This window comes from Puma concolor, chromosome D2 (assembly GCF_028749965.1).
Source record: "Puma concolor isolate L17-30 chromosome D2, mPumCon1.1.hap2, whole genome shotgun sequence".
In the NCBI taxonomy this organism is placed as follows: Eukaryota; Metazoa; Chordata; class Mammalia; order Carnivora; family Felidae; genus Puma; species Puma concolor.
Window position 1 is genome coordinate 87501048 of NC_141677.1, and position 219636 is coordinate 87720683.

At 55.7% G+C, this 219636-nt stretch overlaps 3 protein-coding genes and 3 long non-coding RNA genes across 38 annotated transcripts; 4 read left to right on the forward strand and 2 right to left on the reverse strand.

The window, feature by feature from the left end:
- The first annotated feature begins 283 nt into the window (after positions 1–283).
- On the forward strand, positions 284–51777 carry PPP2R2D (protein phosphatase 2 regulatory subunit Bdelta). The gene is made up of 10 exons (XM_086681205.1): positions 284–441; positions 547–639; positions 31105–31202; positions 35431–35596; positions 36012–36124; positions 39238–39415; positions 42536–42700; positions 44634–44803; positions 44876–44967; positions 50139–51777. Exons 1-10 carry the CDS (start codon positions 435–437, stop codon positions 50416–50418), a joined length of 1362 nt encoding a protein of 453 aa, XP_086537331.1. The 5' UTR covers positions 284–434; the 3' UTR covers positions 50419–51777.
- Positions 51778–56515: 4738 nt separating this feature from the next.
- Positions 56516–69894, reverse strand: BNIP3 (BCL2 interacting protein 3). Its single transcript, XM_086681206.1, has 6 exons — positions 69639–69894; positions 61818–61968; positions 61130–61214; positions 59029–59135; positions 58807–58956; positions 56516–57368 (listed from the first exon to the last, which is right to left on the reverse strand). Exons 1-6 carry the CDS (start codon positions 69682–69684, stop codon positions 57323–57325), a joined length of 585 nt encoding a protein of 194 aa, XP_086537332.1. The 5' UTR covers positions 69685–69894; the 3' UTR covers positions 56516–57322.
- An 18130-nt stretch (positions 69895–88024) lies between these two features.
- LOC147576245 (uncharacterized) lies at positions 88025–89738 on the forward strand. Its single transcript, XR_015241933.1, has 2 exons — positions 88025–89471; positions 89606–89738. It is a non-coding gene; the product is annotated as an uncharacterized LOC147576245 (long non-coding RNA).
- An 8120-nt stretch (positions 89739–97858) lies between these two features.
- LOC147576246 (uncharacterized) lies at positions 97859–102042 on the reverse strand. The gene is made up of 2 exons (XR_015241935.1): positions 101044–102042; positions 97859–99377 (listed from the first exon to the last, which is right to left on the reverse strand). It is a non-coding gene; the product is annotated as an uncharacterized LOC147576246 (long non-coding RNA).
- A 6-nt stretch (positions 102043–102048) lies between these two features.
- Positions 102049–217673, forward strand: JAKMIP3 (Janus kinase and microtubule interacting protein 3). Of its 33 annotated transcripts, none has more exons than XM_086681207.1 (24): positions 102049–102170; positions 149281–149529; positions 157576–158073; positions 167522–167737; positions 169149–169268; positions 169828–169974; positions 170811–170942; positions 173392–173427; positions 174218–174277; positions 176029–176160; positions 177029–177157; positions 178911–178994; positions 180535–180597; positions 183143–183241; positions 184284–184382; positions 184462–184521; positions 189879–189944; positions 190678–190746; positions 190833–190910; positions 197790–197993; positions 199458–199523; positions 201347–201388; positions 202077–203057; positions 215160–217673. In XM_086681207.1, exons 2-23 carry the CDS (start codon positions 149395–149397, stop codon positions 202233–202235), a joined length of 2694 nt encoding a protein of 897 aa, XP_086537333.1. In that variant the 5' UTR covers positions 102049–102170; positions 149281–149394; the 3' UTR covers positions 202236–203057; positions 215160–217673. The 33 variants fall into 33 exon arrangements, with proteins under 33 accessions (XP_086537333.1, XP_086537335.1, XP_086537337.1 ...); XM_086681209.1 differs by having other exon boundaries at positions 184462–184515; XM_086681211.1 differs by having other exon boundaries at positions 177029–177151.
- LOC147576247 (uncharacterized) lies at positions 158195–159990 on the forward strand. The gene is made up of 2 exons (XR_015241934.1): positions 158195–158781; positions 159766–159990. It is a non-coding gene; the product is annotated as an uncharacterized LOC147576247 (long non-coding RNA).
- Positions 217674–219636: the final 1963 nt, after the last annotated feature.

Consider the following 219636-nt stretch of genomic DNA (forward strand, 5'->3'; position numbering starts at 1 on the left):
GCCGGCCCCGGCCCCCGCCCCACCGCCCTGGAGCACCCCGCTCCGATTCAGGGCGGGGCCCAGCCCCGGCCGGGGGGCGTGGTGGGACCCGAGGCGGCTCGCGCAAGCGCAGTAGGCGCGCCCCACAGCCCCCGGCAGCCCTCGCGGCCGCACGCCCCGCCCCGCCCCTCCCCAGCGGGGGAGCCTCCCGGCGGCCCCGCCCCCACCCGGGCCCGCGGAGGAGGCGGTGAAGGATGACGTCATCCAGCGGGGCGACGGGCATTGGGCGCCATTTTGAAAAGGGAAAAAAAAAAAAAATCCCTCCCCGGCGGCCGCGGCGGCGGCGGCGGCGGCGGCGGCCGGGCTGAGGTGCTCGGGAGGCAGCGGCGCGGCGGCCGCCTCCTTCGTGCGCCGCCGCCTCGGCGCCCGCCCGCCCGCCCGCCGGCAGGCCGGCCATGGCAGGTGAGGGGCGCGCGTGGGGCGGGGCGGGCGCGGGGCTCCGGGCGGGGGTCCTGGGCGGGGGCGCGGGGCGGGAGCGGGCCCCTGACGCGCCCGGTGTGTCCGCAGGAGCCGGAGGCGGCGGCTGCCCCGCGGGCGGCAATGACTTGCAGTGGTGCTTCTCGCAGGTCAAGGGGGCCATCGACGAGGACGTGGCGGAAGGTAAGGCCGCGCACCTGGCGCGGGGGCGGGCGCGGCTCCTTGGGGGCAGCCGCGTCCCCCGCCCCGGGGACCCCGTTCTGGCGGGCGCGCCGGGCCGGGGGCGCCGAGGGCACCGCTCGGAGCGCGGAGGTCCGGCCCCCGGACGGGGAGGCGGCCCCGAGGGGTTATGTAAGGAAGCCAAGGTCACAGAGCCTCGCGAGGACTCGGGTCTCCGGGGTGGCGTGTGGGTGCCTCCCGGCGCCGGGGGCTGCGGAGGTGCCTGCGGGAGCCGGGCACACGGGGTCGCGGCAGCGGCTGGGACGCGGCGCTGGGAGGGTCGGGAGGCCGCCGCTCGGGAGCCACCTGCGCGGGCACCACCTGGGCGAGCCGTGGTGCCTCGTTTTCTTCGTCTTGGAAACCGGTCGGCTGGGCTGCCTGATCCTTACGGTCGTTCTGTAAGGTTCTAGCGTCGTGGGCTCGTCGCCGGTTCCTTTGCTCCGGCGGTGTCCTAAAGTCCCCTGCGTTCTGCGTGGTTGTTTCCTGCATCGAAGCCTGAGATGAGCCGGGGGGCACAGCGCTCGGGTGGCGGGCGGCGGGCCGCGAGCGCTGCACGGCTCCCGCCCCCGCCCCCCACCCGGGCTCTTCCAGTAGGGACGGCCGTTCTTTCCCGGACGTGATGTGTGGGGACTCGGAAACTGGACATCCCAGGTTTACAGGCTTCGTTTTAGGGGACGTCGTGAACCTTTCGTCTGGTGGCAAGGCCTTGTCTTTGCCTGAAATACACCCCCCCTTGCCCCAAGCCCCCGGTCGCGCGTGTGCTCACCTGTCCCGATCTTGGGCCCCTCCCACGACCCTCTGCTCCTTCTCCCCTCCCTGGTGGTGTGACACCGGGAGATGTATGGCCCTGAGACTGACAGAGTCCAGACTGTTAGGCAAAACTGCACTCAAAGAAATTGGTGAAGATGCGTACGATTTGAGGATGGAAAGTTGGTGGTTTTATGGAAGTTAAATAACTCACCGGTTGTGCCTTTTATATTCATTTAAGATATATTTTTATTTTATTTGGGCCAAGTGGGTGACAGTTAAACTTAACATTTTTAGCAGGAGCAAAGCAAAACTTGTTTGTTTTGGGGGGGGGGAGCCTAATGCCTGTTTTAATTTCTGATTTTCCTTTTCTGAAAAAGTTCTGACAAACGGAATGAGTTTGTCAAATTCCGACTGAAATGGTGTCTTTTAAGTGTGACGTTACACTTTGAGAATGGTGCCCTTAAAAAACTTCGCAGAGATAATTTTGCTGGTTGAACGGAATCGGGACTTTTTTGCAGTTTTAAATCCCTACATTAAAATTTGAACGTACCTGGAAGTTTTGCGTGGCACATTATCTTTTTCTGGTGAGATTTCTTTGTGGTAATCACTCGGGAATTTTTCAGTCCGCGTAGGTGTTGGGAGCTTTTTCCTGTGACCCACACAAGCTTTGGCCGGGTAATCGGTCAGCGCGAACACTCTTAGCAGTGTCCTTTCTGTCGCAGAGCGGGGACGGTGTCTGTCGAATTGTATTCCTTGCGCACAGTCCGTGGTGTAGGAAACGGCATCACTTCCAGCTAGTGGTTGTGCAGCGCGAAGAACCGAGCTTGTCGTGTCCGGACTCAACCAGCACGAAGAAGGTGCCAAGAGGTCACTGAGGACGGGTAATTTGCAGGAGGCCGTCGTGCGCGGAGACTTGGGTTCGAGAACTCCAGGGCGGTAACCTTTATGCGTTGAGATTTGTGGCTCGTGCTGTTTGTCCTGGTCCGGGCTCTACCTGGAAGCGCCTCCGTGACTCTGCACTTGTCTTTGTTTGAGGTGGTTGAGGTGGATGGAGGCCAGGGCCTCGCCTCAGTTGCGTGAGAAGGTTCGGGGCTAAACACTCGAGTGAGTACGGGGGAGAGAGGCTTTCGCCTTCCGTTTCACTTTTTTTTTTTTTTTTAACGTTTTATTTATTTTTGAGACAGAGAGAGACAGAGCATGAACGGGGCAGGGGCAGAGAGAGAGGGAGACACAGAATCAGACGCAGGCTCCAGGCCCCGAGCCATCAGCCCAGAGCCCAACGCGGGGCTCGAACTCGCAGACCGCGAGATCGTGACCTGAGCTGAAGTCGGACGCTTTAACCGACTGAGCCACCCAGGCTTTTTTTAAAGATTATCTTTAGGTAGTCTTCACACCCGCTGAGGGGCTTGAACTCCAAACCGCGAGATCAGGAGTAGCCTGCTGCGCCGAGTAAGCCAGCCGGGCGCCCGTCTTGGTTTTTCAAACTAGTCGTGTGCGGGACTCGAGTCACCACCCCTGAAGAAAGTATCGTACTGTGTAAAATGCAGCGGCTTTTTCTTTTCAAAGCGTGGGGTTCTGCTCACACGCTCAGCTCCCGGGAGCAGGAGTAGAGCTGGGCTCGAAAGGAAATTGGCAGTTCTCCTGCTGGTGACAGGATGCGGGAGTGACAGTCACTGCTCCTTCCCCTGCAGCAAGCTGACGTCTTGCAGGGAAGCCGTCACCCCCTGCGGTGGAATTCACGAACTTTAGGCCCAGATGAGCCGGAGTCAAAGAAGTAAAACCCAGGGTTTGCCAGAGGAAGGGAGAAGAGACGGATCGTTAGCTTGCGCCTGCAAAGCTTGATGCTCTAGGCAGTGGCTGCTGTGCGGAAGCTGTTGGGTATTTGTCACGTTTCCGCGTGTGGTGTTTGGTCACCATGGCCCAGTCCCTGGGCCCTACAGCCCCTCTTGCACGACCTCACTGGACGGATGCCTTTGGCAGATGTCACGCGACATCACGGTCGTTGGCCGGCCCGTCTCCTCAAGCTCGAAGGCCGGCTGGCCCCACACACGCCCCTCGTGGAGGACCCGGTCTGCGGTGGCGACAGCTACCAGACATCGAACGCCGGTCACGCACGTTCCTGAGACTGCACCGAGCTCCCTGGGGCCGCGAGTCCAGTCTCCACACCGCCCTTGTTCTTCCCGGTTTCGGATGCAGAAGCCAAGGCACGGGGAGGAGGGGGGCACCGACCTTGGTCAGCAGCCACTGTGACCGCAGCCAGGGTTTGAAGCCAGGCCGACTGGCTCCAGAGCCCGCGCACGCTGGGCTGCTTCGGTGACCATTAGTGGCGGTGCCGATGCAGTCCTCGCGTGGGGTGTGGCTGCCAGCCTCTGGATTGCTCCTCCTAGAGCTCGGGGGAGAGCTCTGTGGCAGGAATTGTAGGGAATTGCTTCTGAAAGCAAATGAAAACGAGATGCCTTTAAAGGAAGTGCCTGTCAAAATGTCGGAAGCTTAGTAACCTTGGTTAGAAAACGGCCATTAAAGAATAGATGTCACAGAGATGGTACGCTGGTCAGTGACTGAAGCACCTGCGCACCCAGCCCACGATGTGGTCATTTTGCCTGCCAGGTCACCTCGACGGGATTGGAGCTGCCTTCTTGCAGGGAAGGTTTGGGTCTTGCTGCCTTTGCCTGTTGCTTTTCTAGACAGACGGGGGGAGGGCTGGAGGGGGGCTTTGTGATGAACTGTTATCTGGTGTTATGTGTAGCTTTTTTCATCATGGGTGATTTTACAGGTTTTCTTCACATTTATTTTTTGAGAGACAGCATGAGCAGGGGAAGGGGAGACACAGAATCCGAAACAGGCTCCAGGCTCCGAGCCGTCAGCACAGAGCCCAACGCGGGGCTCGAACTCACGGACCGCGAGATCATGACCTGAGCCGAAGTCGGGCACTTAACTCACTGAGCCACCCAGTGCCCCTCACGTGTCTTGCCTTTTTACTTGATGATTTTGTTTTAATCCATGATCTGGTCTGTGGTCTTGAGTTGGATGTTAATCTTTTTCTGAAAAAATAATATTAAAAAATACTAAAAGGTTTATCTTTAACTCAAGTCTGGGTAGTTACATAAATCTTGTGGGTATTTGGGTGGTGTGGTAGGGCCTTTCTAAAGGTATTTATGTAGATATATTGTGAGAGAGAAAGAAACCTTTAAGTTGGGGAAGGGAAACAAAAATTAAGGGCACTAGGACATGAGTATAAGATGTTAGTGTGTTTTGTTGAATATAAGATACATCTGATTTCAAAGATGTTAACTTGTGGTAAACTGCTCCCTGGAATCAGTGAAATCCAGTATTTGTGAATGCACAACGTTTCAGTCATATTCATTATTTTTAGAGTATTGTGGGTTTTGTTTTTCCTATGTGCAGAAAGTGAGCATTAAGTATATCTATGTCATTGAGAAAGGCCTTCAGGAAACATCTTCTGGGGGAAAGCCATCAAATAAGAAAACGATCTAGTAGCATTCTTGCTGTTTAATTTAGTAGAGAGCTTCATGGGGAGATTCTGCTATTAGGAAATCAGATATGGGTGGTTTTCTTAAAATTAAGGCATTTAATGTGTTTATGAGTACAGCTACATTGTAATGCTTCTTAAATCAGGCTGCATGTTCAGGAAGCTGGACTGATCTTAGTTATAATCAGCTGTAAGTATATAAGATTTACAGTAATATGAAATCATACGCCTCGATTTTTTTTATTCCTTGATTTTAAAAGTCTTGTTTTGATGAGTTCTGGGTTTAGTTCACGTCTGCCATTTGTCAGGTGTGAAGGCACTTTCTGAACCTCAGCTCCCTTATCTAGAAATTACCGGAGAAGGTTTTTGTCAAAGTCAAACGGTGTGTAGTGCTTTTGTTACCTGTAAAGTGTTGCTTGAATGTTAAGTACGACTGTTAATTAACTCTCATTTATTTTAAGGTCTTTGGGTTGGTTGTAACTAAATTTAGACATAAAATAATAGCAGTTTCTTGTTTTTTCCTGATCTCTCCCCCATCTGTTCATCCACCCTGGATCCCTTCGGTTGGGTCTAACCTGGGTTTTTCCATTATTATTCAGTCCTCCTTTCTTGATCGTATTTTTTTTTTAAGTTTATTTATTTATTTTGAGAGAGAGAGCACAGGCAGGGGAGGGGCAGAGAGAGGGGGATATAGGATCTGAAGCAGGCTCTGTGCTGACAGCAGAGAGCCTGACGTGGGGCTCGAAGTCACGAACCGCAAGATCATGATCTGAGACGAAGTCAGATGCTTAACCGACTGAGCCACCCAGGCGTATTTCTTGTTTATATTCTGTGTCCCTTGCTGAGGTTTCTGGCCCAACTTAGGATATGCTTTCTGTTTCCTGTCTACCCTTCACACCCTACCAATCCTTATCACATTCCACTTTCTTTATGAATCACAGCTCAACCACTTTTTTTTTTGTAGAACTTATTTTTTATTTACTGAGAGAGAACGAGCATGAGCAGAGGAGGGGCAGAGAGAGAGGGAGAGAGAGAATCCCAAGTTGGCTCTGCACTGTCAGTGCAGACCCCAACATGGGGCTCGAACTCAAACTGCGAGAACATGACCTGAGCTGAAATCAAGAGTCAGACGCTTAAGTGACTGAGCCGTCCAGGTGCCCACCTGCTCAGCCACCCTAACACCTGGTATTCTGTCTTAGGATGTGACCTTTCTTTTTACTTAGCATATAGTGGTGTTTGGCATTTAGCAGTGTCCTCTTGTTCTCCGGTTTTATCATGTGTTGGGCTTGTCTCTCCAACCTGTGACTCGGTATGGAAAGGCATTGGTACAAATCCCTTTTCAGCCCTCCTACTAGCTTTATGTTAACTTGACTGGTTACTTACCTTCTTTCTGGCTTTTCATCTGTAAAGCAGAGGTAGTATACCCTGTGGTCATTACAATTTGTTAGGAAGATTCCACATAAATGCGGGGAAAGCTCTGGCAAACAAGCACACGGTAACTAATAACTGTGGAAACGTTCTCTTACGAGACACTCCTGCAAAGGAGAGTAAGTTGCTCCATATTGCCCCAGGGAGCCCATGTAAGAAGGGGAAGGGTGTTGGAGGGCTGGCTTTGGGCTGTCTTCATCTGACACTTGACCAGTGCCCCGGAGGGCTGCTTCTGCTGCTGGATATTGGAGTAGAGAAACCCACTTCCTACCTCAAGAAGCCCTGTGTTGAGACAGACTAGCCCTCACACCATCCCGAGAGCAGAGCCTGGACGGGGATGGGGACGTGCCGGAAGTGCCCAGTGGTCCTTGGGTGGGGAGTGACGGGGAAGAAGTTGGGGGGGGGGGGGGGGCGGGAAGGCGGTGGAGAGGAGATTGGAGAGAGCCTGGTGCATTCTGGGAAACCTGAGCGCTTGTCCAGGGGCAGAATGGGAGGGCCAAAGAGTGCTGGATAGCAGCCTCAAGCACCGTGTTGAGAACTTGGAATTGTATTTTGAAGTGATGGTGATCACAAGCCTTTAAGACTGTAAGCTGAAGAGTGACATCAGCTTTACCTTTTTTAGGAAGGTCACTCTGGCCTTGGGAGAATGGTTGGTGATGGGGTAAGAACAGAAGCCAGTAGGAAGTTGCTGCGATAATAAAGGCTGGAAACGCGGGCTTACTCTAAATCAGAGGTCTGCAAATTTGTTTTTTGTAAAGGGCCAAAAAGTAAATATTTTGGACTTTGCAGGCCCGTCTGCTCCTGCTGCAACCACTGAGCCCAGTCTGTCTGCCCGTGTAGCTGGAAAGTAACTGCAGACCCCACAGAACAAGGGGATAAGGCGGCGGGCCAACATCTCTGTTAAAGCAGCGGAGGCTGGACTTCATGTGAACCTCAGGTTGTAGTCTGTCAGCCTCTGTGCTAACATCAGTGGCCCTCAGTCTTTGGTCCCAGGGAGATCAGAGAGCTTTTCTTTGTGTGGGTTTATGTGTCAGTACTTACCAAATTTGAATTAAAACAGAAGAACTTAAAATACTTATTTCACTTTAAAATGATAATGATCTATTACACGTGAGCATAACATTTTTAATGAAAAACAACTTTCTTAAAAGAAACAAGATTTAGTGAGAAGAGTGGCATCTAAGTATAGGGGTTAAAACAGGCTGCTGGATTTTCAGATTCTCTGCTTCTGTGTTCAATCTGTTGAAATTGTTTTGTGGAAATACAGGAAGAAAATTTGGCCTCACACTTGTAATTAGAAAAGGAAAGAATGACTTAACAGCCTTTCCATGTAATTCTGGATATTCTCTAATACTGTGGCAGAACTGGACACGTGATGATTTCTTCAAGTTCAGTTGTGCTTTGGAACCTGAAACCGTATCATTGAACTTGTATTTCCTATTACATTAAAATCCCTTACTCCTACCTTGTACTTTGAATGGCTCTCTCACCCCGTGTGTGATTTGGTAACATCATGTCTTGGTCGTTTGGACCAGTTATACCAAATACTGGTACACTGGGTTATTCAGACCTTCAAAATGTCAATACATTTCATTATAAAAGATCAAAGAAAATCACATTTGTTAATGTCACAACTGATCTCCTTAGAAAAGTCTTGAAGTGGGAAGCTGTCACAGTAATAGTAATAGGTATGTCTTCCAAAATTCAAATTCCCTCTTGAAAATGTGAATATTAACATTGGCAGCAAATGCTGTCGGTTGTTCTCTGTGAAATGAGAGGCTCCCTTTGTTCATTTTCAGGAGACTTTTCTGAAAAACCATAGTTGGTGAGTTGTTCTTTTAGATAAAAATGGCGTTCCGTCAAATAAGTGCCTAGTTCGGCCTGCAACACAGTCAACCATGCATGTGCTTCTTGAGACGGTCACTGTGCTTGGAGATGCAGCAGACGTGATTTTTGCGTAGTGCCCACTTCACCACAGAGAATAGCGAAAGGACTCCTACCAGAGGGTTGGGTTTGGGCAAAATTAGTTTGATCAAGGTTGTTCCCAACCTAGTGGGACTAGCTTGCTGGCTCTCACATGTGTGTGTGAGCCGAGCGGCTCTCTCCGTACAGCGTGGCACCACAGCCGTGATGCACATGGAGGCACCGACAGTTTCAGTCACCGTGGCTTTGGTTCATCCACGCAGATGTCGGCATGCTGTTACGAAAACAGCTCTGTGCTCGGGGACCCCTGGGATTCGCAGACCACACCTTGAGAACTGCTGCTTTGAAGCAAGGTGTTGCAGCAGGAATGGCGGGGCACGTGTCGAGAACCGCCCTTGCTCATCTTCACTGGATTTTATTGTTTCTGTCCCAAAATGCAAAAGCAGAACGTTCATTTTTTAAAGAAAATCAAATGATACGGATGTGTAAAGAGTAAAAGTGAAGTTTCCTCCTACTCTGCACCGCTGTCCAGGAATCCTCCCCAGAGGTAACTACCCTTAACAGTGTGTGTGTTTTTAGACCATTTCCAATGCCTTTATCTATTATTTTCTACTTTAAAACTTAGTTTACGTATAGGCAGTTTTTCGTTTTGTACAAAATGCGGATCCTGTCATAAATACTGTTTTGCAGTTTTTTGGCTGTCACTAGTGTGCAGTACAAGGTCTCACGCTGACCCAGCTCGTGCTGAGCCGTGTATGTGCTTGAGCTCATTTGACCCTTGCAGCAGCCCCTTGAGATCTAAGTGCTACTGTTGCCTTTGTTTTATAAATGAGAAAATTGACTCTCAGGGAAGTCGGTTCCCTTTGCCCCAGGTCCCAGAGCTAGTGGGTGCTAGAGTCAGGATTCCAGTCCAGGTGTTCTGAGCGCAGAGCCCATACTCAGTATTTTTAACCATGCCGCCTCGCTGTATAGCTCTGTTTGGTCCCTTCTGATGACTGCACACCATTTCGTCACACAGATTCTCTTGTTTATTGAACTAGTCTCATTGGTGGTCTCCGTGTTCGCTGTTTAGTACTAAAGATGCGACAGCACATTGTCTGGGCCCCCACCTGCCTGGGCGAGCATTTCCGTGGCTGGATTCCTAGGAACGGGCACACCGGGGAAGGCTCCTTGTTTACGTTTTGAGGCCGCCAAAGCACTCTCCGAAAGATGCCATCTTATACCTCCCCCCAAACTTCTCCTTCCTCCTTTCATGCTGAGAACATCAGTCTTTTTAATGTCAGCTATTTTTTAAAAAATGGGTTTTAGAGAGTGTGCATATGCATATGTGAGCGGGAGAGAGGGAGACAGAGAAAGAGAAGCTCAGGCAGGCTCCGTGCCCGGTGCGAGCCCGAAGCTCGACCCAACCCCATAACCATGACATCGTGACCTGAGCCAAAATCAAGAGTCGGATACTGAACCAAATGAGCCACCCAGGCATCCCTGATGTTAGCTATTTTAATGGCAAATCTAATTTGCATCTCCTTACCAGTTATGCAATTAAGATTTTTCTTTAAATGTTTTATTTTTGAGAACATGAGTTGGTGGGGGGGGTGGGGAGCAGAAGATCCAGAGAGGGCTCTGAGTTGACAATAGCGAGACTAGAACTTACGAACTGTGAGATGACCTGAACCAAAGCCACCCAGGCAGTTGAGATTTAGGTTGGGTTTAGGGTTAGGGTTGCAGTTGAGATTTTTTTTACTGGTGATTTCTGTTTCTCCTGTGAGTCATTAGATCACATCATTCATCCATGTTTTACTGAGGTCTTTGAAAACCAATTTTTTTAAGTTTTTTTTTTTAAGGTTTATTTTTGAGAGAGAGAGAGCATGAGCCAGGCAGGGGCAGAGAGGGAGGGAGACACAGAATCAGAAGCAGGTTCCAGGCTCTGAGCTGTCAGCACACAGCCCGACCCGGGGCTCGAACTCATGGACTGTGAGATCATAACCCGAGCCGAAGTCAGACGCCCAACTGACTGAGCTCCATGGAAATCAATTTTTAAAAGCTCTTTATACACTATGAATATTAATCTCTAAATATTTATTGTAAACATTGATTTTTTTAATGTTTAAAATTTTGTTTATCCATTTTGAGAGAGAAAGTGCAAGCGGGAGGAGCAGAGAGAGGGGGAGAGAGAGTCTCAAGCAGGCTCCATGCTGTCAGTGCAGAGCCAGACGCAGGGCTCATACCCATGAACCGCGAGACGATCTGAGCCGAAACTAAGAGCTGAGTGCTTGACCAGTCAAGCCACCCAGATGCCCCAAACCTTGAATTCTAATTCTTCTGTCCCCCCAGTTCGTATACGTTCTACCTCGAGTTCATTTAAGGATGCTGAACGTGTGTCTTTTACAAGGGGGATTTTTTTTGCTGTTGGAAATTAAGGAAAGTCAGACCCGTGTGTGGGTCAGTCTCGGTTTAGGAGAGGAATGGTAAGTGGGACAGGAAGAGTGGCTCATAAATTGAACTTGAATAGAAGCTGGAGTCCAGAGCCCAGAGGCAGGGACAACCTTAAAAACAGAAATCCCGGTAAGGTTTTTGGACTTGCTCAGAGCGTGGGACAGAGTTTAGTCTATTGCATCTACACCTTCGTCGATCAGAAAACCACAACTAGGGGCTCCCGGGTGGCTCAGTCCGTTAAGCATCCAGCTCTTGATTCCTGCTTCAATCATAACCTCACAGTCCACGGGATCAGGCCCAGCGCCCGGCTCTTCCTGGGTGTGGAGGTGCCTGAGATTCTCTTTCTCTCTGCCCCTCCCCTGTGCTCTCTCAAAATAAACATTTAAGAAATAAAGGAGTAAGGAAAAGAAAGTAGTGATGAGGTTTTACTTTTGCTTTACATTTCTAGAAAGATTATCCCCACGCTCATACTTTGGAGGGCAGTGTGGCACGTACATCTGTTAAACTTAAAGCTGGGTTGCGACCCCCATGATTCTACTTGCGGGAGTCCCACAGGAGCGTGCCAGCACTGCGGGACCAGGTGTTTATAGAATTGTGCATCGCAGCGGTCAAACATCCGGAAAAACTGAAATGCCCCAAAGTAGTGAAGGGATTAAAAGCATTCTGGTACACCCATATTGTGGATTAAAGGGGTCTGTGCCCGTTGGAAAGCGGTCTGTGACCCAGGAGATTAAAAACAGCCACCGGCAGAACAGCGCTCCCCTATTAAAACGGAGCGTGGTTGTAAATAACCTGGGTGTGGACCTTGCCACCCCCACCGTTCAGAGTGGGTGCCTGCGGAGAGTGAGGGTTTGGATCGGCACTGAAGAAGGATGTCTGCTTTTATGCTGGACGCTTCTGTACGGTTGTGTTTCACACCAAGGAAGGATGCCTTGTGTTTTGTAACGATAGAACAGGAAAAGACTAGCTTTCTACGAACTGAACACAGGAGAGTTTCCCTTGCTGCTGCTTGTGATCGGGGCCGCCTCTGGCTGTTTCCAAACTCCCTACACATTGTTGCTAGCTTTTCATTTTCTCCCAGTATCTCCAACGACAAAACATAGCCATAAAAGTATACCCGTTAAAAAGCAGGAGTTTCCTTAATTAGATTTAAAACAAAGCAAAATGATAACTCAGCGAATAATCATTGAAAGGGGGGGCTTCAGTGCCTTATGTGCATCAGTGCATTTATAATCATACCTAACTTCATAAATTGTCAGGGGCTACATCCGGCTTTGTTTCTGTGGGATAACTATGTACCTGCACGTTCTAAAGAAGTGTCACGATGTCATGATTTTTTTGGCACACCTTTCGTACAGGAGAAATATTTTAATTCTTCAGACTAAACTGTTTGCCACCTCACATTTTGATAAACTCTACGTGGCTTTTAAACAAGATAATAATCTAGTTGTATGTTATTAACATGATACATTAATAATAGTCATGTTTTCAATACTTGATCTTATTTGTTCCAGATTTTTTTAAGAAGTAAAAGTTACAGTTCAAGTTGAAGTTCTTTTTTGTAACTCTCAGTTCCATTTCTTTTTTTTTTTTTTAATTTTTTTTTTTAATGTTTATTTTTGACAGAGAGAGAGGGAGACTGAGCATGAGTGGGGGAGGAGCCGTGAGAGAGGGGGAGGCACAGAATCCGATGCAGGCTCCAGGCTCTGAGCTGTCAGCGCAGAATCCGACACGGGGCTCGAACTCACGAACCGCGAGATCGTGATCTGAGCCGAAGTCGGATGCTCAGCCGACTGAGCCACCCAGGCGCCCCTCTCAGTTCCATTTCTAACCCCTCCTCTCTGCTGCCTGGTGAATCAGGGAGACCCCAGCCCAGCCTGTCCCAGGGGGGTTGCCAAAGGTTCTCGGTCTTGTCCCGGAAGGAAGGAATTCAAGGACAGACTGAGCAGACGACACCAGCGGGAAAGTCGATGATGAAAAGGGGTGCACTGTCCACGTGACAGGCAGCAGCTCCAGGGAGAGACGGGGGGCTCTGTGCCTTGGGGCTTGGGCTTCTAACTTTTATGCACAGTTGTTAACCAGGGGGAGAAATATTCATCACTGGGGGCTGTGGTTCCTTGGAAACAGGTCCATGCCTTTTCCTCCTTGTTTGGTCAGGGGTCCGGTCATGGCACCCACCGTCTTGGGCCTGTCTGATTTGGTCCAGCTTCTTGTGGAACCTTCCAGGACAGGCCTCCCACCTTCCCGTTGCTGGCCTCCAGGTACCCTGTTAGAACCTAACTAACTGCCTAGTCTCCTGCCCTCACCAGCGGCAGCTTCTGCCGCGACACGACGTATAGACTGTCCCTGCTCGCCTTCTTCAACTTCTCTTCAGGCAGATGAATGTGTCCGCTTTGCCCCAACTGCTGCTGCTGTCTCTCTGCCTCTCACACCTTAATGATCTCAGGAAGTGTTTAGAAGTCACATCTCTTGGTTTTGACTTCATGGTACCAATGGTACCAAAGGTCTGTCCCTTGCTGAAGTCATCGGAAAAGTCAGATAGTCTTGATAGTCGTAGTTACCAGAAACGTTCTTACTCTGCTTTGCCAGAGCCCCGGTTAAGTTCAGGGATGTAATCAATTTCAATAGGCAATTCAAGAGAACCAGAACATTCCCTTTCCCATCCTGTTCACTTCATGCTCACTGAGGAACCGTGGAGCTCGGTAGGATTGTGTGCTCTTTAAAGTGCCGTTGGGGGAAGGTGTGTGCATAGGTAAAATAGCAGTCCTATAAATTGTTGCTTTCGGAATCCACCCACAGTTACCTTTGGGTTGCTGGCCATGAGGGCCGGCTGGAGAGGGTTCACACCACCGCCTGGAGAACTGCCTCTGAGTCGGGGTGGGGGGGGGGGGGTCTTTTCATTTCATTTGATCCTACAGGAAAATACAGAACATTTGGGCTAATGTGGATTTGGGCTTTTTTGTTTTTGAGGTCTAGGCATTTTTTTTTTTTTTAATTGAAATCTGTATTAGATTCCTGTGTTCTGTCCTGTTGATGTTTCTTTAATCCCATCACCTGTTTGACCCGTCCCTCCTTGCACCACCTCCCCTCTGGTAATCGTGAGTTCTCTATAGTTAAGAATCTGTTTCTTGGTTTGCCTCTCTCTATTTCTGGTTCTTAAACTCTGTCTGAGTGAGGTTATATGATACTTGTCTTCCTGACTGACTTCACCTAGCATTATACTCTCTAGCTCTATGCAGGTTGTTGCACATGGCAAGATTTCATTTTTTTTTATGCTGAATAATATTCCCTTGTGTACATACACCACATTATCCATTCATCTGTTGGTGGGTGCTTGGGCTGCTGCAATAAACGTAGGGGTACATATATCCCTTTGAATTAGTGTGGGGTTTTTTGTTTTGTTTTGTTTTGTTTTTGCATTTTGGGTTTAAATATCCAGTGATGTGATTGCTGGATTGTAGGGTATTTCTATTTAAAAAAAAATTTTTTTTTTAAGTTTATTTATTTTGAGAGAGAGCAAGCAGGGGAGGGGCAAAGAGAGAGGGAGAAAGAGAATCCCAAGCAAGCTCCATGCTGTCAGCACAGAGCCCCACGCAGGGCTCAATCCCACAAATTGTGAGATCATGACCTGGGCTGAAACCAAGAGTACGATGCTCAATGGACTGAGCCACCCAGATGCCCCCCCCCCCTTTTATAATGTTCCCCATGTTTTAATTGGATTGTTTGTTTTTTGGGGTGTTGAGTTGTATAAGTTCTCTATTTTGGGTGCAAACCCCTTATCAGATACATCGTCTGTAATTTTTTAAGTCTATTTTGAGAGACAGAGATAGCATGCACACACGTATGATAAGGGCAGAGAGTGGGAATCCCAGGCAGGCTCTGCACAGGGCTCCTGGGTGGCTCAGACTCTTGCTTTTGGCTCAGGCCACGATCTCACAGTTCATGAGATTGAGCCCCAAAACGTTTGTTCTGATGTAATCCCAGTGGGTTTGTTTTTTTTCCTTCGTTTTCCCTTGCCTCAGGAGACACATCTAGACAAATACCACTGCTGATCATGTCACAGACATTACTGCCTGTGCTGTCTTCTAGGATTTTTATGGTTTCAGTTTTTCACATTCAGGCCTTTAATCCGTTTTGACTTTATTTTTGTATATGGTGTAAGAAAGTGGCCCACTTTCGTTCTTTGCCACGTAGCTGCCCGTTTTCCCAACACCATTTGTTGAAGAGACTGTCTTTTTCCCACCGCGTATTCATTCCTCCTCTGTCGAGGATTCACTGACCATATAATTGTGGGCTTGTGTCTGGGTTTTCTGTTCTGTTCCATCGATCTATGTGTCTGTTTTCATGCCAGTACCATACTGTTTCGATTACTGCCTCTTTGTAATTTAACTTGAAGTCTGGGATTGTGATCCCTCCAGTTTTGTCTTTCAAGGTCGCTTTGGCTATATTCAGGGTCTTCTGTGGTACACATTTCAGGGCTGTTTGTTCTAGCTCTGAAAAATGCTGTTGGTATTTTGGTAGGAATTGCATTGAACGTGTAGATTGCTTTGGGTAGCGTAGACATTTTATCAATGTTTGATTTTCCAACCCATGAGCATGGAATGTCTTTCCATTTCTTTGTGCTGTCTTTGATTTCTTTCATCAGTGTTTTACAGTTTTCAGAGTACAGTCTTTCACCTTATTAGATTTATTCCTAGGTATCTTACTGTTTTTGATGCAATTGTAAATGGGATTGTTTTCTTAATTTCTCTTTCTGCTGCTTCATTATTAGTGTGTACGGGGCTGCAACAGATTCTGTACCTTGACTTTTGTAGCCTGTGACTTTACTGAATCCATTTATCAGTTGTAGTTTTTTGGTGGATTCTTTAGGATTTTCTATATATAGTGTTATCCTGTCATCTGCAAATAGTGACAGTTTTACTTCATTCTTACTAGTTTGGATGCCTTTTGTATCTTTATGTTGTCCGATTGCTGTGCCTAGGACTTCAGGAAGTACCCTGTTGACTAAAAGTGGTGAGAGAGGACATTCTTGAGAGAGCTGGATTTTTTTCTTCATTGTGGTAAGCTATACACAGTTGAATATTGATCATTTTTACCGTTTGTAAGCATACAGTTCCGTGGCATCGATTACGTCCACAGTGTGGTGTGACCATCACTGCCATCTATACCCAAAACTTTTTAATTGTCCCAAAGAAAAACTGTGTCCATATTAAATAACAGTTCCCCCCTTTCTCCTTCCCCCAGCCCCCAATAATCTCTACTCTGCTTTCTGTTTCTGTGAAAATTCATATGCCTGTTGTAGGGACCCCATGTAAGTGGAATTATACAACACTTGTTCGTCTGTATCTGGTTTATTTCACTATGCATAATGTTTTTAATTTGTTAAGGTCTATCTGCCTTGTAGCACTTATCAGAATTTTTTTTTAAGTCTTTATTTTTTTTAGAGTAGTTTTAGGGTCACTGTAACATTAAGGGGAAGCCACAAAGATTTTCCATATAACCCCCTGCTCTCCCCGTCCCCCACACGCTCCCCCATTATCAACACCCCCTGCCAGATGGTGCATTTGTTACAATGAAAGAACGAGAACACTGACACGTTATTGCCCCAAGTCCCATTATCAACCTGCTCTGCGTTACAGTTCTGTCTTGGTGTCACACGTTCCGTGGGTTTGTGCAAATATATAATGGTACACGTCCATCATTATGGTATCACACAGTCATTTCTCAGCCCAACAAATCTGTGTTCTGCCTGCTCATCTCTGCTCACCCCTGGCAACCACTGATCTTTTGACTGTCTCCATGGTTTTACCTTTTCCAGGATCTCGTATACTTAGGATCCCATAGTGTGCAGCCTTTTCATGCTGGCTCCTTGCACTTCATTACATGTATTTAAGGTACTTTAATGCCTTTCGGGACTGGATGGTTCATTTCATTTTAGGACTGAACAATATTCCATGGTCTGCATGGACCAGTTTATCCATTCAACGACTAAAGAACTTCTTGGTTGTTTCCATGTGTTAAGAATGATGAATAAAGTTGCTGTAAACATTTATGTGCAGGTTTTTGTGTGGACGTAAGTTCTCACCTCCTTTGGGTAAGTACCACAGAGCACAACTGCTGAATCGTATGGGAAGAGAATGTTGGGTTTTCTAAGAAATGACCAGACTTTCACGCAAAGCGCCTGCACCATTGTGCGTCCCCACGGCTGCAAAGGAGACTTCCTGTGACTCGCCATCCTCGCCAGCATCTGGTGTCGTCCGCGATTTCCACTTTTGCCCCTCTAATAGGTGTGTATGTAGCGGGGTCCTGTTGTCATTTGCATTTCCCTGAGGAGGTGATGGGGAGCATCTTTTCCGGTGCTTCTTTGCCGTCTGAAGATCTTGTGTTAGGGTTTTTGCCCATTTTGTGATTGGGTTTTCTTATTGTCGGTTTGAAGAGTTCTTATATTTTGGGTAGCAGTCCTTTATCCGCTGTGTCTTTTGCCAATATTTTCTACTGGTACGTGGCTGGTCTTCTCATTCTCTTGAATATATCAGAATTTTATTCCATTAAAAAAAATTTTTTTAATGTTTATTTTTGACGGAGAGAGAGAGACAGAGCATGAGTGGGGGAGGGGCCAAAAGAGAGGGAGACCCAGAATCCAAAGCAGGCTCCAGGCTCTGAGCTGTCAGCACAGAGCCTGACGCGGGGCTCGAACTCACAGACCGCGAGACCATGACTGAGCCGAAGTCAGACAGTCAACCAAGCGGCTGAGCCACCCAGGTGCCCCAAATTTTATTCCATTTTATGGTAGAATTAAATGTGGATTTTTTGAAGTAGGAAATCATACATTTCTAATCTATCGTTTTAATGATTGAATGCACTCTTAAAATGTTTATTCTCAAAGAATAAATACATTCCTGAAAAGCTACTTAGAAATTGAATTTATATGCACTGAACGAACTTACTGGTCAAAAATAACTTACACGTTTTCTAAAATCACAAACTGGGGATGAGTAATTATTGTTTGCTTATTTAAAGTTTGATAAAACTTTGACTTGTGGGGCTCCTGGGTGGCTCAGTCAGTTAAGCATCCGACTCTTGATTTTGGCTCAGGTCACGACCTCAGGGTTCATGGGGTCACCCTGTGTCGGGCTCCGTGCTGACGGTGCAGAGCCTGCTTGGGATTCTCTCTGCCCTTCCCCCGCATGCACATGCTCTCTCGCTCGCTCTCTCTCTCTCTCTCAAAATAAATAAGCTTAAAAAAAAAAAAACAACTTTGACTTGTTTTATCAGTTACCTGGTAAACTCACTTATTTGATAATCTTGCCTATTTGGGGATTTCTCTGAGAAACACCTGTGAGTTTTTTCACATGTATTTAAGTCTAACTGAACTGTTTATTTGGTATAAGGAACAGTCTCAGGGCTGTGTGTGTTTCTAACAGATAGTAATAAAAAATCACATATGAGAGGGTGCCTGGCTGCCTCTGTTGGTGGAGCACGTGACTCTTGATCTCAGGGTTGTGAGTTCAAGCCCCACGTGGGGCATAGAGCTTACTTTACGGGGGGAGAAAAGATGGCATATAAGGAGAGAAATGATAGCAGCCTGTTTTTCTAATACGACAGACTAGATTAGGTCATTTCCCAAATTTAGAGAGAGAGTCTTCCCCTTTTGGGACCAATTTCTCAGATGAGTGGCCCCTTTTACATAGACGACAAAAATGCTCGTCACTGTCCTCTTGCCAGTGTGAGTGTGAAATACCAAGGACCGGTTGTGCGGTCGCCTGTCTGGGTGTGCAGCAGGAGGGCAGTTTGGCCGATGCATAGCGAGTGACCAGGGTTAGCAGGTGAACTCTCAGCTCCTCCTCTTGCTTCTTGGTGCATCCATTCTGCAGGTGTGCACCCATGCTTCAGATGCGCCGTGAGTAGAAGCACTGCTCTGCGACCCACGTGGTCCTGAGACATAGCAAGGAAGTTGTCAAAGTGCTTCCCTGGGCAATGGAACCTTGGGCTGTGGTGTGAAGGACAGATAGACGACAGGGTTGGGGGGGTGGGAGGAGCTGTCCTGGCAGAGTAGAGAGCCTGGAGGAGGGCTTGGAACAGCAAGAATTATAACCAGTTTGAGAAACTAAGGCCTCGGTCATCAGACCATAGAAGGCAAAGGGGAGAACAGAACGAGGATTGTGATCTTTATCGTGAGGGCAGTGAGAATCATCGTAAGGGCAAGATGTTCAGTTGGAGAGTGCGTACCTTTAATTTTCTTCTAAACAGTCTAGTACGTGCTTTGATGATTGTGCCGGGGTGCTGTTACTGGTCTTGGCTCAGACTTCTGCTGTGGCAGAATTTAATTACCAGCACTTAATTACTCAGAGTCACTAGGTAGGCGATACAGCATAGAGCGTCCCTGGAAATTGTTCAGGTGACTTAACATGTCTGCAGAAAAGGGTAATTTATGCTGTCAGATAGCCTTTGGGATAAAAACTTGTCATTTTTTAGGGTGGGGTGGAGGAGGTAGCATGGAATACTCCGTATGAGTCAGATTCTCCTTGAAGAGTTTGGTTAAATCTCTGCTGGGCTTTAACGACAGAAGTGAAACATGGTTTCCTAAGTCTTGAAGTCTACCGGAATTGATCTGACAAGACTTTTAATTGGGGAATGATGTGCACACACTGAATTTCCTGATCTCCTGCTGCCTTCACCTAACGTACATGCTTGTGAGAAGTAGCCAAAAAGAAACAGAGGCTCCTTCAGTTTAAATGAAATGGGATTAGGGGCGCCTGGGTGGCTCAGTCAGTTGAGTGTCCAGCTTCAGCTCAGGTCATGATCTCACGGTCTGTGAGTTCGAGCCCCGCGTCAGGCTCTGTGCTGACAGCTCAGAGCCTGGAGTCTGCTTTGGATTCTGTGTCTCCTCTCTCTCGGCCCCTTACCCCCCTCAAAAATAAGCATTAAAAAGTTAAGAAATAATAATAGACTTACTGAGATACGATTCACTTGACATAAAACTCATACTTTCAAAGACTATAGTTGGGTATTTTTTAGTATGTTCACTGACTTGTGCAGCCGTCACCACTGTCTAATTCTAGAACATTTTCATCACCCCCTGAAGAAACCCATCAGCAAGTACTGTTCATCCCTTCTTCCCCTACCTCCTGGCAACCACTAGCCTACTTTCTGTTTCGGTGGATTTCCCTATTCTGGACGTTGCGTATAACTGAAATCATATAATAGGTCTGGCTTTGTGTCTGGCTTTTTCCATGTAGCATAATGTTTTCAAGTTTCATCCATCCAGCAGGTGTCAGTATTTCATTCTTTGTTTGGCTGAATGATACTCCATTGGGTGAATATGGACCACATTTTGTTTTTGAGTTCATTTCATGAATAGTTTGGATTATTTCCAGTATTTGGCTGAATATAAATAATGTTGCTATGAATATTCTTGAAAAAGTTTTAACATAGACCTGTGTTTCCAGTTTTGTCAGCCATGATACCTAAGAGTTGGATCGACGGTCGTGTGCTAACTTTACGTTGACCTTTTTGAGGAGATGCCAAACTGTTTTGCGAAGTGGTTGCATCATGTTACAATCCCACTAGCAGTGTTATGAGGGTTTCGGTTTGTCTACATCCTCCCCAACAGTTCTTGTTTTTGTTTTTACTTGAGCCATCCTTCTGTATGGATGCAGTGCTGTCCCATTGTGCTTCTGTTTCCCTAGCGACAGGTGATATGGAGCATCTTTTCCTGTGCTTATTCCACATTTGTGTATTCTCTTTGGGAAAAAAATGTCTGTTCAAGCCCTTTGCCCATTTTTTAGTTGGTTTTGTTTTTTGGTTTTTGGTTTTTATCTATTGGGTTATTTATATATTCCAGAGACTAGAGTCTTACCTGATACATGATTTGCAAATATTTCCTCTCATTCTGTGCCTTGTCTTTTCACTGTCAGTGCCCTTAGATGCACAAGAATTCTTAATTTAGATGATGTCCAATTTATCTGGGTTTTTTTTTTCTTTTGTCTGCAGTGCTTTTGGTATCTTCTAAGAAACCATTGCCTAATCGAGATCATGAAAATGTGCTCCTGTGTTCTGAGAGTTTTATAGATTTAGTTCGTATATTTAGGTCTTTGGCCCATTTTGCATTAATTTGGTATATAGTGTTAGATATGGGTCCAGTGTCTTAATTTTGCATGTGGATATTGAGTTGTCTCCATACAGAAAATACTGGGTTTTTTCCCACCTTGAGTTGTCTTGGCACCTGTGTTGAAAATGAATTGGCCATAGATGTAAGGGTATCTTTCTAGACTCTGAATTCTATTCCCTTGGTCTGTATGTCCGCCTTTACGCCAGTACCGCACTGTCTTAATTATTGTACTTTTGCAGTGCGTTTTGAGATCAAGAAGTGTGAGCCCTTCAGCTTTGTTCTTTTTAAAAATTGTTTTGGCTCTTCTGGGAGCCTTGCAGTGCCATATGCATTTTAAGAGTTAGCTTGTCAGTTTCCGCTGGGGGCCGGGGGCGTGGGGGAGACTGCTGGGAGTTCATAGGGGTGTTGCCTGGGTTCTGTAGATCCATCTGAAGAATACTGCCGTCTTCACGCTCAGTCTTCTAATCCATGAATGAAATCTTAACAGTTTTTAGGTTTTCTTTAATTTCTTTGAACAATATTTTGCAGCTTGTAGCTTGTAAATCTTGGAATTCTTTAAGTTTATTCCTAAGTACCTTATTACTTTTGATGATACTATAAAGTGAATCATTTCCTTACTTCATTTTTTGACTGTTCATTGCTAGAGTAGAGAAGTACAGTCGATCTTTGTTTTTGTATCCCCTAACCTTGCTGCACTGATACTTATTTATCAGCTGATTTATTTACCCGTTTATCAGCTCTGATAGTTTTGTGTAGATTCCTTAGTACTTTCTATGATGGACAAGATAATGTCTCCTGGGAGCAGAGGAAGCTTGACTTTATTCCTCGTTAATCTGGATGCCTTTTGTTTTCCTTGCCTAATTACCCTGGCTGGAGACTTCAGGAGAAAGCTTACTGGAAAGGTCAGCGCGAACACCTTTGTCTTGTTCCTGCTCTTATGGGGGGAAGCATCCACATTTTTACCATTGAGTATGATGTTAGCTGTGGATTTTTTTTTTTTTTTTTGTAGGTGCTCTTTATCAAGTTGAAGAAGGTCCCTTCTATTCTTAGTGTATTGAGTGCTTTTATTATGATCAGGTCTTGGATTATCCTTGTCAAATGCTTTGCGCAGGAGATAAGCGTGCAGTTTTTGTTAGAATAGTTAATGCTATTAAAATGGTGTATCCATGTTGGTTCATTTTCATAAGGTAAATCATCCTCGTGTTCCTAAGATACGGTTTACTTTTCCTGTTATTAAAATAGTATTTATTGTAGGAGTAGAGAAACTGAATTTCAGTTGTCCCTTCTGACTTTTCCAGTTTAGATAACTTGCCACAAACTTTTTTAGCGATTGACTAGAAAATGATATTCAGATTTTTCTGTTTTGTCACATTTTATCCAGTCTACTCATAATTGGGAGAAACTTAATTTGGGGTGCTCTTAAGATTATAGTGTCTCTAGTTTAGAACCTTACTATATCTCTTACAGGGGGGTTTCCATTTTTTATATTCACTGCCAGTTCGTGTCTGCTTTCTGAAAGAAAACTTTTGCCTTTGGTGACCGCTTTAAAAAGACATAGCTAGAAATGTAACATATGTACACACATGCACATTCATTCGTGTCTGCCCGCAAGAGATTTTCCATTCTTTAGTATAAACACGGAAGGTTTCAGAGTGCTCTTTGTCTTTGGAGAGTAGATGGTACTCCTCAATCTGAATATACAGTAAAGTGTTCTTCAGGATTTTTGAGTGTGATTTTCAAAAGGCCTCTTTGTCATAGGGGTTAACATTCTTACTGTCGGAGTTCCTACAGTGTGAATGCACACCACCCACTTAGAGCAGTGCTCCAGAGGGCGGGAGCTAAACGATGTGGCCAGTGCCCCAGATACCCCTCTTCTGAGTTCATAGATGGGGCAGAGAATGGGTTTGGTAACGGTGACAAAGGACCTGGTGGGTTGAAACAGGTGAACTTGCTGAGTGGTGGAAGCACACACTCCTCAGAGTGAGCTCCAGAGAGAATCAGGAGAGGCAGTGAGGACAGAGCACTGTCCAGCTTTGCTTTAAGGGGACAGAAATCGCAGCAGTGGCCGGTGTGGAGTGTGGAGGTCAGCTTTTTTTTTTTTTTTTTTTTTTTTTAATATGATAGACTGCAGCATTTCTGTTTGAAATTAGGACTAATCTGTTAGAGGAGAGAAAACTGATGGGGCTCCAGAGAGCGGGAATATTGTCGTCGGAGCAGAGTCCTCGAGGAGACTAGGTGGGACGGACCCTCTCTTGGTGGCGGGACAATCTGCTCTGGGCACTTGTGGGTTTTATTTATTTATTTTTTTATGTTTATTTTTGAGAGAGAGAGAGAGAGAGAGAGACAAAGTGTGAGTGGGGGAGGGGCAGAGAGAGAGGGAGACACAGAATCTGAAGCAGGCTCCAGGGTCTGAGCTGTCAGCCCAGAGCCCAACATGGGGCTCGAACCCACGGACCGCGAGATCATGACCTGAGCCAAAGTTAGCCGTTCATCCCACTGGGCCACCCAGTTGTCCCTGGACACTTGGGTTTCTAAGAGGAATAAGCAGAATCAGCAGAATCCTCAGCAGAGAGGGAGGCGGGTGACTGGCAAGCCAGAAGCTGGGGCATGAGACCAGGTGTGGAGAGGTGGTCTCCAGGTGGTCGGGGGCCCGTGGAGGTCTGTCCATGTGAGTGGCACGCGGGGGCCTGCCAGCACTGGACCCACGGATGAGGATCCGTGAGAAGGTGGACACCTGTAACCGGGACGCAGGGGAGACACGGTGCAGTTGGCTGCATGCAGGGTCCCAGGCGCCAGGGAGCGCAGCCCGCTCAGGAGAGCACTTCGCGGGTACCTCGGGCGCTCCTACCCCTGCAGGGACTTAACGTTATGGATTAGATTCACCTGGCTTTGAACTTGATATAAATAGGATCCAACAGTAAGTACTCCTTAGTATTTTCTTCCTGAGACTAATCCACTTTGCTAGGTGTAGCTGTAATCCGTGCGCCCTCATTGCCACGGGAGGCACCGCGGGAGCGCTCCGCCGTGGAGGCATCTTCCTACGTTACTGGATGTCTGAATTGTCTGTTCTGTGAAGGTGCCGCTGGTAAGGCCGTGGTAACACCACAACTGTGTGGTGCTGGTGGCCGTGTGCCTGGAGCGGGGTCTCTGGGTCGCGGGACGGCGGCTGCCTGGCTTTGGTGGACAGCGCCCAGCAGTCTTCCAAGGGCTTGTGCGCTTTCTGTCCCGCACGCGGCCCGTGAGAGTTCCTGTCGTTCCCGTCTTTGTGACACTTGGCGCTGCGATTTGGGTGTGTGTGTAACGGTTTTCACCCGTGTTCCTGATGGGCGAAGGGGACGAACACCGCTAGAGATGCTTCCCGGCCCAGGACCAGCTTTGATGACATCTTAAGGAAAGCAGATGCTTGTCTTTAATGGTGACCACTTCCCGGGACTGTGTTTCACACGGTCCTGCTCACAAGGGGGTATCAGGACGGGGACAGTGGTCTCTGGAGGAGCGTGCTCTCCCTCTGGGTCTCCCCTGCATCCTGCTCGCTGGCCGGGAGGTGGTGGTGAAATAATCCTCTACGTCTTTAACCACAGGGAGAGAGGAGAGAAAAAACCGAACCGCTGCAAACCGTACCTCCCTTCTAATTGCTGTGGTTTCGTTTTCTGTGACAGTGACTCAGCAGTTTTAGGTGGTGAGTTCTGAGTAAGTGCTGCTTAATTTGGTGAGCACACAAGCCGTGATAGTTGGGTGTTGATAGGGTTTGAGGCACGGTGGTGATGTTATTCGTGCCTTTGGGAAGACTCTCCGTCCGCTCTGTGGACACAACTCTGGGCAGCGGAGGAAAGGAGTGGGCCACTGGGGGGGCCGTCTCAGTCGTTCAGCCTGAGACGATAGACTAGGGCAGCGGCAGGAAAGGTTGACAGAAGGAGAGGAGATGACATGTTCATCCTTGTTGGTGTTTTGAAAAACTTAAAAGTTCCGGAAAGCGCAAGAATCATCTAGCAAACCCCTGTATACTCGCGCGCACCCCCGAATCCACCGCTAGAGCCGTCTTTCCCGACCCGTCCGCTGGACCCCGGGGCCTGACACCGTGTCACCCCTTGCTCACTCTTAGCCTCCTCGTCTCTCTCAGCCCCCGTTCTCACTCCTGCCGGAACCCAGACCTGGTCTAACCCTCTGCCTGCGCCGCGTAGCTGCGGAAGCGCCACTGGATGGGCTTGTTCAGAGTCCTTTCTTTCCTCCACTCAGATGTCAGGGGCAGGGACATTGCCTGTGCTGTGTCCCCAGGGCAGTGCATGGCTTACGGTAGTCACTCACTAGGCTTGCTGGTTTTTAAAAACAAGCTGCTGACCTCAGATCTCACGTGGGCACTGGCACACAGACCATCCCGCGTTCTGTAGTGTGGCCTCAGGCCCGAGAACGCTTCCTTCACACGCCCCGCACCTCACCCGCACCCCCTCCCTTTCGCTCTCAGCAGATGAATCTTCTCTCATACCTCGTGGAAAAAAGCTGTGGTCTGACGAGACCGCCTCTAGAGCCCAGGTCCACACCTGCCTCCTGTGCCACGCGCTCCCTGACCCCACCCGTCTGCTCACCCTGCTTCCCTGTGCCCTGGCTCCCCCTGTGCTGCGCCAGGCGCCGGGGCACATGAACGTGGCTTCGCTTCCCCGTCTTCTAAAACTTCGTTGTATGTTCTCCCTCTGGGCCCCTCTCCCCGCTCCGCATTTCTTGTTCCTGCCTCTTCCTTGTGTCACCATAATGTTCAGTGCCTCTTTCCTCGTCACCTGCCGGGAAGTATCCTTAGCAGCCCCTGAATAACGTCTTCACTGCTGACTTTTGACTTCCTGGCTTTGAAGAGGGAGTCCTGACGTCCCGACGGTACCTGATGATGGTGCTTTTTCACTAGCATCACCTTCCACCCACGTGCACTCCCCCACCTTCCCTGGGGAAGAAAAAAAGGAGAGAGTCGAGGGAATTCTCTTACAAGTTTTGGTTCCCTCAGTATCAGGCAAATACTGTTCATTGCTGAATTAAAGTATATATGCGCTTTCTCTTTCGTAGCGATTTCATTTTTCCTAGAGCTAACGATTGCCTAATTTTTTCACATGCTTGCTTCTCTGTCTTCAGTGCAGTTTAAGCAGACATGGTCAGACACACAGTAGTGACGTTCCCAAACACGGCACGGGTGACCGCTAGCCCTTCTCTTCCCAGGACGTCTCCTGGCCAGCCTCCTCCAGCCGGGACTGCTGCTCTCCAGGGTCCTTGACGCCTCCCTCGGCACTGTCCTCACCATTGTGGGCCTGTCAGGTCCCCCCGTCTTCCTTGCCCTTGGTTTATTCCCATTTTGCCAAACATCTTCCAGTGGTTTTCTGAGAAAGGTGTTTTTGCTCTTTGCATGTTTGAAAACATCTTTACTCCTCCCTGAAACCCGATTGATCATTTGACTGGGTGTAGAATTATGGGTTGAAAGTTATGTTTTCTCAGAATTTTGAGGGTGGTTGGTATTCCATCCACCATTTTCCTGTCTGGTTGCTTTTGTCTGTGATCTGTTTTCTCTGGGGAATTTTAGAATTTCCCTTTTATCCTGGGTGTTTTAGTTTTCGGGGTGAGGCACCCTGGGCTAGGAGTTTTTTCAGGCTTGGCGCTCACCAGACCTTGTCAGGAGACTCTTGCCTTCGTCCTTTGATTTTTTTTTTTTTCTTTTTTTTTCTTTCACTCCCTTCTCTCTGTCGTCTTTCTGGAGCTTAACTGGCTAATGGGCCACCTAACCTGATCCTGTGATGGTGATTGTCCTTCTCTTTGTCTTCGTGCTCCAGGCTTTGGAAGAGGTGTTGAGCTTTAAAATTGTTATTAGCGTTTGAATTTCAAAACACACTGGCTGGTTTTCCTTTCTCGAGGTAGCACGCAGCTCATCCTCTAGGGACCCTGCCGGACGTAGGGGCGCCCTGCTGCCCCCCGATTAGTGGCTGGGGCTGCCAGTGTGGGTGAGCTGCATACAGCATCCAGCGCCCACTTCTCTCCATCACGGGGTGATGGGAGCCCTGCTTCATAGGTGTGGGAGGTTCACTGGCTAAATGCAGGGCTGTGCTCAGTTAGAATACCACCTGGCACCTCGCAGGCACTCAGCTGACACTGGTGATGTCACTCCTGTTAGCAGGCATTAACTGTTAACTCCCCGAGGGCGTAAAGTGTCCTTTCCTTGAGGTTTTGTTGGTTTGGTTGGTTTGGTTGAAGCGCTGTCCCCCTTTCCCCCAGCCCCCTTGTTTTGGCCGCTTTCTCCCCTGTCTGCAGGTCCCGAGCTGTCGGTTCATGTTTAGTCTGGAGCCGCTTGCAGAGCCAGCAGCTAGTCCTGTGCGAGGTGGGCTTTCCAGCCGGAGGGCTTCCTGGGGCTGATCTTTCTGTCGGGCCCTGTGGGCGTTTGAAGCTTCAGGACGTTTGTCCCTTGATTTGTCACTTTGGAGAGGAGGCCCAGGGAGGGTGGGGACTTCACTCCTGGCAGCTAGCGTTCGGAGATCAGGAAGGGGGCGGGAGTCGCCACCTGACGGGATGGGCACAAGCTTGGGGACCCAGCGGTTCAGTACAAGACCTTCTGCCATCTCTGTGCCCAGGGTCCGGTGTGGAGCCTGGCTGAGGCCCTCAGCACATTGGGACCTTGGCCTCCTGTGCACACTTAGACCATCCCCACCAAAGTGTAAGAGACTCTTCGATACAGAGAACAAACTGAGCGTTGCTAGAAAGGTGTTGGGTGGGTGGGGGATGGGCTAAATGGGTGATGGGCATTGAGGAGGGCACTTGTTGGGATGAGCACTGGGCGCCATATGTAAGTGATGAATCACTAAATTCTACTGAGACCATTATTACACTACATGTTCACTAACTTGGATCTAAAAAGAAAAAAAGACTGTCCGGTGCCTGGGTGGCTCAGTCGGTTAAGCGTCCCACATCGGCTCGGGTCGTGATCTCACGGCTCATGAGTTGGAGCCCCGCGGCGGGCTCTGTGCTGACAGCTCGGAGCCTGGAGCCTGCTTCCATCCTGTGTCTCCCTCTCTCTCTGCCTCTCCCCCTGCTTGCGCTCTGTCTCTCTCCCTCTCTGGAAAAAAAAGGAAAAGGAAAAAAAAAAAAGACGGTCACCACCACGCCTGCCACCCCTCGCCATCACCTGTCTGTCAGAGCCTGCTCACCACCATTGCCTTGTGGATGGACGCCTTTCCAGTTCCTCTCTGGCCCCTTAGTGGCAGCGGGAGAGATGTAAGCGTGTTGCAGACAGAGTCTGAGGTGGGCTCTTCGGGGCTGCGAAGCATGTGTCATAGTTTCCGAGTTTGATCTGAACATTTACTAAGTAAGTTCTGCATCGGCCAGATGACCCCCTCCTGGCAAAGTGCCTCTGTGCGGACTGTGCCAGTGCGCAGGGTCCTTGCTGCGGCCGTGTGGAGCCGTGGCGCCACAGAGGTGGCCAGCAGGTGCTAGCGTTGCCCGTATGACACTGAGCCATTGTGCAGGGCATGACAGGTTTAAAGGCGCTGCTCGGTGCCCTTAGTGCCGTGTTTATGCTTTTAGCATCACACCAGTTCTGTAAAGTAACAGCCATCACATTAAATTCATGTTGGTAGTTTAAATGTTATTGGTTGTGTAATCTTCTTGGTGTTTAGTTTGTATATTTATATACGTTTTGATTTTAGAGCTCTTCTAAACTCTGCAGACAGCATTTTCTAAATTTAGATTCATGCATATTTACGTAGCTTAATGAAAGTCATTTCTCACCAGTGGCAGTCATGGGAGTTTCTCTTTTAAAAGATTCAGTCCATTTTAATTAAGTTTAAAAATCACTGACAGAGCTAGAATACCATTAATTATATAATATTGTACACCCCCTGGGTATGAATGACAGAGATTTAGTGCCATTTAGTCCAATACAGAATATTTTAATTTCATTTAAGCAAATTGGGTTATTTTGAGTAATTTAATTTAAAAAGTGGCACTTCTAACCAGCCTAATTCTTTTCCAGATCTAACTGGTTTTGTTTTTGGTTTTGTTTTGTTTTTGTTTTTGTTTTTTTTAAAGGAAAGCAAGAAATCCCAGGCAGAAAATTCAGTGTGTGTTTAAAAGTCAGCGCACAGGGGTTCTGGGCGGTTCAATGGGTTGATCTTGATCTCAGCTCAGGTCTTGATCTTGGGGTCTTGAGTTTGAGCCCCACATTGGGCTCCTGGGGTGGAGCCTCTTTAGAAACAGTAGAGTGAGAGCTCGTTTCCCAGGAAGTCCTATAATAACTACCATCTAACTAAAATGTTTGCTCACACCTTTAAGATTTGTATTACATTATGACAACCTCAGGGGGAGGGTCTTTTTTTTTTTTTATTGTTTTATTTTGTACTTTTTAAAATTTACATCCAAATTAGTTAGCATGTAGTGCAACAATGATTTCAGGAGTAGATTCCTTAGCTCCCTGTACCCATTTAGCCCATTCCCCCTCCCACAGCCCCTCCAGTAACCCTCTGTTTGTTCTCCATATTTAAGAGTCTCTTATGTTTTGTCCCCCTCCCTGTTGTTATATTATTTTTGCTTCCCTTCCCTTATGTTCATCTGTTTTGTCTCTTAAAGTCCTCATATGAGTGAAGTTGTATGATTTTTGTCTTTCTCTAACTTCACTTAGCATAATACCCTCCAGTTCCATCCACGTAGTTGCAAATGGCAAGATTTCATTATTTTTGATTGTTGCGTAATACTCCATTGTATGTGTATACCACATCTTCTTTATCCATTTATCCATCGATGGACATTTGGGCTCTTTCCATATTTTGGCTATTGTTGATAGCGCTGCTATAAACATGGGGGTGCCTGTGTCCCTTCGAAACAGCACACCTGTATCCCGTGGATAAATGCCTAGTAGTGCAATTGCTGGGTCAAAGGGTAGTTCTATTTTTAGTTTTTTGAAGAATCCATAATGTTTTCCAGAGTGGCTGCACCAGCTTGCACCGCCACCAACAGTGCAAAAGAGGTCCTCTTTCTCCGCATCTTCACCAACATCTGTTGTTGCCTGAGTTGTTAATGTTAGCCATTCTGACAGGTGTGAGGTGGTATCTCATTGTGGTTTTGATTTGCATTTCCCTGATGATGAGTGATGTTGAGCTTTTTTTCACGTGTTGGTTGGCCATCTGGATGTCTTCCTTGGAGAAGTGTCTGTTCATGTCTTTTGCCCATGTCTTCACTGGATTATTTGTTTTTTGGGTGTGAGTTTAATAAGTTCTTTATAGACTTTGGTTGTGCAGCAGTATTTGGGTTTAAGCCCCTTGGCCTCGGCGGAGCTGTAGCCCCGCAGGTGGAGAGCACACACTCATCTGCCAGGCACACAGGCCTTTCGTGTTGGTGCCCCAGCAGCGGGGGGAGGTTCTGATCCAGCCCTTCCAGCCCTTCCTCGGAGCCTCTGGAGAGGAGATTGTCTGGGGCAGGTGAAGAGTCCCGGTGGTAGAGGAGCAGGCTGACAGTGGCCTGTGCAGGACCGAAGCCGTCTTTGTCCTGATTCAGTCTACACTCAGCACCCCTGGGCTGAAGACAACCAGGTTTTCTATTTTTTTTGCTCCAGGAGTCCATTTCATGAGTTCAGATCTATTGTTTCTAGGCCTTAGCCTTAGGTACCTAAGGACTTTTCCAGCACTTGGCTTTGTTCTTTGTACCCTTTGCCTGTAGTGAGCTGATGACCAAGATCCTTGTCAGAAATTCCGTACCCCACCAGCAGTGTCTGACTAGATAATGATGGCGTCATTATTGTCATTATCGATGCTAGTGACTGTATCCAGTCGGTGAAATAGAGTTTGTGCTGTTTGTAGGGATATTGTGTACAGAAGGCAGCAAAAGTTACTGCAAAGAATATTAAAAACATTCTGTCAATATCATGTAAGAATCAGATTTATTTTAAAAGTTCATATTAGGCATGCATTATAAAATTAGAGCCAGTCTTCTAGGACCAGTTCTTTTCTGTTTTTCTTTTCAAAATTAATTTTCTAAATTTTTACTCTGTATCCTTCTCTCAAGACATCACAGTCTAGATAAATCCTGGTGCCCTAGGGACCAGGTGTTCAATCCGTTGAGCAAAACCCATAAGCCCATATGTGTTCTTGGGCTCTGGGCACCAGAATCAGAATTGGCTGCTTGGTAATTACAGGTTTCCCATGAAAATTTTGCTTTATCCAACAGGGAGAAAGTTGTATATGTTTTTATTTTTCTTTTGAACCTTTACTGATTTTTGGTATTGATTATGCCTCCTTTCAAAATCATAATCTGATAAATTGCTTCTGTATTTTATTGACAGCTGACATCATCTCAACTGTTGAATTTAATTACTCTGGAGATCTGCTTGCAACGGGAGACAAGGGCGGCAGAGTCGTTATTTTTCAGCGGGAACAAGAGGTCGGTAATTCACTGTACACAAACCAAATGAATTGCAGCCTTTCGCATGTCACTGGGAAGGAAGGAAAGCAGCACAGCACGTTCTCAGTCTCTGAGTTCACTTGGGTCCGGTTACGTCGCATTAACCGTATAGAATCTTCTTATCTCAGGGCTGAGCAAGATCTGTGTTTCAGCTCACTGACGTCCACCCTCTGAGCTCCGATTAAGTCCCCTGTGCCCTTACGTTCGGGGAGGAGAGTCCTCGCCCTACCCACAGGCTGTCGTGAGGACCAGATGAAGGATTGGGTGGTGGGGTTCTGCATTCGTTTGCTTTCATCCTGTAATTAATTCAAGTGACTGTTGGTGAAAACCACTTCACGAGCCAGTGGAGGTGGCGGCTCCCGGCCGTGCTGTCCAGCGGTAAGTATGCTCTGAACGGCTCCTGCGCCACTAGCCGCGGGGAAGGTTCCGTGTGTGTTGGGGGGCCGTGAATTCTGTGTCCCTCCTCAGAGGTGAGCAGCAGTCTCGCACCCCCCCGAGGCCCCACCGTCAGTGCTGGGAGGAAGGAGTCCTCGCTGGGGCCTGAAGGACCCCGCAGGTGAATCTCAATCACGAGCACTGCTTTTTCGGTCACTGCCGCTTTGCGGGGGGAAAGGGCAGAGAAAGGGCAGAGAAACCCATGTTTTCCAGTTATGCGTAAGAGGAGAATGGGAGGCAGAGCCAGGCCTTGCAGCCCCCCCCCCCATTTGATTTCTGGGGAGCCTCGTCAGAGTTCACGATGAGTTCCGGTGAAGGAAGCAAGATGGCCTGGTGCCCTGCTCGTCTGTTGTGCACACGTTCCGGGGCAGAACCACCGGGAAGCCAGGCTTGGGTTTGTGGAAAGCCATCTGTCTTTTCTCTTGACAGAGTCACACACAGGCCCTCGTCTGTGTCCAGGCAGCTCAGCGTGGGGTTGCCTTCTCATCCGCAGATTCTGGTGTCTACGTTTTTGTGGCAGAACTGGCGTGGCAGCTAGTGGGCCCTGGGATCTAGCAGATCTGTGCGGCAGTGAATGCTGGCCCTGCCACCAGAGAGGAGGCACGTAGGGGCATCTGTAGGAGAGGGAGCCCTGGGTGCCCCAGTCAGTGGAGGATGGCTTCTGTAAGTGAGGCGAGGTGTGCCCGCATCTCCCTGGAATATACATGTTGCAGCTCTAATTTTGCTATATCTGTATAGATTACAAAATTTTTTTTCGTATTTTTTAAATGTTTATTTATTGTTGAGAGAGAGAGCGTGAGCAGGGGAAGAGCAGGGGTGGGGGTGGGGACACAGAATCCGAAGCAGGCTCCGGGCTCCGAGCCGTCAGCACAGAGCCCGACGTGGGGATTGAACTCACGGACTGTGAGATCATGACCTGAGCAGATGTCAGACGCTTACCCAACTGAGCCAGGTGCCCCTAAAAAAAATTTTTTTAATGTTTATTTTTGAGAGCGAGTGTGAGTGGGGGAGGGACAGAGAGAAAGGGAGACACAGAACCAGAATCAGGCTCCAGGCTCTAAACTGTCTGCACAGAGCCCGACGTGGGGCTCAAACTCATGAACCGTGAGATCATGACCTGAGCCAAAGTTGGACGCTTACCCGACTGAGCCACCCCATGTGCCCCAATTAAAAAAATTTTTTTAATCTTATTTTTTCTGATTTGGAATGGTGAGAATTCTTGTGAATAATATTTATTGTCATTAGTCTTCGAAAATCTTCACAGATGATTCGGCAAGTTCATAGTTTTGCATTCTTTCCCCAGAGGTAGATTAGGACATGGCACTCCTTAAGTAGAACTGTGTACCTGATCCTTTTCGGCAGAAGTAAAAGTGGTTGGTGGTGTTTATTACTTTTAGCAGAAGGATTATTTTTAGCAGATTGCTGAGCCATTGCTGTCCTAAATTTAAGAATTGACTTCAGCTCCTTAAGGTTTGCCATTTTAATGATATCCTTATAGAAAACTTTCCTCATTTTTGTGGGTCATCATTGAAATCTAAAAACTGTCTACTTCAGCTGTGAAATAGATTGTGGTAAAACTCAAGCATCTTGTTACAAAATATGTTAACGCTTTTGAGAACCTGTAGTATAAAGTGTTTAGTTAAGATGGATTAAATCATTATTAATAAAGTGCAGCAGCAGATTTATACAGCAAACAGGTGGTCAGAGTTGTTTAAGTTTGATAAACCCAACCACCTGCAACTCACTAATCCCTGGGCAATGTGTTTCCCCATCCTTTTCTCGATACTTTGGTTAACATAAAAAGAGCTTTCATATTCCATCTGCTTTTAAAATATTTTAGTGGTTGCTGTATGTAACCCTCACTGTAGACTTGGATTTTTCCAGCGCTGTCCATTAAACGGCCCAGCCGTTTCTGCAGAGCCGCGGAGCCCGGGGGCTGCAGGGACACAGCAGGGCCCTGCCCGATGGCGGGGGGGGGGGGGGGGGGGGGCGGCATGAGTGTCAGGCTGAGCGATCAGGGAGATAGGGAGCCCTCCAGACATCCGGGGGTAGGGAGCACGGTTCGAAGTATTGATCTTGGAGCTTTTTCCCCTCTCAGCAGCAGAGCCCTGTTTCGGGAAGCCCGGTGTGGCAGTCTCCAGGGAGCAGAGCTTGGGGACGTGGCTGTGCGGCCCTCGTCCTCAGAGCACAGCTTTGCACCTGACTGCGCGAACTGCTGTGTTAGTGTCGAGTCCTCTGACGCCAGCACTCGGCACGTCTGCCAACAAGATAGGCCTCCCGCCACCCACGGATCACAGCTCCCAGCGGCTCGGGCTGTCGGCTTGGGCTCTGGCTCTGCCCCCTCCCCTAGGCCCTCGCTCTCTCCTCTGTTCTGCCTCTCCTGGGACAGGACAGGGCGTGGAGACCGCTCACTGCCCCTCGGGGTCTCAGCCTGTTGCGGGGGCGGGCGGGGGGGGTGGGGTCTGGTCAGGCAGTTACAGCAGGAAGATGGCCCAGCAGTGTCAGGAGCATCCATTCTGGTTCTTGCACACGGTGGCCGGGGAAGGAGAGCAGCGCTTCGGTGCGGGCGCCTCATAGATTGGTTCAGATTCTGCTGTTTCTTGAAGTGGATTATGGTCCTGAGCCCTGGGACTGAGGACTCTACAGATTTTTCTTTCCTAAATAGTTCCATTTCATTTTTCTCATCAGCAAGTTAGAAGCATCTGCTGGCAAATGCTGCTTCTCTTGTGGACGTTAGCCCACCGAGCACAGCGCACGCGTGGAGGCCACGTGCTAGATCCCAGGGTCCGTGTGTGGCTTCTGGGAGTGTGCAGCAGTGGAGAGATCAAGGCAGCTTTGGGAGTGTTTCCTCATAATGCTTGATCTTAACTCAGATATAAAGAAATCTAGATGTAAAGCTCCCTCTGTTTCATTCAGTTTCTCTGACACACTTCCTAAAGTGTTAAAAAATGTAAGACTAAAGATGCTGATTAGATAGCAAGAATTAAACAAAATTTTAAAATTAAAAAAAATGAAAACAATTATATTAATTACATATTCTTACTGTTTTATAGAAAATGTCATTTGAGACATACAGAAGATTTTAGGTATTAATATAAGTATATTATGAACCCACCACCCAGCTTTTACTCTTTCGTAAAAGAAAACCAAGCCCTTGGCAGGTGGGTGAGGCTCCCGTGTGCCCTCCCCGTGTTGTCTTCCAGCTTCATCCCCAAGTCTTACCTTACTCTCCCTCGGCCTTCCCAGAGTTAGTTATGACTTTGAAGACGGCCTGTATCTTTCCGAGCGTGTGTTTATACTTTTACTGCAACATGTAGAATTGTTTTATGTGTGTTAAAAATCCACATAACAGGCATCCTCTACCGGTGGTGGTCACCGCATAAGTGCCATTCAATGGCCCTCTTCCCGGTGGGCACGAGTGCGGTCTGGGCCGGCTGCCCCAGGGCCCAGGGGGTGTGCACTCACCCGCTGTGGGCCCTCGGCCTCTCTCCAGAAGTGCACGCACGGCAGGGCCTGCTCATGTTTGCGGAACCCTGGCTCACGTGCACCTGGAGCGCGTGCCTAGGACAGAGACGGAAGGTCTGGGAAATCTCTGTTACTTGTTTTTTCCACGTAAATTAATTTGGAGTGTCATCTGTTTAATAATTTTTGACCCGGGATTTTGTTTAACTTTTTAAAAATGTGTGCGGTCATTTTATAGTCATATTGGTACTACGGAGTTTTTCTTTGCACTGTGCTTTGTTCATTAAAACAGCCTCCTGTTTCCTTGCAGAATAAAAGCCGCCCTCACTCTAGGGGAGAATATAATGTTTACAGTACCTTTCAAAGTCATGAACCAGAGTTTGACTATTTGAAAAGTCTAGAAATTGAGGAAAAAATCAATAAAATTAGGTGGTTACCACAACAGAATGCTGCTCATTTTCTACTCTCTACAAATGGTAAGAGCTTTTTTGTTTTTGTAAGTGGTTATTTGATGTAGGATTTTATTTTTAATTTTCTGGGTATAGGTTCCTTTTTTACTTTAACCCATTCTAGAAAACGTTTCTGTTTAAACTTTGGGGAGAGGGTAAATTATTAGCTAGGCAGCAGGTGGTAGGCTGAGGACTTAAAGAACACAGAGGTGAGCACGCACACGCTCCCCATATGGCGCTGCCCTGCGGCACACACCCCCCCTTCTTTACTTACTGTGCCGACAGAACGTCCAGGTTTATCCGTAACCGGAAGCTAAGGTTCAGAGGCTCGTAGCTTAGAAATCCACATAGAACCACACAGTTTTCTGATGTAATACTCGACTAACAGTGGTGCGTGCTAAGGTTTTTCTTTTAATACGGAGACTAAGATTTTTATTTTCAGATAAAACTATTAAATTATGGAAAATAAGCGAGCGGGACAAAAGAGCAGAAGGTTACAACTTGAAAGATGAAGACGGACGGCTTCGAGACCCATTCCGAATTACGGCGCTGAGGGTACGCGCTGCGTCTCCTCACACTACTCGGTTCTCTTACTAGTTAATCGGGGACAGTGCGTGCGTCTGCATAGAGGAGACCGCTGAGTGGGGCCCCTGTGGGGTCCGCCTTTTCCGGCCCGTGGAGGCTGTCTGCGATCACAGTCGCCGCTATTTGTATGTGTCACGGTCAGGTTTCCTGTGTGTCACGTAAGCAAGAAGTCACACGGCGTCTTCAGAAAGCACGATGACACTAAAGAGACTCAGATCTAACTCCACAACAAATCTCTCTAAGCGTGTCGACCCCCTTCTCTGCAAAGGTCCTGAGTGGCGCGTGGGTCGTGGTGACGTCCACGTGGGATTCGGAACGTTGCCCTGGGTGGAGCCGCGTGGGCCGCAGACGCTGGCTTTCACGGAGTTCCCTGGGTTAGCTGGGGCATGTTCTCAGGTTTCTGAATCATCACTTCTTTTTCTAACTGTGAAATTAAAAAAAATTCTTCCCTCCCTTTTTTGCTGACCCTGAGCCCAGTATGAATGACCGTCACTTCTGGTACCTAGATTTTTTTTTTTACTTTTTAACGTCTATGACGTTGAGTAAAACTAACTGAACAGGCTCTCAGGGTCTTGTAATTGGCCCCCCGGTACGCGCCCTGGCCAGTGCGTACAGCGAGACGGGATATGGCAAAGGAGGTGGGGCGTTAGTTCGGAGGCCTGTCCTAAAACCGCTGCCTGGTACACGGGAAAATTGTCGGCTGGCTGGTTTCTTTTCTAATGAGGTTTAAAAACTTTGCTGAATACTGTTCACCAAGTGAAGACCTAGTTAGTGCATACGTTCCAGGTTAGTAGGAAGGTGTGACAGGGAAGGACACTGTCCCGCAGAGACCCTTCCCCGCACCACACCCCACCGCAGTGACGCTGGGCGCGCACAGCATGCTGGGATGGCGGACACACGGGTCAGAGCCACAGCCCGGCAGCAGAGGCGGCGCTCCCCATGGTTCAGGAAACAGCAGCGTGCGGCTGAGTAGCATTGCCCAGGAGGAGAGCGGGCTGGGTCAGCCTCTTCCAAGGCTCTCGGGTCCCAAGTGTTGCCTTGTGTCCAGGGGCTGATTCTGAGAAGCGACGTAATATACTCGGGTGGAGTTTATAAAACTGATTTGAACCGAGATGTGTCGATCTGAACATTGGTGATTTCTGCTGCCCCGGTTACCGCTTTCACATCCACGTGGCAGCGAGAAACCACTCGGAGTGACAGTGGCACTGGTGTCAGCTGCCAACACCTGAAGCTCCTCTAAGTGGGATGGGCTGGAGAAGGCATTGGGCGCCCTGCTCTGGCTTCCTGTCGGTCCCCGGCCGCCCTCACGGCCTCCGCCCGCCTGCCCGCCAGCTGGCACACTCTCCCCGCTGCTGGAAACCTGCTTCCCCCTGAGCGCACCGCACGCTCATGTGCCTCTACCGTAAAAACCATAGGTCTTATTTGGGTAAATAAAAACCAGTGCTGGTTTTATTCAGAGGCTCTTTTATGTGTTCAGCCCAAATAAAATTGGTCTAATTGGTGGCCAGAGTGCGATTTCCTCAGAAACTGCTTTTGTTAATCCCAGTGGGGTTTAAGACATCACAGGCTGTAAATAGACTGGTCTTTGTGAGTTTAAGCCCATATTTGATTTCTTAACTGCCTCTCTAAAAGCTAAAAATAGAGTATTTGTCTAAACTTAGCTGAGTGGGAGTCAAATACTGCTTTTTTTTTTTTTAACGTTTATTCATTTTTGATAGAGCATGAGTGGGGGAAGGGGGGGGTACACAGAATTGAAAGCAGGCTCCAGGCTCTGAGCTGTCATCACAGAGCCCGACACGGGGCTCGAACTCATGGGCTGTGAGATCATGACCTGAGCTGAAGTTGGATGCTTACCTGACTGAGCCACCCAGGCACCCCAAATACTGCTCTAATTAAATTTTGTTTTCCTCTTAAATTATTTTAGCGCCAAAAAAGGAATTTAATTAGGAGGAAGAGGCTTTCAGGCCTGGCATTAAAGTTGCCACGTGTCTTGATCAGTTAAAAGACTGGTTGAGGGCTGTGGCCACCCTCCCTGTGCCCCGCAGGGCAGAGAGGCCAGCGTGTGGTCGGCACCTGTCTGCCTGAGGTGCAGGAAGCAGTGTTGATGCATGTTTCTCCAGGCAGTTTGCAGACTTTTGGTCAGAGAAGACGAAACGAGAGGTGCTCCCTTTGGCTTTTAATTAGAAAAATAACGAGTTACTACTGTTCATTTTTTATTGTGATTTTAAAGCTTCTGCCTTCTTTTCCATTGGATGTCAGTGATGTTGGGACTTTTTTCTTTTTCTCACGCATGGACACGATGACGCACAATGGCGCCCCTGCCGCTCGTGTGGGCATGTGTGTGTTTGGGCCGGCCCCGTCCCTCCCGCTTTGCCTGGCTGACTCCACGTCTCCGTGGTGGCATAGGTGTCCTGTCCCCTGACCACAGCGCACAGCACAGAGATGGGGTTTTTGTGCCCCCTTTTTAAAAGTTTCTTGTTGAAGCATAATCTGTGTACCAAAAACTGCCTCTGCCGTATAAGTGAACGGCTCCATGGGTATTTCCAGGCTGACTTGCCCGCGGAGCCAGCAGCAGATCAGGCATGGTACCTCAGCTCCCTGGGGGGCCCCCGTGCGCTCTCCTGTCCCCGCACCCCCTCCGAGGTGCGTGGCATTTGCACCGAGCAGACCAGCCGTGTAGTGTCCCTTTTAAAGGCAGTGGCTGCAAGGGAGAGAAAGGGATGGGGGTTCTTGACGGGAGTCTCCCATGGAGACTTTGCTGTCCTTGTGGCTGCGGGGACACACGGGAAGGAGAAGCCAAGCATTAGGCATCGGTGCGCTGGAAGCACTTTGTTAGGTGCCAGTTCAGTGTGCCCTTCGACGAACGTAACCGGCCCTGGCGGTGGCCGCAGGGAGGGACAGGACCCCATTTGTAGCCTGTTTTCATAGCTCTGGTAATTGCCTATTTGGGGTATTGTCTGTACGAAACCGTTAGCTCACTGTGAACTCGGATTTGTTCCTTTTTGTTTTCTGCTGTCTTGAAGTGTTGTAATTTTATGCCGCAGTGATCTTTGTTTTGAATTCCTGTCTCCTTCCGTTTTTAGGTTCCAATATTGAAGCCCATGGATCTTATGGTAGAAGCAAGTCCACGACGAATTTTTGCCAATGCTCATACATACCATATAAATTCCATTTCAGTAAATAGTGATCATGAAACGTATCTTTCTGCAGATGACCTGAGAATTAATCTATGGCATTTAGAAATCACAGATAGGAGCTTCAGTATCCTTCATCAGATGGCGGTCTCAGCATTTTTTCACGTTTGTCCTTCAGAGACGTGGTTCTCCGTGCACGTCTCTTCCTGCATCTGAGTCTCCTCTTCTACACGCTTGCTGCACGGTAGCCCATGGTGGAGGTTCCCTGGGATTTGGAGCATCCCTAAAAATGGAAACTACTTTCTGCCTTTGGGGAGGGTTCTCTATGTAATGAGAATGACCAAGTCTGTTGCCCCCGGGTTAATGAGAGGCTGTTTTAAATAGCATCTGTCGGAGGCTCGTTGTTGCCTGCCCCCCCTCCCCCCCGCCCAAATCTGCTAGTAGATAATAGACTGGAAAACACTGGCTGTGGTTCGAGTGATGTTTAATCATCCAACCCAAGAAGTGACACGTAAGAATTGTGTCTTAAAAGATTTGTTTAAGGAGTATTCAAAAGAGTGGTGCAGTGGCACTGTTACGAAGGTGAAAGTCTGCCAGTTATTGGTTAGGCAGGTTCTTGATTTCTCCAGAAATGAGAGTCCTGTCACATGCGCACGTCAGGGGGCTTCAGTCAGCATTTCCCATGTTCTGGAGCGATGTCGGGCTGGCTGGAGCGGGATGGGCGTCCGCAGGGTCGCCTGGGCTGCGTGTGACGCCTCCACTCAGGACAGTCCACGAAATCAAGCGTATATACCTTTCAAATTCAAGCATGTCACACGTGATTTTTATTATCTGTTGTCCTTTTACTTGATTCGGTTATTTCCTGACCGTGGTGACTCGTTTCCCGAAGAGCGTGCGGGCCTGGCCGCGGGAGGAGGCCCGAGCGAGGGGCCACTGTGGCCGCCGCACTTTCTGTGTCTCTTCCTCTGCAACCTTGCAAAACGTCCCAGCTTAGGAGGCTCATGCCCATGGTCCCTGCCTTCTCTTTATTCTCCCTAAATTGTTCTCTTTTAAATCAGTGTTTCTCCCATTAGTACGTGACTGTTTGGAACAAACTTCCAATAAGCGGAGTAGTTCTTCCCCCTCCGTCGTTCCAGACAGCCATGGTAGGTGGCGGTGTGCACGCCTGCAGCCTTTTCCCAGCAGCGCACGGACGCGTGTGTTCGGAAGCGCTGGGCTCATCCTCTGCTTGGTGGTAGTGACGTGACGTTCCAAGCGCTCGGGAATGTCAGCGGCCGAGTTCAGCTCTGGGACCTTAATTAGCATCGAGTCCCTCAGGCCGTCCAGGCCTTTCTCCTCCTCCGGAAACCTGCACTCCTGGGGGGCCACCTGGGGCTTTGTAAAACCCCAAAGCCACTGGGCACGGAGCCGCGTGCACGGGGCCTGGTGCACAACAGTGAGCCTCTGCCGTCAGCCTCGTTTTTTCCACCGCATTCTGACCGCCTTTTTCGTATCCGTGAGACTCCAGGTGTGTAGCTGCAGGGTTTGGAGCTCTTGAGGGTTTGTGGCTCCGCGCCGTGCTCTGTGTGCCCCTCGAGCCCGAGGACTGGCGCTGGGGCGCAGGCCGTGTGTGGTACCACTTCCGTGCGGGCTTTGGGACGGGCGCCCCCGCCCCCTCGGCGTGCTTGTTTTGTTTTTTTTTGTTTTTTTTTTTCCAACGTTTTTATTTATTTATGGGACAGACAGAGACAGAGCATGAACGGGGGAGGGGCAGAGAGAGAGGGAGACACAGAATCGGAAACAGGCTCCAGGCTCCGAGCCATCAGCCCAGAGCCTGACGCGGGGCTCGAACTCGCGGACCGTGAGATCGTGACCTGGCTGAAGTCGGACGCTTAACCGACTGCGCCACCCAGGCGCCCCTCGGCGTGCTTGTTTTCAGCAGAGCATTGGATCTTCTGAAAAATAACTTTTCACGTTAGTGAAACCAAACAGACCATTTTTAATTTCCTCGATTATAGGTGAGTTAAAGTATTTGCTGTTGATTTACCGTCCATTAGTGTGAAGTTTTTTTGGTGTCCCTTGTCATTTTCCTCCTGTCGGAAGCTCCTGTTTTTCCTTCATGATTGGCGAGCGCTCTCAATTCATAAACGATTTGTGTACGCACTCACAGTTTTCGTTACCTTTATAAAATTTTGTCTCCCCATCCTGTTCCGAACGCCCTTCCTTGTGACCTAGATTTTGAGACACATACGCTTTGACATACTTTTTTGCATCTGTTAACACTATCTTATTTTTCCTGACACGATTACTTTAAAAATACCTTTGATCCATTCACACAAGACCTCCGGCAGCGAATTGTGCTCTTTCCGGACACTCAGCCCCCGCCCTGTGCCCTTGGACCTCTGCGCCTGTCCGCTCGCCGACGGCCGGCCCTCCTCTCACCCTGGTCAACGTTGCAGATCACGCCCTGCGCGTGAGGGGAGCGCGGCTCGCTCTGTTCGGGTGCCTCCCCACCTGCCTGGGCGGTTTCCTCACGGGCTGGCACGGACTCCGGTTCTTGAACTTACCGGGAACTCTGCCCTGGCGCTTGGCGCCGGGGTGCCCTGTGAGCTTCCCTGGACTCCCAGCAGCCCCTGGGCGTGGCCCGGGTCTCCACCCTACGTAGCAGTGCACAGGGTCGGCTGCAGGGCTGCAGTCCCTCCAGGATCGCTGCCCACACTGGGTGCTGTCCAGTGACACGCTGTGGCGTCACCTAGTTGTTAGTGGAAGGGTTCATCTGGCCCCCGTCGTTCCATCCCGGCCCGTAGCCAGATTCCACTCTCCTCTTGTGTTTTTCAGTTAAGTGATTTCCGTATTTGGCAAGCTGTGCTGTTCTAACTACTTAGAACGAGCTCTTGATGGCAGATGAAAAGATTCCTAGAAAAGCAGAATCTTGGAATTTGGCAGGTCTCGTGTGTGTGTGACATATGGATGGAAGTATGGGATTTTCGCACGGGTCTCACACCATCAAGCACCTATGATCTTGCCGTGAACGTCTTGTGGAACGTTAGTGGCAGCAGTGGTCCGGGCCTGCTGAGCCGCGGCCCTGTGGTCTGAGCGGCGCTTAGGTGACACAGGCCCTCTTCCCGGCGTGTTCCCCTGCACGCCGTCTGTGTGGTCACCTCCTTTACGTGTCCACTCTTAACGCTCACGGTGGGTTTTTCCCGCCTGCCGTTCGCGTGGACGTGGTCGAAGCTGCCGAGCACCTGCCTTAACCGTGTGCCTGCAGACATCGTGGACATCAAGCCCGTAAACATGGAGGAGCTGACGGAGGTGATCACCGCGGCCGAGTTCCACCCACACCAGTGCAACGTGTTCGTCTACAGCAGCAGCAAAGGGACCATCAGGCTGTGCGACATGCGCTCCTCAGCCCTGTGCGACAGACACTCTAAGTGTAAGTGCCTGGAGGGCTCAGCTTGCCTCGTTTAAATCCGCCTGTTCTCCAGGCGCAAGACCGTCTCCAGAGACTTAGGGTTCCTTCCGTTCCGCTCCCACCCGCGCAGGCGTAGGCCCTGCTGTCGATCACCAGTCCCGGGGGGCTCTCGCGTGGGCCGTTGCTGGCGCCACGTGGACGGTGAGGGCAGGGTCCCGTAGACTTTCCGTTAGATGTGCCTCGGAGGGGCGGCCCATAGTGGTACTCCCGTCACAGTCTCAGGGCTGCGTCTGAGGGTTCCCGGGCTGGGGCCGGCCGAGAACCGTGTGTTGCCTCCACCTCCATGCGCTAGGACCTCGTGCGGCGGCTAGAGCACATTTCACTCGTGGTCGTTCTCGGCTGTCGCGATGGGCTCTGTTCACAAGTGAGCTTTGCTGCCCTGGAAGGCACTTCCCTCAGGTGACGCTCTAGCATTTTAATCCGCTGAGCCTTGAAGTTTCTTCTAGGTGAGGAGAGTTTTATTTTGTTTTCAGTTTTAGCCATAAAGAGTAGGCCCGGCTTTATAGAAAAGCAGAAGCGTGTATGTGTCCTCCCTTGTGTCCCATGGTGGGGACTGGACTGCACAGCAAGCTTTGCCGGCGCGTCCCCGGAGCCCGCGAGGGTGACTCGATTCCCGTGTCCTGGGACGCGCTCTCCTTCGGGGGAGTCAGTCCATTGACCGTTCTGTTTGCGGTGGCTCCCCTGCCGAGCACGGCCACAAGCAGCGCCTCACGTCAGATGTGCTTGCCGACTGGTTCACGGGAACCTTTTCGCCTTATTCTCGTTTTTCTGAGGCTAAAGTGTGTTTTCAAGAATTCTGTCCTCTTTATAGGAGTCCTGCAGTGAAGAGTCAGCTTCGTATGATGTTGACCTGTGTGTCTCAAGATCAATGGTCTTTTTTTCTTTTTTTAGTTTATTTAAGTGATCTCTAGACCTAATGTGGGACTTGAACTCATAACCCCAAGATCAAGAGTCGCACACTGTTACCGACTGAGCCAGCCAGGCGCCCCTCACCATGATATTCTTGAAGAGACCATTTTGCAAAGATGCCAGGAGTAGTTCTTGTCGGCAGTTTCTTTGAGGAAACACTCGGCATTGCCAGTAGCTAGCTTGCTTAAAATTCATTCCATGTGCAGAGCCAAAAAACATACAGGTTCCCATGTTTCAAAAGAAACAAAAGGCTAAAGCGGCTTAAAGTGAAGTGCAGAGACCCTCACTCGAAGCTTCCTGAGCCGAGGGTGTGATGGCACCCTGGGGGACTGGGGGGCTCACGGAGCCTCTGGGGCCTCTGTGGCCGCGCAGGTAGGGGGCTGTTGAGTTTCTGCTGAAACCGCAAAACCTGTAGGAGAAAGGAATGTCTGCCGAGGAAGCATCTGGAATCTTTCTGAAAGTAATTGGGTCTTGTTAATGGAACTTGGCTTCCAGACAGCAGAGACCGACACGGGCTTTGGCGGGTGGGACCATCCGGAGGTTACAGTCTGGACCCAGTGTGCCCAGGCGGCGCCACCTCTGTCTTCCTGTGACACGGGACAGGGCTGCTTGGGCACCCGGGTGTCTGTGGTCGCGACCTGTGGTTAGCATGGCGGTCCTTGACCGCAGTCCACGCCGGCATGTCGGGGGCGGATTCCCCAGGCCGCAGCCCTGGGCCTCAGCCGTGGGCGTGCTGCTCCCGGGTCTGGGCGGGATCGGGGGGTTTCTGATGCTGTCCCCTGTCAGTGACTGGCCCCGGGCCACCTCCTTGAAGTCTCTGAAGCACAGAAGGTGAAGGCCAGAAAACTCACAGACTGGAAAGGTCAGGAGCTTGAGTGGCATGCGGGCTGTGCCCCTCTCTGGGGTCCCCGGGAAGGGCCTGGAGCCCGGAGCATGGTTCGTCCTCCGGCTTTTAAACAGAAGCCGAACACGTTGTGTTTTCCAGTTTTTGAAGAACCCGAAGATCCCAGCAGCAGGTCCTTCTTCTCCGAAATCATCTCCTCCATCTCCGACGTGAGGTTCAGTCACAGCGGCCGGTACATGATGACCCGAGACTACCTGTCGGTGAAGGTGTGGGACCTCAACATGGAGAGCCGGCCCGTCGAGACCCACCAGGTGAGACCGCCGCACCGGGACGGCGCCACGTCTGCCCGCGGCGCCGTCTAACCTTCCTGTGGTTTCGTTAAGGTGCACGAGTACCTGCGCAGCAAGCTGTGCTCTCTGTACGAGAACGACTGCATCTTCGACAAGTTCGAGTGCTGCTGGGGCGGCTCAGACAGGTGAGGCCGCGGGCAGGCCCGCACGGGAGGCAGGGGGCTTCGGGGTGGGGGGGAGCCGGGGGTGGGGGCGCCGGTTGTGCCGAGCCGTGCTTTGAAGGCTGGTTTTCAGGCTCTCGACAGTTTGTTTTTATTTATTTAATGTTTTGTGTTGAGAGCGAGCGAGCACGAGCATGCGCACACACGGGGGAGGGGCAGAGAGAGAGTCCCAGGCAGCCTCTGCACTGTCAGCACAGAGCCCGACGTGGGGCTCGATCCCACAGACCCTGAGATCATGATCTGAACCGAAAGCCGGAGTCGGATGCTTAATGGACCGAGCCACCCAGGTGCCTCCCCCCCTCCAACCCCAGCCCGCTGCCCCCACCAGACAGTTTCCGTGGAGAGAAGGTGCTCAGGAGCAAGTTATCCCCATGCTTGTGGTGCTTACAGTACCTGTGGTACTAAGGTTCTCTTGGGCTGTTTTTTAAATGCTCTTAAAGTAACGTGTCATGTCCTGCTGCCGAGAGGACTGTGACGGAAGGGACTGGGGTGGTGGTTTCCCCCTCAGCATGTGACCGGCCGCATTCCAGTGGCCTTTCCTGCGGGAGAGGAGCGGGGAGCGCCCTCCCGGCTCACTGCTGGTGGTGCTCCGGCGGCAGGGCCTGGTGGCCTCCGCAGTGTGGTAGTTCTGGTGCCTCGGGAATGTGTCTTGTGCCCGTTCGTCAGAGAGGACGACGCCACTAGTGCCGAGGATCGTGTCATTGCTGTCAAACAACACGTTGCGTTTGTGGTGCTGGGAAGGGGCGGTCCCACGTGACCGAAGGAAACTGCACAGCAGCCAGGATGAAGCGGGGGTTGGAAGTAGAAGGTCAAGGGAACCCTGGGTGCCGGCCTGGCCCGCGGGCATCCGGTCCCAGGACCCAGGTCTTCACAGCTGAGGTCTGGTGCAGTTACAGCCTGGGGCCCACGCACAGTGCACAGTGATGGGGAGACCCTCGAGGGTTCTGGAAGAGGCATCATCCATCTACATTCAGAGTCCCAAGGGACATCTGTCTGAGACTTTGAGCATAAAAGTCCCCTGAGATTTGTAACCATCAGCCTGTCCCCCCTCACGGGATGTGGCGTATGTGTACTGGCGGCCTGATCTGGAAAAGCTACTGCGGGCCTGGGTGCTACGTAGCAGGCCGGGCTCTGGGCATCAGGAGGAACAGACCTTTTCGGGCCTAGGCTTTTACCTGATTTACGTGCCGACCCTCCACCTCTTGGTGTTTTGTGGATGCTGCTGGAGACACGAGTCCCCCAGGGCAGACTCCGGGCTCCAACCCCTGGCCTTGCAGGGTAGCGTGAGCTCCGTGCGGGCACCGGTTTTCCAAGGCTCCCGCGCCGCACAGGAGTGACACAAGGGGCCCAGGCCGGGCCGCACAAGCAGCGGGGTTGGTGTCACATCCAGCGTGACTGGGCTTCTCAGAAAATGGTGAGCCCACCTGCCCGTGGACGCTGCGGAGCCCAGACTCGGGGCCCAGGGAGAGAGCACTCGAGAATCACATTCTTGGCACAGCCACGGAGACGCGGAGGGGCACCCCGCACCCATGGTGGATCGCCTCTCCCGGTACACCCAGGGCTCGAGATTTACCCAGATGTATAGGTAAAAACTACCAAGTACGTGAAGGAAAGCTACTGTGAACAAGTCCGAAACAGCAGCAAAACTGAACCTCTGCGGATTCAGGTACTGGAACTGTAAGCTGCAGAGTATAAGGTAAGAGGGCTGAAAATGTTTCCAGACTGAAGGAAGGAACCAAAACCTGAGCAGGGAACCATGAGCAAAACCACTAGAAATGACCCGAGAGATTTATAAACGGAGCAAACAGAACTTCTGGAAAGGAACTACTCAGTGGTTGAAAATGACCATGGGTTCAGTAGGAGATCCCGGGCAGTTAGAGAACAGGAGAAGCCGTGGTCTGGGGCCCAGCGCGGAGCTCCAGGGGTAGGATCTGCAGAAGGGCACGAGCATGGAGGCTGGGGGAGGGGCACCCAGTGAAACATGTGTTAGAGGCGTGCCCAGGAGTAGAGAACTATGGAGAAGTGATGTCCGATGCGATGATGGCCAGGAACTTCCTGTAACAGACGAAGACTTGAGGAACAGGTTCAGGAAGCACAGAATTCCATGTCTGTGTCCTATGAAATCCCAGGGCACCGTAGGCAGAGAGAGGTTAAAAGCAGCCATGGGGAAAAAAGACGCGCTACCTGGAGAAGGGACAGTCAGGCTGGGAGCGGCCTTCTCAGCACAGCAGGTACACGGGATGGTGTGACGCAGCGTGTTGTCCTTCCTTGTGACCGCTGTCACTGCCCGCCGAGATAAATGATCGGTCGCTCAGAACAGTGTGCCGCAAAGCGCATTCAGATGGGGGCGGTTCACCCTGACCAGAAGCTTACAGGATAGATCTCAGGGGTGTACTTCCAGGAAAGGACGTGACCCCAGAAGGCGGCTCTGAGAGCTCAGGCAGGCGCACGGCCACTGCCAGCCCTGAAGCTGAGGAATATTGACTCTGAGCTCTGCTGATGGAAGCTGGTTGCCTGTGGGGACAGGTTACAGCTGTCCCTCGGCCATCTGGTACACGAGCTGGGAGCGAAGGAGCCGTGAAGGAGCACCGCCCACATGGAAGAGGCCGAAGGACTTCTTGTACAAGCCCCAGCCCCAGACAGTGAGAAAAACTTAGGGAACTTCACCCACTTTAACGTCATAAACTTGTTTCATATCAAAATGCGACAGTGAAAACCCACGAAAGCAGATATGACCAGCCAAGAGCGGAGTGTCCAGAATCAGCGAAAGAATTGGAGAGTGACAGCTCACGAGCGGGAACTAACAGAAACGGAAAGCAGACGAGAGCGCTGGGTCTCAGTAGTCGGCACGCTAAAGGGACAAGGACACCTTCTCACAGCCTCTACAACGGTGGGCTGAGGGCGGAGCCCGACGGCCTTGACCGTGGCCCTCCTTTTGAGACTGGCAGCGGCCCACATGGGTCAGGCACCTGGCGCGTGTGCAGGCAAGAAACGTGCTCAGAAACCGGAGCTAGCAAACCCCTGAGGGGCCCCCGTGTTCGCCATCAGGTGAGCGGACAGGAACACTGTTGTTTGTCCGTAACGTTTGCCACTAAAAACGAGTGAAAACCGATGAATTAAAACTACACATATCACATGGGTGATCTCACAAGGATAGTAAGCAAAGAAAGCATACCGTGGAAGAATACGTATGATTTAATGATTTCCGTGTTCTCTAGAACACACAAGAAGGTATTGATTTTAAGAATACGTAACTACTCCAAACGGAAGCACGTACAGGAATGCTACTCCTCTTCTGTAACGGTTCCCAGCAGGGGCTCCGGGTGGGAGATCTGTCTGTCTAGAGAGGTACACAGTGGGATTTGACCATGTTAGCAGTGGCTTATGGGTAGAAGGATAGTCGTGTTTTTCTTTATGCCTTTTGGTATATCGGGAATACTGAAAACTGCCTTCAAATTACCGGTTCCCAGGAATATTCAGAGGCTTCCCAGTAAGGTTCACCTGTTCTTCTGCCCTTGCAGCGCTCCCCCGCCTTCTTGCAGGAAGTGTCTCCCGTGGGATGGTGTGACGTTGGGGGGGCACCCGCACCCTGCCTGAGACCATGCTGTCCCGTGACACCTCTTGGCCGTGCTCAGGTTGTCTGGCAAAAATGGACATAGCCACTTACCCCTGAGTCCACCCGGCCACCTGGGGAACAGGAGGACATCTGTCCAGGTGCTCAGGAGGGTTGTCACTCACATGGTCTGGGTAGTGGGCACAGCCACCTCCCCTGCAGGCTTGTGGGTCAGACATTTTAAAGAAATACCGAACCTATCAGAGTTGGTCTGCTTTCATTTCTGCCGCACGCCAGTTCTCACCAGTGTCGAGCACAAAACCGCATCCTCCTGAAGAGCTCTTCCCGGTCTCTGTTCCAAGGAATCGTGGCAGACACGCTTGACTTCGAGCAGCGTGGACGGAAGGGCCGCGTCGGCACGCTTCCTGCCCAGCCTTCCTTGGATGTGGTCTTGTACACGAGGCTGACCTGGGGAGCGCCTTGGTCTGAGCGGCACTGGGCCTCTCCCGAGCGCCGCGTGCTCCTGGGCTTGAGTACAGGTAGTGGAAGGAGTCCTTCTCTGGCCGTCCTGTTTTCCGGGTGCGGTTTTAGATGAGGTGAGGCAGGCACTGAGGGATCTGCCTGTGTCGGGGTCAGCCGCTAGCCGTGCCCGAGCCGGGAGACCGTGGGGTCGTCGGAAGAGACTGGGGAGCCACGGGGACCGGGCCGGGTCTGCGGGATCCGCAGGGCGAGGTCTGAACACCCTCCTCATCTGGAGCAGGGCTCGTTCTAAAGCCACGGGCGAAATCCTGGCAACGCTTGTCAGCCATTTTTCTCAGTTTTGTTAAAAAACAGACCAGCAGTTTCTACCAGTATAGCAGGAACATTTTTGACTTCAGAGACCATGGAGGCCTTAGGTATTAATCCTGGAGAGAGAAGAATGTGGGCAGAGCCGCAGCATCTGAGATTCACCCCGAGGTCTTCCCCTTTGTACGCCTGTCGCTTCGCGTGAACGAGCTTCTTGGCATTAAATGAATTAAAAAGTATTCTTTGATGAGGTGTGTGTGCAGGGACACTGACAGGTCTAGTGTCTACTGAACACAAGTCAGTTTTGTATCACTGACAAAGTGCAAATGTTTGAGACTTGAAAATACCCCGTTGTCCGTGGCTGGGACAGGTGGCCGTGTCGGGTTTTTTTTTTCTTTTTCTCTTAAAAACGCAGTAACGTGGGGTGTTGGCTGGCTCGGTCGGAGGAGCGTGATGAGACTCTTGATCTGAGAGTCGTGAATTCAAACCCCACTCCAGGTGAGGAGCTCACTTCAAACAGAACACATCAATGTAATCAAGTGTGGCTGTTCCTTTTCTATTCTGTAATATTTCTTTTCGCGGACATGATTACATACGTGAAGTTCAGTAGGCGATTTTCACTGTTTTTCTCTGCCAACCGTTATTTTCACGTCTTGCTTCTGAAACGATCTTGTCAGGTAGGGGAGGGGTGAGGGCAGGTGACCCTCGCCGGGCGTCCAGGGCGCTGGGCCCCCACGTGTGGTAAGGTATCCGTGCCTCGTGCCTGACCAGCACTGCTCTCTCTCGTTGTGCACAGCGCCATCATGACCGGTTCCTACAACAACTTCTTCCGAATGTTCGATCGAAATACACGGAGGGATGTCACGCTGGAAGCTTCCAGGGAGAACAGCAAGCCCCGAGCCAGCTTAAAGCCTCGGAAAGTGTGTACAGGCGGGAAGAGAAAGAAGGACGAGATCAGTGTGGACAGTCTGGACTTCAACAAGAAGATTCTGCACACGGCCTGGCACCCAGCGGAGAACATCATCGCCGTGGCCGCTACCAACAACCTGTACATCTTCCAGGACAAGGTCAACTAGGGAGGCCGGCGCGGGGACTGAGCCCGGCCATTGCCCCAGAGGAGGGACGCTGTCGTCCTCTCCGCGAGGAGCAGTGTGGGCCCTGCTCCCCTCGCGGGCTGGAGGGGCTGCCCGCCTGCGGGGCAAGCCGTGGGCGCCGCTCACGCCCGAAACCTGCCCGGCACCGCATCGGCGGGCCGTGCTCGATAAAGGCCATTACTCACAATAAATGTATTTATTTAAGTCTGAGCCTTCCTTTCCAGTTTATAGACCAAAAAGTTAACACCGGGAGAAAAGTCTCTCCACGAGCCCCCCCTCCCCCGCCCCCCTCCCTTCACTCTTGGGGACCGCTCCCCACCCGCAGTCCCCTGAGGCCTGGTGGCCCGGCCACGGGCTGGATTCGGCGAGCAGGCTCCGGCCGCTCTCCTCACCCACGCACCTGTGTCTGCCGCCACACCTTCCGGTGTGGCCAGTGAATAAAAGTGACACATTCTGAGAAGTGTTTTTAAGTCTAAGACAAGTATCGGCTTTTTATTTGCTTTCATTGCATATAACGGAATTATGCAGAATTACGCTTTGGAACGGTTTCGAACCCTCGTCCTTCACTGGCAGGACGGTGGCACGTGCAGTACCTCAAACTCGGACCCTGCCCGGCCCCGAACTTGCGTTCATTTTCTTTCGTTTCTGTAGAAGTCGGCCAGGTGACGCGCCAGGTAAGGCTGGGGGAGCCCCTCAGAAAGGATTCGAGGATAGACCGGTGCTGTCATGCCCGCGACACCGGTGTCCAGTGAGCCGCCCCGCGCACGCCGGGGAATGTGACGAGTCCCAGGGGTGGTCCCTTTAGGAAGCGCCGAAACCCTATGCATGCGGAGTCTCATGGTGCGTTTCGAGCCAGCAGAACGAACAGTTTTAATTCCCACGTGCTGCCACCGCTGCCTGGCTGTAGTTTAAAAGTAGGATCTTTGATGCCAGAAATCAGGATTTCCCAGGACAGAAACTATAGAGGGGGGATTGGAACTTACTGGGATTTCACACACGGGCCCAAACCGCAGCGTCCTCTGTGCACCGGGGCACCGGGTGCACACGCCGCTGTTGAGGGCGTGAGAGCGAATGTTTTGTTAATGAACGTTCTGTTCGTTACCCTGATTTAACGTAAGAGCTCCGCTTTAGTTCCCATTCAGTTAGAAGTGGAGAGTTTAAAACAATTCTTACTTGTACATGCGTCGTGGCACAAGTTCCAGACCTGAGACCCAGAGCAGAGTTCTCCAAGTGTTCGTCCGCTGCGGTCCTTCGCAAAAAAAAGCAGTTCTAACAGAATTGTATATATTTGTTCAACTATTTTGACCAAAAAGTTTAATAAATTTTAAATGTTTAACTGGATTTGCATTGTGTGTTCAGACGGCTTTCCCCATTGAGTAGAAATTGAGCCTCTGCGTCGCGGGGGACCCAGCAGAGGGGAAACGCCGGGGCGCGGACCCCGGTGGCGCCCTCTGCCACTCCGGGGTTCCCCGCTTGCTCTCAGGAGCTGGGACCTGTGCGGGATGCACGCTCGAGAGGCGGGCATGTCTCCCCTGCACTGCTTCCTCCTCGACGTGCATTTCCAGGTGAGCCTTTTGTCCCCCTGACGAGGGAAAATCCCTAGTTTTCAGACGTCATTTATTTCGCTCATTTATGTTCTTCATGAAATACGTATTTTCTAAAACGTTCCCCTTTTCTCGTTTACAAATCCAGAAATTGTCTCTTCCTCAAAGTCAGTTGTGTGAATTGTTTTCATTCTTAGGGTCCCGTGCTGCTGTTTTCCTAGAAGTTTTCGTGCTCTACGCAGGCCAGTGACCTGGGTCGGGATGGATAATCTTTATTCATGAGAAATGGAGCTTCTGAAAGTCAGTGTGAGACTCAGCCTGGTTGTCCTGTGTCTGCAGATCACTGGCACTGGTGACGGGACAGCACGACAAATGCCACGTTTCCACCTGCTGTCCTGAGGAGCTGAGCGGCCCCACTTCTCCGAACCAGAGGCCCGTCCCCAGAGCATCCCTGGTCAGTGCGAGCGGACCGCTCTGACCAGGCCGAGCCGGGCTCTGTTGCTACGTTGCTTTAAGGAGGAAATGTCTGCAAGTCTTGCTTAAGGGGGTCGAGACGAATGTCAGAATTGGCACCTGGGCTTTTTTCTTCCAAACGTGTGCTGTGTCCACGGACCCGCAGCCATTGGCCTCTCCGGGGGAGTGTCCGGGACGGGGTCAGAGCAGTGGGAGCCCCGAGTGAGCAGCTCCCTGGCTCTGCAGGAGAAGGGACAGCAGGTGTCTGTTGTCCGGAGGACGCCGCTCTGCACGGAACCCAGGTCTGAGGCGGGGCTTGGCCCTGGGATCGTGTCGGGGATGTTGAGCGGGGATGGAACGCGCACTTCCATTAGGACAGGGCTCGGGTGCTCTGCCGGGAGAGTGGAGCGCGTCCGGGAAAGTCTCGTATGAGCCGGTGGGATACCTGACCGGGACCCCGGTCCTTCGGTGTCCGGCGCAGACAGGGCAGTACTTGTGCCCCGTGAGGGGTCTCCACGCGGCTGGTGCTCGGGGCCAAGTACGGGTGGGGCAGCCCCCCGCCCCCCCCACACACACCCAGGGCTGTCTCAGGGAGGAGTGGGGTATGACGCGTGGGCGCTCACCCTGATGGTGGCGGCCCCTTCTTTCTAGGTGCTTGCTGCACACGGGCCCTGCGAGTTGGCGGCAGGGGACAGGTGGCCGCCCTGCGGCACGCGGTCACAGGTGGCGGGCTCAGGCGTGTGCGCACTGCCCCTGGGCCCACCCCGCACCCCCGCAGGGCTGGTGACGGCGGGTGAGCGCAGCACACAGGGAGCTTTCACACCCGAGCGTGGCCTTGACCTAGGAGCTGTGGCCCTGAGAGAAGGGACTCCCCGGCAGGAGAACGTGCGGCGGGGTCATCTGGGCCCGGGGCTTGTTGGGGTCGTCGGCACCTCATCTGACAGTGCATCCCTCTACTTGGGGTGTGCGCGAAGGTGGGGTCCCACCATTCAGTGTCCAGGGCGGGCAGCGGCCCCAGCGGGTGGGAGGCTGGGTGGCCGCCATCCAGGATCACCTGGCCTGTCCTTCCTGTCCTGCTTCATGCAGCACGGTCCCCGGAACACGGGCCTGCCAGCCGCCAGGATGCCAGCGCTGGGCTAGGACAACTGCTGTCGACCTCGACCCCCGCGCAGTTGAGGACGTCGTGAGCAACAAACCTGGGATTCCTCTGATAACCAGAGTGTCTGGTAAGTCACTGGAAACCAGTCCGTTCAGAGAGGGCTTTGCAGGTGTGCTTGGTGGGGACAGACCTTCCCAGGCTGCGGATGAACCTCTTAGGCTCTGCAGCCTTTTACCGACACCCTCGGGGCACCACTGACGCTCCTCGCGGGCTCCGCTCCTGGGCCCAGACGTCGCCCGGAGACTGGGAGCCTCGCACACGTGCAGGGGGTGACGTTGAGCATCTCGCGTGCCCAGATGTCTTCTTCGGAGAAATAACCCGTCGTGTTTTCTATCTAACCCGACTGGTGTTACTTAGAGTGTCGGTTCCGCGTCACAGATCTTGGCTCCCGTGTACTTGGTTTCTGCTCCGTGTTGGTGGCTCCCGTCGGTGTGCACAAGGTTTTTAGTGCAGCCCCACTGGTTTATTTTTGCTTCTGTTGCTTTTGTGAATGGTGTCAAATCCAAAAACCTGTCGCCAAGACCAATGTCAGGGAGCTCACGGCCTGTTTTTGTCTGGCTTCTGGTTTCTGGTCCTAAATCCATTGTTGAGATTTAAGATCTTATCTTTAAATCATCTCTACACCCGGCGTGGGGCTCGAACTCACAACCCTGAGACAGTCGCAGGCTTCACCCAGAGCCAGTCAGGCCCCCTGCGTCACGTTGTCCACGGCGGCCCGGGGCGAGTCCTGCTGGCGCTGTCTGCTGGACACGCGGCCCTTTCCCCGGGGTGCGCTGGCGGCCGACCTCGCAGGCAGACGGCCCGTGTGGGGGTTCACCCCGGCTGCAAGGCGTCTTCACGACGCCTTGGTCTCTGCGACCACCGTGGGGGGGGAGGGGGGTAGTGGGGCTGCCCCCCACGCTCACTCTGCGGCGTCCGTGGGTCCCGCGTGTGCCTGACGGGGACCCGCAACTCGCAGACCCGTATATTCCTCCCACCTGTTTGCTGCCGGCGTGGACGAGGGCGCCTGCCCGTCACCGCGCCACCATGCTTGTTTCTTGTCCCGCTTTGGGCCACTGGCACTTCCTTCACCTTGTCTCCCGTGTCCTTTGCCTGTGCCGGCTTCGGAGCCCACTCTCCGGTGTGTGTGTGTTCCGGACCCCACTGCCCCGGAGCCCACTTCTCCCTCGAGCCGTGCTTCACCCCGTGGCCATTTCAGTTCAGCTCGGGTCATGACCTCACGGCCTCACTTTACCTGTGGCCTGAGGGACCGGATCCGGACCCGCCAGCTGGCAGTGCTCACCGGAGGCCCCGAGGCTGGAGCTGGGAGACCCCTCCCCCACAGGATGTGCGTGCCTCCCCCGCATCTATTAGACCTTGAGTTCCATTCACTCTCCGGCCCGCCCTCTTCCTCCGGATCCGTGTCCTCCTCGTTCGCAGCTCCGAACACCTGCCCCGCCGCCAGCGTGGCCTCAGGAATCCTCCCATTTCCTTGTTTGCATTCGATTTTGAATGATCTCGGAAACGTTTCCAATGATTGATTTTGGCTTCGCGAGGCACCGTGGAGGTGCCGAGTCCGTCCCGGAAAAGGCCTGCACCTTCCTTCCCCTCCATCCCGCCCCCCATACCTGCTGCCCCCACCTGCTCCTCTGGTGTGGTCACGGGTTTCTTCATAAGGAGCAGGGGCCTCCTTGGCTCATTTTTGCACGAATGATAGCACACCATCGGTTACGCTCTTTTTTCAAATACGTCTTTATTTTGTTCATCAGCCTGCAGTTTGGGCCGTAGTGGGTCCAGCTCTGAACAGGGTCGCCTGGGGCAGCTCGCCCGATGCCGGAGGACCCGTGTGGTGTCCAAGCCGATTGCCCACACGGCTGGCGCACCCTCTGCGGGGGGGGGCCTCTCCCGTGACACGCTGCTAGAAACGGACTTTTACAGGGTGATCCTCAGGGAGGATTCCTAGAACGGGTCACAGGTCACAGCAACGCACAGGTGGTTGTCAAGGTGCTGATGGGTTCCCGCCCCACCCCCAAGTGCCCCACCCAGTCTGCAGGTGTCTGGACCAGAAAACTCAGTTAAAAGTGGCAACTGCAGGCTTCTCTCTTTAGACCCAAGACTGTTTGCAGCACGTTAAGTCACCCAGACGCCTAAACTCACTCTTCAGCAAGTAAAGTGAACAGTAAAAAGGGCTATTGGCAAAAGCTGTTACTGTGTGCTGTTACCACGCCAGAAAGGAAGGACAAAAGAGAGACACCTGCCAATACACACACTCTGGGGAGGGGCCTCCAGAGAGCCCGGTCTCATTCCCGGTGTCACTCGGGGGAAAGCACTTTCCTGACCGCCCTCGGGGGCTTCCAGCCAGATTTGCCCAGGGCTCAGCTAGTGCCACCAAGAGCGGGGCAAAAGTGATGACCCAGAGGGCGACAGGGGAGTCAACCGTGCTCAAGGGGCACCAACCCTGGAGACGCAGGACCCCGCTCAGCCACGCTGGGTGCAGCCCCCTGGATCAGGCCATTGGCCGCTCGGGACAGAAGCGGCAGAGGGACCAGCCCGTTTCTCCTGACAGACGGGCACCCCCTGCTGTCTGTCACGGCCGGAGCATTTCCACGTGACCGAACCGATCTTCCAGAAGTCAAGCGCCGGGAAGGTTTCCGACCCCATTCAAGCAGCAGAAATTTCTGCAAATGAGACGGCTGTGAGCTGCTATACCTGAGGTAATCATTTAAATATAAACGGAAATTTTAAAAACTCGAAATGTTATTTATTTTTAACACAACAGAACGTAGTGTACGGGTGCAGAACAGATACAGGAGGATCTGTACGGTGCGTCCGAGAGGCCGCCGCCACCGCCATGCCGTGGAAAGGTAAAGGGGACAAGGGGACGTACGCCTGGTTCACCCACAAAGCTTTTAGAACACTTTTAAACCACGTGACTACAGTCCTCTCGAGGATTTGGCAAAGATTTATTTTTTCTCTATTTCCAGTCTTTTGAAGTAGACACAGGTTTGCTCTCAGGATGGAGCAGATTCTAAGACACACGAAACCCCAACACCACGGGGAGGACTAGATCCAGCAGTCCAGAGTGAGAGGAGAGGAGGACACGGACAGGGGCCCTGGGCAGGAGGCAAGCGTCCAAGGTGGCCACCCAGACGGAAGTCCCCCCCCCCCCCCGCAGGGACGCACGGCTTCGTGTCCCAGCAGTACAGCGGAACCTGCATTTGTTCCGGGATTCTACGGCGTGACAAAGAACTCTGCGTTAAAAGAGTTAAATGTCTTTAGGAGACAACCTGCATCCACTTGAATGTAGTCTTTCCTATAATAGTGTGAATATAAGGCCACAATATTTACTCGGGATAAACCCCTCATGTAGTCATTTTAATAAACGTTCATTCTTTGCAAATATAGAGTATTTTAACTGAATAACTGGTTACAGATAATCTGCCAGAATACTACATACATCGTATCTAGCATGTTAAAATTATTTACTTACTTATAATATCCAAAGAGAACTTACTACCGAATTATTACAGCAGATGTTAACCAACACGACATGCGCACTAACTGATCCCACAGATACGATTACGGGTTAGCCTGGTTCTTCTGTCTTTTCTTTCATCTCACTAAAGGCGGAAACGCAGCGTTTACAGAACCAAGTGGTGCGGCTTCCTGGGGTCGGGACAGGCCTCCGTTGGTGCTGCCGCGGCCCCCACGGCGATCCGGCCGCGGGGAAAAGCCGGGCTCTGATTCTTCATCAGAAGGTGCTGGTGGAGGTGGTCAGACGCCTTCCGATGTAGATCCTTCAGAGAGAACAATGAGCAGTTAGGTGGGCGCACCACTCACGGCCTGGCGGGGGCAGCGGATGCAAGGGGACAGCCTCTTTGCCACCCAGTCCTAAGAACTTTGTGAGGAGCGTCTACAACCTTATCAAACGCTTAGTGATTTGTCATGGTATTTTGTAATGGCGTTTAGAGATCCAGCTGCGTTCTAAGTACAGAGGAGGCCACAAAGCAAGCAGAGATGCTCTCACAACACAACGGCCATGGCGCTCCTTTCGAAGCGGACCCGGCGGCTTCGCCGTGGGTTCGCGTCCGCCAGCCTCACCAGGGCCATCCCCGAGCAACAAAGCGCTGCCCTCAGGCGGTCCGGGGCCAGGGGCGAGAGCGGGGCCCGGAAAGCAGCATGCAGGTCAGGCTCGGACTGATCGAGAGGGGGGCAGAAATAAAGGGGCCGGCGGGCCCAGCAGGAGAGCTCAGGCACGAGCCCACCCGTCCTCAGGGGAGCCGCCTCGGGTGGACCAAAGACGGACTTAGTCCCGAGGGCCAGCAAGCTCTGCCCCTTGGGCGCCAGCTGCAGACATCAGCCCTGAAATGGAGGCCCAAACCAGGCGTTTAAGCAGCGTCCATCTGACTCGCTAGCTATGGAGAACAGTCCAGAGCTGGACTCGGGAGAAACTCTGGCCAGAACACAGCCGTGCCGGAGACCGAGCCCCGGGCAGTGAGGGGGACGGGGTCCGGCCCCTGGGGAAGCCACTTCCCAGGCGGAAGTAGGGTCTGAGCCTCAGAAGGGAGGGTGGGGCGGGCAGCTCTGCACCCCCCCCAACCCCCACGGCCGCTGGGCCGGCCAGAAAGCTCCCACCTGCCCCCAAACTTGGAAGGGCCCGAGGCTCGGGTTCCCCGTCCACGGGGCTCAGGAAGCCGAGGGTGCCGTGCGTCAGCGGCTCGGTCATCCTGGCTTCCCTCTCCCCGGACCCGAGCCCTCCGGCCAGGGGGTGCCGGCCTGAATCAGAAGCCCATCTTGACCACGCGGACCGTCCCACAAGCTACAACCACAGCGGGATGAGGCGCGCCCGGGCTCGTGAGACCACCACCCACCCGCACAGAGGCTGGGACCACACCGGGCAAGCGGCACCAGACGCCAGGGGGCGCGAAGGCCCGTTTCCCCGGCTCTGCCAAGCCAGGCCGCGACACGCCTGTGCGTGGTAGGCGTGGCCCGGGACGACACAGGACACGGGCCGTCCGTGCTGACGAGCCAGACGCCACGAAAGCACCGGGCGGGACGAGCCTCTGCTGTCAGGGCTCAGTCGGGGGGCCACCCCCGCGGTGGGGCCGGGAGATGAGGCAGGGGCACCTCCAGGGTCTCAGGCCAGGGTCCGAGTCCCGTGCCTGGCCACACGCAGGTTGCGTAAGCTGACTGGGACCCGGTTCCCCGGGGGCAGCCTCACGCGGCCTCACTCACCCCAGCCCGATGGCCAGCAGGTGCGAGAGCAGCAGGGACGGGAGGAAGACCTTCAGGAACTCCGCCGAGAAGATGCCCCCCTTCTTCATCACGCTCGTGTTCCTCATGCTGAGCGTGGCCGTGCGCTTCGGGTGCTTGAAGAGGAGCTCCCTGGGGGGACACACGCGAGTGAGCGGCCGCGCTCCAGGTCCACCGAGACCCCGCGACACCGAGGACACTCACTTGGGGGGAATGTTTTCCGGCCGACTGGACCAGTCCCATATCCAGTCGGAGTTTTTCTTCAAGATGCTCTCGACTTCTTTCCTCCTCTCGATATAATCTTCCTCGGACTGCGACAGAGTCGACGTGAACAGTGTGTCAGCCCCTCACGGCCCCGCCACAGAATGCCGCCGTCCACCCACGCGCTGTCACGCAGGCCGGGCTTGGAGGCCCACGGGTGGTGGGTGGACGGCAGGTTGGGGGGCTCGCTTCTGGGACCGACACTGAGGCTGCAAACACTGTCCCAAGGAAGCCACGTGAAGTGAGGATAGAGGACAAAGGGGCCGCACAAAGATGCCGACCACGGGGCTGGTTGTGAGACAAGCAAATAAAAACCATCTAAAACCCAAAACAAGCTCTGAAGGGCACAGTGCCCCTTGATCAAGTTTAAAAGAACGATTTTGTGTTCAGTGGGAGTGAAAAACCCAAAAACATACCTGCACCTGTGATTTCAAGCTACATCTTAAAATCCTAAGACAAGACACTAATCACAGGGGACTAAAGAGCAGGATCACAGAGTTTTCTTTTTTGCATTTCAAAAGCTCTACTTGGGGCACCTGGGGGGGGCTCAGTTGGCTAAGCGTAAAGCTCTTGATTTTGGCTCAGGTCATGATCTCACGGTTCAGTTCGTGAGTTTGAGCCCTGAGTCGGACTCCCTGCTGACAGTGTGGAGCCTGTTTGGGATTCTCTCTCTCTCTCTCTCTCTCTCTCTCTCTCTCTCTCTCTCTCTCTCAGCCCCTCCCTGGCATGCTCCCTCTCTCATCAAAATAAATAAAACTTAAAAAAATAAAAATAAAACCTCTATCTATACCTTAGTATATCCTGTAATTCCTCCTTTAAAATCTGAAAAACCACTAAAAACTTTGGAAATACTGTAGAATGCATCAGCAAAACAAACCAGCTGCCTGGGGGCACCGTCAGGATACCCGGGGGACCAGGGACAGTCCTGGAAGAACCTAGGTGGGAGGGAGGCCCTGAGGGGAGACCCCACAGGATCAAGTGACTCAGTGGTACTTCAAGACCTTGCTTCCTAAGAGACTTTGAAATAAATATGGGAAAGGAAGTCAATTGTTCGTGTTCTTGTAATTACCGAGAACACCCAAAGAAAACACTTCCTGGAGGGGCGCCTGGGTGGCTCCGTCGGTTATGCATCCGACTGCGGCTCAGGTCATGATCTCGTGGTTCAAGAATTCAAGTCCTGTGTCAGGCTCTGTGCTGTCAGCTCGGAGCCTGGAGACCGCTTTGGATTCTGCGTCTCCCTCTCTCTGCCCCGTCCCCGCTCACGCTGTCTCTCCCTCTCTCAAAAAGAAGATAAAACATTAAAAAAAAACAAAAACACTTTCTGCGCATTCCAACATACGCAGGTGCAGCGGGGAGAGGGAGTGGGGGGTTGGGGGGGACTGGAGAAGCCCCACGGCACGAGGGCCTGACGCTCTCAGACTGGAGCCCCCACAACACAACCGAAGCACCTGGCGAGTAAGACCCATTAACTACTTGGGCAAATGTTAAAAAAGTGACCTCAGACTGAAGTAACTGGCCTGTGTGCTCCTCACATGAATTATGCCAACAACAGTCAGCACGGCCTAAGGCATCGTTTCTGGAAGGGTCTACAGCATCCATCGAGGAAGGGGTGTCAGCGTCACGATGGTAGGGGGTCATGAAAGGCTCTGTGGATAACACCGGGCTCTCCCAAAGAGCGGACCCTGGAACACGCGCTCACCATCCGACAGCCAAGGCCACCCGCTCCCGGGCTCCCAGCCACCCTTCTCACTGGCCACACAGGCCCCTGTCCAGGCTGCAGGCCCAGGACAACCCACCTCCCTCCCGCGTGTCCTCGGGACGGCACGGGAGGGCAGCGGAGGCCCCCTACCTGACCTGAGCCGCACTTCTCTGGCCCGCTGGGTGTGAGGCCCGAGCGGTGGCTGTCGCTGCCCCCACCCCTGGCTTTACAAAAAGGCAAGAGACCCCCCTAAGAACACCAGAGCCTCCCCTCCTCAGCTCCACTGGACAGGCTTACCATACAAACGTCAAAATGGCACCCGGCGCGCAGCCCGCTCCGGCCTACCTGAGAGCTGTTCTTTTCTCCCACGCTGTGGGCGTCTATCTCCGAAGCTCGGTTCGTATCTTGCGGAGTCTGTGAGCGAGGCGGGCTTGGTAGTGACGCACGCGAGAATGGGAAAAGAGCGAGGCGGGCACGTTATTCCCGTCCCGACAAACGAAGCACCCGGCGGCCCGGGGCCACCTCCCGAGACAGGAAGCGCTGGCACCAGGCCAGCGCCAGACCGTGCGGCCTCGTCAGTGGAGCGGCGCGGGCAGCGGGGAGCCAGGCCCGGGGGTGGACCCGACGCGGCCCGCAGGCTCGCTCTGCGTGGCTTGGTGCTCTGCTACAGGCCTGCGAGCACCTGAGCTTTGGTTTCTGACCAGGCCACGCTGCCCCAACTCACCGGCAGTGCTGACGCCCAGCAGCTCGTGGTGACCCAGATGACAAAGCCGGGACCCACGGGGAGCAGAGGCCGGGGGACCAGGTGTGGGATCTGCCCCCCACCCTCACCCCCCCCTTTACTGTGGTCCCTCCACAGACCAGGCCCCATCCCTCCTGCCAGAGGGCGAGGGTCCCTCTCTCTAAGGAGGGACGGAGAGGGGGAGGGCCGCTCCTGAACGTGCGCCGAGCTCAGGTTCAAGCAGCACTTACCACCGTGACCGCTCGAGCACTGGGCCGTCAGCACCGGATGCGCGTGCGTACTTACACCCACCTGTCACAGTGAGAACTCTTGGAGCTACTCCGTCCAGATTCGTGCTGGGCGTCCAGCAGGATTTTTTCCAGGTCGCCGTTATAAATAGAAGCAGAGGCTGGAATGCTGCTCCCATTCCCATTATTGCTGAAATGCAATTCCACCCAGGAGCCTGCCGGAGACAAAAAAGGACACAGCTTGGATTTTCTACCTACGGTGGAGCCAGCCACCCTCCCAGCCCTGACTCTTGGGACACGCAGCCATCTCCTTGAAGCTACAAACACCCGCCCGGTGGCACCTGCACAGGTGTCCGGTGACCTGCTGGGCCAGCAGGGACCACCGACTGGGATGCTTTCAACTCAGTTTTCAGAAAAGGGTGTCAACAGCATCTGAAGAGATTTCAATTGTTTTGAAGGTTTAAACTCTCTCGTGTGCTTATTTCCACACCAGCTGCACATTCTGGCCCTGACGCCACCCGACACTGGCTCCTGACCGCTGCTCTGTGCTCCCGTCTGTCAGAAGCCGGACGAACGTGTCTAGGACGAAGGTAATTTCTCACTAAACGTGATTAAGCAGAGCAAAGCATCCCATGGATTCAAGCTACCCAAGCTGTTACCAGAAGGAAGCCTACATCCTTAAACTTACTAAAAATTGACATCCGTTACACACATCCCAAGCTGCTTCTAGCCAGGTTTTGTGGCTTCAGAGAGCTGTCTCAGCACCGGACCCTCCGCACCGAATACCCCCGGCAACCACGGCCTGCAGGGCAAGGCACTACCTTCTGCCAGGCTTGCTCTCCCACGGGCCCACCGACTGAGTTCCTGGGATAAACTCAGTCCAATCTAAACCCCTGCACGGGCTGTGAGCAAAGGACCAGATGGAGCCCCCACCCCCAGAGGGAGCCTGCCTGTCGGAAGAGGCGTCTCCACGGACACGGCGTCCACCCTGCAGCCTCGTGCTGGGCAGGGACAGGCTGGGGAGGGGCTGTGGGTGGTGCACGTGCACGTCTGGGGAATCAAGCAGGCGGGAGAGCTCGAGAACAGTCCCGGCCCGTCCCACAACGGGGGACATGACCCCCAGACGTCCCGAGCGCACTGCAAGCAGCGGGCTCGGCCCGGGCTGAGGTGGGGGGGGGGGGGCGGGGGGCGCCAGGCCAGGGCCCAACGGCACCACCTGGGGGCTGGACGCGGGGGCCACTGAGTGCTGGTGGACACGTGCACGTGCTTGGGCCCGCCGCTGTGGCTGCGCCACAGGCTGGGGGTTCTGTTGGATCCGTGGCCCGTTCGGGTGGGGGACGGCAGCCATCGGCGCTTCCGGAACGGCCCATGGCTCACGGAGTCCCCGCTCTCGCGTCCATCGGATGCAGACCTACGAGCGGACGGCTGGCGAGGAGCGCGTACGCCATCAGGGTTATCGGGAGACACCTGCCCCGACACACAGCTGCGCCAACGCGCAGTCCTCCCGAGAAAGCAGAGCGTCTGCTGCTGCCCGCTTGGCGCAGCCAGTCTTCCCAGGTGGCCCTTCCGTGATGGCGTCGTCTCACGTGGTTTTACATTTCTCGGGTTTCTTTTTTTTAACATTTATTTTTGAGAGACAGAGACAGAGCATGAGCAGGGGCGGGGCAGAGAGAGGGAGACACAGAATCCGAAGCAGGCTCCAGGCTCTGAGCCATCAGCACAGAGCCTGACGTGGGGCCCGAACTCACAGACCGTGAGATGGTGACCTCAGCTGAAGTCGGACGCTCAACTGACTGAGCCACTCAGGTGCCCCCGCTTTTTTTTTTAAGTGTTTATTCTGAGAGAGCACGCACGCGCAGGGGAGAAGCAGAGAGGAGGAGACAGAGAATCCCCAGCAGGCTCCACACTATAGGCACAGAGGCCAATGTGGGGCTGGAACTCACGAATCATGAGATCATGACCTGAGCCAAAATCAAGCGTCAGCTGATGTTCAACCGACAGAGCCACCCAGGAGCGCATGTTTCTCTCATCTCTAACGAAATCGGCCGGATTTTCACGTTCGCTGGCCACCTGAATGACATCCTCTTACATCAGCTGTTCAAAAATCTCTTCCTCTGCCTATAAGAGTTCAATATTCAAGATCCAAGCCTTTCTTATCTGAATGTGTTACAAGTAACTTCCCTGTGGCTTGCCTTCTTGCGCTAACGTCTTGTTCTGACGAATAGAAGTTTTTTATCTTAATTCAGCCAAATATTCAATCTCTTCCTACTCTGAGGTCCTGAAGATCTGTGTCCTGGGGACTGTCGTGCAGACGTGGGTTTCCTGAGCCTGGCTGGAATCTGTGCACACGCTCAGTCTGGTGCAGACATTCAGCTGCCCGCACTCCCCACTGCCGGCTGCCTCCTGTCAGAGATCAAGCTGGCAATGTGCACAGGTCTGTTTCCGAGCCCGACAGGTTCTCTATTGTGTCACGGGTCTGTGTATCTCAGGCACCAGCTACTTGTCAAGGCTGCTCCGGCAGCACGCGGAGGACGGGGGCTGGGACAGGGTGGAGGCAGGCTGCAAAAGACAACGTGCGGGTACCAGAAAGACACCGGGGGCCGTGTCATACCTCCTCTAACTGCACTACGAGGACCATCGCCCCACGTGGCCCCACACCGTGCAGTCGGGGGGACGGTGGACCGGAGGCACCAGCAGACGCTGGCATCTCTGAGTCCTAGCCTACCCTCAGTAAGCTGCTTGTACCACAGGTCACATTCATCAGAAAAAAGCAAATCAAAGATGCTGCCACAAAGCTCACAGCCTCCCAGTCTGCTAACATGATCGTCACACGTTTCCCAGTGACTGTCTCCAGCTGCAGGAGCGCATCATGAATGCACAAGCCAGCGTCCGGCTAGGAGCCCAGGCCACGGGCCACCACGTGTCAGCAGAAGCTACAGTGACTTCAGAGCATCCTACACACCTCCCATCCCAAGACCGCACATCTGACGTTTCCATCTGGGCTGCCGACCGGGTTTCCAAGAGCTCTGGTGCCTGAGTCTAAGGGGTGTGGGGTCTCTTCATGATGTCACTTCCAACTTGGAATGTGTTGGGGGGGAGGGTCTCCAATTGGCTGTCCGATGACTCATTTCCAGCGTGACCCCCTGGAGCCAGCGAGGCCCCACACGGTCCGCCTCACAAGACTGCCTGCGGCTGACAGCGGCTGCAAACGGGGCATCCAGGCTGCTCGTGCTTCTGCTCGCAGACGCCAAATGCAGGGGCTCCTACAAGACCTGCCCCAGGTCCAGTCCTTCCCTAGAACTCACAGGACCCAGGAAAACACCTTACTTACCCGCTTATTACAAAGGACACAACTCAGGGACAGCCAAGTACATACACACACACACACACACACACACACACACACACACACACACAGGACAGGGTACGAGGACCAGGGGCGGGTGGGGGGGGAGCTCCTGCACCTCAGCATGTGTGCCAGTGAAACTCCTGAAGCTCGTCGTATGAAGGTTTCCTAACCAACCTCTAGCCGCTCCTGTCCCCGGAGGGGGGCAGGCGCTGAGAGCCCGCCCTCTCGTCTCAGGTTTGTCTCATGCAAAGGCCACTTAGGTCCCTGCTAAGTCACCTCATTAGCAGACTCCGTGTGTCCCAACAGGGCTCCTCAATACACTACTGTCACTCAAGAAATCCCAAGGGCTTTTGGAGCTCAGTGCCAAGATGCAAGGAAAAAGACCCCAAACATATGCTTTCTTAAACAGATATTACTGGGCTGCCTGGCTGGCTCAGCCTGAAGAGCGTGTGGCTTGATCTTGGGGTCACAAGTTCAAACCCCATGTTGGGTACAGAGATTACTTAAAAATCTTAAAAAATAATAAAAATAAAAAATAAACAGACAAAACTGACATGTAACACTATTAAATGTAAGTGTATATGTATTTTTTTGTTACATTACAAGGATCAACTCAAGACCCAATGAGACCAGCCCATGCTTTTTAAAATCATGTCATAAAAAGTCCTAAGCATCCCGAGGGAAAAAAAAAATCCCATTCTGGATTCTCTACAGCAAAAGCTTTGGGTCCAAAAGCTGTTTTCCAAGAATGATTTACTAGGAAGAGAGTTTTATTATTAACCTGCGCAACTGGGCAGGAAGCACACTTCCTGGCAAGGGAAAACCAGGCTTGCTATCCGCCCACCCACGTCACGCACCCACTAAGGTCCCTCATCTTTTCCAGCAGGAAAGATGGGGATAACGTGTCTTCACCACCTCAGAAAGCTTCCTCAATCACCAACAACAAACCAAGTCACCAGCCATAGTTAGGCCTCACGAGGAAACAGGCGGGGGTGCTGCTGGTCCAAGGCAGGCCCCCCACTCCCCGCCACATATGCTCCACACTAACGGGGACACAGCCCAGCTCACACCTCGGAACAAGCCAGAGATGAAGCGTCAGCCACACCTCCTGCCTCCACTGTGCCATGTGACAGCCCACAGGGAACCCCCAGCACATCCCATTTCCCTGGTCTGGATAGCAGGTCTCAGCCCTGGAGACGGAGAGGCCGTGTTCTCTCTCGCTCTCCAGAAGCCTCGCTGGCGCTCTGCAAACTCCGAGCTGGAATGCGGAGGCAGAACCCCAGCATGGATGTATTTTGGAAAAGCTGTAATAATGGGATTTGGGCAGCCAGGGTTGAGAAGGACTGGTCAGGGGGGTGGCAGGCGTCCTAATAACCTGTGAGACAGCAGGACAGACAGAAACAGAACCAAGGGCATTTGAGAAGGCGCACCTCCCAGAGGGAGAGCGGCCACTAAGCCTCGAGGAACTCGCTCCCTCCTCAGAGGGCTTCCTCCCTGGGAAAACTGCACGTTCTAAAAACTTCTGTAAGCACAGCCATTTTTGTGAGTGAGTAAACAGAACAGTAAATAAATAAATGCATGCACGCCTCTCAAGTTAGGTGGGCAGAATGAGAGACTTGATTTGACCTAGGACTCTGATAACTCGGGATCCTGTGTGCACTGTCCCCCCGGGCTCCCAGCAGCCCCCGGGTCACTTCACCGGGAGCCTGACTCTTCCTATACCTGTGCTCACCTGCCTGATTTTCTGCCCCGCCTCGGGCCTCTCAGTGACCATCTGTGAGTTGGGCGAGAACCTACACCTCTGAAACCTGCACTCTCAAACCTGCACAATTCTGGGGTGCCTGGGTGGCTCAGTCGGTTGAGCGTCCGACTTCGGCCCAGGTCATGATCTCGCCGTCCGTGGGTTCGAGCCCCACATCGGGCTCTGTGCTGACAGCTCGGAGCCTGGAGCCTGTTTCAGATTCTGTGTCTCCCTCTCTCTCTGACCCTCCCCTGTTCATGCTGTGTCTCTGTCTCAAAAACAAATAAACGTTAAAAGAAAAAAAATTTTTTTAATTAAAAAAAACTGCACAATTCTACTAGAATTTCCATGCCAAAGAAACCCCATTTTTCTCTTCGGACACCTCTGCCCAGAGCGGGCTGGCTGTGACAGCAGCGTCGTCTGACTGGCTGCAGGAAGCAAGTGGGGGGGAGCATCTCAGAGCAAACTGGTGAGCACCTTACTAAACCCATGCACTCGTCAACAGTCGGCCTGGAATTCAGGGGTCCTCGTGGGAAGTCAGCCATGCCACCGCCTCCCATCCTGCTACCTACCGCCCTCCTGCACGGTAGCACTTGCACATCTAAGTGGGGACAAGAAAGGCAGATCGGGATCTTGCTGCAACTAGAATGGACCAGGGGGCACCAGGGAACAACCAATCAGCTCTCAAGGAAAGCGCTGCCGCTGTCTGTAGGGCGGGCTGAAGGAGGCTGGCTCCACTCGGGCTCAGAGAGAAACAAGAGGTCATCAGCCCAGAACCGAGAGGGGCACGCACCGCCTCAGACGGGAGCCGTGCCCGGACTCACATTTCCCAGGGCAGCCGGGCAGCACCACGTGATGTGACGCAAGTGACCCCACCCACACCCGGCAGATAGTGAGCGAGTGCCCAGCAGCACGTACACGCAAGTGAACCGCCCGAAGAGTCCTAAACGTGAATTTCCACTCAGTGTGTAAACATCTTTTTATAGAATAGGCAAAACAGAAAAACAAAGCTTTTAACTCAGAAGCTGGCAATTTTGCACTGCCAATGACTCAGCACTTTGGGGTCAGTCCACGGAGGGCGATCTGAGCCCCCCTGGAACGCTCAGAACAAGGCCCATAAGAAAGACACACGATGTTGCAAAGTAAGTAGCTTGACAATGAGAAAAAGGATGATCCCAAGGCAAAGAATTTATAACTTACAGGAGAAAAGACAGAGAACCTTTAAACCCTTAATCCCTTTGTCGATTTCAAAGAACTAGTCAATGTCGAATTTTAAAGAGATTACAGGATTTTAAAATGGCTTGCAGTTTTTAAATGCACGTTACACGCGGTATTAGACTCAGTCTCGCCTAGTCAGATCCTGTTGTAAGGGACAAGAATTAGCTCACCAGATTTCTCTGAACACGAGGATTTCGACAATCTTAATGAAGCTTAAACATTCATTCTCAAAGGTTTGAACAGCCCTCCCCAAAGCTTATTTACAGGCTCACTGAGATTAGTGAACTTTTGCTTCAGAGAATACAAAGGTCAGGGCCACCGGGTTTCTCCTGGGCCCCCAGGGGCCAAGAGAACAAGGGCTGCACCGCAGCTCTACTGAGGCAAGACCCAGGAGGCGGCTCTCGAGGCTGCCTTTCACTTAGCTGTGTGGGTGGGCAATGCCCAGCAACCCTGTGAGCCCTGGCTCCCCAAAATGCAAAAGGACAGTCCGGAGACCCAGAAACAACAGGCACACCAGCAAGGCTGGAGGCACGTGTCTGCCCCGGAGCACTGCCTGGTCTGGAACCGCGTGCTAGCCGGGAACAGTGATTTTTTTTGTCCTACAAATCAATCCTGAGCTTTGGTTTGCAATGAACCTTCTAGTACAAATGGAACCCCAACTTAAAAAACAAAAAACACTTACATGCTTATACCATTTATTAAGCTGTTTATCTTACACTAAGAAGAGTGGCCGGTGGACCTGAGCCCTGTATCAACAGTAACCCCGTCGTCCTCTCCTGCCTCCCGAGTAAGTCCCAACAGTCACCACGGGCAGAACTAGTAAGGCCTTAAATCTAAAGCCCACAATCCAACTAGAACCACCTTGGGCATCTGCTCGCTAAAATCAACGCCGGAGTACAGAATACGCGATAAAACGTGCCTTTACCAAGCTATGCGGACCCTGGGAGCTGTGACTTCAGGGCGGGATTTCCAGTCGCCTGAGCGGTGTTTAGGCTTGTTAGGGGTATCCAATCTGTCCCCTGCCCCGCCAGTGCCCCGCCAGCCCCCTGTCCCGGCCCCGCCAGTCCCGAGCCGCCCCCAGCCCCTGCCCCGCCAATCCCCGGCCCCGCCAGCCTCCGGCCGTCCTCTGCCCCACCAGTCCCCCCGCCACCCCTGGCCTCGTCCCCGGCCCCGCCAGCTCCCGGCCGCCCTCTGCCCGCCAGTCCTCCGCCAGCTCCCTGTCCCGGCCCCGCCAGTCCCCGGCCGCCGCCGGCCTCTGCCCCACCAATCCCCCGCCAGCCCCCTGTCCCGGCCCCGCCAGTCCCCGGCCCCGCCAGCCCCCGGCCGTCCTCTGCCCCGCCAGCCCCCCGCCACCCCCGGCTCCTTCCCCGCCAGTCCCCGGCCCCGCCAGCCTCCCGCCACCCCCGGCCCCTTCCCCGCCAGTCCCCTGCCGCCCTCTGTCCTGGCCCCGCCAGCCCCCCGCCCCAGCCCCGCCAGCCCCCGGTCGCCCCCTGAACTACCCCAACCCGCGCCCGGCCCTGCCAGCCCCGCACCCACCAGTCCCCGGCGCGGGTCGTGCCCGGCTCCCACGGCCTCACCCTGCAAGTTCTCCTCCTGCAGTCCGGGAGTCCCGCTCTGAGACATGGCGCCTAAGCGACGGCGCTGCGACCGCGAGTCGGGGTCGGGGCCGGGTGGGCGCCGGACGCTCCGAGGAGAGCGGGCGGGGGACCGATACTCGTGTGCGAGGCCCAGCAGAGCGCGTAGTCCCAACCCCGGACCCCGACCAACTGACGCGCGCCGGCGGACGCACAACAGATAAGCGCCGGATAAGCCGCGGCGACGCCAATTGGCCGCGGGGAGGGGCCTGCGCGTGCGCGAGAACGCGGGACGCGTGCGGCGCGTGCGACGCGTGCGCGGGGCGGGTTGCGGCCGCGCCTAAGCAGCTCAGCGCGCGTGCGCGGAACGGGTACTGAAGGGCGGGGCGCGCGCGCGTGAGGTGGGGGTTCCGAGGCCCGGGACACGCGTGCGCAGGCGCGGCGAGGGACGGGACTGACGCTGCGTGGTGGTCGCGGGCGGGGCGCCGGCTGGGAAACCGCGATCCCCTCTGCTAAGACCCGCCACCGAGGGATCTGCGGGAAGGCAGATGCGCTGGTCACCACCGTCGGGGCGGAGCTGGCCCGCCCTCACCTGAACGACCACCCACACCCAGACCCTCACCTGCAGAGACCCTCACCTGCAGAGACCCCCACATCCGGCCCTCCCCCGAGCCGTCAGTCAGAAAGCCAGGCTGCCACAAGTGACACTCCTAGGAAGTCGAACCAGTAACTGTAGCAACTGGTCCAGGAGGCCGCACAGCAACCCCTGTAACGATGACCCGGAAGGGCCAGCACCTGATCAGTCACCGAGGGCCTCCCCACTTCCTGTCCCTGCCTCCGACTCAGGACTCACCAGGGCAAGCCCGAGTGCTCCCTAGCCATCGACGGCGACCCCGGCCCTGGTTCTCCAGTCTGCGCCCCACAGGGCACACCAGAGCCACCCCGTCCACGGTGAGGCCTGTCACTCCCTTCCGCACCTTTGGGGCTCTGCCACACGTGCGTGCCTGGGAGCTACAGCGCCCTCGGGGGACCCAGCCCTCTGCTCCCATCCCTGCGACTTCATTCCGTTCTAGAGAAGGGTGCTCCTGCGAGGAGCGCAAGTCCTTCTGGCTTCCCCTTCAGTCTAGCTATTCTCATTTATCCAACAAGCATTTCCCACGCGCGGTCCCTGTCCCAGCGGCGCCAGTGCGGGACAGCCTCCCCACGGAGACACAAATGGCAAAGCCCCTCACACCGTGTTCGCGCCCCACACCGGTGGTGCTGCGGCCCCCGCTCCGCCGCCCGTTCCCGGGAGACCCCCGGCCCCCACCCAGCGGGCCTCGCCCTCGCTCGCTCGGCGCTCCCTGCTCTCCTGGCGACGGGGTGTAGCTTCCGGACCGCAGGGCTCGCACGTCTTGTTAGATCCCTAAATAGTCGTGCGTTTAATGTTACTATCATTGCCATCGAATTTCATCTGACTGCTTGTTACTAGAATAGAAATAGAACTATATGGGGACGCCTGGTGCTCAGTCAGTTCCGACTCATGATTTCGGATCAGGTCATGGTCTCACCGTTCGTGGTTTCGAGCCCTTCATTGGGCTCTGTGGGGACAGTGTGGAGCCTGCTTGGGATTCTCTCCCCCTCTGTCTCTCTGCCCCTCCACCATTCACGCTCTTTTTCCTCTCTCTCCTCCCCTCCCCCCACTCTCTCTGTCTCAAAATAAATAAACATAACAAAAAAGAAAGGGGGCACCTGGGTGGCTCAGTTGGTTAGGCATCCGACTTCGCCTGAGGTCATGATCTCAGGGTTCGAAGGTTCAGGCCCGGTCTGCTCTGTGCTGACAGCTGGGAACCTGGAGCCTGCTTGGGATTCTGTCTCCCTCTCTCTCCGCCCCTCCCCCTCTCGTGGTCTGTCCCTCTTGCCCTCCAAAATAAATATAAATAAATAAATTAATATAAATAAAAATAAAACAAATAACTTTTTAAGAAAGAAATAATATAACAGTGTTCGTGTGTGGGCACATCCTGCGATGTCACCCAAACACACAGATTTTATGAGCCTTCTGAACTCTCTGCAGGCGATTACAACCCGGTGTTCCCTGTCCTTGCGGGACCTTCCACAGAGGGCAAGGGCCACGCTTGGAGGACCCCTTTCCGCCCCCGCGTGTGAGCAGCCTGAGGCCCGCCTGTAAACCGTCCCTGCGAAGGTCGTAGCAGAGATGGGGGCGGCCTGCCCCGGGGAGCCTGAGGAGCCCCGAAGCAGAGAAGCAGAGCGGGGGTCCAAGGACGGCCCAGCGGGAAAGGGAAAGGGACTCAGCGATGCGAAGATCTGCCGCCCGAGCCCTGCTCTCCCCCTCCCTGCACAGACAGCAGGGCTGCTTTTCAGGCAGGTGGTCATCAAACTTCTATGTTCCCATTTGCCCTGTAAGAACTTTGACAAATTCAGGGCGCCGGGGGGTTCAGTCGGCGAAGTGTCTGACTCTCGATTTCGGCTCAGGTCACGATCTCACAGTTCGGAGGCGGCCTAGGGCCCTGTGCGGACAGCGCGGAGCCTGTCTGGGATCCTCTCTCCCTCTCTGTCCCTCCCCCCTGCCTCTCAAAATAAAAGAAACTTAAAAAAATAATAAAGAATTTCGAAAAATTCACCTTCCACACGCCACATAGACGTGTTTTTTTTTTTTAAGAATTTTTTTTTTTTTAATTTTTTTTTTCAACGTTTTTTATTTATTTTTGGGACAGAGAGAGACAGAGCACGAACGGGGGAGGGGCAGAGAGAGAGGGAGACACAGAGTCGGAAGCAGGCTCCAGGCTCCGAGCCGTCAGCCCAGAGCCCGACGCGGGGCTCGAACTCACGGACCGCGAGATCGTGACCTGGCTGAAGTCGGGCGCTTAACCGACTGCGCCACCCAGGCGCCCCAGGACGTTTAAGTTCTGCATCATAAATGTACGCGGTCGCCAAGGATGTTGTCTCTGACATACCGTGATCATTATTGTTTTAATCAAAGTTTTCCTAACATTTATGTATTTCTTAAGTTTCCTTAATGTTTATATTATTTTAGAGAGAGCGCACACGAGCAAGGGAGGGGCAGAGAGACAGAGAATAAAGCAGGCTCCGTGGTGCCAGCACAGAGCCCAACGCAGGGCTCAGTCCCAGGAACCGTGAGATCATGACCTGAGCCACAGCCGGACGCCCAATTGACCGAGCCACCCAGGCGCCCCTCATAGTGCTTCTGAATGTATACGCGAGAGTAAAAGTTGTTTTACCAACGAGAAATGGGTTTATTTGGGAATAACAAAATTGGGATTGGGGACAAATCCAATAGGCGAAACCACAGGCAATTCCAACGAACAAAAGAGAGGAATGCTTTTTAACAGAGAAGAAGGAGAGGCTGGGAGGGTTGTCGTGAAGGAAAGTCCACAGGGGGAAAAGGGGAGGTCAGGGTGATGGGTGTCTCGGCGGGGGGGGGCCCATCTCCGGCAGGAGACGCATCGTGCGGGGGGCTCGGACACTTGTTCCTGCGACGGACGCTGAGCGGGGGGCTCCCCTCACTGCCCCCCTCCTAGCCTCCCAGTCCGCTTCAGTGAGGTGCCCCCTCATTGATTTTCACATGTGCACTGGCAGCTGAGTACCAAAGCCATTGGAGAGTCTCGTGTCCAGTTAAAATGCACGTTAATAGTTTTCCTTCTTTAACGGGAAATTTTGCATCTTTCATTTTTTTCTTCTTGAACCTACATTTCAATGTCGTTTTCTTCTTATACATTTCTCCTAATGTAATACCTTTTTATTTCCAAGGATTTGTATTGATTACCTTATCATATCTCTGTCAAATGGCTATAGGTGCACATTTAAAGGATTAAAAAATATTTCCTGAGGTCCTAAGCTCTTTAAAAACGTCTCCTTAGGGGCGCCTGGACAGCTCAGTTGGTTAAGTGTCCAACTCTTGATTTCAGCTCAGGTCATGATCTCAGGGTTCGTGAGTTCGAGCCCTGAGTCGGGCTCTGTGCTGACAGTGCGGAGCCTGCTTGGGATCCTCTCTCTCTCACTCTCTCTCTCTCTCTGCCCCTCTCCTGCTCGCTCTCTCTCTCTCTCTCTCTCTCTCTCAAAAATAAAAAACTTTAAATGTCTTATCACTGTTTTTTTTTAAAGATTATTTTTAATGGTTATGTATTTTTGAGAGAGAGAGAGAGAGTGCGAGCAGGGGAGGGACAAAGAGAGAGAGTGAGAGAGAGAGGATCCCAAGCAGGCTCCATGCCTACAGCAGAGCCCAACGCAGGGCTCCAACACACAAACTGTGAGATCATGACCTGAGCCGAAGCCAAGAGTCACACACTTAACCTACTGAGCCACCCAGGCGCCCCACCCAGCTCGATTTTATAATCTTAAAGTTACCAGAAACCTGTACTCAGATTTTTCTTTCATGAGCCTCACTGGAGATGAAGCACATTTGCAGGACGCTCTAACAGACAAAGCATCTGAGTAAAAGTGTGACCGTCCATCATTGACGGAAGGCTTTGAAACAGCCGTGGCGACAGAGCCGATTGGAGCACATGACGATGCAATTAAGGACATTTGGTTATTTCTGTGCCATACAACACATCAAGATGATCACCTTCCAGGACATTGGATTTCTGGAGCTCTCATACAATTCTTGGAACACTTATTCTAATAATGTACCTACATAACTAAGGTCTCAGAGGGTCTAACATCCCCTGTCTGATAATGCCTCCATGTGTTTTCACATACCTAATACGCTTTATTACTTTAATTTCTCAAAGAACCTTTGAAATGTTCCAGGAGGTCTCTGGGAGATTTCAGTTCGCTTGTGGTCAAAATACTTCATTTTATTTTATCTTTAAACTATAGTGAGTTGTAACTTCACTTATTTATCTCTATTAAGTAAGCTCTCTGCCCAACGTGGGGCTCAGACTCACAACCCTGAGATGAAGAATCCCACGCACCTCAGGCTGGACCAGCCAGGAGCCCCCAAAGGCTTTATTTTAGAATTTGAGTTTAGGAAGTATTTCCCAAAAAACAATATGGAAAGTTTCAAACACTTGATTAAACAGGATCTCAGGTCACCATGAACCCATGTCAGGTGCTCATCACATCACAGTGACAAATAAAATGTCAAAGCCAAATGCAAGATGTGTACCTTGTTGTGAGCAAAACGTAGCTCTTTTAATATTGACTCCGTTTTGGTAAAACAGAATCTTTTGTGTGGGGGGAGGGGGATAACTTTAAAGGTAAAGAAAAACTTCCCTTTATAATTTTTCATCAACAGCAGAACGATACCTCAAGAAAACTTTGGGGTTTTTTGTTTTTTGTGCGAAGACAATGTTGCACCAGTGTTAATTTTGACACTGAAGCTCATTTACTTACTTAAACTTCCCTTCAGTTGAGGAGCCCCCGGGGGGGGGGGGGCTCAGTCAGTTAAGCACCAACTTTGGCTCAGGTCACGATCTTGCGGTTCTCAAGTTCGAGCCCCGTGTCGGGCTCTCTGCTGTCAGCTCAGAGACTGGAGCCTGCTTCGGATCCTCTGTCGCCCTCTCTCTGCACTGCTCCCCCTCAAAATTAAATACACATTAAAAAAAAGTTGTCTTCGTTTGAGCCACTTACCGACCCCGCGTGAACTCCTCTCCAAAGATGCCGTTTTTCCATAAACTTTTCACAACCTCACTATTTACGTGCAGATACTGTCTTAAAAGTTTTTTCCCGCAAACAACCAGCTTCACTTAGGGCACAACCACGTTCTTCTCCCTAAACAACAAATACGTTCCCACTCCTCCTACCTTTTTTTTCTTTCTTCCTGACAAATTTTTCAAGAAAGAACGTGTACTTGTTTGACTTCTGGCCAACACACGCAGGAGAAAAGGCTTCTATTTAGTGCTGATAGTTCTAAAGACGTGTCTGTTTCAATGAAACTAACAGTCCTAAATTAGCTTTAGGACCAAGTAGTTCCCAGATCAAGTGAACTCGGAAAGCTGTGTTAGTTTCTGTCTGAGCTTTGGAGGGGGGGCCAGTTTTCAAATACCTCCTTTTATCTGTTTGCCCTGAGGATCTGTTCGAGCTTTCTATTTCCTCCTGATTGAGTTTTGGAAGAGTGTGGGTGTTCAGGGATTTGTCCATTTCTTCCAGGTTGTCCAATTTGTTGGCATGTAATTTTTCATAGTATTCCCTGATAATTGTTTGTATCTCTGAGGGATTGGTTGTAATAATTCCATTTTCATTCATGATTTTATCTATTTGGGTCATCTCCCTTTTCTTTTTGAGAAGCCTGGCTAGAGGTTTGTCAATTTTGTTTATTTTTTCAAAAAACCAGTGAAGAAATTGAATCAGTTATCAAAAATCTCCCGACAAATAAGAGCCCAGGACCAGATGGCTTCCCAGGGGAGTTCTACCAGACGTTTAAAGCAGAGATAATACCTATCCTTCTCAAGCTATTCCAAAAAATAGAAAGGGAAGGAAAACTTCCAGACTCATTCTATGAAGCCAGTATTACTTTGATTCCTAAACCAGACAGAGACCCAGTAAAAAAAGAGAACTACAGGCCAATATCCCTGATGAAAATGGATGCAAAAATTCTCAATAAGATACTAGCAAATCGAATTCAACAGCATATAAAAAGAATTATTCACCATGATCAAGTGGGATTCATTCCCGGGATGCAGGGCTGGTTCAACATTCGCAAATCAATCAACGTGATACATCACATTAATAAAAGAAAAGATAAGAACCATATGATCCTGTCAATCGATGCAGAAAAGGCCTGTGACAAAATTCAGCACCCTTTCTTAATAAAAACCCTTGAGAAAGTAGGGATAGAAGGAACATACTTAAACATCATAAAAGCCATTTATGAAAAGCCCACCATCATCCTCAATGGGGAAAAACTGAGAGCTTTTTCCCTGAGATCAGGAACACGACAGGGATGCCCACTCTCACCGCTGTTGTCTAACATAGTGTTGGAAGTTCTAGCATCAGCAATCAGACGACAAAAGGAAAGCAAAGGCATCAAAATTGGCAAAGATGAAGTCAAGCTTTCACTTTTTGCAGATGACATGATACTATACATGGAAATTCCGACAGACTCCACCAAAAGTCTACTAGAAATGATACACAAATTCAGCAAAGTTGCAGGATACAAAATCAATGTACAGAAATCAGTTGCATTCTTATACACTAACAGTGAAGCAACAGAAAGACAAATAAAGAAACTGATCCCATTCACAATTGCACCAAGAAGCATAAAATACCAAGGAATAAATGTAACCAAAGATGTAAAAGATCTGTATGCTGAAAACTATAGAAAGTTTATGAAGGTAATTGAAGAAGATATAAAGAAATGGAAAGACAGTCCCTGTTCATGGATCGGAAGAATAAATATTGTCAAAATGTCAATACTACCCAAAGCTATGTACACATTCAATGCAATCCCAATCAAAATTGTTTGCTCTGAGGAGACACTGTTCCCTAGGTTTGCGCATTTCTTTTCTTTCTTTCTTTCTTTTTTTTATCTTCTTAACCATTTAAAAAAATATATAACTTATCGTCAAGTTGGCTAACACACAGCGTGTACAATGTGCTCTTGGTTTTGGGGGTAGATTCCCACGCTTCATCGCTTACCTAGGACACCCAGTGCTTCTCCCAACAAGTGACCTCAATGCCCATCGCCCATTTCCCCTCTCCCATCCCCCCATCCCCCCTCAGTTTTTTCTCTGCATTTGAGTCTCTTTGATCTGCCTTCCTCTCTGTTTTTCTCCCCCTTCCCTTCTCCCACCGAGGTTTGCATTTCAGAGAATGGCTCTCAGTCAGGGAGGAGCCAGAGGCAGGACGTTTGTGTCACAAAGCACAGACAGAGCATCTTAGGGGGAGGCCAGGTGCATCTCTGTTCCCCGGGGCCTTTCAGCAGATGGCTGTTTAAAAAGGCCTCGTCCTTTTTTCCTTCAGTCTCAGGTGATTCTGGTCTGTGTTCACATCTTAAACGTTTATAATTTTAAGGGACAGAGAAAGAATGTAAAAACATTTTTTTTTCCTAGAGTTTTAGACTAATTGCTATTTAAAATGTCGGAGTACCTGGGTGGCTCAGTCGGTTAAGCGTCCGACTTCAGTTCAGGTCACGATCTCACGGGTTGTGGGTTCGAGCCCCGCGTCGGGCTCTGTGCTGACAGCTCGGAGCCTGGAGCCGCTTCGGATTCTGTGTCTCCCTCCCTGTCTGCCCCTCCCCCGCTCAAGCTCTTTCTCTCTCTCTAAATAAACATCTCTTTAAATAAACGTTTAAAACAATTTTTTTAAAAAGCAAGAATAACTCAGTGAAGCATATGTGACTTAAAACACACACGCTCGCCAAAAACAAACTTAGTAGGTAGAAAGGGGCAAAGTCCTTGGTTTATGAGCAGTATGTGGAACACCTTTCTTCATTTTCCTCGGCTGCTCACCCCTGAATCCCAGCCCCTTGTCTGGAGAAATGTGGGATCGGAGCCTCCTGGCCTGCCAGGGCGGTGGGACAGGGGTGTCGCCTCTTGTGGCGTTCCCTTCCCGCACCGCCGAGCAGTGTGGCTCGGGCACCGGGCAGAGTCGGTGGCCTCGTCTCGGCCCCTCACCAACCCTCACGGCGACCCGGGCACGTGGACAGCACTGACGACCTCTGTTTTACCGGACAGGGAACATGTTACTGAACTTTGCTTGGAACGACTCACACAGGAGGAAGGTACCAGTGTTCCGGACGCAGGCAGGGGACCAGCATTCGGAACAGTAAGTGGTCCCAGTAAAGCTCGAGGACACAAACATCCCAGTGGTAAGTGGACCAAGCCGCGCCTCCAAGAGACGGAACTCGGATGGCGCCTGAACCGAGAAGAGGCTTCAGGGAATCGAGTTGAAGTGAGCGCCCCTCCCCCAATGCGGTGACTGTGCCCCACCGGCTCCCCCCGTTCCAGCAGCCCCTCGTGGCACCCCCACTGCCCCTCCTTTCCTTGGCCACCGATCACTGCCCGCATGAGCCCCCCTATCCTCAGCCCGTCTCCCTGCAGGGTCCCCACCTGAGCGGCCGCTGGGCCCCGTCCACGCAGTTGGGAGGGAGTGCCCGAGAGCTTTCATCGCAAGCTCACGTCCCCTCCCCGCTGCAGGTGGACGTGGGGCCTGGGAGCCCGCCTCCCACCCGGCCCCACGCCCAGGGCGTCCTTCCCCGTCACAGCCCTCAGAGCTGGGCACTGCTGCGGGCCGGGCTCCAGGGAAAGAGGCTGAGCCGGACAGGGACGGGCAGGCCGTCCTGCCAGGCCGCTGGAGCTCTGGGGGACAGAGGTGGGTCACCCGGGAGAGGCAGGTGGGAGGCCGGAGGCCTCCGAGTCAGCAGCGCAGCACAGGGGACCCCACGAGAGACGCTCGGCGGTTCCCAGGGCTTCCAGAGACCCCGAAGGAGCATCTGGAGGGGGCAGTCCGCTGAGAGGGCCTCCCCCCAGGCAGTGCGCACACGGCTTTCCTGGGCCACAGCTGCGTTGGAGGAGGGCCACGCTGGGCACAATATCCCGAAGGCCAAGGCGGGTGTGTCTGTAGGATCTGGGGGTGACCAGGAAAGCCCTGGGCTTGGTTCCCCCGGGGCAGGAAAAGTTGTCCTGGGGAAAAGATTAATACGAGGCATCTGTTTCCCCAGCGGCCTGGGGGCAGCCCGTGACCTCTGGTTATCTCAGGGCCGCTGAGGGACAGAGGGCTGACCTGACCTGACTGGTCTGTTTCCTCCCTCCTCCAGCAGAACACAGACTCTTCCGAGAGTTCCCGGGAGAGTCCGTGCCGTGCGGGCTATTTTTGGGAGTCGGCGTGACGAAACGCTTAGAACTGTAAACAGCGTGCCGTCGTCACTCTCTGTCCCCAGTCCGCACTTGCTCCACGTCCCTGGCGGTCTAGGAGCAGAGGCTCCTTCCAAAGGAAAGGGCGTTATTTGGTAAGAGCCCGGCCGGCACCTGCCTGGCCACGTCCAAAACAGGAAGGAGTTCCTGGAGCAGAGACACCGTCCCACCAAGGGCAGCCTCCGGAGGGCTGGGCGGGCTCTGTTTGCTCCCGGAGGGTGAGGCGACAGTTCAGCTGTTCCTTCGGGGAGAGACGGGCCGAGCGCCGAGTGTGCAGCAGCCAGCGAGGGGCGCGGGAGCCACGCGCGGGGCAAACACGGTCACACGGCCCCGGCACGTGGTGGCCACGGGGCAGGCCGGAGGGGCACACACGTGGGGCGGCAGCCGCGCTGAGAGGCTCAGGCTTCAGGCCCGGGAGCTCAGAACTTGAACGTGCCCGTGACCCAGGGCCGCCCTCGGCCCAGCTTCTCCGTGAGCGGCCCCCCCCGGGGTCCGGCGGCCGCTCGCGGGGGGGGCAGTGCCGAGCGCTGCACTGGCGGGACAGGCCGCAGGGCCCCCGGGCAGCGGGGGGACGTGGAAGGTTCCCCCATCGGAGGCGCCCCCATTTTACAAGGAGACACGCAGGTGCCGTGACGAGCTGGCTCTCGGCGAATGTTGGATCCCCAAGAAGACAGGGCCAGTGACGAGCCCGGGGGGCGGGGGGGGGGGGGCCGGTGGTAACTAAGGTGGTGCCGGTGGCTTTGTCCCTCCATGGAAGCCCCCCAACCACACACACACAGCCACACCCAGAGTGGCAGAGTTCTGAGCCCTTAGCCCTGAGACACGGCCCCCAGAGCCTGGGCCCTGTCCCCGCATCCAGGAGAACAGGGGGGAGCTTTCCGGGATAGCCCGGGGGGGGCCAAGGCTGGGCTTGGCAGGGAAGGCCGTGACCTGCCCAACGGAGGGAGAGGGACCAGCCAGAGCTGTGGGGATGCGCGGGCTCAGGTGGCTGCAGATGGGGAGGTCACGCTCTTTGCCAAGTGTGGGACGGAGAAGAAGAGCCGCGGAGCGGGTGTCTGTGGGTGACAGCAGGTGCAGCTGGGCGCAGACCTGGGGAGCACGGCGGCTGGTCCGGGACTGACCGCCGGGGAGCGGCCTGCCGGGGAAGGGTGCGAGGACGGGAGCCCGCGGGCCCGGGGTGGCACGGGGCTGCACATGGGGGGGGGGGGCACCCAGGATGCCTGCAAGGGCCACCTTCTTGGGCTCAAGGCCAGGCACAGCCCCTTAGAAGGATAATAATTAGCCACCAGTGGTTTGCATCTTTGTCCAGACGCTTTCCCAGGACTGGGATGGGTGGAGCTGGTCGGAAAAGACGCCGCCTGCCCTCGGGAGCCAGGGCCACCTGTGCGGGAGCACCGACGGCGTCACTCCAGACACAAATGAACGCTGGGCTCAATCTCGGAAGTTTCTCCCGAGCCCGCCTCGGGCTCTCCACCTCACCCGGGACACCCCCGGTGCCCCGCGCCTGCTGGGGGTCAACGACCCGGGGTCCTTCTCTCCTGCTCCCCTGCTGGCTCGGGAGGTGACCGGCTGGTGACAGACGCGCACGTGTCTGTGTTGGCTGTGCCCCTCCTTCCGTGTCCACCTCCCCAGTCAAGAGTTTTATTTTTCCTTCTTTGGTTTTCCCTTCGTGCCTCCAACCACTTCAAGCCCACTGCCAGGCAGCCCAGAGTCTAGGAATCAAATCGAGCACCCAGCCCCCACTCAAGGCTGTGAGAGCACCGTCCACACCGTCCCGTCCACGGCCACACCATCCACACTGTCCCATCCATAGCCACGCTGGCCACACTGTCCCATTCACAGACACACCATCCATCCCATCCCATCCACAGACACACCGGCCACGGCCACACCGGCCACACTGTCCCATCCATGGCCACACTGACCACACTGTCCCTTCCACAGCCACAGCATCCACTGCCACACCATCCATCCCGTCCCATCCACAGACACACTGGCCACGGCCACACTGGCCACACTGTCCATGGCCACGCCGTCCACAGACGCCCCCTTGGCACCGCCCTCACTGCCCCACCTGTGCCGAGCTGCAGCCAGGGTGCCCCTTGGGTGCCGTCCCTCCTCGTCCGGCGTCATTTTTGCTCCTTAACCTTATCCCTCAAAAGAAAGAAACGGAGAGCAGCCGGTGAGGGCTTCCCATCCTGTGCACACACACCACTCAGAGTTTCTATCCTTTCTTCCCGATGGACTGCCTCCTCCGGACGTCCCTGGACCGGTCTCTGCATTTTCCCAACGCCTGCCATCCCACCAGGTGCGTGGCCCCATCACTCTTGTCCATAGCACCCGGATCTCCTCCCGAGTCCCCCGAGCATCAGCGGCTGGAGAGAAGGTGACCCCGGTCCTCCCGGGGAATCCCTCCTGGGTGTGTCGGTCTGTGCTCCTCCTCGGGGAGGGAGCCGGCCGCTGGTCCACGGAGCTTGCTGGCAGACATCCTCTGTCCCCTCCACCCAGGGGCCCTTCGTGTCCCCCGGACCCTGTTGTGGTGCCTTGCAGGAAATGCGGTCGGCTACACAGGCTGCTGGGCGGCCCGCCTGCCTGGAGGCAGCACGCAGTCGGTGGCCCCGGGGGGAAGCTGGCTGGAGGATTGGCCCTCATGGGACTTTCTGCCCCTCATGGGACGGCTCCAAGGTCTGGACACCTGCCTGAAGGCGATGAAGGGAAACAGAGAGACTAGGGCATCCCTAGGCCAGCCCACTCTTTCCCCCCATCAGCTGCAGGTGGTGGTAATCCCATTACCCCCCCCCCCCCCCCCAGAGCTCTGGGACTGGACCCTTGCTGGGAACTGGGGACACAACGCGTGCTGGTGAGGAGGGAGGGCGGGGCCGGGGCCGTCCGGAGCACTTGGGCTGCTAAGGACCAGCCTGTCCCACGGGACGGATCCTGCCTTGGGGGGTCGGGCACTGGGTTTTTAAAGCAGTGCGTGGGCGCCACCTTCCTCGAGTGGCCTCCTGGACGAGGTGCGGGGATCCTGACCGGCTTCCCCCTGGCTCAGGCCTCCCGTGAGGCATCCCATTAGCCGGAGATGGTCTTGTGCAGCCTCTTTTGTGTTTCAAATATCTAAGAGACCAAGTCAAGGTGTCTGGGATGCTGTCACTGTCGTGACTCCCGAGGGCCGCGGTGCGGGTAGTCACAGGGGACATACTTGCCCGTGTCACTTGCATCCACGTGACGTCCGTGGGAAGGTGCCCGCTGGAGTCTCCTGGCAGCACAGGTGAGGCGGGAGGAGCCCTCCCGCACGTGGGTAACCCGCTCACTGATCACTAAGATGTGTCCTTCTGACCCCGGCACGGATGTGTGGTATGACGACTGTCTTCCTACAATCAGTCTGGAGGTGTAGCGAAGACAAGCGTGGACAAGCAGTGGACAGGCTGTGGACAGGCTCGTCCCTGCTGAGCGCGCCTGCCTGCCCGTCCCCTGGCTCTCGGCCTCCCCCAGCTGCCCAGGACGCAGGAAACTGACTGCGCCCCAAGGGGAAGCCGTGGGCTGGAAGGTGGGGGGCAGATTGGAATCTGGGAGGCGGGGGGACCAGCATATGACACAAGGACGTCGGCAGTCCGTGGGCGCGAACTCCCGGTACCCACAGCCGTTAGGACGCCTCACACAGTGTCCACTACACGAGCTCCCGGGTGAAAGAGGCCAGGACCGCAGCCCCGCGGTCCTGGGGCAGGGCCGGCCGGGGACGCTCCGGGGAGGTGGTCGCGTTTTGTGTCCTGATGGGGTCTGCGTTACACGGATGGACCCCACGGGCAGAACTCACCAGCCCGGTCTGGAGGTGAAGTCTGGCCGGACGCGCCCCCCGGGGCGACCTCTGCAGGATCTCAACCCCCCTGGGCACCCAGGTCCCGGCGGAGCTGCCCCAGGCCAGCCTCGTGACCCCGGCCCCGGACTCCGTCGCCTCCGGACTTTTGCCGCCGTGCCGTGCCGTGCCGTGCCGGAGCCCCTGCGCGCAAGCCCCTCGGCGAGCGTTAGCCCCTCGGGTGAACCCCTCCCCGGGTGTGCTGTTCGGGGAGACGCCGCTTTGGGGGCAGGATCCCGCGGTCTCGTCACTTGCTGCAAACGAAACCCTTCCTCCTTCCGTTCTCTGGCCTGGTTGTGTCTTTTGTGTCCTCGACGCCCCAAGAGGGACCCCGGTCTCGGTGACAGCCATGGCCTCGTGGGGGTGGGTCGCCCTTGAGTGGAGGGTACACAGCGTTTACGTGCAGCGTGGGAAGTGCACACGGTGCACAGGTGGGTGCGAGGTGCCACGAGCTGGCTCGGAGAGGGGTCCAGAGCTGGCTGAGCAGGCGTTCGGGGGCTCCGGGCCGGGGGTGCCTCCTCGGTGGCCGTGCGTGCACGCGTACAGGCGTGGCAGGTGGCAGGTGGCAGGTGCTCCCTGGTGATCGCAGACTGAACTGAGTGAAAGGCACACACCTGTGCACGACCACGGAAGGGAGGCATCTCGGTCAGCCCGGGCACCGTAACAAATCATTGCAGACCACCCGGGGTCCGAACAACTTGCTTCCCGGAGCTCTGGAGGCTGGAAGTCCAGTCGGGTCCTGGCGGGAGCCCCCTGCTGGCTGCAGAGGGCTGACTTCTCCCTGAGTCCGGAGTCCCGAGCACTGGAGAGACGGGATGCTTATGCGGGGGGGGGGGACTCTATCCCATCATGGGCCCCACCCTCGTGACCTCATCTACCTCTAATGACCTCCCCAAAGCCCCACCCCCTAATGCCATGACCAGGGCAGGTAGGGTTTCAATACACGAATTCGGAGACGGCGACGCGAGCTTCCTTCCGAAACAAGATGCTGAAAGGGTAGGCTTGGCCTTGTAACAACGGGACAACACACACAGCGTGCAGGCTGCTGTCTTTCCGTGAGACGGTTGAGCTCCAGTCTGTGGGTGACGAATCTGTCGCGCTAGGGAGGTAAACGTCTCAGTGACCAAGAGGGAACAGCAGAGCAGGAGTTTGAACCTCGGTCACGTGCTCCCGAGCTTACGCTTGTAACCATCAAGCCAGTGTGGCAGCGCCTGCCGAATAGGACCCAGGGACGGTGGAGGGGACGGTCAGCAGTGACATCAGAGAGGATACTGGCAGGGGCAAGGTTGTGACAAGCATGTCTGGGCTACTGAGCCAGGCTCAGCTGGTTGGCTGGAAGCCCAGTCACCTCTGTGGACTCTACTGGTTACCCGACTTCCATCCAGAGTGTGCGTGTCTTCCCAAGAAACCTGATCCAGAAGCAATGCCTACATTTATGAGAAACTGAATGCAATTAAGCGTGGCTTCATTCGTTCATTCATTCATCTGCCCATCCGTCTTTCTATTCCTTCCTCCTTCCTCCCATCCCTCCATCCTTCCATCCATCCATTGATCTATCTATCTATCCATCCACCCTTCCGTGTCTCCAACCTTCCACAGTTCCTTGAGGAAGTAACATTAAGTTGAGTCAGAAGCAGGAGAGAATGTGTTTCTCTCAACACATTCAATGGTCCTGAGGCACAGAAAGCAGGAGGATTTGAGGAAAAGAAACCTGTTCGTCATGAAGCAGAATAAGCGAACAGAAGAGGGTGCTGAAGACAAGTCGGGAGAAACAGGAAGAAGGCAGGTCGTGGAGGGTCTCGTGGCCACGTGAAGCATTTTGGACCCGACCTGAGGATGATGAGATGCTTTCATTGCTGGCTGAAGACTTACAGCAGGGGATGGGCAGGATCAGATTGGTGTTTTTGGAAGGTCTTACCCATGGATGAAGGTGGTGTCCAGTGGGAATGGAGAAAAAGGAGGCAGGCTTTCGTCATGGTCCTTGCGTGCGCCTGTATGCTTGCGGTCACCTTTCCATGCTGCGGTCACCTGTGCGCTCGTGTGCACCTGTACGGAGCCCACCATGCGACAGGCCCAGCTCTGGGCTCTGGGGAGATGACACAAGGCAGAGCAAGGAGTATGGTCTGTACCCTTGCGAATTCTATGTTCTAGTGGGAGAGATACACAAAACAGGCACCCGAAAGAGCACGCCATCTCAGAGGTCGGTTCGTATGATGGAGAAGAAGTGTAGCAATGACGCAGACTGGGCGCAGACTGGGGAAAGGGTGCTGCCGTCCCGCCTGGGCCATGTAAGGAAGGCTGCTGGGGTGGCATCTTCACAGAGTCCTGAAGGGAGTGAGGGAGGAGCATCCTGGAAGGGGAACAGGCAATGCAGTGGCCCAGGGCACTGGGCAACCAGCAGGGATCCCATGTGACGGGGGCGCAGAGACGGGCGGAGGGGGGCAGGAGACCGGGCCAGGGAGCCCGGCCAGCTGGAGGCCACCGGGTGGGGCTCCGGCAGCGGCTGGAGTGAACTGCCCACGTTTTAGGGCATCTCTCTGGCCGCTGTTGGGGCGAGGCCGGGAGCAGGTGTAGCACTTGGGGGACGGCAAGGATCCGGGATGCTGGCCCGGTCCTGGGTGGGGCGGGGGTGGGGGTGCCGAAACGGTGGAACTTTCCATCTGAAGGTATAGTCGTGTTGAGACAGAGTGGCAGCTGTCGTTGCTGGATTCGGCACAGAGTGAGAAGAGAAAGGATCCGGAAGACGGTGCGCCCGTGGTCCCCACAGAGGACCGAATGTGCTGTGCCCAGAAAGACCGCAGAAGAAACAGGCTGGGAGGAGCCGCGTGGCATCAGCGTTGGCGGGGGGAGTTTGAGACCCACTCCTTCCAGGGCAGGGGGGATGGGAAGGGGTGAGGGGGTTTGATTAGGGACGGGCAGGGTCTGACTGAGAAGGACTGGGGGCACGTGGGTGCCCAGAAGGGAGCCCGCAGTCCATCGTGGCTGTGTTACTCACTTTGTCTTTGCCTTGGTGGGGGTCCGGGAGGTATGGCCATTGAGCTCACCCTCCAACCCTTTCCACCGTGTGGCTCCGTTATGCCAGTAAGTGCCGGATGGGGTGATTGTAACCTCATCACACCGACAGCATGTTCTCACGCAGGGCCTCCGCGTTTGCTGTTCTCTGCTCGGAATGCTCCCTCTCCAGATACCCGCATGGCTCCCTCTCTCCAATTGACCTCAGTAGGTCATCTGACCTCCTTATATGTTATAGAAAGCTTCTCTCCCTGCTGCTGTTGCTGGAATATTCTAACCTGTTTTACCCTGCATTCATTTTCTCCAAAACAGTTATACCTGACATCTTAAAAAGGTCTCACTGTCTGTCCCCATGGAATAGTTCTGTGAGGACAGAGGCTAGAACAACGTCCGGGGTCCAGCGGCCCCTGCACCATGAATGCTGGACTGGGCAGATGTCTAGGTTTTTCACCCAGAACGGGGCCTCATGGCGATGTGGGGGTGGGGCCGCCAGGACCGTCAAAGTGAGTGATTCTTTTCACTGTCATCTGTGGGGTATTTTTTGAGATTTAAAATTTTTTATTTTTTTATTTCAAACTTTATATTATTTTTTTAATTTTATTTTTTATTTTTTAAATTTCACATCCAAATTAGTTAGCACATAGTGCAACAATGATTTCAGGAGTAGATTCCTTAGTGCCCCTCCCCCATTTAGCCCATCCCCTGTCCCACAACCCCTCCCATAACCCTCAGTTTGTTCTCCATATTTATGAGTCTCTTCTCTTTTGTCCCCCTCCCTGTTTTTATATTATTTTTGCTTCCCTTCCCTTACGTTCACCGGTTTTGTTTCTTAAAGTCCTCATATGAGTGAAGTCATATGATTTTTGTCTTTCTCTGGCTAATTTCACTTAGCATAATACCCTCCGGTTCCACCCACGTAGTTGCAAATGGCAAGAATTTCATTCTTTTTGATTGCCGAGTAATACTCCATCGTATATATAAACCACATCTTCTTTATCCATTCATCCACAGATGGACGTTTGGGCTCTTTCCATACTTTGGTTATTGTCAATGGTGCTGCTATAAACATGGGGGTGCCTGTGTCCCTTCGAAACAGCACACCTGTGTCCCTTGGATAAATACCTAGTAGTGCAGTTGCTGGGTCGTAGGGTGGTTCTATTTGTAGTTTTTTGAGGAGCCTCCATCCTGTTTTCCAGAGTGCCTGCACCAGCTTGCATTCCCATAAAAATTTTTATTTTTAAGTGAACTCTATACCCAATGTGGGGCTCGAACTCACAACCTCGAGATCAAGAGTCCCGCGCTCCCTCGGCTGAGCCAGCCGGGTGCCCCCCATCTCTGTTAATTACGGTGAAAGACACCGAAGAGCGTCCAGGGCCGCCGAGATGTGGTCTTGGAATGGGCCCAAGAACGCGTGCGCGGCTCTTCTGTCACGCCGGCCGCCGCGTGGACAGCGGTAGTCGTGGCCTGCCCAGCACTCTCCCCCGCTCTGGTTTTCCTCGGGAAACGCCGTCTGCTCTTGGCCCGAGGGGCCCAGGGGTGCTTCTGGGTGCTGTCCCGGGACCGTGGGAAAGAGGAGTGGTTCTCGGGGTTGATTTGCTCCTGTATTTCTAGGGCCGTGATGCATCTTTTTGCATCTTTTTCTTCTTTTTTTTTAAATTATTTTTTTAATGTTTACCTATTTTTGAGAGAGAGAGAGAGAGAGAGAGCATGAGCAGGGGAGGGGCAGAGAGAAAGGGAGACACAGAATCCAAAGCAGGCTCCAGGCTCTGAGCTCTCGGCCCGGAGCCCGACGCAGGGCTCGAACTCACAGGGCTTTGAGATCATGACCTGAACCAAAGTCAGACGCTCAACTGACTGAGCCACCCAGGCGCCCCAGCGTCTTTTTCTTCTAACGTAAGCATTTCAAGCTGTACGTTTCCCCTCAGGAGTGTTTTAGTCACATGCACAAATTTTGCTTTCTAGTGTTTTCATTATCACTCAGATTACAATAGTTTCTAACTTCATTGTGATTTCTTTTTTGATCCACACATTATTTAGAAGTGTGTTGTTTACATTTTTTTTAATGTTTATTTATTCTTGAGAGAGACAGAGACAGAATGCGACTGGGTTGGGGCAGAGAGAGGGGGAGACACAGAAAACAGAAGCGGGCTCCAGGCTCCGAGCTGTCAGCACAGAGCCCGACGCGGGGCTCGAACCCACAGACCGCGAGATCGTGACTTGAGCTGAAGTCAGATGCTTAACTGACCGAGCTCCCCAGGTTCCCCTTGATCTTCCTTTTTACCGAGTCTCACAATCTCTTTCAGCCGGAGTAGGCAGTGCATTTACAATTATTTTACTCCTGACGTGCTTGGACTCCACCGTCTCCGAACTGGGTTTTTCTTCATTTGCTCTTGGTTTCTTCGTTCCTCTTTCTTTCTTTCCTACCTGCTCTTTGTGCAGAACTCCAGAAGTTGGATCTAGAGAATAGGATATACCTTTAAACGATCAAAACCGTATCAAAAATGGCACATTATTTCAGAAAGAAAATGGTAAGCAGCTTAGCACTGTATTCTGTCCCTTGCCAGGTCCCCATCTCTTGCGCTCTCCTGTCACAGACTATGATTCAGCTAAGCTCCCCACAGATGTGAGGGCTTTTAGATTTCCTCCATATGCAGCTACACCATCCACAAATAATCCGGGTTTTCCCTTTCACCTTCCAATTCATATACATTCTGGTTGTTGTTGCCGTCGCATTATGATGATGTCTGGGACCCCAAGTGCAGCGTAGAATGGAAATTATGATTGTGGGCCTCTATGACCTCTTCCTGGTCTTAGGGAAAATTCTATCAATTATGATGACCTATCCTTCCACTAAGAGGATCTATTTTCCTTTTTTAGAAGATACCCTTCACCAGGTTTAAGAAGTTCCTCTCAGTTCCAGGTTTGCTTAGATTTTTTTTAAGGTTTATTTTTTTTATTTTTTATTTTTTTTGAGAGAGACAGAGCATGAGCATGAGAGGGGCAGAGAGAGGGGGAGACACAGAATCCGAAGCAGGCTCCGGGCTCCGAGCTGTCAGCACAGAGCCCAATGCGGGGCTCAAAGCCACAAACCAGGAGATCATGACCTGAGCCGAAGTCGACGCTCAACCGACTGAGCCACCCAGGCGCCCCCAGGTTTGCTCAGATTTAAAAAAAAAAAAATTATGAATTAACGTTGAATTTTATCTGCTTATTTTTCCTGCGTTTATTTCCCCATCCACGTTTACTAATGTTAAGATTGATGAGTTTTTTTTCCTCATTCTTATCAGCTTTTGCTCTTCTCATGAAACAAGTTGGGGACTGTTACCCCTTTTTCTATTATCTGGAGGAGTTTGTATAACATTTTTCTTCTGTTCCCTGCGCATGTGGTGAAAACTGCCAATAAAGCCATCTGTGCTTAGAGTTCTGTTTGGGGGGGATTTTTTCACTACTGATCCAATGTCTTTAAAAATCACTTTTTTCTGAGTTAGTTTTGCTACATTTCTAGGAATTGGTGCATTTCATTTCAAATTTATTGGCACAGAATTGACATACTCATATGATTTTAATTTCTGAAGGATTTCATAAATTTGTCAGAGGCTTATGAATTGTGCGGGTATTTTCAGAGAAGTCCTCGTGGCTTAGTTTGCCTCTCTGCGGTATGTTTCCCTCATTTCATCACGCTCTGCCTCATATTTATTCGCTTCTCTGTTTATTTCATTGGGGTTTGGTTTGCCACTTCCCTGGGTTCCGGACGCTCAGCTCCTTCTTGTCAGCTGTTTTCCCTGCTGTGTACGCTCAGGCATGAAAACACTAAGTACACTTTAGTCCATTCCACAAGCTTGATATTTAGCTTTTTCACCATTGCTTATTGAAAAGCGTTTTCTAATTGTTATCACGGTTTGTCCCTTGACCAAAATGAGTTATTTAGCAATGCGTTTATTAATTTCCAAACATATGGCCATTTTCTAGTTATCTTTTGTTATTGATTTCCAGATTTAATGGCATTATGGTCAGAGAATCTGCTCTGTATGATTTTAATGCCCGAAAAAAATGTTTTTTTTAATCTATCCAAGTTTTTTTCTTTTTTAAATTCAAGTTCATTAACATACCGTGTACTGTTGGCTTCAGGAGTAGAGCCCAGTGATTCATCTCTTACATATGACACCCAGGGCTCATCCCAACATGTGTCCTCCTTAATGCCCATCACCCATCTAGCCCACCCCCCCCCCACTTCCCCTCCAGCAACCCTCAGTTTGTTCTCTGTGTTTAAGAGTCTCTTATGGTTTGCCTCCCTCTCTGTTTTTATCTTATTTTTTCCTTCTCTTCCCCTATGTTCACCTGTTTTGTCTCTCAAATTCCACATGTGAGTGAAACCATGTATTTGTCTTTCTCTGATTGACTTGTTTCACTTAGCATAATACACTCTAGTTCCATCCACATTGTTGCAAATGGCAAGATTTCATTCTTTTTGATTGCTCAGCAGTATTCCATTGTGTGTGTGTGTGTGTGTGTGTGTGTGCGCACACATACATACCACATCTTCTTTTTCCATTCATTTGTTGATGGACATTTGGACTCTTTCCATACTTTGGCTATTGTTGATAGTGCTGCTATAAACATTGGGATGTATGTGCCCCTTCAAATCAGCATCTTTGTATCCTTTGGGTAAATACCTAACAGTGCAATTGCTGGGTCACAGGGTCAAAAAATTTTTAATTTTTTGACGAACCTCCATACTGTTTTCCAGAATGGCTGCACCAGCTTGCATTCCAACTAGCAGTGCAGAAAGATTCTCCTCTCTTCACACCCTTGCCGACATCTGGTGTTGCCTGGCTTGTTAACCTTAGCCATTCTGATAGGTGTGAGGTGGCATCTCATTGTGATTTTGATTTGTATTTCCCTGAGGATGAGTGATGTTGAGCATTTTTTCGTGTGTCTGTTAGCCATCTGGATGTCATCTTTGGAAAAGTGTCTGTGTCTTTTGCCCATTTCTTCACTGGATTATTCATTTTTTGAGTGTTGAGTGGGTAAGTTCTTTATAGATTTTGGACACTGACCCTTTATCCGATATGTCATTTGCAAATGTCTTCTCCCATTCCGTAGGCTGTCTTTTAGTTTTGTTTATTGTTTCCTTTACTGTGCAGAAGCTTTTTATCCTGATCAAGTCCCAATAGTTCATTTTTGCTTTTGTTTCCTTCGCTTCCGGAGACATGTTGAGTAAGAAGCTGCTACGGCCAAGGTCAAAGAGGTTTTGCCTGCTTTCTCCCCGAGGATTTTGATGGCTTCCTGTCTTACATCGAGGTCTTTCATCCATTTTGAATTTATTTTTGTGTCTGGTGTAAGAAAGTGGTCCAGGTTGATTCGTCTGCATGTCGCTGTCCAGTTTTCCCAGCACCACTTGCTGAAGAGACTGTCTTTTTTCCACTGGATATTCATTCCTGCTTTGTCGAAGATTAGTTGGCCGTACGTCTGTGGGTCCATTTCTGGGTTCTCTGTTCTGTTCCATCAATCTATGTGTCTGTTTTTGTGCCAGTACCATACTGTCTTGATGATTACAGCCTTGTAATATAGTTTGAAATCTGGAACCGTGATACCTCCAGCTTCGGTTTTCTTTTTCAACATTACTTTGGCTTTTCAGGGTCTTTCCTGGTTCCATACAAATTTTAGAATTGTTTGTATTAGTCTGTGAAACATGCTGGTGTTATTTTGACAGGGATTGCATTGAACATGTAGATTGCTTTAGGCAGTATAGACATTTTAACAATATTTATTCTTCCGATCCATGAGCATGGGATGTTTTCCCATTTCTTTGTATCTTCTTCAATTTCTTTCATAAGCTTTCTACAGTTTTTAGCGCACATATCTTTTACCTCTTTGGTTAGGTGTATTCCTAGGTATTTTATGGCTTTTGGTGCAACTGTAAATGGGACCAACTTCTTGATTTCTCTTTCTGCTGCTTCATTATTGGTGTATAGGAATGCCACAGGTTTCTGTACCTTGATTTTATATCTGACAACTGTACTGAATTCATGTATTAGTTCTAGCAGGTTTTTGTGTGGAGTCTTTTGGGTTTTCCACATAGAGTATCATGTCATGTATGAAGAGTGAAATTTTGACTTCATCCTTGCCAATTTGGATGTCCTGTATTTCATTTTGTTGTCTGGTTGCTGAGGCTAGGACTTCCGACACTATGTGGAACCACAGTGGTGAGTGTGGGCCTCCCCGTCTTGTTCCTGACCTCAGGGGGAAAACTCTCCGTTTTTCCCCATTGAGGATGATATTAGCTGTGGGTCTTTCGTATATGGCCTTTATGATGTTGAGGTGTGTTCCTTCTATCCCTACTTTCTTGAGGGTTTTTATCAAGAAAAGAGGTTGTATTTTGTCAATGTGCTTGGAAACTTTTTGAGACTTGCGCAGAACTACTTGGGCTTGAAAATATTGCACGTTGTTGAATATAGTCTTGTATATATGCCTGTTAGATCCAGTTGGTAATGAGGTTCAATTTTTTTGTATACTTACGGCTTAGTTTTCTGTTTAGTAATTATTGAGACGGAATCTTTTCTTCCACTCTGGCTATGTATTTTTCTACACTTGATCTTAGCCAAAAGGCCGAGAAGCGATGGCTATGTATTTTTCTATTTCTCCTTATACTTCTGTCAAGTTTTGTTTTATATACTTTAAACCCAAGTTATTATATGCCTACACATTTACAATTCATATATCTTCCTGATGAACTGAACACCTTATTATAAGCAACCATCTTCATTTCTAGTAATTCACTTTGCCATAAAGTCTATTGTATCAGATATTACTATGGCGACACCAGTGTTGGGGTTGGTGTTGGGGGTGGTGTTGGGGTTGGTGTTGGGGGTGGTGTTGGGGTTGGTGTTAGGGTTGTGTTGGGGGTGGTGTTAGGGTGGTGTTGTGGGTGGTGTTGGGGTTGGTGTTGGGGTTGTGTTGGGGGTGGTGTTGGGGCAGTGTTGGGGGTGGTGTTGGGATGGTGTTGCGGTAGTGTTGGGGGTGGTGTTAGGGGTGGTGTTGGGGTTGTGTTGGGAGTAGTGTTTGGGGTGGTGTTGGGGGTGGTGTTGGGGGTGGTGTTGGGGATGGTGTTGGGGTTGGTGTTGGGGTTGGTGTTAGGGTTGTGTTGGGGGTGGTGTTGGGGTGGTGTTGTGGGTGGTGTTGGGGTTGGTGCTGGTGTTGGGGTTGTGTTGGGGGTAGTGTTGGGATGGTGTTGGGGTGGTGTTGGGGTTGGTGTTGGGGTTGGTGTTGGGGTAGTGTTGGGGGTGGTGTTGGGGATGGTGTTGGGTGTGGTGTTGGGGTTGGTGTTAGGGTTGTGTTGGGGGTGGTGTTGGGGTGGTGTTGTGGGTGGTGTTGGGGTTGGTGTTGGGGGTGGTGTTGGGGCAGTGTTGGGGGTGGTGTTTGGGGTGGTGTTGGGGTTGGTGTTAGGGTTGTGTTGGGGTGGTGTTGTGGGTGGTGTTGGGGTTGGTGTTGGGGGTGGTGTTGGGGATGGTGTTGGGGGTGGTGTTGGGGATGGTGTTGGGGTTGGTGTTGGGGTTGGTGTTGTGGGTGGTGTTGGGGTTGGTGTTGGGGTTGGTGTTGGGGATGGTGTTGGGGTTGGTGTTGTGGGTGGTGTTGGGGTTGGTGTTGGGTTTGGTGTTGGGGGTGGTGTTGGGGCAGTGTTGGGGGTGGTGTTTGGGGTGGTGTTGGGGTTGGTGTTAGGGTTGTGTTGGGGTGGTGTTGTGGGTGGTGTTGGGGTTGGTGTTGGGGGTGGTGTTGGGGATGGTGTTGGGGGTGGTGTTGGGGATGGTGTTGGGGTTGGTGTTGGGGTTGGTGTTGTGGGTGGTGTTGGGGTTGGTGTTGGGGTTGGTGTTGGGGATGGTGTTGGGGTTGGTGTTGTGGGTGGTGTTGGGGTTGGTGTTGGGTTTGGTGTTGGGGGTGGTGTTGGGGCAGTGTTGGGGGTGGTGTTGGGGATGGTGTTGGGGTTGGTGTTAGGGTTGTGTTGGGGTTGGTGTTGGGGTTGGTGTTGGGGATGGTGTTGGGGTTGGTGTTGGGGTTGGTGTTGGAGGTGGTGTTGGGGTTGGTGTTAGGGTTGTGTTGGGGTGGTGTTGTGGGTGGTGTTGGGGTTGGTGTTGGGGTTGTGTTGGGGGTGGTGTTGGGGCAGTGTTGGGGGTGGTGTTGGGGCAGTGTTGGGGGTGGTGTTGGGGTTGTGTTGGGAGTAGTGTTTGGGGTGGTGTTGGGGGTGGTGTTGGGGATGGTGTTGGGGTTGGTGTTGGGGTTGGTGTTAGGGTTGTGTTGGGGGTGGTGTTGGGGTGGTGTTGGGGATGGTGTTGGGGTTGGTGTTGGGGTTGGTGTTAGGGTTGTGTTGGGGGTGGTGTTGGGGTGGTGTTGTGGGTGGTGTTGGGGTTGGTGCTGGTGTTGGGGTTGTGTTGGGGGTAGTGTTGGGATGGTGTTGGGGTGGTGTTGGGGATGGTGTTGGGGTTGGTGTTGGGGTAGTGTTGGGGGTGGTGTTGGGGATGGTGTTGGGTGTGGTGTTGGGGTTGGTGTTAGGGTTGTGTTGGGGGTGGTGTTGGGGTGGTGTTGTGGGTGGTGTTGGGGTTGGGGTTGGGGTTGGTGTTGGGGGTGGTGTTAGGGTTGTGTTGGGGGTGGTGTTGGGGTGGTGTTGTGGGTGGTGTTGGGGTTGGTGTTGGTGTTGGGGTTGTGTTGGGGGTGGTGTTGGGATGGTGTCGGGGTGGTGTTGGGGTTGGTGTTAGGGTTGTGTTGCAGGTGATGTTGGGGTGGTGTTGTGAGTGGTGTTGGAGTTGGGGTTGGGGTTGGTGTTGGGGTGGTGTTTGGGGTGGTGTTGGGGGTGGTGTTGACATGGTGTGCTTTTTCCTCATCCATTCACTTTCAACTAACCTCTGTTTTTAAATTTTTGGATGTGTCTTTGTTCCTAAATAACTTCCCACATTCTAAGTTCACTTGATTGCTTCCTTCTGATGCCTCTCATCTACAGAAAGTCTGCTGTCTCCAAATTCCGGTATTTTTCCTTCATCTGAGACTATTTTATTTCACTTTCTGTCTTAGTCCATCAGGCTACGGTAATAAAGTAGCACAGACTGGGGGGCTCGTAAACAACAGAAATCCACGTCTCACAGTTCTGCAGGTTGCAAGTCCAAGAGTGAGATGCCAGCAGAGTCAGTATCCCCTGAGGGCCCACTCCCTGCTCCACGGATGGTGACCTTGCTGTGTCCTTCCAGGGTGGAGGGGCAAGAAGGGCCTGTGCTGTGTCTTTTACTAGGGCGCTAATTCCACCACCAGGGCTCTGCCTCGTGACCTAATCCCCTTCGAAAGTCCCCACCTCCAACCACCATCACACTGGGCGGTGGGGTGGTAAGATTTCAGCATATGGACTTGGGGAGCACACACATATTCAGTCCATAGCAATTTCATTCTTGAAGGATATTTTCTGTGCACATAGAATTCTGACAGGCTTTGTTCCCAGCATTTAACAATGCTGTTCCACATCCTCTATCCTCCATGTTTTCTGCAGTAATTCATATTATTTCCTTGTACACGATGTATCATTTTTCCTGGGCTGCTTTCAGGATTGTTTTCTTTGTCTTCGTTACCATATTGGGCAAGTTTTCAGCCATTATTTCTTCAAATATTTTTTTCTTTTTTTTTAAATTTATTAAAAAAATTTTTCAATGTTTTTATTAATTTTTGAGACAGAGAGAGACAGAGCATGAGCAGGGGAGGGGCAGAGAGAGAATGAGACACAGAATCCAAAGCAGGCTCCAGGCTCTGAGCTGTCCGCACAGAGCCCAACGTGGGGTTCGAACTCATGGACCATGAGACCATGACCTGAGCCGAAGTCGGACGCTTAACCGACTGAGCCACCCAGGCGCCCCTTCAAATATTTTTTTCTTAACCACACCTTCCTCTTTTCCTAGGAGTTTGAGAACACAAATGTGAGGCGTTTCAATATCGTGCCACAGGTCCCTGAGTCTCTGTTCATTTGTTTTTGAACCCCTTTTTCCTCTCTGTAATACAAAGTGGGTCATTTCTATTGATCTGTCTTCAAGTTCACTTCCTCTTTCCTCTGCCATCCTCGTCCCACCACCGAGTCTCTCTAGTGGGCTTTTTGTTTTGGTTATTATATGTTTTATTTCTAAAATTTCCATATCATTCTTCTTTATATTTTCTATTTCTTGGCTTTCCACTTTCTCAAGTGTTTACTCTTACTGGCCAGAGCATTTCTGTAATACTTGCTTTGTCACCGAATCCCAATGTCTGTTTTTTCGGCACTGGTGACTGTCATCTCTTCACATTCCAGTTGACATGTTCATGGTTCTTTGTTTGCCAGGCAATTCTGGATTGTATCTTGTACGTATTGAATATTATGTTATGAGACTCTGGTACTTGTTCAATTATGGAGAATGTTGATAAGTGTCATTGTACGAGGCATGTAACACAGTTGAATTCATGCTGAATGTTCCATCTGACCTGTGCAGTACTGTGTGGGTCTGTCCCTTCCTTGGGTGCACCACCCAGTGGGACCAGGGCAGCAGCCTGGCCCTTTGTGCACTCTCACAGTCTATGGTTGGCTGCTCAGGTTCGGATGTGTGCCTTTGCAGCCCAGGGGTGTTTCCAGGAGATCACACACAACTTTCTTCTATCACTTTTCTTAGTAACCCCCTTTCTGCAGTCTCCTCATAGTTATCAACTTCCTGGAGCATCTCTTTTTGGGCATTTTCCCAGAAAGCTTTGTTATATACTTCTGATTACTGCACCTGCATCTTGGACCACGTGGGGGAAGAGGAGGAGGACAGAAAGCAACAGTGATTTGCCCAACCTTTTGGGAGCAGAGTCCCCCAGTTAGGAAGATGCTCCCCTCCTGCCAAGGTGTTAGGCCCCTGCAGCCCCTGCAGCCCCTGGAGTTGCTGCCACCACCATTGGGTTTTGCGGGGTTGGTGCACAAGGGAATGAAGAAAGGAAAAAATTAGAGGGAGGATGTACTCCCCCCTTGGTAAGCATTAGGGAAACCCTTTCCTATTTCTTCTTCTTCTTTTTTTATTAGCTTATAACTGCATATTTATTACACTAGAAAAGTTTTCAAAATTTCATTTAAGTCCTAGTTAGTTAACATATGGTGGAATAATGGTTTCAGGAGTAGGATTCAGTGATTCATCACTCACATATAATACCCAGTGTTCATCCTAATAAGTGCCCTCCTTAACGCCCATCACCCATCTAGCCCATCCCCCCACCCACCTCCCCTCCAGCAACTCTGTTTGTTCCATTTAAGAATCTCTTATGGTTTGCCTCCTCTCTGTTTTTCTCTTATTTTTCCTTCCTTTCTCCTATGTTCATCTGTTGTGTTTCTCAAATTCCACATATGAGTGAAATCATATGTTACCTGTCTTTCTCTGCTGACTTATTTCACTTAACATAATACTTTCTAGTTCCATCCACATTGTTGTAAATGGCAAGATTTCATTCTTTTTGATTGCCAAGTAATATTCCATTGTATATATAAACCACATCTTCTTTATCCATTCTTTTTTTTAAAACATTTATTTATTTTTGAGACAGAGAGAGACAAAGCATGAACAGGGGAGGGTCAGAGAGAGAGGGAGACACAGAATCTGAAACAGGCTCCAGGCTCTGAGCTGTCCAGCACAGAGCCCGACGTGGGGCTCGAACTCACAGACCGCAAGATCATGACCTGAGCTGAAGTCGGCCGCTTTACCGACTGAACCACCCAGGTGCCCCTTCTTTATCCATTCTTGGGTTGATGGATATTTGCACTCTTTCCATAATTTGGCTATTGTCAATAGTGCCATTACAAACATCTGAAGGGGCATTTTTCGAATCAGCTTTCTATCAATTTCGAATCAGCATTTTGTATCCTTTGGATAAATACCTAGTAGTGCAATTGCTGGGTTGTAGGGTAGTTCTATTTTTAAGTTTTTGAGGAAACTCCATACTGTTTTCAAGAGTGGCTGCACCAGTTTGCATTCCAACTAGCAGTGCAGAAAGATTCTTTCTTCACACCCTTGCCAACATCTGTTGTTTCCTGAGTTATTTTCACCATTATGACAGGTGTGAGGTGGTATCTCATCGTGATTTTGATTTGTATTTCCCTGAGGATGAGTAATGTTGAGCATCTTTTAATGTTTCTGTTAGCCACCTGGATGTCTTCTTTGGAAAAGTGTCTGTTCATGTCTTTTGCCCATTTCTTCACTGGATTATTCATTTTTTGGGTGTTGAGTTTGATAAATTCTTTATAGATTTTGGATACTAACCCTTTATCCGATATTCTTTGCATATATCTTCTCCCATTGCATCAGTTGCCTTTTAGTTTTGCCCTTGACTATTTCTTGAACTAGAATTGGAAGGCGTCTCTCAGAATGCTCTCTGTTCAGCCCATGCCCACTTCCAGGTTGGGGCTGGATTTAATCCAGGCTGGGAAGTAACAGAAACTCACAACCGGGTGATGGTGCTCCAAATTCTGGTCTTTCCCCCCAATCTACCTGCTACCATTTACCTTCCAGAATTCTTAAATAGCTACTCCATGCTTTCTGTTCAGATTTTATGGCTGCATTTAGGACAGAAATGGGGGGTGGGCAGTGTGCTCACTCCATTTTACCTAGAACCAGAACTCTCTGTTCATGAGTGTTTTTCCAACCCTGTCTGAGTTTCCAATTTTTATTTTGAGACAGAGAGAGAGTGAGAGACACACACACAGAAAGAGAATCTCAAGCAGGCCCCACGCTCATTGTGGCTCAACGCAGGGCTCCTGATTGACCCTGGGATCATCACCTGAGCTGAGATCAAGAGTCGGGTGCTTAACCGACTGAGCCACCCAGGCACTCCTATGTTTTGTTTTGTTTTGTTTTTAATTTGCTGCTAGAGACACTGAACTGGCACAATATTTTTTTTAAGTTTATTTATTTATTTTTGAGAGAGAGAACAGGGGAGGGGCAGAGAGAGAGGAAGAGAGAATCCCAAGCAGGCTCCACGCTGTCAGTGCAGAGCCGACGTGGGGCTTGATGTCACAAACTACGAGATCATGACCTGAGTCAAAACCAAGAGTTGGATGCTTAACCAATGAGCCGCCCAGCTGCCTCTGAACTGGTACAATTTTATGTTGTAAACGGTTGTTATGCTTTATACAATCTTCATATCCATGCTTACCTTTTGTTTAGAAAAACATTCAGATAATAGAGAAGTTGTGATCATAGTGACTGTACTCATGCTGTTCCCTTATCCAGGACTGCTCATTTTATGGTGGCACCACTACCAGTGGTGGGAACAGCCACTCCAAGGCTTCCCCGGATTCAGGCGCCTGCCCTGACAATGTCCGCCTTAACGCCTCGGGGAGGGGAGAGCCTTTATGCCATGCTGGGGGAAACAGCAGGTGTGTGGGAGGGATGCGCGTGATAAATCCCCTCCATCGTGCCTGTCTCCCTCAGCCTTTAGATGAGAAGCCCCCTAAGGGCCTATTCGACCCATCCGACCAAAATAGCAAACTCTACATTTAGTGAGCAGAAGCAGACTTGAGTCACTATCCTAGAAGTCACCGCCCTCACACGACGGTCAGACCTGAATCAGTTCACAGACACCACATCCTTTTAATTAAGGAGAGGTTGGGGTGTCCCTGGGGAAGGATCCTGTGCTAACACCGTGAGTATTCGCAAAGTTTCCTCCCGGCCTTTCAGAAAAGGACCTGTAGCCACACTCCCCAGATCGTGCACAAGGGAAAGGAAAACACTAGACCTTTAGGGGATCATTGCACACTGAGCCTGAACCCGCACTCATCAGGACAGAGGCCTCACCAGAAACCAGGCCCTGCCAGCACCCAGATCTTGGACTTCCAGCTCCAGAACAACAAGAGGATACACGTGTTGTTAAAGCCCCCCAGTCTGTAGGATTTTGTCGTGGCCGCCTGAGCAGGCTGAGACGAGATTGTTCTCAAGTAACATGTAAATAGGCTGCCTGAGCAGGTAGCTGACCCCCTCACCTTCCCTCCACGCATCTTTAGATTTATGACCAGCTCCCTAAAACCCACTGACTGATGGCTGAGAAACGGAGCCTGATGTGCACATGATTCTGTGTGCGGTGACGCTCTTGGCTGGGGCACTGCTGGAACGGGCCCCAGTGGGGGATGGGGGTGGTGATGGTGGAGGGGAGCCCACCCAGTGGGTGACTGCAAGCAGCATGTTTGGTTTTCCACTTTCCTTGGAAGGAGAGTGAGCTGACATATTCCCCTACACTGATGATCAGGGACCGAGAAGGAACCACTTCGGAGGATGGGGTCAAGGGGGTCTGGATGGACCTTTTGGAGCGGGCTCAGGTGTGGGAATATCCGTGTTCCACACGCAGGCCCGGCAGATGGGGAGACACCTGTTCTGCAGGTGGCAGCCAGCCGCTTCCCCTGTCGGCACACACCGCTCGCGGAAGGAGCCCCAGTCGTAGCGTGATGGCGATTCCACACGGGCCTGACGACCTCGCTCATCCCCAGCCCAGGCTACTGACGCGCCTCCCGCTCAGTCTGAGACCAGCAGCTGAGACCAACCCAGAGCCACGCCACGCGCCCCCGTGATCCGCCAGCCCCCGTGGGACCTCATTGGAGTAAAGGCTCATCCTGGGGTAGTTTTTCCTTCCCTGCTCACCAGGTCTCCACCAGGAGCGCCATCCGGAGACTTACAGAGCACGTTCTCTTTCACACTGAGCCACTCACCAAGGAAGGGCAGACGGGGGCTGCCACGGTGGGACTTCCAAGTCCTACTCCGTGTCCATCGTCCGGATGGCAGAGAATGTTGGAATGGGCCAGTTGAAGGTGCCCCAGGGTGTCCGGTGGTGGGAGAACAACTCTTCACGTGAGCTTCTGTGCTAGCAAACGTGTCCTTAGCCAACAATCCCCGGACGGTTCTGGGTTTCCTGCGGCCAAAGTGCCTGGGTCTGGGAGGAAGGGAGGAGGGGCATATGCACCTGTGAGGGTCACCAGGAATCATCCGCTTGCAAACACATTTGCTCTCACGCGCCGAACTTCGGGGTCTGCTGATTTCCAAGTCTGGGTGTGGGAGAAGGAATGTCCTTCCCAGGGGCCATTGTGCCCCGCGAGTCGGTTTTCGCACAATCCTTACCCTGCCCTGCCACACCTATCAGCCCGGGGAGCCCCTCCGGCAATTCTAAGAGGCGGGCACTTTTCCGGGGGGCCCCCCAGACCCGGAGCCTGAAGAAGTGGGGGTGCTGGGACCCTGAGGCCAGCAGCCCCAGAGCCCGCGGCTTAACGATGGAATTGTGGGTCTGGTTCCGGAGCACGGAGAGGATTGTTCCACGCACGGCTCCAAAGAGCATTTCTCTCTCATCCGGGGCGTGGAAGGCAGCGTTTGGAGACGGAAGCCGGGAGTTAACGGCTAAAACACGCACGTGCAAGTCTTCCGGGCTGCGGGCTGCGCGGCGGCGAGGAGTGTGGGTGAGTGGCTCTGAGCGCGGACGCCCCCGGCAGCACGGGGTGGGTGGCGGTCAGTGCGGGCGCGGCCGAGGCGGGCCTCGCCCGCCCCCCCTCCGCCCTGCGCAGCACCGGGGTTATTTTCGGCAGCATCCTCGCCGGCTTTCCGTAGACGCAAACCCGCTCCCCGCCAGCCTGAGATGGCAGAGGAGGAAAAGAGGTGGGGTTGGGGTGTCGCGGGGCCGTGCCCGGCGGCGGCAGCGGGGAGTGTCGGGGGAGGGCCCTGGGTTTGGGGCGCCCGCCCGCCCATCCGCCCGCGGTGACGCGCGCCCCCCGCCCGCCGCAGCGCCTCCGCAATGGCCGAGCCGGGCCGTCGGACGCCGCCCGGAGCCCGCCGCCCGCGGGGAGCCTCGGTGAGCAGCCGCCGCCCGCCCCCACCCCCACCCCCCCGCCCGCCGCCCGCCGCCCGCCGCCCCGCCGGGCCTCTGCGCTGCGCCGGCGCCTGGCACCGTGCGTCCCGGGGCCCCTGCGCCCTGCGCGGCGGGGTGGCGGTGGCCCCGCGCGCTCGTCCTGTCCCCCGCCCCCGGGGGCGGCCGGCGGGTGGCCCCGGAGTGGCCCGGGGTGGGGTCCGGAGATGGCGGGGGGGGGGGGGTGGGTAAGGTGGGGGGGTGGCCCGGGGGAGGTTTGGGGTTGGCGGGGGGCGGTGGCAGAGTGACGTTCTGTTGGTCGGGGGGGCCCGCGGCCGGGACGCCCCTGTCTGGAGCCAGGCTCCTCTCGGCTTCTCCAGGCGACCCCGCGGGCCACCTGTCTCAATCGCGCCCATTTCGCGGGAGCTCCCGGGAGCCGGCGGCAGGTGCACAGGCCTCTGTGCTGGCAGGGACGCCGGCCCGGTGGGCGGCGCGCAGGTGCTCTCGTCCGGGTCCGCGCCACTTGGGCGTTTCCGCACCGCAGACTCAGCTGCCCCCACCCCCCTCGGTGTCTAGTGTTTTGCTTTCACGTGTTCCTGTTTCCGGGGGTGGCGGCAGGGCGGTCGGAGGCTCACGGTATCCGAAGCCTCGGAAGCCGCAGCGTGAAGGGCTCGACTGGGGTCAGGAGTCGGAGGTGAGGCTCGGGCTCCACACCTTTCCTAGAAAACCCCTCCGGCCCGTCGCTTTGACCTTGTCTCTTGGAGAAGCAGGATTGTGGGCAGCGACTTCCTGCCGCACCTGAGGTTTTGGTTCAGCTTCACTTCCTGCAGAGGAAGGAGTGCGTGTTGTCTGCAAACACTGGGACCAGGGTGACCACTGGCAGGGCAGTCGGAAATCAGACGCACCCTCTCTGCCTTGGGTGCCACGGAGGGAGCGGGGAGCTGGTGGGCACTTCGGGGGGGGGGGTGCAGAGGGCTCTCCCTGCCTTAGGGTGGGTGGAGGGGAGAAGGCACCAGGTGGTGTGTCTGCCGGGGTTTAGGATTAGAAAGAGGGACGCCCCCCGCCCCTTTCCTGCCTTTCTGAAAGCCGATCTGCATTCCTGAGTTAAGACTTGCTTTGGCCACTGTCTGCAGTGTCCCCCTCCCCCTCCCCCCACATTAATGGCTCACAGACCTGTTTACCTTCTTGTAAACTTCAGTAACAAGGAGTGTTATGCCCCCTTTCGAAGCGTTTCCGGGACAGGTCAGCAGAACACTGACGTGCTTTCAGAAGCAAGAATCCTGGCCCAGCCCAGTCGATCTCGGGCTCCACTGGGGACCTGCTGTGGTGCTCACGCCCCATCCAGGGGCCGCCTGGGCAGCGGCTGCTCTGTGGGGTACAGAACAGCACCACCAACTGGTCGCAGTGGGTTGGGGTTCCGGCCACTAATGGGGAAGGGAGTAAGCAGTCCTTACCACACCTGCTTTTTCCCAAAAAGACTATGGTTGGAAAGAAGGAGGTTTTATAGCGGCGCCTGTCAGTTGGGGGCTGATGAAGTTATGATTTCAAGTCCAAATAGGATTTTCAAGCAGACATGCTGTTGTTTCGGAACTTCACGTGTGCTGAAAATATTTACACAGGCGTGACTGGCATTTATTATCAGTACTGATGGTGGCCGCTGAGAACCGGGCCCACGGGGGGAGGGTGAAGGGATGGACTGGTAGCAGGGGGTCAGTGCAGATGCCCAGGGCCACGGCGTGTTCCTGCAGCCACCCTGTCCCACGTGCCTGAGGCCCCAGGAACCAGTGCGCGGTGTCTGCCTTTCCCAGGGGCGGCTGGTGACATCATGACCAACGCGTTCCAGGATCTGGGCTTTCAGCACGAGCAGTTTGCTTTCATGATACAAGATCTAAGAGGTTGTGAACGATGGCATAGCAACAAAAAACTGTTATAAAAAAGAGGAAATAGTGAGGATAAAAAAAACCTCACCTGTTACACAGCCTGCTCTATGCCAGGTTCTGTTCTGATTTCTGTGTGTTAAGGTATGTGGGCATGACTTTGAGAGAAGGGATGGGCGGCAGGAGGCCTGGGAGAGGCTGGAGGATGCCGGTGACCCACCTTGAGGAGGGTGGAGGGAACCAGGCTGGGGCCACATCCTCAAGGAACCTGCAAAGGACAAAATGACAGTATCGCAAAGAATCATCGAGAAGTGAGGAGCCCGAGACCCGGAGAGGGGAAGGGTCTTGTCCTAAGTTAGGATCTGTGACTCTTAGTCCTGGCATATAAGGGCCCTCCCCTGGGCCCCGGATCGCACCCCAGACCTGTGTCCCGGTCTCTGCCCTGCTCCCCCCTGGGGTCTCCGTGCCCCTCCTCCACGCTTCCCGCCGGGCTCGGCCTGGACCGCGGGTCGTCAGTGACGGTGCTGTGCCACGGTCCGGAGCAGAGTGATGAGGCCTTGTCCCCGGCCAGACTTCCTGCTGAAGGTTACCTGCCATGCCTTGCCCTCCTCCCTCCCCTCCGTGGTGAGTCCAGGCTGTGTCCCCAGAGTCCCCTCCCTCTGCGCTCTGCCCGGGTAAGTGAGCCCAGGCCCTCAGCATCCGTGAGCGCGGAAGGATGTCGGGCTGCGAGGGCTGCCACCAGGCTTAACTTCCCTTTAACGACCCGGGGGCTGAGCGCCCATTCTGTCCTCTCTGGTTTGACAGTTCCTCTGCAGCTGAAATTTGCATTGGTCATTACAATATTGGAGATAATTAGCAAAAACGGGCTTCACCAGCTTCATGTAGTTGGTCCTATCAAGGGCCTTTCCTCTTGGGAAGCTTTATGGCCATTTATTCTTTTTTTTTTTTTTAATTTTTTTAATGTTTATTTATTTTTGAGACAGAGACAGAGCATGAACAGGGGAGGGGCAGAGAATGAGACACAGAATCCGAAGCAGGCTCCAGGCTCTGAGTTGTCAGCACAGAGCCGGACGTGGGGTTCGAACTCAACGGACCGTGAGATCATGACCTGAGCCGAAGTCGGACGCTTAACCGACTGAGCCACCCAGGTGCCCCTGGTTGTTTATTCTTAAGGTGGCTGTGCCTGTGCCTCTGCTGATCAATGTGTTGCGGGTTTCTGGGGTTGTTTTCGAGTCTGTACTGTGTTACACATGCCCTTTATATGGAATCTTTTGTGTTATAAACAGGGAGTCTGCTGGTCTGTGGTTTCTAATCCAGGCTTTTCTGGGTTGGGCTGCTTGGTGTGAAAGTTCAGGGATGATACAGATGGTTCCAGGAGGAGAACGGGGCTGGGTTCTCTTGGCCCCAAAGCACATCTTTATGGGAGCATCCGGAGGCCCAAGGTTCTCTCCACTCAGTTTCTGGAGCTCAGGCTGTGGGGAGCGGCCAGAGGCCAGCAGAAGACAGAAGGTTCCTTTTTTTTCTTTTTTTTTTTTTTAAGAGAGTGAGCGAGTGGGGGAGAGGGGCACAGAGAGAGAGAGAGAGAGAGAGAGAGAGAGAGGGAGACAGACTCTTAAGCAAACCCCATGCTCAGCACAGAGTTCGAAGCAAGCAGGGCTTGATCCCACAACCCTGGGATCACGACCTGAGCCGAAATCAAGAGTTGGGTGCTCACCCAGACGCCCCAGAGGGTAGAATGTTCTTGCCTGGCCCGGGGAGTGAGGAAGAAGTCTCGAGGCAGGGCTCTCCCTGTGGCCAGCCCAGACTCCAGGGAGACCTCCTGTCCACCTGCCCTGGGCTGACCTCTGGGCTGGTTTCCCTCCAGATCTGGGCTGAGATCCTGGGGGCAGGATGAAGAAATGGAGGGAAGGACGCCAGGAGGCAAAGTCAAGCTGAGTCTCTTTTCCCTTCGAGCAACAAAGACCTTCCCTCCTGCGCTGTCCGCCCACATCTGAGCTCAGCGCGGCCACACAGTCTGGGGAGAGGGCTGGACAGCAGAGGCCCACCTGGGGACTCAGGAGGATCCTCGTGAGGTGAAGCTGTGGCCTGGATACTGTGCCCGGGGACCGCCGGGACCCCCTGCGTCACTCAGCGCTGTCCCTTCCTGGCCCCGCCTCATGGGCCTGATGCCACCAGACTTTCCTGCCCACAAAACATGAAATCAGTCACCTTGTCTGGGACAGGCACCGTGGCCCTCAGTTGGGGAGGTCGGTGAACAGGGACAGACGTGGTCTCTGCCCTCCGGGAGTGGTCAGCAGCCAGACGGACGTGCCTTAAGCCACCGTGAAAACACATACTGTTTCTGCTGTGACCAAAACCACCAAGGTGTTTCCCAGTTCCCCCAGAGCCTGTGACCTGGCCTCCCACTGGCTGGGGGTCCAAGAGGCCGCTCAGGGCACAGCCATCTGAGGGGAGGAGCAGGCTAGCCCTGGGGCCTGGAGGAAGCCAGTGAGGGTACAGTGGGGACCCGCGGGCCAGGAGCAGGCTGGGCAGGATGCTGTGGCCGGGGGCGCTTGCTGTGAGGCTGGGCTGCTAGGGCAGCTGGACCCTCAGAGCTGAGGGGCTTATCAACATGTGTGGAAGACAGAGGTCAGGTTCGTAGGTTTGTTCTGTTTTGTTTTCTTAAAGTGTATTCATTTTTGAGAGAGAGACACAGTGTGAGCAGGGGAGGGGCAGAGAGAGAGAGGGAGACACAGAATCCAAAGCGGGCTCCAGGCTCCGAGCTGTCAGCACAGAGCCCGACGTGGGGCTCGAACTCATGAACTGTGAGATCATGAGCTGAGCCACCCGTGCACCCCTCTTCTGTTTCGTTTTTATAAATTGTGGTAAAATACACATCACATAAAATTGACCATCTCAGCCACGTTCAAGGGTGCGTTCAGGGGCATTGAGCACACTCGCCTTGCTGTCGGGGTCACCACCGTCCATCTCCAGAACTTTGTCACCTTGCAGAACTGAACTCTGTCTGATGAAATAGTAACCCCCCGTCCCCCTCCCCCGCCCCTGCACTCACCCTTCGAGTGAGAGTCCCCACGAGTATGACTCCTCTAGGTTCCTCTGGGGACCTCAAGTAAGTGGAGCCGGACGGTGTTTGTCCTTTTGTGACTGGCTTGTTTCACTGAGAACAACGTCCTCATGGCTCATCCACGTTGTGGCACGTGGCCGGATTTCTCTCCTGGTCAAGGCTGGATAATATCCCATTGTGTGCGTGGACCACATTTTGTTCACCGTCGGTGGATGCTTGGATTGCTTCCAGGTTTTAGGTATTGTGGGTAACGCCACCATGCACCCGCGTGTACAAGTATTTCTTTGAGGCCCTGCTTTCTGTTCTTTCGGGTGCACACCCAGAAGTGGGATGGCCGGACCACGTGGCAATTCTGTGTTTACACTTGAAGGAACCTGCGTACCATTCTCCACGGCGGCTGCACTGGTTTGCGTTCCCGCCAACAGCACATGAGGGTCTCGACTTCTCCACATCCTCGCCAACACCTGGTTTTCTTTTTCATTTATATATGGAGAGAAACAGAGAGAGACAGAGAGAGAGAGGTGAGGCGGTGTCTCGTTGAAGTTTCGATTCACGTTTCCCATTAGTGATATTAAGTATCTTTTTACGTGCTTATTTCTTAAAAGCTTTATTTTAAACTAGTTCCAGACCTACAGGAAAACTGCAAAAATGGTACGCGGCCCCGTTTACCCCTCATCCGGTTTCCCTAGCGTTGACGTCTTCCGCAACCATCCTGCGTCACCAAAACCGGGACGTCGATAGTGGTGCCGCAGTACGGACCTTATTCAGACCTCCCTACCCACCAACGTCCCTCTTCTGCCCTGGGGTCCCACCCCGGACCCCACGTTGCGTGTGGGTGTTGCGTCTGCCTGGTCTCCTCCAGCCGGTGACAAGTCCTCAGTCGTGCCTGTCCTCTTCCGACGTCGATGCTTCCGCAGGCTACTGAGGAGCGACGTTGTAAAAATACCCAGAATCGGAGTTTTTCTCATGATCGGAACACGGTTATGTGTCTTTGGCAAGGAGCCCGCGGCCGCGCGGGCGTCCTCTCCTCCGCGTCCTGCATCCGAGTTGTCCGTGTCTGTCTCCTGCTCGCGGTGAGTCTGGCCTGGGTGTCCAGGGGCCGGGGCTTCTCCACCGTGGCGGGGCGGTATCCTGGGGAGATACTTCGAGGCGTGTGGACCCTGCTTCTTAAATCCCCCCTCGCTAGCCTCGCCTCCTCCGCGTGTCCGTGCCTGACGGTCATCACCGTGCCGTTGCTGCTGGGGGCCCTGGAGCTCCAGCCTCGGCTCACGTGGCTGGTTGGAACGCTCCTTTCGGGAAAAGCCGCGCCTTCTCCTCATTCTTTACACAATGATTTTCGTTTGGGTGCGGACACGCGGACGACCGTTTCGTCCCCCGGGTCGGCGTCCCGCAGCCACAGGGCAGGCTGGTTTTACCAGACGGCTCCAGCTGGTGGCCTAGGAGCACCTGTGTTCCTTCCACACGCCCCATCTTGTCTGTTCCGCGAGATTTTGATTACATTATCATTGTTATTTAGCACTTTCTTACTTTCTGAAACCACGGATGTTCCGGACTTGGCTGGTTCTGAAATCCTTCGTTCATGGTTTCTTTCCTTGATTTTTTTCTTAATGTTTCCATTGTTTCCTTGCTTCTGTGTTGGTTTAAAAGTCTGACCCGTCTCATTCTTTTGACTCTGGAAGGTAACTGATCTTTTTGCCTGCAGGCTTTAAGGATTTTACCTTAGTTTTGAAATCCAGATGTTTTGCTGGGCGTGTCTCAGGGTTCCCCAGTGAGCCCCTTGAAATGTGCAGATCAGGTCTGTTTCAGGTCTGTTTCTGTGCGAGGAAGGTCTCCCTGAATCATAGCTCTGAATAGGAGGCCCGCGGAGCACGATCCCAGCCCAGGAGCACGTCCCCATCCCCCAAGCATGTCCCCATCCCGAGAACATGACCCTGTCCCACAAGCACATCCCCGTCCCAAGAGCATGACCCCAGCCCGGGAGCATGACCCTGTCCTGTGAGCACGTCCCCATCCCGGAGCATGACCCCATCCCACGAGCATGTCCCTAGCCCAGGAGCACGACCCTGGCCCAGGGGAGCACGACCCTGGCCCAGGGGAGCACAACCCCAGCCCAGGAGCACATCCCCGACCCAGGAGCACAACCCCGGCCCAGAGGAGCACGACCGCAGCCCAGGAGCACGACCCTGGCCCAGGAGCACTTCTCTGTTCCAAGAGCACGACCCCAGCCCAGGAGCACGACCCCGGCCCAGAGGAGCACGACCGCGGCCCAGGAGCACGTCCCTGTCCCAAGAGCATAACCCCATCCCGCGAGCACGTCCCCATCCAGAGAGCATGTCCCCAGCCCAGGAGCACAACCGCGGCCCAGGAGCATGTCCCTGTCCCACGAGCACATCCCTGTCCCAAGAGCATGACCCCATCCCGGGAGCAGGTCCCCATCCCGCAAGCACATCCCCGTTCCAAGAGCACGACCCCAGCCCAGCACCGCGGTCCCTGCTCTTATGGGCCCCGAATGCTTCATGAGCGTTCATTGCTGAGATAATTCGGGTCTTTCTTATATTTTCTTCTGAGTTCAGTCAAGTTTTCACTTATCCTCATTTCTGATCCATTTTAGTGTTTGGATTTCTAACTCAGGGTGGCTGTCCGTGCCCTCCAGGGCATAATTCTGTGTGGCTTTACAGGTTTCTTCTGCTTCGTGGCTGCTTTTGAACAAGAGAGACTTTGCATCAACTCTTGTGTAAAATTTCGTTCCTGATTTTCTGCACGGGGCATCTGCGGATTTGACTTGTATTTGTGTTTATGACATCGGGTGTTTGGGGGATTTTACAAGATCCCTAACCTAACGGCCCCCTTTCCCGCCAGCCTGACGAAGTCCCCACGCTTCAGGGGGTTGTTTTGAGGAGAGGGTCTTGGCCTGAAAGACCCTACACTTCTCCTTTTTTCTTCTTTTCTCCTTCTCTGCTTGGTTAAGAGTTTCTCTTTTTGCCTTTTTTCTACCCAGAAGCTCTGTGTTTGGAAGGCTGACCTCTTAGACCACGTGTGTCCTTGGTGCCACGCTGGCCTCTGTTCAGTGAGTTCGTCACTTTCAGGAGCTCGGCTGGCTTTCTCTCGGTCACTGGGGCCACCCTGCTCGGGGTTGGGGTCGGGGTCGGAGTCAGGGTCAGGCTCGGGTCAGGTGCAGGGCCTGCCAGCCCCTCCCTGCCACCGGCCGGACTCCGTGGTGCCCACACGGGGAGGTGGCTCCCCCCGACCCTGTGTCCCCGACCCCTCCAGCCGCACCATCCCATTTCCCCACGCTGGGCACAAGCGTGAGGGTCGGTGGTGCTGGGATCGGTTGGCTTTTCCCTTTTTACTCGCGGTGACCTCACGGTTTGGGGACACTCGGTGTTCATGCAATGCCAAGCACGTGGCTTTGCAAAGAACGTTTGATGTGAATTATTTGTGTAGTTTAGGGAGGAGATTTGGGGGAAATTCGTTCCCGTAACACAGCCTACGGGATTTTCTACACGGGACCTTTCTTTAATACATCTTTTCGTGGACGCGCCTTTCCGTCCTGTGAGGAGGTTCCTGGGAGCGGACGGAGGGCATCGTCGGGAAGGTGTACGAATTATTTTATGAGTGGCCACCAGAACGTTCCCCCAAAACGGCCACGCATTTGGTGCGAGAGTCCCGGTTGCTCCCGTCCTGGCCGCGTCTGTCGTTTTATCTGAGTCTTAGTCCGTTTCCGTTTCCCTAAAGACTGACATGGAGTTGCTGTGTTCGCGCTTGTTGGCGGCCAGCACGTGAAGCGGGTTCACATCTTTTGCCTCTTTCACTGGTTTGTCTTCTCAAATGGTAGGTCCCAGTTCTGCGTGAGACACGACTTCCTTGCCTCTTCCTTGTCGTAGGAAGTTTTAAATTTTGACAAAGTCTGATGTATCCGTTTCTTCCTTTGTGGTTATTGTTCCCTGCGTCTCGTCCGGACCCTTGCCGGCCTCCCCCCCGACGGCCCCGTGGTCCCATGTTTTCTCCTTGTCTTCCTGAGCGGAGCCCAGCAGTCTTGCATCGCGGCCTCGTGTTCGGATCCCAGGTGCCCACCTTGCCCGCGTCCTGAGCATCCCCCGGGGGCCCCGGCTCTTGTCAGTGGGAAAGCCCCACAGAGCTGAGTGTCAGAGCCGAGTGCGGGGGGAGCCCGTGGCTGTTGAGCCGGTCACGGTTTTCCAGGTTTTCAGAGGACAAACCTAGAAGAAATTCTAAGAGAAATGTATCATCGTTTTCTGGTATTTTGTTTATTTTTCCTTTTCCTTTTATTTTTTTAAGTTTACCTGTTTATTTTAAGAGAGAGAGAGAGTGAGCGTGTGCAAACATGAGCAGGAAAGGGGGAGGGAGAGAGGGAGAGAGAGAATCCCAAGCACGTTCTGTGCCGTCAGTGCAGAACCTGACTCGGGGTTCAAACCCACGAACTGTGAGATCACGACCTGAGCTGAGATCAAGCGTTGGACACTTAACCGACTGAGCCCCCCAGGCGACCCTCTCAGTGGCAGTATTTTTAAGGTAGTTTCTTAGTTCATATTTCCCTTTAAAAATAGGTTCAGCAAATGCATTTGTGTGTCCACATGCCTTCTCCCGTCTTAGGCGAAATGCAGCCGACCAGGACCCTGCCCCACTTTTTCTCAGTACTGCGCCTCGGTCCCTTCCTGTCACCGAACAGCCGTCCCCCTTCCTTTCCTGCAGGCGCGTGGTTATCCCCGGGTGGCAGCTCGTTCTCTGTTCGGTCTCTATCAGAAATAGCTCTACTCTGAAATGGCTCTGTGTGTTTTCCAGCGTGTCTTTGACTCGATCATTACGAAAGGGATTTCCAGACCAAAAGGAAACAAACAGGACTCTGTAATGGGCTGTAGGCCACTAAGTCCCCTCCGCAGGGCCCCGCGTGTTGTGACTTACCACTTAGCTTTGCTGTTTTGTTACTTTCCTCTGTGTTCCTTGAAAGATTGCAAAGCATCTCTCTCCTGACGAGATCGGCTCGTCTGGCCAAGGCTCTGCTTTGAGTGGAGACCCTGTTTTCGAGGTAAAGCACTTGTTAGCGACCCTGGGCTCTGACGGACGAGGAGCGGGTCCAAGGCCCTCACTGTGTGGGCGTTGCTGGGGTGCCTATGCTCGGTCCCCCGCTGTCCAGGCAGAGCCCCCCTCCCCCTCTTCTCAGTGGCGATGCCCGGGGCTCCAGGATGGCTGGTAGGAAGCCTCCGTAGAGACCCCTCGGAGAGACCACTGTTGGGGTGTGCACTCTGGGGACACGGCCACCGCCCTGGAGAGGACACCTGAGCTCCCACCACCCCCGCCCGTGCCGACTCCCCATCCTGGGGTGGAGCCCAGCCCCGCAGCTGCACCTGACAGCACGGGGGTCGGCAGGGAGCCTCGCAGCTAAGCTTTCCCCCAAGTCCCGACCCTCCTGCCCCCGAGCAGAATAAAACACGTGTTCTAAGCCAGTAAGTGTTGGGGCAGTTGGTTAACACCATCAGCGGGCAGGAGGACGGTGTTTCGTCACCTTGCTGTGTGGAAAATGTTTTTGATGTTTCCTGTGCTTTCTTGCACTGACTGTTCCATTTCCGTGTTGAGAGGAGATGGGGGGGGGGGTGTTTGGAATGATGACATTGTCGCTGCCATTCTGCCTCCACCTGAGAAGTACGTTTTTAAATTTCCACTTGATGGTTTTGGGGGTGTATTTGGGGTTGAACTGTGTTTTATTTTGTGTTATTCTGTTTGTTACCCTTCTCGTCCTCCTTTCTTGCCTCCTTTTGCACCGATTGAGGGGTTTCCCCCCTTCCCTCTAAATAGCGCAGAGTGTGTTTTCTGTTATTTTCATGATTATCATAAAAGTAGCAGCAAAATCATCTTACTGAAGGTAAAGCGAACCCAAATCTTCCCCAGAGAAGAAAAAGGAGCTTGAGAATTTCAACCGAGCTCATCCTTGTTTGAAATTTTATGTTTGTGTTGTTGGCATCTTGTTTGCATCCTGTTTCTCTCATAACACCACGAGAAATTGTCAGTGTTTCACAGTCACTGATTTCAGACTTCCTGTTGTGCGTAACACTTCTGTCGTTCTCCCTCTCTTCTTGCCTCTTGGACTGTCCGTTTGGAATCACGCTCCCGCCCGAGGCACACCCCGTGGAGGTTCCTTTATTTCCCCTTTTTTGTCTGAAAAGGTCTCTCTTTCTTTTTTTTTTTTTTTTCAACGTTTATTTATTTTTGGGACAGAGAGAGACAGAGCATGAACGGGCGAGGGGCAGAGAGAGAGGGAGACACAGAATCGGAAACCGGCTCCAGGCTCTGAGCCATCAGCCCAGAGCCCAACGCGGGGCTCGAACTCACGGACCGCGAGATCGTGACCTGGCTGAAGTCAGACGCTTAACCGACTGCGCCACCCAGGCGCCCCAAAAGGTCTCTCTTTCAAGGATGAGGGTGAAACTATTTTCACGGGGGACAGACTTCTTGCTCGGCAGGTACTCTTAAGGCACGGTTAGCGCGTTACTCCGCCGTCCTCCGGCCCCCATCGCACTGATGAGAAGTCCACGCCACCCTCCTGCCTTCCAATCTGAGCTCGGTTCCTCGGGCAGATTGTCTCCATTTCTGTCGTCTTTGCTGTCTTTTCCCCTCAAGTGTCATACGATGCGCCTAGATTTGGGCTTTCTTTGCGTCTTGACGTTTTCTTCCGTCAAACCCTGAGAATCCTGTTCACCACGTCCTCAAATTCTGCTTCTAAGTTTCCCCCCCTCATTTTTCCTTCCGGGAGAGCTTCTCATTCTCTCTGTACCCTTCCTCTGTGCGTTCTCTTTTTTGTGTCTTTGTGCTCACTGCTAGGTAATCTCTTCCGAATTGTCCTCCCCTTTCGCGGTTCTGCTGCCCGATCTGCCACCGCGAGCGTCCACCAGGTGTCTGATTTCAGTTATTATATGTGTTTTTACAAAGTCCTCTCTTCTTATTCAGCTTTGGCGTATCCCTTCTTACAGTTTTCTACTCCCTGAAGTTATTTTCAAGCTTGCAACTTATTTCCTTAAATAAACCTGGAGGGTTCTGTGCAGGCGTGTACGGGAGTTCTGCTGTTTGCTCAGTTTTGCTGTGAATCTAAATCTGCTCTAAAAAAAATACGGTCTATTTAAAAAGCAGGGAGACTTGTTCTTTTGTGACCCGTGCTGGTTAAAAGCAATGCCTGAAGGTCCTGTTTCTTTGAACCTGGTTCTTGCTCATTTGCCTTGCTTCCTGGTTTCCTGGCTCCCTTAGCTGCGTGTTTGTCACTGTCCTCAAACATTTGCTCGTGGGGTTTCCCTGAGACCTTGGACGAACGCGCCCTTCTCTAGGGAGGGTCACGTTTGCCCTTGCCAGGCGGCTGGGGCACCCGGTAGGGACCATATCAGACCCAGCCGGACCTGGAGCCCTGGATGCCACTCAGACCATCTTCTGTGCAAGGACCATCTGTGGTCACCCCTTCTCGGTGAGGGGACTCCCTGCTGCGACCGTGGCCGTCTTCCCACAGCCCCTTGGAGTCAGGCTGCGGTGTGGGCGGCCATGTTCTAGCACGTCCCCCAAGGGCTCCACTGTGGGGCGGGCGACCAGCAAAAGGCCCCACTGGAGCAGGTACCAAGGGTCTCTCCTGCCTCCTTCACCGCAAGAGGCTAAGGAGCAGGGGTCCAAGTGCAGGGTGCGGGCCGACTTCTTAGGCAAAAGCTGCTTTGAGTCCTTCAGTGAGGCACTTCTCTCTCGGTTGGGGGGGGGGGCACCTGGGATTTGTCCCCTCAGCATTTTGCTGTCTTAGGAGGAAGGTGAGTTAGTTCTGACCCAGCCTAGCCCACCACTCCCTGGGAAAGAGTTCTGGAATTCCTCTGCCCCCGTGGAGAATCAAGGAGGGTCTGCAGGTGTTGGCTTCTGTCCAGGTGGATCCGTTAGCAAAAAGCCACGGAAAGCAAGACTGTAAGCTCAAGGTCATATTGTTGGGGTTTCAAGTTCACTTTTGGAATGACCCAGGGGGGACCAGGGAGCTTCGCTCTACGAACTTGGAGGAGGATGTGGAAGGAGGAACCCACATCACGAAACGATTTCTAAGCCCAGTGCCTACGGCCAGTGTCAACCGTGGCTTGGAGAGACCAGCGGGCTAGGGAAGCTTCGCTTAGGGTAAGGGGCGAGCCTGGGAAAGGCCCAGCCCCCCTTGTCTTTCCCCCAACAACTTGTGTTTCCCAAGAATTTTAGAAATGGTCGTGTGCGTGTGGGAGAGCCACCACGTAGCTCCCTCGGTGGACAAGCCGAGAAAATAACTTCTGGATTGACGTCTCTCAAGCCACTCACTTGCAAGGCTCTGCCGAGGTGAGGAGCATCGGCAGATGTGGGAGCAAATGAACGGTGTCCTGATTGGGGCGGGCAGGTGTGGGGCGGGCGGGGCGCGGGGGTTGGGAGCAGATTCCTTCTCCAGTGGGAGCGGGTTAGCAAGGACCAAAGTGTCGTGCGCAGTGGACACGGCTGTGTCACTTGGGCCACCGGCCTAGGTCGCTAACTTGTCTTGAGAACCACCACTCAGAGTAATTGCTTTGAGAAACGTCGTGAATCAATTAAAATTTAGCATCTTTTTTCCGCCAACATTTGGGAGGAAATTAAAGCAAAGCAGGCCTTGCCAAAAAGCCTGTAGGCCACGGAGAGACCAAATTGGGAAGCAAGACTGCCGGGAAGCCGGGGGAGAGTCAGCGGCCTGCAAAGCAGCTCGTGGGGCCTGAGCGGCCGGCGCCGTGGCTTTAATTAATGCTCACTCTCACTCCCTGACTTTTTTTTCCATCTCGAATTCTGTCTGAACTTGGGAAGCTGGTCAGCAGGAGGTTAATGAGCGGCTGCCTTCCTCTCTGCAAGTGGGTCAACAGCCCGCGTCGTCGTGAGACCCCTGGGCTGAAGGACCCAGTAATTGGCCTTCTCCCCCGGGGGCGTCCCAGCCCTCTGACACCCCCCTTCTCATTCAGGCAGCAGCGGCAGGACTGCAGGGCCCTTTCCCTCCCTGCCACCACACGTCACTCGAGCCTGTGTTTTCTGTGGGGTGCTGCTGGTGATCCCTTGTCCCCCCGGCCAGCTTGCCAGTGGCCACCCTGGGCCTGTCTTCCAGAAGTCTGGCTCGGGAGCTGGAAATCTGACTCTGGTGTGGCCTCCTCGCTCCTGGCAGGACTCCGCTCACCTCTCCGAGCCCAAGCTTCTGCCTGAGAGGTAGGGGTGCTGCTCGCGCGGGGCTCTGAGGCCCGGTGAGGGCTGAGGCGGCCGCAGGACACTGTCCTGCCCACACCCCTGCCCGCCCTGTGGGCACCAGTTTCTTCATCGCCCTGTGAACACGGCCTCCTCTCCGCTGGTTGCAGAGAAAGCCTTTGAAACACTAACGCCTGGAGCCCCGACTGCCCCCGGGAGACCCCCCCCTCCCCAGTAGCAGGCCTCGCCGCCTGGAAAGGGGCCCCCCCCAGAGTCCATGGGGCTTTGGGAAGAGCGGGTTCCCCAGAGCTCCTGCGCCCTTCCTGCTCTGCTCCCATGCATGTGTGGACACCCCCGTCCCTGTCACCGGGAGAGGCAGCGCTGTGCACTCTTGAAGAACAAAGGGCCCCCTTTTAGGACCCGCGGATCCGGCCCCCGACGGTTCTGCCGACGGGTGCTCTCCGTGAGCTGCTCTGTGAGGTTCTCCTTCCCTGCGCCCTGCCGTTGGCTGCCTTTGAACAGAGGGGATGCCTTTGGCTCCTGTCCCGCCACCGGCCGCCCCAGGGCTTTGCCGCGGACGCAGCCCCCCGGTTTCCACACCACGCCGCGCGTGTCGAAGCTGGAAGCCCGATTCTGGGCGCCTCCGCCACCGGGGGGTGTTTAGTTTCCTTAGGTGACAAAGGCGGCTGTGGGGGCGGGGGACATGGCCTCTCCAAGCCCAGAGTGACACCCGGACACCCCGTCTCCTCCTCCCAGGCCCTCGCTTCGGCACCAGAGACCCGCGAAGGCCGCGCACAATCTTCCTGGTGGACTTGTGTTTGCAGCTGGTTCCTGGACCCCGTGCTCAGTGGGCACAGGGGCTCCTTTCCCGCTGCCCCCGGGGTCTCCCTGCCTGAGGTTGACAGTTGGGCAGGTCTAGCTGCCATCCTCTGTGTGCAAGGCCACCATGCCGTGACACAAGTCCACCACCCACCGGCTGCACCGTGTGACCGCGACGGTGACCCCCCCGGACATAGAGTGACCCTCTGCTCCCACCTTCCACCCACCCTCGTCCTGCTCCACCGCCATTGAGGGTGCCGCACCCAGCTTCTTGGTGACAAATCCTCCCTGGTGACAGACCCCTCCCTGGGGCCAGACCCCTCCCTGGGGCCACACCCTTCCCTGGGGAACAGACCCCACCTTGGTGACACTCCTCCCTGGTGACAGACCCCTCCCTGGTGCCGCCCCTCCCAGAGGCAGCTCTCCGCAGCCACTGTGGGCATGCCTAGTCCCCTGGCGTCCTTCCTCCCCAAGACAGACCTGAGAAAATGGCCTGTGTGTGGGGCGAGTGTTTTAGGAAGGGGTCCCGGGGAATAGGAGGGGGGGTGGGAGGGGCAGGCCACGGGAGGGGGGCGGAGGGAAGGCCCACACGAGGGCTGTGTCGGCCGCTGGTCCCTGCCCCGCACACCCTGGGTGGGATCCCACCCGAGCGGCGCTGGAGGAGGGGTGGACGGAAGGACGTGGGCGGGACGGCCGCGACAGCCGGCCGCTGCGCTGCGGGGTCACGTCAGGGCTGCGGGGACGAGGGCGCAGGCACCCAGCACCCCGCGTTGAGCTGGCGGTCCGCTGTCCGGGCAAGAGGAGTGTGTGCTGTCTGCCTCCCGCTCTTCCTCAGCGGGCCCGTTGGGCTGGGGCTGGAACAAGGACAGCTGTGTCCTGTGTTTTTGACCCTCATGAAAGGGGAGCCAGGGACAGTGGCCCACTCCGCCCCTCAGCATGAATGCGGCATTCTTCGCTGTGGCTCTGGACGAAACACGCTAACTAGCACCGGGCACAATGGGCCGTGTCGCCCTGCGCACTGGGGCGCACGGCAGGGAGGGGCTCCAGGGGCGACCCAGCCAGAGGGGCGCGGGAGGTGGGGACCTGCGCTCCTGCAGCCCCAGCCGCGCTCCGGTCATTGACCAGGGCCGACCCGGTGACTTGGGGGCCGCTCGGTGGTGCTGGTGAGTGCATCCTTGTGGGTTCTCGGTCAGGGTGCAGGCTGCGTGTGGGGAGGTGGGGGGGCTGGGGCTCACGGGTTCTAGAAGCAGCCAACACTCAGGGCGTGTCCCTGGAGGGCGGGTGCGGGTGGGGGGGGGGTGTGACCCGCCCCTCCCCCACAGGAGGTGGGGTGGGCACGGCGTGAGCCCCCTTCCCCAGGGCGCTAGGCTTTGCTGCCACACCTTGGGGATGGACGTGCCCTGCTTGCGTGTGTCCGTGTCACACACGCTCTGATACGGGTGTGTGAGTGGAAAGATTAGTCACCCACTAGTGAAGTGAGTGGGGGTCCACGGGGTTTCTGGAAAATCGCAGCTGATCTTGGCGGAAAGTTCTATTGAAAATAGAAGGTTCGGCTTGGATCTCGTGACGCCACGCCCTCCCAGCTCCAGAGCCCTCCAGCTCCGGGGCTCCGGGCACACGTGGCCCTCTGTGTCCTGTGCTCCCGTGCTTGTCCCCAGGCTCCCTACGCACCGGTGGGCGGGAGCCATCCCCCAACGGGCGCTCACACGGTGGAACGGCCTGCCGTCCAGGCTTCTGGGTGGCGATCCTCTCCTGTCTGACTCTGAGCAGTTGCGTGGGTCAAGGGCTGGGGTTTCCTCTCCTGTGGCCCAGCAGCAGGCGGGAGGGGCTTTCCTCCGGAAGGTTCTGTGCTGGGGACCGAGTTGCCATATTCCTAGGGAAGGTCATGCAGTGAAGCCCCCTAGATGGTGTCCACGCTGCCCTCCCCCCCAGGAGACACTTGTCCTGCCGCGGTGGTGGGTCCGTCCGGGGTCTTCAGTAGGAGCTGAGATGTGTCAAGAATCTTCTTGCTTGAAGCAAGGCCACCGTGTGGAGGATGGAGGTGGAATCGTTCACTTGTCCAAGTCAGGAGGGACCTTAACACACCAGCTTCATACATTTTCGAGTAAAGACCGCGTTTTGCGCAGCACCTGTGGCCGCGTGTGACCGCCAAGCTGTCCTGCTGAGCAGGAGGACCAGCGGGCTGTGGTCCTGCCAGTGGCTCTGTGCTGCCCTGTCCTCGGGGCCTGGAGGACAGTCCCTCGGGACGTCTGGCCTCGGGACTGCACCACCGCTGTGTGCTCCTCGGAGAGCAGGCTGCAGGGGCCGCTTCAGGACGGGGCGGGGCGGGTGCACAGTCGGAGCCGGAGTCCCCAGGGTCTACGCTGCTCATCACTCTCCCGGCCGGGCTCGCCCACAGGGGTTCGGGTTTCGAGAAGCTGGCTTTCGAGAACCAGAGTGGGGTCGGGAAGTTGACATTTTGTTCAAAGCTCGTGGTATCAAGGTGGAGGGGCTGCAGTTTAAGGGGTGAAAGGAATTGTCGGCAAGGTGGCCGGTGAGCACAGCCTGGGAGACCTTCCCTGCTCCCGGCACGGCTGAAGGGTCCAGAGTTGTCTCCAGCTCCTTTTACAGGGGAGAGAGGGAGGGAGGGAGAGGGAGAGGGAGAGAGATCCATCTGGGGTCAGGAGACCGCGTAGACACCCAGAGCTGTGACCCAGGGTCTGCAGCCAGCGGCTGGGCGGGCAGGGGTTTGTTCCTGCCCGAGCCCGCACCGTCACGCCCGCACAGGGACGGGGAGACCAGACAAAGCCTCGCCGAAGCGAGCTGGGACTAAGACCCGGCCACGCGCTCGGACCCTCGAAAGGCCGCCCCTCCTGAGGGGGCTACGAATGCCCACCAGCCCTGTCGCCACTCAGTCTGGGTGGGAAACATCTTAGGGAGACTTTCAAGAGTCAGGGCTGTGCCTCTGCCAGGTTCGGGGCTTGGAATAATGGGAACAATGGTGAGAGGGGTCCAGGCAGGTGACCCTGGGGCAGGGTGGGGGACACGAGGCCGGCTCCGAGGGACGGGGAGAGAACCATACGGTTCCCCTAACAGAAGCAGGAGAAGCCTTCCGGAACTCCCAGCAGCCCCCACAGTGTGTACAAACGCACGCTTAGCAGATTTGGGATGCAGGTACGTTCTTTAACCTGAGGAACAGAACCCATCGGCTTGGTGGCGAGACACCAGGAGCATCCGTCTTCAAGTTGGAAGTAAGAGGGAGATGGCAACTGTGCTGCTTCTCCCTAACGTGCACTGGGAGTCCTGTCTGCACAAGAGCATGGGAAAAATAGTTTGAAAGTGTAAAGACCGGAGAGGAAGGAACAGGATGCCCGTTTCTGGAGAATGTAGACATGAACTATCAGAGCTGGGAAGAAATTTTAGGCCATTGCTCGCACAAACTCAAAATAAAAAAAAAAACAAAAAATCAATAATGGGGGTGCCTGGCTGGCTCTCGGCGGCTTATGTGGCTCTTGATCTCGGGGTTGTGAGTTCAAGCCCCACGTTGGGTGTAGAGAGTACTTAAAAATAAAATCTGAAAAGAAATAAGTAATGTTCCTCTACAGCAACTGTCTGAGTTACCGTGGAGAAAGGCGGTGGTGACTCCCAACATACCTTTCGTGATAGCAGCACAGATGTCAGGCACCACGAGCACGTAGAGCAAGCGTTGTGCGAAACCTTTTGGAGAAAATGAGCCAACTCCGTTGAAAGGCTTAAAAAAAAGGTCTAAATAAAGGGAGAGCTATACTATTTCATGTGAAGGAGACACAATATCAAAGAGATGTCAGCTCTCTCCCAATTAATCTGTAAGTTCAGTGTAGTTCCAAGCGGAATCCAGACAGGGTTCCCACAGCTCTGGACTAGTTGACAAAGAAGAATAAACGGTAAAAAAAAAAAAAAAAAAAAAAAAAAGCCAAGTTTGAAAACAACAGGGCAGGGGCAGGGCACCTGGCTGGCTCAGTCAGTAGAGCATCTGACTCTTGATCCCAGGGTCATGGGTTCGAGCCCCACGTTGGGCATGGAGCCTACTTTAAAAAATAGTAATAAAACAATGTCAAAAAAAAAAAAAAAGGAAACATAACGGGGCAAAGGAGACGAACCCTATCAGACATCAAAACTTCTGACAAAACTATATAATGAGGCAGTGCGCTATTCGTGGAGATTGACAAAGAAACCGGATGTTGGAACAGGTGGCTTCGAGTCCCGTAAAATCAGGAGGCGTGAGGCCAGGCTGGCATCAGACTGGCGGGACGGACGAGTCCGCACTAAGCAGGACGTGCACACTAGGTTTTCGACTTGAGAAGATGGCCTGCGGAAACGGAAAACGGGAAAACGTCTGGAGGGGAACCTCGGAGGGTGCCTTAGTGCGTCGGGGAAGCGTTTCTTAGGCGAGAAACAGAACCATCCTACAGCAGAGGAAATGCTGGGCAGAGTGGTTGAGTTTGAAGTCTCTGCGGGATGGAAAACAACGTAACATCGAAAAAGACCAGCCAGGACTTTACCAACAAAGGGTCAGTATCCAGAATAGATACCGGCCTCCCTCCCAGCAGTGAAGGACGACTCTCGGACAGAGACACGGGTGAGGGAGGGGACAGAGGGTCACGGACGCAGCCGGCGCGGCAAAGACGAGCCCCTCGTCAGTCGTCAGGGACCAGGCTGGGGGCGCAGCGGGGTCTCCTCTCAGCCGTCACGCCGGCCGGCGTCACGCTTGCTGAGATGTGGGGAGACAGGCATTTCTTGGGGCTCTGGTAGCTTCTCTGGCCGCCCTCACGCCAGCCACGCCCTGCTGGGGACCTGCCCACCGCCATCTGACAGACGTGCCTCGGGTGTGCACAGGGCCGTTGGCTGTGGCATCAGCAGGGCGGTGGGAACGAACGCGTGATACGGTTTGATGCTGAGGGAGCACGCTGGAGTGACGGGATCCACGAGCACCATCGTGCCGAAACCTCAAGGACACGGTGTTGAGTGAGCGCAGAAAATGCAGAAGGACACGCAAAGTGTGACACCACATTTGCTGTTTTTCAGAACACAAGGAGCGGTAACAAGGGAGACGCGGACGCGCTTGGAGAGCTGTGCCCGGGAATGACAAGGAGTCTGGGTCAGGAGAGCCTTGGGGCTGGGTAGCGACGGTGACCGAGGGTGGGGGCTGCGGCGTCGCCCCAGGGGAGAGGGTCCTGGCAGGAGGTGGGGTCGGTGGACTGGAGGGCGGGAAGAGAGGAGGCCGGGACCGTGGTCCGGCTTTGACTTGGACAACTGGTGGCTGGGGGGGTCCCACACTGGAACAGGAGGGAGGGACGGAGTAACTCTGGACGTGCTGGTTACGGGAGGCCCTCGAGAGATGCTGGAAGAGGCGAGGCCAGCGGAGGAGGTGTGCATCTGGGGCTTGGAGCCGTGGGGACAGCAGGACGGGCCATCGGGAATGGCCTGGGGCACAGCCAAGCTCTCCTAAAGGCTGTGGGCACCTGCGGGGAAGGAATTGGAACCCAGGGGCCTCCGGGGACCTGGTGAGAGGGCCGTGTGGCCAGGAGTCCTCCACAGACGAGAAAACGGAGGTGCCCCGGTGCTCACTCTCACTCGGTGCTCCCAGAACGCCCCCACCATGCAGCGCCTCGGTGCTGCCTGGCATGGCTGTTCCATCCTGGACGCTCAGCCTCGGTTTCCTTCCTTCCGAGTCCGGGTCGGCAAGTGGCTCTTGAAGCTTTGTGAATTAGAGCTTTTCTCAGTAACCCCCCCTCGCTCTCTGGGGTCTTGGGAAGGGTTACTGTCTCCCGCGGGGTTCTGTGCGAGCGCGGTCTGCAAGGGCCATGTCGGTTATGGTGATAAAAGGCGTGCACGTGGGTCTGTGCGTGTGCCAAAGTTTGTTTAAAGATGAAAGTAGTTTTTTTTTTAAATTTTTTTTTTTTCAACGTTTATTTATTTTTGGGACAGAGAGAAACAGAGCATGAACGGGGGAGGAGCAGAGAGAGAGGGAGACACAGAATCGGAAACAGGCTCCAGGCTCTGAGCCATCAGCCCAGAGCCTGATGCGGGGCTCGAACTCACGGACCGCGAGATCGTGACCTGGCTGAAGTCGGACGCTTAACCGACAGCGCCACCCAGGCACCCCAGTTTTTTTTTTTTTAATTCTAACAATAAATACATATTCGCGGTTAAAAAAGTGCATACGATTCGGAAAGATTAAAGCCAAGAGTCGGATCATCTGAGATCCCATCCCCCAGAGAGATGGCCGCTTTCCACCTGGCCTGTGCATTTTCGGACTTCACATTTTTCTGTGAAAACAGCACACACACGGCTTTTCACTTTGTTACTGTGTTAAAATACACACGACGTGCAACCCACCATCTCAACCATTTTTAGGTATACGGTTCAGGAGTGTCACACACATCCACACTGCTGTGCAGCCGTCCCCGCTGTCCGCCCACGGGGCTCTCTTTGTCTTGTACAACCGGAACTCTGCCCCCATTAACACCATCTCCCCGACCCCTCCCCTGCCCCTGCTGCCCAACCGGCCACCTTCTGTCTCTGTGACCTTGACCCAAGTGCGTCATGTAAGTGAAATCACGCGGTCTGTGTGTCTGCACAACCCCACTCGGCAGCGTCCTCAGGGTCCACCCGGGCTGCAGCAGGTGTCACGGCGTCCTTCCTTTCCAAGGCCGAATAGTATTCCGTCGTGCGGATGGACCACACTCTCCTATCCCTTCATCTGTCAGCGGACACTTGGGTGCTTCCGTGTTTTAGCTCTTGTGAACAGTGCTGCTGTGAACACGGGGGTGCAAATATTTCTTCGAGACTTGGCTTTCAATTCCTTTGGGTAGATACCCAGTAATGGAATTGCTGGACCGTGTGGTAATTCTATTTTTAATGTTTTAGGCGAGTCTTTGCAGTTGTCCACAGCAGGTGCACCATTTTGCATTTCCACCAATAGTATACAACATTCCAATTTCTCCACATCTTTGTCAGCACTTGTTTTCTGGTTTTGGGGGATTTTTTTGATGGTAACCATCCTAATGAGTGTGAGGTGGTATCTCATAGTTTTGATGTGCATTTCCCTAGTGATGAGTGATGCTGAGCATGTTTTCGTGAGCTCGTTGGTCATCTGTGTGTCTTCTCTGGAGAGATGTCTATGCAAGTCCTGTGCCTACTTATTTATTTATCTATCTATCTGTCCATTAGATTTTTTATTTGAAAGAGAGAGAGAGAGAGAGAGAAAGAAAGAGAGAGAGAATCTCAAGCAGGCCTCACACTCAGTGCAGAGCCCAACATGGGGCTCCATTCCATGACCCTAGGATCACGACCTGAGCCAAAATCGAGTTGCACCATCAACCGACCGAGTCACCCAGCCTCCCCCTTTTGCCCATTTTTGCGTCGAGTTGTTTGTTTCTTGGTTGTTGAGTTGTAGCAATTCTCTGTGTATTCTAGATACTAATCCCTCATCAGATACATGATTTGCAGGTACTTTCTCCCATTCTGTGGGTCACCTTTTTGTTCTGTGGATCGTGGCTCTTGATGCACAGAAATTTTAAATTTTCTTGAAGCCCAGTTCGGCCATTTCCTGTTGTTGCCTGTGCCTTTGGCCCTGAATCCAAGAAACCATTGTCACATCCACTTTGTGAAGCTTTTATCCTGTTTTCTTAGAAGAGCTTTGTTGTTTTAGGTCTTACATTTACCTCCTTGATCTATTTTGAGTTCATTTCTGTTTGTGGTGTCAGGTAAGGGTCCAGCTTCACTCCCTGGCCTGGGGACATCGAGGTTTCTCAGCATCGTTTGTTGAAAAGACTGTCCTTTTTCCATTGAATGGTCTTGGCTCCCTTGTGAAAATCGTTTGGCCATATGTGTGAGCATTTCTTTCTTGGCTGTCTATTCCGTTCTGTTGGTCTGTATGTCTGTCTTTAATGCACCCGCTTATTTTTTCAAATAGAAATGAGCTCGTACTATACACACCGGCGTTTAAAAAAATTTAGCGTGTTGTCTACACTCCTCCATGTCAGTAAGTGTAGACAAGCCATGTCCAAATGGTGCCCTTGTAGTCTGGCTTATGTGCATTCCATCGTTTGTGTGAATCATCTCTGTTGTGGGCATTTAGGACGCTTTCAATTGTTCGAGCTGTGTTATGGGCACATCACCATAATTATCCTTAAATGAGTTGTATTTGAGGTTGTCAGAGCAGTGCCTGGCACAGGGTAAGTGCTGTAAAAGTGTTTGTTACATAGAATAAGCTCAAACGCCATTATTCTATCATATCCTTGGGACAGATTTCCAGGCGTCACATTGCTGAGTTCATGGGCATGTACCACCTGTTGTCTCCCTCCACTGGCCTGGAGAGCAGCCGCCCCGAGACGGGCACCGGGCTGGACCCGAGCCCACGAGTGTAAGCGACCTTGTCTCGGGGCGCTGTTGAGGGTGGAGTGTGGACCTCGGAGTCCGGAGCCCCCCGGCAGGTGCGCGCTGGCTCCGGCAGCTGTCGCCTGTGTGATGGTGGGCAAGCTGCCTGGCCTCTCGGGGCCTCAGTTTCCTCGCCTGTGCGGGGGAGACCGTGACGGTTAGCCAGTGGGGCTTTCGTGACTGAAACGAGCTCACGCCTACAAGGAGCTCAGGAGAGCGTCAACCAGCACGGTGTTCTGACTGTTTCGAAGGCACGGCAACAGTCTTAACCGGAACGACTCGGTGATTTGTTCTAATTTCTTAGTCGCCCAGGTGTAGACAAGCACAGGATAACCCACATTCTCATTTCCGAGCTACAGGTGATTGGCGTGGGTATTTACCCTGTGGGTTCCCGTCAGAACGACGCCCTCTGGGACTAGGATGGGGTGAAATTTGGACGTCTGGGTCCAAGTTGAAGAGTTGGGGTGAAAGGGAAGGGCGGGTGCAGAGCTGGCCGGGGGCAGAGGGACAAGTAGGGCCCTCACAGGCCTGACCTCCGGAGAACCAGGGCCGGGAGCCTCGTTCCTCGCCGCCTCACGGTTCTAGACCCCAGCGCAGCCACAGCCGATGTCCCCAGGCAGGGCCGTGAGGCGCAGGGACCGTCTGTGTCCGTGTTTCCTTGGTCGGATCAGACTGGCTCTTCCTGAGTGCCCTTCAGCTTCAGCCCGTGGGCCCCGCGTCTTCCTTTGGTCGCACTGGCTTCTCTGGGGGTTTATTGTGGACTTGGCCGGATTTCCGGCAAGGAGAGCTCGTGCTGCTGCACAGTCGCTCCACCAGCGCTGGTCTCATTCGTTGGATTCGTTTCTACATTTTCATTCTCCAGGGCTTAATGGATCCACCTCCCTTCTGGCACCTCACCACTGGAAGAAAATAAAGCCGCCCTTTGGAGTGGAACTTCCTTCATATTATGGACCCTGCAGCCACATAAAACCCAGGGGGGGATTTTCTCAGGAAAAGGGGCCGGAGACACTCTCCTGCAGCGGCTGCAGACAGGGAAGGCTGTGTGCACAGGACTCAGCCAGGCCTGCCCGTGTCCCTCACTTGTTTTCCCCGGAGGAGGTGGGCCCGGAGTCCTCCCCGTGTGCGCACGGAAGGAGGCGGCCGTCGGGCCCGGTCTGCAGGGCAGGGCTGTGCCTTTGCGGCGGGCAGGGCAGCCCGCCTCCTCCCCCACCCAGGGGCCATCCATGCGGTCAGGGGACCCGACACCATGCTGGGCGTTCCCCAGAAAGCCTGTCCGGGCAGCAGCGGAGAGCTGAGGGACCGCTGCAGGCATCTGCTTAGAAACGCCGTGGAGACGGTCCCTCCCCCTGGATGTAGGCACGGCTGGTAAATTCCAACTGAAAAATAAAAGCTGAGTGCTCTGCTGAGTCATAGAACCCTGGGAGCCGGCCGCATGCGCTGGCCTGAGTCTCCAGCTGCCGGAAGGATCCCCGGGCAGGAGGCAGCGCAGGTGAGCGCCCGGGGCCTCGGTCCCCGGCGGGAAGGGTTTCTGTTTGGAATGGCGCAGAGCCTTGGCTCGGCCTGGCCTCCGGGTCTTTCTGCTTCTTACACTTGAATTCGCTTCTATATTTAGTATGCAGACGTATGCGGCCGGAAGCTAGCGGTGTGGAAGGAGAGGTCACGCTAGGTGTGCAGAGACCGGCACGGGATGCTTGATCTCATGCCCGCCCATCTGTGGTGCTGCGTGCACGGGGGGAGGCCGGGCCCGCGTCCTCCTGGGAGTGGGTTTCTCCTCCTGAACGTGGTTGTTTTCCCGTCTCATAGTCGAGACTGGAGCTTGTTTACGTGGTGGCCGTGGGTGCGGGGTGGGGGGGTGGAGAGGAGAGCGCCAGGCCGGGACCCCCGGCTGCTGCTGGGTGTGGTCAGCGCCTCACTGGCTCCCTCCTCCCTGATCCCGATCTCCCTGATCCTGATGGGACGGGTGTGGGAGTGAGGGGGGGCACCCTTTGGGCCTGGGTTTCTTTTATGGCTCACGTCCTTATCACCTGCCTGCCCCCTGCTTGGGCGGTGTCTTCTCTGTGAAACTTACTCAGGACTCACATGTTGTCCCCCGACACCACGTCTTATGCGAGGAGCTCGTGTTTGGGGGAAACAATGGCTTATTAACTGGTTTCCAACACTTCTCCTTGAAAGAAGCGGTCGCTACCACACCGTGCCTCAGTTTCCCCGGTCGTTCAGGGAGCATCGGTGGTTGACCGGGGCGGGCATGGTGGGAACGGTATCGCAGGCGATCAGGCTGCGCGCCGCGGTGGGAAGACGAGCCGTGCGGCAGGGGAGGGTGCCGGCGGCTTGGACGCTCACCTCCGCCTCGGGTCTGCTGTGGGCTCCTAGGCGTGCGAGCGCCCGTGACAGCGAGAGAAAGTTTTCCCTCGTTCGAACCCAGGACCAGAGTCGTACATCTGCGAATGTTCTCTGCGGGGCCGAGCCTTGGAGCAGATCAGTAGCGGCTGGTGGAACGGGGAAGCGGGCCAGGGCACGACCTCACTCCCACGTCCCGCGTGGACGGTCGGCCTCTGTCTGAGGCTCTCTGGGGATTTCAGGAAGCCCTGTCCCTGGTGGTCGGTTCCCTCTTCAGGCAGAGGATGTGGGGCAGGGCCGAGCGCATCCGTGATTCCGAGACAATCTGCCGCCACCCGTGCTGACCGTGGGCAGGGCGCTGGCGGTTCCCGAGGTCACGTGCATGCCCGAGGCCGCCGACAGGCCTCTCCTGCAACATGCACACAGCCGGCTGCCGTGCCTGCAGCCAGGCGGCTGCGAACCAGGACCCAGGACGATTCGTACCCCTCAGTCCGGGACACGCTGCTCTGAGGTGTGGGCTTGCGGGGCTTCATCCTGAGTACGGGCTTCTGCACACTGGGGTCTCCACGCAGGACAGACGTCACGTCTGCTCATTTCTCCTCACCTGCCCCGTTTCCAGACACAACTGCGGGGACCCCGAAACAGCCTCTGTGGGGCAGAAGTCAGAGGGTGAGGAAGGCCGACACAGACCCCAGAGACCACGGCATGGCCCCCACCCCTTCTTCCCCCACAAACTCATGGGCACACGTGTCCCATCTCAGGGACTCTGTGCTGTTGGTCTGGCCCCCACGGAGGCATCCAGCAGCATGAGGGGCACTCGGGAGCCCCTGACGGGGGCCGGCCTTCATGCTGCACAGGACGTGGCGCCGTGGGCCGTGGTCACCCGGTGGCACCCTCTCGGAGGCCTGAGTGCCACCACTTTGTGACGGCTCAGGAAATTAGAACATCTCCAAGCGGGCACAGCGGACAAGGCAGGTTGCAGGAACCCGCGTCAGTGACACAGAGGCTTGGGCCCAAGAGCAGCCTGACCTCAACGTGGGGAAGGGATCCTCCTCCGCGGGGGATTCTGTCCTGCTCCTGATGAGGGGTTTGACCCAAGACGAAGGCCGTGAATGTTCAAGGCCAGAGACCCATAGACGCACATGGTGACTCCAAGGTCAGAGAGCACAGCCGCCAGAGGAGATGCCCGCCACCAGGTGAGGGGTCCTGCCCAGCGCAGGCTGGGGTGACTGGAATACCTACTATGGCAAACTCAGATAAGAAAGGAGAGAAGGCTTCTTCCTGGACGGGCCCTGGGTGCAGAGACGCGGGCCTCGGTGCACAGCCTCCCAGCTCGCAGGCGGGTGATATCTCCTCCTGCCCTCGGGGTCCGCGACACCCGGCTGCCAGCTGTGTGCCCTCACGGATATGTCCCATCCCCCAGGATGGGAGGGGCCACTGAGGGTCTGCATGGTTCTAACGCATCAGTAGATGTGTTTTCTCATTATGAAACTTAAAAAGAAATCTAGAAAAGAAAAAAAAAGACAAGATACCAACAAGACAAAACTTTCCCTTTTAGAATAAACTCTTACCGAGCAATACTTTAAAGTCCACACAGTATCTCATTGTGCGGAAACGTAACCCATAAGAGTAGAGATTTTTCCAGGTGTTCACGATTATAGCCAGTGCTGCCTCGAACATCTCTTGAGTGTGGGGTTTTCCCCGTATTCAGATGACCTCTTTGGATAGACTGCTGGATAGGAGAGCCCTGAAAAGTTAGGGGCGGCCTGGAGATTTGTTCATCCGTATTATCACCTTCCTTTCCAGAGGAGCCTTCGCAACCAACCTTTCTCATCAGGGATACTCAAAACAGCCCATTTCGTGGAATATTTCTGGCTTTGAAACTTCTCTTTCTACCCGCAAAACTGCCTTGACCGTCAAGATAGTGAATTTAACGTCCCTCTCTAGAGGTTGTACCTCCCTCACGGACAAGCCCCATCCCCCCAGGCTGCCGCCGATCCGCTTATCATTAGATCAGTTTGTTTCTCCAGAATTGTGTATAAATGCAGTCCTATGGTATATATATGTATACCTTTGAGGGGTGCCCGGAGGGCTCAGTTGGCTAAGTGTCAGACTCTTGATTTCAGCTCAGGTCATGATCTCAGGGTTGTGAGATCAAGCCCCACTTCAGTTCTGTGCCGGGTCTGGAGCCCGCTTGGGATTCTCTCTCTCGACCCCTCTCCCCTCTATAAAATATGTATAAATGGCTTCTTTCACTCAGTGGAATTATTTTCAGATTTGTTGCTGCACGTACCATGAATTAATTCTTTTTTTCCCCTTTTTCTGAGCAATGTGTGGCTGTCCCCAGTTGTTTATCCACACGCTGAGCCGGTTGCTGGATTTGGGGTTGCCGCCAATGTTTGCTCTTACAGGTGAAGCTGCTACGAGCTTTGACGCAAAGTCTTTGCACAGACCTGGGCTTTCGCTCCCTTTGGGCACAGCCGTGGGTTTGGGGTAGGGTCCCCTCCCTAAGGAGAGAGAGAAAAGGGAGAGAAATCTTCAAGGTAAGCTGGCTGTGCGCCTACGTGACAACATCCCTCATGACCTTGTAAAGCGGGACCGCTTAGTCAGACTGCGCGTTTATGTTACCATATGTGGGAGACAAAGAAATAGAAAATGTACAGACAGACTCTGCCGTGTGATGTTCACCGCTCAGTTCTTTGGGTAGGAACCCAACTGAGCGGTGCTGGCACGAATAAAAGTTGCTTCCTGGATAAGAGGCCTCGGTGTCATGACTCTCTGTGCGAGAAGCCTGCCACAGGCTCGTCTGTGCTCTGTGTGTGTTTCACTTTTTCAGAAAGTAACAAAGCGTTTTCCAGGTGCTTGAACCGTTGCGCATTCCCAGCAGCTGCGTAGGAGAAGTCCTGTCCCCCCCCCCCCCCCCGCAGTTCCTCCCGTTCCTCCTGTTCCCCCGTTCCTCGTGTTCCTCCTGTTCCCCGCGGTCCTTCCGTTCCCCCTGTTCCTCCCCTTCCCGGTCAGCCGGTCAGCCATGCTCCCAGGGGTGCAGCAGGCGTCCTTGCTTTACTCTAAGCATCGTCTTGACGACTGATGATGCGAACACCCTTCCATGTGCTGATTTGCTGTCTCTACACTTGCTTTGGTGACGGGTCTTGCAAATCTGTTGCTTAGTTTTAAATTGGGTTGTCTTTTTGTTACGGAATTTTGACAATTTAAAAAAAATTTTTTTTTTCAACGTTTATTTATTTTTGGGACAGAGAGAGACAGAGCATGAACGGGGGAGGGGCAGAGAGAGAGAGGGAGACACAGAATCGGAAACAGGCTCCAGGCTCTGAGCCATCAGCCCAGAGCCCGACGCGGGGCTCGAACTCACGGACCGCGAGATCGCGACCTGGCTGAAGTCGGACGCCCAACCGACTGCGCCACCCAGGCGCCCCGTCAATTTTAAATATATACATACCTATATATTCTGGGTACAAGTCCTTTACCAGAAGATGTGTGTGTTGCAAATATGTTTTCTCAATCTGTGGCTTGTCTTTTCCTTTTTGTTAATGGTATCTTTCAGAGATAAGACGTTCAAATTTGGGGGGAGGTTTTTCTTTCTTTCTTTTTAAATGTTTGTTTATTTTGTTTTGAGAGATAGAGAGAGGGGTTGGGGAAGGGCAGAGAGAGGATCCCAAGCAGGTTCCTTGCTGTCAGCCCAAAGCCCGACGTGGGGTTCCATCCCAGGAACCGTGAGATCATGACCTGAGCTGAAATCAAGAATCAGATACTTAACCAACTGAGCTACCCAGGTGCCCCTCTTTCCTTTATTTTAAGATTTTATTATTTTTAGGTAATATCTACACCCAATGTGGGGCTCAAACTCACTACCCCAAGATCAAAAGTCACTTGCTTCCCTGACTGAACCAGTCAGGCATCCCCAAATTTAAAATTTTTATAAAGTCGAATCTGTCGATGTTTTCTTAAAAAACATTTTTTTTAACCTTTATTTATTTTTGAGAGAAAGAGTGTGGGCAGGGGAGGAACAGAGAGAGAGAGGGAGACACAGAATCCGAAGCAGGATCCAGGCTCTGAGCTGTCAGCACAGGCTGACGCGGGGCTCAAACTCCCAAACCATGAGATCAAGACTTGAACTGAAGTGAGATGCTCAACTGACTGAGCTGCCCAGGTGCTCCTGTGGATATTTCTTACATGGTTTTTGCTTTTTTGTCTGAATATTGTGAAGGTTGGATGTATGTTTTCACCTAGAGATTTTATACCTTATAGTTCCACAATCCCTTTCTACTTGGTTTCTGAATATGATGTGAGGTATGGGCTGAGGTGTGGGTGTTTTGGAGCTTCTTTGTGACTTTGGGCATAAAGACGTGTAATATTCCAGCATGATTTCTTCAAAAGACCATCTTTTCTCCAGTGAGTTTTCTTAGATCCTTCATTATACATCAGTTGATCAGATACTTTGTGGTCTGTTCTGTTCTGTTCCACTGACCAATGTTACACTCGGTGACCATAGCTTTATCGTGAGCTGGAAGTCCGGTAGTGATATCCAACCCCAAATGTGTCATTTTTCAAAATTGCTTAATGTAGATCATTTACCTTTTCCATAGCTATTTCAGAAACAGCTTGTCAGTTTATACAAAAAAAAAGCCCTGTTAGGATTTTGATTGGGATTGTGTTTAATCTAAATTTCAATTTGGGGAAAGTGAACATAACAAAAATGTTGAGTTTTGTGATCCATGAACACTGTATATCTCTCTGTTTATTCGGCCTTTAATTTTCTCTCATGAATATCTGGGGGTTTAAAGGTATAAATATAAATATTTTGTTAGGTTTATTCCTAGGTATTTCATATGATTTTGGTGCTGTTGTAAAAGTTATTGTTTTGTGATAAAATATCTTATTAGTATGAAGAAATATAACTGATAAAGATAATCGATTTTTCTCTTTGACCTTTATTCTGTTAACTTGCTAAACTCCCATGTTCCAGGTACATTCTTTGGGATTTTCTACATAGGTGATGAGGTCACATGTGAGCAAAAATGATTTCTTTGCTTCCATTTTTTATGCCTTGAGATCTTTTCCTAGCTCACCGTTGGATGGAAGTGTTGAGCAGTGTGTACAGGTGTTTTGCCTTGTTCTGTATCTTAGGGGAAAGGCGGGGAGTCTTTCACTATGAAGTATGGCGTTAGCGGCAGTGTTCTTTTACAGACACTTCAAGTTGAGGAGGCTTCCTTTTATGACTATTTTGCTACACGTTTTTATTGTGAACGGATCTTTGAATTTTGTCAAAAGGCTTTTGTGCATCTTTCGAGATAATTATGTTTTCACTTCAGTGTATTAATATGGTGAATTAAAGGGACTCATTTAAAAATATTAAACCAATTTTTGCATTCCTTATACATGCTCCATTTGATCCCATTGTATTATTGCTGAATACAGTGGGACTATTTTTTTTATATATTTATTTTTGCTGAATTTGAGTGGCTATTTTTGTTAGGTATTTTTGCATCCACCTTAATGAGGGACATTTTCTTGTGATGCCTTTGTGTCATTTGGATATCAGAATAAGGTTGGCCTCATAAGAAAAGTTCTAGAAGAGTTGAGTAGAACTGTTGTTGTTTTTCCTTGAATGTTTGCTAGAATTCACCAGTGCATACATCTCTGCCTAGGATTTTCCTTGTTGGAAGATTTTACTACAAATTCAGTTTCTTTAATGGATAAAAGGTTACTCAAGTTATGAGTGAGCTTTGTTAGTTTGTGTCTTTCAAGGAATTTACCCATTTCATTTGTAAATCTTTTGATGTCTGTAGGACATGTAGTGATGCCCCCTTGTTGATTCTTGATATTGTAATTTAGGTCTTCATTTTTCTTTCGGATCAGTCTTTCCAGAGGTTTATCAGTATTATTAATATTTTCAAAACACCGGGTTTTAGTTTTATTGATTTCTCTTATTGTTTTTGTTTTCAAATTTATTAATTTCTACTAACATCTTTATTGTTTCTGTTCTGCTTATCTTACATTTACTTTATTATTTGTTTTCTGTGTTCTTAAGATGGAGGCTTAGACTAGGATTATATTATGATTGGAGACCTTCCTCATTCCCAATATGAGCACTTACTGTCCTTAGTGCCCTCCCAGTACCACTCTGGTTATGCTCTGCAAAGTCTGGTGTTTGTGCTTTTATTTCCATTCAGTTCAAAACATGTTTCTAATTTATTTCGAATTTCCTTTTTCACCTATGGGTTATTTAAAAGTGTGCTTAAATTGCCAAGTATTTAAATTTTCTCTTGATATCTATGACTTATTTCTAGCTCATTTTTTGGGGAGGGGGCAGAGAACATCAGTTGGATCATTTCAACTATTTTAACTTTGATGAGATTTGTTTTATTGCACAGCACGTAGTCTGTTTTGATGAATATCTTATGTGCACCTGAAAGTGCTGCATATTCTGGTGTTGGATGATGTACCCTACAAATGTCAATTGGGTCGAATTTGTTGATACTGTTTTTTAAATCTCTTATATCCTTAACTGATCTTTTATGTTCTTCTTTCACTGCTTACTGAGAGGTGAGCGTTGCAGCCTCCAGTTCTAGCTGTGAAAATTCCTATTTGTACTTGCATTTCTGTTGTTTTTTGTTTAAAGTATTTTTGAGGTTCTCTTTGATTGCTGTGTCCTCTTGATCCATCAATTCCTTTTTCATTATGTAATGTCCTTCTTAATCCCTGGTAATGTTCCTTGCTCTGAAATCTCCATGATTTAGCATTAAGGTAGTCACTTCAGTTTCTTTTGATTAGAGTTTGCATGATATAACTTTTTCTGTCCTTTGACTTTTAATTGATCTATATGCCTTTATACTTAAAGTGAGTTTCAGATTGTGTAAAGTTGGTGCTTGCCTTTTTAAAAAAATATCATCTGGAAGTGCCTGCCTTTAAATTGTGTTTTTTAGCCCATCTGCTTGTTATATTTAATGATATGGCTGGATTTGAATCTAGCTTTTTGCTCTTTATTTTCCATTTGTGTCATCTCTTCCTTGGTCCTCTTTTCTTGACTTCTGAGGGAGTGAGTATTTTTAGGACCCTGTTCACCTATTGCTTATTCATTGCTCTTCTCTAGCAGGGTAATTGTTAATTCTCATATTAGGGGCTAAACATCGTCTTTAGCTCATCAGTCCATCTTGATATTCTGCCAGTTCTCATGTAATTAATGACTTTCATTTTCATTTTCTTTCCCATTTTTTGTATTGTTTTCAGATATTTTAATTCTGTGTTCGCTGTGCTCTACACTTGCACCTCCTGGTTTTGTTTTAGCTAATTTGTTATCTTTTAAAGGGATGAAAAATAGGGGTGCCCGGGTGGCTCAGTCGGTTAAGTGACCGACTTCAGCTCAGGTCATGATCTTGCAGTTTGTGAGTTCGAGTCCCATGTCCGGCTCTGTGTTGACAGCTAGGAGCCTGGAGCCTGCTTTGGATTCTGTGGCTGCCTCTCTCTCTGCCCCTTCCCCGCTCGTGCTCTGTCTCTCTCTCTCCCTCTCAAAAATAAATAAACGTTAAAAAAAAATTAAAGGGATGAAAACTAAGAAAAGAGCCTGCTCTCCACACCCTCATTGTCACCACTGTGAGCGTGCTTCCATTCTCTGTGTGCATCAGTTTCCAGCTTGAGAACATCTCTTCTGCCTGTAGAACTGCCTCCGACATTTTTTTGTAGCACAGATATTTTGCCAATAAATCCTTTCAACTCTTGTTCTTCTGCAAAAGTCTATTTCTCCTTCTTTTTGGTAACAGATTTAATAATATGTAAGTCACCCACTTAAAGTGTGAATTCACGGGGTTTTAGTGTATTCACAGAATTTTGCAGCTATCACCACAAATTTAGAACATTTCTGTCACCCCAAATAGAAGCCCTGGACCATTAGCTGTCACTTCTCACTTCCCCTGTCCCAAGCCTGCAGCAACCACTCATCTGCTTTCTTTTTCTATAGATTTGCCTTTTCTGGCCATTTCACACAATGTAATCATGTAGCACGTGACCTTTTCTGTCTGGCCTCTTTCATGTAGTGCCACGCTTTCCAGACGCGTCTATACTAGCCTGTACCGGTACCGTATTCCTACTCACTGCTGGGTGGTGGGCCATCGTATGGCTATGCCGTGTTTTATTGTCCGTCTATCAGTTGGTGGACATTGGTGCTGTTCCCACTTTCTGGCCGTTACGAGTAACGCTGCAGTGACCTTCGTGGTGACGTTCGTGTGGCACATCCCCGGGAGGGGAATTGCTGGGCCACGTGGCGTTTAACTGCATGAAGAAAACGCACCATTGTACGTCCCCAGCGGTACACAAGGGTTCCAATTTACCCATGTCCTCATTTGTTCTTTTCTGGGTTTTAAAAAATATTTATTTAAAAAAACTTCTCATGGTGGCCGTGTTAATGGACGTGAGGTGGTCGGCTCCTTCATCCCCACAAGGTATTTTTGCCGAGTCTAGAATTCGGGTTTCATGGGTGTTTTTGTTTTGTTGTGCTTTGTTTTTCTGGCTCTTTGAGCCACGGCCCTATCATCTTCTAGCTAGTTCTTGCCTTGTTCCTCTGCGTGTTGTGTGCTCTCCTCCCTTCATTCTGTTCCAGGTTGTTTCTTTAGTTATGGTTTTCGTCAGTTTGACTCCTGTGTCTACATTTCTCTTTGCCGTTTGAGGATCTGTGAGCTCTGAGTCCATAAGTTGTTGTGTTTCACTAATTCTGAAGAATCCTCTGTTGTTTCCTTTCTTTATGTTTTCCTTCTCCTTGTTTTCTCTTTGTACTCTGGGAGTCCACCCCCACCTCTTCCAGGCTTCTTGATGTTGCCTGGCCCTGTTAGAGACTCTGTTTTCTTTCTTCTCCTGGGTTTCACATCAGACAGTGTCCTGTCTTCAAGTTCACGGAGTCCTTCCATTGCCTGTCTTCAAGTTCACGGAGTCCTTCCATTGCCAAGTGCGTTCCTCTAATTCTCACCTCTGATGTCATGACCCTTGTTTCTAATGACTGCGTTTGAGCCTCTCTTGTAGTTTCCATTTCCTTGCTGGGTCTCCGTCTTTTCCTTTAGACCCTCGGGCATATACGTTACTTAAACGTCCTGTCCAGTAGCAGCAACAACTCAGCATCTCTGAATCCGGTTCTTCTGATTGCTTGACAATGGGCGGTTTTCCTTGTTTTTTTGTTTTGTTTTGTTTTTTGTTTCCCTTTTTCTGTGTCTTGTAATTATTTTGTTGAATGTCAGACATTGTAGAAGAACAGTAGAAGGTATCTATCTGCGGAAGATGATTTAAAAAAAAATTTTTTTTTATTAACGTTTATTTCTTTTTGAGACAGAGAGAGACAGAGCATGGACGGGGGAGGGGCAGAGAGAGGGAGACACGGAATCCGAAACAGGCTCCAGGTTCCGAGCCGTCAGCACAGAGCCCGACGCGGGGCTCGAACTCACGGACCGCGAGATCGCGACCTGAGCCGAAGTCGGGCGCTTAACCGACTGAGCCACCCGGGCGTCCCCGGAAAATGATATTTAGCACAGATGTGGACACATCTCTCCTTGTGTCAGTGTGCGGGCTGGAATGAAGGCAGGGAGTGGTTGAGCCGGCTTCGGGGCTTGTAGCCCGTCCTTACGGCCAGCCCAGCACGGGGTTCAGGCTCGTCATGGCGGGCTGCCCACACACTGTGCTGGGGGTCCCTTCCGTGCTCCTGCTGCACCTAGCCCCCACACCCCCTGCACCCCCGTACCATGCAGGGGCTCCTTCTGCAGCCTTGCCCCTCTCCCAGCTTGACTGCGGCCGCTCGTTCCTTGGCGTGAGGCTTGTTTTGAGGAAAGGGGATCTCAGTTTCCTCTGGTGCAGCCTTAGGTCAGTCAAGGCACATGCACCTGAACTTGGGTAGTTGGCCTTGTAAGGGTCCCTGCCTTCCTCCGCAGCGGCCAAGCTCTGCTCTGTTTCAGTGCAGGACCCTGAGCCCCAGTGCCTCCGTCTTCCTCCCCAGGGGCAGGTGTTTGGGGCTTCGACTCTGACCGTAGAGGCAGAGATTTTTTCCTAGTGCCTGGAGCAGGAAGGAAGGAGGGATCTTACTTTCGTCCTGAGCCCAGGGACCCTGCGGACGAGAGGCTTTGCTGCCCTTGTCCCAGTGGCTTACGGCTTTTGCTCGGTGTGCAGGACGGGTTCTGGGGGTGGGGAGAGCCCCGTACCTGTCCCAGGCGGCAGGCGGCCTCTTGCATATCTGCACCAGGGGGGAGCCCCTCCAGCCCCTGCCCTGCCCTCACCCTCTCTCGTGTCTGGACTCCAGCGATTCCCAACTGACCTGCCACGTGCAGCCCTTAGAATTGTGTTAAAATTGGAGCTGATTTCTTCCCACTTCTTTCTCCTGTGCTCCGCCTGATCATGCGCCCGTCTCCCCTCAGGGGGGCTGGTCACCTTTTGGAATCTGGTGCTTCGGTTGCCTTGGGACCTCAACTCTTTCATGGGCTCAAGGAAAGACAGGGTTTTGTTTACGGGCGAGACGTTCTTTTGCGATTTCCTACATCTTAAGCAGAGGAGGTTTCTTTGTGATTTTGAAACCCCCTTTTCCCTTCTTTGTAAATTATCTCTTTTGATAGTTACCCGTTTATCTTGTGAGATCTTAGTGTTTTTATTATTGAGTTTCACAGGCTTCTAATATAGTAAAGATATTAACTTTTTAATTGGATTTACTGCAAATACTCTTTCAGTGCATTTTTAGCTTAATTGCACGCCATCTGTAATAAAGAAACGTAAATTTTTAATGTGGTGGAATCTGTCGGCTTTCCCTTTTGTGAATTCCTTTTATCTTCTCTAAGCCCAGGAAGGCCTCTCTCTCCAGAGATTTGAGAAATGCTCATTTCTCCTTTCCCTGCTTTGATTTTCACCCCCAGCACTCTTTAATCCACTTAGAGTTCCATTGGGTGGGCAGCATTCCTTTGCAATTAGCCAGCTAATCGCCTGGTGTTTTTAGGTGACGTCCTTCTCCTTACCGTGGAACGTGACGTATGTGGCAGAGACTGGGGCCTGTTTCTGAACGGGGTGATCTTTCTCAGTCGTGAGGTTGGGGTTTTTCCTGCTTAGCAAAAGGACACGGTTTTGACCAGGGAAACTGTTTTCTGTTACAGAGTTTGCCGTGTCTCTGCCAGGCTCTCTCCGGACACCTCGGTCTGAGGGTGTCTCAGCTGTCACTGGGCGGGCCCCCTTTCCTTCCCTGCTGCAGCCCTGGGGCCGGCCACTGGGCTTTAGGACCCATGTTTAACCGTGGGCCTCCGAGTTGTAATGGACAAATACACACGTGTACCCTGAGCGTGAACAGGGTGTTGTGAGACCCTCCAGGCCCGAGGTCAGGCACGCACCCCAGCGCCCCATCCCTCCGACCGGACGTGGAGTGGCCGCCAGGTTGTCTCGAACGGGCCCCGAGGTGCCCGGTTCCCAGGGCCCTCCTCCTGCTGTCGCGCCTCCCGTCTCCCGCTCGCGCTTGTGGCCCGGGGTATGGGGGCGGCGTCCTGGGAGCAGCCAAGGAAGGGGAGACGCGGGCCTGGCTTGCAGGGGTCACCGTGGGGGGCTGCTGCGCGGCTCCAGCCCCACCTCGGGCACCAGTCTCTGTATTAACCTTCTGTGGCTGCCAGCGCGAATTGCCACAAATCTAGGAGCTTAAAGCAGCACGGACCCGCTACGTCGTGGTTCTTCAGCCCGATGTCTGGCAGGGGCTGAGCTGGAGCGTGGCAGGCGGCTCTCCTGTCTGGAGGCTCCGGGGCCCGTGTCCTTGCCCACTCGCTCGTTAGTGGCGCTCATTATCTTGCTCATTGTCGAGTGCAGGCTCGATTTCCTCGTGCTTGGGACCTGCAGGGCCCCCGCCCCTGGCTTGCGGTGTCTTCTCCCGCGTCCAGGCCAGCGGCTCGGCCCGCGTCTTTCTCAGGCGGCGCCCCTGGGGTCCCGTGGGCCTGGATTGGACCACAGACCCCATCCCGGGGTCTTGGCCTCCCCCTTGTCGCATAAAGAAACCCGTTCACAGGTTCCAGGACTGGGATGTGGCCAATATCGGGGGACCAAGCATTTGCTCTCCTGGTGGAGTGCTCCCTGGGTGTTCACAACCTGACCGCGGACCCTCTTTCCTCAATTAACACAGTTCTTCTGCTGGGATGGAATAGTCCGGTTTCTAAGACATCTTGTATTCAAAAAAACATCCTGAAACAAATTATTTCCATGGATAAAATGGCAGGGAGCTGAAAATTTCAGATTTATGGTGACCACGTAAATTGTCTACAAAACCTCACTAATAAAGGAAGTTCATCACTGTAGGTATATTTGTAATGGGCAAATACACAATGCATACTGGCTAATCGAGACAGACAAAATCAAGCTTAAATGTAAGCCGCGTCAGTAGTAGGTTCCGGGACCTTCCGGGTAAAATGCAGGTCCCGTTACAAGCGGCAGCAGCACTTGCTGAGCTCCGGCCACACACCCGCAGCTGCTCGTGTCTCTGGGCTGTTTGCTACGTGGCCTGCTGTCTGCGTCGGGAACGTGGGGGCTCGTGCGTCCCCAGCAACTGTCCCCCGAGGAGAGAGGTCAGGAAGTAGGTGTTTCTAGACGTCGTCCTGAGCACTTTCTTTTTTCCCAGAAGAGCTGTTTTGGGAGTCAGACCCCTGTCGATGCGGGGCGGGGCTGTGCTGTGTGCCTGTGTGGACACGGCTGCCTCCCGGCGTGGGGTCAGGGTCACCTTGTCCTTCCCATTCCTGGGCTCCATCAGACCCCCGCACACACACACAGTTAAAACTATAGACTGACTCTTCTTAAACAATCTGCTCTCTCTGCTGCACACCAACACTTATTCCAGCCATTACAGCGTTTCCCCCTAAATTATATCTGCAAAACCCTCGCTCTGAGGCGGGTTCCGTGAACACAGTGTTTCCCGAATTCCCCTCCTGGCGGGGACGGGGTCGCTGGCACTGACCTTGTCCTGCCACCATTAAATTCCCCAAGAGTGACGGGGCAGGGAGGCCGTGCAGCCGCTGTCCTTGGGCGTTGGGCCCCGGCCGCGCTCAGGTCTGTCCCCGCGTGCGGTGCTGTCCCGGATCACACACGCGTGCTGCCCCGCTTCTGAGCTGCGGGCCTGGTGCCGGACCGCTGTCTGTCCTGACTCAGTCCCTGTCTTTCCTTAACGCCCTTGGAGGGCCCTGGCCCCTGATGAGCCGCACTGTTGTTCACCCACAGTGTAGGACTAGTCGTGGGATCAGCGAGGCCTTCTGTTTGGATATGTGGTCCTTGTGAGCTGAGGAGTCTCAGTGGGCCCTGTGACGCTTTCCTGACACCAGGGGACCCGGGAGGCGGGGCACAGCAGGCCTCGCTGAGGCCCCGTGCTAAGGGCCAGGCCTGATGTCTGCTTGAGGCAATGAAACGCAAACCCTTTTGAAATGGGTAAACCCCCCTCCAGACCTCAGGTGAACTCCCAGGAGGCCTGGGAAAGCTCACCTGAACTCCGGCTGGATGCTCCGGGAGGGAGAGTGGCGGAGGCTGCTTTTGTCCGTCCGTCTGTCAGTCTGCCTTCTCACCTACCTGAAGATCATCCTTCACATTACTTGTTTCGATCAACTGTTTCCTGTTCGTCTGTGCCAGGACCGCGAGAAGGAGGAGCCTGACTCTCGGGTTGGTTTCCGGGGCTGCTCCTCCGACGTAGTGACTGCCTTGTTTCAGGCCATTTTGCTCTTGGCCTCCAGCTCGGGCTGGGGGCTCAGGAGCTGGGTCCCATCCTCAGCCGAGGCCTCCTGAGGGGTCCCGAGCTGAGCGGCGACCCCAGACCACAGCCGCTGTCCTCCGATGGGCTCGGGCGTTAACACACACACGGAAGAGCACCCCAGACGCCGTGCTTTCAACCCCACGCTGCAGCTCGGTGGCTACCTGGTTTGAGAGCCACAGAAGCTGTCCGTGAGGACAAAGATAGAAAAGATTTCAGTGTTTAATCACTTAAACTCTTCCTGTATCTGGGGTGATGAATGCAAGAAGCCAGTGTGATGGGACCAGATGCCATCTGCCAACGGGGGGGGGGGGGTCCCCTGGCCCAGGTTTCTGGGGGGAGCCAGGCCCAGAGGCAGTGCTGCAGGTGAGGACAGTTTCCTCAAACAGGTGGTCGGCTCCCACAATCATCTCCTGTAACATCTGCGTCCTCTATCCTGGGAGGTGAGCTGGCAAATTTTAAGTCACACTTGTGACTTAAATTATAACCACTTGTATTGTTATTATTACGATAATCATTATTATCATGTGAAGGTAAATACAAGCGTAAGATTTTTCCTTTGATGGAGAAAGCCTTCCGCCTCCAGGAAGGCAGGGTAAACCCAGTTTCTCCTAGCCCTCCCATCAGTACGATGAAGCACTCTGGATATTGGATCTAGGACAAACATAAGAAGAAGGTAAAGACGGAGGTCCACTGGGGACCCGGGGACCAGGAAGACAGTGGCGAGGGCGGAAGGGCCTGGAGGAGCCTGCCGCCTTCGCCGAAGGGCCAGGAGAGCAGCCTGGTAGCACTTCACTGAGGGGGACGTGCAGACGGCAGACGAGCACGGACAGGTGTCAGTCACGATTAGGAAAAGCAAAGGAAAACCACGGTGAGGTCGTGCCTGGCAAAATGCTGAAATCGAATACAGTGGCACCGAATGCGGGCGAGGAAGCAGGGGAGCCGCGTCCCGCACGCGCTGGGGGCGGGGAGGGACGGTGGTGCGGCCCCTGCGGAGCGCGGCGTGGCGGCTTCTCCAACACCTCAACGCTCAGCCACCACGCGGCCCAGAAACGGCGCTGGCGAGCGTTTGTATCGGAGGAATGAAGACTGTTCCTCAGTCACCTGCAGGTGCACCTGTACAGCAGCGATGTTAGCGGCGGCCACCCCGCGAACGCCCGGACGTCCTGCGGTGGGCGAGCCGTTACACCCGCCACGGCGGGCCCGCGCCGGGAACACCGCACCGCGGTAAACACAGGGAGCCAGGGCTGCACGCGGTGGGTCCCCGCAAGGCCCCCTGCCGCACGCTTGCGTTTCTGTCACATTCTTGCGCAAGACAGAGACGGAAGGCAGGTTCGTGGTTGTCGGGCGAGGAGGGCAAAGGCGGGCGCAGGCTCCCCGGGGCGGCACCAGGAGTCCTGTGCACACACTTCGGAGTGAGTGTCCTGGGGCCGTGCCGTTGTCACCTGGGGGCAGTCTGCTCCTGCCCTTGCCGTCAGGGAAGCTCCCACCCCGTGACCTCACGTGGCACGCTTGGACTCTTGACCTCTGCCCCTGGCTTCTAGAAGACACACTTCCGGATGGAGCGGACAGCGCTGTGTCCCGACAGCGCGGTCTTGTGCAGCCCCGTGGTCGTCGGTGGGAAAGACCCCGGCGTGCCTGTGTGTCCGCCGTCCCAGGGTCGGTGCCGACGGGGGGTCGGCTTCTTCCCCGCCGGCACCCAGGCCCCGAGTGCTGCTCCCGTCCTCCCGAGGCCGGTCCCCACCCCCGCTCCAGTCGCTCTCCTGCCCCACCGACGCGACTGCCTCCCCGTCCGCAGGTGTGGACCCGGTTCTTGTGTCAGCACTTGCTCCCAGACGTGCCTGCGGCCGGTTGACTGCGCTCTGGGTGTCTCTTTTCCAGAACAAGTGCGTTTTGATGGGAGAGGGGTGTGGAGTGGTGGCCCACCTTCTGCCGGGCTCCCCGTGAGGGTCCTGCCTGGAGAGGGGCCCCCCACCGACACCCCACGTATGCCCGACGCGTGGCCTCGGCCTTTGCCCACTGTCTTCCCAGATGCACTGCCCGGCACGGGCCCTTGTCCGACTGCCACCAGGGAGCCACAGGCTGTACTCGGAGGGTCCCTGTGGATTTGACAATTTGACAAGTGTCTCCGCTCCCCCCTCCCTTTCGCCTGCCTTGGATTTCCATGGAAATAAGGCTTAGGAACATCAGATTATCCTTTCTTCTCCGTAGATAAAATCTTTAACCTGGAAAGGATCTGGGTCAGATACTATCAACTTTACAAGGTCGAAACCCCTTTACGACCCAGGACACTTGCAAATTACATGGGGCCTTGCCCTGAGCGGTTCGCGGGCAGGCGGTTTTACTGCCATCAGGGACCCTCTCCCTACACGGTGCAGTGAGGACGGGAGCCTGGGCTCCGCGGGGGGAGAAACCCTGGAGGCCAGCAGGGACCTGCTGGGGAGCGGCACTGACCTACCCGCTTCCTGGTTAGCGGCTCCGGTTGGCGGTCGGGGCAAGCGCGTTCATCGACTGTAGAGCTTTGACTCCTTCTAAACCCTCTGAACATACAACCGCTAACAGCGCGAGCAGAGGGAGCTCCTGACCCCGAAACAAAGGTGGGCGGACTGCACTGTTAATCTACTCGCGTAGCGACTTCCTGAAAACGTGTGACCCACATGGCTGGAGGCAGTGGGCATCGGGTCGGTGCGTGAGCCTGAGGCTTGGACGTGACCCTGCCCCCCCCCCTCCTCCCACACACCTGGGTCTCCCGAGCAGGTTGGTGACACTTATGGGGGGGGGAGGCGCAAATTCAATCCGGAAAATATTTGAAATGCCCAGTGTTGTGCATTTTAGGGAGCTGGCTCCCCCTTGGGCTGTCGCTACTGGGTCCCTCCACACCCCTGCCCCCCACCTGCACGCCAACCTGGTGACTGAGCTCTGCCGACAGGAGGCCCGAGGCCTGACCATCAGGGTTGTTCACATCTGTGGTTCAAGCAGTGTTGACCGTGGCCCCGTGGAGATGACACTCCCACCCACCCATGACCTGGTGGGTGGGGGGCTGGTGCAGCCTGCTCTGACCAAACCCTCCACCCCCAGCCCCCGCTTGCAGAGGCCAGTGATTCTGCCAGGCAGGGGTGAGCACTAGGGCGAAAGCATCCAGCAAAGCTCAGGGGCCTCCCAAGGCCTGGTGTTCCCCTCCAGCCACCTCTTCTGTCTGCCAGGGTGACAGGAAAGATGTGGGATCCATGACCTGGACACAATGGTTATAGCCAAGGCTTTACTGGGTGTGGGCACAGGGGGCAAAGCCACGGGGCATACAGAAGCACATAAGACAGAACAGGGGACCCTGGACACCCTCGGTGCCACTTGTCCGTCCCCTGCAGGAGCCTGTCCCCCAACATAGACGGCGGGTGTCTCGGGGGCCAGATGCTTCCTTCCACCAAGCCCTTATCCCGTGCAAGCTTCAAGCTGATATCATCAGCACAAGTAGGACTCGGGGTAAGGCGGGAAAACCCCTCTCCTTCCCCTCGGCAGTGGTCTCATCAAGTGCTCCCGGAGGAGGGTGCAGCCTGGGCTGGGAGGAGGAGCCCGTCCGAAATCCCTGCCTGGGGTGTGCGTGAACAGGGCCCGCCAGGTGCCCTCGGAGGACCCGGGGGCGGGGTGTTTCTTCTGTTCCCACTCATTTCCATAAATAATAAAGTCAACACGTTTACCACATGTGTTCCCAGATTGGTGTCAGAGAAAGATACTCACGCTGCCTTTGGGGAGATGTCAGGGAGGGCTCGAGACCCCTGGCTGCATTGAAAACTGTCGGGGCAGGGTGGCCAGTACCGAGAGGAGCAGTTCAGCCCCCAGGGGCTGGGGGGCGGCGGGCAGGAGCCCTGAGCGCAGGCCAGAGCAATCAGTCTGTGTTGAGCTGTGTGGGAGCGTGTTCCAAGCAGAGCAAAAGGCATGGTGGGCGGAGGGCGCGGGGCAGGGAGGGGAGGGGCCCGTGCCGCCTCAGGGCGTGGGGCAGGTGTCTGTCTGGAACCCGCGCGCGGGGTGTCTCCCTCTTTAGACACCTGGTGACGCTGGCTGTCTATCCAGGAAAGGCCTGCGCAGTTTCATGGTAAAACACGTAACAAACAGTGAACCCATTTAGAGAACGTTGAGTAAAGAATTGTTGGGGTGGAAGGCAGCCTTGGCAAATTGTCCAGGAGATTGGGGGTTCACTGGAATCTGGGGCGGGCAGCGGGGAGACATGCAGCGTCTTGACCAGGTGAGGGGGAGGCCAGGGCTGTCACCCGAGACCGGGGTCCCTCTTGGGGCGTCGAGGACACAAAAGACACAACCAGGCCAGAGAACGGAAGGAGGAAGGGTTTCGTTTGCAGCAAGTGACGAGACCGCGGGATCCTGCCCCCAAAGCGGCGTCTCCCCGAACAGCACACCCGGGGAGGGGTTCACCCGAGGGGCTAACGCTCGCCGAGGGGCTTGCGCGCAGGGGCTCCGGCACGGCACGGCACGGCGGCAAAAGTCCGGAGGCGACGGAGTCCGGGCCGGGGTCACGAGGCCGGCCTGGGGCAGCTCCGCCGGGACCTGGGTGCCCAGTGGGGTTGAGATCCTGCAGAGGTCGCCCCGGGGGGCGCGTCCGGCCAGACTTCACCTCCAGACCGGCTCTGGGGGTCGCGCCTCCGATGAGCAGTCCCTCGTGTGATTAGGTTGCCTCCTGCCTGATGACGGCTGCTCGTCCTTCTTCCTGCTTTCCCAAGGCGGCCGGGGCCTGAGATGACTTTTCTTCCTCTTCTTTCTTTTTTTTTTTTTTTTTTTTTTCAAGCAGGCTTCATGCCCAGCGTGGAGCCCGATGTGGGGCTTGAACTCAGAACCCTGAGATCAAGACCTGAGCTGAAATCAAGAGTCAGATGCGTAACTGAGTGAGCCACCTAGGCACCCGTGAAATGACTTTTCCCGTGTCCGGAAAGCTGCGTCTGTCTGTCTTTCCAGGCCCCTCGACCCTCTCTGCCCACAGGGCCAGGCTGTGTCTTGAAATGGTGGCGTGGGAGTCACTGCAGAGAACAGCCTGGAGAGAACGTAGGGAGGGTGGTCAGGAGGCCCGGGTCTGGGGGGCATGCCGACACTGGTCCCGGGACACAGGGGCTCTGCTCGCAGAGGGCCGTGGGCTGAAGACACCAAGCCCTTGACCCAAAGCACCAGGCCAGCGGGTCCCAAAGGATGTCCCCGGGCCAGGGCGTTTAAGAGCTTCAGCAGGTGCCGGGGACCAGCATCGCACCCCAGGTGAGGCATCCAGGACGTGTCACCGAGGCAGGCAGAATGTCGTCACTGGGTGTGTGAAGAGCAGAGTCCTTTTTCCGTCATTTTCTCAAGCGTGGTGGGTTTTGGGGTCAAGGCAGCTCCTAGGCCTGAGGTCCTGCAGGACCCGTGGACTCGGCCTCCGTGAACAGATGGAGCCTCCCCCGACACCGCCCCACCGTGCGCCTCCGTCCCGGTCAGGTGCCCCCACCCAGCTTTCCTTGTGGTGGTTTCCTGCCAGGGATGGCCGGAGCGGGGGCACCCCCAGCCCTCCTCCAGGTCCCTGCTTTTGTTTGTGAACCCCAGCCCTTGTCCTGGTTTGCTTTCCTGCCTGAGCCCTCAGGGTGTGAGCTGCAGGCTTCTTGGCCCAGAACTAGCACGGGTCTAACTGGTCTAACCAGTGGGGCCGGTGTGGGCACAGCAGGTGCCTCACATGCGCCTTCAGGGGTCCTGTTGGCAGCTGGCAGGTGCCTGGAGGTGTGAATTCCACCCAGACCCCTTGTGAATTCCTTCTTGAGGCCCCCTGGCCCCCCAAGCAGGAACTGGGGGGCTTTTCCTCCAGTTTGGATGAGACTTTTAACTTCCTACACGTTCCCTCACCCAAATGGAGCCCCGCCACACCACATCGCTGACCCCACCCACAAATGGAGCCACACAGGTCAGAGCCGCCGGGACCCTGTAAAGCGGCACCGTCTGTTTCCCAGAGCAGAGCCGGCGGGAGACAGCTGTTCTGTTGGCTACATTTTATCCTCCTTCTCTCCACACACCCCGGTGCCTGAGCATCAGGCACCTGCAGCTGTCGGGATGCCCGTGACCACCGCAGTGGCAGCGGCGGAGGGGCGGTGCGCAGATGGGGTGCAGGCCTGCCCTAACCAGCCACAGCAGGAGCCCACGGGTCTCAGCGCCAGCTCTGAAGACTCGGGGGGGGGGCGGGGGGAGAGTGGGAAAGGTCACCACAAGCCGGTAGAAGACCCTTGCACACGGAGCTGGAAAATCTGCAAAGCGGTGCCCAGGGGTGACTTAGAAAACACACCCCAAATTGAGAGCCTGGCCTCAGCCCCTCCCCTCCCCTCCCCCAAACAAGCGCTTCACGTGACAGGCGGCTGTGGGCAGGGAGACGTGGGCCAGCCTCTGGGCTCGGGCGGCGGGACCACGTGCCTGCTGGCATCTCTTCTGAGACACGGCAAAACACCTTTAAACTCTCGGCCGGCCCTTTTCTCTCCTTCCTTGGGAGGCTGCTGCCCTCCCGAGTCCCTCTTCCGGCTCTGCACCCAGGCCCACTGTGAGCCCCTTCCCTCACCGGCCCCCGCCTCCTAGCGGCCGCCTCTCACCGTTGTGCCGCCCGGGCCCCCTGTACCTCTGGGGCTTTGTACTCATTCTGTGTCTCGGGGCCTCAGGGACCAAGCCGGGAGGGAGGACAGAGGCCGTGGGGACACGTCTGGAGAGCCTTTCCCGGGAAGTGCCGATAACCCAGCCCGCGCCCAGGCCCCCACTGTGAAAGCTGAACTTTGACGTCATATCCCAGGTTTGGGAGGGACTGTCCCAGCCTGTCAGCTGGAGCGGGTGGTGGGCACAGGGCGTCTCTGACCCAGGTCACTTGTTTGGACAACTGTTCTGGTGTCTGTAGTGCAGGAAGGAGGCCTCGGGGGCCAGGGACATTCTTGTCCCCACTTTGTGGAGGGGACTTCCTGGGTAGTAAGTGTGGAGCAGGACTCCAGCCGTGCCTCCTGCTGTTGAGCCCGGGCCCATACCGTCTGTGCGGTTGGTTGATGGGCCTGCTTCCCGTACTTGGTGCTGGGGCACCGAGGAAACGCAGCCGCAGGCCCACAGGGTGGTGGCGGGTGGGCGGCCCAGGGCAGCGCCCCTGCTCCGTGGGCTGGATGAGGGTGTGCGTTCACCCCCTAAGTTGGCTCAGGGTGAGAGTGCACGTCCTCCGGGGCGGAGTTCTTGGGCCCCCTGGGGGGTCTGGGGGTCCCTGCCTCTACGCCTCTGTCTGAGAAGCTCCTGGTTCACACCCACCATCGCCACCAGGATGCCACCCACCCAGGTATGACATTCGGGCCTTAAAGTTGGGTCCCCAGCTTCTCCTTCCAAAGGGGCAGAGAAAGAACTCCTCTCCAGCTCCCCGTTCGTGCCAGGCGCTGAGAAGTGCTTTACTTGTGGGGTCCCCATCAGAGCTGATGAGCACAGGGCCGAGGGCCTCTGTGGTCTGGGGCTGGGGACCCCGGGTGCGGTCGGGACGGCTTCCTCAGGGCACAAGATGCCAGCCTTGTCCCACCCCCCGCGGCCCAGCTCCCACCAGAGTTGCCTGGCTCCCACCAGTGTCTCGAGACTCCCACCAGGGTCTCGCGGCTCCCACCAGGGTCTCGAGGCTCCCACCAGGGTCGCAGGAGGCCAGCCTGCTCACCAGGTGTGCTCTCCCTGCAGGTGATGGAGAAAATGTAGCAGATCCACGGTGAGGCGCTACCTGCCCAAGCGTGGTGCGGACAGACCAGCCTAGACGAGCGGCCCTCCCCGGGCCCCCCGTGGGCCACCCTCACCATGTCCAAGAAGGGCACGGGCGGCCGAGGCAAGGGGGACAAGGCGGAGGCCTTCGCTGCACTGCAGGCTGCCAATGAGGAGCTTCGGGCCAAGCTCACCGACATCCAGATTGAGCTGCAGCAGGAGAAGAGCAAGGTGGGCCCTCCACGCCCTGCCCCTCTCACTTCTCCACACCCTCCTGGGCCCTGGGGTCTGCCCGGAGCCGGGCACGGTGGGGTCTCTGCCCAAGTGCCCGCCAGCTCTCTCCAGGCAGCTGGGGTGCACAGACAGCTCTGGAGAAGAGCGGGGCAGGGGGCGGGCTGGGGTGAGTGAGGGGACCATGCCGGGTCGGTGCCGGGGCCTCCAGAGGGACCTCAGCCTGTGCCACCATCCTGGGAAGTGTCCCTTCCCCCTGAAGTGGTCACCGTGGAACTGAGCCCACATATAGCAGGCCTGGCATGTGGATGAAGGAGACAGGCCGGGCTTGCTGTTTCCACGTGCGGTCGGAAACGCGGAGGCGGGCCCGCAGGGGTGGTGGGGCCCAGAGACCACAGTGGGAGGCGCGAGATGGCCCCACCGGACATCAGCACTTGGGGTCCTTGAGGCCCATAGGGAAGGCTGGGGCCGGGGCCTCTGGGAGGAGTGTGGGGGGCTGGTCACAGGGGGGCAGCTCAGTGCCGGGCCACGCCTGGGTGGTGGGCATCCCACCGGCCCACCGCCCCCCTCTCTGCCATAAGTCTGCCCTCTGCCCTCTCCCCATCTGGGGAGGTTGAGAAGAAAGGATTTGGAGAGAGGCGGGTCTGGAGGGGGACGGTTCTTGCGGGAGGCGGGTGGGGGAGGGGATCAGGTGGTTGGGCCCAGTTGCCTAACTCCTGGGTTACCCGCGCGGGTTAAATCATGAATGCTGTACTATTCCGTGCCATGTGGTAATGACACGAAATTAGATTCAGTGTCCAACAGACTGGTATTAGGACTTGGCCACGCTGCCCATCTACATGCCGTCTGCCGGTTCAGCCACGAAGCCTGCGTGACTTCCCGCCAGACTCTTTACAGGAAGAGTGTGTGGCCCACGCCGGGCGCTTACCCTCTGCCTCAGGTCCCTGCTCCGCACCAAGGGGACAGTAGCAGCACCTTCGGTGCCAGGGAGGGACAGCTCGAGGGGCCCAGGATGAGCTTGCCGCTCCGATGCCATTGGCTGCGGTCACAGCGACCACGTGGCCGCTCCCGTGGCGAGACGTCCTCTGTGGGCCCACAGGAGAGCCGGAGCCCGCGGGGGAGCCCGGCGGCATCGACGTCAGCACGGCTCGGGGTCAGGCAGTCGCCAGGTCAGCAGGGCGGCACCGAGAGGCGCGGGCGCACGGCGTGGGTGGAGTCAGGGCCAAGGTGTAGACGTCTGGAGGCCCAGGACCCTGCCTCAGACACCGCTCACGGGTTGTCCGATGGGACGCGGACAGCAAGGCCCTCGTCTCACTGGGTGAAAGTGCTCCTCGTCCAATGCGCAGAAGCACCACGCGGAAATCGCCGAGCGGTACTTGCCTCGTGTGCCGACTCTGTGCCCGTTGCCACGGCATTGTCTTCCTGTGTGGTTTTACCAAAACCCACCCATCCCCACAGCCCAGGGGAGCGGGAGGGGGCCGCCTCCTCGCTTGTCAGCACCCCAGGCCGGCAGGGTCAGAGATCACGCCCTCTCGCTGCCGGGCAAGGGCCCTGGGGCTGGGGCCCTGCCACCATTTATGTTGGTACAAGATTCGGAAGGAACAGACGAAACGGCCCCGGTGCCCGCTCCGGAGGCCTCGTGTTACGGGCTCCTCGCCGCACGTCCGGGGCCCCTTCCTAACGCAGAGATGATGGCAGAGTGCCGCCCCCGGGTCCTCTCTCTTCACCGCACACAGGCTCCTGGGGGTCCCGCGTGCGGCTCCGGAGCGGCTCCAGCACCCCTTCGCGATCCGGTGCCCGATGTTTGGCCCACACATCCTGGCTGCTTCTGATTTTCGGCTGACGGGGCGCCGTGCAGGGAGCACCCTGTGTGCACGTGTGAGGGTGCTTGCAGAATAAGCTCTCGCAGGTGGGTTTGCTGGGTCCGGCCACGTGCACGTTTCCAGGGATCGCACGGGCGCCCACACCTGCCCCGCCCCACGCAGGTCCGGTGGGTGACACATTCCTCACGCCTCTTTCCAGTTCCCGCCTGCGCTCCCCCGTCCCCCCAGCAGCCAGTTCAGTAACTCAGGATCCCTTCGGATCCTGAGAAGGTGCCTCCGGCCGGTCTGTCCGCTCAGCCCATCGAGAGGAGCCTCGCTGCAAAAACGCTACATGTGGGCCGCGAACCACGCACCTCGGTCGTCGTGAAGCGGGGGGTGGAAAACACAGTCCGGTGATCACAACCGTCAATAGCCTCATCCTCATCAATCCTGAAATCTTTACACGTGCCACAGTTAGTGTCCCTGGTGCACCCACGGGACAGGTTTGCATAACCAGACCCAGAAGGCGGGACTGGCACCTTCTGTCTGGTCTTCGGCATGTTCCAGATGTTCTGGAAGCACCCAGGGAGGAGGGCTTGATTCTGGCCTCACGGTGGAAGTCCGGGGACGGCCACAGGACCCTGTCCTCTTCCACAAGCCTGCCTGGACAGCAGGAGTCTCACAGAGGCCGTGGAGGCACTGACCCCACCTGCGCACAGCGCCCACCCCTCGCCAGGAGTTCCCAGCGCAGCAAAATTCTGGAGGAGAAACCTCTCGTTTTGCAGATTGCAGCTGTCACGGTGGAGAAAGTCGCTGGAAGCCTGGAAAGATGCCAGTAAATGTCGCCGCCAGAGCAGAGCACTCTGGGTCTCGGGCCAGCGGTTAATTTGTCACCGAAGGCTGCTTGTGTGAACGGAGACTTGACAGTAAAGAATAAAATGACTCAAATGGAAGCAGGACTGTCCTCCTGCCCGCCCTCTGTCGGGAGACTGAAGCGGGACCATCTCTGGAGAAGAACCTTCTGGAAGGAGGGAGCCAGCTCTGCAGGGAGAGGAGCTCAAAGGGAAGGCCTCACGGGAGCCGCCATGTCCCAGTGAGGGAGACACCAAGGAACAGGAAGGCGGCCGGGCCAGAGGAAGCCAGGCTGGCAGGCACCTGGGGTGTAGTCACCCCACCTGGAAATCGGGGAGGGCCTCTCAGAAGAGGTGGTTTTAGACAGAGACCAGAATGACCAGTAAAGGTGGGTCTGAGGGTGGCTCACTCTGGGCAGGGCTCACCTGATGCAGCGGCAGGAAAGGCAGTCCAGAGTTCAGGCCACGGGGGCCGCGCAGGTGGCCATATTGTCTGGACCGGGACACCTGGGAGGGCGGAGGGGTCCTGAAGCAGATCAGGACCTACTAGGAGACCATGAACTTAGCCTCAGACTCGGCGTGTGCAGTGTCCCGGTCACAAGGTCAGGGTGTTTGTTACACTAAAGCAGTGAAGGTTGCAGTCTTTCCAAACCCAGTGAGGTGGGGGGGTCTAGAAATACCAAGTGTCCTGCCCGTTTGTGATGAGGAGGGGACATAGCAGGGGGCCAGGCAGGGAAGGGCACGGAATGAGGGCAGGAGGCTGGAGCAGAGGCAGCCCACGGCGCGGGGCTGGGTCCATGGGGAGTGGTGGCATCAGCTCTGTCCACGGAAGGTGTGGGAGTCGACGGCAGGACTTAACCGCCAAATGCCCAAATCCTGATTGTGTCCACACCTCCTGTGGGAGACAGTCATTCGCTGCTACAGGCCTGGAACCCAGTCCCCGCCACGGTGCCTGAGGGGCCGCAGGGAAGCTTCAGACTTCTCCTCGACAGGCGAGACTTGGACATAAATCTCACTGGAAATAGAGCCACATGGGACTTTGGAGACAAAAACATGGTAGGAACAAAATAACGAGCCAGAGAAAAAGTGCCTTCTTCATATAGCTAATAGCTTGAAAGAACAAAGACTAAGAATGTTCCGGAAACTGGCCTAACATGGGGAAAGGCCACAGGCAACCCGCGTGGAACATAAGGGGGGTGCATTCAGTCGTTCAAAGCAAGGCCTGACTGTGCACCAACCAGCCAGGAAGTGGGCCGTGTAGCCGTGGCACATGTGAGGCGGGCCCTGCTCCCCTGTGGGTCCTCGTGCAGACGGCCGAGTCCTCAGCACCCCATATCTGAGGGAACCGCAGACTATTTCCTGGAAATAAGACCGTAGACAAAAAAGTCCTTTCCGCGTGGCCCACAAGCAATGAGGCAGCGTCCCAGTGGGACTGTTGATCCATTTAACTTAAAATTCCGTCGACCTCTGAGCAAATTCGTTAAGCAGTCCTTGAGAGCCACGAACGTTCATGGCATCAGAAAGGATTACAGCAGCTTCCACCCGTAAATGGGTGTGGAGCAGGATCCCAAAGCCCCTGTCAGGAGACGGAGGACTGTTGGTGGCGTGGCCGGTGCCCGTGGGGCCTGCCCAGCACGGTGGCCTGAGCGCAGGACCCCACCTGCCGGCCCGAGGCCGTGCTGCTGCGTATTGGAGCCGTGCCTTTTCTCTGCGGTTTAAGCCAATCACACGAACTCCGCTCCTAACACACACCTTGGTCGCCTGCCTACGCTTCTCCAGCTGAGACTCTAGGTGCACCTCCATTCTGCTCAGGAGGTTGTTGGCGGGAGACTGTGTCCCGACGCCCGGCCGGCTCCATACCGACCCTTCAGGGGAGCGCCCGTCCTGTGAGCACCTGCTCTCTGCCGGGCCTGTGCTGGTCACGGGCCACGAGTGGGCCATCCTCGTGGGGCTGAGGTCTGGCCTGAGCGTGAAGCCGGTCTTGACCCGGGAGGGGAGACGGTCGCGCCCACCAGCGGGGCAACGGCGCGCCTGTAGGCAGTGTGCGCCCTCTGTTTCCAGGGCGGGACCGAGCCACCGGGATGGCAGGCCGGGCGGGGTCCTCCTGTGCCAGCACCCCCACCTCTGGGAAAGGCTGGCTCGGCCCCGTGTGGGACGCGGAGGTCTCGTCAGTGTCCACCCCCACCCCCAGCTCCAAGGTTTCTTCGAGGACTTCGGGCAGCACTGAACACAGTTTCTCTCTGAATTAAACTTGAGGATGGCGAGGCCACGTGTGCTCCGTGGCCGGCGGGTCTTGTCGGGGCAGAGCAGTGGGAAAATGAGGAGACATCCTGGGATTCCTCAAGGAAAAGATGCAGAGCCCAGAGAACAGGGCGGGACCGTCACGGCCACGAACCCACCACGCAGCCACGGCACGGCCGTGACAGACTGGGAGGGAGCGGGAAGCGTGGGGGAACAGGCGCTCTCGTCATCACGGCGGGCGGGCAGAGCGTGAACCTCACAGCCACTGTGTTCGCCCGACCGCACGCCTCCCGCGGACCAAGTGAAGGAGTGATTATGGGATGTTCTCCCGCCATCCCTGGTTTCCTTGGCAACCAGATTCAGCGCGAGGGAGCGGAGGCGCCGAAGCCGCCAAGAACTGGGACAGAAGCCCCACGTTTGAGTTGGAAACCGCGTGGGAACTTCAGGGCGTTTTACCACGTGAACGGGGTCCACCGGGAAGGCCTGCCACGGAGACCAGCCCGGAGCAGGGAGCCGCCCGGGGCCCGGGCCGTGACTGGAATACCATTTCCCATCGCAAGAAATCAGGGCGACTGGAGGACAGTAGTGGGCAAGAGGTGAGCACGCAGGCCCGGGACACTCGGCCTGGTGGACAGGAGACAACCGGGGTCACGGGGCGTCCGAAGGGCTCGGGGCTGCCTCTCACTGGCCGCACAAGGGGTGCTTGGGGCGCCAGTAAGGGTGAGGCCAGCAGTGGTTGAAATCGTCAACTGTATTTAAATCCCTTCTGAGGCTGACGTGGTCCCTTGAAAACTGGGCCCCTTGAAGCAATGGGTCCAGTGGGCGTCCCGCAGCGTCGAGGGGACCAGCCACTCCAGATGCAGAAACCGCTCAGCCCCGGGACTCTGAAAAGGCAAAGCCGCAGCCCTGCCTCTGAGCCGCCCACAGTGCGTGGCCACGTGAGGCAGACTTTAATGAGGTCCTGGGAGGCTGCGGCCCGTCGGGGGACAGCTGTGGATCTCGGGGAAACATCTCTACGTGCTTCATTGGTGGAATAACCTTCTCAACAACGCACTATAAAGCTGTCGTGCGTTCCTGAAACAGGCCTGAGTCAGGAAGGGCCCCCGGGGCTCAGGGTGCCGGCCACTTTGCTCACTGTGTCCAGTGCTGTGACCCGCTCGTGGCTGCTGCGAGGCTGCCGTGAGGCTGTCGCCAGCTTTCTGTCAGCCACCTCTCCCCCACCTGTGTGCTTGGGGCCACGCGCCTCCCCGCCATCCCGCATCTCCAGTAGGGGAGACTCAGATCCCAAATGGGGAGGAATTCGCAGGCTGCGCGTGGAGGGAGCTTCAGAGGAAGCCCGCTGCGGGAGACAGACGGGGGGCGGACGGCAGAGATGGGAGCCCAGAACCGCAGGCGAGCGAGGACGCAGACAGTCCCGGGGTGCAGAAGCGTCTCCTGGGAGCGCCCCGTTCTGCTTGTTCCTCTGTCTTCAGCAGCCGGTTCCGCAGCGGCCGTGGCGGGGACGCAGGCGCTGAAGGGACCCCGGCCCCGTTTGCTCCCTGTGAGCCAACCGCTCGCATTCTGAGGCACGTGGGGCAGGGCGCTCCGTGCGGGTCTGGGTGTTCAGCAGGCCCTTCGGGCGCTGGCAGACCGTCCCGGGGCGGTCACGGGCACCGGACGGGAGGGCCCCGTTTTCCCCCAGACGGCTTCGACGGTGGTCAGCACTAAACCCTGAACATTTCTGGTACTCTCTCCTCTGCCCGCCCTCCCAGCTCCGACCAGCACCTGCTCTGAGTGCAGATTCTTGTTCTTTTCTCTGCTGGTTCCGTCCAGGAGGCCGTTCTGGCTCCACCACGTCCAGGCGCGGGATGTCCGGCACCCGACCCTCGGCGTCCACACCTCACAGTGGGGGCCGTGGCAGCCTCCCGCGTGTGCTGACACCGCCCCGGAGTGGGCGCCCTCGAGAGTACAGATTACTAATCGCACCGCCCTGCCCCCATGACTGAGAACCGCTACCAAAAATCTGCTTTTCCGTGTGTCCTCAGTTCAATTTAAACTGGAAAAAAGGGCGGTTCACATCGGGTGGAAAAGAAGTAAATACCCGTGTGCGCTAAGCTCCAACAGCCACCCCATTCTTTGGAGGAAACCCAGAGAGCTGGCCAGGGGCTCGCTCCGCCCCCTGTGCCAGTGTCAGGGGCCTGGACGGCTCAGACAGGGCTCCGGGGCTGGAATTTCCTCCAGCACTGGGAGGTCCAAGCCGTCCGGGGACACTTGCCCTGCAGGAGGGACACTCTGTCCCAGAGACAGGGATGAATAAGGCCCTTTTTGTGCAGGGGCGTGAACGGTGGGGTCAGCGTGCAGAGGCAGGGCTGGAGACTGCAGGCAAGATTTGCAGGCACTCGGGCAGGGTCGAGGGTCAGATGGGGTTGGATGGCTTGGGGGGACAGCAGCCAAGGACCGTGGCCCCACATGAGGTGCTGTGGATGGGGATGCAGAGTGGAGGTGGGGTGGGAGGGGCAGGCTGGACCCAGGGCAGCTTAGCCTCTGTTTCATCCCGTGTTAGGTTCTGAGCACCAACTTTGTACCACATGTGGGTGGTGTGGTCATCGAGCCAAGGGTGAAGTTCTAGATAAAAACAAAAGATTCGGTAAAAAAAAATCCAAGTGATTCCAAAAATCTAGACGTTACGCGTCATCTAGACAGAGTGCGGCGGCCTGGGTGGGCCTCCCCGTTGGCCAAGACCGTCACAGAAGGTGAGCGTGACACCCTTGTCATGGGGCTGGAGGGTCGTGCCCGAGGGGCCTCCCGCGCCCTCTTCCCGGTGGTTCACCAGAGAGGCGGCCGCTGGGCCCCCTGCACGGCTGGGCCTGGCCACGGGGGAGACGACAGAGCACATCTGTGTGCGCCCACGTGTCTGTGACCTCACCCTCCAGGCTCACAGTGTTTCCAGCCTCCCGCCCCTGCGGACGCCCACGGGTGCGTGGTCCCACCGCCCGCGGGCAAGGCCTGACTCGGCCTCCAGTCCGCACGTCAAGGAGACATTCTGGAAGGGAAGATGGCTCCCGGCCTGGCAGGAAAGAACCCCGGCGGTCCCCACGCCCGCCCGGCCCCCGGGGCCCGCGGCGGCAGAGGCGGGCTCCGCAGCAACACGCCTCCGCGGTCTTGTGTTTCAGGTGAGCAGGGTGGAGAGGGAGAAGAACCAGGAGCTGAGGCAGGTGCGGGAGCACGAGCAGCACAAGAGCGCCGTCCTGCTCACCGAGCTGAAGACGAAGCTGCACGAGGAAAAGACGAAGGAGCTCCAGGCCGTGCGGGAGGTGCTGCTGCGGCAGCACGAGGCCGAGCTGCTCAGGGTCATCAAGATCAAGGACAACGAGAACCAGCGGCTGCAGGCGCTGCTGCACGCGCTCCGCGACGGCGCCCCCGACAAGGTCAAGACCGTGCTGCTGTCTGAGGCCAAGGAGGAGGCCAAGAAGGGGTTCGAGGTGGAGAAGATCAAAATGCAGCAGGAGATCTCTGAGCTCAAGGGGGCCAAGAGGCAGGTGGAGGAGGCGCTGACCATCGTGATCCAGGCCGACAAGATCAAGGCCGCGGAAATCAGGAGCGTGTATCACCTCCACCAGGAGGAGATCTCCCGCATCAAGAAGGAGTGTGAGCGGGAGATCCGCAGGCTGGTACGTGCTGCGGGGTCGCGGGGCGGGGGCTGCTGGCGGGGTGTGGGGCGCGGGGCAGGGGGCTGGGGGCTGCTGGCGGGGCCTGCTGGGCGTGGGGGGATGTGGGGCGTGGGAGCTCACTGGATCCAGAGGGGTGAGACCAGAAGCCCCCGGGGCGAGGTCCTGGGCCTCCGAGGCCGTCCTGGCATCGATGCCTGTGCACTACCTGGGAAAGCATCCTCTCTGTCTGGGCCGTAGCAAGCGCATCTCGTCCGGTCGGAAGGGCCAAATGCTGGCAGCTGCCTCTGGGGCGTCCGAATGGCTCCAGGGACCGGCTGGTCGTGGCCGGCCCCTGTAGACTCCATGTTGTCAGAGACCCAGAGCTAAGAAGTTGAAGAGAATGGTCAGGGTTTGTGAGGGGTTGTGCCTGACCCCCCCTCCCTCCCCCGGGAACCTGGACCTCCTCCGTGCTTTTGGGGGAACACCGCTCGAGCATCGAGCCCTGGGTCACCTGTCAGGGGCTTTGCCAGGACCCAGCTGGCTTTGCCGCCCATCCCACGGAGGACCCTGGGGGTCCCCTTCATGGGATCAGCAATCTTTCCAGCCGGCACAGCTGTGCACCCGGGGCACCTCTCCCTACTTCGGGGGGCTCTAATGTCCAGACACTGCCCCCAGGCTGTACCGCTTCCCAGATGGGGTGTGGCTCTTGTCTGGACCCGTGGCCCTGAGGTGAGCACAGACTTGTGAACCACACACAGTGCTGCCATGTTGTGCACGTGGGGGCCCTGAACTCTCCCAACCTGGAGGGCCCCCTCCTTTCCCAGAGTGTCCCCTGTTCCGGGTACCCCCCCAGACGACTCTAAGCCATGTGTCGGCACCTCCTTGAGCCACCGAGGACCTCTGAGCAGTGGGGGGGTTCCTCACGTGACAGGATGGCCCCTCGGCTCCTCTTCTGCCCCAGAGAGGAACGAAGCCAGTGCCCAGGCTGCTCAAGGAAGGAGGGGCAGGGCAGTCAGTACCCGATGCCCAGTTCCAGGTAGACCCTGTACACCTCCATGGGATTCACTGTGCACAGGCCAGTGGCCCCATCTCCTTAGCTCAGGACCTGTAATAAAACTAGCAGGTCCCTTGCGGGTCCCTGTGGGTCCCTCACCCCTAGCGTGGATGCCCCGGAGGCAGCTACGGGCAGTGCTTCTAGCCGATTCTTCTGGAGTCTGTGCCAGCTTCTCAAAAACATGCTTAAACGTGTACTCCTTGAAACCTCAGTTTCCACTGTGCTCCCGCCTCTGCCTCGATTGTCCTGGCCAGCTCCTGTTGTGGGCCAATTCACAATGGCGTGGGCAGTGTCAGGGGAGAGCCGGGGGTGGTGACCACAGCAGGGGCTTGCTGGGGCCCTGGAGAAGGGGTGGGCGGCGACCACGGGACCTCCGGACCCCTGGAGGGCCCTGCCACAGCCAACTCAGCACAGTCGGGAGGGGGGAGCATGGGGCCATCCTCCTGGGGGTAATTTGGGGATAAGAGAGGGTCCCGTGGGACACTTGGAGCTTTACCTTGGCTTAAGTGAATCACCGTTTGCATGACTGTTTCTGTGTTAGCGTTACTCACAAAAGACCCACGGTGACCCCTGGTTCTATTACCTTTGTTATACGTACTTTTGTTTTCCCGGAATTAACTTTCTAAGTGCCTATTCCTAATTCACCCCGGGATTTCCAGTAAAATGCGCCTCTGCTGTGAGCACGGTGAACAATGAACGATCAGTCCACCCATTGACCTGGTTTCTGAGACACCCCTTCTGGAGACCTCTGCCTGCCGGCTGCCCCTGCTGCCAGCCCCACCCTCCTCTGCCGTCATCCTGGGAGCCCCTCCTCTCTCCTGGGCTAGATTCCTCCCACATCTTCCTCTTTTCTTTTTTTGGAAAAAAAAGAAGCCAAAATTTTATTTATGTTTATTTATTTTTGAGAGAGAGAGAGAGAGAGAGAGAGAGAGAGAGACAGAGCATGAGTGGAGGGGAGGGGCAGAGAGAGAGGGAGGGGCAGAGAGAGAGGAAGACACAGAATCCGAAGCAGGCTCCAGGCTCTGAGCTGTCAGCACACAGCCCGACGCAGGGCCCGAACTCACAAACTGCGAGATCATGACCTGAGCTGAAGTCAGACACTTAACCGACTGAGCCACCCAGGCGCCCCCTTCCTCTTTCTTGATCAACGTACTTTCTTATTTCGGAGGAACACATTCTCCAATAGCTTCCTGGAAACAGAGAGGGTGGAGATCAATGTTGTAAGACCCTGTGTGTATGAAAGTTTTATTCTACCCTCACACTCGATGCTCTAACTGGGAAGGGAATTACAGGTTGGAAAAACCTTCCATTGGGAATTTGAAGGTATTTCTGCATTGTCTTTTAACTTCCAGCGTTGCCTGAGGAAGTTGGAAAACATTCTGTTTCCTGATCTTCCCGTGGCCCCGTTTCACTCCCTGCTGCCCCCTGAAGCTGCAAGGTTCACCCTGTGCCCTGAGCCCTGAGCCCTGCACCCTGAGCCCTATGCCCTGCGCCCTTTGCCCTATGCCCTGTGCCCTGAGCCCTGAGCCCTGGGCCCCATGCCCTGAACCCTCCACCCTGCTCCCTCAGCCCTGCAGGGTTCGCCCTGCACCCTGAGCCCTGCACCCTGAGCCCTGTGCCCTGAGCTCTAAGCCCTGTGCCCTGTGTCCTGCGCCCTAAGCCCTGAGCCTTGCACCCTGAACCCTGCACCCTGTGCCCTGAGCCCTGCGGGGTTCACCCTGCACCCTGAGCCTTCACCCTGCACCCTGAGCCCTGTGTCCTGTGCCCTGAGCCCTGTGCCCTGTACCCTGGTGGTGATGCACCTGGTGTATTTGTTCGCCCACCACACCACGTGGTCGGGAGCTTTTCTAACTGGAAACTCAGTCACTGGCTTGGGAAATCTCACGTGATTGTCTCCCCTACCGTCTTCCTTCCGGACGTCCCGTCAGCACGGCACTGGGCCTTTGAGCTGGCGCCCCAGGTTTCCCGTTCTCCCCTCTGGCCTGGCGTTGGCTCTGATTTCTGGGAGATGTCCTCAACTCCGTGTCCTAATTTTCCTGCTCAGGCTTTTATTTCTGCCTCCATACACTGAATTCTCCAGCACGTTCCTTCTCCGTAGCCTTCCCGCATCCTCGGAGACGGAAGGCCCCTCATTTCTCTGAGGTGGTGATGAAAATCGGCTCTGAAAGCATCTTCTTGTGCTCCTTCCCGCCGGAGGGCGTCCTTGAGTGCCAGGGGGCCTCGTGGGGCTGGCTGAAAGGTGGACTGGAAGAGAGTCTGTGTCGCCAGGGGGACTTTTCTTGACCTTTTGTTTCCCCCCCCCCCCCCCCCCCGCTGAGGAAGTTGAGTCAGGGTGATAAGGCCAAGGAATGAAACTGAAGACATGGGGCCGGAAAGGAAGAATTAAAACATCTTTCTTGCAGGTGCCGTGACCGTAGGGAACCCTAGGGGATTCACCATAAAACCACTAGAACCATTGAAAGAGTTCAGCAGGTTTTCAGGATCAAGATCTATCTGCCAAGATCAGTTGTATTTTCAGGCTCGACAGACAACCTGTCCAGAATGAAGTTTGAAAAACGTCCCCCCACAAGGGCATAAAGAGAATAAAATACGTGGGAATAAGTTTAACAAAAGATGTGTGGGACCTGCACCCGAAACCACAAAACACAGCTGAACAACACGGAGGGAGATGTAGATACACAGACCTTCCTGCCCAGGCTCAGGAAACTCAGTATTGCTAAGATCCAGTTCTCCCCGAATTAACTTAAAGGTCACAGCCGCGCCTGTCGGAATCCGGCCGCTCCCCTGCAGGCGTGGACAAGCCGGTCTGAAAACTCTAAGACAGCAAGCGCCTCTCCCCACGGGCCATGCGCTGAGGGGTAGCGTCTCCTGATCTAAAGGTTTCAGGTTTTCTAATGTGTCCGTCCTTTCCTGTGGGGCCCGTGCTTGTTGGGTCTTGTTTGAGAAATGCTTTTATTCTGAAGCCACGAAGCTTTATCTTTTTGAAACCTTATGGTTTGCCTTTTGTGCGAAAGTCCTTGCCCCAAGCTCACATGTGCGCGTGGGTGCACATGCGTGTGTGTGTACGTGTGTGCACGTGTGCGTCTGTGTGCGTGTGTGTGTGCATGCGTGTTGTAAGGGTCACCTCTGTCAGGCAGCGCGTGTCCCCCGGGGCAGGGGCCATCTGATGGCTCCCCTCTGACCCCTCCAGCCCGTCGTGCGTGAGCTGACCCAGCTTGGTAACCGTGGTGACGTCTGGAGGGCGAGTCTCCTCTCCTCGTTCTTCTTCCAGACAGACTTGACTCTTCTTGGGAGTTTTTCAGACTCCCACAAAAACCTCAAAATCAGTTTCCCTAGATTAAAAACAAATAAACAAAAAACCCGCGGGGATTTTTGTTGGGCTTATGCCCAAACCGTTAAAGGGTACAGTGAACACATGGCAAAAATCCCACCTATTTATTCATGAGGAAACAAATAAAATGTTGCCACCAATTCACATGAGGATTTGATCTGAAGAGATCTGTGTCCCTGCCTGGCAAAGCTCCCTTGCGGCCCTGGGGACAGGAACTGTGCATGTGTCTGTGGACAGCAGCATTTGGAGCGCCCACCGTCTCTCGGGTGAATGTCGCGCTCACAGTCATCAAACGGCCCAGAGACCCCCCCCCCCACCCCAGGCCCAGATGTGCAGATACGTCCAAAGTACAACATGAACGTGAGCTGGTGTGGCTGGTGCAAGGGTGCGGCCGAGTGTGGTGTCCAGCCTGGGGGGTTGGGGGCAGCCTTGGTTGGGAACGGGTGACCTGGGGACGTTTTTGGACAAGGCGCCCACAGTGGGGCTGGGAGGAGGGTGGAACAGAGGTGGAGGGTGGAGGCCCAAGGCGCCTGTGCCCAGCAGACCAGGGTGGGTCTGGGAAAGGTCCTGGCTCGAGGGACGGGCCAGCTGGGGGCTGTCTAGAGGTGGGGCCCAGCCCAGACGCACAGTGCACGGCCAGGCCCCTTGGTCCAGGGGGAGGACAGCAGCCTCCCGGGCCCTGGCAAGGAGGGAGGACATGACCCCAGTCCCAGGACAGCGCAGCTCTGGGTGTGTAGAGGCTCGTGGTGTCGGCCCAGGGCGACGGTGGCCGGATCTTTCAGGGCTGCCCCCGTGGAAAGGCCCCGATGCTGTCACATGTGAGGATCCTTGACAATCCTACTTCCTTAACAGTCAGGTGGAGTTTGCTGTGGCTCTGGCTACGGCCCCGGCCCGTTCCGGGGTGTGGCACCGCTCCTCAGGGCCTGGGATGCAGGTGTGGAGGCCCCAGAAGGCCAGGGGGCAACCGGTGCCCAAGGCAGCGCCGGCCCGCGGGAGAAACCGCTGGCTGGTGTGCGGCCCCAGGGCTGGTGCTGGGACCAGGGTGTGTGAGAGCGGCCGGGAGCCGTGCACAGGTCCGCGGACAGACAGGCTGGCGGCTGAGTGAGGCCGGTCCTGGGACGGGGCGCTGCGGCCGCGGGCACCCTGCCCAGGACGCTCGGGAGCGCGCGCGGAGTTCTATGGTGACGATGTTCCACGCGTGGCAGACGCCCTGAACAAGGGGGGCTCTGCTGAGGGCTCTGCTGGTGGCAAACCTGGGGTCTAAGTATCCCCCCCCCCCCCACGCCCTGGGGCAGGTCTCACTGGCAGGCCCGCTGGGGGAGGGAGGGAGCTGGGAGGGAGTGGATTTCAGCAAGTGGTGGTGGGCACTTTGTAAAGGCCAGGACGACCCCCAAAGCCAGGGGGTCCCCTGCAGCTACCTACTCACACTCGCTGGCACCCGGGCCTGGCCACTGCCCCCTTGCCCCACCTCCAGCCCTCGTGTCCTCTGGAACGTGGCTCTGGGTGCTGAAGGGAGGCCGTGGCTGTCCGTGGCCATCTGGCCTGGGGCCACCCTGGTGTGATGGGGCCCCAGCTTGGCTTGGAGCAGAGCAGAGTCTGTGATAGTTAAGTCCCTGTCTTGACCCGAAGACCCTAAGTCCCGGCTGGGGGCGTGGCACCCCGTGGGGGTCACAGAGGTGTCAAAGAGAAGCCACCTGGAGGGAAGCCAGGACACGAGCAGCGTGACCACAAGCACACCGCAGACAGAGCCAGGGCAGGGCTGGGACACGGAGCTCCTGGGGTAGGAGACACCATGAGGTCGGGACTCAGCCACGCCCTCACCTTGCTCCTGTCACCCGAGGGACCAGAGGTGTGGCTCCAGGGACACATATCAGATTGCCCGGGGAGGGGGGAGAGGGGGGGCTGGAGGTGGATTTCAGGAGGTAACTGTGGGTTGAGAACCTCCCTGGTGAGGCCCAGGCCTGCAGGGGCCCCTTGATCTCACAGAAGAGGAGCCTGGAGCTTCAGAAGGTGCTAGAGCCAACTCCTGTTCCACAGTGCCCCTGCAGCAGCCAGGTGGGGGGGGGGGGGGCGGGATCCTGGTCGAATTTCCCCCCAAGGCAGAGTCAGTTTGTTCAGGGCTGTGCGGGGCAGGGAGGGGGTGAGGCGCTGGGCCCCCGGGGCAGCCGTGACTACTGAACCCGGGAGGGATGTCTGTCTGGCACAGGCAGCTACGGCACACGTCAGTCATTCACAAGCTCAGTTACTAGAAGTTCCATAAAGCCAGACAAGGAGAGGCAAAAACCGATTCTGGCTTTCTCACAGAAGTCTGCGAGGCGTCGTCCCCTCCCCACCCAGGGTCTGGAGCAGTGATCAAGCCCCAGAAAAGATCGCTGTGAAAGGAGACCACGTCCTCCTGGAGCGCTGCTCGCTGGGGGAAGGGGCCCGCTCGCCTTGGTTCCCACGGAGACACAGACTGGCGGCAGTGTGAGAGAGGCCGACTCTGGCGGAGCCTGGCAGGGTCTGGGCAGGGGTGAGCTTTCAGAGGGGACGTTTGCAAACACAGAGGCGACACTGCGTCACAGCCCCCCGGCTGGGTCCTAGGCAAGGTGGGTGACGGAGAATTCCAGCCGCCGGGGCCAGACGCTGCCAAAGAACGTTCGTTCGCTGGCTTCTTTGCTCTGTGAGGAGGGTTCCTCCCTGGAGCAGGTGCAAGGCCAGGGAGGGTCCTGACGGAAGGCCACCCCTCAGGGTCCCTCGCTGCGGTTCCCAGGTGGGAGCGGCCACGAGGGTGCTGGGGCTGGCGCTTGGCACCGCGGGACGGAGGCTCTACCGTGCCTGCCCCGCAGTCAGCTGGCGTGCTTTTAAATGCGGGCTCCCAGGCTCCACCTGGCGGTTCTGGTTCTGTGCATCCCAGCCGAGCCTGCTCTGTCCTGCAAGGGGGGGTGGGGGAGGGGGGCGTCAAGCGGTGCAGGTCTCCCCCCACCCTCCACAAGGCCCTTCTGGCCTCAGCATCCTCCCGCACACCCCTTCCCCAGGGACCCACCCTCCCAAGGGCTGCCCCTGGTTTCCGTCCACCTTCTGTAACTTGGAGAGAGGGAGTGCAGGGTTGGGCATGGGGAGCTCCTGGGGGTAAGGGGAGGGGGAGGGGTGTGGGGAGATGGCAGCGTGGGGGTGTGGAGGGTTGGAGGTGTGGGAGCTCCTGGGGCTGTGGGGGGGGGTGAGGGTGAGGGGGTGCCTCAGGGGGAGGAGGGGTGCAGCCCCCCACCTCCTGCACCGCCCACCCCCACTTCCCTGGCCTGGCTGGGTGTTGTATTTGAATATGTGCCCCAAGTCGGAAACTGCTCCTAGACGTGAGGGGCGGGCCCCACACGACCTGGCAAAGCTCTTCCTGTGTCTCATCTGGCATCTGCACCGAGCGCCCAGGCTCCCCTCCACCCGTGGGCTTTCTGGGTGGAAGGGGGTGGCCTCAGCATCTCCTGCCAACGGAGACTGAGCGCAGAACGTGCAGAACCCCATGTTCCACGGAGACAGTCACTGACCGTAAAGTGACTTCCCCCCTTTCAAAAGTGAAATCGTGCCCCTCTGCGAGCGCACGTTTCCTCGAATTCCCTTTGTGGGGGGACCCCCTCCCTTGGCTGCAGCACGTGACCTGCACGGGTGACTTCTCAGGGAGGTCTGCGTTTTGGTCCAAACCGTCGGCTTCAACACCTCATTTAAGTGGGATCTTTGTGTAGAGACTCTTATCTTCTTGTTTTCTATGAAGGAAAAACGGTTTCTAAAGTATCCGTGTGTGAGTGTAAACGTCAGACCCAGAATACAGCTGCTTATTAATATGATTTTATTTTCCTGGCCCCTTTGTCTTCACTAATTGAGTGCGTTGCCTCTTTCCGCATTTCTGTGTGCCTGAGTAAATGGGAAGTTGGCAGTTAAGGATTTCTTTTATTCTGTTCGGTTCATCGCTTGCCTGTGAATGCTGTGATCTGGGCTAATTAGACATCTCATCGCTTTGTTCCTAAGCTGACTTCAGCAGATGGCTGATTTATTAGCTTATTTAGCCTAAAACAGCACGTGAAGCATCGAGGGGTCCTATCCTATTCTGTTTTGAAAATATGTTTTAAACTGGGTCTGAAGAATGGGTAGCAGTGGGGTCTGTCCTGCCTCCCGCCCTTTGGCAGCCCGGACGAGGGCCTCGGGGGCAGGTGGCTGCTGTGGGGGGCTGAGCGCTCTAGGGGCAGTGGGGAGGGCTGCGGGCCCCTCACAGCCAGGAGCCCGAGGGCATGTGGAGGCCTGGCCAGATCAGAGGCTTCTGCTCTGCAGGCTGGAACCTACTTGTCCAGAGATCCCTCTCCTCCAAGCTTTGGTTCAGAGCAAGATTAATTACAAAAGCAGCTTTGCCCGCAGACAGTGGGGCAGCAGCTGGGCTTCCGTCCACGCCTCGGAGCAAGGAGAGGCTGGAGGCAGGATAAGCGTGTGGGCTCCAGCCCCTTCTGGGCCTGGTGCCCCTCAGAGAGGGGAGGAAAGAGGCAGTGAGGAGCTCTGCTTCTCGTGTCCACAGCCTGCCTGTGTGCAGACGGACCTTGCTGCTCACAACCCCTACTGATGGGGTTCAGGGAACCCGGGGAATCCCCCTGCCATGCCCAACACGGAGCTGGAGGGGGCCTCGTGGACCTGCCAGACAATGCCAGCCCCCGGCGGCCGCCTAGGAGCCCCCCGCAGGCCAGCACCCAGGAAGGTGGTCCTGCCAGAGCACAGGGAGGCTGGGAGGGCTGCACAGGGAGGCTGGGAGGGCTGCACAGGGAGGCTGGGAGGGCTGCACGGAGTCTAGGAAGGAGTGTGTGTCAGTTGCATGAGCTCGGACTGACCCAGCAGAGCAGAGCCCCCGTCCGGGACGGGGGAGTCCCGCTGCGGCCTGAGCGGTGGGGCTCTCGGTCCAGGGCTACCTGCTTTGCTTCCTTCCGGTCTCAGAGCCGGGAGACGCTGGCGGGGCTGCTGCCGTGGGGACCCTCCCGATGCTTGTTCCTAGCTCTGCTCCATCTGTTTCTATGGTAACCGCAGATCTGTACTCTGCCTGCCTGTGTGATTGTGTTCTGTTCTCCTTGTAGATGGAGGAGATAAAATTTAAAGACAGAGCAGTCTTCGTGCTGGAGAGAGAGTTAGGGGTTCAAGCCGGGCATGCTCAGAGACTGCAGCTCCAAAAAGAGGCTTTAGATGAGCAGCTGTCCCAGGTCAAAGAGGCTGATCGGCACCTGGGCAGCCCCAGGCGGGAACTTCCTTACGCAGGCGGTGCAGGAGACGCCTCAGACCACTCGGGAAGCCCTGTAAGCACCTCCCCACGCTTTGCCTGGTGATCCAGAGTCACAGACAGACACCGCTGCACGTAGCTATGTGGCCCTGCTCTGGCAGCTCCCCAGGGAGTTGAGAGCCTAGGTCCAGAGTCCAGAACCAGAACCTCCTGCCCCGGGGACTGACCATATGTGCAGCCCACCAGCCAGACCCCAGACCCTTCGGCTTATCTGGCTCGGCTGGGAGGGCAAACAGACTTCCTTCCTTGCTAACGTGACACAGCACTGGCCGTCACTTGATCACCCTCCCGTGGGCCCCCAAGGCTTCAGGCTTCCAGCTGGAGCCCACCTGCAGCTGCCGGGATCCCCCGGTGGCTCAGGGCCCTTGCTTGCTGGTGCTGGTTCCGGCCCCGGGCTAGCGGGATGAGGCCATCTCCGAGCGCACGGGCTCCTGGCTCCTTACTCGCCCACATCCCCACCAGTCACCCCTCACCCGCTTTTTGTGTGACCATGCCACCTTTCTGCTGCTCTTCGGCCTGCTGTGACAGCGTGGGGGCAGCCAGCAGCCGCAGGGCCGTGACATCATTCATTCGTCATCACTGCTCCTCATTCAGAGCCCTCTGGAGTGGTTCTGGGAAATCTGGGATGGGAGGGTGGGGAATCTAAATTCCATGGAGCCTCAATGCGGGTCCTGCTGGGCCTGCTCCCTAGCCTCTCCTGCACCTGCTGAATGAGGAACCCTTCCTCAGTCCTTCCTGGACATGCATTTGTTTGCTCCGAGGACAAAAGGTTTGAGCTGAGCCAGCCCGAGGACAGCGACATTTCAAGAATAGAAAATGATTTTTTATAATCTTATTATAAATGGCTTAACTGAATTAAATCCTGCTCTGGCACTTGATAGATTGCAGTCAACTCCAGAGAGATTTTGAAACTGGATCAAAACGTTTTCACTGATTTTTGAATGAGGTTCCAGACGTTTCAAAAGTGACCTTTTAGAACCTCAGTGTGAGGGAGCACACTTCTTGGGAAACCGCCCTTTGCAAGCCTTCAGTTGAACTTCTTTTCCTGTGCTCAGGTCCCATTGCGAGGGAAACAGGCGCAGGGCGGACCTCCCCCCCCCTGAGCCGTGGCCAGCAGCCCCCAGCGCGGCCCGGAGCAGCCACGCCTGTGGTGCCTGCATTTGCACGCCCTTGCCTGCCTTACACCTCTGCACGCCCCTGGACATTTCTGCTCTTTCCTTCTGTCCCCATTGCGCGGCTTGCGGTGCCCCCGGCGGTGGAGCCAGCAGTCACCTGCCCCGGGGGTCGGTCCGCACCCGCCCACCCGCCATTTGGAGTCACGGGCGCTCATGACGCGGAACCGCTTTGTTTTCCGTGGTGTGTTGGGATTGTAGAGGTTTTCACGTCTGTGTCTGTGAACAGTTATTTGCAGTTGATTTTTGTTTTAGGAACAGCAGTTGGATGAAAAGGACGCTCGGCGCTTCCAACTTAAAATTGCAGAGCTGAGCGCGATCATTCGGAAGCTGGAGGACCGAAATGCCTTGCTGTCGGAAGAAAGGAATGAGCTGGTGAGTGGGGGTCTGGGCCCTGCGGGTCTATGGCTGCGGTGTGGGGGAGGGGCAGGGGGCGCCCACTTCCAAAATTCCTTTTGGAGAGGAGGAGCGATAGTTCCAAGGGCAGCGCTAGCGTAAGGCCTCTTGGCTATTCCAGTAGAGCTTTATGAACAAAACCGGGGGGGGGGGGGGGGGGGGCGGGGGGCGGGGGGCGGGGCAGATGCGGGCCTCAGGCACTGGTTGGTTGATCCCGGTTTCTCATTACTGAGCAAAAGTACCCTCAGTCCTGTGTGTCATCTGGGATGAGTGAGGTCCTCACCCCTAGGTGGAGCCATCACGATTAGTCCTAACAGGCCCTGAAATTTCCAGGTGATTGTGTCTGAGGGTGAGCTTCTCCAAGAGCCCCGAGGGGTCACGGGCGGGGGAGTTTACTGCAGCTCTAATTGGCAAAATAGAGCCTTGGCCCCGGACCGTTTCCCTCCACTGTGGCCAAAGCGTATTCTGGTCGGTCTGCCGACTCTGTTCAGGGACTGTTGGTCCCATGTCACACTTAAAATCGTGTCGTGTCTTTCAGTTAAAGCGCTTAAGAGAAGCTGAGAGTCAATACAAACCGTTGTTGGATAAAAACAAGCGTCTCACTCGGAAGAATGAAGATCTGTCCCACACTTTGCGTCGGATGGAAAACAAGCTAAAATTTGTCACGCAGGAGAACATAGAAATGGTAAGGGGCCCTGACTGGTCCGTCAGGCCAGCGGGATTGCTCGAGAGCTCACCAGCAGCTAGCTCCCCCCACTGCTCACAGCGAGCAAGGCTGGATACCAAGATCCCCGCGGGCCTCGGGCCTTGGGCCTCACATACGCTGTGGGGCCAGGACCCGGCCCAGGCCTGCTGGCTGCGAGAGGAGGGTCCGAGCACTGCTGGGGAGCGGTCCTGGGCGCCGCCTGGGGGAACCCGGCAGGGAGGTCACTGAGCAAGTCCCGCCCCAGCCCCAGGCCTGCTGCCGGGTGTAACACGAGGACCTTGGACTGCGCCTGTTCTCACTCTGAAAACTCTCGGGCACAGATGGGGAGAGTCCCAGAACGCCTGCGTGGAGGGGAAGGAGTCGGCCGAGCAGCACCCCGCAGACCCCGCGTTGGGGGAGGCTCACTCCTGCACATCCACGGAGTGTGGGATGGTTAGGGGGTGTCTCCTGCGTCCCTTCCGTGCCAAAGGCCCCAGAGGCCGCGGGCGAGAGTTTAGCCAAAGAGTAATTACTCAGTACGATGTTCGGGAGTGGGGTGTCCTCAGCACCCGGCTGCAGAAATGCCTTCTTCCCGCGCTGAGCTGGGAAGAGGCGACGGGTGAGGGATGGCAGGCCGCTCAAGCCGCCGCGTCCTGGGGTGCAGACTCGCCCCGCACGTGTCCCCAGGGCCCTGCAGCCCGCTGCCCCGAGGCCCGAGCAGAGGGGCCCCTGCCCCCCAGCAGACGGGCTGCGCGTGCCCGCTGGCAAAGAAGACCCCGTACCCCCATCTCCCGGTCGACCCCTCATCCACCCCCGCGGTCTGCTTGGCTTTGCAGAGACAAAGAGCCGGGATCATAAGGAGACCCAGCTCCTTAAACGACCTGGATCAAAGTCAAGACGAAAGAGAAGTTGACTTCTTGAAACTTCAAATTGTGGAGCAGCAGAACCTCATAGACGAGCTTTCTAAGGTGCCCGGCGTCCCCTCCGCGGGGCACTCGCGTCCCGCCGCGCCACCCCTGCGCCCTCCAGCCACCGCCCTCCCCATTGCCCTTGGCCCCGCCCCTCATCGCTTTCCGCCCCGCCCCCATCCCCCTCGGGTCCCGTCCCTCCCTTATCCCTCCGCCCCTCTCTTCATCCGCTCCCTTCTTGTCCTTTCCCTCTCCGCCCCTTTCCCCCCACAACCTCTAAGCCCTTTCCACTCCCTCGTCCCTGGGCCCCACCCTTCTCATCTTCTTGGGCCCCACCTCTCCCGCCTCCAGCCCCTCCCCTCGGCCCTGCCCTCCCCTCCCCTCCCTCTGCCCCGCCCCTACAGCTTATCAGCCCCTCCCCTCCACCCCTCCCGTGTCCCTTGGCCCCTCCCTTTCACGCTTTCTTTTTCTCTCTGCCCCACCCCTCTACTCCCTCGATCACATCCCTCCGTTCCCTAGGCCCGTCCTCTCCCCCAGGGCTCCTCCACTCCTCCCTTGGCCCCTCCCCCCCTCCCCTCGGTCCCTCCCCTCCTCCTTCCCTCGGTCCTTCTCCTCCCTTCCTCGGCCCCTCCCCTCCCGTCTCCCTAGGCCCGTCCTTTCTCCCTGGGCTCCTCCCTTCCTTCTTCCCTCGGCTCCTCCCCTCCTCCCTTTGGTCCCTCCCCTCCCGTCCTCCTAGCCCCCTCCTCTTTCCCTGGGCCCCTCCCCTCCTCCTCCCTCGGCCCCTCCCCTCCCCCCTCCCTTCACGGCTCCCTAGGCCCTGCGTCTCTCCGTAGGCCCCTCCCCTCCTTCCCTCGGCCCCTCCTCTTTCCCTGGGCCCCTCCCCTCCTCCTTCCCTGTTCTTCTCCTCCTCCTTCCCTGTTCTTCTCCTCCTCCTTCCGTCGGCCCCTCCCCTCCTCCTCCCTTCGGTCCCTCTCCTCTTTCCTCCGTAGTCCCCTCCTCTCTCCCTCCGTCCTTTCCTTCCTTCCTTCCTCCCTCAGCCCCTCTCCTTCTCTTTTCCTCGACCCTTCCCCTCCTCCCTTCGGTCCCTCCCCTCCTTCCTCCCTCAGCCCCTGTCCGCATAGGCCCCGCCTCTTTCCCTGGGCCCCTCCCCCTCCTCCCTCCCTCGGCCCCTCCCCGCCCACCGGGTCCTTGCATTGGGGAACCCAGCAGGGGAGTCCTCCCGGCCCTCCCTAGAGGGCCCCGCTGTCAGGCCCCGGCGCTAAAACTGCGTGGTCCCCTGCTCGCTTTAGACCCGGGGTTTCAAAGGCAGCAATGCCGCAGTGTCAGCTCCTGGGACCCCGGGACAGAGCAGCACACCTGGGGGCTAGCTCGCTTCTCCGTCTGAAGGCCAGAATCCAGTCAAGGTGCGGGCAGGGCCCCGCTGCTTCAGGGAGCGCCAGGGCGGGGTCCGTTCATCGCCACGTGTCCTCTCTCTGCGCTCCGTCTGTCTCCGCGGGGCCTGCTCTCTGTGTCCCTCCTGTTCTCTTCTCTCCTGAGGACACCTGCCCACCCTAACCCGGGATGGTCTCAGCTCCAGAGCCCTGACTCAAACGCACCTGCAAAGGCGCTATTCCAGATAAGGTCCAGAGCCAGGTTCTGGGCATTCCCGGGGAGGGGGGCCCATCCAGCCCGCTACACTGCTCTATCCCTGTGGCCCCTACAGCCCCAGTACAGGTTTGCAAATAGTCCTGCATCAGACCCCCTCCAATTACCCTGCTTGGGGGCCTTCTGCTTCTTGTTGGGGTCCATTCAGATCTGTTCAGAGCAGGTGGCCTTGGTCATTCTGTGACCTCCAGGGGCATCCGAAGGGACAGCATCGTCTCTTGCCGGTGTGGCTTGTGGCCCAGAAATGCTGGCCTGGCCTGGCTTGTCGTTTTTTTTATTTTTTTTTTACTTTTGTTCCTGGTTTTTTTAGTAAGCTCTATGCCAATCGTGGGGTTTGAACTCAAGACCTTGAGATCAAGAGTCCCATGCTCCATGGACTGAGCCATCCAGGCGCCCCAAGGCCAGTTGCCCCAAGCAACTTAAGTTGCTTCCACAGTAGCAGGAAGCTGCCCACTGCGGGCTGCAGGATGGCGTCTCCCCAACACAGCCTTCTCTGGCCGTGCCTGAGAGCTGACCTCTTTATTCAAGCACACAGTGACCGTCGATGCCCACGATAATGAGAATCTATGGGGGAATATAGGAAAAGGAAGAAATCTTGGTCAATTACAATTGTACATTATTTCAGTTTCTGAAAGGAAGGTGACAGGACCTCAGCCCTGAGCTGAGGGCCCCTGGGCACTTCTGCAGGTTCACGGTGCCCTTGGGAGGTCAGCTTGGGAGGGAAAAAGGACCGCGAGGGCCAAGTCACATGCTCCCTCTCCAGGCAGTGGGAATCGGTAGAGGTTTGGGGCAGCCAGCAGGCTCGGGGTGTCCCGCAGGAGCAGGTCTGGGCCCCCAGTTCTCTAACATGCTGTTCTCCCCCTAGACCCTCGAAACCGCCGGCTACGTGAAGAGTGTGCTGGTGAGTAATTCTCTCTCCTACATCCATGCCCATTTTCCAGGGCACTTGTCCCTGGGACCCCTGGTGCTGGTGGCTCCTTCCAGTCCAGACAAAGGTGGCTGTGCCCACACAGCACTCGCTACCTGCCCAAAGGCTTTGCAGCAGTGGCCGAGAAGCCCATCCATTAGGGTCAGATAGGTGCCCCACATGGCCTTTGGTGATGCCTGCAGGAGCCAGCACCCAGCTTTGCCGTCCCTGGGGCACCGCACCCCCACGGGTTTCTCCCCCGCCGGCGTGGTCCAGCAGTCTAAGCGTGGCTGGCGCGTGGCCAGGGCCACGGAAACACCGTGTAGCTCCCTGGGGAGAAACAGGATTTTTGTCTCTGCAGCATCCGTCTCCACCTGTGCAGGGATGCCGTTTTTCCAGACACCTGCTCAGACAGTGCGGAGCAGGGCTGGGCCGCCGTCCCTTCCGGTTCCGGTTCCGGTTCCGGTGTGCGTGCTGCTCAGAGCTCGCCTCCTCCCCCGCACACTTTGAAGGAGGCTTTGCACGCTGAGCAGGGTGTGGGGAGGGGGAGGGGGCAGGGGAGGGCCCCCCCCCCAACGTGGGCCGTCACTCACTTCAGCCCAAGCGGAAGCCACAGGGCATCAGCGCCTGCAGCGTGATGGTCCTCCCTGAGCTGGGCCGCGTGTTCATGAGCATACAGCGTGCCCATCCAGAAAGCACTCTGCAAGTCCGTTCAGGTGACCGCGCAGGAACATTAACTGAGCTGCTCAACCACTCAGAAAATCTCTTCCACTGGTTTTTGCAGGAGCGAGATAAGCTTTTGAGATTTCGAAAGCAAAGAAAGAAAATGGCGAAACTCCCCAAGGTAAAGGAGACAGCACTGACGTGTGCACACACAAAACGCGTGTTTTTAAAAGCTACTTAACAGGAGTGAGTTTCTCTCTGGAGGTGAAAAGAAGATAATTTTATTATTTCCTTTTTATTAATGTTTATTTATTTGTTTTGAGAGAAAGAGTGCACGAACAGGGGAGGGGCGGAGGAAGAGAGGATCTTAAGCAGTGGAACCCAATGCGGGGCTCGATCCCACGACCCTGGGATCAGGACCTGAGCAGAAACCAAGAGTCAGACGCTCATCAGGTTGCGTCACGCAGGTGCCCTAATAATTCTATTATTTTTTTAAGTTTATTTATTTTGAGAGAGAGAGAGCACAAGCAGAGGAGGGGCAGAGAGAGAGGGAGAGAGAATTCCACGCAGGCTCCACATTGTCAGTGCAGAGCCTGATGCTGGGCTTGAACTGACAAATCATGAGATCTTGACCTGAGCCGAAATTAAGAGTCACACACACACTTAACCGACTGAGCCACCCAGGCGCCCCAATTGTTTTTAAAAATCGTTACTGTACAATAACCAAAACGAACCCAAATCAACACAATGATTATAATTTTAAATTTAGGAATCCTACCTTGTTGCTTTTAACTTTCCCAGAGAAGATATGATTTCTGACGGCAAGGAGGAGGGGCTAGCCTTGGACCCTGACCTGCCTCTGCCAGCTCGGAGGTAGAGTTCCCTCTTGCGCTGGAGTCCACAGGCCTGCCTCGTCACCACATGGTCCCCGGCCAGCACTGCAGGCTGCAGCACCTGTCTGCTGGCCCCACACAGGTCCCTCCCAGGCATGCCTGCGCCCGTAGGAAATTGGAAGCACAATCTTTTCAACAAATATGTGCTTTTTATTAGAGGACATTCAGGAGAGGGGGCATCTGGGGGGCTCAGTGGGTCAAGCGTCTGACTTCGGCTCAGGTCATGATCTCACAGCTTGTGGGTTCGAGCCCTATGTTGGGCTCTGTGCTGACAGCTCAGAGCCTGGAACCTGCTTCTGAGTCTGTGTCTCCCTCTCTCTCTCTGCCCCTCCCTCACTTGTGCTCACTCTGTCTCAAAAACAAATAAATTAACTAATTAATTTTAAAAAAGGAGATTCAGGAGATAGCCTCAAGGAACAGTAACTTGTGTGCTGCTTTCTGCAACATGAGTGTTTTCTCGTTTGGCTTTTGAATGCTCAGTGGTCGTTCCTCACACAGGCTGTGAGATGTTCCTTAGGCACAAATGCTGGCTTCTCTGGCCCCCAGAAAGGCCCATGGGAGGAGGGAGAGGGGTTGGGGGTCTCTATCTTTGGGATTATGGCAGAGTATTTAGAGATTTTCTGGAGGCCTGGGAGCCCGGCAGTGCAGTGGTAAGAGTGGACCTGCTGCTCTCCGCCAGGCCCCCCTGCTCCCCGGGCTTCCGGGAGGCGGGAGTGGGGAGAATCCGGGCAACTGGGATAAAGGCCAGGAGCCCTCAACGTGCAGGACAGGTTCAGCAGCCGAGGACGGGATGGTGAAGGCAGGGAGCATCGGCCACGGCGCCCTCCAGCCTTAGTGACCGGTGACCCTCATGAGCCTGACCGTGAAGGGCCCCATCGGGGACTCAGCAGAAGGAGGCCGCGGGGAGCTCCTGGGACCTTCTGGGCCTGTATCTGGGAGAGCGTCGGGGACACTGGCAGGAGGGACTTGGATAGAGTGGACGTGGGGTGGGGAGGGCACATGGGTCTGTGTGTGGATTAACCCGGTCCCTCTTGGTCAGAAGCCGGTTGTGGTGGAGACGTTCTTTGGATACGACGAAGAGGCTTCCCTGGAATCTGATGGCTCCTCTGTCTCTTACCAAACGGACAGGACGGACCAGACCCCGTGCACCCCCGACGATGACCTGGATGAGGTAGCGTCTCACGGGGCCTCTGCACGGGCCGGGGCGGGGCTCCGGGGGTCCAGGGACCTGGCGAGGAGGGCCACGTGCCTCTCCCTGGCTGCCTGCACCCCTGCCCTCTCGCAGGCTGCCCTGGGGTCCGGGCCACGCCGAGACGTACATCAAGGCAACAAAACAATGAGGAGCAGCCCTGTCTTTGATAAAAGCCCAGCCAGCCTGTCCTGCCCAACCCCCCTTCCGGAAGGAACCGCCCTCATACGCAAGCAGACATCTGAGCCCCCTCATGTGGCAGGAAGCCCGTGCTGGGTTTGGTCCGACCCGCCCGGCCCCTGTGGCTGAAGGACACGTAGTGGCAGGCGGTCCACGGACCTGTCCAGGGGCACTCGGGCCATGAGCCAGGCCTCCCCTGGCAGATCCGGGCAGGTGGCCCCATGGCCACCGACCCACGTAGAGACCTAAGCCATGGTAGCCCAGCTGCTGCCACTGGCCCCGGGGATAAGGAGCAGGGGCCGGGCTCCGGTCACTCTCAGACACAGCCACCCTCCCGCAGCAGACCGGGGTGTTCTCCTTGGAGCAGCAAACACTTCGGGGTCCGCTGGGGCCCCGCCAAGGCAGCCGCAACCCCCCGCCTTTTCCCAGGGGCAGCAGGTGTCCTTGCGGTCGGAAGGCATGTGGGGATGGCCGTGGGAAGGGAGCCTGAGCTGTGCGGTGGGGTGGGGAGGAACCGCCTTCTCGGGCCCAGCGCTCACCTGGCCCGCAGGGGGGCCCCAGCTGAGGCCCTGGCCGGGCTCCCGGCCCCTGAGGCTCACCCTGGCCTCAGCGCAGCCGGCTCACCTCCCCGGGTCCCCGGGTAACAGCGTGTCTCCGTGCACCTCTCCAGGGCGTGGCCAAGGAGGAGACGGAGCTGAGGTTCCGGCAGCTGACCATGGAGTACCAGGCCCTGCAGCGAGCCTACGCCTTGCTGCAGGAGCAGGTCGGAGGGACGCTGGACGCAGAGCGAGAAGTTAAGGTCTAACTGACTTCTACTCCACGACGTTCCGGCTCCCGCCGGGGCTCCTCCCCGCTTGACCCCCCGGCCTTGGCAGGGACACTGGCATCGCTTCGCCTTCCGGGCCAAGCCCTCTCCCACGTCCCGCGGTTATTGTCGGGCCCGGCGATGCTCGCCGAGGCCGTCGGGAGCCCGTGTTTGGGAAGTGGCGCCGGCCGTTGGCCGGCCGCGGGTGGGACCCCAGGGCAGCCCCGGCACAGGTGTGAGCGGTGCCCCCCCCCCCCCCGGAGAGCCGGGTTTGTCCCTCTGGGCACTGCAGTTGGCGGACAAGGTAAAGTCGGCTTCCTGGCCAACCTGCTGGTGGCGCTCCTGGGGCCTCCCGGTAACTGAGGCCCAGAGCCAGAGGAGGCCTGGCATCGCAGCTCGGTTCTTGAAACAAGCCAAGATTATTTGTTTGTCCGGTAAACGCTGAGCTCGGATGCCGTGCCCCCCTTTCCCCTGAGCCTCGCCAGGCAGGCCCAGCCGGGAGCAGGTAGTGTCCCCTCCTGCCCCTGCTTCCCTGGACCCTGGGCCAGGTACTCATGGTCCATCCGCCAAAGGCAGGTGCCCTTGCCGGCCGCCAGGGGAGGCCGTGGTGGGGGGCTGTGTCCTGCCGCCCTCCCCCAAACCCCCTTTACCCCCGTCCCTGATGCGTGGCCTGCTCTGCTGGGGCTCAGAGGGCATGCCCGGCATAGAGAGATAAGCTTCGTCCCTGTGGAGTGAAGGGGTCTTCTGCCCTGCTGCTGTGGGGCCTGGGGGCCAGCTCTGTCCCCAGCCTACACGGGACAACACCACTTAGCCATTTCTGCAACTCTGGCTGGCCGGCTGAGCATGGACGTCTTCGAACCAGGGCACAGTGTCAGCGGGGTCCCCTCCCCTAGACCGTATGTGTCCTGGCTGCCTGGAGAGCCCCTGGGCCTCCAGAGAATCGGGTGGGGACTAGCTAGGACCCCGGCCAGCTTCACTTTCATCTCTGCGGATGGAGAGCAGAGGCCGGGGGAGGGAGAGCCTGGGTCCACCGATGTCATGAGGAGAGGCACCCAGGGCCCGGCCAGGGGATACCCTGCCCTCCCCAAGCTGAGGGACCCCTGACCCTGTGCCTTCATCTGCCCTGGAGGCTGTTCCCCGGGGAGCAGGAGCACCAGAAGAATGGAGTGCCCTATAGCTTGGACCTCACGAGTGCACATGAACTCCCAGGAGGGCGGTTTGGACCCTCGGGGGCCTTGCATGCACCAGGGCAGTGAGCGTGGGCTTCCACAGGGGGCCCCGGGGGGAGAAAGTGAGTGAAGTCAGCAAGCAGAATCCAGGTGAAGCCAGGACCGGCAGAGGGCGCCTGTGCGGGAAGGGAAGGGAAGGGCGTCTGGTCCCTGCTGGGCAGATGGCCAAGCCCTGCCAGTGTCCTCACTGTCGCCCTCGAGACTGGAACCAGCCCCCCTGGGCCGCGCCCGGCCACGCCCATCAGCTGTTCCATCCTGTGACAGACTTCCTTCCGCCAGCACGCTCTCAGAGTCAGTCTGCAGGCCGTCCCTGTGGTCTAAGTGAGGTCGCCTGCTTCAAACCAGCCTCAGAGTTCTTCCCTCCGTGCTGAGCACTCCTTGCAAAGGGGAGAACGGCCTCCTCTCCGGTAGCAGAGGTGGCGGAGGCAGAAGGCAGAAGGTCGCTGAGAGTCTCTGTCCCTGTGGGTATGTCCTGGCTTTTAGAGAAAGTTGGATGTATGTCTCCTCCCGTCCTACAGACCCGTGAGCAGCTCCAAGCAGAGGTGCAGAGGGCCCAGACGCGGATAGAGGATCTCGAGCAGACCCTGGCTGAGCAGGGACAGGTGGGTGTGTGGAGCCCGGGTCCCTGGGGGGCTCCAGGGGGTCGGAGGGAGCCTGAGGGGCACGGACTCCTGGGGAGGGCGGCGGCCCGTGTGCGCGCGTGCGGGTGAAAGTTATTGGCTGCGCACTGAAGACTCACACCTCGATCAAAAATGTGAAAACTGGAAGGAATCTGTATCCAGAGGAAGGAGACAGCAGCCTTGACGGGGCGGGCACGCGCCCGGCCGAGAGTGCGTGGCCTCTCTGGGCTTGGTCTGGGTGGGCCCCGTCTCTCCCCCAGCTCAGGGCCAGGATTTCAGGCCCCTGGAGGTTGTCAATCACTCCCTCACCACCTCGGGGCTCTTCGAACCCCGTGGGAGGGCATCCTCCCGCCCTGGCCACGGGCCTGTGACCTGCTGGATGGCGCAGCTCCAGGTGGAGTCACCATGCGGCAGGACGACGTCCGCGTAGGGCTGGGAGGGTCTGCCTGGAAGGCGCCTGGCCCAGCACCGAGCCCCGTGCAGACCCACGGCGGTCCTTGACATGTTAACTGCCGGGTGGACGGCTGGCCGGACAAGAGGAGGGCCTGAGTGACACCGGGGCCACACTGTGAGCACCCCTGCCTGAGCATGCGGCCAGGCTTCAGCGCCAGATTGGCTCGCGCCCCACCACGGCCACCACATCTCCGCCCGGGGCCACGGCACACTTGGGCTGCAAGAACGGCGTTCTGGAGTTGAGCTGTGCACAGTCCTCACGGACCCTGCCTGGACTTCGAGACTGAGATCCCTGGGCCCCACGCCATGCTGGATAGGAGCAGTGGTGGTAGCTGGGACACGAGGAGGAGGAGAGGGAGGGACAGGAGGAAGGGGAGGAGGGGGAGGAAGAGGAGGGGGAGGAAGAAGAAGGAGGAGAAGGAGGAGAAGGAGAAAAGAAGACAACGCTGCCTTTCATCTGCTGAGATGAATCTTTCAAGCTTCGAAGATGACTTTGCTGGAAAGAAGCTGGGGCAATAGGCCTTCCTCCTGACACCTGACTGGAAACGCTGCTGGGGCAGGGGGCAGGGGGCACGCCGGAGACCCTGTGCTTCCCCCAAGGCCTGACCCTGGGACGGGGTCCGCAGGGCGGCCACACACATCTCTCGCTGTTGCACAAATGCCTCCGTCTGAGTGTCCGAGAGTGAGATGGACCGGGCGCCCCCCTCCCACCCTGTCGAGGGAACCTGGCTCCCGCCGGCTCCAGTCAGGGTCCCCGGACCCGTGACGTCCACGTGGTACCACGTGCCGCTGGTGCCTGGCCGGGAGCGCTGTCCACGTGGGGGTACCAGGGGTCCGCCTGAAGTGGGGCTGCCCCCGTCTGCTCTGTCCGGGTCCCTCCCAGGAGATACAGGGTGAAATCAGAGGTGTTCATTAGCTGTGCGAGTGAGCCATCCCGGGTGGTCATGTCAGAAGCTGGGTGTTGAGTCCTTTGGTCGGATCCTCTGTTCTGCTGAATTGTGATTTAAATGCTGACTTGGAGATTAACCCTGTGGTGAATCTGTTTCTCCAATTCAATTCCGCGTCCAAGGACATGAAGTGGATTGAAGAGAAGCAAGCTTTGTATCGAAGGAACCAAGAGCTCGTGGAGAAGGTATGTCTGTGGCCGTCCTGCCCTCTGGCCGCCTCCCCTGTGCTCCCGGGCGTGTGCGGCCAGTGCTGCTGGGCAGGGGTGGGGGAGTGGGGGGGGTCGCTCGGCAGAGCCTCCGTGGCCGCCCCCTCGCCGGGCCTGCTGGCGGCTCACTCCCGGGAGGCCGCCCCCTCCGCCTCCTGGAGACGGTGAGCCGTGCGTCTAGAGCTGCGTCTGGGCTCCTGTTTTGTCCCACGGATGGGCTCTGTGGTTGGCGAGGGCCAGGCAGGCTCTGTGGAAGAGTTGTCCTTTCAAAACCGCTGGAGTCACCCCATTCAGAAGCCTTGTTGAGCCAGGACACTGTATTCCGGGAAGAGGTCCTTTGAGGGTCCCCGGGAGCTGGGCTTCAGTTTCTGTCACCACCGCGCAACTGTGAGGGCGTGTGACGTAACCAAAGCTTCCCTGGCAGTGGCTGTGGCCGTGGCCATGGACTCTCCTGGCTGTGGCTAACAGGAGGCTCCAAAATGCTGTCATCCCTGTCACCCCGCCCCCAGACTGGGGCTTTTTGGCTGGAAGAAGGCTTTATGTGACTGGTCAGGAAACACGGTGCCCAGCTGGCCAGTGCCTGTTAGTGGCCTGAGCTCCTCCCAGGAGCTGCCTGGCTTCCCCTTGTCCCTGGACGTGAGACGTCTGTTCGTGGGCACCTCCGCCTACATCACCACCTCTCTGATCCAGCCCGTTCTTGGGGCCGGTTCAGGGAGGGACCCACAGCACTAAAGGCCGAGGACTGTACATGGTTCGTCAGATGACACTTGGGCAGCTGGGGACCGTCCCCAGTGGGTAGGGCCCAGAGTGCTGTAGCAGGTGGCTCGGAACAGGATGGGAGCCGGAGCTACATGTTTAGAGGCAGAAAGGCCACCAGGGCTTACAGTTGGCTCCCGCAGCCCCACCATCGTCATGCCTACGTGACGGTGCCATTGTGGCCCGTCCCTCCCAGCCACAGCCCTCGCCCTGGGCCAAGGACTTTCCATGGCATCTGCCGCCCTTCCCGAGAAGAGCCAGACTAGGGTGTCCTCACGAGCCTCAAGGGCCACCTCCTCGACGGTGCTTCCCACAGACCAGCAGCCCCCAAACCAAGGCTGTGGGTCCCAGTTCAGCCACCCGCCCCGCCTGAAGCCGTTAGTCCCACACGGGGCTGTGCTTTGGGTATTATGTCTTGAACACTGAGTGACACCTACGTGCTTCCTGCTTGTATCTTAAATCAGGACAGCTGTGCTCACCTTCTCTGGTGCTCACCTGCACACGTAAACACGTGTGTGTGCACGGAAATGCTTGTGTGCACACATAATGTTCACGTGCACGCTAAAATCTTGTGTGCCCTTAAACATGCACGTGCACACTCACTCGTGTGCATGCAAACACACGTGCACACTTAAATGTTCTTGCATACACACCCATGAGCACGTTTAACCACTGTGCACACTTAAATACTCCCTCGTACACATAACAGTTGCGCACACGTAAATGCTTGTGTGTGCACAAAAATACCTACATGCTTTTGTGCACACATACTTACTCATTGTACTCCTGTACTCTTCTCGTATATGCTTGTGTGCACACACGTTTGTATGCATACATTTAAGTACTTCTTACATACACACTCATGTGCACGCAGTACATACACGTGCACATTTAAACACACACAGGCACAATGTCCATGTGCAAACACTGTGCTCACTTCAAACCTGTACTTTTCTCTGCCTACCATGGACATGGGGTCACATTCTTGGCCTGTGGGTGCTCCCCCACGGCCTCAGCTGTGACACATGCACTGTGATAAGGCCCTGCCCCTGAACGCACGGCTCCCTTGCTGGGTGCTGAACCCCTGGAACCATCTCTCCACCCACCCCCGAGCATCCCAGCAGGGTATTCGGTTCCCCAAGCTCAGTTCGGGGGATGGGCCGAGTCCCCTGCCCGCAGCGGACACCCTTCTGGAACACCCTTTCCTTTCGGGGGGATGGGCCGAGCCCCCGCCCTCAGCAGACACCCTTCTGGAACACCCTCTCCTGTGTTCACAAGGCTGAGTGCCCCAGGATGCGTGGCGCTCACCCTTGGGAGGGCATGGGCCGTGCATGTTTCTGATTCTGTTTAAACAACCTCCTAATTAGTAAAGTTCACTCTGGAGGGGGTCAGGCAGCGATGGCTCATGGCCCTTCCATTGCTTCTGGGCCAGCCTGGGCTCTAAGGAGCACTGTCATACAGGGACATCTTACCGTCTCTTCCCTTGATGGGTCCCTTCCCTTCCCCATCTCTGCTCAGATGGCCAGGCCGAGCTCCGGGCTCTTGGGGCTCCTCGCCCCCTGATCTGCCCCTGCGTCCCCCCATCCCGATTAACCAACGGCTGGAGACTCAACCCTGTCTCACTAGGACGGACCCACATGGACTCCAGCTGGAGTGAGGTCTCTGGGCACTGGGGTGGGTCAGCTGTCCCCAGAGAGCCAGCAGCTGTCAGGACAGCTGGGGAGTTGACCTGTGACCTCAGGCATCTCATCTGCCTTTTATTTTACAGATCAAGCAAATGGAGACGGAAGAGGGTCGGTTAAGACACGAGGTCCAGGATGCAAGAGACCAGAACGAGCTGCTAGAGTTCCGGATCCTGGAGCTGGAGGTGTGTCTCAGGGCGGGCGCGGGCGTCAGGGCACAGGCCACCAGCCTGCAGAGCCGGGGTGGGCACAAGGGGCACAGGCCACCAGCCGCGGACGGAGGGAGGCCTGTTGGCTGGTCACTTGGCCTTCCTGACCTGAGCTTTTGTTCATGACCCCAAGAGGGAGGGCCTCTCTGGGGGCAGAGGAGCCCCCCTCTGCGTGGGGAACCATGGAGGAAACAAGGACAAAACGTACCCCGGAAGAATGAAACATGAGTGTCTGCTTCTAGACCCGTGGGGGCTGGACAATCATGGCTGTGCCTCGTTGTGCTGTGGGGGCCACACGCCCGACCACAGTGGTCAGCCTGGCCGACGTTTCCTTCTTGCTCATTTAAGCCCCTGAGTGCAGGCAGCTGGGTGCCACACGGTGACCAGGTGCCCTTTGTCTGTCCTCTGCCATGACCCTGGCCTCCTACAGCGGAGGGAGCTGGAGCAAGGCTCCCTTGGGGAAAGGGCCAGCCACGCGTGGACGGCCACATTGCTGCCTTCACCTGCCACTGTCACTCCTCCCCATGAGGGCAGCTGGGGGCACGGTCCACCTGTGAGGCGTGAGGAAGTGATCTGGACTGGTGTTTGCCTTGCGGGCCGCCTACACACCCCTTGGGGGCCCCCTTCTCAGTCCTGGTCACCGTTGGGACCTTTGGTGACCACGAGGGCATGACCCTCGCTGGTGGGAGCGACCACATTTTGTATGATACTGTGAGAAGATGGGGGTCCCCAGGGTCTTGCTGTGGTCAGCCTGTGGAGGACCCGCTCCCTGAGGCTCCCAACAGCCCTGGAGTTCACAGTGGATGGCAGGTCGGCAGGTCGCCAGCGGGGGTGGTGACCGGGGAGCAGGGAGCTGAGCCGGATCCCCAGGGCCTGTCTGGGCCGGGAGCTCCCTTCTCCGCCAGCGTCTGTCTGCACAGGGGCCGCCTGCTGCCCTTGGGGCTTCGTTTCACAAACGTGGACCCTATTTGCGGGTCCCCAGCACAGCTCGGCGCCAGCCTCCCGCTTTCTGTCCTAGGAAAGGGAGAGGAAGTCGCCCGCCATCAACCTCCACCACACCCCGTTCGCGGAAGGGAAGAGCCCCCTCCAGGCCTACTGCGAAGCGGAAGGCGTGACGGTAAGCCCCCCACCCCCCCGCCCTGCACCCCGTGCTGCCCACCCGGCTGGCACTCACCCCAGCCCGTCTGTCCTTCTAGGACATCCTGGTCGCGGAGCTGATGAAGCAGCTGGACATCCTGGGGGATAACGCCGTAAGTGTATGTCGCTCTCCTGACTTGTGCATGCCTCCTCATGCGAGCCACCACCCCCATCAGCCCCCCTTGGTCAGGGGCCCCGTGAGTCCCACCATGAACCTGCCACAGCTGCCCTGCCCGCCCGCACCCTCCCTGTGGCCATAGCGCTTGGGGCGGCCCCTTTCTCATGTTGTCCCCGTGTCCGGCCGGGTGGTGCCTAGCAGCCAGAGACACGGAGCTCAGTGCTGTGCTCTGCTGGGTGGGGGGGCCTCCGCCTGCACACCGTCTCCTCCGGCAGTGGTGCTTCTGGCTAGTGTTTTCTCAGTTTCCGGAATCCTCTCCGTACCCCTGATACTCTGCAGCTCCTTTCTGTACCTTAGATAGCCCAGACTCTTAGGGGTTCCCATCCCCTTGGTTTTGGGAGAGGGGCAGGCACCATTTATAATCTGCAAATCTTATTAAGGAGACAGTTTCAATTTCTACGGCAAACTCCTGGAAGAATGCTAATTACTGAGTGACTGTACCCCTTCATCCCGCCCTCCGTGCATCCCTCCCTCCACCCTCTACCCTGTCTGTCATCCCTCCATTCGTCCATCCATCTGTACTCCTTCCCTCCATCCTCTGTCCTCCATTTATCCATCCACCCACACACCCATCCACCCACCCATCCACCCACCCATCCATCCATCCACCCACCCACCCCTCCCTCTACCCACCCACCCATATCCATCCACCCATCCCTCCACCCATCCCTCCACCCATCCACCCATCCCTTCACCCACCCATCCATCCATCCATCCATCCATCCACCCACACACCCATCCACCCACCCACCCACCCACCCCTCCCTCTACCCACCCACCCATCCACCCCTCCCTCTACCCACCCACCCATATCCATCCACCCATCCCTCCACCCATCCACCCATCCCTCCACCCATCCACCCATCCCTCCACTCACCCATCCACCCACCCACCCATCCACCCATCCATCCACCCACCCATCCACCCACCCATCCACCCACCCATCCACCCACCCACCCATCCATCCATCCACATATCATCCATCTATCCATCCACCCACCCACCCCTCCCTCTACCCACCCACCCATATCCATCCACCCATCCCTCCACCCATCCCTCCACCCTTCCCTTCACCCATCCCTCCACCCACCCATCCCTCCACCCATCCCTCCACCCATCCTTCCATCCACCCACCCATCCATCCACCCATCCATCCATCCACCCACACACCCATCCACCCACCCACCCACCCCTCCCTCTACCCACCCACCCACCCACCCCTCCCTCTACCCACCCACCCATATCCATCCACCCATCCCTCCACCCACCCACCCATCCCTCCACCCACCCATCCACCCACCCACCCACCCACCCATCCACCCACTCACCCACCCATCCACCCACCCATCCATCCATCCACCCACCCATCCACCCACCCATCCATCCACCCATCCATCCACCCACCCATCCACCCACCCATCCACCCATCCATCCATCCACCCACCCACCCCTCCCTCTACCCACCCACCCATCCACCCCTCCCTCTACCCACCCACCCATATCCATCCACCCATCCCTCCACCCATCCACCCATCCCTCCACCCATCCACCCATCCCTCCACTCACCCATCCACCCACCCACCCATCCACCCATCCATCCACCCACCCATCCACCCACCCATCCACCCACCCATCCACCCACCCACCCATCCATCCATCCACATATCATCCATCTATCCATCCACCCACCCACCCCTCCCTCTACCCACCCACCCATATCCATCCACCCATCCCTCCACCCATCCCTCCACCCTTCCCTTCACCCATCCCTCCACCCACCCATCCCTCCACCCATCCCTCCACCCATCCTTCCATCCACCCACCCATCCATCCACCCATCCATCCATCCACCCACACACCCATCCACCCACCCACCCACCCCTCCCTCTACCCACCCACCCACCCACCCCTCCCTCTACCCACCCACCCATATCCATCCACCCATCCCTCCACCCACCCACCCATCCCTCCACCCACCCATCCACCCACCCACCCACCCACCCATCCACCCACTCACCCACCCATCCACCCACCCATCCATCCATCCACCCACCCATCCACCCACCCATCCATCCACCCATCCATCCACCCACCCATCCACCCACCCATCCACCCATCCATCCATCCACCCACCCATCCATCCACATATCATCCATCCACCCACCCACCCCTCCCTCTACCCACCCACCCATATCCATCCACCCATCCCTCCACCCATCCCTCCACCCATCCCTTCACCCATCCCTCCACCCACCCATCCCTCCACCCACCCATCCCTCCACCCACCCATCCCTCCACCCATCCATCCCTCCACCCGCCCATCCATCCACCCATCCATCTACCCACCCATCCACCCATCCACCCACCCATCCACCCATCCATCCATCCATCCACCCATCCATCCACCCACCCATCTTCTATCTGTCCTTTATCCATCATTCTGCGCTCATTGAGTCCCCTGTCCAATGAGCAGTTCAGCTGTGCTAGAAGGCAGCCTCACTCACCACCCAGAACTTTTCCTCCTCCAAGGTATACCAATAAGCATACAGTCTACGGCTAATCCTAAGACACCTTGGTTTCCCCATCCTGGTCACTGCTCTTGAGAAAGAGCAAGGTACTTAGTCAAATTAGCGCACTGCACGAAGCGGAAAGAGAAAAACTCAAAAACAAATGCGTGTAAACACACCCACTCATACTCAGGCACACACACCCAAACCCAGGCACTCACGCGTATTCCTGGGGCTAGTTGTTCTCCCCAGCAGCTGTGACGTGTACAGGGCCCTGTGTCGACAAGAACTCTTCTGTCCTTGGCCCCCCTTCACTTGGGAAGGGAGGCTCTGCTGGCTGTATTTGGCCCTCCCCCAGACCCATCTCGGCTGTAGGCCGTTGAGGCCTCAGCTCGTGGCAAGGATGGGGTCCGGTCCCGAGTTGCCAGGCCCCATCACAGGCTCTTGGGAACCATATTGGTTAACCTTCCGATTCACAGCTGGAGAAACTGAGGCCCAAGAGGACACCCGTTCAGGGTCACGGAGCTGGTGTAGGTTCAGCCTACCACTGTCCAGTTCAGTCCAGGGCCCCTCTACGACCCTGTAGCTGCCTACTCAAGAGCACCAGGAGGCAGGACAGCCATGGGGCCATCAAGTGGCCTCAGAGTATGGGGACAGAGGCTATTGGGGCCTAGAGGACACACCTTCAGATTTATGCTCAGGTGACTGTGGGGAGACCATGGCAGTTCCTGCCAGTGGGTCGGAGGACATCCCTTCAGGTGGTCACAGTTGAGCATATGGGCACACTTCACACGCACCTCGTGACCCAAGACTGTGCCCCATGGAGCCTGAGCCCACAGATCCATTCCTGGAGCTCAGAGTGGCCTGGCACCTGAAGCAGGTGACAGGGACAGCCTGGCCCCTGCTACGGTCACAGCCAGGACATACTCGTGCTGTGGCTGCTTGGCACAGTCCACCTCCGAGAAGCTCGCAGCCTCCAGACTGGCTACGTGGGTGCCTGAACCCCAGACCTCGGTTTGCTCAAGAGTCGGGGCCCTTGGAGTTGAGCAGAGGCTGGCAGGGGCCGAGTGGATCCCCGCCCTCCCTGGTGGGCGGCGCCACTCGCCACTGCTGTACCTGGACCGCAGAGAGATGGGTCACCCCGGGAAGGCGGAGCAGATGGCACCTGGCTGAGGTTGGGGCCTGGGGACGGGGTCACCTCCTGGCCAGGCTGCTCGCCCCATGGGACGCTGCAGGCCCTTCAGCCCCCGGCATAACCATGTCCTGGGAGGATCTCCCTGAAGCCCCTTGCTCAGCCTTCCCCGGTTCCTGTCTTGGGAGGAGGGAGTGCACGGGGGCCTGGCCAGCTTCCCCGAGAGCAGGGGTGTGAGGAGCGCCTTCCCAGCCTGGCTCTGTGCCGAGTCGGGGTCACTGTGACCCAAGGACACAGCTTGCTCTGCGCCTATGGCACCTGGTCACTGCCCCCCCCCCCCCTTTGCTGACTGCTGCTGGGGTAGAGGATGGTGAGAGACCCCTGCCCTTGGGAGGGCTTTCTGAACAGACTGACCCTGAGTCAGGGGCGTTCCAGGCTGTAGGGGGCTGTCCTCCGGCTCAGTGATCCCAGCAGCCTCTGCCCTGCTCTGGTCTCTGCTTCCCCTCCGCACCCACGGCTGTCCCGCACACTGGGCCCCGCAGTGGGGACGGTCCAGCTCCTGCTCTGCCCCGGTGCTGCTGCAGGTGGGAGTCAGGGTCCGAGTGAGTGAAACGCCTGTAGCCTCTGAGGACGCTCGTTGGCCCCAAAGCCAGACTCGCCCAGAAGGAGCACCCAGGTGGCCCCTTAGGAAGAGGCATGAATACGCTGAGCAGAACAAGACAAAGAGCCGGGGGAGGGGTGGACACCATTTCGTAGCCATGAGTGTCAGGTGTTCACCCCGCATGTCCGGGCGGTGTTTTAATAATAGTAACTCGGGCTGCACACGCGGCAGCTGGCTTTCAACAAAGACGTGGACGGGAACGGCGGGGACACGTGTGTTGCCGCTGCCTGTGTTCTGCTACCCCCCCACCCCCGCCTCTGCCTCAGCTGGCTACTTACAGTGTCCTGGTCACCAGCAATGGAGGACAGAGGGGACAGAATAGAGAAGCACCTCGGAGTCCCCAGGGTCAGGAGTAGAGGGGTGGAAGACCCCAGGAGACCATTTCAGAAAAAGTGACCTTAGAGGTGACCCCAGTCCCCTGTGCTTCTCCATCAGTCCCACTCCTGGCACCCCTATTCACCCCCACCAGGAAACCCAATTCACCCCTCCCCACCAGCTCCCCCAATCACCTCCTACCTGCACCCCTCACCGATGCCCCCATTCACCCCCCCTCCCGGCAGCCCCTACCCGGCACCCCTGTTCACCCCCTTCACCCCCCACCCAGCACCCCCATTCACCTCCCTCCTTGTAGCCCCCACTGGTCACTCCCATTCACCCCCCCCACTGGGCACCCCCATTCCCCCCACCTGGCATCCCCATTCATCCCCCTCCTCTTACCCCCCCACCAGGCACCCCCATTCACCCCCCACCCAGCACCCCCATTCACTTCCCTCCTCGTAGCCCCCACTGGTCACTCCCATTCACCCCCCACTGGGCACCCCCATTCCCCCCACCTGCCATCCCCATTCATCCCCCTCCTCTTACCCCCCCACCGGGCACCCCCATTCACCTACCCACACTGCGCCCGGCACCCCCATTTGCCCCCTACCTCATTATTTCAGTCTGGGCACCTCTGAAAGCGCTGCCCCTGACTGCACACGTGTCTGCTTTGGGTGCAGAATCTGACCAACGAGGAGCAAGTGGTCGTCATACAAGCTAGGACGGTCCTGACCTTGGCCGAAAAGGTAACCACAGCACCCGTGTGGATGCTCTTGGGACAGGGCTGGGCCCTGCAGGCCTCTCTCTCTGTGCTCAGAGCTCAGAGAGGATGCGGTCCTTGGAGGAGGGGCTTCTGGGCTGGGGGTGGGGAGGCCGTTAACCCTGTCCACCTTGGGAGGTCTGGCAACACGCCAGTCAGACAGCGCCCACCACACGTGCGTGCACATCACACATCCTCCAGACTTTGTGTCGAGGCCGACTCTGCCTCAGTTTCCTCCCCAAGGACCAGGCAGTGTCGTGGGTCTGTGTACCATTTGCTTTCTGTTCACCCCACCAGGACCCTCCTCTGGGTGCTGCCCGGCCTACCTGGGCCCCCACCCCCCAGCCAGAGCCTGGCTGGCGGGCCGGCCGTCAGCACCCACTCCCAGGGCCTCCGGCAGGGAGGGGAGAGGGAGTCCCGGCAAGTCGGGCTCCAGGGGGCATGGGACTGGGGGAGAACGTCCTCCGGCTGAGCTCTCGGGTGTATCTTCCCGCCGAACCCCTGCTAACGACCCTCCCCTCCCTTCCCTGGAGAAGTGGGGCACAGACTTCCTGGAGGCGAAGTGGGGGTGTCTGGATGCTGGGCACGCGGAGCGCACAGTGCCAACCCGACCCCCGCTCCTAGGCCGCCTGTGGAGCCTGGGGGGAGGTGGGATAGCTTTGGTGCCCGTGTGGCCACTGGAAAGGTCACCGTCACCTGCTCTTTCGGTTTGTGTCCAGTGGCTCCAGCAGATCGAAGAGACGGAGTCAGCCCTGCACCGAAAAATGGTTGACCTGGAGAGCGAGAAGGTTGGTGGGCGTCTTGCCTCGTGTCCACAGCACGATATCGCCAGGTGGGTGCCCGAGGCCGAGACACGGGTCCTCTTGTGTTTCAGGAGCTGTTCAGTAAGCAGAAGGGTTACCTTGATGAGGAGCTGGATTACAGGAAGCAGTCCTTGGACCAGGCTCACAGGGTAAGGGCCATCTGGCGGGGCAGGTGCAGATTTGGGGAGAAACGGGGGGAGTTGCTCACACGTCGGGTGCCTGGGTCCAGGGTGACCACTGTGGGGTCACTCTCTGCACGTCTCCCTGTCAGTGAGGTCTGAGATGCCTTACTGCCCCGTCAGCACTTTGCCCTGTGAAGGCAGAACTCAAATGGATATTTAAAATGAGTTGAAAAAGTAGGATTCGTGAGAAGTAACGCTGCTACGAGTTAACTGAACACAGCTGCATGTGAGGAACCTCATTCTCTGGGGATTCCGGCTTGTGTGCCCCCGCTCCGAGTGTGCGTGTGCCCCTGCTGTGAGAAGTGTGAGTGTGCCCCACTCTGAGAAGTGTGCGTGTGCCCCTGCTCCGAGTGAGCGTGTGTCCCTGCTGCGAGAAGTGTGCATGTGCCCCTGCTGCTAGAAGTGTGCGTGTGCCCCCGCTGCAAGAAGTGTGTGTGTGCCCCCGCTCTGAGAAGTGTGCGTGTGCCCCAGCTGCGAGAAGTGTGCGTATGCCCCTGCTCCGAGAAGTGTGCGCGTGCCCTTGCTACGCGAAGTGTGTGTGTGCCCCCGCTCCGAGAAGTGTGCGTGTGCCCCTGCTGTGAGAAGTTTGCGTGTGCCCCTGCTCCAAGTGTGCGTGTGCCCCCGCTCCGAGAAGTGTGCATGTGCCCCTGCTCTGAGAAGTGTGCGTGTGCCCCTGCTCTGAGTGTGCGTGTGCCCCTGCTCCGAGAAGTGTGCGTGTGCCCCCGCTCCGAGAAGTGTGCGTGTGCCCCCGCTCTGAGAAGTGTGCCCCTGCTCCGAGAAGTGTGCGTGTGCCCCCGCTCCGAGAAGTGTGCGTGTGCCCCCGCTCTGAGAAGTGTGCGTGTGCCCCCACTCCAGGAAGTGTGCGTGTGCCCCCACTGCGAGAAGTGTGCGTGTGCCCCCGCTGCGAGAAGTGTGTGTGTGCCCCCGCTCCGAGAAGTGTGCGCGTGCCCCCGCTCCGAGAAGTGTGCGTGTGCCCCCGCTCCGAGAAGTGTGCGTGTGCCCCCGCTCCGAGAAGTGTGCGTGTGCCCCCACTCCAGGAAGTGTGCGTGTGCCCCCGCTGCGAGAAGTGTGCGTGTGCCCCCGCTGCGAGAAGTGTGTGTGTGCCCCCGCTCCGAGAAGTGTGCGCGTGCCCCCGCTCCGCGAAGTGTGTGTGTGCCCCCGCTCCGAGAAGTGTGCGTGTGCCCCAGCTGCGAGAAGTGTGCGCGTGCCCTTGCTACGCGAAGTGTGTGTGTGCCCCCGCTCCGAGAAGTGTGCGTGTGCCCCCGCTCTGAGAAGTGTGCATGTGCCCCCGCTCCAAGAAGTGTGCGTGTGCCCCAGCTGCGAGAAGTGTGCGTGTGCCCCTGCTCTGAGTGTGCGTGTGCCCCTGCTCCGAGAAGTGTGCATGTGCCCCCGCTCCAGGAAGTGTGCGTGTGCCCCCGCTGCGTGCCCCCGCTGCGAGAAGTGTGCGTGTGCCCCCGCTCCAGGAAGTGTGCGCGTGCCCCCGCTGCGTGCCCCCTCTGCGAGAAGTGTGCGTGTGTCCCCGCTGCGAGAAGTGTGCGTGTGCCCCCGCTGTGAGAAGTGTGCGTGTGCCCCTGCTCCAGGAAGTGTGCGCGTGCCCCCGCTGCGTGCCCCCGCTGCGAGAAGTGTGCATGTGCCCCCGCTGCGAGAAGTGTGCGTGTGCCCCTGCTCTGAGTGTGCGTGCCCCGCTCCGAGAAGTGTGCGCGTGCCCCCGCTGCGTGCCCCCTCTGCGAGAAGTGTGCGTGTGTCCCCGCTGCGAGAAGTGTGCGTGTGCCCCTGCTCTGAGTGTGCGTGTGCCCCCGCTCCGAGAAGTGTGCGTGTGCCCCTGCTCCAGGAAGTGTGCGCGTGCCCCCGCTGCGTGCCCCCGCTGCGAGAAGTGTGCATGTGCCCCCGCTGCGAGAAGTGTGCGTGTGCCCCTGCTCTGAGTGTGCGTGCCCCGCTCCGAGAAGTGTGCGCGTGCCCCCGCTGCGTGCCCCCGCTGAGAGAAGTGTGCGTGTGCCCCCGCTGAGAGAAGTGTGCGTGTGTCCCCGCTCTGAGAAGTGTGCGTGTGCCCCCGCTCTGAGAAGTGTGCGTGTGCCCCCGCTCCAGGAAGTGTGCGTGTGCCCCCGCTCCGAGAAGTGTGCGCGTGCCCCCTCTGCGAGAAGTGTGCGCGTGCCCCCGCTCCGCGAAGTGTGCGTGTGCCCCCGCTCCGAGAAGTGTGCATGTGCCCCTGCTGTGAGAAGTTTGCGTGTGCCCCTGCTCCAAGTGTGCATGTGCCCCCACTCCAGGAAGTGTGCGTGTGCCCCCGCTCCGAGAAGTGTGCGTGTGCCCCTGCTCTGAGAAGTGTGCGTGTGCCCCCGCTCTGAGAAGTGTGCATGTGCCCCCGCTCCGAGAAGTGTGCGTGTGCCCCAGCTGCGAGAAGTGTGCGTGTGCCCCTGCTCTGAGTGTGCGTGTGCCCCTGCTCTGAGTGTGCGTGTGCCCCCGCTCCAGGAAGTGTGCGCGTGCCCCCGCTGCGTGCCCCCGCTGCGAGAAGTGTGCGTGTGCCCCCGCTCCAGGAAGTGTGCGCGTGCCCCCGCTGCGTGCCCCCTCTGCGAGAAGTGTGCGTGTGTCCCCGCTGCGAGAAGTGTGCGTGTGCCCCTGCTCTGAGTGTGCGTGTGCCCCTGCTCCGAGAAGTGTGCGTGTGCCCCTGCTCCAGGAAGTGTGCGTGTGCCCCCGCTGCGTGCCCCCGCTGCGAGAAGTGTGCGTGTGCCCCCGCTGTGAGAAGTGTGCGTGTGCCCCTGCTCCGAGAAGTGTGCGTGTGCCCCCGCTCCAGGAAGTGTGCGCGTGCCCCCGCTGCGTGCCCCCGCTGCGAGAAGTGTGCGTGTGCCCCCGCTGCGAGAAGTGTGCGTGTGCCCCCGCTGAGAGAAGTGTGCGTGTGTCCCCGCTCTGAGAAGTGTGCGTGTGCCCCCGCTCCAGGAAGTGTGCGCGTGCCCCCGCTGCGTGCCCCCGCTGCGAGAAGTGTGCGTGTGCCCCCGCTGAGAGAAGTGTGCGTGTGCCCCCGCTGAGAGAAGTGTGCGTGTGTCCCCGCTCTGAGAAGTGTGCGTGTGCCCCCGCTCTGAGAAGTGTGCGTGTGCCCCTGCTCCAGGAAGTGTGCATTTCCCTGCCTTTGCGCATCGGCTGGCCCCGTGGAAGCAGGCGTCCCTGCTCGTGCACCTGAAGGGTGTTTGCTTTGTGGCACCGAGACCGGGGAGTGCCTGCACACACCGCTCGGTCACCGGGACTCTGTCCTCGCTGACTTGGGTTTGAGAACTGGGATTCTCATGTGAGCCTCAGGCTGCCTTTGTTTCAAGAGGGCGAATCTGAATCAGGGACGGTCTGGCTGCTCCTCAGAGGCGCACTGCGGGGTGTCCCAGAGGTGGGAGGCTCCTGGGGCGCGAGTGTGTCCTTGGTGGCATCTGTTACCCACCCCTCAGGTCAGTGTCACCTTCAGCAGTGCTTCCAGACTGCGTGTGCCTTTCTCTCCCCTGGACCGGCCGTCCCTAAGGCCAGCACATGTCATGGCCCCTGTTCAGGGAGAGCTGCCCGGTGGCCCGGGAGAGGTGGCCCAAGCATTGCCGAGGGGCCCGGAAGCGACCCTGCCGCTAGCAGACGCCTGAGGCCAGAGGCGTCCGTGCGGTAAACGGAGGCATTAGTTCCCGCTCCCTGGATTGTGAGGACAGCGAGGTAATTGTGTGTGGAGCGGGCATCGCCCAGCTTGGAATCTGGCAGCGTGATGTTTCTGTTGACCCATCAGGGTCCCTCGAGGCAGGGCAGAGGCTCTGCTGGGTGCTGATGGCGGTGACAGTGGCCCACTCACCAAACAGTCGCTGCGGGAGCAGCCGCGGAGGAGGTGGCCTCAGAGAGCCGAGCTGGCGCTGATGGACCGTCCCAGAAATATGTGCCAGGGTCCATGTTTCCAGTCCACGGTGCCGGGTGGGAAGCATGCTCACAGTATATGGGGGGCAGCCGGACAGCTGTGAGCCCCCCGCCGCCGATGCTCCCTGTGCTGTGGTCCTGCATCCCAGACACGTGCAGGGAGGGGACAGCTCAGCCCCAGGCCCCGGGCATTCCTCAGGATACAGCTCAGGAATAGGAATTGATTATATGTGACATCAGTGCAGAGAACATAGGCCGGTGAACGTGATGTCGGAGAGTGGGCTGCATATCACACACACACACACACACACACACACACACACACGCACCTGCACCTCAGAGGGTCGGGGAGCAGGGTGGCCTCTGCAGCCGCAGGGCTGTGTGATGTGATTGGGGCTGGGGGGCCGTCCCCGGGGGAAGACCATTGGGGGGACACCCCTCCCCCGTGATGCCCCCTTCCTCCAGTTCCAATAGGAAGGACACACGTTTGCTGTCTCTTGTTTTCTTCACCTGCCATTCACGCCTGCACTTCCTGCTGGATGCTTAGTTTTATCTGCCATTCACGAAGCCCTGTTATGGAGGGCGGCACAGACCGGTGCCGGGGTGCCCTGTGGGTACCTGTCCGGGGTTTACACCCTCCCTGCTCTGTCTGTGGACACAGGGCCACGGCTGAGGTTTCGAAGGGGTAAAGATGGTCCGTGCCGTGTGATGACCGCCCTGGGGAAGCTGCACGGACCAGGCTGTTCCTGCGGGAGGCTTGGGAGAGGCCGAGGGCCCAGGGGCAGTTTCCAGGTGGCCCATGGCTCAGGCTCACATAGGGACCGAAAGTCCCCACAAGTCTCTTGCCAGGAGCTTTGTGCCAGGCCATTGTGATGCTAATTCTTAGCCCCACACTCAGCTGCATTTATTTATTCTTTAAATGCTTGAGCTTATCTTAGCCGCCTAAGCTCTTTTGCTCTAAGAAGTGGTCGTTGATGGGGACTGTTGAGCTGCTTGTGACAACTGGGGAGAGTTTATTCTGTGGTTGTCAAAAGCAATAAAATGTGAGGTCCAAAGGTTTTATTTATTTATTTTTTTTCATTTCCTAAAACGCCCACTAAGCCAAAAGGACTTTTCAAAATCATTTTGCCTGATGAAATAGAACCCTTCATTTCTGAAGAGGTTATGGCTTTGATAGGAAGAGGGGTTTCTGTAGTTGAAGAACTTGGTTTTTTCAAAGATTGTACCAGGAGAGTTTCCCGAGGAAAGAGCTTTGAGAGTACTCCACATCAAATTGGTAAATCCTTAGGAATTTATAACAAGGTACGCATTTTGGCTGCTGAGTTACAGCAAAGAGATCATTTTGCATTGGTTCGTGGTTTCTGGGCATTGCATTGGACTTCTGGGAGGCGGCAGAGGGGTGAGCCCCACACCCCACGCGGCTCTCTCCTCGTCTTGTGTCCCTGCCCACGGCTGCTTCCCGGCCGACTCCGCCTGGGCCCCAGCCCGGCTCTCTCAGCCCTGGCCTGGGCGTCCAGGGCCTGGCTCTACGCGGCCTGTCAGCCTCTCTGCTTCTCTTGGGTGCTCTCACAGGTGGGGAGCCTATGGGATTATGGGTCCTTCCCCTGAAGTCTGCGGTGAGCGCTGTGGCCCCTAACTGTGAATAGCACATGTTTGGGGACCGTGGTCACGGAGGGGTAGGGTGGCTTACGTGCTTGGGGACCAGGGGCATGAGGGGCTCTCTATCTGAGCCCTCACAGGCAGGGTGAAGACTAGACTCCGGAGCAAGCCCCCTGCAGGGTCCGGGCCCCAGCCGTCCCCATGGGACCCTGTGCAAGTTGTGTGTCCCCACTTGTCTCACGACCTGGGGCTACTAAGGGCTGCAGCCTCACGGAAGGCGTGGGCACCGGATGGCTCTGCAGAGGTGGCGTCTTCAACTAGGTCCAGCAGTATGTACTGGGCACCACGGGTGCACGCATTTTCGGGATTTACCGTCTTGAGACTGGAGGTGATGCAGCCGGGAGGTGGGGACCACGGCACACAGGGCCTCGAGGCTGAGTGGCGGTGACACCTTGTCTGAGACAGCAGGGAGCAACTGAGAGAAAGGGGTTTTCTCCCAGGGCTCGGGGGGCCCGAGTCTGAGAGCCCGGTGTCCCAGGGCCATGCTCCCTCCGAGGCTCCAGGGGAGGGTCCTTCCTGCCTCCTCCAGCCGCTGGGGGCTTCAGCGGTTCCCCCAGCCTCTGCCTCTGTCTTCACGTGGCTTCTCCCCCATGTCTTCTGTGACTGCCTCCAACTCCCCTCTCCTCACAAGGACACAATCCATTGGATGCCCGCCCCGCCCCCCCAATCCAGCATGACCTCATCCTAACTTGATTACAGCTGCCGAGACCCTATTTCCAAATGAGGCCACACTCACGGGGTTCGGGGATCAGGACTTGAACGTATCTTCTTGGGGACACGACGGACCCACCACAGGTGTCATTGAGGACCACAGAGTGGCCAGGCCTCAGAGAGAAGCTGGAAGTCAGGGACTTACTGTCGATTTTGTCCTTATATCAGACAAACCCCTGTGAGCACTGCCCCTCTTCCTTCATTGGGGCTCATAAGCCCAGGGTTTGATGAAGGCCATGAGTGAAGGAAGAGGTCTTCGCTCTGTCATGCTTTCCCCCGACTCCCTAGGGGCTGTCATCGTACTCTGGTCTCAAATGTCTGCTCACCTGTGTTCCCTGATGTTAGCATGACATAAGAATTCTGCCACTGAAGTCTCAGTGCACGTGTGAGCAGTAATTTAGAGGTGAATGCCCCTGGACGAATTACTCCTGGATTGTGTTTCCACTCTACAGAAGGTCATTGAAGCCAGTCCAGGGGAAATAGTCCCCTCCGTGGGTGCTCTGGGGACGTTGTAACGCCGGGGGTCACGGGATTCCCTGGCCCCCGTCAGGCCCAGGCAGCCCTTTGAGAAGAAGGCAAGACTAATGCCTGCCCTTCCGCCACCAGCACATCCTGGAGCTGGAAGCCATGCTATACGACGCCTTGCAGCAGGAGGCCGGGGCCAAAGTGGCCGAGATTCTGTCGCAGGAGGAGCGCGAGAAGCTCAAGGTGGCCGTGGAGCAGTGGAAGCGTCAGGTCATGAGCGAGCTGCGCGAGCGTGATGCCCAGATCCTGCGGGAGCGCATGGAGTTGCTGCAGCTGGCACAGCAGGTGCGCCTGCAGGTGGGGGTGGGGTGCCCGAAGAAGGGGGCTGCGTGCTTCATTCCTGAAGTCCCATGGCCACGCCCTCCCGCGGCGTGTTCTCCAATAGCCTCATCTCCAACGGCCACACCCTCCACGTTGTGCTGTCCAATAGCCACAACTCCAACAGCCACGCCCCCCAGGGCCACACCCTCACCCCAGTGGCCACATCACCAATGGCCGCGCCCTCCCATGGCCATACCCCCTACAGTGTGCCTTCCAATAGCCAAGTCTCCAACGGCCACGCCCTCCCGTGGCCACACCCCCCACCCCAATGGCCACATCTCCAAAGGCCATGCCCTCCCATGGCCGGGCACTTCACCGGGTGCTATCCAATAGCCACATCGCCAACGGCCACGCCCTCCCACTGTAGGCCCTTGTGCCAGACTCCCTGTCCCGTCTGATCAGCCACCTGGGTTGTACCATCTGCTCCTATGGGTTGCACATCCCTCTCTCTTGGGACCCCTGCCTGTGAGGTCTCTACAATGACTCCTCCTTCGATGGTCAGGACCTGGTGAAGTTGTCTTCTAGGGAGCAGCAGCTCGTGTGTTGGGGGAAGCCCCTGGCTTCTAGCTTCGGGCACTTTGGGACCTCAAGCCAATCCGTAGGTCCATTTCTAACAGAAGGTGCAGGGCCCTGGCACTCTGGGCAGCCTTGGTGTTACGGACGTGCCTCTGCTCCCCTGTGTGCGCCCTTGGGGCCTGGAAAGGGCTTTACGGGTGGGTTCTGTGTTCAAAGGCTCAACCTGTGAAGTCAGATAAACTAGTAAACCACGGTTTCCTGTGAATGTTGGTGGGTGATGTCTGACCAGAGGATCGTCAGCTACCAGAACAGTCTCTGCCAGATTCAGGGTGGTCAGTGTGGCCATTACCTGTGGACCCCTCTTGCCCATCCGACAGGCTGTAGCCAGAGTTAGGCTGCTTGTAGGGTACAGACACGGCATCCGGTTCCAGAGTGGACACGCAAATTTGCATCCAGTCGGCCTGGTATACCACAGCGAAGACTGGGGCTTCGAGTACCGTGTCACCTTGTCGAGGAGACTTCCCTGGGACTGGCTTTGTGGCCTTGGTGCTGTTGCAGGGGCATCTGGGAAGGGCGTGAATCGATTCCTTGGGCTTCTAGCGTTACGATCTGAAATCTAGGTTTACGATCAGATCTAGGTTTACGATCTGAAATCGTAGGGGGCGGGAAGACGTCACTCTTGTTGGAGCAGAGCCACCGACTAAGAATGGCTGTGTCCAAAAGGAAAACCGAGGGGAGCAAGGCTACTCCTCTGCTCAGACACGGCCTCCAGCATTCCACGGACACAGGACAGACAGGCTCCTGGCCCCTCGCAGTAAATGAGTGCAAACCTTGAAAGGGTTTTTTCCAAGTACTTGGTTTCCCAAATACATGCTCTGATTACTGAAGATTTTCCTCTTCTTAACGTTGCAGAGGATTAAAGAGTTAGAAGAGAGAATAGAAGGTCAGAAGAGGCAGATCAAGGAACTGGAGGAAAAGGTAAGACAGATGCACGTTCGGGGGCTTGTTCCGTTCACTGGGAACACAGACGGCTGACACGTGTCGTTAGCATGCGCTCTGGGGGCTGAGGCGTGGTTGGACAGAAAGAGGCTCCAGGGCAGAGCTGGGAGCCCCGGCTCTGGGAACGCCCCCTCTGCAGTGACCCAGCCATGCCACCTGGGAGGGGCTGTGTTGCTCACGGACTCCGTGTCCCCAGCCGTAGCAGTGGGAGCTGAGCCAGCGACCTAGGGTCCTTGTGGTGCTGGTGGCTGTGTGGAGTACGTGATGCCTCCATGTTTCCCACACAGTTGGTCTAAAACTCAGGTTCCTGCAGGACTGGATTTTCTCTTGGAAGTAGGCCATCTCTTGTTTCCAGTCCTTCGTGTCCTTGCTTCCAGGCTTAGGAACCTGAGGTCCCGGTGTGCAGTTGGTTTGGGGCCATGCAGCTTGGGGCCCCAGGGTGGACGGTCTGGCTCTTTTCCTGGACCCCCAGCAGGCGTGGGGTCACAGGCACTGTGTCCACTCTTGGTGACAGCCTGACTTGGCGGTCCCCAAATTAAGGTGTCTGGAGCGTGCCTGGAGAGAGCCCTGCCTTTTCCCGTGGCATCGCTTACTTTGGCGTAGTTCTTTTCTTGTGATTTAGGGATGTGTTAGCATCTCCGGGGTCACTCTGACGTTTGGTTCTTGCAGTCGGTCCCGCCTGTGGGGTAGGTCTCCCTAAAATGGCCAGCTCCCCACTGAGCGCTCAGTGAGGTGGCCGGTGGGTCCACCTCCCTGCCTTGTCCTTTCCGGGGAAAGCAGGAGGTTGGCGCTCACACGGGAGCCCCATGGGCTGCACGTCCTCAGCCTCTGCCAGAGGAGGAGCCCGCAGAGGCCCCATGACCGAGGGAGGGTGTGGCCCCTCCCAGTGGCAGCCCACCCCCCCGCCCCCCCCCCCACCTCAGTGACAACGCCTGCCCCTTCCCTGGACACTTCACTGCCATCTGCCCAGTGGTCGTCACGGTAACGTGCGACCCTGCCGTGCCGGTGCCCCTGGACCGTGCAGGGTGGATGGCAGAGAGGTGCCCTGCAAACAGGGTTTGCTGCCACGTGGATGCTGACACTTAGGGAAGCTTCCAGCAGACCCCGGGGGTGCAGGGGCGCTGTGCTCAGGGCTCCAGCCTCACGGCGCGTGCAGCCTCTCCTCCAGAATAAACGTCGGTCTTCCCTTGCGTCTTAACGTGGGAGCGTTTGTCTGCATTAACTACTTGGGTGTTAAACACTGGGTGTGAATTCCTCTCGTGCGGTTCCAGAGGCTCTGGACCCTCCGCCAGACCTTCTCTTGTGTCTGCATTGGCTGTCCACCCACCCCCGCCCCAGTGAGGCCCCAGTGTGACATTGGTCCGGGTGGCTGGCCCTTTACCGTTACAGTGGGACTGTGACCAGAGTCTTATCGGAGCGCCGGGTTTGCCTGGCCCTTGGAGGGGCTCCACAAGACCCCCTCCTCGTGGTCAGCCAGCGAGGGGCCCACCGTCGGCCCCACGGAGGAGGAAGAGCCGGGGGGGGGGGGTGGGTGAAGGAGCTCGTGTGGGGCACGTGGGGACACACTGTCCCTGTGGACCCAGGACGTCCTCACAGCCCCTCCCAGCGCCAGCCGCGCACGCAGGACAGCAGCGGGGTCTGCTCCTGTGCCCGGCGGACGGCGCGTCTTGTTCTGTGATCTCTGTGATCCGCCGACCTTTCTCGCCAGATGCCTACAAACTCTTTTTCTCTCTCTTCCCCTCCGTCTCTGCCCTCCCCCGTTCCTTTTCAGTTTCTATTTTTGTTCTTATTTTTCTCCTTAGCTTTCATTCTGTGGTCATAGCTCGCCTGGGCCCCCTGACGTGGTGAGTATGGCATCGGCTGGTCGTGGTGTGCGAGGGTCCCGCCTGCTCCCCGGGGGGCCAGCAGGGCCCGGCCCTCCAGCTGCCTCCAAGGGTCGTTTCGCAGCCACCCGGCCGCCTTGAGAGCCCGGCCCGGGATTCAGGCTCTGGCGACGTCAGAGGGCTCGAGGGCACTGCCTGTCCTGAGCAGGAGGGAGAGTGAGGACCCCTCCTGGAGGGCCTCCCCCAGGAGGGGCCGCGTGCACGGCACCCCAGGTGGGCTCCTTCTCCCCGCTTGTGGCGTTGGCAGGAAGCAGTGCTGGGGAGCACGGTTGTCTCGTGTTTCTTGTCCTTTTCCTGTGGTACGGAGCACGAGATTGGGTTACACTGGACACTCGGCCACAAGTGCCCGGGATTCCGTGACACGAGGGTCTCATCCACGGACGTGAACGCGGTCGTGCTCAGCTGTGGTGTCGTCACCGTGGCGTTAGACCAGGCCCACATACAAGGCCTGCCCGCTGCTTCCTTCCGACACAGAGGAGGACCGGAGGCAGCGCTGGCCTCGCCGACCCGCTCGGCCGTCCCTGCCCTTCTGAGGGCGTCCCCAGAGGCTCCCCCTGGGGCAGCCGCATCCTGTCCCCATCCCCCATCCCGCCAGCCCCTTCCTGTCCAGAGGAGTCTCCCTGACGTGTGTCCTGCCCTTTCCTTGCAGCCCCCGGAGGAGCCAGACCCCTTTCCTCCAGCTGGACCAGAGAGCAGCCGGTGCCCGGGCCGCCAGACAAGACGCCCTGTCTCGTCCCCGAAGACCCGCGAGGATCTGGTCTCTGCGGACCCCGGCCCGTCGAGGAAGAGGGAGAAAGGGGCGCTCTGAGCACCTCTGCGTGGGCAGCTGTCCACTCTGTGAGCCAGAATTAGAACCAGTTCTTTGACTGGGGCTCCTCTGGAAGAGGCCTGGTCTTGGCTGCTGGACCCTGGGGTCTCTCCTCGGGGCGCAGCCTCCCTATCCCAGTGACAGGGATGCACGAGTTCCCTGCTGAGCAGGTGCAGAGAGCTGCTTCTGTGCAGAAGCGTCCGGCGCCCCGCGCTCCCACCTCACGGCCCCTTAATCGTGCGACACGCGTCTCAGATGAACGGACACAGGCACCCCACCACGTGACACAATGAAGCCCGCGGCCAAGAGGCGACCTTCATTCGGGGAGGCCCCAGATGGGTCAAGGGGGATGTTCCGAGGACGGTTTCCCCGTGCCATGTCAGGTGGCCTAGGAGGACTCGCTTGCCGGGGTCCTGAGCACCTACTGGCTGATGCACCCCTGCCTGTCACCCGTGGGAACAGCCGTGGCTGCCGCATGCACCGTGCCATGAACCCCCGGCCTCCTAGGCCTCCCTGAGCCTCGCAGAGGAGCGCGGTGGGACCGACCAGAGGGAGACTGAGGAGCGTGGTAGTGGGAGGTGGGACAAGAGAGGGCCCAGACCCGCTGCAAAGGGGCCTGGCTTTCCTGGAACGCAGAACCCCGGACACTGTGGCCCTGGGCGCCCGGTGCCACCCCAGCCCGGAGGCCCCGGGCCGAGCGGGGCCGAAGCTGCGGTGCAGACCTCCGGCCTTCTCCCTCAAGGGCAGCGCCCACCGAGGGCAGCCATGCACCCGTGGTCCCGCAGATACGAGGAGGGAACCCGAAGTGCAGGTGGTGAGCAGGTAAGCGCAGCCATTTGTCCGTGGGAGGCGGGGTTCCCTGCTGCCCGTCCCTCACCGTTTGGGGCCCTCGCGGGCACTGCCGTACCTCCTTCTGCTTGGTCCCGTGTGGTCCCGGCGGAGATGTGGGTTCGGTTTGCTGGGGCCTGCCCTGCTGTGGGAGCCCTGGGCATCTGTCCCGGCCAGTGGAGACGGGGAGGGGTCTCTCCACCACCCCTGGACCACAGGGTGCTCCCTGGGGGCGTCCCTGTGTGGGCTCCTCGGCGTCCCTCAATGTGGTGACCCCTGGGGGCTTCCTCGCCCAGACCCAGGACACTCCCCCCATGCATCCAAGTGTGTGCCACGGGACATCCCTGAGTTCCAGGGTGGCCTCCTCTCCTGCCAGTGGAGGGCTGTCCAAATGTGCCCCAGCCCCCACGGGTCTACTGGCCAGCCCTGGCCACCCCCACCTTCCTGCTGCCAGAAGCTTCGGTAAAGGAGAGCTCCCTACTCCACCCTGCAGAGCAGTCCCCCCCCCCGCCCCCCGCTTCCTGAGCCCCAGCCCCCAAGGCTCCCCTTCCCTTCGGGCAGAGTCATGCACTTGGCTGAGCTCAGGGGTCAGGACCTCACCCCTCACCTCCTCTCTGTGCCCAGCCCCCGCACCCTGCAGGCTAGGAGGCTGGTCCTCAGGGGGATCAGGCCCAGGCAGGGTGCTGCTGCACGGCTGAGCTCTCAGCCCCCAGGGGAGTTTCCTAAGTGAGGCCACTTACGTGAGGCCTGCTGAGCTGCTGGTGGAGGCTGGTGGGCCACACCCAGGGCTGCTCGGTGAGCCCTCTCCCCATCGAGGCTCCTGCTCCTCAGGTGGTGGGGCTGCAGGGGGTTCCCCAGGATGTGCACTGCTGTGTAGGGAAGGGAGCAGAAGCGGAGGCAGAGGCCGGGGCTGTGGGAGGGGGAGCGTGTGAGGTCACCACCTGCTCATCCAGAAGGGGTCCAGCAGCATGGTCTTCGTGTCATGGAGCACGTGTGGCACACATTCCTTCAAAGGGGCACATAATGGCACGTGTGGGACCCCGGGGTCCTCCAGGGGCGCATGGGCACGGCCTCGGGCCCGGAGGGTCACTCTCAGGCTTGTTCCGGAACGGAGCAGGAGCCTGCCTGGTCCCAGTCCTGCTCCCGGGACGCCCCGAGGGCTTACGTGAGCTCCAACCCAAGCATGCGCTTTGGGACCTGCAGTCCCTGGGGCTCGAGCCGCGGTTCACAGCTGGTGCGGAAGCCCTCAGGCTGAGCACATGGTGCTCAGGAAAGTGCTGAACACCCCGCCCTTGCCTTTGACTGCTTGGCGAGGACCGTGCACGATCACAGCCTTAAAGGTAGCCCGTAGTGAGGTGACGGTGAACGCGTGCATCACAGCGGCACACTCCCCTCTGGAAACATGCTGTCCAGGGTCCCCGGAAATGCCCCACCCACATCCTTCCCCGTAGTGTGTCCCCGGTGAGCCAGCCAGTGGCTCTGTGGCCTGCCCTACGGTGTTCGCGGCAGGGTGGATCTGCCAGGCTTTGGAAGGACGCTCGGTGTCCCCAGAGCTGCGCGCGGGTCCTACCGGTAGGGAGGGCAGACACAGCTGCCCTCAGTGACCTCCAGGGCCTGGGCGGAGCTCCGGGTGCTCACCGTGGGGCATCCTTAGCTCGGGGCTGGCCGGGGCTGGAGGCAGGGGACACACCACACAGCAGCCCCCTCGAGGGGGGACAGATGGCCCTAAAGGTGTGCAGACACAGAGCTCGGAGAGAAGCAGGCCTCCTCTCCGCCCCGTCGCCCAGCCTCCCGGCTGCCTGGGCATCAGGGAGGGAGTTCTGGAATGCTCGTCAAAGTGGGAAAATGTATGAGACGGGCCTCAGGCTGGGCTGTCACAGCAGGCAGGAACAATAGGTCTGACATCCTGATGTCCCGTGAGAGGTGGCCCCTGACGGCCGAGGCAGCCGGAGGGGCTGGGGCCACAGTGTCACCGTGAGTTTGCCCAGCCAAGTGACACGATGCCCACGCATCATGCATCCTGGGTGACATTAGCCTTTATCATCGGTGGACAACACCTCCCAGGCTCTGCACCAAAGACGTGTTGTTCGTGCCGGGTGAACGCACTGGGGAGAGGCACCTGAGACCGCAAGGGTGCTGTTTCTCCGGAAGCTTCTGGGCACGGACTTTGGCGGCGGTCAGCGGGCCTTGCCGCAGCCGTAGGATGTCGCGGTGCTGCCGCGGGCTTCCTGTGCCCCATTCCTGCTGTTTATTCCCGCTGTTCCCTTCTTTGTCCAGCGATCCGGGTCGGGATATTTATTCTGGGGGCTGCAGTCCAGCGCCATCACTGCTTATCTTCCGGTCGGGTTGTCCCGGCCACTGAGCGCTCGTCCAGGCAGCTCCTGTGTCCTGTTGATGCGCCCCGTGTGCTGCTTGAGCACATGCCTTACTTTCTGCACATGCCTCTGTTTATTTCTGCACCTACCCACCACCTGTCTACCGTCTATCATGTGTGAATGTATGTATGTATGTATATGTCTGTCTTGTCCGTTTGTCTATCTATCCATCCATCAATCCATCATCTATCTATCCATCATGCATCCATCCATCCATCCATCCGTGTGCTTATCTATCATCTGTCTGTCCATCCATCCATCCATCCGTCTGCCTATGTATGTATGTATGTATCCCTCCATCCATCTATTCATCTATCTGCTTATCTGTCCATCTATCGTCTATCTCTCCATCATCCATCCATCAGTCTGTCTATCGCTCATCTATTTATCTGTCATCAATCATCTATCACCTGTCTATTATAAAACCATGAGTTCATAAGGATACCTCCAGTTCTAGGTTAACACTTCAACATCCATCCGGCCTCCCCCCATCATCTGTGACTCCTTTCTTTGGCTCTGGCTGTATACACTCTGTGTGCTCACTGGCTCAGCCCCAGCGTACACACGGAGTAGCTGCAGAATTGCTAACCTGTACAGCCTGTGAGAAACGGGTTGACCGACGAGGGTGCCTTTGTGCACAGCTCCCTGTCTCTGTAGCTTGTACTATCCAGACAAAATAGCGTTTTCCCACATAACTTAGCCCTTTTCTTTCCCACCTCCTCCCCATAGGCCTGTGCCGTCCATTTGTCCGCGGTTAGTTCATGTGTCGCGGCTTGGGTTCCATTTGGGCTTCCCCACAGAGTGGTCTGTGTTTTATTTACACGCTGTAAAGGTCACCGTGCTGTACAGATCTCTGGGCTTGGGCACGCACGTGTGCCCGCCACAATCCGGTACGGGATATGCTGCCACCAACCTTCAAACTCCCTCTTGTGCTCTCTGCACTCACCCCCCCATCCCCACCCCCTCCACCTGTCACCCCCACCCCCACCCCTCAGCGTCGGACCTAAGAAAACTGCCTGATTCAAAATCACAAGCGTTTGCTCCCGTGTTTCCTTCTAGAATCTTGTGGCTCGGTGTCTGGCATCATACCCGGGACTGGTTCCAAGTCCGTTTTCACACACCGGGAAGGAACCGTCTGGGTCGAAGCACGAGTTTTGCCTGTGGTGTCCCACCCCCTGTTTCTCCCCTCCCCTCTTTTGGTCAAAATCCCTCTGCTTGTCTGGTCCCAGTCCTGCCCCGCGGTCAGCCCTGTCCTGGCTGGAGTGTCCTCCCCAGCTCCGAGTCACCTCACGCCAGGAGGCGGGGACAGTGTGCTGCTAGCTGCTGTCCCCGCACTGGCCGCAGCCCGCAGCCCGGTCCTCACTGGTTCCTGGGGCTGGGGGGCAGGCCTGACGTGCGTGACATTAGCTGTCAGCAGACCCGGATTTACAGCTGCCGGCGAGCAGCCTGGTGGCAGGTCCTTTATGCGCCGTGGCGTCCCCGGTGGCCCACGAAGGGTGATGGGGTCGTGCTGGAGAGGCTGCTTCTGTTCACAGCGAGCAGGAACCCTCGTGCGAAAATATCTGTAGTTTCTTCATTACAATTCAATGGAATTTTCTTCTTCGTTCATGTGTATTGTTTTATTAATAAATTTACCTTTTATGGAGCAAAAGGTAGGCTATTTTCCCTCGCAGAAGGTTCACCCAAACGCGAGCAACTAGCTTTTCGAGTATTTTCTTCCCAGGGGTGGAGGCTGGGTTCAGAGGAACGCTGTCCTCAGGCACCGCCTGTCCCGTCTTGGGGGCACCGAAGGGCCCTGCCCGGCACCTGCCTTGTTCCTGCAGGACCCCCGCCCCCGGGGGCAGCCAGCCCTCCAGGGGGCTTCCTCGGCCTGGGCTCCCACCCCAGGTGGTGATGAGGAGGGGTCAGAGGCTGCGGTCAGACGTGTGCCTGTCTGATGGCAGGCGACAAGCCCGTGCAGCCTTCCACTCACGTGAAGCCACGGTGTTCGTGCCACGTTTGTGTGCACAGGAGCCAGCTTGGAGGCTGCTGCCGGTGCACAGAGCTGCGTTAGTCCCGACACTGGCCCCTGCCACACTCTTGCCCCTGGTCCGGGAGTGGCCCGGTAGTCGTTCTGTTTGTCCTCTGACCTCTAACCACGGACCCCCGACGCATCGCCAGCCCCTTTCCCCCAAGGTAACTGCCATCTGGGACCGGGGGCAGCGTCCTTGTGCAGAGCTTTGTGGCAGACACGTGGGTTTCTGAAAGGTATGATTTTTGTTGTTCTGTAAGTCTTTGGAAAAGGAGGCATCACGTGTGCTTTTGGACGAACTCTTTACCCTTGCTATCCTTGTGCTAAGATTCACCCCCGCTGTGTTTTGTGTGCGACTACTGGTTGGTGCTGGGACCTCTTCCTGGCACCTGACGCACTTCTGGTGGATGCTTGGGCCTTCTTTTGTGAAGCCCGTCAGTGTGCTGACGCAGGAGCTGCCTCGGGTGTCGCCGGGCCATCCGAACGCAGCTCAGCCTCGGGGGGCACGCGGGACTCTCCTCCGGTCACGGCGTTCAGAGCACACTATTTGGCTCTTCGCCTAGAATTCTGTGTTTACCTTAGGGCCTAAGGTGTTCTCTAACTTCGCTAGATTTGCCCACAGCCTCAGGCAGAAATTGAATAGCTGGCTTGAAGCCAACGGTGTCCCCTCCCCCTTTTTATCGCTCTGTCGCCTCCTCCATTCTTTCCAGCCAGCAGCTCACGCCTGTGGCCAGCTGCCCGGTGATCCAAAAATGTCACCATCTCGGTGACAGCAGTGATGAATCTTCTCACTAGCGTGACCGTGAGGCCGTTAATAAGAGATGCCGCTATTAGAGAAGTCATAGTTAGAATCCCCTCCGGGGCTGTGAGAACGGCTGCCTGTGACCCCCATAAGAAGCAAAACCGAGCCCTGCTGGAGCACAGGCAGAAAGTCCTTGCGGTGCGTGAGTCCACGCACGTGCCTGTGCACTGAATGTGCGGTATGTGTGTGCATCTGTGCGTTTAGTAGTGTCTGTGTGTGTGCAGCCCTGTGCATTTGGGTGTGTGTCTGGATGTCTGTGCATTTGGGTGTGTGTGTGCACGTGTGTGCATTTGGGTGTGTGTCTGGATGTCTGCATTTGGGTGTGTGTGTGTGCACGTGTGTGCATTTGGGTGTGTGTTTGGATGTCTGCATTTGGGTGTGTGTGTGCACGTGTGTGCATTTGGGTGTGTGTCTGGATGTCTGTGCATTTGGGTGTGTGTGTGTGCACGTGTGTGCATTTGGGTGTGTGTTTGGATGTCTGTGCATTTGGGTGTGTGTGTGTGCACGTGTGTGCATTTGGGTGTGTGTCTGGATGTCTGTGCATTTGGGTGTGTGTGTGTACGTGTGTGCATTTGGGTGGGTGTGTGAATGTCTGCATTTGGGGGGTTGTGTGTGTGCACGTGTATGCATTTGGGTGTGTCTGGATGTCTGCATTTGGGGGTGTGTGTGCACGTGTGTGCATTTGGGTATGTCTGGATTCTGCATTTGGGTGTGTGTGTGTGCACGTGTGTACACTTGGGTGTGTCTGGATGTCTGCATTTGGAGGTGTGTGTGCACGTGTGTGCATTTGGGTGTGTGAATGTTTATGCATTTAGGTGTGTGTGTGTGTGAACGTGTGTGCATTTGGGTGTGTGGATGTCTGCATTTGGGTGTGTGTGCACGTGTGTGCATTTGGGTGTGTCTGGATGTCTGCATTTGTGTGTGTGTGTGCATGTGTGTGCATTTGGGTGTGTGTCTGGATGTCTGTGCATTTGGGTGTGTGGATGTCTGCATTTGCGTGTGTGTGTGCATGTGTGTGCATTGGTGTGTCTGGATGTCTGCATTTGCGTGTGTGTGTGCACGTGTGTGCATTTGGGTGTGTCTGGATGTCTGCATTTGCGTGTGTGTGCGCACGTGTGTGCATTTGGGTGTGTCTGGATGTCTGCATTTGGGTGTGTGTGCACGTGTGTGCATTTGGGTGTGTGTGTGTGCACGTGTGTGCATTTGGGTGTGTCTGGATATCTGCATTTGGGTGTGTGTGTGCACGTGTGTGCATTTGGGTGTGTGTCTGGATGTCTGCATTTGGGTGTGTGTGTGTGCACGTGTGTGCATTTGGGTGTGTCTGGATGTCTGCATTTGGGTGTGTGTGTGCACGTGTGTGCATTTGGGTGTGTCTGGATGTCTGTGCATTTGGGGTGTGTGTGTGCACGTGTGTGCATTTGGGTGTGTGGATGTCTGCCTTTGGGTGTGTGTGTGTGCACGTGTGTGCATTTGGGTGTGTGTCTGGATGTCTGCATTTGGGTGTGTGTGTGTGCATGTGTGTACATTTGGGTGTGTGTGTGTGCGCATGTCTGTGCATTTCAGGGGGTGTTGTCAGGCAGAGGCCTGGGACCCTGTACACCCACACCAAGCAGGGAGACTGGCCACATGGAGTGCATACAGTACGTGTGTGAGGGCAGGCAGCCTTCTCTCCAAGAGGGACGGGGAGGCACTGGCTTCTGAATGTCCTCTGGCCATTGCCGGAGGGCACGGCCCTGGTCCTGGTGACTTCTGGGCTGATGTGAACTGGGGGGTCCTGGGTGCTCAGGTGGTTGGAAGGCGGGGATATGCTCATTACCAGCCCTCACTGGTCCCTGCAGCATGAACACAGCATTGGAGGTGTCCTGCCCTGCCCCCGCCTCTGGAATTACCACCGTGTCCCCAGGGATGGCCCCTTACCGCAATGGTTCCCCGATAACCAGGCGTAGGGGCTTGTGGGGGGCTGCGGAGAGGACCATGGGCGTCATCTCTCCTGTGGCCAGCCGTGGTGAACGGGGGAAGCCTGGCACCTGGGGACTGGGTGCTTCGTCACCCTGCACCTGTGTCCCCGCTGTCCTGAGCCGCAGCCTTGTCTTCTCGTGTGCTAAGAGCTCAGTGGTGTGGGCTGCGGGGACACCACCCTCGGGTCAGTGAGGGCTCAGCCGGCCACAGCTGGTCGGCGCTCTGGGCTGAGGACCAGGACGCACAGCCCTGAAGCAGCCTGGCGTGGCCTTGTCTGCAACGGGCCTCGGGAGCCACGGACGCGCAGAGGCCACAGGGGCTTAGCGGGGCCGCGGGGTTCAGGCGGGAAGGCGGTGAGAGGCAGAGTGGGCTGTGGGGCTGCAGGGGCGCCTTCCCCATCAGGGTAAGGGCAGGTGGGGGATCCAGGGACCACAGTGCCCTGACGCTCGCCTCCCGAGCTAGCCGGGCCCCGCTGCCCTCGCTGCCTCCTCCGGCTCCTCCACGGACTGAATGGCCCTGGAATCTGCCCTTCTGACGAGTCCTGGGGATGCTGAGGCCACGGGCTGTGGGACCTGGGGGCCCGCTTTGAGACTGTTGAGTCCCCGATGGGGAGGAGCCTCCACAGGCACTGTTGCCCCCCCCCACCACCCAGGATTGGGGTCGTGAGTGGACCTCATATCTTGGCGCGGTGTTGTGCTTATTGTGGTGGCTCTGGGATTTCAATGTTCTCCGAGCCCCTTTCCAGCCGCACCAGCCACGTCCGTCTGTGTGGGGTTCTGGGGGAGCTGTGGCTGCCGTCAGGAAACTTGGCGACTGCTTCGGGGCCAGCAGGCTGGGTCCGGGCCCTGCTGCTGCCCTGAGTCATGTGGCCACAGCAGGTGAGGTGACCTGTGTTCACCTCGGCCTCCCTAAGCTATGGAAGGTTAGTCCGGAAATGCGTCGTTCTGGCCGGGTTCCCCGGAGAGACAGAGCCGGTAGAACATACGTGTCTCTATCCCGCCTGTCATAGAGAGGGGATTCTTGTAAGGAATTGGAGGCTGAGTTGTCCACAGACCCAGGAGGGCCGCCTGTGTGTCTGCAGCCCAAGGCCGAAGGTCCGAGAACCGGGAGAGCCGACGGTACAGATTCCTGTGCAGGACTGTGGCCGGGAAAAGGCCGACCTCCTAGCTCACGGTCGGGCGAGAGGTTTCCCTCTTCTTCAGCCTTGTTGTTCTATTCAGGCCTTCGACTGATTGGATGAGACCCACCTGCATTGGGGCCGGCGGTCTGCTTTCCTCTGCCTATCGCTTCAAATGCTAACCTCACCCGGGGGCACCCACACGGACCCACCCAGGATAATGTTGGCAAACGTCTGGGCCCCCCGAGGCCCATCAAGGTCACGCGTGACCTTCACCATAGCATTCAAGGGTCCTGGGGCACGTCCTCACCTGTGGCCTGCTGTGTGAAACGGCCGCTGCCTTTCTTACATGTTTACTAAGCAGCCCCGGAGTGAGAGCCGGAGGAGGGCCCGGAGCAGGGCGCGGTGTGGGTGTGGATGAATCCGGAGGGGAGGACCGGCCCAGCCCCCGTGTGGGCCCCGCGGGGCTGCGCTGTGGGGCCGGGGAGGGCGGGCAGGGCACCATCCGCAGGGCGAGTGGGATGGCCCTGCAGGACCCGGGAGCCCGGAAGCTTAGCTGGGTCTGGGTGAGGCCAGATGTTTCTTGATGTTTCCCCCAAACCAGAGCTTTGGGGAAGAAAGACCTTAGCCCCAAACAGTTTGGCCGATTTCTTTCTTTCTGGTTTGACAACGTTTGGCTACACTTTTCCAGACAAACAGAGCTTACGTGGAAAGGCAGTTTTTAGCCTATAAGCGGATGCTGTGTGTGTGCGTGTGCGCGCACGTGCGGGTCATCTGGGTCTGCGGCACAGGAAGTAGGGGCGGGTTTGCGTTTGGGGGCAGAGAGGGAGGATTGGGCCGCAGGGGGTTCTCCCGGCGGGTGGGGCTGAGTTTCCTGGTCTCGTGTGCGTTTCTGGAAACCCCAGTGAGGCGCGGGCCTGGGGCTTTCCCTCGGCGCCCACCATCTGCCGTTGGCTCCGAGCGCAGTGGGCTTCTCCGGCCCCAGTAAGCCGCCGTCTCCTTTGCCAAGAGCTTTCTGTTTCGCAACAGTCGAGATCCCGGTGAGAATTCCCGGCAAACACAGATGGCAGGAGCCTGTTCCTCGCGCTCTGTTTTGACATTAATCAGATGCTGTTTCCTGATCCCATTTGCATGTGTTCCCAGTGGGCGTCACCCGTGGGGGTCCCGCTTCTGCAGCCGTTAGCGAGGCTGACGCCTCGCGCCCGTTGGGCCGGTGCCCACGTGGAAATGCCCTGCCGCCCCCGGCGGGGTGATGGTCCAGCCTGTCACCCTCTTGTCCTCGCCCTCTTCTGTTCATTTTGGTACTTAGGAAGTGAAGGCTGTTTGTGACTCTGGCGGTCAGCTTACTCCTATATCTTGTCCCTGGGCTTCAGTGCAGCCCAGTATGAAAATTGTGTCATAGTCTCTCCCTTCGGAAGGAAGGGCGGGCTGTGATGCTTGGTGCCCACCCTTGTCAGGACATCACCTCATCACAGGGCAGTCGTGTGCCCCGCAGCCTCCACCCCCTGGGCTCTGAGCTGGTTGGGGTCTCACCCGCCCCACCGTGTGCCACGAGCCCCTCCGGTGTCCCACGTCTCTCCTGTCTCACCGTGCTAACCCATGTTACCATCAGCGTACTGGGCTCTTGTGATCGGTGGGGAGCCGCCCACGGCAGAAGTGTCCCCGACTTGCTCACTGCACAGTCCCCAGTGTGGCCCCAACATATACTCAGGCAGGGCCTGGCCCCAAGACGCACACAAACGAATGGCTGCCGCATGAACCACCAAGTAAGTGAGCAGATGTCTCATGGAGGCTGGGCACGGTGTCTGATTCGTCTTACGGCCTCACAGTCGACCTCGGTCCCCGGAAGTGGGAAGCAGTGTGTTCTGGGGGTCTCCAAGGATGCCCCTGTTCTCAGTCAGTCACTGGGGTTCTCGGGGCCCAGCACACAGTGGTGCCCTGGCTAAGGTTCATTTTGGCAACATAGTCAGGAAACGTGGCTGGATCTGGAGGGATCCATAAGCAGATTTCGTGGGCTCTCTGCCTCCTGTGGGGACCACACAGAGCACCCCCTTCCCCAGTGGTGAAGACGTGGCCATCCGTGTGCACTGTCCGTCTCCCCAGAGAAGTCCCTTTGACGCTCAGAGTTCAGGTGTTCTGTTGATGCTGCTCGTTTGGGGAGCCCACCCCTGCGCCGAAGTGTCAGGCCCTCAGAAGGAAACAGGTGTTTGCCATAAATCACATCATTTGTGCAAACGGTCAAGGCCACTCCACCAGCACAACCTTATGGCTCAGGGAGCGTCTCAAAAGCGGGCTCCCGGATGCCGGTCAAGGGCTGACCTCGCAAGCGGGCCCTCCTACCCACAGCAGTCTCGGCTCCTGCCACAGACGCACTGGAGGCTCTGGACCAGCACCGGGCCAGGGGTTTGGGGGGGCGAAGAGCCCATGGGGCCGTGAGACCAAGGTCACACCCAGCGGGTGATCTCACCCTCACCTGCCTCGTGTCTTTTGTGGCTTCAACCTGGATGAGCTCATGGGCTGGCTGTGAGGACAGTCCGGAAGTCAGGCCTGTGGTCAGAACAGGGAGGGATCAGGAACACCTTGTCCCCCAGAGGAGATGGGACTGGGAGGCAGAAGGCGCTTGGGAAGCCTGGAATCCGGAAGCAGAACCATGCCTCTGCGTGTGCGTGTGTGTGCCCACGCACGTGCGTGTGCCCCTGAGTGTGGGGGCAGAGTGTTGCAGTCACGGACGAGGACAGAAAGCCCCCCCACCCTTCTGGACACAGTGGCAGTGAACAGAGTGTGTTAGCAAAGTCAGGCAGGACTGGCTCCGGGAAGAGGGTCCCGCGACCACAGGCAACCAGATGCCATCGTCCTGTTCCTCCACTTTGGGGACTGACTTTTTAGGACTCTGCACGTCATTCTCAACAAGGTGTCTTCTGTGTTTGCAGGTGTGAGATGCATGCCACAGGCAGTTACCGGCATAGCTCAAGGGAAGCAGTGCTGTGGTTGGGGGGCGGACGCTGGTGGGCAGGTGGTCAGGGCCCCTGGCCCCGGTCAGCCTGGGGTGTGACCTGAGGGAGCCCCTCTAAGCTCAGAACTTCAGACTTCAGTCTGCAAGGTGAAAAGGCCAGGCTGGCCCTTTCACATCTCACATCCTAGAAACAGATGATTCGAGGGGAACCTACTTAGAAATGGATCCGGTTAACGTCACAAAGAACAGTGCTTCATTTCCACGGCCCTGAGATTCGCGCATAATGTGTGCCACGTGGGCAGGAAGTGTGTGTGATTCCCCCCGGCTTCCTTTGCCTCGTGCGTTGAGGGGAGGGGTCTTCCTACTAGAAGGTGAAAAACCGCAAACGCACAGAACCCTCTGCAGCCTCTCCTAGCCTGGGAACGTGCAGGTCCAGGGTCCCCCCCGCGGGTGTCCGCGCCCCTCACCACCTCTCACCCCATTGATGCCGGTGCTGCCCCTGCCCCGCGGCTGATGTGGGGCCCACTCTCCTTGTGCAGAGAGAAGACCTGTTCCAAACATAAAAACGTAAAAGGTAGTGAAGAAATGGAACCTAACAGAGGCCCGCTTTCTAAGTAACGAGAAGAAATGGAAATCGGGCGGAAGCGTGGGCATCTGCCCGGGGCGTTTCGAGGCAGGTCCGAGGCCACATCTGCACACGGCTTTGTGGGGCACCGGGACGCGTTTCTGCGGCTCCCGCACCAGCCGCTGGAGTCCCGACTGCGCAGTGCGGAGCCCGTGCCCCAGGCATCTCTCCGCCCCTTCCCACTGCCAGTGTAACCTCAGAGTGCCTCGGATGGCTCACGCTAGAATAAAGCTGTTGTTTTCCCTCTTTTCCAGGGAGGAAACAGCACGTTGATGAAGCTCCTTTGAAGCTTCCGTTCCTGCCTAGTGCTCTGGCCGCAGCCCAGGAACGTCTTCCAGCATTCGGAGCCAGCCCGACTCATGGGTGGAAGAGGCTCTTCCATCGACCCCACACCCTTGCTGGCCTGATGAGGTTGTCGCTCCCAGGGCTGAATTCGCAAGGTGTGTGTGTGTGTGCGCGCGTGCATGTGCGTGAGCCTCTGTGTGTGCGCACGTGCATGCTCAACAAGGAGACAAGATTTGGGCTCTTTTGAGGCACCTGGAAGTTTACGTGCTGCGTAGTGACACCTGCAGCCGGGTGAGAGTGCGGCAAACACCGCGTGAGAGAAAAGCAGACTGTGTTTCCGAGGAGCGGAAGGGAGGGGTGACTGTGTTGTCTGCAAGTGTCAGGTTCATCTCATATTTGCGTCGGAAGACGTGTCCAAGTCTGGCGCAGATGACTGGCACCAGGCAGGGCTTGAGTCCCTGGGAGAAATCGGGAGGAGGCTTACGGGATCAGACAGAGACGCTCTTCTCTAGTGGGTGCAGGGTTTCTGCTGGGCAGCGTACTATTAGTCAGACTTGTCCCGGGACACCCGTCCTTTCTGTTGTCATTAACTCACGGTTACTTATTCACTTGGACGAGATCCACGGTGAATCCGCTGCTTCTCTGGCTGAGCCTGATGTTGGGGTTTGAGGACCAAGTCTGAAAGCTTGTTTCATTCTCCATGACTAGTGTTGCCTCGTTCTAATGGCCGCATCCCCTGGATACATTTGATGTGCCCAGAACCGAATGGCAAACGGTAGTCTTGAGCTAATAAACGCCCCTGTGGAGCTACGGATGAACTCCCAGATTGGGGCTGGGTGGAGGGTGTGACGCAGGCGTCCAGAAACTCTGTAGCGGCAAGCCCTGGGGGCGCTGCCGCCTCTGGTGCGGCCCCGCCCGCCCCAGTGGGTCCTGCCCAGGGACGGCAGCTGTGCGGGATGGCCGTTCAGGATCTAGCCACGTGCAGTTGAGACCCAACTTCGCCCGTGTTTATTTGGATCATCCCGATTTTGCATTTGTCTGGAGCACTTCATATTCCCTCCGCACACGTGCCAGACGTTCTTAACCACGGCTTTGTAGTTTCAAAAAGGGCAAACTAGGCAGGACAGAGAAGCATGTAGATGCGTGCCAATGCCTATGAAGTTGTTTACAACGTAAAAGGATGTAGCGAAAATGGCCCCGTGAATGTTTTTAATAATATCCCGTGTACCGAACCACATTTGTATCCTTGCCGTGTTCCTGAAAGTCCCCATTGAGTCCCAATGTTAGTTCTCTTTAGACGTCATTGTTTTTATTCGTGTATCCTGGGCACCTTCTTTTCACCTGATTACGAAATCCAGCATTTCAGGACTGGGCTTTTGCCAACAACAGAAAACAGGCGGGGGGTGGGGGGAGGCAAAAGTGGATACGAGCATTTGTCCCTGCTTCCCGCTAGTCCAGTGAGCATCTGAAGAATTCAAGCGTTTTAAAATAATGTGCTCTTTCTAAATCCTAGAGGATACCTTTTATGCTAAACCAGTGGGCTGGATTGAATTTGCTGAAGGTATCTGTGCCCTGTTGTCGAAAACCTTCTCAAACAGGAGAATGGTGGGTGAATGCCACTCTCTCGTGGAACAAGGGGAGGGGTCAGAAGTTGCCAGAAATGTTTACTGTGCAACCAGGACATGGACGTGCTGACAGTATAACAGCATCAACGCAATCCCGCTGTGTACACAACACCCAGAACCGCACAGATGTTTTTGTTGGTCTGAACTGGAAATCCACGTGAATCGCAGCCCCCTGGCTGACACGGACGTGTGTGTGCACCTCATTTCCACGGTCTAGAGTCCTGCTGCTGAAGGACTGTGCTCTTCCTTAAAGTGCTCTGCCCCTGCAGAACCTGTAGCCTACAGGACACCCCGCGTGCCTTACACGGCTGTGCATACCACCCTGGTTGTCAGGAAGGAGGGTGTGCGGGAGTGGGTTTGGAGGCACTGTGACGTCCGTCTACATTTACCATCACCCCATCACTGAAACCTTAAGGTGGATTGTGTGTTTTAACACAGAAATGGATTTATATTTAGGCTCAGGAAAATCAAGTTGTAAATATATGTATCCAAATCATATATTTGTTTACTGTATTTTAAAAAGCTTTATTGTACATTTATGCAAAAATGAGTTCGGACTTGTTTGATCATGGCATTATGCCAGCCAGTATGTGTTCTCTTACTAACCACATTCTAAACACGATATTCTTCTGTTCAGTGCTAAACAGTATTCACAGGCCTAAAATAGGTGCCTATGGTGGTCAAGTACAAAATTTTACACTTATTTTTGTATTGTGATTCCTATGATGTATACCAGAGAATTTTTACTCATTTGTAAATTATTGTACAGTTTTAATAAAAAATGTTTTAAATCTTAGAATATCAAAGTTACCCTCTTCCCACGGCATTAAAGTTTGGGCATATTGGCAGTGCTAGCCACTTCTGTGTCCCGTGTCCGTTCTCTGAAGGCAGTGCCACGTTCCACGCCGGGAAGGGAGCCTGGCCCTCCTGCGCACGGAGGAGCCAGGCGTCTTACCTGCAGCCTTACCCTACCTCGTGGAGAATCACCTGGAAGACAGGCTCTGAAATCAGAGGTACCGGGCAGCACCGGGCTGAGGTCGGCCACCAGGGAGGCTTCTTCATGTAGCTGCTTATCAAGTGAGAACCAGAAGAGAAAATGTAAAAAGCTTAGGAAAGTAAGAGAATTTCTGCGAATGGATGAGACTTGGCAACAGGTTTCACTTGCAGATGGCTTCACACAGGTGAGTAGAGGCTGGTTTTATTAATCACCCTGGGGGTGGGGTGGTGGTGTGGAAGCCAGAGATGTGGCAGGGGTGGGACAGGTGCTGATCTGGCTCTGTGGAAATGCTCCTGCCACACCAGCACGAGTGTCCTCGAGGTGACTCTCATGTCCAAACGTACATCTTGAAATGCCGGCTGCGTTAGAACACAAAGGCTGGATGTCTTTTCCTGAAAAGTCACTCTCAGCAGGGCTTGGCAGAGTGACAGCATCGTCCTGTGACCCTGGGCGGGCTGAGTCCCTCCGCCTTGTCTTACCCCAAAGCCTTGAACTGGGGCTTAAGGGCGGTCAGGAGCAGCTCTCCTGGGGCGCATCGCCCCTCCCCGCCTTCCCCTCCGACCGTCCCCACTTGCCAGACGTTTCGGAGTCAGAGCCTCCGGCTGGGCGTAGGATCTACCACGGGGCTCGGAAATCTGGCTGGAGTGTCGACAGGCAGGGGTCTCTTCAGCGCGTGCCCCGCTGGGTGGGCGGGAGGTGGGAACTCTGGCTTCGCCCAGACGGAACGCGAGCCCTCGGGCCGGCTCGGCGCGTTCAGCACTCTCTGCGCGGACAGCGCCAGCCCCGCGCGCGGGCTCGGGGTCGGTTTGGGGTCGGTTTGGGGGCGGGGGCGGGGGGAGCCGGGCCGGTCGGCCGGGTCACGCGCCGCGCGCACACCCGCCGCAGGAGGCTCCGGGACCCGCGACCCCTCGCCCGCTCCCTCCATGGCCGCACGCCGGCCGCAGGAGCCCGCGGAGCCTCTGCCCGCGGGCCCGGGGACGCTGAGCTCAGGCAGCCCGCGGGCCCGGCCCAGGCTCGGCGGCGTTTTCCGCTGCGTGGAGGACGCCTTTGAGAACAAGACGCTGCAGCTGGACGCGTCGGGCGGTGGCCGTCGGAGCCCTCGGGCTGGAGAGCCGTACAGCGGGCCACCTGGCGACCCAGACGGACCCGGCGAGCCCCGCCGAGATGACCCGGAGGCCGCGGCAAGTCTCGGAGGGCCGCCCCGCTTGACCCAAAAGCAGGCAGTGAGAAGCCGCAGGGAGGGCAGGCCGCCGGGGCGTGGACCAGGGGCTGGTTCTCTTCCCAAACCCCCAGCCTCTCCGAGGGGACGTGAGGGCTCAGGGAGGGGCCTCCCTCTCCCTGACTGGCCGAGTCTGTCCCCGGGAAACTCGCTGTCCTGAACCCGCGCGCGTCGGGCCTCTTCTGCCTTGGTTCTGCTTCTCGGGTCTGTCAGGGGCTCTGGGTAGCTCTCTTTCTCTGCATGTCTCAGTCTCGCTCTGCCTTCCTATCTCTGTGCGTCCTTAACTTGTGCCCTTGTCCCCTTCCTCCTGTCCCCAAGCTTCACGCGGCCGGCCCGTGGAGCAGCCTTGCGGGAGGTATGTCCACCGCGGGGTCGCGGAGCCAGTACACCGCCCTGCGTCCCGATCCGGGCCTGGACCATAGGATGCGAAGGAGCCAGGCTTTGGGCAGAGGCGCCTTCCCGGAGGGAGTCCGGCTCCCGCAGCGCCCGGGCCTGGACTTGAGATTAGGATCAATCCCAGTGGCCTTGGGTGTGTCGGGTCACCAGGGAGCAGGCGGCGGGCCCTGGCAGGGCAGGGGCGAGGGCGGGGCCTGCAGGACTTAGCC

Bases quoted from the DNA above. Each gene is read 5' to 3' on its own strand.
- PPP2R2D (XM_086681205.1), top strand. The intron at 31,203-35,430 runs GTCGGTAATTCA...GTTTCCTTGCAG, and splicing joins TTTTTCAGCGGGAACAAGAG to AATAAAAGCCGCCCTCACTC. The intron at 44,804-44,875 runs GTGAGACCGCCG...GGTTTCGTTAAG, and splicing joins GGCCCGTCGAGACCCACCAG to GTGCACGAGTACCTGCGCAG.
- BNIP3 (XM_086681206.1), bottom strand. From the start codon at position 69,684: ATGTCTCAGAGCGGGACTCCCGGACTGCAGGAGGAGAACTTGCAGG. The intron at 59,136-61,129 runs GTAGGCCGGAGC...ACTCTGTCGCAG, and splicing joins GAGAAAAGAACAGCTCTCAG to TCCGAGGAAGATTATATCGA. The intron at 57,369-58,806 runs GTGAGTGAGGCC...TTCTCTCTGAAG, and splicing joins CTGCTGGCCATCGGGCTGGG to GATCTACATCGGAAGGCGTC.
- JAKMIP3 (XM_086681207.1), top strand. From the start codon at position 149,395: ATGTCCAAGAAGGGCACGGGCGGCCGAGGCAAGGGGGACAAGGCGGAG. The intron at 177,158-178,910 runs GTCTAACTGACT...CCCGTCCTACAG, and splicing joins ACGCAGAGCGAGAAGTTAAG to ACCCGTGAGCAGCTCCAAGC. The intron at 184,383-184,461 runs GTAAGCCCCCCA...CTGTCCTTCTAG, and splicing joins GCGAAGCGGAAGGCGTGACG to GACATCCTGGTCGCGGAGCT.